This window comes from Rana temporaria, chromosome 5, assembly GCF_905171775.1.
Source record: "Rana temporaria chromosome 5, aRanTem1.1, whole genome shotgun sequence".
In the NCBI taxonomy this organism is placed as follows: Eukaryota; Metazoa; Chordata; class Amphibia; order Anura; family Ranidae; genus Rana; species Rana temporaria.
In genome coordinates, this window is record NC_053493.1 from 357,181,465 (window position 1) to 357,469,822 (window position 288,358).

The following is a 288,358-nucleotide window of genomic DNA, read 5'->3' on the forward strand; positions in this document are numbered from 1 at the left end:
GGTCCCCCTAGGGACATCATAGCTAAATTTCATTTCTATCGAACAAAGGAGCTGATTCTGCAGACCACCAGAGAGAAGAGCAAGCTAACTTTTCAGGGGAATGAATATCAAATCTTTGCGGACATTTCGCAAATGACAATCAACAAAAGGAGAGAAATGAGACCCCTCCTATACGAATTGCAGCAACGCCAAATCAAATATCAATGGGGCTTCCCTTTCTCCCTGCGATTCACCTGTCAAGGCACAAAAATTGTGTGTAGAACACCAGCTCAGCTTCAACAGGCCCTGCTGGACTTCAAAATAATTGACAGACCTCCGTCGGCAACTGCAGCCCGCAGAAGATCAGCTTCCACTTCGCCACGGGACAACTCGCCGCTTCAGAACCACAACAATGGCATCCAGCAATTACATAAGAGAGGCAGATTTGTGGAACAAGCACAGGAGCAAGAAGACACGATGGACTGAGATCTGCAAGCAAGTCAGTCTTACCTACCTTTAGACTTCTAGTCTTTCACCCAAACCTTGGTTGTATGACTCAATGAGTTTACAAGTTTAAGTAGAAGTTCATGAGTTTCTAAGTTAGCAAATTTATTAGAGCAGAAGCTCCTTATTATCATTTTTAATTGAGTTAGTGCTTTCCCTTTTTCTCTTTATTATCAATCTCCCCAGACTTTCCAGGCTCAGGGGCTATATATCTTGCCTCATATTCACTCAGCAACTCCTAATCCCTTCGCCGCGTGATTGGCACACTACCCCACCTACTGGGTGGCCAAACCACCCTGGTACCCTAGATGTACCTAAAGCAATTCTCCATCATCCTTTTTCCACAACACTTTGCATACCAACAGTAAATGGGAATGCCGGCACTTAGGCCATTCTTCACAATAGGCCGTCTGTTCGATAGCATCAGTCCATCGCCCCAACCATAATGTTTCGGATGTAGGATTCCTCCAGTACCCTTTATTCAAACACAGACACTTCTTGATGCTCCCCTTTATCACCTTATCACCTTGACTTGCAAATTACCCTCCATAGATAGACTAGTAGCCCCTACTTTTCCACGGAATCTCCTATAACGTTGCACTCACGGTTTCCATTAGGGATGCTTACCGGAAATTTTTAGGACGCGGGTCTCCCTCGATCGGAACCCACATGCGCCACACACGGCTCCCCTCTGACCCCCGCAGTTATTTGCGAGGGTCTGACGTGGGCCCAATTCTCCCTGACCGGGCACCTCCCCCCCGTTCACGGACCAGACTTACAAGTTTGTTCTACGTATTGATGCACATATGTTTATTTTATTTTAATGTGCTGTCTTTTTCTTTGGAAATTTTCGTTTTTAGGTCTCCCCCCTCCCCCCCCCTTATCCTCAGTCTGCATGGATTAGATCGGGAGATCGATGTACAGGACACCAAGGTAAGAACATTGAGATGGTTTGGCTATCATGGCTCCTTTGAATGTATTAACCTTAAATGTACAGGGCCTCAACATACCACAGAAACGGGTTAAGGCGTTTAGACACCTCCAAGCTAAGAAAGCACATATCATATGTTTACAGGAGACGCACTTCACTCCCAGTACGACCCCTAAATTCTTTCATGCCTCCTATCCACAGGTCTTTACCGCATCAGCTAGTTCCAAAAAAAGGGGCACCCTCATAGCCTTTCATAGATCAACGCCATTCACAATTAAGTCTGAAATCATAGACCCTGAAGGTCGTTACAACATCCTGACTGGCCACATCTTGGATAAGGCGGTAACAATTGTATCGTATTATGCCCCAAATTTAAATCCCTTGCCATTCATGTCGCATCTGCTGCAAGTGATAAACTCGCATAAATTCGGATCCCTTATTATTTGTGGGGACACTAATCATGTCCTTCTCCCTTTTTTGGATAAAACACCCTTCTCCCCCGCGAAACAAGTCAAAAGAACCCTATCCACCTTGCTGGCTAAATATAATTTAGTGGACTCCTGGAGGGAAACGAACCCCACTAAACGCAAGTACACGTACTATTCGAGCCCCCATAAGTCGTCCAGCCGCATAGACCACATACTCCTGATGATAGGCATGCTGCCGGAGGTGTTGGATTCCGACATTGTGCCTATTCCATGGTCGGATCATAACGCGGTTCTCACTACATTAGCCTCCATAATCCCCAAAAAACAGGACCCAACATGGTATCTACCAGACAAAATTCTCAAACACCCCATGTACAGGACTATAGTTGAGCAAGAGTTAAGTGAATATATAACATTAAATAAGACCCCTGACGTCTCCCCGTTAACTCTTTGGGAAGCCCACAAGCCAGTGCTAAGAGGGAAAATACAGAAGCACGCTGGGACTTTTAAAAGAGAACGAAAGCAACTTTCCTATAAATTAGAAAAAGAACACGATTTGGCCTTTGAGGCCTTCCAATTCGATCACTCACCTAAAGCAAAAGCCCGACTAGATAAAGCTCGTACGGAATATGACCTATTCCTCTCGGACTCGGCGGAAAGGGCGATACTCCGGACCAAGCACTTTTTTTACAAAAACGCAAATAAATCAGGAACTCTTCTTGCGAAGTCGCTCAACTCCATTAACAAAGCATATAAGCCTATCCAACTTAAAACGGCAAACGGTATAATCTCTAGTAACCCAGTCAAAATAGTACAAAAATTCAGCTCTCACCTTAAAAAAACTGTACGCAGAAACTAACACATTTAGCAAACAGGACACGGAAGACTTCTTTTCTGATTTACATTTGCCACAACTAAACACGTCTCAAAGTGCTCTAGTGGATGAACCGATCACGCAAGAAGACGTCCTACAGGCTGTTGCTGAACTAAAATTAAATAAAAGACCGGGTCCGGACGGGTTCACTGCCCGTTATTATAGATCATACAAAGACCTACTTTCTCCCATGATGGTGGAAGCCTTTAATGATCTACTAAATCGGAGGTCCTTTAGACAAGAGTCTCTCACGGCCACTATCTGCATGATTCCCAAACCGCACTCCGATTCCACCTGCTGCGACAATTACCGCCCTATATCCATGTTAAACACAGACGTAAAATTACTAGGTAAGATTTTAGCCAATAGATTGAACAAAATCATAGGAACCCTGATACACCGTGACCAAGTGGGCTTCATGCCCAATAGGCAGGCAGGGGACAATATCAGAAGGGCATGCTTACTGGCAAATATAGCTAAAAAGAGGAAAATTCCAGCTTGCTTTCTTTCCCTAGACGTCAGGCAGGCCTTCGACTCAGTCTCATGGTCATATATGGAATTTACGCTGAAGAAATGGGGCTTTGGCCCCAACTTTACAAATTGGGTCCTGCAATTATACCAGAACCCTAGAGCGTACGTGAAATATGCGGGCTACAAATCTGAAACCTTTAATATACAGAGGGGAACCAGACAAGGCTGCCCACTTTCCCCATTATTATTCGCCCTCCTGATAGAACCCTTAGCCCAAAAGATTAGAGTGGATCCTAAAGTACTCGGTATCGAGTTGGGCGGCGTTACTCACAAACTTTGCCTCTATGCTGACGATATACTGTTGTTCCTCTCCTCTCCACAAGTAACGGGTCCAAACTTACTCCCAATCTTACACCAATTTGCGTCCATATCAGGCTTGGCAATAAACCCCAGGAAATGCTCGGCATTGAACATTTCTCTTTCTAGTACGGAACTGTTGGCAGCAAAAGTGGGCCTCCCTTTTGAGTGGCCAACTAGAAGCATTTCATACCTGGGAATACATTTGACTGCAGACATTTCAGATCTCTATGCGCATAACTATCCAGTCCTCCTGAAACATTTGACGACTTTATTAAAATCCTGGGCCCTACTCCCTCTTTCCTGGTTTGGAAGAATCGCGGCTGTGAAAATGACCTTACTACCTAAGCTCCTATACCTTTATAGAGTGCTCCCTATATCCATACCGGCCCACTACTTCAGGATAATACAAAGGAGAGTTTCATCCTTCGTATGGGGTACCTCCAGGCCAAGGATCAAACCACAAATATTACATCGGCCAAAGTCAGCAGGAGGGCTAGGATATCCTAGCTTCGTAAATTATTACCGAGCAGCACAAATGGCCACAATAGTCAAATACCATGCTAAGCAAGAGGCACCATTATGGGTGTCTATCGAGGCGATGGAATGCGACCCAATTTCAATTTCGAACCTATTGTGGATCACCCCTAAACAAAGAAAGCACATAACTAATCCCATCATGAAACATTCACTCTCCCTGTGGGACAAAATTAAAAATAAACACCGCTTGATGTCTCCTTCAGCCCCCCTGCTGTCTTATTAAAAACCCTGCTTTTTATCCAGCCTGGGTCTATCCTAACTCCTTTAAGGAATGGACGGATCGAGGCTGCATACGAAAATATCAATTCTTCGACTCAACAGTAGTGACCCCTTTCCCAACCTTAAACAAAACTCATGACATACCCCTGAAGGAAATTTTTCGATACCTCCAGATAAAAAACTTCTTTCAACCCTCAGCCGACACGACAATAGTGTCAAACCAATTATCCGCCTTTGAAACTATTTGTAACGGTAATCCTCATGCCAGAAAAGTAATATCTATCTTATACTCCCAGCTACTCACGCACCCGAGGTCAGGGAAGTTGTCTTACATGAGTAAATGGGAAGATGATTTAGGCATTGAACTGGCACAAACGGAATGGGATCAAATATGGAACAATACCAAAACGGTATCCACTAATATAATAGCAGCAGAAACAAACTACAAAGTACTCTCCAGATGGTACTTAGTCCCGACCAGGGTGGCAAAATTCTCGCAGACATATTCTGATTTATGCTTTAGAGAATGCTTAGACAAAGGAACTTACTTCCATACCTGGTGGTCGTGTCCAAAAGTGCACGAGTTTTGGCTGGAAATTTTCAAATTAATCAAAGTCCTCACGAATAAAACAATCCCCATGGACCCCAAAATTGCCCTGCTCAATTTTAAGCCAGACGGTATTTCACATGCTCGATTCACTTTGACAAGGCAGCTTTTAACAGCAGCAAAACAAACCATTGCGAAAGCTTGGAAGTCCCCAAATGTGAATCTAAACGAAACTATCAACAGAATGAACACAGCTATGATATACGCCAAGATAACTGCGATAGAGATGGACACGATCGCCAGGTTTGAGGATACATGGAAGCCCTGGTTGGAATATGTCACGAAAAAAACGTTTAATGGTGATGTTTTGATGCCATGGTAGCCCAGCCATTACACAGGTATCCTGTCAGAAACTTCTGCTCTACTGAAATGTCCCCGATCTAGTCCTGCAGACTCCCTGACCCCACCCTCGCCTCTCCTTCCTCCCCCTTTCAGTTCTCCTTCTCCCTTTTATTTTATTTACTTATTTGTTTTCTGTTACTTACATTACTTTCGAATGTGTTTCACCTTATTGTGTAGTCTTTCTCATAGCACTAAGTACCTAAATAATAAGCCATACCTCTTTGATCGACCTGAGGCTTTGGTCAAGATGGAAGTTCCATGAGATGCGTAGAACCGAACCACAAAGACTAGCAACAATTGCTAACAATAACCAGAACGTTTTTGGACAATAAACTGTACTGTTTGTTCCCTCTTGATCCCTGTTTAGTTAATAGTTAAGCCATTGATGCTAGAGAAATGTAATGAGCTAAGTAAAGACACAACTCTTTATTAGTTAATTCACTTGTAAAAGCAGGACTTTCTTTTCGCCTAAGGTCGATTTTGTTTGATAACATGCTTGTACAAATGTCAACTACACAATAAAGATCTTTTGACAAGGAAAAAAAATCCACGGTTTAGATGTTGGAATGTCCAATCATGTGTACGCGCCATTACAGTGGAGAATTAGGAAGTGAAAATTCTAACACAATCTGCACTTTCTAAACAGTATATAAAGCTGAAGACAACAGAAATACACGTAGGAAGATTTGTTTAATCTCTGTGTATCATCTGAGGCTGTTCACTTCACTGGAGTATGTGAGGGCTTACATCCACTTAAAGCACTTTATGAGATCCCCTAATAAGGACTTTAGGGTATTCCTTGGACATGGTGTACAGTACAGATATAGAAGATATTCCAGTAAATATAATGTTATGCTTTTAAACAATTTTGTAAATAAAGCTTCTCTCTCATATATGTATGAGATTTTTTATATATATATATATATATATATATATATATATATATATATATATATATATATAAAATCTATATGTGCGTGTTACTGACTCAACAGTCCCATGGGAAAATGTAGACTCGTTAGATATTGTAACAGGGATGTTGGCAGCGTTAGGACTGGCTACTTTATCATTACTTATATAATATAGATTTTTAAAATATACCACTTGTCTCTCCACCTGGTGAACTTTTGCATCTCATGCTGGATGCAATCAAGTGAAGCTGACACCTATTGTATGGTCTGCAATTTGACTAAATAGTGTCTATTAGGAGATTAATGACAATTGTTGGTTTTAATTTGTATGTCATGGAATGGGAATAATTTATGAATGAATAAATAAATAAATAAATAAATATATATATATATATATATATATATATAAAACACACACACACAGTTGTGCTCATACGTTTTGCAGAATTAGATTTCTTGGCTATTTTTCTGAGAATATGAATGGATAACACAAATATTTTCACTCGTGGTTAGTGTTTGGCTGAAGCCATTTATTATCAGTTAACTGTGTTTAATGGCAACATAAACTACCCAAATTACCCTGAGCAAAAGTTTACAAACCCAGGTGATTTTGGCCTGATAACATGCACACAAGTTGACACAAAGGAGTTTGAATGGCTACTAAAGGTAACCATCCTGTTATCCGTTTGCTTGTAATTAGTGTGTGTGTATAAAAGGTCAATGAGTTTCTGGACTCCTGACAGACCCTTGCATCTTTCATCCATTGCTGCACTGACATTTGTGGATTCTGAGTCATGGAGAAAGCAAAAGGATCGGCGGGAAAAGGTAGTTGAACTGTATAAAACAGGAAAGGGATATAAAAAGATAAGGAATTAAGAATGCCAGTCAGCAGTGTTTAAACTGTAAATCAAGAAGTGGCAAAATTAGGGGTCCGGTTAAAATCAAACCACGGTCAGGTAGACCAACTAAAATTTCAGCCACAACTGCCAGGAAAATAGTTTGGGATGCAAAGAAAAACCCACAAATAACTTCAGGTGAAATACAGGACTCTGAAACATGCAGTATGAGAGGTTACAGCAGTATGCTGAACCTGCATGGGATAGCGCAGAGGGAGAGGTGGGCTGCCGCGCTCCTGGGGTAGCAACAGCAGGTGATTGGTTCGTTGAGGCAGCCCCCTTCCCTGATAGGTCTGTTCGCATGAGGCATTGCCCGCGCTGAGCGAGCCTATATAAGGGAGCGGCTGAGGCGATTCGCTCAGTCACGTCTCCTGACGAGCAGCGACGCCCGCCTCTCCCTCTCTCTCTCAGCATGAAGCGCGGGATTCCGGACAGCCGTGAGGAATTCTCTGCAGACTCCTTGAGAAGGCGGAGAGCAGGGGAGGGGAGGAGTGGTTGAGGCGATGCCTGTCAGAGGAGGGTGGCTCTGCCTCGTCCATTCCCAGCCCAGCTGCAGTACCAGCAACGGACGAGGGTGCCCCCAGGAAACAGCCTGGGAGGAAAAAGAAATTCAAAGCCAACAATGTAGCTCCTCAAGCTGAGGGAGCAGCAACAAGAAGTGCATCTTGCCAGCAAGGGAGCAGGGCTGCCTCTTCCCCCCCTTCTGGGGACTTGGGTGAGCATGTTTTACCTGAAGTTGTGTACAGAAATGTTAACCAATTGTCTAAATTTTCCAGTCCGATTGAGTCTCTGTCATTGTGCAGCAGTTCAAGGGGGCACATAGTCATGGTGCTGATTTTGTTTCACAAGATATTAATATGTATTTACAACCAGGTGAGGGTCAGAGTACCCAGGCATGCAAAGCAAGCCAGAGTGCACAGGAGGCTGGTGCTGGAATGGGTGATAATGTTCTAGACATGGAGGAGATTGGTGTGGTGTGGCATGAGGCTGGTAATCCCTCACTGCAGGATAAGGATACTACTGGCAAATCAAATGTGAGATGTCCCTCTATACATAATATGTTACCTCTAAGATCTTCAGCTGCTATGGTCAGCGAATCATCCTTTAAGGAACCCCTTCCTTGCAGCTTGTCCCCGCTGGGTTTTCATCTGCCCAAATCGGTCAAAGAGAGAATTTGGAGGGGTGAATATCTGGACATGTTATCATTATTGCCGTCTTCCAAGGAATTCTTGGCTAAGTCTGACAGACAGTCCAGCGAGAGAACGGAGGAGGATAGAAGGAGAGCAGTACCCAAGACCTTCCAAAACTGGCTGCAAGCATTCTGTATTTATGCAGCAGTTATGGGAGAGCGCTTCCCTGGGAAGTGTTCAGGTTTATTCCAACACCTGGATATCATTGCGGAGGCCTTTCGCCACTTTGGCGGCTCCGCATGGTTCTCCTATGACGAGAATTTTCGTCAAATTGGCAGTTCACCCCTCGTTGCACTGGGGGGCTAAAGACGTGGGTTTATGGCTGAACCTTATGCTGCCACCAAGGCCCCAGTTCACCCCTCGTCCCTTGCCCAATGCTCAGAGTCCTGTTCGGAAGGGTGTATGCTTTGCATTTAATGAGGGTCAATGTAAATTCTTAAATTGTAGATACAGGCATGAGTGTTCTTATTGTGGTGGTACCCACGCGGCGAGCAGATGTTTTCGTAAAGCTGCCGCAAGTTCCTCTCAATCAGGACCCAGGGACACACATGGGAAAGGCCCCGACTCCGGTGAGCCTGGCAAGAATGCGCCCCTGGCTCGAGCGCTATCCAGACCTCAGGATGGCGGCTCTTCTAACTGAAGGTTTTGCGAATGGTTTCTTAGTGCCATCCTTTAAGGGCCCGGGGTGTGTACCAGTAAAGAATTTAGTATCTGTATCCATGCACACTAGCATAGTACATGAAAAAATTTCCAAAGAATTGTCTGAGGGTAGGGTTGCTGGTCCCTTTAACGACCCGCCGTTCTCGAATTTTCGGTTGTCCCCGTTAGGCATTGTACCCAAGAAAGAGGAAGGGGCGTTCAGACTGATCCACCACCTATCTTATCCTCTGCATTCGTCCTTGAATGACAAAGTTGCCTCTGTGGAGGCCCCGGTCTGCTACGCCTCATTTGATGAGGCTCTGTGTCTTTTGAGACAGGCAGGACAAGGGGCTGTACTAGCGAAGGCCGATATTAAGTCGGCTTTCCGCCTTCTTCCCGTGCACCCGCAAGGTTTCAATTTCTTGGGGTTTCAATTTTTAAATCAATATTATTTCGGCAAATGTATGCCAATGGGGTTTTCATTGTCATGCTTTTATTTCGAGGCCTTTTCCTCCTTTTTACATTGGGTCGTGTCGGTCATTATCCCTCAGGGCCTCATCCTGCATTATCTGGATGACTTCCTGTTTCTAGGTCCCGGGGGGGTCATCAGTGTGTATGGAATCATTACAGGTTTTCTTTGACGTTTATCATGACTTGAGTGCCATTGGCGCAGGAGAAGACAGTTTTTCCCACTACGGTCATTGAATTTTTGGGTATTACTGTTGACTCTGAACGAATGGAATTTAGGTTGCCACAGCAGAAGATACAAAAGATGAAGTCAATGATTGCAGCCTTTCTTGCAAAAAAGAAGGTGTGCTTAAAGGAGGCACAGTCTTTGCTGGGGCTTTTTGCTTTTGCGGCCAGAGTCATCCCTATGGCTAGGGTTTTTTTCGCGCAGGTTTTCTTTAGCCATAAGGGGCATGGTGAACCCTTACGCTCATTTTCGGATTTCAAAAAGCATCAAGGATGATTTAAGAATATGGGATGCTTTTTTAAATGATTTTAATGGCTCATTGGCCTGGCAACTAGACTTTATGAATAGTTCTCAGATGGAGTTCTTCACTGATGCAGCTGGCTCTTCTGGGTTCGGGGCCTTTTTGAATGGGCGCTGGTGCGCCCAGTCTTGGCACCCAGATTGGCTTCAGAAGGATATACTTCAAAATCTGGTTTTGTTAGAACTTTTTCCAGTGATAGTGTCGGTGGTTATTTGGAAAGACATCTTTAGGAATCGTAGAATTTTAGTTCATACAGATAATAAAGGTGTCTTTTTTGCCATCAATACTCTGTCCTCTAAGTCTGATCCCGTTCTGAAGTTATTACGTTTCCTTGTACTACATTGCATGAACTGTAACATATGGTTGAGAGCTGAGCATATTGCAGGTAAAGAAAATAACATAGCAGATTCTTTATCTCGTTCACAGTTCAAGAGATTCCGAGAGTTGGCGCCATCAGCGGATCAACATGGCACCCCTTGCCCAGACTTCCTCTGGGGCTTAATTTGGGAATAATATTCCGGAATCTCAAGGCTTCAGTGGCAGAAAAAACCTGGAGGGATTATAGGCTTTCATGGCACAAATGGTGCTCGTTCTGTCAACCATTGGGTTTGGATCCATTATCTGTATCTTCTTACGTGGCTTTGTCTTTTTTGTCCTTTCTCATTCAAGCTAATTTTTCTCTGGCTTCCATAGGCAAAATATTGGCGGGAGTTTCGTTTTCCTGAAGTTTGCAGGCCTTCCTGCCCTTACTTCCTTCTTTCAGGTCACTCAAGTTCTGAAAGGCCTTAAGAGGTCTAGGCCCTCAACGGATAATAGGCGTCCCATATCGATCCCCCTTTTGGTCGACCTGCTGGGGATTCTCCAGGATGTCTGCTCATCTAGTTTCGAGTCCTTTCTTTTCAAGGCCGCTTTTTCTATTGCATTTTTTGGAGCCCTCAGGTTAGGCGAGTTCACAGCAGCAAACAGAAACTCTTTTTCCTTTCTCCGTTTTTCTCATGTCCAGTTTGACGACGGTTCGATTCGCCTTTTTTTGTCCAGGTCCAAGTCCTCTCAGGTTGGTCAGTGGTTTTCCCTATCTAGATCTCCTAATGAGGCTATTTGTCCTGTGTTTCATGTTCGTAATTATCTTTCGGTCAGACCATTTGGTATCGATTCCTTTTTCATCCACGAAGGCTTGTCATCTTTAACAAGGTATCAGTTTTCAGCTGTGCTGGCCTCCTGTTTGAAGCGTTTGAACCTATCTGGGTATCGTTTTTCTTCCCATTCTTTCAGAATTGGGGCGGCCACCACAGCTGTTGCCCTCGGTTTTTCGGAGAGTAGGGTTAAGAAGGTGGGTAGGTGGGGCAGCGATAGATATAAGATATATGTCCGTCCCAGTCTTCTAACTCTATAATTTTTCTTTTCAGATTTGTCCAGGACAATCGCCTGGGTCATAGGTCACTCCTACGTGTTCTGGGCTTACAAGCACTCCGGATCCAGATCATACTCTGCCAACTTGGGACTGGATCCCGATTTATTTTTAATTTTATGGTCAGGTGTTAGAGGTATGCGGTGGCGCAATGTTAAAGACCACCTAGTTTATTTGTCCTCTATCTGGCCCCACCCCCAAGTCATAGTTATCCACGCAGGGGCAAATGACTTGGGTAAGTTTAACACATGGGACTTGTTATGTGAGATGAAAAGGGATCTCCATTCCATAGCCCTAATGTTCCCGGGGACCGTGTTATCATATTCCGAGATGGTTCCCAGGCTGTTATGGTCTCCGCAAGGCAGCCTTTTTTATATAGATTAGGATCCGTAGGCGCCTTAATAGGACAATCCATTGGTTTATGCCTTCCATTGGTGGCTCTTCCTTTCGCCACTTCGAATTGGAGGGTTTTTTGCCCGGGTTATTTCGTGAAGACAAGATTCATCTGTCAGGCATAAGCCTGGACATTTTTAATATGGGCGTCCAGAACATGGTCAAATCAGCCACGGTGGTGGGGGGGGCCTCGGCCAACGGCTTCGCGGTTGGCCTCGGCCGGTGGGGAGTAGTCGTCCAGCCTTTGCTGGATGGACAGCAATTAATTTTATTTTAAAGTATAAAGTTTAGCCAAGATGGCCTTTTGTAATTTAATTTATTTATTGAGAATTTTTGTAACCCCACCCCCACATTTTATGGATGACACCGTGGCCAATTTTACCAAAGCTAAATAAAAAAATGTTGTATCAAATTGTTGTTTGGTCTCTTTATTAATACCTCTGTACTAGCCCATGAGAGGTTACAGCAGTATGCTGAACCTGCATGGGATAGCGCAGAGGGAGAGGTGGGCTGCCGCGCTCCTGGGGTAGCAACAGCAGGTGATTGGTTCGTTGCGGCAGCCCCCTTCCCTGATAGGTCTGTTCGCGTGAGGCATTGCCCGCGCTGAGCGAGCCTATATAAGGGAGCGGCTGAGGCGATTCGCTCAGTCACGTCTCCTGACGAGCAGCGACGCCCACCCGCCCACCCTTCCCTGTCATGTTTGTCATAATAAGTCATGTTGTCGTCCGTATTGGGGGAGTAGTCGTCCAGCTTTTGCTGGATGGACAGCAATTAATTTTATTTTAAAGTATAAAGTTTAGCCAAGATGGCCTTTTGTAATTTAATTTATTTATTGAGAATTTTTGTAACCCCACCCCCACATTTTATGGATGACACCGTGGCCAATTTTACCAAAGCTAAATAAAAAAATGTTGTATCAAATTGTTGTTTGGTCTCTTTATTAATACCTCTGTACTAGCCCATGTTTCAAGATGCACAATAAGGCACTTGAAGAAAGAGGGGATGCATGGTCGAGTCGCCAGAAGAAAGCCATTACTAAGCAAATGCCATAAAGTATCCTACTTACAATACACCAAACAGCACAGAGACAAGCCTCAAACCTTCTGCCACAAAGTCATTTGGAGCACTAAGATCAAAATTTTGCTTTTTGGCCACAACCATAAACGCTACATTTGGAGAGGAGCCAACAAGTCCTGAATGATGAAAGGTATGGAAGTGGATCGCTGATGTTTTGGGAATTTGGTCAAAATTGTTGACAAGATGAATGCAGAATTTTATCAAAAAAATACAGGAGGAACAATTGCATTCATCAACCAGGAAGCTGTGCATGAGACTTTCTTGGGCATTCCAACATGACAATGATCCAAGACACAAGGCCAAGTAGACCTGTCATTGGCTACAGCAGAATACAGTGAAGGTTCTGGAGTGGCCATCTCAGTCTCCTGACCTCAATTTTAATTGAGACACTCTGGGGAGATCTCAAATGTGCAATTCATGCAAGACAGCCCAAGAATTTACAGGAACTGGATGCTTTTTGCCAAGAGGAATGAGCAGCTTTACCATCTGAGAAGATAAAGAGCCTCATCCTCAAAAACCACAAAGCACTTCAAGCTGTCATTGACGTTAAAGGGGGCAATACACGGTATTAAGAACTGGGGGTCATTTGGGTAGTTTATGTTGCCATTATGATTTAAAAAGAGTAAAAACAGTTGACTGATAATAAATCGCTTCAGCCAAACATGAACCATGAGTGTAAGAAAAATGTGTGTTTTATCATCCATAGTCTCTCAAAAATTGCCAAGAAATCATAAATTCTGACAGCGTATGTAAACTTATGAGCACAACTGATTATATATATATATATATATATATATATATAATTACATTATATATGGAAGATTGTTGTCATACATACCACACAGCCAGTACTTGTCAGATATTCCTGCAGATCCTTGTTGTTACCGTAGGACTCTTGGCAGTCTCCCTTTTGTACCCTTCTCCTGACTCATACCTTTTACAAATGAGATCACTCTGGTGCTTTGGAAGCTCTCTGCAAGCCATGGCTTTTGCTGTAGAATGTGACTAAGAAAATGTCAGAAAAGACCTACTAGAACAGCTGAACTTTATTTGGGGTTAATCAGAGGCAGTTAAAAACGTCCGGTGTTTACTGACACCTATTTAACATTAGTTTGAATGTAATTGCTTAATTCTGAACACAGCTGCACCCTCAGTTCTAAGAAGGTGTGCACACTTATGCAACCACATAATATATTTTTTTTGTACTTCCTCCCCCTGAAAAGATTTGTTTGTTTTCAATTGAGTTGTAAAGTTTATAGGTCACATTATCCTCCCTGGTGGTAATCCCGAGTGTGGCTCAGTACCAGTAAATTTCAGTACCATTAGCAGTAACAACAGTTTGAGACCAGCTAGAAAACAGCGATAGTAAATTAGAACACTTGCAGAATTAAACACACTCTGCTTACATTTACCTATAGGGAAGCCTATAATAAGGATTACCTATAGGTAGTGAAAATATGTCCTCAACCTGTACCATTTAGGAGATATTTACATTGCATGCAGCCAGTGACATCACTGGAACATACGCTCTGAAGGTATGGCCTACGAGTGACGTTCCTTTCCGAGCCCGTGCCGCGAACTGCAGTTCCCACATGCATGCTCCAGCCAATCACAGCTCCAGAGCTCACGAAACCGGAAAAAGAAACTCTGTGTAAAATGTCAGCAATCTCAGTGACCACTGCACCCGCTTTGTTCTAAGGCCGCATTCACACCTGAGCGTAGCGTTTTCGGGTGTTTTGTCACACGTTTTGTCGCGCGTATTAACATACAGCGTTGTCCGACATTTTTTGAACTTCTATTTTATTTTATTTTAGCCAATAGGAAAAGTGCTCATCTCTTTCATCATTTGTTGCTATGTTTGTAGATTTTTTTTATCTTCTTCCTGGGTGAATATTCTATTTCACAGAACAGATTAAAGCGACAAAACGCCCGTAGAAATCGTTGTCGCGCTAGATGCTTGGATCGAGCGTTTCTATGGGAATACAAACGTTCAAAAACGCCCAAATCGGCCCGATTCGCACGACAAAAAAAGGGTCCAGAACTTGTTTGAACTTCAGGCGTTCGGCTTCAGGCGTTTTGGAGTGGAGATGTGAACCATCTCCATAGAGATAATGTATTTTTTCCCCTCTAGCGTTTTATAGCTTCAGGCTTCAAACCCCTCAGGTGTGAAATCAGCCTCAGGTATTTCAGAATGAGCTAGTATGCATACTAGCTCATTATTACTGTCTTGCAGTTTTTTTTTCTGAGGTTTACAAAAGGAAATTTGAAAAACACCCTATGGTTGCTTCCTGTGCTTTAGTTTGAATACCTTTACTTAAAGTCAGCCAGAAACGGGGTCACCCCTGGGACTCACTACAGCTTGGTACCTGTCAGTGTGAATACCCATGCAATTTGATTCTGGTGCGGACCAAAAAAAGGTCCAGCACGACTTTGAATTTGCTTTGCATTCAAACCAGCCATACAGTCTGTATTGCTAAATTTGCATTGCACAAACATCGCTTGTGATTTGCACAGCAGTGCGGTGCGAATCCCATGCAATGTCAGACAGCGCAGCAGTGTGAACCAGGACTCAGTGGTCCAGGGTTAACCAACACAGTACATTCTAGTCTGGAAAGTGCTACAATGCAGAGCCCAGTGCCCACATTCCAGGCTAACCCTGCACATTCAGTCAAGAAGGGTCTGGGTATGGCCTTCAAAACTATCCTGATAAATCACTCATCTAGATAGCTGGTAAATAGAGACTAGTGATCTCAGTGAAGACTCTTGACTGACAAAGCAAGCAAGGCTAGCAAAAAATACAATAAGGCCTCATTTACACTGGATTTTCTAAATGTTGAAGATGTGATCTGGGAAGTATAAACACCTTTTATGCCTCCCAGCTTGTTCTTGTGTTTAGATGTTCCTGTTTTACAGCATGTTTAGTCACATTAAGACACATTTAGTCATTTTCAGAGTTCCTAATTATATCCTGGATGCACAGAATTCTATTTTCTCTAAAGGCGGCTAAACTGACTGCACCTAAATGCACAGTGTGAATGGCACCATTGAGTCACTACAGGCAGGTTTTACAGGGCCAGTGTGAATGTGGCCTTATGCCTCGTACACACGGTACAATTGTTTTGCCAACCGAGTGTCTGATTTTTGTTAAAAGGGTGTGTGCCAGGATCTTGTCTTGCATACTAATGTTACACAATTGTTGTGCCACAAACACGAAAGTAGTGACGTACTACGAGCAATTTTAGCTCGAGCGCCACCCTTTGAGCCCCTTCAGCTAATTTAGTGTTTGGTGAGCATTGATTCCAAGAATGCGTGTTTGTACTTTCGACTTGTGTGACAGATTTGTGTATTGACCATATGAAAATCTGACATTGAGCCGTTGTCCGCCAATAATTTTATAGCCTGCCTTCCAAAATTTGTTGGCCGAAAATTGGAAAACAATTCTCTAAAGGAGCGTACTAACCGTAAGACTTTAGGACAACAGTCTATCAACAGACAATCCCCTTCCAAAAATCAAACTGTGTACGAGGCTTTAGACTTCTGTCTTCCAAAGTGAGGAAAAGGCCTCTGCAGCCTCTTAGAACACTAGCAAAAAATGGAGGCATGCTGGTTATAGGAAGAGTTAAAAGGGGACTGGCCTACAGTTTTGTTTGGCAGTGTTCTAAACCTCTTGTAGGCGGTAGACAGAAAAACAACAAATTTATAAAAACTATAAAAAGGCAAAAACAAGAGCAGAATATGGATTCCCAGTGCTTCATGGTGGTGTTTAGCAATGTTTAATTGTGTACAACCATGCAAAGCTCTAAATGTACGATTAATTGTTGCTGCAGGTAGCTTGCACCATAGAGAGGCCATTGATCCACCTCTAGATCTTCCTGCTAAATCATATACAATAGAGTGAACAAAATAGTCAACTCAGGTACTTTGTCTGGCAGATTTTACTGGTATACTTCCTTATTTAATTTTTTTCAGCTCAGTTACCAACAGTTTCTCGTCGCATTGAAAATCCATTATGCGCTACTCTAAGTAGTTCTGATCTCATAATTTCCACATTGCAGTAAAGTGCATTATAATTATCCCCTCAATCAAAAGAACATATTTAGAAAGTAAGTTTAAGCTCAAGTAGATTTTCCTATTTTTATACGCACAGTGTAGAAGGCTTACTCCAGCCAACTTCTGCATTCCAAGAAATAATGGCACTGTAGAAAAGTTCCATTTGAATGAGAGAAGTAATTTTATCAAACCTTTGTCTTACTGATGCACTGAAAAACAAGTTACAAAGCCTTCAAAACAAAACAAAAAAAAAACAGTTATTCTTAAAGGGGTTGTAAAGGAAAAAAATGTTTTCCCTAAATAGCTTCCTTTACCTTAGTGCAGTCCTCCTTTACTTACATCATCTTTTCATTTTGCTTTTAAATGTCCTCATTTCTTCTGAGAAATCCTCACTTCCTGTTCTTCTGTCTAACTACACACTGTAATGCGAGGCTTTCTTCCTGGTGTAGAGAAAGCCTCTTGAGGGGGGAGGGGGTGAGAAGGCAAGTCAGGACGCCCACTAACACACAGCTCCTTTCTCTATCTGCAAAGTAGAGAGTGTCCTGACCCTCCTGCTCGCCCCCTCAAGAGGCCTTCTCCACACCAGGGTGAAAGCCTTGCATTACTGTGTGTAGAAAAAACATTTCCTTTTACAACCCCTTTAAAACAGTGTTCCAGGCAAAAAAAATTAAAACCAGCAGCTACACATACTGCAGCTGCTGGCTTTTAATAAATGGACACTTACCTATCCTGGAGTCCCTCAATGTGGGCACCCTCAGCTGTCAGGTGCTGCCGCCACCATTGCGGGTAAGGGTACCCAGCAGTGTAGCCTTTCGGCTTCACGCCGGGGAACCTTACTATGCATGCGCGAGGCCCGCTCCTCTCTCCTACTGGCCCGGCGGCAGAGGAGGGAGGAGGAGGTAACCCCCACGCCGACGTCACGGGCCGTGGCCCGAACTTCAGAAAGTGGGAAAGGATACCAGGTCTTTGACAGGTATCCTGTCCCCCCTCCCCCTGAAAGGTGCCAATTGTGGCACCGGAGCGGGGGGAGGAATCCAACGAAAGAAAGGAAGCAAAGCATTTGTAATTTCAATGGTTAAGCCAGCAGTAGCAATAATGCATTTAGCTTTGGTTGTAGTTATTATTATTTTTTTTTTAACACAAACTGACCTAAATAAAAAAGGCAGAGGTGAAATGATTTCTTCGCCCATAACTTTTTTTTTGGATGCTGAATGCTTAGCCACTTTAATACCACTCCATTGTCGAAAGATGGCTACAGCACAACTCTGTTCTGGAAGGGTGTCCATAATCGTCCTCCCAGAACACGCCTCCTGTACACACCCTGGGGCACACATATACATACTGTGATTCTGTACATGTCAAATATACTGCAAAAATCTCCCTCAATTGAGTCTGGCTGCAATCATTTAAACTGTGGCCAGCTGAAGCTGCTGTCTATTCACTTCCTGGATTTACACAGACACACACATACACCTCCAGCTCTCATTTGCCCACGTATGACTCATCCCACCTCCCTTCCTGGAAAATTCTCAGAAACAGGAAGTGGGCTGTATAAGGAATTTACAGGCAGAAAAAAACGTTTTACTATCTAAAGTTAAAACAACTAGGGCCGAAGATTTAGTAGAAAGATGAAAAAAAAATACTGAAGGCCCGCTTTAAGCACTGCTAAACGTTGGCAAAAAAATTGTAATTAGCATTTTTTTTACGCTCCTAGTGTGCATGAAGCCTAACCTGCAATCCACAGCTGTTTCCTGCAGTACATTTTTCCCCCCCATGACAAAATACTGTCCCCATGGTTGACTTATTGCCAGCATTATTAAACCCAATTCCTCTGAGCCCAGGCTGTAGCAGACCTACCTGTCTGTGACTGAACAGTAAAGAATCAGCATCAAAGTGATTAGCTCATCTGTCACTCTGATTTATTATGCTACTGGCATGCTCCTTGTCAGCACATTACCCGATTGGCTTTGTGTGCTGTTTCTTACTTTCCCAGTCAGAGTTCTGTTGTACGGGGTTGGCAGGAGACTGTTGCCAAGTCAAATTCAGGTACTGACACAAATAAAGATTAACAAAAAAAGCACATTGCTCACCATTGATTTGGAATTGTGGATGAATGTGATGTTCCTATTTGCCTTCATGGTGACAGCATCTGTCAGCTGGGGTGATTCTGATCATTGTGCTAGCTTCTTATTTCAGTATATGTTTACTGAAATCTCCTAAATGTTCATGCTGTAATCCAAAAGTAGCAATGTGACATCTTTAGTGACCTCCAGTTATTTTTATGAAAAGTCCCAGCTGAAAATGTTGGAGTCCAAGTAACAGTGTTCTTGTATTTTCAGAAATTCAAGAAAAAAAAAAAAACAACACACATTTAAAAAAGTAGAGTTCCACTTCTATTTAAAATGAGCTTTGCAGGTCACTCCTCCCTATATTTTGTGGATGTGCTCTGTTAATAGGTTTGTTTAACCACTTCACGTTTTTTTTTTTTACACACATTAAAATCAGCATTTTTTTTTCAAGAAAATTACTTCGATCTTTACGATATATCTTCTGAAAGCAGAGGCACTGTAGAATGGTGGCAGTTGCAATTTTTTTGTATGTCGCAGGAGAATTGTGCAGCGGTTCATCAAATACAATAAAATACATTTTAGTGCACACAAAATTTTTTGGTAAAATATAAAATATGGGGTTGTGTCAAGTAAATATATACCAAACAGCTAATAAGCCGCCCATATGATAGAATGGGCAGGTGATAGGTACTTGTTATTGGGAGTCTGTCAGACCGCTAAATGTATCGCCTCCTCACCAATGCAGCCAATTAGCAGTACAAATTGCCCTTCTCACCATTATAAAAAAAGTGATTAGGCAGTAGTAGAGCGACCTGAATCACTTTGAGCCTATGTTTAAACTGATGTGGTACGACATTTGCAGTGAGTCCTGTGCAATTCCTGCACCACATCACAATCGCACTCAGTTCATGCGTACTGCTGCGGGTGTCAATGTTACATTAACAACACTTTAAAAATGGTTTCTAACAACACTTTAAAAATGGTTTCTAAACGCCCATGCAAGCGGATAAGTGTGGAAAAAAACAAGGTGCCTGCACGTTTTTTTTTCATGTGGGTGCAGTGTGATTTGCGCCATATAAAATTAATGGGCTTAAATTGCACTGCAAAGAATTGCATGTGATTTGATCAGGAATGCAGAGTGATTCCTGTACGAAGCACATGCGGTTCTCTGCATCGCACCACCAGTATGAACCTAGGCTTAAAGTACAGGTGATCGCTGGCTGAAAAAACAATACCAAGCTCATGGCTGCTGCTTGTTTTAGCCACAAGTCCAGGGCATTTTAAAATAGCCCAAGGACATAAAATGGTTAGAGTGTATGTAAGCCCGAACAATGAACTTCTCTTATTTGCTCCCTTTTTAGTCTGTTAAATATTTCATTGGAAGCATTTTGTTATATCTAATTGAGAAGTGCAAAAAACTGTTGATCTTGTCAGGAAATCAGAACTTGTAAGTGTCTTCTGCAGACTTCCCATGTTCTCAAACAGCTCTTCTAGTTCTTATATTCAACTACAGAATGATTATGCGTTTATGTTGTAGAGATCTTAGAGTGGGGGTCCATTTTTAGCTATGGCCTACATATGGTCATATTTTATGGATTTGTAACCCACTTTGACTTTGTGGGCGGGAGGTGATTTGTCTATATTTCTGGCAGATCACCATTGTTCTCTCAGTACTTTAAGGGCTCATGCACACTGCAGGTAAAAAAAAACAAAAAAAACGGGCATGCAGGCATTTGAGCTTAAAGAAGCGTTTGTGCATGTTTTTATTGAGCTTCTTTGAGCATAACCATTTTTTTCCCATAGACCCTTCCCTCTGCAATTTTTTTTTTTTTTTAAGCTTTCAAGCTTTTTTGCATGTTTTTTGGGCACTTTTTTTCTGCTCAAAATCTCTTCAAAAACTTGAGTTTGGTGTTTCTTTTCTGCCTGTAAACTCTTGAAAGAGCCATAGTGTGTATGGGCCAACATGGAGGGGAGTTTGCAGGAAAAATAAAAATAAAAAATTAGAGCTCCAAAACATGTAGGAGCAGCTTTGAGATACAGTGTACAAGAGCCCCAACTCTTGTTGCCGTTTCCATTTTGCCAAAAATACACATTCTAGGCCTGAAGACTACTCCTAAAACAATATAGGTTTTCTGAAAGCAGAGATACTATAGCAAAGAAATTGTGGATGTTGCAATTTATGTCAGAATATTTTCACTACTGTTTATAAAATCTTTTTGGTAAAGCTGTACTCAAATTTGTGTGCCCAAAAACACAATATACCATAATATAGTAGACATCAGGGGTATATAAAACCCATATCATCACAGCTGCACTTCCTACCAGAACAGCTGGAGATAGAAAACCATGAACCCAGAAGTGCTTAGAGCCGAGCATCAAAGTCTGTTTACTTGCCAGCAGAGACAAAAGTTAAAAGAATCAAACAATGGGAAATATGCATATTTCATATTTTGCATAGGTGTATGGCATCGCTCACTTTCTTTTTCTTATTTTTTCCTTGGCAAAGAGCAATTGACATTTTAGTGGTTAAAATGGGTTGCACTTCCTCTTTTTTTCAGAATCTGTTTAAACACTTGAAAACCAGCGATGTACCCATACACTGCTAGACTTCAAGTGCTTATAACGGGATGATGCCTGCACCAGGCATTATCGCAGTATTTTGTTTAGAGCTGATGGTAGGCTGTCGTGTAAAGCAATCCTAGTGGCTACCTAGCTGTATGTCCCCCCCATGGCTTTACAGGGATCTCCCGTCCCACCGTGAGTCCTGATTGATCGACCGGCCGGCATTTCTGCTGGCTGATCAGAGGGCTAAACAAAGACTGGATCGGCTATGGTAACCTGGATAGGCAAGGACAGCTGTAGAAAGGTTGTTGTGAAGGAGGTATAGTAGAACAGCTACTAAAACATTTGGCATAGCTGGTAAGGAAAACATGACCCCTGTGTAATGTATGTAATGAGGCAAGCACATACATCTTCCCCACTGCATCATAGGAAAGGGAACACCCTCAAACAGTTTATAAAAATAAAAACATTGCAGACTTGCCATAAGCCTATTCTAGAAAAGTTTAGTGGCACATACGCAGAATACTTGTCTAGCGATTCTGAAAAGGTTAAACCAAAAGTTTCCAAGAATGAAGCACAGTAACGCAATATTTTGATAAGTAAATAAATAGAAACTTATTAGAAATGCAACCTTTGGATTAGTGATGATTTTTATTGATTGTGATGCTTCCTCCCTAACCTTTTGCCGCTTTCAGGATCTTAATTCATGTTCCTGGTGTCTGTTAGCAGAGATATAATTATTATTGATTGTGACGGAAATGGACAATAAGTCTGTGTGAAAAGTATTAAAAAGTAGCTTCTTTCTGAGAGTGGACTATGTTTTCAATGATGGCATGCATGGAGTGTACTGCATGTCATATACATGGAGGAAGCTTTGAGTCTTGCTTAAAAATTTTGCAGTACAGTCTCTACAAGCTAGTTTTTCTCTAGGGAGTAACTGACCAATGCTGTGCTGAGGTCATAGATTCAAGTGTAATAGTGCCAATCAAACTGATGCAGCCGAGTATCAATCTGAGTAATTCATGTCTACATTCTCACCATACAAATACATAGCAGGATGAAAGCTTGTGATAGGAGCTACAGAAGTGATATAAGAAAACAGAAATTTAAAGGACATTCCAGTGAAGCATTTAAATATTGAAGTCAAAACTACCTTAAAGGGGTTGTAAAGACAAAAATATTTTCCTCTTAAATTAAAGTCTGACAGTAGCTGATAAAGTAAAAAGTAATGTTTTGCATTATAACTAGTTTGATACCTGTTGAAATCGAGCTGTTTTATTCACCTCCAGCACTCCTGAATCGTTATTCTCACTGACTTCCTGGTTTGCGGTGCGCATTCATTCTTGCTACATCACGGCCTAATGTGAACTACAGTTCCCATTAGGCTTAGCCTCCATGCCTGTGAGGGATAAGAGAGCATCTTCACGCAGGGCTGTAGTCCTAGGGAGGGGGTGAGCACATTCTGCTTTCCACCATTCAAAACGGCTCAGATGCTGGTGGAAAGCAAGAAGAGGAGAGACAGGAAATGGCATTTTCAAACCTGGATTACTGTATTTTGGAGGTCAAAAGGAAAAAAGTGATATTTAAATGCTCTTGCTTACAGCAATCAATTGATCTAATAAAAAACGAACCTTTAGTGTTCCTTTAAGGTCTCACCCTACCTGTAGAATTGTGCTAATAAATTTACAAGATGCTTACAAAAATGTCATGGGTTGCAATTCTGATTTAAAACGCTATTTTTCTAACTCTAACATTATTCAAAACAGATTAAGAAAAAATGCTTTAACTTTGAATGTATTTTTTTCTTTTTTTGTGTATCAATAACTATTATTTTTACACAATGTGTTGTCATAACAGTCGCATATTTCTGTAAATGACAATGTAGTGCTGCAAAAACATTAATCTATTTTTTTTTTATAAAGTTTGAAATAAAAAAATAAAACAGCGACATTGTTACCTATGATAATTCCAAACGAGTGCTCATTAATATACATGATCATTTTCCTTTTAACCTTCTAATTTTTACCCATTCCTATTTTCAGAATACATAATTCACTTACCACATTCCCACTTTACATTCTAGAGGCGAGAGTGAGATCACATCAGCCTGCATGTGTTGTCCCCAGGGTGACATGCTACCATGTACAACACAAACTCTGCATACCAATGAAGACTGCAAAATTGTTTAATATGTACTGAATAGAAAACAACACCACATAGTTTAAAAAGATCATGTCTATAGAATCTGTCATTGAAAATGCTTTTAATTAAAAACATGGCATCACAAAGTTTCCAAATCAACATATTAGGCACACATCCAGAAAAATCAAAACTTGAAAAATAATCTCTCCCAAAAGACATCTGTTTTGTACTTTATAATTAACAAGTTCATGTAGGAAAATAGGAAAATCAGACCAGAGAAAAGCTTAAAGTAGAGCTTCAGACAAACCAAAATTGACTAATAAAACAAGCACAAAAATGTATCTTTTTATTCGTCTTTATAGAATTTGCTGCAGGTTGAGTGCTACAGCACAGGTGTCCGATCGACGAATGTTTAAATACTGAACAGCTCAGTGGGTAATGTGTGAGCATGGGGTGGGAATGGGGGCAGCACTGCATCTGTGATCTCTATGGAGAAAATTCTAGGTAGAAGAGGGTGGAGGAACCCATACAGCTTTTTTTTTAAGTACAAAATTGAATGTTTAAATATGAGCCCCCCAATTGCTTGTACAGGTCCTGGTAACAATGTGTAATCATTAGGATTACCATTGTAAAATTTGGGTGAGTTCACTTTTGGCTCAGATCACAAAGTGTACAAATTCTGGTGACAGAAACCATTTTGATATGATTCCAATGAAGATCACAGCACAAAGTTGTTGTGACAAATGCAGTGTAACCTAGCCTCTTCTATTTAGGCTCTCTATAAAAATGGTACCATTCTTTAACAATATGGGAACGTAGTAGTGCCCAGCTGAGGGTTAGGCCGAGAATGAAAACGAAAAAAAGTCTTTGGAAGTCCTCAAATTCCCATTTTAGAAAGTTTGCATTAACTACTCTATGGAAAATGTCAATCTTAAAAGGTCAGTGAGCAAAATCGCCAAATATGGTCTACCTAGATTATGTACTATCACCCTGCAAGATTTGATATGCCACTATGCAAACTGGATGATTGTTCCTCAACTTAACTGAAAATATGCAGCAGACAAGGCGGCCATAAGATGCTCATTTTCAGCAGAGTGCTTTTGGATATGCAGGCATGATACAACTGTCCTCATTAGCAATTCTCTTTCCTGGCCAGTTATCCTTCTATAGTGCAGTAATAGGGAGGTATGTGCTCCACACACCTGCAATGCTAGAGTATTAAAGGGAAAACAATAGTGATTGGACACATTTTCCTAAAAATTGGTATGCTGCCCATGCATCTTTTAATCATAGATATCCCAAGTCGGAGATAGGGGGGTGTCTTTATCACATCAGCAGTGCAGTAGAATTCTATACTAATCTTTTCCACACTACCCCATCACACTACACTGCCATTGAAAATTCCATTTACAAAGCAAAAACTAGGGTTGAGCAAAAATTACAGTTTTTGCTTTGCTGAAGTTTTGGCATTTTAGAAATGTTTTATTGTCAATGGGAAGGTGAAGTTATAGTGGGTAAATGTGTCTTTTTAAATCTGTATTAAACGTTAAATTGCTCCAGTTTTTTTTTTGCAAATGTTTTTGCTTTTTGTGTATTTTGTTGTAGTTTTAAAATGGTAAACTGATTTTTTTTTAAAGAACCAGTACACAAGAATTTATTTTTATTTTTTTCCTACCCTTGTAAAAAAAAAATTTCAAACAATAAAATACACGCAAAAAAATTAAAACACAGAAATGGTGACTTGATGTTGACAAATAAAGGTCATAGAGCAACAGGGCGTGAAGTTGTTTTGACGACCAAAAAAGTCACAGGTTTAAAAAAAGGACTTTTGCTGCATGATGAACTTGTGGGCAATTTTTCGACTACATTTCAACAAATGCATAACTGCTAATTTTGCCACAAAATTAAGATAGCTGAAATGACTTGCGCATTCCTAGTCCAAACTTGCTCATTGCTACGCATAGTTATTCCCAACCTGTGACAATATTTGAGCCCGATGACTGGCCTCCTATATATTTAACCTTGGAAAGTTAAGAGTGTCATGTGTGCCCCATACCCAGTAAAAGGTTTTAAGACAAATTGGTGGCAAAATCTAAGTTACTTGAGGTACCTGCTATCGGTTCGCTTTAAAATGTTCAGATCAAAAAGCAAAGTCTGATTGGTTAAGAGTTTCTACAATTTGTACATAACGATTACACTGAACTCTGTTACTGATGTGTGGCAAACAGACCCATTGGGTTATTGGACCAAAGCTTATGTAGATTAGCTTTTGTGCAACAGAATGTATCCAAAAATAAAATGTTGCTGAAGTTTTGGCTTTTTAGAAATTGTTTGTCAATGGGAAGGTGAAATTAGACAGTAGCTCAATTTTAAGTAGTGTGCATTTTGTTCTTTATGAATTAATAAGGAATGTTTTCAGCATTTAATAGTACTGGAATGTGTAGTTACAGGAAATCTTTACTGTACACTGTATGAATTCACATTGTCTGAGTCCTCCATGACAAAATAGTTTTTCTTCATAGCTCCGGCAGTCTTTAGTCTTCAGAGTCTTCTCTGGGTTCCATAGGGTGAGTTAATTTAAGGTAGAAAAAGGCATAAAAGGCCAAAAGTAAGACCAGAATGGCTACAACCACAAGGAACACCTCCTAAAAAAGATAAAAGCACAAAAGTTAAAATAATTTGTTGATGTATTTGAGTAAATCCATTTATTAGCACATATAAAACCAGAGCTGCAAGTGTAAAAGGTCAATTCATACCATTTCTCCAGCATGTTTCTGAATTTCTTAATAGTGAAGCAAATACTCTGCACCATGCACAACCAAGGGCCTGAGCCATTTAACAAAAGGCATGTGCATTATCAACTATAAAAGGCAATTGAGATGCAGGGTAAGAGCCAAGGATGAGCTCAGGCGTGTTTGCAACCGCACATGCAGAGCCCTGCCAGGATGTCAGCACTACAGAGCACTTGTCACAAGCAGCGAGACAATTTCCTGATGCGCGGCTGCAGGGATTGGGAAATGTCACACTGCCTGTGACTAGCACTGTGCAGTGCTAAATTTTCTGGCGGGCTCTACATGTACAGCGGCGAACACACCTGAGCTCATCCTTAGTAAGAGCCAACAGCTTTCACTTTCAGCCAAGGCCTGCAACCCACAGATAGTAAATCTAAACCTAAACTGGGTGACATTGACAATTTACTAAAGCACGATGTATCAAATTAATGGCATGTTTTCTTTTATTAAAATACAGGGGAATTTACGAAGACTGGAGCACTCAGAATCTGGTGCAGCACTGCATGGTAGCCAATCAGTTTCTAACTTGAGCTTGTTAAAAATTAAGCTTTGACAATAAAACCTGGAAGCCAATTGGTCTCTATGCAGGAGGTACACAAGTTTTTCCATGCTCCAGTTTTATTAAATCACCCCCACAGTTTTCATCCTTTTTGTTTCTCAGTGTTGCTTATTCATCCAACCCCTTTCAGCCACTTTATTTCTACATGGATTAGTGATAGAAAAAATACTGGACCATTGGGTGAGGGGGGGAGAGAGCTCAGAACGGAGCTGGTCTATTTAGAACACAGTTCTTCTGCTGTGTGAAGGGGGGGGGGGGTCGGTTCCTTTCCTCTAATCAGCTCTCAAACAGTGTAACTGCAGCCCCTCTGCCCTTCCTATGCTCCTGACAGATGAAGAAAGAATAACACAATCTGCCCTTTTGAAGGGGTGTAGCGAGGAGAAGACTACAGATAAACAAGTACAATTTATGTAGGAGGATTTGTTTCATCCCTGTATCATCTGAGGCGATTTCCTTCACCGGGTATATGCATGGGCTTACAACCACTTTAATACTTTCAGGTCCCCCTGTCTGTGGGTAGACAGTAAAAGGAGAAGCGGCAGACTGAAATGCTCATCTCACCGTCAGTCTGCTTTCCCCTACTATCAGCACGCTTTCTGTCAGCACATTTTCAAGCAGCAAACCTGATTGATTACCAGCCTGCCCCTTTCTCTCCCATTCGAATTGCTGCTGTACAGGGACTGCACAAAGCTGATATCAAGTCAAATTCAGGTACTTGCAATAAAAAATACATTAAAGTATGGATTAATGAATATGGAGATACATAAATGTGTGTCTTTTATATCTGCCTGGAGTCTAGCTTTAACTGGAACGTCCTTTCCATAACATAACTTTATTTTCTCTGTAGGAAACGCATCCATACAAATATATATTTTTTCATTCACAATTAAAACACACACATGAATGCGGTTTAAAAAAAATTTACTGTAAAAGAGCTTAAAAAATTGTTATGTAAAGCACACTGCACAGAAGCACTCTTTGTAAATTTACAAGGGGCAGTAGAATAAAAAAAAAGAAAATTAAATGGAGTATTTCTAATACAGGTTTACTGTTCCATACATCCATTTTGGCATTATTTTTTATACACGTCCATTTCATTAACAAACATCTTATGACCGCTTACAAAGAAAAAAAGAAGAAGAAAAAAAAATGAGCAACCTTCAAAACACCATTTGCAGTTTAACAAAAAAAAAAAAGATCCATCATGAATAATTCATTACATTTGCTTATGTTCTGCTGGGATTTTCTACCTGGCTGTTCATGTTTTAGCGCTAATGGCATAAATTTGTTCAAAACATTCCAACTGTAACATACGTTTCTCTGAGGCATCGTCTTGATTTTTGCATTGTGACAAGTTTTTCGATAATTTTGCTATTTATTCGGCCCTTGTGTAAAATAAATGCACAGTCGCATTAAAAAGGAGCAAATTATGAATATTTACTTAAACTTAAAAAAATACAAACAAACCACAAATGATTAGCAAACATTTTAGCAATACCGGAGAGAAAGAAGCGCTGGGAATTTTTCTTATTTACTGCAACTAGGACACATTTTTTTTTCCCTCCTGAAAAAATCATCACGCAGGTTTCATCTATTTTCTTTTTTTTATACACAGCTGTTCTTTCAGGCCCATCTGGACATGCAGCTACTAATCTTAAGAGGATGTAATAAGCAAGTGACACACAACTGTAGCAACCATCTGCTTGGGAGAATGGACAGCAGACCCATACAGTTTACTTTGCTATTCTCAACCCACATAATGAATGTCAGAAGCGTGCCATGATACAGTATGTACAGATGTGCTTTCTTAATATTCAAGAAAACACACCCAATGCGGATAATCATATTGTGGTGTGTGCACACAATCGGTTCTAGTAATATTGGAGACGGTTTTCTGCAGCTGTATCATGAAATCGGAGGGAACCATGAATTCTACAGCCAGGCCTAGATAATGTGAGATGGCGCTCAAATGTGTGCTAATGAGCTGTCAAATGGGTGCACAGATATGCATTTTATACTATCTGACAGCACATGTCTTGTAAAGCTACTCCTCCAAGTTTATTTTATTAGAATGATGCAGATTGACCATAAAGACCCTGCAGACTCTAGGCAGGCAACATTTTGGTCAGGACTTCAAATATGATTCCTTTAATACATTTTTACTTTTTTTTTTTTTTTAAAGATTACAAAAAAAAAAAAAAAAAAATCTATATTTGCGATTCCCCTGCGCCCCGCCCTCCTCCCAGTCTTATACTCACCACTCCCCTGTGCAGTAAAATCTAGCTTACTAGACCACACGGCTACTTGTTAAAAATCTTTACGGCCAGGCACGTGCATTAGCTCTGCAATTCTATTTTGTGTTGTACAAATTGGCTGCGCGATTTAAATCCTATACAAGAATATTGTGTGGGCTTGGCCAGAAAGACCTGACAAGCAACAAGGTGATCCAATCTGCAGTCAACAGAAAGGGAACAGACTGAGAAGGGGGGGGGGGGGAGGGAACTTTGACATCATCCTAAAAGTAATATTAAAGTCTTGTCTCTTTTCATTTAAAAATAACAAACACGTTATACTAACCTGCTCTGTGTAGTGGTTTTGCACAGATCCTCTTTTTCTCGGGTCCCTCATCGCTGCTCCTAGCCCTTTCCTTCCTGCTGAGTGGCCACACAGCAAGCAGCTCAGCCCCGCCCCCTCTCTCTCCCCTTATTGGCTCACTGACTGACAACAGCAGGAGCCAATGGCACCCACTGTGTGTCTCAGCCAATCTGGAGGGAGAGTCCCAGGCAGCTGAAGTTCTCGTGCAACATCGCTGGATTGAGATGGGGCTCAGGGCTCAAGTATAAGACACCTTTCACACTGGGACGCTTTTCAGGCATTTTAGCACTAAAAATAGCGAGGATGAGAAAGGATGAGAAAAAAAAAAGTCCTGCAAGCAGCATCTTTGGGGTGGTGGGGGAGCGGTGTATATACCGCTCCTCCACTACCCATTGAAATGAATGGGCAGCACTGCCAAAGCACCTGCAAAGCGTTTTGACAGCGCCGCAACATGGGCACTATTAACTCTTTATTTGGCCGCTAGCAGGGGTTAAAAGCACTTGCTGAGGAGGGCAGCTGCACACAATTTTTTTTTAATTTTAACCTCTTCCATACCGGGCAGTTATACACACTTCCATACCAGGCCTATTCTGGCACTTCTCTCCTACATGTACAAATCATAATTTTTTTGCTAGAAAATTACGCAGAACCCCCAAACATTATATATGTTTTTTTAGCAGACACCCTAGGGAATAAAACGACGGTCATTGAAACCTTTTATCTTGCACGGTATTTGCGCAATAATTTTTCAAACGCCTTTTTTTGGGAAAAAAATTGTTTCATGAATTAAAAAAATTTAAAAACAGTAAAGTTAGCCCAATTTTTCTGTAAAATATGAAATATGATGTTACACCGAGTAAATAGATACCTAACATGTCACGCTTTAAAATTGCGCACACTCATGGAATGGCGCCAAACTTCGGTACTTAAAAATCTCCATAGGCAACGATTTGAAATTTTTTACAGGTTACCAGTTTAGATTTACAGAGGAGATCTAGTGCTAGAATTGTTGCTGGCACTCTAACGCACGCGGCGATACCTCACATATGTGGTTTAAACGGCGTTTAGATATGTCGGCGGGACTTGCGTGTGCGTTCGCTTCTGCGCGCAAGCTACCGGGGACAGGGGCGTTAAAAAAATACATTTTTATTTCTTTTTTTTTTTATATATTTATTTCTTTTTTGACACTTTTAATTTTTTTTTTTTTTTTATCACTTTTATTCCTATTACAAGGAATGTAAACATCCCTTGTAATAGGAATGTGTGTGACAGGTACTCTTTATGGAGAGATGCGGGGTCAATAAGACCTCACATCTCTCCTACAGGCTGGAAAGCATGAAATCGGTGAAAAAAAATTCACGGATCTCATGCTTGTGGTTGCTTAGCAGCCGCAATCGCGGCTTTGTTTACTTACGGGGACCCGGGCGTGACGTCATCACATCGCGCCCGGGTCCTCCGACGGTCATAGAGATGACTGGTGACCATCTGGTCACCAGTCATCTCTATGCTTCCTGCGAGCGCCGGACGATTCGTTCTCCGGGCCCCCGATGGCACGGGAGAGCCCGGAGAAGCACCGGATGGCGGCGGGAGGGGGGGGATGTCCCCTCCCGCCGCCTGTAAGAACGATCTAGCGGCGGAACCGCCGCTATGATCGTTCTTACGTTGTGCAGAATCGCCGGCAGTTTAGAAGGATATCTGAATGATGCCTCTTAGCTGCAGGCATCATTCAGATATCCACCCGGAAAGCCCAGGACGTCATATGACGTCCACTCTGAACGGCAGAAGTTCTTTGTGGACGTCATTTTACTATGGGCCGGTAGGGAAGTGGTTAATGCATGAAAATCCTTCTGCCATACAACCACTTTAAAAGAGCAATTGTTAATTAATTTAAATACAGCAGGGTAGAATTAGAACCATGATGGTATTTATATGGCTATTTGTGTCCTTTTAGAGGTTTTTTTTATTTATTTATTTTTTATTACAGGTACTTATAAGTACAGGCATTATTTAGCCAACAATGTACAGTATCTGCTGCAGACTAATATCTAAAGAGAAATTCAACATTGGAAGCTGTGGCTAAAAAAAGGCAGGGAGAGGGTAAAGAACCAGTCTCTTGGAAGCTGATCTTTCCTCCATTATTGACTTAATACAGCTTGTTATGCATTGCCTCTCTCGTGGGGAGGGCCATGTTGGTAGAGGCATGATTTTTGTTTCCTTATGTTGGAGTCTTTAGCAAGAACAACAGTGAGCGCATAGCGATAACATCACCAAATTTCACTCCAAATCTCTTGAGACAAGCAGTCAGAGGCAGAAGTGCCTTAGATCTCACATTGCCAATATGCAGCTATGTGGCTGGAGACATAGGAGTGCCTAGCTACGCTCACATTCCCAGAAGTGAACCGCTATTCTTCTAAAGGGATTTCAGAGAAAAGCTAGATTTTTAGGGTCCTGCTTAGTCACAATTAACTATTTTAAGGTTTACTATAACATAGCAAATCTTCACATTTTGAGTTCAGCTCCAATTTAACCACATGACCCCTGGAAGGTTTTATGACCAGAGCATTTCTTGACATTCGGCACTGTGCTACTTTAAAAGGAGAAGTATGACTAAAGCTTTTTTTAGCCATACGTCTATGAATAACAGGAGTGCAGTTCGTTCTACACTCCTGTGACCTGTTTGCAGCTGACAGCTAAAGCCCGCTATCAGGTGACGTCACTCAGCTGCTCCAGGCTCAGGAAATATCCTGAACATATGGTCGGTATCAGCCCAGAAGTCTGGACCGACACCTTGCTCAGCCTCTCGGTGATCTGCTGAATGCTAAGGGAAGAGCAGAGAGCCGCTGAGTGGCAGTCTAGGCTCTCTGCTCAAAGCGGAGGGGGAGAACTGAGCGATCAGTGGTGTTTGGTTGCTTAATTCTTACTGCAGAGCTGGCAGGGGACAGATGCAGCATCAGATGAATGCTGCACCCACCTAGGCCAGTATAAAAGTATTTTTTTTTTAAATCCCAGAACTTCACTTTTAACTGGTAATTGCTTGGTCATGCAACACTGTACCCAAATGAAATATTTTTTTTTCCACACAAGTACAGCAAAATATTTTCTACTCGGTTATAAAACATATCCAATAAAATCTAATTTCTTCATACAATTTAGGCCAAAATGTATTCTGCTGCATGTCTTTGGTAAATCAAACTGTTTTTGGGGACACTATAGTTCTGATCGTGATTAAGATACTGATCTGTACAGACACTATACCAGGAATGGTGGTGATCAGAACTTATAGTGTGACTGTGATGGCAATCTGGCACTAAGACACTGGCTGTGAGGGGCGCGGACTTTACCAATTACACAAATACAGTGATCAGTGATACTGTACACTGTACTAATGACACTGGCTGGGTGACAGGAGTGATCAGAAGGGCAATCAAGAGGTAACTGTGTGCCTAACAAGTGTATGTGTGCTGTGTTTACCTACAGATTTGGCTTGAGTCTCTCCTTGTTTTCAGTTCTGAATCTCTGTGCTGTGAGCTGATCAGCAGGTATACAGCCAAAATCGTTGGTTATAACCTGACAAACTCGTGCTCTGTCCAATCACAACACAAACCATCAGGGAGCCCACGCATACATGCCTCTAAACCAGGAAGTTCAGCCTAGGAGACGTTGGGCCGTTGGTAAGCGATTATTAGGAAGCGAAAATGGATTTAGATTAACTTTTATTTACCTTGTACTTGCGTACTGATGGTTTTCTCCAGTGAACACCCAGAAGTTGTCTCCTTTTCGAACTTGTGGGCTCTGATTGAAACTTTGGGGACAAGTCACTTGCATATGAAAACTAATTTTTTTATAAAAAATGAGGAAACAAGAAACTGGAAATCACGTAATGAGCCGGAGGCTCCACCAGCTTGCTTCATATACGAATACCTATTTTAGAACAACAAAAAGTTTACCATTTAATTTTTGAGAATGTGCACAAAACTAATATGGTACCTTTTGTCAATGGAGTGCTGCTAATGTAACCATCTGCAAACATTCAACTTTTTCAGAGTTTTAATATCAATAAGGAAACTTCGTCACCAATTACTTGTCGATTGGTAAATTAGTATATTGTACTAGTTTATTGTATATTGGATATTCTCAGGCCGTAACTCCTCTCTACTCACACAAGGTGTCATAGTAAAAGTTAATATATATCAGCACAGAAGTATTATCCAGCTGCAAAAGGCCATCAACTCTAAAAAAAACAATGTGCATAAGAAAATTTAGAAAGCAAGCGGTGCATCAACAAAATAATTGCATAACCAGACGGTAAACAGTTTGTGCAAAGCAATCCAACTCCTCCAAATGCACAGTTCCTTTTAACTTGCATAACCAATTGTAACATACTATACATAAATAGAACAATATCAATACTGTAATTCTTGACTTTTTTTAATCTGTTATATACTTAAAAGTATAGTGCATTTTCAGTAAGCATAAATATTTCCAGTTTGTGTATATCAACATAAGGGTCCTTTCACAGGAGCTGCATCCACTCAGTTTAGCAGGGGGTCCATAAACAGATCAGCTTCTGAATCGAAGTGGGAAAGGATGGACGTCACTGACATCCATCCCCATTCAGTTTTTGTCTAAAATTTGACAGCAGACCTTGGCTGGTAGGAATAAAACGGACTTGCATCTGTTTACATCAGACTACCTCTGATCTGTCACCTTTCTCTGGAATTGGACAGACTCAGAGGTATGCCTGCCCACAGACCTGCACTGAGCTTCAAATCAGGTCCATCTAAAAAAGTTGACAGGTAGATTGGAAAGCCTGTGTGAATGGACCCCAAGGCTAGGTTCACATCTATGCAGGTTGTGGTCAATGTGTTTTTTTTGGTGCGTTTTGTGGTGCCTTTTTTTGTTTTTTGTCCAATAGGAAAGTATGACAGTTCTGCTCATGTAATAGTCTTTGATTCGACTTTACACTCTCTGGCACTTAAGTAGCATCAAAGTCGCATCATAATGCAGGAACCTTTATGCGTCCAAAGTTGCATGTTAAGGGCTAGGATTAAAATGTTGGGGTGAGGGTTAAGGGCTAAAGTTAAATGTTGGGGTTAAAACAAAATGATTTTTATTTTTTTTAATGAAGGGATCATTGCTAAAGTAACTAAAGGATTATAGTGGAGCAAACTTATAGGCACTTTACATAAAAAGCTGTTTTTATTGCAAACACAGACTTTTCTAATGTGATAAAATTCCTGCAATCCATCAGCTATTGTTCTGGTTAATTAATGGAAAGGCCCTAAAATCAGCCTCAGCTTTACCAAGCTGTTTACAATTTATTAAACTTTCAATTACATATACAATTAAATGAAATATCTTGCCATTTTCTAGCCAGCCCCCATCCATGTAAAAATGTAAAGTTAAAGTGGTTTTAAAGGCCGAATGTTTTTTAACCTCATGCATTCTACGCATAAGGCCAATAAACCTTTAATATGCAGCTCCCCCACAGCCCCTAATACTTCACTGAGCCGGATCCATCAATGTGAACGAGAGCGCCTGCTCATTGGCTCCCACTGCTGTCAATCACAGCCAGTGAGGAGGGAGCTGGGGGGTGCCGAGTCCCATTCTGTGTGTCTTATGGAGGCGAGGGGAGGCGGGGGGGGAGAGAAGCTGGAGTCTAAAGATAGCCATACACAATCTAATTGGATGCAGCTGCTGTTTGGTCAACAGGTTTTTCATCCATGTCAGGCAGGAGAGTGGCAACGTTCAAAAAGAGGGGGGATAGGGGTGGGACTTTAAATGAGGCATATAGAGATACTACCATAGGCCTCCATCCCTGTAAATAGATCAAAAATGGGGGAGTGGCAACTTGGCCACCTGCGGCTCAAATTTTGACCAGTTTATCAGGAGCCAGACAAAATTTGCATACTATATGGTCAGCTTGGAGATCTTTTACTTTTTTCCCCACCATTTTTTTTAATTAAATTTATTTTTTAAACTTTGCATGGGGGTTAGAAAATAGTAAGACCTTTTAATTTCATGCAATAAAATCAAAGCTGCGGTGTAGAGATGGAAACTAGCTATAAAGGAATAAACAGGTGTTTTACTTAAAATATTTAAAGTAGTAGTTTTATTGTTGATAGTTTGAAGAATATGAATTCACTGTTAGTTCACCATTATCATGCTTTATCAGTAAATATACTAATGTCTCCACACACAAAGTTGATAACAGGCAGAAGATGAGATAATAACATAAGATAAGCAGCCTTTCTTTCCTTCTCTACATGGCAGGCATGCAGATGCTCCAGACGTGATTCTGCCACATGCGATGCCAAGCAACCTGCTGCTCTGATATCCATGCCGCCTATGCCAATGTATCCACAGGGGAAATGGTATAATGGCACACGCTGGTTGATGATGGCAATCAATCTCAATTCTCTTTCTCTCTCCAAAACACACAAACTTGGATCGGACGTGATCTTGGATGAGGGCCACCACCTCTCCCAGAGCAACAGTGATTAAGGAAGGGAAAAAAAAGACAAGAACAGCATCTGATTGCTTTAAAGATGCAGATGATTGCTAGGTGTGAACAACCAGTCCCTCTGCAAACCCATTACACAAAGAAGAAAAAGACAGCACAAATAATTCACCAACAAGGAGAAATCAGTCCATCATAATTACATTTTACTACACTTTAATGTTGAATGAAACATCACATTCCAATGTTCTCCTGTCGAAAGTAAATAGTGCATACCCTTTATGAAATCCATTATGGCACTATGGGACATGCCAAATTAAATACAGTATTTATCGGCGTATAACACGCACAGACATTGAACACGCACCCTAACTTTAAGAGGAAAGTTTCAGGAATAATACTTTCCACAGCCCCCTGCGTATAACACGCAGGCACAGTTTACCCTCTATTTTCAGGGTAAAAAAGTGAGTGTTATACGTCAATAAATACAGTACATGCTTTTTCACAGTTAGGCCTCGTACACACGATGAGTCAACCAGAGTACAACGGTCTGAAGGACCGTTTTCATCGGTCAAAACCGATCTTGTGTAGGCCCCATAGGTTATTTAAAATTTAACCGATGGATTGGCAACCGATAGGTCAAACCCGACCGTTAGTACGCACAACCATCGGTTAAAAATCCATGCATGCTCAGAATCAAGTCGACGCATGCTTGGAAGCATTGAACTTTGTTTTTTTCAGCACTTTGTTGTGTTTTACGTCATCGCGTTCTGACACGATCGTTTTTTTAACTAATGGTGTGTACGCACGACGGACCATCAGTTAGCTTCATAGGTTAACCTATGACAACGGTCCTTCAGACCGCTGTCCTCTGGTTAACCTATCGTGTGTACGAGGCTTTACAGTGCAGAGATACACTGGGACCAGGCTGAGGCAAACTCAGATGCCCCTGCCTCGGGTGCTGTGGTAGAAAGAAGAGGGCACAACTACTGTGGGATCCTCTCCTGGCATTGAGCCAGCAGTCTCCATCATTCTGCATATCCTGGCTGTCAAATTGACATCCCAGCTCAGCATATTACACTGGTAGAGAGGCTATCCCAATGTGTTCAGCAGGGCCCTTGTGTCAGTGTGACACTTGAGTCTTAGGCCAGCCATAGGTGGTTCAAATATCGGCCGGTTAAGCAATTACTGGTCGAAATTCGAACCTGTGTGGACAGGCTGAATGCACCAAGTTGAACGATCAATTTGGTACAACCAGCCTGCCGGATTCACCCGCGATTACCACTAGTGGCTACTATAGCCTCTAGCAATGATCACTGTCTTCTCCTGACAGGATGGCTTTATTGATTTTTTTTTGAAGGTTTCCAAAATACAAGCTTACAGATGAAACAATTATATATATATATATATATATATATCATTGAGGAGTATCAACAGCAATTATCGGTAAAACATAGAATACAAACAAATTAGAGATTGTCGTCTGGGGTGATTGAAACAAATTAGTGTGTTTCAGTGAGTGGCTCAGATATACCAGGAATTGTAAAAAAAATAATCCTTCTAGGGGAGGAACTAAACCTAGTCCTGTGGGTGAGGCAACAGATTTTACAGAATTTGGTGGGGGTTCTACGCACCTGATGTACTATATCCTCAATTTCTGCAGTTTTCCTAATGCGTTGCAACCATGGTAAGGGGAGGGGGGGTATCTTTCCAGTGTATCGGGATGCACAGTTTGGTTGCATTAATTAGGTGGAGGGTCAAGGACTTCCGTTTCACCAATGGGGGGGGGGGGGGGAAGTATGGTGAAGATGAAATTGCACGGGGGTGCAATATGGGGAGTGGGACATACTTGTAGTGAGTTGGTGCACTTCTCTCCAGGATTGTAATAGCAGGCAGTCCCACCAGCCGCCTGTATGTTTATGCCTGTGTGTGTTTAAGCAAGCATGGCCTATACCCACATACAGCTAGCAAACAACCACTAATTAACTATGGGCTGCTGTATGCCGCAGCTGTGTCTCCCGGGTGACTTGTGTGCTTCCAGTTTCGTACAGCTAGCTTCCAGCCATTCATTACTATGAGCAGTTGTACGCTGCAATTTCAACAGTCCAGCCTGAATAGAAAATAAGAGGACTGAAATACCTTTCTTGCAGAGAATATTACTCCAGGTCCCTCCAATTCTAAGCATATAACCAAGAAGCATAGGATTAGTTCACAGCATCTCTGCTGAAGGGGAACAATTTAGAGGCGGATCCTCCCCTTAAGAAGAAATCATGAGACTAAATGCTAAGTTTTTGGTCTTGTGACCAACAATAAGTATCACTAATCCCAACTCATAGGAAAATACTAGAGCCCTCAATATAACATTTAACAACAGTGTTATTTTTTTTATTTTTTATTTTTGAATTACTTGAATGTAGAAAATGAGGTGCCTTGTTGGTAATGATATACATCTGTTCCCTGCAGCGTTGGCATGCCAAACTGCGCATTCTCCAGGGTTCTAAACATAAAGCTGTCTCTATGTGTCATCATGGGTCAGGCCAGAGCATTTGGTTGACAGTGGCTCATTCACTGAACCGCTCTTTCGTCACAGTAAGCATTCAAGCAACGCATGTGACCCACTGCTATGGAGCATGGTCCATTGGCCTGGCCTTGCAGAGTGTAGTAGTAGAATGGGTGTTATTGCTGCAAATAAAACATAAAAAAAAGGTATTCATTCAATTAGTTTGGCCTGGATTTGCAATGGATTGTTTGTTTGTCATGGGTCCAAATAAAATAGATAGAAAATTGGGGAAGGTGCGCCTAAACCCACATCATAAAAAAAAAAACACTATCTATAAATCGGTGTATTACATGCCGTTATTCTCACTCAGTCACTATGAGGCCTCGTACACACGGCCGAGGAACTCGACGTGCCAAACACGTCGAGTTCCTCGTCGAGTTCAGGGATGAAGCCGCCGAGGAGCTCGGCGGGCCGCCGAGGAGCTCGGCGGGCCGCCTTCTCCCATAGAACAACGAGAAAATAGAGAACATGTTCTCTATTTTCTCGACGAGTTCCTCGGCGGCTCCATCGGGCCAAAAGTGTACAGACGACAGAGTTTCTCGGCAGAATCCGGCTCTGACCGAGTTTCTCGCCGAATTCTGCCGAGAAACTCTGTCGTGTGTACGAGGCCTGAGAGTTGTTTTCTGTATCCTGCCATTCTCTATCTCCACCTTCTGCAGCCTAATTCAGCTAGGGATTTTGCAGCTGTGGTAGCAACTCTGCACATGCCCAGTTTTCAGAGAGTTTCAAAGCTGAGCATGACCTCTCGATCACATCTGAGCAAACCATATGACTATAGAGTCACACATGTGGGCATATACACAGTGGTAAATGACATCCCACTCCCTCCCTCCCTCCTCCTCCTCTATGCTCACTAACCAGCTAAACACAATGGGATCAGGATATTACATGTAGATTGAGGCTTCACCTTCGTGTTTTTTTTTTAAGACACAGACAGGAAGGGCGTGACAGCCTGTGAATGGCAGAAATCCGCCCACACCATGTTATTGCCAAAAAATAATAAAGATTTGATTTCAAATATATATTTGTATGACAAGTTAAACCAGTTTATTCATATTTTTTACTCTATTGCAAAGGTGAGACCAGCAGCAGAGGAATAGAAGCTTATCCTGCTTAGGTTTCCCTGCAGACAGGCTGGGAAAGAGCTGGGTCATGTGACAGCTATATATCGATTAGGAAAAAGGTACTTCGATTTTTTTTATTATTGTTAAAATAATTGCAGCGTTACCATTCATATACAGAAATAGAAGGGGCGATGTAAATTAAACAGTTGTGTTTAGGATCACTTTACAGGATCTTAAATATAAGTTGTGCAGATATAAATGAAAATATCTTCTACATAAATGATGTAATGCTGCACTCTTACATTAATCAGATCCTGTTTTGTAAAATGCAAAAAATATGCTAGTCTCAGATTGGAATGAGGGCTTTTCATTATGATTATTTTGTGAGCAGACTGAAAAAAAACTGTATACGTATAATAATCAGTTTTTTCGCAAACATCTGCTGAACAAATACAAAATGAAAAAAAAAAAAAAAAAATGAAAATGTTTGTGTGGGGTTTTACTTAGGGCTGCCAGCTGTCCCCTATATAATAGATTCATATAAAAAACATCCAATTGTTGCCATAACGCAACCATTTTCACTTGCAGAATATAAAAGGAGCAGGTTTGCCATGCTGTATATTGCGCCAGGAATCTCGTACAATCATTTCTATATCTGACAGACTATGTTATCAGATAAAAAGATACACAATACACATCATCTGGTGCTGAAGAGCCGATGCTATTTGGAGATCATTCTTGATAATGTAAATTTGTGTTTTCAGACCCTATGGCTTTACAGCTGTATCGGTCCTTTTATTTATCAATACTTTATTCAGTTACAACACTATACGTCACAACTCTGGAAAAACAAATTTTAGAAAATGTACTGCAACAGAATCAGTTGCCGAGCAGTTAAACTAACTGCCAACTTGTAAAGTAGCATACCCCCCCTCATAGCATTCTGGTCAAAACTTGCATAGGACTAATCATGCTTTGCCCAGTCCTCTCATGATAGTGTTCAGGATTGTGATTGGTCACTCGGGTACTGAGCGCTGTATTACTATAGAAGACAAGGGAGCATGCTACACGTTCTTTCCCGACCTGGAATTACAAGTATCATTTCTGGGTCTCCTGTGGTGGATTATGCAGTGAGAGATCATTGGTAACATAACAGCAGGCATTTTAGGGTTCCCATCACACAGTTACCTCTCACCAATTCTAAAAGTTGCAGGTAAAGGCACAGAAAAGTCATGTCTTTAAATTCTTACTTGCAGTGTTTCTCCTTTTCATAAAAAACATTTTCTCATGTGCATTTGAACATTAAGTTCCTCAGCATAGTCCCCTACCCCCTTGCATTTTGTAGCCCTCTGGGTGTATCTAGTTACTCTCTGTGCTGGTTCAGCTCCTCTGCCCCTCCCTACATTCCCCCTTATATAGCCACAGGGTGAGAAGTATAGGTGAACACTATAGAGTGACAGTTCTTCTGAGTCTTTTGGGGCTGCTAACATCACATCCAAGTTGGCGTCACCCAGCAGCAGTCTCAGGGCTTTTGGATGTCTACACAAGGAAGGCTTTTACAAGTAAAGAACTTGCATAAAAAATAAGTTACATGTACTTATAATTTTTTAAGGCAGATCTTGCACAAAAATTCAACATTTGCTTACTGTATCAGTACAAAAAAAAGTTAGAAAAAACATACTTGCCTTACAGCTGGCTTCTGAGCTGCAGATAGCGATGCCACCATCCTTCTGCTAAAATCCTGGGAATGATGAGGATCCCAAATCTTGTGAGAAGAAGGCCCGACACAGTGCAGGAGATCTTCCAAAATCTGTGATCCTCATCATCCCCAGGAACTCAGAGCAGAACTCTCAGGAGAGATTGTGATTTTGCTGTCCCCTAGGTAGCAGCCAAGTACATTTTCTAACTTGTTTTGGAACATCATTTTTGTTTTTTGACCATCATGTGGCATTTTCAGTTGGGGGGTGGCCCGATGCAATATATAGGTCTTTCATTTTGGTGCAAGGTCCATTTTAAACCTATATGGACCTTATTCATTTCCCACTGTTCATGTGATTGCATACTCTGCAACACAAGCAGCCATACAGTTGTAATGTGGTGCAGGGAACATGTTGATCAGAGGCAAGGACAGAGAGGTGATCTCATCAGTCTGTGGCTTCTCCTTTCACTGTTTTGACAGGTCGTATTCCTGGTTCTTCCACTGAGTGCTGTGGTTCCATATGCTGGCCCCTATGTCACTACTGAGTTGCATAGTGATGTAGGGACTTCTGGTTGGAACCACAGTGCTTAGTGGAGGACTAGACACATCCAACACAGCTACAGCTCATTAACCAAGACTCAAAGTACTACCTGCCAGAAAGAGAAGTATTCTACCTCTTCTGTAGTAGAAAGGTTTTTGACCTTTTTTTCTAGCAACAGTGTTAAAGCAAACATTTAGTCAGATAAAAAGACAAAATAATGCAACCCTGTATCCATTAAAGTTGAATTTCAGGCAAAACCTAACTACCCTTAAAAATGCTCTCTCCCCACTCCCAACACCTATTCTGACTAACCTGTGCAACAAAGATCTATATATTTACCTTTTTTTCAGGCTGCTCGCAACTGATCAAGTGATCTCCACCATATCAGCCACTGCAAGGGAAAGGAGACAGTGCACAAACGGCTGGTAATGCCTTGGTGCATGACTTCACCCATAGGCTTCAATGGCTGATCATTGGCCAGTGCCTCCTCCTCTCCCGCGCTGGTCTACACATGGGAGCCAAATTACATGACCGGCTGAAAGTAGGTAAGCATACAGATCTTTTTTACACATGTTAGTTAGCCCAGGTGTTAAGAGAGGGGGGCATTATAAGGTTTGTTAGGGTTTTCCTGGAATTTCACTTTTAATGAACCTTTAAATGTGTTTTTTTTTAATCCAAGCAGTGCAAGCACCCGGATCTGAAAGATTAAGGCCCCTTTCAGATGTGCGGACCGTATGTCCGCTTTTTCATCCATCCGTTTGCGGATGAAAAAGGGACATACATTGGTCCCTATGTGATTTCGGGTGTCAGCGGATAAACATTCGCTGACACCTGTAATCACCCGCCTCCGCAAAGATCCGATTTTGCGGACGGAAGAAAACCCTATTTTTCTTCCGTCTGCGGATCGGATGAACACGGACACACGGTCCGTGTTCATCCGATCCCCCCATAGGGGAGAGCAGAGAAAAGACAGGGCGGTCCCTGCACAGTGTGCGGGGACCGCCCTGTCAGCCGCCGGCTCAGCGGGGATATACGGAGCGATCCCCGCTGAGCTTACAGACACACGGAGGCGGATCATTACTGATTCGCCCTGCGCTAAAAGGATTTATCCACAAACCCACAGTTCAAGGCCAAAGCATTAGCCAGTTGTGCAGCTTATGTGCATATTTATGCATGCATAATCTTGGGGTTGATAGTACAAACAGCAGTATTTGTTGTTGTGCATATCCAATCAAAATGACCGTTTCATTTTAAAACCAAGAACTGCAAAAATGACAGTTGCATGCCTACTGGTTGCTATGGACAATCATTTTTTCCTGTAGCACTGTTTTAATACAGTAGCCCATTTGTTATTTTTAATTCTTTATACAGAGCGCAGCAGAACACAAACAGGGCCAGTGAAGAAAATGACCATCAGATACACTCTACACCTGATGCTTTAGTTGAGTACTTAGATTTAAAAAAAAAATGTAAACATTTTTAGTTGCCGAGTATTATTTATTCATTTCAGATTGTATCCCTATTTAGTAACTCTCTGCTGTCTTTCTGACATTATCATAATGAATAAAATTGTTCTTTGGGGAAATTAAAAAAGTTTTCTAAATACGAACATATGAAGGAACCTCTGCCTTAAATACTGCCTTACTGACACAGTAATAACATTCTCATAAAACAACCTAATTAGTAGATGCATAATCCTCTATGGGCATCGCGTTTTGCAAAACCATTATTTTCTGGTCTTGCAGTTTTTATATTTAAGTACACATTTTTATTCTGTGTAGTCTGGAAACCTGGCAGTAATTAAAAATAGGATTTCTGCTTTAGGGAAAACTTGTCATGAAGTCACACACCCCGTGCAAAGGAAAATAAAACCATGTGCGTTTACCCTGGCCTGACTGAGAATAAACCCCTTTTTTATGTCCCCTATTAGCATAATGTTTGACCAACTCGCTTTACATTGAAAGTGGCAACACACACCATGTAGTCTCCACATGTAAAAAAGTACCCCAAGGAGAACACGATGTTCCTAGTAGCCCACCTCTTGCAGTCGCTATCTCCTTGATCGTTTGCCCATGAAAGCCACTAGTAACATGCCCCATGAGATTTCCTTGTCCTGGGGCGCTTGCCCCAAAAGATCACAATGTTCCAGGTAACTTGGCCCATGCATTCTCTATGTTCTTGGAAGCGTGCCTTAGGAGGTTGCCGTGTTCCTGGTAACATGCGATTTTCAGGTTTTTTGAAGTGTGCCCCAAGAGGTCACCATGTTCCTGGTAGCACACCTCATGCGATCTTCCATGTCCTTGATATAGAATAATGGATAACAACTGCGCTAAGTAAAATATGACCTAAATCTGGATTAATAAGCAGCAACTAATCTGTGAACAACAGTGTAACAAATGGAAAAATATTTAGTTGCGCTAAACCAAAAAATATTACTATAATGTGCTACCAATAAAGGAGCATATCAGATGCACATATTTAAACTTCAAAACATACACATATACTCTATAGTGAATAAAATTAGGAGCGTCATTCAACACAAATTTGATATCACGAAACATTAATGCGTGAATCGCCACAGGATGACTAACATGAAGCTAATCAAACCCAGTGCTCAATCAGAAAAAATTATGTGTAAACAGTAAAGACGAAACACCAAGGATCCTAATCCATCTATTGAATGGATCAAGCAATGGCATAAATAATTTTGAAAAAATATATAATAAGTCCAAGTAGAAATGTGAAGAAAGTCCATAGATCGGTGAATTATTTAAAACACCCGTGCACATTCCAATTGAATGATTTCCGTGATTCCATATGAACCTGCTGTGAATCCACCACCATAGGTCTAAAATCTGCTTACCAGATCCAAAGGACCAGATACAGCATATAGTAATCCCACAGGAGACTGCAAAACTGGCAAAGGTTGGCAAAGGTCAGAGGGACTCCAAATGTAAATCACTCATTGGCATAGATCATGTAAGGAAAAGAAGGCCTCACATAGCATAAAATCAGGGGGATTTTATTGATAAAACAGTGTAGGTATACAACTCACATTTCAGTAGATAAAAACAAGTCTGAAACCTGTAGCGCCGGCCGGACGCTAACAGGCAAACCCGTTCGTGTAGAGATTCCAGCGAAAGAGGGTGATGACGTCAGCACGCCGATCGCTCTGCCCAACGCGTTTCGTGATAGGTCACTTCGTCTCGGGGCACGTGTCCTTGATAGTATGCCCCAGGAAGTCACAATTTTCTTGGTAACATGCCCAATGCAATGTCCATTTCCTTGTAAGTGTGCCTCAAGAGGTCACTATGTTCCTAATAGAATGGCCCATGAAGTATGATGTTCTTGGAAGTATGCCCCAGGAGGTCACGGTTCCTGGTGGCATGTGGCCTCTATATCTTTGCCAGCATGCCCCATTTGGCCTTTATCATTTTTGGTAGGCTAATGAAGGCATTCACCATATCCCTGCCAGATTATGCAAAAGCTAATAACCACAAATTGTCCAGTTCCTAAAGTGAGGCTTTCTTTGTTGAAAGCAATTAGCCAGGGGTCTGCATTTAGATCTGTAATCAGCACTCTGTGTGCAGAGGATCCAAGCCAGCCATTCCCAAACAGGATTCCTCAAGAGGTCGCTAGAGGTTCCTTGAGCTGTGACTGATTGACCTCCCATCTGATGGTGCCTACATAGTTTCGGGTCCAGAAGCACTTGGTAGGGCCAGTGGAATAACACCAATTATCTTTGTCTGAAAGTCTAATCTAAGCGAATACATACCAATGTGTTTTGAATGGAAAAGGGAGTCAATTTTACACATAACTACAGACTTTGTGGTTCAAATGCATGAGAGAGGCAAAATGTACTTCTTGGCAAGTTGTGGTTAATAGGAAACTTCAACCCTCCACCTGCAAAGTGAACATGTTCTTTGCCTGGAATAGGCAAAGTATTAGGTTATACCACTTTGTACTGTGCTATGCTATACCTGCCTATAACGATCTCAAACCCTAGACAATTGGACAGATTTTTTTTGGCCACTCCAGAACATTCACTTTATTCTGCTGTAACCGACAGGTCGACTTGGCCTTGTATTTTGGATCATTGACATGTTGGAATGTCCAAATACATCCCATGTGCAGCTTCCTGGCTGATGAATCCAAATGTTCCTTCAATATATTTTGAGAACATACTGCATTCATCTTGCCATCAATTTTGAACAAAATTTCCTGTGCCCTTGTAGCTCACACATTCCCAAAACATCAGCAATCCATCTCTGTGATTCACAGTAGGAATGGTGTACCTTTCATCGTAGGCCTTGTTGACTCCTCTACAAATGTAAGAGAAGTTGTTGTTGGGACAATAAGATGGACTTTCTAGGCACTAATCGTTGTGAAAATGTTATTTATTGAAACAAACCCAGCATGGGTAGTTGCATCAACACTAAGTAATTACATTGGATAAAAGTACATATACAGTATAAAAAATAAAAAATAACATAAATTACAATGATTACAAAACACTTTTAAACCAAAAACTGGTCCAAAGAAGGCATCAACAAAGTGATGACTATCATATATATTAATATTCAGGGCAAGCTCTACATGTTTCGCGGGAAGGTCCGCTTCATCAGGAGCTATTGGTAGTTCTGAAATGAAAACAGGCTGTTATTGGTTTACATAGATCCATTGATATACAGATAAATGGAAAATCAAAAAATTGTATGTAAAATATAAAATATGCATTAAAGCATCAGTAAGACGTACATATAATTGCAGCCACGGTTGCCAACAAAAGGGGAGGAGTCACCAAGAGGGGACGACGCACTGTAGGACCCAAAGTGAGGACATGCAGGGACACACCAGAAATAAAAGTGGGGTAATATAGTGATATTAGTGTGTATCGTAGTGGGGGGACACTAAAAAAGTGCATTCAAGATACCAAGATACCCACAGATAGTGTGCTAGTAATGAAGGTAGTTGGGAATGGGTGTACAAACCAGAAAGAGATCACAAAGGATCATAGTAGTTGAAAGATGTGCAAAAAGAAATAGCAACGGGGGATAGTTAATGAAGAGATAATAGTAGATGGTAAAGAATTAATTGATAAAAAGCCTACCATCCACGGTAATGGAGATGGTTTAGGATTGAACTCATTAAGAAATAATAAAGTGTAAAATAAAGTTGCGTAATTTTCTTTCATCAAGCGGTTTTGATGTTAGAGACGGCTGGTGGGTTGTCTGGCAGAATAAAAACAAATATATATATATCTGTATAAATATAGAGTAAAAATAAGAAACCTAAAGTAGGTTTAGGGACTAAAAATAGGGGAAGTGGGAAAGGGAAGGGGGGGGGGGAAAGGGGGAAAAAAGAAAAAGGAGGGGGGGGAGGGGAAAAAAAGGAAAAAAGGGGAAAAAAGAGAGTTGGAGATAATAGGAATGATCATAATAAGAAGTTGTAGGTTTATTGGGGGTATACGTACCCAAAAACGATCAGTAAGTAGGTGCGTAGGTTATAGTGTAGATGACTGAATATTACAAGCAACAAAGGCAAGTAAAGTCAGATAAGAGGGGGACATTTGTCCCATAAGTGTCAGAAAACAAATTCTCAACAGACAAAAACCATAAGACATTTGGGAAACTGAGCAATGGACAAATGTAGCTTTATGGTTGTGGCCAAAAAGTGAAATGTTGGTCTCATCACTCCAAATGACTTGGAGCCCAAAAGTTTGAGGCTTGTCTCTGTGCTGTTTGGCAGATTGTAAGTGGGATACTTTGCACCATTTGCATAGTAATGGCTTTCTTCTGGTGACTCGGCCATGCAGCCCATATTTCTTCAAGTGCCTCCTTATTGTGCATCTTGAAGCAGCCACACCACATGTTTTCAGACAGTCCTGTATTTCACCTGAATTTGCAGGTTTTTCTTTGCACCCAAACAATTTTCCTGGCAGTTGCGGCTGAAATTTTTGTTGGTCTACCTGACCATGGTTTGGTTTCAACAGAACCCCTCATTTTCCGCTCGACTACAGTTTGAACACTGCGGATTGGCATTCTCTATTCCTTGGATATCTTTAAATCCCTTTCCTGTTTTGTACAGTTTAACTACCTTTTCCTGCAGATCTTTTGCCTTCCCCATGACTCTAGAACCGTCAGTGCAGGACTGGATGAAAGATGCAAGGGTCTGTTAGCAGTCCAGAAACTCATTGACCTTTTATACACACACACACTAAATACAAGCAAACAGATCACAGTTGAGGATGGTTACTGTTAATAGCCATTCAAACCCCTTTGTGTCAACTTGGGTGCATGTTATCAAGCCAAAATCACCAGGGTATGTAAACATTTGATCAGGGTAATTTGGGTAGTTTGTTGCCATTGTGATTTAAAAAGAGTAAACACCGTTGATTGATAATAAATGGCTTCAGCCAAACACTAACCATGAGTGAAAGAAACTCTTTTGTGTCATCATTCATATTCTCTGAAAAATGGGCAAGAAATCATAAATTCTGCAAGGGTATGTAAACTTATGAGCACAACTTTACTTATTTTACTCACTGAACCGCAACTCAATTTATAACATTTGTTATCAATTTCGTTTTTTCTGGATTTGGTCGATATTCTGTCTCTATTATTTTAAGATAGACCTATGATAAAAATTATAGCTCCTTCAATTCTTTGTAAGTTGACAAACTTACAAAATCTGCAGGGGATCAAATAATTTTCCCCACTGTAAATAGTGTAATAACATTAAAAACTAAAACAAACATTGATAACATACAATAGCCCTATAAAAGTTAGAAAAGTACAGCCAAAGCCCGTTTGGTTGTACTTTACTCTTGTGAATAACAGGAATGCAGTTCATTTTGCACTTCTGTGACCTGTTTTCGGCAGAAGCACGCTGTCAGGTGACGTGTCAGAGCCGGTCCAGGCTCTGGCAAGATCACGACCAAATGGTCGGGATTCGCCCACATGCTTGGACCGGAATCCAGCTCAGCCTCTCAACGAGCACTCCAGTGAGGGCAGGGAGGTAGAGCAGAGAGCCGGTGACTAACAGGGATCTCTGAGAACCGAACAATCTGATTGCTTGGCTATCAGTGTTAGAGCCAGAGGGGGATTGATGCTGCATCCACCTAGGCAAATATGAATCTGCAAAAAAACTAACAAAAAAAACCCCAAAACACACATACTTCTCTTTTAATATATCCTAAACTGATGCAATGATACACCAAAACGCTTGTAATCTATTGCCAAGATTGTAGAAGTGCTTCTCAAGCCAAATCCACCTGCCATTAATCATAAACAAGTCCTGAATATTGTAGCAAGCAATGAGAAACTATACTGGGATCCAGTTTACAGATAAATGATATGTAACAAATCAGGTAATTCAAGCCTTCTAACTGCACCCAGCACTGTGAATAATCGCAAATGTCCCATTATACAGCACTGCACGATTTTGTTATTTGGACTTTTAAAAAACAAGTTCACTTGACAGCAAATATGAAGAGCTGTACATTTACCTCCCCTGTGCTCCCTCGCCACCTCAATTCACCACCACGACTCATCAAAAGTCTGTTTCTTCTTTTTATGGAAAACACATGACACTCCCGTTATTCAAAGTATAGTGCTCTCTGCCTGAGTAGAAAAGCTGTCATGTGGGTAGAGGAAGAGCATGAACAGCCCTGAGCAAGGTTATACTTGGAAAGTCAAAACTTGTACAGAAAGTTTCAGGGAGTCTGAGAAAGCCAAGTATAGCTTCAACAAGGAGTATATTGAGCAAACCAAGTACCTTTGCCTCAATACTACAGCTGTATAATTGTTGTGCTCTTTGTTTCACATTTGCATAAAGCGATCATCTCCATTGGGAAACATACTTATAATCAATAACATTTTACTGGTCCATTTTATTGAAAAATGGGGATATTTTCCAGCATGTATTGTTCCAGAAAAGGCGGTTTGGCTGCAAAAAGTCACCAACAGATACCTTAGCCATCCATAATTCTGCTTTGAGATGTGCACATGTGTTAGTCCCACCCATGCAGTACAAAGGGTTTTCTTTAAAGACATTCTGGACATTAGGGCACACCCTAATCACCAAGATTGCCAACCATGAAGTGTCTGTAAAAAAGCCAGAGGCTACAGTTGCTCCACATCTCTGCTACACCCTTGGCCAATGGTAACGACACTGCACAGCCCCCTTCCCCAGCGTACCCCATTTGACTTTACAACAGAAGGTGCCAGCAGCTGGAGCAGGCAGGAGAGGGCGGGCTAAACACCTGAAGACTGCAGTGTGGGATGAAATTCAGCCTACCAGGAGATGGTAAACACAATGTAGTCAGTACACATACATACACACGCATGTATGTGTGCTTGAGCCTTGGGGTGCACACCCCAATGCAATAGGCTGCACCTACGATTCTGGAGATGGTCTATGGCCTCCTCCACATTCCCATCACTATAATGTGCCACCTTACTTGCAAACTGGATGTGCATAAGTCAGGGTGGGGCAAGGCAGCCTTATTGCTACTAATCAGAACAGTGCTCCATGTTTGAGCGATGTAGGTAGGCATGTCTGCTGTAGAAGATAATCTGCAACTCCATACATGCTCTTAAATATTTCCAAAATTTATTGATACGCCAAAAAAAAAAAACAGATGAGGTACAGCAGATATTAATCCGTTTGAGCCATGATGGCCTTCTTCACAACTTTTGCTGTAGGTATGTTTTTCTTGGTAGTTGTTTTAAATTGTACAGAGGAGATAATAGACTCAATCTGCTCAATAAAGCACCTGACTGGGGTTATTTATTCTCCCTTACTTTCTTGGACAGGTACCCATTAGCTACAGATAGAAAGCAAATGTGGGAAGTTGCCTCTAAAATGCTCAATATAAAATACTGCAGAAATTATTTATCATTCTGCAAATGGATAAGAGAAGTAATGTGGCAAGTATGTAGAGAAGGGCAAAAAATTCATACAAAATCTGAGTACATTTTTAACCCAAAAATTTGCATTCATGGCTTGAAGGGGTTAAACCAGGGTGATGCGTGTCCGCTGGCTAGGCTGAAACCCAAATAAATTCGAATTTGATCGGGTCTCCTATGTAAAATCCCGGAAGTAAGGTCGTTTACTTGGCTGTCAATGGCACTGATTTAAAGAAAAAAAAACACAGTATATAGAATCGCCAATTTTGTCGATCTGAATACTTTTAAGTTCAAAGGAGGGATTTGGTGTGTCTTTTAGACCCCTGATCCTTCCATGAAGACTACCTGTCACACCTATTACTGTCATAAGGAATGTTTACATGTTTAATTTTAAAGCGCCCTCATCCCTGCCTGCTCATGCAGCAAAGAAAACACATACGCGCGTCGCACCCGCAAATGTAAACAGGGGTTCAAACCACACATGTAAGTTATCGCCACAATCATCAGAGTGAGAATAATAATTCTAGAAAAAGACCTCCTCTGTAACTATAACCTGGTAATCGTTACTTTTTTTTTTTAAACGTTGTCTATTTTAGGTACCGTAGTTTGTCACCATTCCACGAGTGTGCAGTTTCAAAGCATGACATGTTAGGTATCTATTTACTCTGTGTAACATCTTTCACATTACAGAAAACAAAAAAATTGGGCTAACTTTACATTTTTTTTTAATTCATGAAAGTGTATTTTTTCCCAATAAATTGCATTTGAAAGATCGCTGCACAAACGACATAAAATATTACAACGATCGCCATTTTATTCTCTAGGGTCTCCGATATATATATATATATATAATTTTCTAGGAAAAAAATATGGATTTTAACTTGTAAGCAACGAATGTCAGAAATAGGCTTAGGCATGAAAGGGGAAGACTGTGTTGGGATCACAAAAAACAACATGTAATTTGTTTTCCAAAATCCATTGCGCTACATACCATCTCCATCTCCCAGGTAAATTAATTTTGAAAAGTCCATACTTCAGTTGAATGGGCAGATATTACTGAACGTTTTAATCTCCCCTCACTGCCCCTAAAGCCTTCTCTTCAGGCACAGCAGGGCTAGGGAAAATGGACACTTCCAATATCACATGACCAACAAACCAAAGATTCTAGGCCTCATGTGCCAAATGCAAGGCCCGTGGACTGAATTTGGTCTGCCAGGCCAATTCATGTGGCCCTCACATCTCTCCTGCAGCTGCGGCAGTCTCTGCCCCTACCTTGTCTTAGTCACCAACGGAGATGACGACAGAACTCCTTTGCCAAATCTTGGGCTTCTCATTGCAGCCATGGAGAGGCTCATCTCTGCTTCCCATCCCAGCAGTAGAAAGGAGGACAGAGCACTCCTCCTACAGATCCTACACCTCTCTGTGCAGTCGCCACACCCCCCTCGTCTGTGTCGCCTCTGGTCTCAGCATTCAGAAAACTCAAGCAGCTGACTGCAGCCCTTCACTGGTCCACCGCCAGACCCTGCACTTTCTGCTTCCCAGCTCCGCCCCCAGCTTCTTCCCGGCAGCAGCTAAGGTAAAGAGGGTGCAATGTGATGTAAGGGAGGATGGGGGAGTTCTTGACATTAATGTAAGGAAGGAGACATCTGGACATCTACTTATGATTATTATGAGAATATGACAAATATATGCCAATTTAAAAGGAGAGTTGCACACCACTGATACAAGTTATTACTAAAACTGGTAATAATTGAATGCAGGGGCAACTCTATTATGATAAAAAGAGTAGATACATTTATATAGTCTTACAGATACAACCAGCCCTTTGAGGGCAAACATAATGCTGATGCAGCCCACAATGAAATTGAGTTTTACAGTCCTGCTCTAGGCCATCTTTTCAGTTTGGCACAAAGATAAGCCAAGCTGCAATTAAAAACGTAGCGGATACAATTAGGTCTTCACACCAGAACACAATAGATGTTTTTACTAATGCCGCGTACACACGACCATTTTTCGGGCTGTAAAAAATGACGTTTTTTTAATGTCATTAAAAACGATTGTGTGTGGGCTCAAGAGCATTTTTCACGATGTAAAAAAATGCCCATTAAAAATTTTAAACATGCTCTAATTTTTCACTACGTTTTTAACATTGTAAAAAATGGTCGTGTGTGGGCTTTAACGACGTGAAAAAAACACGCATGCTCAGAAGCAAGTTATGAGATGGGAGCGCTCGTTCTGGTAAAACTAGCGTTCGTAATGGAGTAGGCACATTCATCACACTGTAACAGACTGAAAAACACGAATCGTTTTTTACTAACAAAATCAGCAAAAGCAGCCCAAAGGGTGGCGTCATCCGAATGGAACTTCCCCTTTATAGTGCCGTTGAACGTGTTGTACGTTACCGCGCTTTGCTAGAGCATTTTTTTTTTCACAACCATGTGTAGGCAAGGCCGTTTTAACGATCGGGTTGAAAAAAACTTTGTTTTTTCTAGACCATTAAAAATTTCATTTTTTACAACCTGAAAAACGGTCGTGTGTACGCGGCATAAGAGCTATACAAGCATGTTTGATGCTTCACTCAAAGTTTCTGATTACAGTATACAATGGCAGCTCAGTAACTGCAGAATAATGCAAGTATATTTATAATGAGCTTATAATTTACAGCAATCAAGGAAAATAAACTACAAGAACATCCATTTAACTTGAGACATTGGTAAAGTTCAAGCTTACTTTTGGCAAAAAAAAGGAAGGGGAAAACCCTAAGGGCGCAACTACATATGATTTCTTTTTTTTATTGCTTAGTAGAAGGAGATTGACCCCCTACTGACAGCTAAATCAGTACCAACATACTGAAACCAGCTGCATGCAAATGAGGCGGCTTTAACAAGCCGTTTTCTCGTGCTACTTAAGGGCTAGTAATTTTCAAATGCAGTCGTGCTACAAGTCCTCTGAAAACTTAAATCAAAAATTAATCATATATGGGTGTCTTTTTCCTCTAAGGAACATGAATAGTGAAATCTCTCCACTGGAATTCTAGACCGTGACTTCTGTCACTGCTATTGCCAAGTCAAGAGATACGGGTCTCACACCTGGTTCTGCACTGAGAATGTTTGAGCTCATGGCGTATCAATGGATATCAATATTCAGTGGATTTTGCTTTTGGATACATAGCCTGGCAACTCCCAAAGATTTGCCATGTTTTAATTCAGGATAAGCTCTCAGTGCAAAGGGGACTAAAATTATCAGTGTAAATGGAGAATATTACTGCGCTAACCCGGTGTGTGAAAAGAGAAAAGAGCTGCTATATAAGAATGTCACAAAGATTCAATATAAAAAAAACTGGCATAAATGTAGCGCTAAGGGATGGAAAGTAATAATCAATAACAATATACCAAATAGTATATCAAAAAGGTACAAACATATGATAAAATCAATCACAAAATAAAACTAACATGTGAGAATATATACACTGTGTAGAAACACAAGTGGAAAGTCCCAAAGTTGGAAAGACCTTAAAAAGGTAAACCTATATAGGAGTCCGCCACAAGGAAAGTTGTTGCTTAGAAGTGGGGTACAACGGCCTTGGCAGGCATGTAGATCACCAGGGATAGTGTGTCCGCCACCCAGGATAAGGGGTATATACTCTTACTGGAAGGAGTGGACTCGAGTGTCAACGACAACGAGTCAATCACGCAAGAATGGCCCAATCATCGAACTTCCAGAAATGATCCAGGGAATCCGGCAGACTCCAAGCAAGGATTCAATCAGGAAATCGTGCAGATGGTAGGGAGGCTGGAACTCAGATGTTTAGGCAGCTGGAGTGGCCCAAACCCAAAAGTATAAATAACCCATACTAATAAGCAGATCTTTAAGAAAACTAGGGCACTCATGGAAGCACATGAAAACAGATGGAAAATATGAAAACAACATGTGGATAGTGGTGCAATGCATTTGACCAAGAACCACAAGACAATCCTAGTGTCCATGCTGAATTTTGCTGTATGGATTCACATGATTTTTTACTTTAATTATAGGTCTACTACAACATCTGGGGCAACCAAGTATCTCAGGATGCATGGCGCAATAAACATATGGTGAATATGTAATATTTTCTCTTATTTTTTTTTAGCCAAGTTAATATGAGGTGTTAATCTGAGACAGAGTGCTTGAAAAGAAACAGAAAGAAAGACGTTTCCAGGATTCAAAAACACTGCCGCGCTGACCCAGAACCTAAAGTTAAAAAGGCACCAGGTGATCCTGCCCTCCCCTCTGCGCTTTGCCGGCTAAAAATGACAATGTGAGCCCAATCCGGAAGGGCAACCTCTTCCTATGCAATGCACAGGATGTGGCTGAGGGCTCTGCTTGGCCCCCCAGAATAATGGCAGGTGCTCAGCCTTACACCACCGCTGTCCTGCGATGCGGGGAGGCCTCCACACACCGACAATCTGGACAAAAACTGGGCAGCACAGGCTCTCCCCGAGCACGGGGAGGGGGAGAGAGCCCACAGGGACCATCAAGCTAAAGGCAAGTGGGAAGATCAGTCTCCTGAGTAAAAAGAAAATAAAAAAAAAAACTGGAAAAGCGAGAAACTTCGGTCTCCCAGGAAAGCCCTGAAAGATACTGGCTCCCACCAGAGGTGTCCCTAGCGGCTGGATGATACAAAAAACTGAAGGAAGCTGGGTGGAGGCCTCCTGTTAAAGTATTGGATGATGAGGCGTTTCCCGTTGGGGAGGAGCCATGAGATCTTTCAGGTGCTGTCCTGAAAGACGTTTTGGAAAAACCTTTCGAGTCTGCAAAAAGACTTGACTGGGGTGGAGGTTCACCCTCCAACAGGACAATGATCCAAAAAAAACCAAAATGGTTTAGATCAAAGCAGATTCATGGGTTAGAATGGCCCAAAATCCAGACCTAAATCGAATTAAAAGTTTATTTTCACGGACGCTTTCCATCCAATCTGACAGAGCTTGAGTTATTTTACAAAGAAGAGTGGGCAAAAATGTCACTGTCTAGATGTGCAAAGCTGGTAGAGACATCCCCAAAAAGACTTGCAGCTGTAATTGCAGCGACAGGTGGTTCTACAAATGAATAAAAATGCACGCCACACTTTCCACATATTTGGCAAACATTTTGAAAACCATTTAAAAAAAATTCTTCCACTTCACAATTATGTGCCACTTTGTGTTGGTCTATTACATAAAATCCCATTAAAATACATTTATGTTTTTGGTTTTAACATGACAAAAATGTAAAAAAATTCAACGGGTATGAATACTTTAAGGCAGTGTTCCCCAACCCCCGGTCCGCGGCCCACTACCGGGCCGCGGCACTTCTGCAGCCGGGCCGCGAGCAGGCGGCATGAGAGAGCCCCACATGCGGACCGCGGCACTCTGCCATTCGGACCGCAAGGAGACTTTTCTTCCTCCTGCGTCGCTCATAGAGCCGACAGCGGGAGGCGGAACAATTCTGGGTGGAGGGCGGAGCTGGCCGAGGTTATCAAACAGGCGATTGGCTTCTAGGACTGTCCTTCATCCTAGCAGCCAATCACCTGTTTGTTACCTCGGCCCTCCATTCAGAACTGTCCCGCCACCCTCCCTGCAACTTTTCTCCTCATGCTGTGCCTCCCTCCGATCTGTCCCTAAGTGTGGGGGAAGGAACCGAGGACTGTAATGTGTGGGGGACGGAACCGAGGACTGTAATGTGTGGGGGGGGAAGGCTGAGGACTGTAATGTGTGGGGGGGAAGGCTGAGGACTGTAATGTGTGGGGGGGAAGGCTGAAGACTGTAATGTGTGGGGGGGGGGGAGGCTGAGGACTGTAATGCGTGGGGGGGGAAGGCTGAGGACTGTAATGCATGGGGGGGGGGGAAGGCTGAGGACTGTAATGTGTGTGGGGGGGGGAAAGGCTGAGGACTGTAATGTGTGGGGGGGGGGAAGGCTGAGGACTGTAATGTGTGTGGGGGGGGGGGGGAAGGCTGAGGACTGTAATGTGTGTGGGGGGGGGGGAAGGCTGAGGACTGTAATGTGTGGGGGGGGGAAGGCTGAGGACTGTAATGTGTGGGGGGGAAGGCTGAGGACTGTAATGTGTGGGGGGGGGGAAGGCTGAGGACTGTAATGTGTGGGGGGGGGAAGGCAGAGGACTGTAATGTGTGGGGGGGGGGAAGGCTGAGGACTGTAATGTGTGTGTGGGGGGGGAAGGCTGAGGACTGTAATGTGTGGGGGGGGGAAGGCAGAGGACTGTAATGTGTGGGGGGGGGGGAAGGCTGAGGACTGTAATGTGTGGGGGGGGGGGAAGGCTGAGGACTGTAATGTGTGTGTGGGGGGGGGGAGGCTGAGGACTGTAATGTGTGGGGGGGAAGGCTGAGGACTGTAATGTGTGGGGGGGAAGGCTGAGGACTGTAATGTGTGGGGGGGAAGGCTGAGGACTGTAATGTGTGGGGGGGGGGGAAGGCTGAGGACTGTAATGTGTGTGGGGGGGGGGGAGGCTGAGGACTGTAATGTGTGGGGGGGGAAGGCTGAGGACTGTAATGTGTGTGGGGGGGGAAGGCTGAGGACTGTAATGTGTAGGGGGGGAAGGCTGAGGACTGTAATGTGTGTGGGGGGGAAGGCTGAGGACTGTAATGTGTGGGGGGGAAGGCTGAGGACTGTAATGTGTGTGGGGGGGGGGGGAAGGCTGAGGACTGTAATGTGTGTGGGGGGGGGGGAAGGCTGAGGACTGTAATGTGTGGGGGGGGAAGGCTGAGGACTGTAATGTGTGGGGGGGGAAGGCTGAGGACTGTAATGTGTGGGGGGGGAAGGCTGAGGACTGTAATGTGTGGGGGGGGAAGGCTGAGGACTGTAATGTGTGGGGGGAAGGCTGAGGACTGTAATGTGTGGGGGGGAAGGCTGAGGACTGTAATGTGTGGGGGGGGGGGAAGGCTGAGGACTGTAATGTGTGGGGGGGGGGGGGAAGGCTGAGGACTGTAATGTGTGGGGGGAAGGCTGAGGACTGTAATGTGTGTGGGGGGGGGGGAAGGCTGAGGACTGTAATGTGTGGGGGGGGGAAGGCTGAGGACTGTAATGTGTGGGGGGGAAGGCTGAGGACTGTAATGTGTGGGGGGAAGGCTGAGGACTGTAATGTGTGGGGGGGGAAGGCTGAGGACTGTAATGTGTGGGGGGAAGGCTGAGGACTGTAATGTGTGGGGGGGAAGGCTGAGGACTGTAATGTGTGTGGGGGGGGGGGGAAGGCTGAGGACTGTAATGTGTGTGGGGGGGGGGGGGAGGCTGAGGACTGTAATGTGTGGGGGGGGAAGGCTGAGGACTGTAATGTGTGGGGGGGGAAGGCTGAGGACTGTAATGTGTGGGGGGGAAGGCTGAGGACTGTAATGTGTGTGGGGGGGGGGAAGGCTGAGGACTGTAATGTGTGTGGGGGGGGGGGGGGGAAGGCTGAGGACTGTAATGTGTGGGGGGGGGGAAGGCTGAGGACTGTAATGTGTGGGGGGAAGGCTGAGGACTGTAATGTGTGGGGGGGGGGGGGAAGGCTGAGGACTGTAATGTGTGTGGGGGGGGGGAAGGCTGAGGACTGTAATGTGTGTGGGGGGGGGGGGAAGGCTGAGGACTGTAATGTGTGGGGGGGGAAGGCTGAGGACTGTAATGTGTGGGGGGGAAGGCTGAGGACTGTAATGTGTGGGGGGAAGGCTGAGGACTGTAATGTGTGGGGGGGGAAGGCTGAGGACTGTAATGTGTGGGGGGGGAAGGCTGAGGACTGTAATGTGTGGGGGGGGAAGGCTGAGGACTGTAATGTGTGGGGGGGGAAGGCTGAGGACTGTAATGTGTGGGGGGGGGGGGCTGAGGACTGTAATGTGTGGGGGGGAAGGCTGAGGACTGTAATGTGTGGGGGGGAAGGCTGAGGACTGTAATGTGTGGGGGGGACTGAGGACTGTAATGTGGGGTTATGATATAAATAGGGGCAGATGACAGTACTGTTAATGGGGGAGCCCAGAGTATGACAACACTACCAGTGACAGGGTGAGTGTGAGCAGGGCCTAGTGGGGGCACTAGCTTCATCTGTTGGGGCCTTACCACATCTGGTGGCAGGCAGCGTGGCAAGTGACAATCCACATTTGGTGGCAGGTAGCATGGCAAGTGACAATCCGCATCTGGTGGCAGGCAGCATGGCAAGTGACACACTCAAAGCTCCCACTGATTCTGCATTATGGTGGGTTTAAATTTATTTTTTACTACAATGTAATAAATAGAAATAATGCGCTGACAAATTGCCCGCAAAAAATCGCTTACCCCCCGCATGCCATCCCCAACCTCCCCCCAACCGGGCCTTGGAAAATTTTCTTCCATGCAGCCGGTCCCCAGTGCCAAAAAGGTTGGGGACCACTGCTTTAAGGCACTGTACCTACATTGTATTTTCTTGAAGTTCAGCTTTATAAGGAAAGTACCAGCCAAATCACACAGATTTCCCAATAAGCAAACAGTAACAAGGTTTTCCAAAAGACTAAAGCGCTCATTACTCTCCCAGGGCAGCCCTAGATGGCCTCAACATTGTATCAGGGATGATGCAACCTTGAAATCTTTTCATTCCAAAGACTATACAGTATTGAATTTGCTGTTAACCACTTAACCCCCGGAGCATATTGCTGGTCAAAGACCAGGCCACTTTTTGCGATTCGGCACTGCGTTGCTTTAACTGACAATTGCGCGGTCGTGCGACGTGGCTCCCAAAAAAATTGGCGTCCTTTTTTTTCCACAAATAGAGCTTTCTTTTGGTGGTATTTGATCACCTCTGAGGTTTTTAGTTTTTTCGCTATAAACAAAAATAGAGCGACAATTTTGAAAAAAATGAATATTTTTAACTTTTTGCTATAATAAATATCCCCCAAAAATATCTAAAAAAATAATCTTTTTCCTCAGTTTAGGCCGATACGTATTCGTCTACATATTTTTCGTAAAAAAATAAATAAAAATCGCAATAAACGTTTATTGATTGGTTTGCACAAAAGTTATAATGTTTACAAAATAGGGGATAGTTTTATGGCATTTTTCTTAATATTTTTTTTTTACTAGCGATGGTGGCGATCAGCGATTTTTAATCGGTACTTCGACATTATGGCGGACACTTTTGACACATTTTTGGGACCATTGGCATTTTTATAGCGATCAGTGCTATAAAAATGCATTGATTACTATAAAAATGCCACTGGCAGTGAAAGGGTTAACACTAGGGGCGAGGAAGGGGTTAATCATGTTCCCTGGGTGTGTTCTAACTGAAGGGGGGGTGGGACTGACTAGGGGAAATGACAAATTGCTGTTCATACATTGTATGAACAGACAATAGGTCATTTCCCCCCCCTGACAGGACCGGGAGCTGTGTGTTTACACATACAGCTCCCGATTCTTGCTCTGTAACAAGCGATCGTGGGTGTCCGGCGGTGATCGCGTTTCCGGCGGTCACACGCGTCGGCGTCAGTGGCGAGCTGGGGGGGCACGCGCCCCTATTGGCTTCTCGGCGAGATGACGTATAGCTACGTGATCTCGCCCAGCAGAGACGACCTGCCGTCGTATAACTGCGGCGGCTGGTCGGCAAGCAGTTAATCTGTATAGCAACAACGCTTCTTTATAACAAATATGGTATCTTCCAAACCTAATATTACTAAATACAGTTACACACAGAAAAAAAAATACTGTATCCTTGCAGTATTGAATAAAAAAAAAAGCTGTATTTCATTCAAAATGTGCAAGTCTTTTATTCTCTGCACAGACACCACACAATGTACCTCCACTTCTACTATCCTTGCGATGTGACCCTGCTGGGATTTTGCGGCAGAAACGTCCTTCTAAAATGATGCATTATGGGAAGAAGGATTTTTTTTCACATTGAACATGCTATTTTGCCTCATTCCTGCTTTACAGCATTGTATTTCACAGAGACAATAAAGGCCCTTAGATTTACAAGTGGTATATTATCTAGAAACAGATTCAAGGATGACAATTAGCAACCAGTTTGTAAACACACATTGTCAAGGTGTAATAATACCACTTCACACATAATTCAGGTGTTATCAGACTTCTCCACCTACTTCTCCTCAATGTCATCTTATTTTTTCCTTCATTCACATTCAAAAAGTCAACCGCAGCCTGCACAATACAGAATACCATTAAAGCAAGTACAATAATCCATATCTTCCACCTGACTTTACTTCTTAAAAGGGAATGTATATAGTCACTATGTTATCTAGAGATATGTGTGAAATAAAACCAGATTTAATTGACCTTTTGCCAATTTAAAACTGAGGGTTAGGTATGATTTTTCTTGCATAGTTAAATTGGCCCATTTTGGACCATTGTAAATATGTATGGTATATCCGACAGACCCCTGTGGAAGCTGCAAACCACTGTAGTAGTCACTGCTACTACAGTGACAGCAGCATTATTCCGGGCCCCATGCTGAGTGGCTAGCCTTCTGTACAGTATCCACTGGGGATCTCTCGCTCAGCAATGCTCAGCATTCAGAGGATGCCTTGTATTAAACAAAACAAGAAAAACAAACACACAAGGTGTTCTCTGATTGGAAGATGTGGAGAAGCAGGACGGTAATTTCCCCATCTACACACTTGAGGTGGATGGGGAACTCCTCCCACTGTGTCTCTGTATTCTGACGGTGGGAATGCCCGCCATCATAATACACTGAACAGCGCTGCAGACTATAGCCTGCATCACTGATCGAGCAGACATTTTTCCAACAGGCTGCTTGAACAGAAGTCAAATGGTATATCAACTTCTGTTCAACCACAGTGCCCATACATGGATCAAAGTTTACCCAGTCCCTGATGAACCGACAAAATCAATGTATGTGCGAGCTTCTTTGTCTTGTCTACTCTGCTCTATTTAAAACTGGAAAAAAAAAATGTCTCTTTATATACATTCTAGGAATAACGTTTCTTACAGAGCTCAAGCTGAAAACGAACAAATACAGTTTTACTGATCCCTTATCGGACAGCTCAGACTGAATTTGCAATGAAAGCCTTTTCAAAGAGACTGATTAGCACCTCTGTTTTCAAAAGTCTTGTCTACACCACTCAGTAGCTCAAGCTAAAACTTGGACGTATCGGAGTAATGACTCAACCCTCATCAGGCGGATTGTCCATGGTTTCATTCAAAGTTTCTGCTGTATCAATTCATTAGATAACCCATAGTGCTCGGGGAATGCTTTATTTGCATTATAACATTAAATCTGCATCAAATTGTTTACATTAAAAATTAATTAAAAATCAGGTTAAAAAAAGGTATACACAACAACAACAACAAAAAAAAAAGTTGGTATGCTTTTTTGTGGTCATTAAGTAGTGATTCCAAGTAGCAAAAAGAACTGCATTATCTGTAATAAAACAAACCCATTGTCCAGTTAAAGACATAAATTTATGTAGCTTTGTAATACACGCAGTGCAAGTATCAAATCTTGCCTTGGTATCAGCCTCTTGCAGTCCCTAGTAAAGTAGAGGTTAAACAAGGGGAAGGAGACGCAGCACAAGGAGCCAATCAGGTGTGCTGAAGTGCTAGCCTATAGCAGGTGAAAGCAAAGCGACATTGAGAAGAGCTTATCTGTCTTCTGCTGCTTCCTTTCAGTGTTCAGTCACAGAATGATGGTGGGGAATAGACACATAAATGAAAGTAAAACTACAGCAGGGAAATATCAGCCCCCTTCTTCCTCCTCCTATGTGTTGCAGAGCTATGTAAAATCTTAAGACTGAATGGACAGCAGGCAAAACAGATTAAATCTTTTGCATGTTCCGTTCAATGGAGGCTGGTGCTCAAAATTTTGGGGGGGGCGCAAACAAATGAAAAACAAAAAACAATCAATTGGCGCCACTGTGCCCATCAAACGTGGCCACTGTGCCATAAAATTGTCGCCCCTGTGCAATGCCATAAAATTGTCGCCCCTGTGCAATGCCATAAAATTGTCGCCCCTGTGCAATGCCATCAAACGCAGCCACTGTGCAATGCCATCAAACGCAGCCACTGTGCCATGCCATCAAACGCAGCCACTGTGCCATGCCATCAAACGCAGCCACTGTGCCATGCCATCAAACGCAGCCACTGTGCCATGCCATCAAACGCAGCCACTGTGCCATGCCATCAAACGCAGCCACTGTGCAATGCCATTGTCGCCACTGTGCCATGCCATTGTCGCCACTGTGCCATGCCATTTTCACCACTGTGCCATGCCAAATGCAGCCACTGTGCCCTGCCATTGTCGCCACTGTGCCCTGCCATTGTTGCCACTGTGCCCTGCCATTGTCGCCACTGTACCCATCAATTGCAACCACTGTGCAATGCCATTGTCACCACTGTGCAATGCCATTGTTGCCACTGTGGCTATTCATTTTCGCCACTGTGCTATGCCATTGTCGCCACTGTGCCATGCCATGCCATTGTGCCCCCTCAAAAACCGCCAGATTGCTCGCCCCCGTACCATGCCATTGTCGCCACTGTGCCACGCCATTGTCGCCACTGTGCCCATCAATTGTCGCACTGTGCCATGCCATGCCATTGTGCCCCTCAAAAAACGCCAGATTGCTCCCCCCCTGTGCCATGCCATTGTCGCCACTGTGCCATGCCATTGTCACCACTGTGCCCATCAATTGTCGCCACTGTGCCCATCAATTGTCGCCACTGTGCCATGCCAAACGCAGCCACTGTGCCATGCCAAACGCAGCCACTGTGCCATGCCATTGTTGCCACTGTGACTATTCATTTTCGCCACTGTGCTATGCCATTGTTGCCACTGTGCCATGCCATGCCATTGTGCCCCCTCAAAAACCGCCAGATTGCTCCCCCCCCCCCGTCTCCCGGCACTTACCTTTCTCAGGTCAGCCATCCTCCCTCCATGCTCCCTCAATGTCTTTTCTCCCTAGTCCCGCCCTCGATGTCACTTCAGCCAATCAGGTTACCAGAACCGGTGAACCCGATTGGCTGAGATGATCATCAGTCTTATCTAAGGAACGCACCACCCGTACGTCCCATAGATAGGCTTTCCGAGTACAGCCCTCCGGCTCCTGGAAACTTAGCAGAGCCGCTGGCTCTGATAGGCACTTCCGCACAGCCAACCAGCTGCCGTTATTCAGGTGGCCGGCGCTCGCCGTCCGGTCATCTGAATAGTCGGCGGGAGCCGGCAACAATAACATAGATTCAAGCAATGCATGAATCAATGTTATTATCAGCGGCGGTGCGAGAGCCAGAGGGGGCGGCGCTCCAGCGCCTCCTATAGACGCACCGCCACTGGTTCCGTTGTATGCTTGAGTTCAGCTTTAATTAATGAATATCTGCATGTTCAATAGTTCTGTCATCAATTTAGAAATCAAACTGGTGTATACAATAGCAAAATCAAGAAGAAAAAAAAAAGTTTTCCTTTAAACTGTTTTGGGGAACAGCTCAGGAGTGTAAAATAAAGCCGGAAACAAAGCAAAAAGAGAGACCATCAAACCAAATTAAAATGAAAGCAACAAGAAAAAGAAACATAGGTTAATGATACATCTTTGAACAGAAAGGCAATTTCCCTTTCCTCATTAAAAACTGACACACGGCACTAACTGCAGAGATTATGTTGTGAAAACATGCTACATCGCATGGTAGTGCCTGATCAAGGTCTGCAGTCAGGAGCAGGAGGAAGGAGCGGGTAAAAAAAAAAATCACAGTTTCATTATTAGAATAGCAAATACTGGAAGAGACCCAAATCCATCATCTGGGGGCTGAGCAGCTGGTACAGCTTGGTAGTAATACCTTGGCATTTCCTATTAGCTAGAACTTGTAAAAATTGATTTTTCATCTGCCACATACAAGGGAAAAGCGCTTCTGTTTTAATATTTCTTTTTTTTCTCTAAATAAAACATGTACACTTGTAGACAGTGTGGGCCATATTCTCAAGAGATACGCCGTCGTATCTCTGAGTTGCGCCGTTGTATCTATGCGCCTGATTCTCAGAATCAGTTACGCATATTTACGCTGGCCACTAGAGGCGTGCACGCTGATTTACGCGCCGAAATATGTAAATCAGCTAGATACGCGAATTCACGGACGTACGCCCGGCCGACACAGTACAGTTACGCCGTTTACGTTAAGCTTTTCCCAGCGTAAAGTTACCCCTGCTATATGGTGACGTAAGTGCGGCGTACCAATGTCAAGTATGGCCGTCGTTCCCGCAACGAAATTTGAAAATTTTACGTCGTTTGCGTAACTCGTCCGTGAATGGGGCTGGACGTAATTTACGTTCACGTCAAAACCAATACGTCCTTGCTGCACACTGGGAGCAATGCACACTGGGAGATTTCCACGGACGGCGCATGCGCCGTTCGTGAAAAAACGTCAATCACGTCGGGTCACATAGCATTAACATAAAACACGCCCCCCTGTCCCACATTTGAATTAGGCGGGTTTACGCCGGCCGATTTAAGCTACGCCGCCGCAACTTACGGAGCAAGTGCTTTGAGAATACAGCACTTGCCCGTCTAAGTTGTGGAGGCGCAACGTAAATCGGATACGTTACGCCCGCGCAAAGATACGCGGATGTACGAGAATCTGGCCCTGTGTGTCTACAAAATTTGCTGCCAATTTCATTTGAATGCGCTGGTGTTGGATAAGAAAAGACCATCACTGCTTAACCAATTATTTAAAAGTTGAACATCAGGCAAATATAAAAATATCATCTAATAAAAGAAACCTGTTATTAAAAAATTATAGCTGGCATTGCAGACTCATGGTTGAAAGCTCCGACTGTTATATTCATTTGGACAATTCCTCATGCACATGAGGCCATATAACAAATTACAGGGGCCCATGATACACAACTGCCGTGTACAGCCTACCATAGTAATGAATTGCTGTATGCGCGGGTTTATGCTGCTACCTAAGCCAAGCTTCTATCTGGATGCAGTGTGGAAAATTATTATTTGAACCTCTGCATATTTTGTATGTTTGCCCCCTTACAAAAAAAATTAAGGATCTAGAATTGTCATCATAGGTGTATTTTAAATGAGAGAAAAAGAATATCAACCAAGAATCCAGGAAAAGCACGATAAACAATGTTATAAATTGAGATGCAATTCAGTGAGTAAAATAAGTATTTGATCCCCCCAACTAACAATAATTCTGGTTACCACAGGCTTGCTATAGTATGTGCTCCTGTGGTACACAGATTAGTCCTGTCAATTTAAAAAGGTGCTTCTGGTGACAACTCATGTGTATAAAAGACACCTGTTCACAGAATCTTTCTTCCATTCGAATCTCACGATCATGGGCAAAACCAAAGAGCTTTCAAAAGGACATAAGGGACAAGATTGTAGCCCTGCACAAGGCTGAAATGGGCTACAATGCCTCAGCAAGAAGCTTGGCGAGGAAACTGTTGGGGATATTATTTGCAAATGGGAGAAATACAAAACCAAACCACCCTTAGTATGGAGCTCCATGCAAGATTTCTCAGATGATTATGAGAAAAGCGTGGGATCAGCCCAGAACTACACGGGAGGAGGAGCTTGTGAATGATCAAGGCAGTTGGGACCACAGTCACAAAACAAACCATTAGTAACACAATACGCCACCATGGATTAAGATCCTGCAGTGCCCACAAGGTCCCCCTCAAGAAGATACATGTACAGGCCCGTCTGAAGTTTACCAACGATCATCTAAGATGATTGGAGCCGTTTCTCTGCTAAAAGGTACACACCGACTTGGCCTCATTGAGATGATAATGGACGGGACAATGTATTGTAAAATCTTAAATTAGAAGCTTCTTCCCTCAGCCAGATGGGTCATGGATGGGACTTCCAGTATGACAATGACCCAAAACATACAACAAAGTAGTGGCTCAAAAATAAGCACATTAAGATCATGGAGTGGCCTAGCCAGTCTCCAGACCTTAATCCTATAGAAAATGAATGGAAGGAGCTAAAACTTTGAGTTGCCATGCGACAGCAAATAAACCCTAAGGCCACGATTCAGATACATTGTCGTATCTTTGAGCGGGCGTAGCGCATCTCATATGCGCTACGCCGACGTAAAATTGAGAGGCAAGTACTGTATTCAGAAAGCACTTGCTCCCAAAGTTACGTCGGCGTAGCGTAAATGGGCCAGCGTAAGCCCGCGTAATTCAAAGTAGCAAGGCAGTGGGCGTGTTGTATTGTAATGAAGCGTGACCCCATGTAAATGCATGGCCGATCGAACGGCGCATGCGCGCGCATGCTCAGGATCACGTCACAAATACTCCCTAAGATACGTCGGCTCAATGCTTTCGACGTGAATGTAACTTACGCCCAGCCCCATTCACGTACGGCTTACGCAAACGACGTAAAATACGACGCTGTTCCGACGTCCATACCTTAACATGACTTACCCCTGCTTTATGAGGGGTAAACTTACGCCGGACGTAAGCCTTACGTAAACGGCGTAGCTAAATCCGACGGGCACAAGTACGTTTGTGAATCGGCGTATCTAGGTCATTTGCATATTCAACACGTAGATCTACAGAAGGGCCCCTTGCGGCCAGCGTAAATATGCACCCAAGATACGACGGTGTAAGGAGACTTACGTTGGTCGTATCTTGCAAAATTCAGGCGTATCTAAGTTCCTGAATAAGCGCATAGATACGACGGCGCGCATTTGGACTTACGACGGCGTATCTGGAGATACGCTGTCGTAAGTACGTTCTGAATCTGGGCCAAAGAATTTAGAGAAGATCTGTAAAGAAGAGTGGACCAAAATCCCTCCTGAGATGTGTGAAAACCTGGTAACCAACTATAAGAAACGTCTTGCCTCTGTGCTTGCCAACAAGGGTTTCTCCACCATGTACCAAGTCATGTTTTGCTTGGGAATCAAATATTTTACTGAATGGCAACTCAATTTACAATTTTTTTTTTTTTTTTTTTTTTTAGAATTTTTGTTGATATTCTGTCTCTATCATTTACACCTATGATAAAAAAAATTACAGACCCTGTGTTTCTTTGCAAATGGGCAAACTTACAAAATCTGCAGGGGATCAAAATATTATTTTCCTCACTGTATGTCCCACTCAGTACCTCTTTTTTTTTACCACAAGATGCCTTCAGTCTTTTCGGTTGAATTAAAAAGAGAAAGTACAGTGAGGGGAAAAAAATTATCAGTGTATAATTTTAATGGCATTTATTTTAACAGAGAGAGACAGAACAAAAATATCCAGAAAAATGCATTTCAAAAAAGTTATAAATTGATTTTCTTTTTAACCTCTTGACCACTGGGCACTTAAACCCCCTTCCTCACCAGACCAATTTTCAGCTTTCGCTGCTTTCACAATTTGAATGACAATTACTCAGTCATACAACATTGTGCCCATCTGAAATTTTTGTCCTTTTTTTCCCCACAAATAGAGCTTTCTTTTGGTGTTATTTGATCACCTCTGCGATTTTTATTTTTTGCGCTTTGACTGCATGTGTCACAGATCCATCCCACAGCAGCTGCTGCTGCCCTCCCCCCTCTCCTCTCACACTGTACCGATCGGTACAGAGAGGAGAGGGAGGAACCGGCGTCATGTCATGACGCCGGTTTGTTTACAAGTGATCGCTCCGTCATTTGACGGAGCGATCACGTGGTAAACCGCCGCTATCAGCGGCGATTTACCACGATCTGTGATGCGCCGGGTCTTCTAGACCCGGCGCTCACAGATGATTCCGGGAGCGCGCCCCAGGGGGCGCGCGAGTGAAGGATTCTGGGAGGACGTCGTCCCGGAATAACTCCACCGCGCTGTAGCAGTATTTTCGCTATGGCGCGGTGGGGTAGTGGTTAATGAGTGAAATAAGAATTGAAACCCCTATCAATCAGCAAGATTTCTGACTCCCAGGTGTCTTCTATTCAGGTAACGAGCTGAGATTAGGAGCACTCTTAATCACTTAGAGACCGCCCACTGCATATATACTGTGGCAGGGCGGCTCTTTTGCACAAAACGTACCTGTACATTGTTTTATGCACTAGATACTGTGGACGTGCGTGCCATGGGAGACAATCCGCGAGTCCATGGGACCCGATGTTCGTCGGCCACCCACAATCGCTCCACAGAGGCAAACCGGGGATCTGCCTGTGTAAACAAGGCAGATCCCCATTCTGACAGGGAAGTACACTGGGATCTTCTGTCCCTAGTAATCGGCAACAGGGATCTCTCTGTTCTTCCTGTCAGTCCACCCCTCACAGAGTTGGAAAACACTTGCAGGGTAAACAGTTAACCCTTTGATCGCCCCTGATGTTAACCCCCTTTCCTGCCAATGTAATTTATACAGTGATCTGTTTTTTTTTTTTAGCACGAATCACTGTATTGGTGTCATTGGTCCCCAAAAAGTGTCACTTGAGGTCAGATTTGTCCGCCACAATGTCACAGTCTTACTAAAAATTGCGGATCCCCACCATTATGAGTAAAAACAAAAAAAAAAAACTAAATCTATCCCATAGTTTGAAGACACTATGGCCCAGATTCACAAAGGAGATACGACGAAGTATCTCAGATACTCCGTTGTATCTCTCAGAGTATCTATGCGACTGATTCATAGAATCAGTTACGCATAGATATCCCTAAGATCCGACAGGTGTAATTGTTTTACACTGTCGGATCTTAGGATGCAGTACCGTGGCCGCCGCTGGGGGGAGTTTGCGTCGTAAACCAGCGTTGGGTATGCAAATTAGGAGTTACGGCGATCCACGACGGTTTTTCGCGTTCGCTACGTCGCCGCTAGTCTAGTTTCCCGTCGCAAAGTTAGTCGTCGTTTTGGGTGCCATAACTTTAGTCAGCAAACGTATTGCTGTCTAAAGTATGGCCGTCGTTCCAGCGTCGAAGTTTAAAATTTCACGTCGTTTGCATAACACGTCCGGGAATACGGAAGTACGCTACGTGTGTCGCTGTTCGAAAAAAATGACGTCACTTCGCGCAAAGCACGGCGGGAGTTACGAAACGGATCATGCGCAGTAGGTCCGGCGCGGGAGCGCGCCTAATTTAAATGGCACACGCCCATTTAAATTACGCGGGCTTACGCCGGAGGCCGCCGGCGTAGTTTTCATCGCAAGTGCTTTGTGAATCAGGCACTTGCGGCGGTGTAACGTATCTACGATACGTTACGCCGCCGCACTTCTACCTGAATCTGGCCCTATAACTTTTGCACAAAATCAATATACACCTATTGGGATTTAATAAACAATGTATTATTAAATGATATTAACAAGACACTAACAGCGCTGGAATGAGCCTATAAATTGGCTTATGAGTCTAACACCCATATACTGCAAATGTTAATTGAGTAATTGTCTTTAGGACTATATATACACCACGGTGGATATCCCTAGTAGATGTATAACAAGGATTCCCACTCCTTATAGTTCCATTGATAATAGTCCATGCAATTCCTCAGATATCAATACTCTTGTTAGAAGTGATCTCAAAGTGTAGGCACTAATCTGCTTGGATGCTGATAGAGTCTCTCTGTGATATCCCCCTTAAGATTTCGTACTCACCAAAATGTAGTACTTTAAAGCATTGGATACATCCACTTGTAGCAATCACGCATCGGCTCTCCTCCTCTGGTGTATGGTGATAATGACCCGTATGCTCTAATCAGTGTAGCTTGGCAGACATGCAGGGAGGCAAAAGAAACTTTGCATGGTGTAAAATCCTTTTTATTTATACATAAAAGCCCCTGCTACCCGCTCATGCTTACACAATAAAAAGATAAAATAAGCTTGTCATGGAGGCTGCTGCCTCTGCTCACTCAGAAATATGGCTCCAATGTTTAGGCTCAAATTTCCATTCGTAAGTCCCGGGTAGAAGCAAAGCCGCCTCACAAGCTGAATCGTCGTGTAGTCACGCCCTGACGCGTTTCGTGATAGGTCCACGTCTTCAGAGGGCGTCCTCTGAAGACGTGGACCTATCACGAAACGCGTCAGGGCATGACTACACGACGATTCAGCTTGTGAGGCGGCTTTGCTTCTACCCGGGACTTACGAATGGAAATTTGAGCCTAAACATTGGAGCCATATTTCTGAGTGAGCAGAGGCAGCAGCCTCCATGACAAGCTTATTTTATCTTTTTATTGTGTAAGCATGAGCGGGTAGCAGGGGCTTTTCTGTATAAATAAAAAGGATTTTACACCATGCAAAGTTTCTTTTGCCTCCCTGCATGTCTGCCAAGCTACACTGATTAGAGCATACGGGTCATTATCACCATACACCAGAGGAGGAGAGCCGATGCGTGATTGCTACAAGTGGATGTATCCAATGCTTTAAAGTACTACATTTTGGTGAGTACGAAATCTTAAGGGGGATATCACAGAGAGACTCTATCAGCATCCAAGCAGATTAGTGCCTACACTTTGAGATCACTTCTAACAAGAGTATTGATATCTGAGGAATTGCATGGACTATTATCAATGGAACTATAAGGAGTGGGAATCCTTGTTATATATCTACTAGGGATATCCACCGTGGTGTATATATAGTCCTAAAGACAATTACTCAATTAACATTTGCAGTATATGGGTGTTAGACTCATAAGCCAATTTATAGGCTCATTCCAGCGCTGTTAGTGTCTTGTTAATATCATTTAATAATACATTGTTTATTAGTACCATTTTATTATAATAGCTGCTTTTTTACTGCGTAAAACAATCTTTCATTCATTTTTCCATTGAGCGCTAGGATCAGAATAATCCGTCGACTATTTCTGATATTTTTTCAATACCTATTGGGATTTATTTTATTTTTTTACCAAAAATATGTAGAAGAATACATATTGGCCTAAATTGATGACAAAATTAGTTTTTTACTTTTGGATATATATTATAGCAGAAAAGTAGACAAGATAGTTTTCAAAATTGTCTTTTTTGTTTGTTTATAGAGCAAAAAAAAAAAAAAAACAGAGGTGATCAAATACCACCAAAAGAAATCTCCATTTATAGGAAAAAAAATTATTTAGGTACATCGTTGCAAGCCCACGCAATTGTCAGTTAATGCAACGCAGTGCTGTTTCGCAAAAAAATTACCTGGTCATTAAGGGGGTAAATTCTTCTGGGGATGAAGCGGTTAAAGGGAGTGCTCTAATCTCAGCTTGTTACCTGAGTAACAAAAGACATCTGTCCATAGAAGCAATTATTCAGATTCCAATCTCTCCACCATGGCCAAGACCAAAGAGTTGTCCAAGAATGTCAGGGACAAGATTGTAGATATACACAAGGCTGGAATGGGCAACAAGACCATCACCAAGCAGCTTGGTGAGAGTGACAACAGTTGGTGCGATTATTCCCAAATGATTGAAAACACAAAATAACAGTCAATCTCCCTCGGTCTGCGGATCCATGCAAGATCTCACCTTGTGGAATTTTAATAATCATGAGAAGGGTGAAGAATTAGGTCAGAACTTCACGGGAGAATCTTGTCAATGATCTCAAGGCAGATGGGACCATAGTCACCAAGAAAACAATTGGTAACACTATGCCGTGAAGGACAGAAATCCTGTAGCACCTGCTCAAAGCATGTACAGGCTCGTCTGACGTTTGCTAATGAACATCTGAATGATTCAGAGCACTGGGTGAAAGTGTTGCGGTCAGATGAGATCAAAATCGAGCTATTTGGCATCAACTCAACTCGCTGTGTTTGGAAGAGAAGGAATACTACCTAAGACCCCAAGAACCCCATCCCCGCCATCAAACACGGAGGTGGAAACTTTATGCTTTGGGGGGGTTTTTCTGCATAGGGGACAGGACAACTTTACCACATCAAGGGGAAAATGGAAGGGCCATGTACCATCAAATCTTGGGTGAGAACCTCCTTCCCTCAGCTACGGCATTTAAAATGGGTCGTGAATGGATATTTGAGCATGACAATGACCGAAAACACACAGCCAAGGCAACAAAAGAGTGGCTCAGGAAGAAACAGATTAAGGTCCTGGAGTTTCCTAGCCATTCTCTAGACCAGTGTTTCTCAACTCCAGTCCTCAAGGCGCCCCAACAGGTCATGTTTTCAGGATTCCCACCAGATGTAAAGGCTGTGGTAATTACCAAGGCAGGGAAACTGATCAGATCACCTGTGCAAAATAATGGAAATCCTGAATACATGACCTGTTGGTGCGCCTTGAGGACTGGCGTTGAGAAACACTGCTCTAGACCTTAATCACATAAAAAATATGTGGAGGGAGCTGAAGGTTCGAGTTACCAAACGTCAGCCTCAAAAACCAATGACTTGGAGAGGATTTGCAAAGAGGAGTGGAACAAAATCCCTCCCGACGTGTGCAAACCTGGTGGCCAACTACCAAAAATGCCTGACCTCCGATTTCCAACAGGGGTTTTGCCATCAAGTACCAAGTCATGTTTTGTGACGGGATCAAATTATTTCACTCATTAAAATGCAAATCAATTTAGAACTTTTTTTAAATGATTTTTTTCGGGGTATTTTTGTTATTCTGTCTTTCATTGTTAAAATAAACCTACCATTAAAATTATAGATTGATCATTTCTTTGTCAGAGGGCAAATGTACAAAATCAGCAGGGGATCGAATCCTTTTCCCCTCCCTGTATGCACTGCTTTTACTTTTGAAGGTTTTATTTATTGATGGTTCAGCAGAAACTGGTCTGAGGTGGGAAGGTTTGTTTTACTAACACCAGGAGACTACTGTGTTTACCGAATTTAAAAGTGTGATGCCCTTTATTTGCTTAAAACTGTATGGTTTAATCCTACATATGCAGGATTTGTTCTATATTTCCCCACATCCAACAAGACAACCTGGTTGCAGAAGTGCTCTGCAAAGGATTTTCCAATCAAATCCAATTAGTTAGCTCTTGTACTTTAATGCCCTTTATTTAAACAGCCAATTAAAATCTGACTATCATACAGCTGGCTACATTTTAGAACCAATATGTCTGGTAAGGGGCTCATCTATGGGGGAAAAAAAAATCAACCTCTAAGGATGGTGAACACCTCAGATGCCAAAAAGATAAAGGGTGAATATCCATTGATATCAGCTACTGTATGTGGCCATCATACACCTTTTCACTGTGACTTAAATAATCTAGACCTATTTATCATGCTCTGTCAGATTTATCCAGATGTACAGTATGTAAGATCATATTGCACAACGTGTGCTCTGTGTTGGTGCACCTTATCATTTAATGTAATGATTTCTTGTCTTTTTAATTCCTCATCCAATTTATCTCTTTGCAATATCTCCTAAATGGAGGTTCTCAAGATAGAAAAAGAATACAGTGCCAACCGAAGACTGAAAGATGCAAGGTTCAAGGTTGTTCTTGTTTCAAGAATAGGCGAGTCACTGATCGTGAATAATCTTATATGAGCAGTAATGTGTCAGGACACCTGATAAACACATACACTTGATCCAGACCACTGATTCACAAAGTAGTAAAGCAAGATTCAGCCCTGGAGCCTTCACCTTTTAAAAGCATATCCGCAATGGCAGGTATCATTTTTCAATCCTGCCATGTTCCTTTTAAAATGGGTTTTGTAGAACTCCTAAACTTCTTATATCTGTAGGCTGCATTTAACTAAAATTCTGTTTTAATGGCAGACCTTTAAAACCTATAATAAGAAGCAGTTAGAGGGTTAATCGATGCCTTAAGTAAAGCAGTAGATGATAAATATTTTAAAGGCAGCCATTCTACTCCGAGTTTGAAGTGTCATAAGCAATCTCTCTCAGAAATCAATATTCACACAGCACATCCTGGGGGAAAAGGGAAGTAGACATGCAGTGAAAGTTAATGTGAGCCATCAAATACATGTCTACCTTAATCCCAATTGCTGTTTTCTTGGCTTCTGCTTTTAGTCTTGTTGCTTTTAATACAGGCTTGTTTTTCTTGTAGTCTTGTCTTCCTAAAGTAGAAAAAGAATGAATTATTGATGGAGAAATGTATACTCGTAATTATTTTAGCATTATTGATTTTTGTATTTAATAAAAAAAAAACACAAACTTAAAGTTTTGCTGCAGCAAATAGATATAAAACTCGGCAGTACAGAATTCGACAAGTATGGTAAGAAAATACAAATATTATTGTAGTATATTCACAGACATTACAGTGGTTCTATCAAAGAGCAATGCTGGGTGTCATCCAGCGACATTGTGATCCACCCCGCATTTTAATTGGTTAGTACTGCATGATGGAAAATCAACCTGCAAGATACCAGACGGGCCATTGCTACTTCCACCACAATGGGGAAGCACGATTATATGCCACATAAGTAAATTTGTTCTTTGATGTGCCAATAACAAGTCATCAGTCACCAATTTGTGGTGTTAAAATGTATGTAAATCTAAAAATACAAAAAGGTTAAAAAAATGTAACTTACTGTGTTACTAAACCCAGGACCCGGCATTCACTATATCTGGTCTCCCACAGTACACAGAACATGTACAGGCAATAGCTTTAGTAAATATAAACTGCTAAATATGTGGTGCGGGGCATGAACCGGAAATGTTCGTTGTGGACACCTGATTACAGAATTGTTTTCTTGTTGGTGTCGGGGGTGGTTCGGGTTCTCTGAGATAACAGATACCCATCCCAGATACTCCACAGAGGGTCCGAAGGGAGACCTAAAATCCTGACGTTTGCTGAGACCACTGTAACGGTGGTCATACAGTTAGGGTAAGGAGACTGCATTACCACTTCTGGGTGCCTTCCTGGTGGAGGAAGTTTGCTCTATCCTAAACTTTCCTTTTAGGCACCAACACAGACTAACCCTTTAAGGGCTGATTTTTCTTGTGTTTCAAGTCCATGCAGTGGGACTTTATTTATACATATGTTTTTCTTTATATGTTTTTGTGTCACTCAAACTGTTTTTTCACAAGGCATTTTTGTAACTGGGAGAATTATTTCAGTATTCATTTGACATCACAGTTACAATTTTAAGATCAATTTATTTAGATCTTTCTTTCACTTCTTTGTCTATTGGAGCGCTGTACTGTTTATTACTTATGTTTTAACATTTTCTATTACATGGCTTCAGAACACCAACTCACCTAACAGTTTTTTCACTCAAGTCTTTGGTGCTCTGACACCAAAGACTTCTACTTACAAGCGGAGGTCTTAAAACAGAGGTTTTTGGATAAGGGCTATTCGAGAGAGCAAATTGATGAAGAGATTCAACACATTGGAAGGGTGGACCGTACAACACTTACACTTGAAAGAACCAAAGCGTTACCAGATCCTAAATTTAGAAACGCATTTTTTACTACGTTCTCGAGTCAACATAAGCAAATTAAAAATATCATTTGCAAACATTGGGGGATCCTCAAAGAGGATCAAGTGTTGGGACCTTCCCTGCCAAGCAATGCCACAGTCATCTACAGGGGTGCCTCTTCTTTAAAAAATCAGGTTGCCCCCAATGTTATTGATCCGCCTATAAAACCAACCTTTTTTCCCTTATCCAAGGGCTTTCACCCTTGCAGGAAATGCAAGGTATGCCTTGAGAATATTCATGGGAGAAAGAAAACTATTTCTTTCCGGTCTAGTGTTACTCAGATTGACTATCCTATGAAGCAATTTTCCACCTGTGCTTCTACATATATAGTTTATCTGATCACCTGCCCTTGTGGAAAACAATATGTGGGCCGTACCATTCGCAGTTTTTCCACAAGGGTAGGTGAACATGTTGCAAAAATCAAGAAAGGCAACGATAAACACACAGTGCCTAGACACTATTTACAAGTTCACAATAAATCATTGATAGGTACTTCCTTTTTGATTATTGACAAATTTGTCCCCCACTGGAGGGGTGAACCGAGTACCAGAGGAGTCTCGAAGTTAGAAGTATATTGGATTTATACCCTCAAGAGTTACGCCCCTTTTGGACTCAACGTCGAATGGGACGTGAATGCTTTTATTAATCAGTCCTAATTTTATTATTTATTTTGTGATTCTCAGTATCATTTATCTTGTCATACCTGGTTTTTGTTTTCTCTGATTCGTCAATTTTTTGTGGTTCAGAGACAATATATTAGGTTTCTTTGAGGTTTTGAAGATGAATTTTAATTGTTAATTTTCATATGTGCATGTCTTTTTAATTATCACATTTCTAAGTGGGGCCTTTAGTTCACCTCCTTGATTGCTTGCTTTCATCTGATTCATAAGTAGTATTTATATACTGATTATGTTTGTTCTCTGTAAAGTCCAATTAGATTGGGGTGACTCAGGATGACCTCGTATAACCCCGGTGGGTTCTCTTCCATCTTTGGGCTGATATATGACGCTGTGTGTCCCGGAGCGTCTGTGCTTTGATACTGACGTCTGCCTGTGACATGCCTGGAACGCATCGTGGAACGCGGCGTACGGCGCTGACGTCATGACGCTGCGGAAGGGCTGCTGATTAATGCCCATTGGTTGGCTGACTATCACACCTCCTGCCTGTCAAGGAGGAGGAGGGGGGAGTGACTGAGTCATCCTGTATGTCCTAACGTTTAATACGTCTGGACGCTGGCGCTTTTGACGCTAAGCCCCGCCCCACTACTTCCGGCTTTTGGAACGCAGACGACGTTTCCGGTTCCTTACGATGGAACGCACGCCGATTTTGACATGGACGAACAGATGTCAGCAATCAGGGACCTGGATGTAAGGTATTTAATGCAATGGGGGGAGCAGAGGAGGACCAGATACCCCAGTAGAAGTCCGTGTAGTGACGAAACCGGTCGGGTGATTACTCCACTGCATTCCCATTGCACTCTCAACTTTGTTGGATGTACTCCCCATACCTTTATCCAAGGTGGGAGTTTGCTGCTATAATTCACTTAATTTTTACTTGTGCTATTTTTTTCTTTTGATTACTAGCTAAGTGATCTATTTTTTTTGTGTGGCTTTTTGAAGTTTTTTCATATTTTTACTGCATTCTTAGCCACATGTGTGTATTTGCAATGCTTTTTTATTAAATGTTTTTACACTATGAGGAGCACCTCTATATTTTTCCTTTTTTTACCACTTTGGGTGTTTTGAGCTACTATCGATCAATCAACTTTGGTTATCTACCTTGAAAGAACAAGCGCTTCATTAACCATTTCTGGATTGGACACGCGGAGTGAGGACCACTGGACCCAGACAATCGGTCTATACAAGCCTTGACGACCCTCCCACCGTATGGTGGTTGAGAGGGTCCACCATTTCTGGTAAGGGTACCCACCCATTTATCTATTTACGTGTCCAGTGCTGAAGATTTCTTGGTATTGAAGATTTTTTGCTCCACCCAACACTGAAAGTTTATATGCACAAGTTTAGACTTCATCCTTCTTGGCAGACTCTGTGATATTTGTAGGATTGAGTTCACGCCTTTTATACTAAGGCACATTTGATCAACAGTGGAACGTTGGCCTTGGAGGACTGTCTTTCTTCATTCATTTATTTTTGCATATTATATTTCTTTACATAAGTATGGTGATCACACCACAGTTATTCCACATATGTATTTTTACCTGGCGATTCTTTATAGCACAGATTTGTATGTAAAGTTTTGATATAGGAGCATTTTTTCACATCACAGCTCCCATTATTCACTTCACTATTTCACTATAGTGTATGAAGAGGCATTAGACTTTGATATTTAGTCTTTTACCTTTAGGGTACACGCTATATTCACCCTTTTAGGGGTTTATATACATTTTGGGCGCTACATTTTCTTTTTTATATTTTTCACCTTATTTCCATATGGTATGTTGGCAGCCTGATTCACGTTAAATATTTGGTTAGCGCATCGTTATATATACACTACTCAACAAAAAGGCCTACTAAACCATGGCTGGATATTGAGAATTATTCAGTGCAACATGTATTTAGCCATAAAGCCATCTGTAATATGCTAGTTAAACCTATTTGAATATCTTGATTTCCTCAATGGAGCAATAAAGTAGATGTAAACACCAACTGAATAAAATGTTAAAAGCACCATGTATCAAACAATTCAATTTTTTTTATTATTATTTACTTTTTAATAAAATAAAACATTTCTACCAGACTTAAATTGTATGCATGCTCTTCCCATTAAGAGCCCTTCTAGTCTACCTGACTTTAAATATTACTACGCTTCTCATATCACCAGAATTGTGAATTGGAATTGTCATGAGTACCAATGCATGGACACCATTCTCTATTATCGCAGCATCTGTTAATAGGGGCTACATTGCAGGCATTCCACCAAATAACTTTGAAATACGCTCTTCCACTATGGGTCTGCTTATACCTCTTGCAGAAAATGCAGATTTCCTTCTAGGGATGGCTTCTGGGATGATTCCACCCAGGACAATTGGAACCCCTTTTAATTAGCAACACATTGCATAAATTCTGGATGGATGAAAACATACAAGGATCTATAGAGTGTCTTCACTGACCCCTTTATAGTTAGACTTACCTACAACTGTATAGCTACAATAATAACCCAAAATATAAAAACCTTTTTATACCCCCCTTACTGACTTAGAGAAGGTCAGTTTTAAAGGTGCTGAAGTGAATAAAAAAACACTTCAAAGTCAATGGTTGCAACAACTGAAAGACACAAGATGGGATAAGAACACTGAGAATCCAAACTACACATTGAAATTTCTGAACACTACTGGCAGAGAGCTAGCCCATAAATGTTCGATTAGCACAGGCATGCAAGAAACCGCATACAAGATTCTCACGATTTGGTATGCTACTCCTGATAAAAAATATATAAAAATCTAAAAGTGGTACCCACAGACCTTTGATACCTGCTGGAGGTGTGGACAATTTCCAGACACGATGATTCACATTTGGTGGGGTTGTCCATTAATCGCCCAATACTGGCGACAGATTCAAGAACTGACATTCCCCATTACAGAGACAAATTTTCGCTTGACCCCTGCATGCTTTCTCCTCATCACCTGATCCTTCCAAAAATACAATCACTCCCTAACCAAATACTTGCTTAAAGCTGCCAAATCATTAATCCCTTATTGTAAATCAAAATCTGTTCCAAACATCAAAGAAAGGATTCAGAAACTAAGTGAAATATATAAAATGGAGGAAACTTTAGCAATTGTTAATACCACAACTTGTTTTCATATATTGACTGTGTGGTTTCTGTTCCAATACTCGAAGGAATATACCTTCTCTATGATGAAGGGGTGAAGCTTAAAAGCAAATAAGACCTCAGTGTCATATTTTCACTCTGATAGCCACACAAACCGATTGTAAAGGGAAAAAAACATTTTAATAAAAAATAACACATATCTATACAGAGATGCTGCTGCCGAGTCATTCAGCCTGCCCGAGTCACTTAATCTTGACCCAGAAAAACACAGGCTTGGCTGCCAGCCAAGCCTGAATTTACCTACATTTACAAAAATCCTAACATTAGCACTTTAGCCATGCTAGGGGTGCTACACATCATTGCTCTGAATCGGCTTCCTGCTAGTAACAATGGACTATACCTGAACAATGCATGGTCATATCCAGGGGCGCACAAGGCAGGGTGACAACCCAGGGGAGCACTTAGAAGACAACGGTCGACCCTTAAAAGGCGGTGCCTGAACAAGAACCTTAATGGCAGCAACACAAAGTATTATTTTAATACAGCTGAATTAAAAATGAACAACTTTTGAAGATCTAACATGGTAAAACTTATTAGAGATTTAAGTGATAGGATTTAGATCCACTTTAAAACGACTTTTTAAGTTCTGCTCATTGCTTCTCCTGTTTGTGTGATCTAATTTCTGTCTGGTCTGTGCCTTTCCTATATAAAACATATACAGTATATTGAAGCGTTATATTTGATAGAATACTTGACTAATGTTTACACCAGAATTGAGCATCTACAAGTATCCTGTGAATACGTTATCAAACTCCAAAAATGTTATTCACTTGTCATTCCAATGCTTCTCATCCATTTTGTATAAAAAGTTAATGAAATAAAACTGAAGGGAAGATGGAGATTTCAGCAAATACGTGGACTGGGAATTCGTTTTTTTTTCCTTTCCTTTTCTGTAATAGGTGCAAACACTAATCAAGATAAGTTGAAGGCTCATTTATAGGGTATTATTAACTGCTATTGGAGCGGTTAAACACACCAGAGACCATTCAACATCAAGAACTTGTATTCTCCCTGAAAGCACCAAAGACGGGTCTTCAAAAGCATCTTGCTTCAATTAACATTTTTTCCAGACATAAAAAGTCTGAATCTAGTAAACTAATTGGAAAGATAGCATATTGCGCCAACATGCCGAATTACAGGTACCCTTGGCATAAATAGGAAAAGCAAATCAAACTTCTCTTCATAAAAATGCAGCCTTTGCTGCTAATTGTGTATTACAATCTAAAAAAATCTTTACTGAAGCATAAGTTGCCCTCAGACGAGTAAAGAAAGTTACTTAAATAAGCAGTTTACCACCAGATTAGGTTAAAATCTGATGTCAATGGTGGCAGATAACTACCTACCGATTGCTCTTGGGGAATCACAACAACATTCTCTCCCCTTCTACACCAACATAAACTTGCTAGGTCAGCATAAAATGTTAAACAGGTACGTTGGGCTTTCCATTTTATATGTAGGGACGTTTTTTTTTAAACTCCACTTTAACTTTTGTGTTTGCTGTTTTTTGAAAGTCTCCTAGACTTCAGCCATTAGTATGCTAATGAAATATTAAAAATTAACATTGATTATATTAATTTGTCCAATTACATTTGAGCCCCTGAAAATACTTGATATTTATGTTCAACCCCTTAAAGCTGAAAGTCTGCACTTCAAATTAATTTGGATGGTTTCATTTTAATTTCATTCTGGTGAAGCCAAAAGTATGAAAATTGTGCCTGTGTCCAAATATATATGGACCTGACTATGTAATATATTCGTTATACTCCATACCAGTCAGTGTTTTCCAAAGTGTGTAGGGTTTGGGCTCGGTTAGGACACCTTGAGGATCTGATTTTCATATACCAATTTGAACTTGCAGCGCCCAAGCATTCAGATATGTGCTTATTACAACAGGTTTCTTTTGTATCAGATGTACTTTGACATGTTTATTTCACTTTTCAACCAACTTGTGTACAGGTAGCCATAGATAAGATTATGCAGATTAGCCAATCTGGGTAACAATCTCAAATCCTCAACTCTGTAAGCACTTCCCGACAGGGCAGAGAGCTCTCAGGATAAAAAGTAGTGGCTAACGTCCTTTTATTTTCCTGAAGTGAGCCTTTTTACAACCCACTCTACTATAATCAAAAATGCTTGGGGCTGGTTTATGGTTAACATAGTGCTGGAAATCATCTTTGAGCCCATGTTCACATTGGAGCGATCTGGAATGCTATTCAACATGTCAAATTGCATATCAAATTGGCGACTATTGCCGGCAATGGCACCGTCCGAATCAGTGCGGTGCCACACCGAATCCCAAAAGTAGTTCCTGCACTAAATGTTCATTTTAAAGAAAAGAAATGCACTTTTTTTGTAGGTAAAGAAAAAAAAAGAAAAAAGAAGATGCATTTACTTTTTTTGTAGGAGGCTGGAAAGCATTGCACCAGGGATCAGCAGATCACAGGTGCCATTCAGGACACCAACAGACTGTCAGTGTTAGCTGTCTGCCCAAACATCATATGAGCAAGCAGTTTTACAAAGACAGGAAGACTTCTTAAACTACTTAAGATCTGAACAGCACCCTGGTAGTTGATTGAGAACAACAAGCAGTCAGCTGCAAAGACTGTCGGTACTTGTAGTAAATTGATTCTCAGGAATCTAAGAAGCAAGAATGCGACCATGTGGGCGGAAGCCTTGCAGGGCCATTTCCTTTTCAAATAGTGACAGCAGGTACAGGGAGAAGATCCCTAGCCTTCTGTCACAGGGCGTGCAGGGACTGGGGCGTGGCTGCAGGAACATGTTATATGTTTCACTCTAAAAACATATGGAACATGTTGCGGAAGATGAGCTTATCCTTAAAATTACAAGATTAGGTGTTCTCATCCATTAGAGGTCTTTGTCCAGCATAGGTCAGTAAGATCGTCTCTGTAAACTTCCTTTTTAAAAAAAAAAAAAAAAATTATGCCAACTGTACTATGTAGAGAACTATAGCTCAATCCTGCCTTACAATATTGCATTTACTTAAAAACGATAGAAAATGGTGTAGATTCACTTTGTAAAAAAATTGGATTTTTTGTAATCACCGTAAAATCCTTTTCTCTGAGTCCATGGACGGACACAGCTCCTTAAATCTTGACAAGTGGGTTATGTTCCCTGTTTACAGGAGAGGACTAGGCAGAAACACGTTAGATAATTAAATACATGTTACATTAACAAGGTTGAACAGCCCCGCCCAGGGGGCGGTCTCTCCAGACATAACCCTTCTCACTGCAGCATGCAGCCTCAGTTCGTAACAAGCAGTACAAACCTCAAAAGGAGGGGTGGGTGTTGTGTCCGTCCATGGACTCAGAAAAAGATTTTACGGTTTCTCTTATCGTCCATGGACGGACACAGTTCCTTAAATCTTGACAAGTGGGACGTCCCCCAGCAGTGTCAAAAACAAGGGGTGGGAAATATATCAGTAAAACCAATTTTAACTTCACGCCAAAACAAGCAGAGCTCAACGGAGGAGGTGCAACTTTAAACAGCTGCCTGCAAAAACTAGCGGCCGAAAGAAGCATCAGAAGATGCACTCACAGCAACCATGTAAATTCTGGAAAAAGCGTGAACGGACGAGCAAGTCGCTGCCTCGCACACCTGTGAGACCGACGCATGATGTCGGAAAAAAAAAACAGGAAGCACCAATTGCCCTGGTCGAAAGTGCCGTGACCGGAAAGGGGGGCCCGCCCCTTAAGAGCATAGGCCTGTATGACAGCCTGCCTGATCAACCGAGAAATGTGGATGACCGTGGATGAGACCGCCAGGCCCTTTTGTGGACCAGACACCGACACAAAAGAGTCAGATCTCCGAAACTGAGCCGTAGCAGGCTGGTACACCCGCAAAGCGCGTACCACACATAAAGTATGAAAGGCAACCTCCGTAGGATGCGCCGGCCGAGGACAGAAGGATGGAAGAACAATGTCCTTATTCCGGCGAAAGGCCAAAACCACCTTCGGAAGAAGGGAAGGTCGCGGGCGCACCACCACCTAATCCTTATGGAGGGTCAAGCATGGCAGACTTGCAAGACAAGACCGCCAACTCAGAAACCCCTCTAACAGAGGTAAAGGCCACTAAAGGGGCCACCTTCTGAGATAGTGTCAAGAGAAAATCTCTCTGATGTTTCCAAAAGGAAGGTTTCTGAAGAACCGAGAGCACCAGAGTCAAAACTCATGGGGGAAGAGATGGGCCAAGAGGGGAAAGTATACGACAAACCCTCTGCACAAAAAAAAGGGACCCACCAGGGAACGGGCAGCAAAAAGGCCACTGAAAGAACACAGCCAAGTCTGAAATCTGCCCCCAAACGGTGCTTTAAGCAATATTTAGATCCACTTCAAGCTGTAAAAACAGCAGGACCCTGGACACCGAGTACGTCCGTGGATGTCACTCCATCCCTTCACACCAAGAGATGTAGGCCTGCCAGGTACGACGGTAGATCCTCTGGAAGAAGACTACCGTGCCCTCAGCATTGTTGAGATGACAGAGTTGGACAGACCCCGGTCACTTAAAGTCTGGCTTCCAATAGCCATGTTGAGCAAGTCAGTAACTGTACAACAGAAGGGAGTATGGGACCTCGAGACAGAGGGACCTCCCACCCTGGCAACCGCCAGGGTACCTCCGCTACTAGGTGCCCGATAATCGGCGTACCAAGGACAACGAGGTCAATCTGGAGCGATTAGAATCATCGGGATCTCCTCAGCCTCCACTCTGTGGAGCAGCCGAGGAAGCAACTACAATGGAGGAAGGGCAAAAAGTCATCGATACAGACCCCACAGGGCCACCAGCGCGACCAACGCGTCTATACCAGATCACTAGACCTGGCCACCAACTTCGACACCCTTGCGGTGGAGACGAGCGGCCAGGAGATCCATGCCCTGTGAGGCTCACCTCCTGCGAGCCGAAACACCCCAAGCACAAAGACCAGTCGCCCTGGTCCAGCATCTGGCGACTCCTGATGGTAGACCGAAGCCACGTCCATGGCGTTGTCTGGCTGAAACCAGATCGGACGACCTTGCAACCTCCTTGACCACGAGGAGAAGCATAGCCTGATCGCCTAAAATAGTAGGACAATGAACGGTAGACAGCCCCTGGTATTCCCAGGCAGTCTCCCACCCAAGCACTAGCCAGGCCTGACCCTGGGTAGCTTCCCGAGACCAGACGAGAGTGGTGCCCAGGTGCCTCCACAACTTGTGAGGCTGGCATCCTTAGTAAACACAGATCACTGGAAGGAAGAAACAACTTCCCGGACCGAAGAGTCGGGGGATCTCCGTCACTAACTCAGAGAGACTGACTAGGTGGTGCACCGGAATCTGATGATTTCAGAGACAAGAGATTTTTACTACCTGGACAGTATTTCCCCTGGAAAACCCGAGTGTGGAACTGGGCATACAGTACCGTCTCAAAGGAGGCTACCCACAGGCCCCGGACCAGCAGGTGCCCGGAGAGAAGACCGATTGCGTGATGCCAATACCTTCACCTCAAACTGAAGAGTCTGCAATTTCTTCAGGGGAAGAAGGACCTTTGCCACCAAGGAGTCCGGATCAACCCTAGATACTCCAACGCTGAGTCAGAACCTAGAATGCCCAGGATTTGAACCCTGGGTCGCACACATGGAGGGCTTGCTGCCACTGAGCTACACCTTCTGGCCTAAACGTTTAACACCCACCCGAATCCTCGCTGTCCCAAGGTTAGGAGAAGTGCGAGCTCCTAGCTGAAAACCCATGGTGCCGACGCCAGATCAAAAGGGAGGGTCACAGGCTGACAGAGGCCCTCTCTCATCACAAAGCACAGAAAAAAACACTGACGTGCGCAAAACGCGACATGCATGTATGCGTTCCTGATGTCCGAGGACGCCAGGACGTCCCCCGGATGGAGCGCAGCTACCACCGAACGAATGGATTCCATGCGGAACTACCCGATGTTCACAAAGGTATTCAGGGCCTGAGGCCCATAGAAAACCCCAAACCTCTCGTCCTGCAGGAAAGGTAAAATTACCCCGCAGCTTAGCAAGTCCCACACTGCCCAAGGCAGACCAACTGGCCGGAAGAGGAAGATACAAGGAAAGAACTTTGTTCTGTGCATAGGAGGAAACCCCATCTAGTACTCCGAAGAGACCACCTCGCAGACCCACTGGTCGGAGAGCAGGGAGGTTTCACCGAATTGTGAACCTGCAAGCCGCTCCCCCACCTAGAGACAGGGATGGAAGGCTACATATATTGGCAGGATTTTGGTGCCGGCGTGATCGGCTTACGCACCCAGGGATGGATTAGTCCCCCAGCTGGGCCTTTGACGGCCTGGGTTGCCCATAAATAATACACACACATAGTGTGTATGTATATTATGTAGGTGTATGCACACATGCCTTTGGAGGAAACCGGAGTACCCGGAGGAAACCCACGCAGACACAGGGAGCGACAATGCAAGCTCCAGGCAGATTGGCGTCAGAGTCCGGATTCAAACCAATGACTCTTGCTGCCAATTCTGAAACAGAAGCCCTGGATAACAAGGGCGCAGCATTCAATGAAGCTTCACAGACCTATATGAGGCCCTGGACCAACTGGTCCGCTAGCCTAATAACTTCAGGAGAGAGTCTGTGCTCCTCCACTGCCTGGTGCAAAATGCTCACTCCGTGAGTAACTGAAACCCAGAGTAGTGGCCACAATAGGCCACAAGTCAGACCCCAGCATGGTAAACATGGAACGGGTCAGTACTTCAAATCTTCTATCAGTCAGATCCATACAAGCGGGGGTTCCTGCAATAGGGAGAGTGGTCAACTATACATGACACACGGAGGGTCCACCACCGAAGAAGAAGCCCACCTTTTGAAAAGGCACTCCTCAAAAGGGGCACTGAACCGCTCAGCGGTGAGGGACTACAAAAGCAACTACCCAGGTACCTGGTCCATGGCTCCATAACAGAGCATTCCCCAGGGGATAACGGGGGAAGGGGGCACTCTTTTACCACCTGTCCGCAGTCCACCCCCACCCTGGCACAAACATGTCCAGGACTAACAATAAAACCTCTGTGGGAATCCCAGGTGCTAACACCTGCTGCCACCACCAGCATGTTGGGAAAGGACCCAGATACTGACTCCAAATATTAATAATATTTACATAGCGTGTATGTATAATATGCACACCTGTCCTTACAAACAAACAGAAGCTCCTAGAGCCCTATTCAGGGCATCTCCCCACTTGCTGCGCTGACCAGGTGTACCCATGGGACTCACCTCAGGAGGAGACTGCCCAGCGTCGCCGTCGGCTCTCAGCACACGGCGTGAGAGGAAAAGAACCGTGAGGTAACTGTGCGGCATTTGCAGGGACCTGTGTGCGCCATAGGATACAGCACTAGGGGTCAGGACTACTCCAAGATGGCGGCCGAGCATTCAGAAAGCGGCCACAGGAAAATGGCCGACCGCAATGTAAATTGTGCCATAGTGCGGCTACGACAAAATGGCCGCCAATGGGAGTTTTCTAAGTAATTGAAAAATTTCCCAAAAAATGGCGCCGGCCAAATAGCGGCAAAACGCTGCGTTTAAACAGGAAGAGCCTCCAAGGGCTTTTTAACAGTGAAAAACCCCTTACAGGAAAGCCCCATACAAAAAAGAAAAAAACACAGGCCAGATAACACAGTCCCCTCAGGAAGGCCCCATCCTCCTGACAGCAGAAATGTTAGCAATGCAGCAAAGGGAAAAAGGAGCAGGAAAGGGAGGAGAAGAGGACCCCCGAACCCCAGGAATGCCCAGCCGTACCAAACCACCGAAGCGGGAGGGACTGTACTTACCCATCCAAGCAAGGACTCGCTGACGCATTCCTGACAGAACTACAACCGCAATGGAGGTCCACTGTGAGTAAGACAACACCACAGCCCAGTCATATGTGGACCTCAGAGCAAAGCTCACCGGCCACCCCAGGAGTCATGGAGTGGCAGACCCAGCCTCTTTGCAAAGGTGTGCTCACGCTCGCTGGCCAGACTGAGAAGACTACAAGGATCTATAATATCCAGCCTGTCTCTCAGCCGACAGTTGAAAGAAGATTCTTCAAGAAAAAGTAAAATAAAATAAAATTTCTCCTCAGGGCGCTGGGCCCAAAGGGAGCCATACGTCGTCCTCCTTGCTAGGCAGAACGAAACTGAGGCTGCATGCTGCAGTGAGGAGGGTTATGTCTGGAGGGACCGCCCCCTGGGCGGGGCTGTTCAACTCTGTTAATGTAACCTGTATTTAATTATCTAACGTGTTTCTGCCTAGTCCTCTCCTGTAAAAAGGGAACATAACCCACTTGTCAAGATTTAAGGAGCTGTGTCCGTCCATGGACGATAAGAGAAATTATACTTGAATATCTTTTTCATTTATATTAAATTGAGAGTTGGCCCTGCCATTGGGTGGCCTTGATTCTTATCATAGAATTTATTCTAGCATATTATTATTATTAATAATAATAATAATAATAATAATAATAATAAAAAATAATAATGTGGCTTCCTGGCCTGCTAAAAAAAAAAAAAAATATTTAGCAAGCTCATCAGAATGAACTTGACTACAAGCCTGCAAATATGCAGGCAATGTGCCCTCTGGTTCAAAATTCAGCACAGTTGCAGAGTTTTCTGGATAGCATCATCTTCTCACTTGCTGGTAGGTGTCCTTTATTACAGAAATTCAGCCAACATACCTGAAAACTTTACTACAAAATCAGCCTAACTGTAGCTCGATTTTCCCAATTCTCCCAACATGCTGTTCTAGAGACCAGTAAGCCATTTTATTCATTGAGGGATTAAACCTTTCCAGCAGTGGCGTCTCCAGCTTTCATATTTAGGGGGGGCACATGGGGGGACAGGGACAAAAGTAGGGGGGCCAACTATAAAATGCAATTATATATATATATATATATATATATATATATATATATATATATATATATATATATATATATATATATATATATATTTATATCCTGGGGCCCTTTACTACGATCCCACTATGGGCCCTTTCACATGTTCTGCAGTGAGCTCCCTTCCTACTATACTGGGGCCCCCCAGGGTGGCAGAAAACAAGAGATATATGTCACCAGCACACCAAGAAAATATAAGGGTCCAAAGCAGTGGGAGAACTATCAGGATTGCAAAGGTTGTCTTGCCACCGGGCCCTGGTATTCTGCCACAGTGGGGATCCCCAGCTGTCCTGTCCCTGCTATTTACAGCGCTGGTCTGGCGTCTGTCTCCTTGGCAGCGGCGGCAGTCTATTGGGACCTAGTGCTGGTGACATTATGGGTGCATGCAGGGGAAGGCTGGCACTATTGGTTATAGAGAGCTGAGCCCCCAGCTGGTCACCTAGCAGCAGTAATGCTGTATAACCTTCTCTGTTGACATGCTGATCGGCATGTGATCCAGGTGATGCTCCCAGTCAGATCTAATCAACACAGTATTTATTAGCATCAAGAGTACAACCACATAAATATAATCAACCGTATGATCAGCAGCCATGTGGGCTCTATGCCTGTAAAGTGTGGGCTTTGATCAATAAAATCACTGATATTTATGACTAGGATTTGACTAAGAGCATCACCTGGATTGCATCCCGATCAGCATGTCAGAGAAGGGTCCACTGCTGCTAAGCAACCTGCAGGGAGCTCAACTGTCTACAACCAATAGAGATGGGCTCGGGTGTGTTTGAAATCCCACATGCCCGATCCCACCAGGAAGCCGACACTCCACAGTGCTAATCAATGTATGGGCTGCCTAAGAGCTAAGACCAGCCATAGACAGTTTAAATCTCAGCTGGTTCAGCAGAAACTGGCTGAGATTTGAACCATTAATGAGCAGATTCTCTTATAATTATCACTAGTGGTTGCTGGATAGCCACTGGTGATAATCACTGTTTGTCGGGAGAATATAATTGCTGGGCAGGAGGGATATTCCCCTGTCACCACTGTCTGTTGATGGGGGAATCATGCAAGTTTCTTTCCTGCAATCTGTGGATGCAGGAAAGAAATTTGCACCATATATTATCTGCCTAACTGAAAGTGAAAGTAAATTGTGAATGTTTTGAAAGAACAGGAGAGGGGGAGGGAGACAGATGGGGGGGAGAAGGGATGGAGATAATGTAGTTCAGTGATTACAGTGTACTGCAGTCTGCAGTGCACACACTTAAACACGGTCCAGGCTAGAATATCTGGTTGTGTGAGCGCTCGCATTATGCAGTGTCGGCGAGCACAGGGAGGGGGAGGAATCCCCCGCAGAGCTGACTGGGGACGCTCTCCCTCTCGGGGAGCAAAGTACAAAAATTGCAAAAAAAAAAAAATTTTTTTTTTTTTGGGGGGGCACATGGTGGGGCACAGCATGATGTTGGGGGGGTCAGGGCCCCCTCTGGCCCCCCCCTAGGGACGCCTCTGCTTTCCAGTAACATACAAAAAAACCTCAGCAACATCAAAAGAGACAAAACGTATATTTGTTGTCATGCGGTCTTCTGTAACCTCATATTATTTATGCTAAATAATGGGTATGGGATGGCTTTCAACGGTGTGTCTCTGTATTTATCAGCCCACACCAGAGGCTCTGCTTACTTTCACATTGCAATTTCTTCACATTGCTGTCCAGGCCTCATTATCATGTGAATATCTAGTTATTGTTTTATGAATGTTCATATTTCAAAGCTTTTCTTTAGCAGACTTTACAATATCCAGCCTCATTATCATCATGTGGCAGGGCCGCTTTCGACTTGCATTTTCTGCTTTAAAAAATTAATGCATTGCTATTTTCTGAATACTGCTTAAGCTGCTTATGAGCACGTTACACTATCAAACAGACACATGCAGAAAAGCTTCCTAAACTGTTGTTCTTTCAACGAAAATACAGCTGGTTCTGCATGAAAAGCATGTCTTTTCACCTGCAAATTAGCAAGCTGCTATATGTACTCCCTATTTTTTGTCTTGTGTGCCAGTAAATCTTAAAATTTCTGTAAAAGTATTACATTGTAATTATGCGTGAAGCGAGTTTGGGTTACCAAGATTCATTTCTAGAAAAAAAAACTGTTTTGCAGGTCGAAACATAAGTTGACAAACCATATTTCAATAGGCAGACAACCTTATATCTATCAAAAACTCCATAGCCAAGATTTCCACACAGCTTTTAAATTTTGTGGTCTATTCTTCACATTATGACGGTATCGCTGTGAACATGATTATGCAAATAGTGATTTATTCTGCATTATGGAGCATTTATTTCATTTTGCAGTGGCCATCATAGCTGGAGAAAGCAAAATCTCAGTCAGGCGACACATGATTCTATTTAACAATCAGACCCTAAAAGGAATTTTCCACCCAATAGTAAGCAAAATATTGGTAGGACTTCTGGAATAAATAGTAAAAGGGACAGTAGGTGACCGCGATATTGTGTCAATCTCGCTCCCTTTCTTGGCGAGATTGACCACCTACGAGCCCCATCGTGGGAGCCAGCGCCGAGCTGGTTCGCCGCGATGGAGACAAAGCCGTCATAGAAGCGACGGGAGATCCGACTTGGATTCCCGCCAATTCTAGCTGCGGCATTTGGTATGCATTCCTGATAGGGAGAACTCCACGCCAATTTTTAAATAAAAAACCGACATGGGTCCCCCCCCAGGAGCATACCAGGCCCTTAGGTCTGGTATGGGTTGTAAGGAGACCACCCCCCATGCCAAAAAACCGACGTAGGGGTTCCCCCTACAATCCATACCATACCAGACCCGTATCCAAAGTACACTACCCGGCCGGCCAGGAAAGGAGTGGGGACGAGCGAGCGCCCCCCCCCTCCTGAGCCGTACCAGGCCATATGCCCTCAACATGGGGGGGTTGGGTGCTCTGGGGCAGGGGGGCGCACTGCGGGGCCCGCCCACCCCAGAGAACCCTGTCCCCATGTTGATAAGGACAGGGCCTCTTCCCGACAACCCTGGCCGTTGGTTGTCGGGGTCTGCGGGCGGAGGGCTTATCGGAATCTGGGAGCCCCCTCAAATAAGGGGGCCCCCAGATACCGGCCCCCCACCCTAAGTGAATGGATATGGGGTACATCATTCCCTTGCAAAGTGCAACTTTCTCTGCAAAGTAAACAGTCTAACAAGGAGAGCTTGTGTATGCAATCATGGCTGCTTCCTCAAAATATAACTGCCAACTAAACATAGATATAAACAGCCATAGATAGAATTATTTAAATCAAGCCGATCTCTCTTACAGGTATATAAAAAAATAACGGTTTAGACTCAGTGCTCTTAATCAAGTTTTTCTACAGTGCTTCTTCCACTGGCTTGGCAAACTGTCCAATTGTATTCAAAGCCGGCATGTGGATGAAGGCTGCCTTTTAGTTACACCAAGTCACAATGTCGTCATCAGTTGATAAGGAAGGAAATTAGTTGCCTGCGTAGCATCCTTGTTTCACCCTCCCATGCCCCTTTCCATCAGTGGTGGGGTCACATTAGCTGAGTGATGGAGAAACATTGGAATACTAGTCAGTACCAGTTTCAAAAGTGCATTTGCTTGGGAAGAATAAATTACCCCTAACATTGGGTGTCCTACTTGGTTGCTGCATTATGTAAAACTATTAGACTAGTTTTTACATTTTAGAATGGGGTGCCTCAAGATTGTCCATAATTATTAAAGGGTGCCTTGGCTGAAAAAAGGTTGAGTAACACTGATCTACAGTGTCTTGAAAAAGTATTCATACCTCTTGAAATTTTCCACATTTTGTCATGTTACAACCAAAAATGTAAATGTATTTTATTGGGATTTTATGTGATAGACCAGCACAAAGTGACACAGAATTGATAAATGGTTTTCTCTTTTTTTTCACAAATATCTGAAAAGGGTGGAGTGCATTTGTATCCAGCACCCTTTACTCTGATGCCCCCAACTAAAATCTAGTGGAACCAATTGCCTTCAAAAGTCACCTAAATTAGTAAACAGAGTTCACGATGTGCAATTTAAATTCAGTACAAATACAGCTGTTCTGTGAACCCCTTGGATGTTTGTTAGAGAACCTTAGTGAACAAACACCACCATGAAGGCCAAGGAACACACCAGATTGTTCAGGGACAAAGTTGTGGAGAAGTTTAAAGCAGGGTTAGGTTATAAAAAAAATATCCCAAACTTTGAACAACTCACAAAGCGCTGTTCAGTCATCAGAGTATTGCACAACTGCAAACCTACCAAGACATGGATGTCCACCTAAACTGACAGGCCAGACAAGAAGAGCATTAATCAGAGAAGAAGCCAAGAGGCCCATGGTAACTCTGGGAGAGCTGCAGAGATCAACAGCTCAGGTAGGAGAATCTGTCCACAGGACAATTATTAGTCATGCACTCCACAAATATGGTCTTTATGGGAGAGTGGCAAGAAGAAAGCCATAAGTCCCGTTTGCAGTTTGAGAGAAGCCATGTAGGGGACACAGCAAACATGTGGAAGAAGGTGCTTCGATCAGATAAAACCAAAATTGAATTTTGTCCTAAAAGCAAAATGCTATGTGTGGTGGAAAACTAACCACACATCACCCTGAACACACCATCCCCACTGTGAACCATGGTGCTGTCAGCATCATGTTGTGGGGATGCTTTTCTTCAGCAGGGACAGGGAAGCTGGTCAGAGTTGATGGGAAAATCAATGGAGCCAAATACAGGGCAATCTTAGAAGTAAACCTGATAGAGTATGCAAAAGACTTAAGACTGGGGCGGATGTTCACCTTCAAGCAGGTTAACAACCCTAAACATACAGCCAGCGCTACAATAAAATTGTTTAGGTCAAAGCATATTCAGGTGTTAGAATGGCCAAGTCAAAGTGCAAACCTAAATCCAATTGATAATCTGTGGCAAGACTTGAAAATTGCTGTTCAGACGCTCTCCATGCAATCTAACAGAGCTTAAGCTATTTTGCAAAAAAGAATGGGCAAAATCTTTACTCTAGATGTGAAAAGCTGGTAGAGACATACCCAAAAAAAGACTTGCAGCTGTAATTGCAGGGAAAGGTGGTTCTACAAAAGTATTGACTCAAGGGGGCGGAATACAAATGCATGCCACATGATTTTTCCACTTCACAATTATGTGCCACTTTGTGTTGATCTATTACATGAAATCCCATAGCACTACTTATAGGTGAATGCACACTGGCAAAAAAAAAAAAAAAAGACAGGAACTCCACCCCTAAATAACACCTCCCATACAGGAAGTACCTTTAGTTTTGTAGAAAGCAATGAACCATCATATGGAGGGGAGGGATCTCTGTGTCCTGTGAAGTACTCCAAGAAACTGATTTTACAGGCGAATACAAAAATACTGGTTTATTTATTGTACGTCACAGGACACAGCCACTATAATATTCCTTACTGATAGGGAATGTTTCAAAGAAATGCTCACGAGTGGAGGAAAAACCATCACTGAGAGGTCTGCAAAAACCATACTGCCAAGAAATGCAGAATCCTTAACGGGTTTCACACACACACACCTGGTAAAAACCTAGCAAAGGTGTGAACCAAAAAAGGCCAAGTTGTAGCTTTACAGACCTGAGCCACTGAAGCCTGACAGTCCAGGAGGCACCGACACTCTTAGTAAATTGTACCATCCCCAGAAAGAGTGGAGTCTTTCCTTTCAAACCATAGACTTGAGAAATAAGCTGAAGTAACCAAATGGGAAATGGTCGACTTGATAGGCGCCTGATCCTTTCCTGGTCCTTCAGAAAAGACAAAAAAACTAATATGACTGCCTTGACAGTAGTCAAATTCAAATACATCTTGACAGCCCAAGCCACCTCTAATGTGTGAAGAAGGGCCTTGTTTCTCAGAGACTGAGGCCTGGGAAAAAAAGAAAGAAAAAACAATACCGTGGTTCAGATGAAACTGCTAAGGGTGAAGAACCACCTTAAACATGGTGGAGTACCATAAAAGCCTCTTTGCCAGATAGAGAAACCAATTCTGACATTTTCCTTGCTAAAGCAATAGCAACCAAGAACATAAACCCGACCTTGCAAATCAAAAAAGGAAAGTCACGAATTGGTTCATAAAAGTGGTCTCTGATAGCACCAAATTGAAGTCCCATGAGAAAAACATGACCTTCCTTAATGACCCCTTGAACAGGGGCATGCCCTAAGGAATGAGAAGTTATTGGTCTTAAAAAAAAAAAAAAATACTGCCTTAGCCAAAAGCTGCAATTTAATTATATTCAAGGATAGTCTTGTATCTACTCTAAATGGGAGAAAGGCCAAATATCTGGCACTCAACATATTTGTGAGGATGAACTTCCTAGCCTCACCACCATGCCACATAGGATTTCCTGGTTCTGTGATAAATTTTCCTTAAAGGAATTTTACTGGTTCTAAAATGTGTGTGTGTGTGTGTGTGGGGGGGGGGGTGACTGCATCGGACTGCATCCCCCATCCCTCACGACTTTAGCTTTAATAGCCTTGCCCCCTTGATGATCGATATATGCCACAACCGTGACATTGTCCAAAAAGGAGCCTTACCAGCAGGCCATGCAACTGATCCAACTAATGCAGGAGAACCGGGGCAATTGCTCCAGTTCAATCATTGATAGGCAGCAACCTTTCCAAAGACCTTGTTCCTTGCACTGAAAAGTGTTGATGGGGATAAGAACCTCTCCAACTCAACCCTGGCTGCTGGGTGTGGGGGGTCTGCGGGCGGGGGGCTTATCGGAATCTGCAAGCCCCCTTTAACAAGGGGGCCCCCAGATCCTGTCCCTCCATGTGAATGAGTAAGGGTACATTGTGCCCCTACTCATTCACCAAAAAAAGTGGCAAGAGGCATGAAAGGTGGACCAAAGTAGTGCAGGAACTACTTTAAAGTCGCTGCAACTTTAAGTCGCACAGAAATGAACGATACCCTTGGGAAAGATGAGGTGGGAATTTTCATGCGACTTTGGAGTTCAAAGTCACATGACAAGTCACAGATGTGAATAGGGCCTTAGAAAAACTAAAATCAATAATCTTAGGTGTTTTGGTGTTTTAACGCAACATCCTGGAAAGTGGATACCTCTGTCTCAAAAGGTCAGTGTCTAAAATAACCTCTCAATTTAGAAAATCTGTATACAGGTATGTACTGTATATAATCTGTATATGTATAGGCATGTTTACATGTGATTCCTACTTTAATATTTATGAAATAAGCAAGCATACCCAGTTATTGCTTCTATAGAAATCCCAGCATTTTCTTTATTTAATTCAGTAAATATATATATATATATATATATATATATATATATATATATATATATATATATATATATATATATATATATATATATATATATATATTAAAATGGCACTATATGGTAATAACAATAGACAGTCCATACCATGAATCATTTAGCACAATAAAATTAAAAGGCATACAGCAGAGGAATTCTACCAGCACTGGGAATTAATCTTGGGATGTATCCAAGAGGCAATGTGATAATTCTAACAGTATATATGAGAGTTGCTATAACACTCAATCCATTATATCGAACCTTCCACTATTAATATAGTGATGTGTAATTTAACTTACAATGTATTCCAGGCACACGTCTTCACATATTGCCGCTAATATCCAGCAAGTGCTCGTAACCTTGATAGTTAAAAAGTAGTACACAAATATATTTAAAGCAAAAAGGCCCCATTCCCTGAGCATCCCCATTTCAGCCATACCATTGTAACCACCCACCATAACCTGTTGAGGCATGTGTATGCCACTAGGTCTCTGAAGGTATGCAGTGGTATCTGGCAACAAGCCATCAGTAGCAGATCCTTTAAATCCTGTAAGTTGTGGAGGTGGGGCCTCCATGGATTGGACTTGTTTTTTCAGCATGTCTCTCAGGTGTACGGATGAGCCGAACACCCCCCCGTTCGGCTCGCACCAGAAGCTTCGAACGGACCGAACGTTCGCGCAAACTTTAGAACCCCATTGAAGTCTATGGGACGCGAACGTTAAAATTCAAAAGTGATAATTTTAAAGGCCAATTTGCAAGTTATTGTCCTAAAACAGGGGACCCAGGTCTTGCCCCAGGGAACATGTATCATTGCAAAAAAAAGTTTTAAAAAATGAAGTTTTTTCGGAAGCAGTGATTTTGATGCTTAACCACTTCCATACCAGGCACTTACGCACCTTGCCGCCCAAGCCAATTTTCAGCACTGTCGCACTTTAAATGACAATTCCGCGGTCATGCTACACTGTACCCAAACAAAATTGGCGTCCTTTTTTCCCCACAAATATAGCTTTCTTTTGGTGGTATTTGATCACCTCTGCGGTTTTTATTTTTTGCAAAAAAATAAAAAAAAAAGACTGATTTTTTTTTTAAAAATTACGTTTTAATTTTTTTGTAAATAAGTAAGTTTTCTCTTTCAATTACGGGCACTGATGAGGTGGCACTGATGGACACAGATGAGGTGGCACTGATGGACACAGATGAGGTGGCACTGATGGACACAGATGAGGTGGCACTGGTATGCGGCACTGATGGGCACTACTGATGAGCACTCATAGGCGGCACAGATGGGCACTCATAGGCGGCACAGATGGGCACTGATAGGTGGGCACTGGGCATGGATGGGCACTGAGGGGTGGCACTGATGGACAATGTGGGGTGGCACTGATGGATCCATGTAGCCAGTCAGTGCCCATTTGTGGGCACTGATTGGCATCTTTTTATTTTGTATTGCCCTTTTTTAAATAATTTTTGACTGCTTTTTTTTATTATTATTATTGCCCCCTTTTATTTTAATTTTTTTTGCCCTTCCCTGGTGGTCCAGTGTGGGCTTCCCTGGTGGTCCAGTGTGGCAATCCGAGGGGGGGCTGCGCTGATAAACAATTAGCGTGAACCCCCCGTCAGGAGAGCCGACGATCGGCTCTCCTGTACTCGCGTCTGTCAGACGCGAGTGAGGAAGAGCCATCAACGGCTCTTTCTGTTTACATCGTGATCAGCCGTGATTGGACACCGGCAGAGGCTCTTTACTGAGATCGGAGATGCAGGGTGTCAGACTGACACCTCGCATCACCTATCGTCGTGGTGGTCCAGTGTGGCGATCCGAGGGGGGGCTGCGCTGATAAACAATTAGCGTGAACCCCCCCTGTCAGGAGAGCCGACGATCGGCTCTCCTGTACTCGCGTCTGTCAGACGCGAGTGAGGAAGAGCCATCAACGGCTCTTTCTGTTTACATCGTGATCAGCCGTGATTGGACACCGGCAGAGGCTCTTTACTGAGATCGGAGATGCAGGGTGTCAGACTGACACCTCGCATCACCGATCGTCGCGCTGCGCGCCGCCACGGGCGCGCGCCGGCATTAAATCCTGCAGGACGTCAATAGACGTCTAGTCAGGATTTCAGAACCACTTCCCGGACGTCAATCCGCAAAAAATGACACTACTATAAGAAAAAAGTCATTTAACCACTTAATCACCGCCGTATAGATGATATACGTCTACAAGGCGATTGCGGTAAATTGCCGCTGATAGCGGCCGTTTACCACGTGATCGCTCCGTCCAATGACAGAGCGATCACATGTAAACAAACCGGCGTCATTTGATGACTCCGGTTCCTCCCTCCTCTCTGTACCGATCCATCCATCCCTGCTCAGTCATCTCTGCAACCCCCGCCCCAATACTGTGCAATACCCCCTGCGCCAGTACTCTGCAATGCCCCCTGCGCCAGTACTCTGCAATACTGCGTACCTGCCCAAGAACCGCTGCACCACCAAGTTAAGGACATGAGCAAAACGGGGCACATGGGTCAGTTGTCCCTGTCGCAGGGCGGAGAGGAGGTTGGTGCCATTGTCGCAAACCACCATTCCTGGCTTAAGCTGGCATGCCGTCTACCACCTCTGAGCCTACCCCTGCAGAGCTGACAGAACCTCTGCCCCAGTGTGGCTCCTGTCCCCCAAGCACACCAGCTCAAGCACCGCATGGCATCTCTTTGCCTGCGTACCTGCATAGCCCCTTGAACGCCTACGAAGCACCGGTTCCGAGGACACATCAGCACAGGAAGAGGCCAAAGAGGAAGAAGAGGAGGTAGTGGAGGAGAGAGGTGTGTCACAACCAGTAGTAGCATTTTGGAGGCGTGGTGGCAGAACAACCTCCAACACTACTGTACCTTGTCCTGCATCCTTCCCAGCTGCCAGCAGAGTCACCCAGTGCACCGTGAAAGATAGGCAACGTCCCTGTCCATGTCTGCTGGACCATGAGTCAGCGATAATATGCACCTTACCACTGACCGCCCTGTCCAGCGAGGCATGGACATCGCCTTCCACATGCCGGTAGAGAGCCGGAATCGCCGTCCGTGAGAAAGAGTGGAATTTGGCTTTGGCCAATTATGGCTTTCTGTTTTTTGCAAGCTGTGATTGGCCAAGCATGCGGGTCATAGTACATGGGCCGTGACAGGCCACTCGAATTTGGCGCGAACGTCCAATAACGTTCGTTATTCGACGAACGGTCGAACATACGATGTTCGAGTCGAACATGGGTTCGACTTGAACACGAAGCTCATACCTACTTTGATTAGATTGAGATCTGAAGAATTTGGAATCCAAGTCAGCACCTCAAACTCATTGTTGTATTCTTCAACCCATTTTTTAAATCAGACCACATTCTTCCATTGCTCCATGGTCCGGTACGGATGCTCACGTGTTCATTATTGCTTTTGACTGTGGACACGGGTCAGCATAGACATCGACTGAACAAGGAGCATCACAGTTTATGGGGCTGTGTATGTAGCCAGAGATCTTTCTATTGAAACCAGCATTAAAGTGGATGTAAACCCCCAAAAAACTTTTTAATTAAGACTTATATCGGTTACAGCAGAGGATGAAATTTCATCTGTGCCCAGTTAATCCAGCTCTAAGCAATCCTCTATCTTTTTTCAGAAAAATAAAAACACATAAATAGGTGTTTGTTCTTCCCCCATTTCGTGCACCAGTGTGAGAGAGGCATTCTGTGTTACTTCACTTCCCCCTCCTGTATTCTCCAGCTCTCCCAGGATTTGCTGCTCCACATGTCAGCACGATTGGGCATGCTAAAGTCATGTGGTGACTTTCCTGGATTTTGACTGGATGTAAGCGATCATGGGGCATAATCCATCGATGCCTGGCCAAGGGGAGCGTAGAGGTGGGCGGGCATTCAGGGTGAGCCCTGGACAACAGACCCTCCCTCAGAATCTGGAGAATAAACAGGGCTCCAAACAGCTAAATGGGAGATATTTGACAGGTAAGGATATATTCAGGAGGCATGTATATCCTTATAGATCAGCACTATGGATCTAATTTAGAAATGATGACAGTGGGTTTACATCCACTTTAACTATTTCAGCCATTTGAGCTATAGTAGCCCTTCTATTGAAGCAAGCTACATAGGCCAGCCTACACTCCCCACATGCATAAATAAGCCTCTCACCCAAGACCCTGTTGCCCCTTTTTTGGTAGGGCCTGACCACTGCAGTTGCTCTGACCATTTCCATTAACCATTACATTTTGGCCCTTGTCGATCAAATCCTTACGCTTGCCTATTTTTTCAACTTTCAACATATGAACTTCAGAGCAACATGTTCACTTGCTGCCTAATATATCCCACCCACTTTCACATGCCATTGTAACGAGATAATGACAGTAAAACCTTGGTTTGCGAGCATAATTCGTTCCAGAAACAAGCTTGTAATCCAAAGCACTTGCACATCAAAGAATTTTTTTTTCAGGGTATAAAAGAGAAGAGAGGCACCTCTAAGTGTAGCAATAAGTTGCTAAATGTTGTACCTTCATTAAATGTAACCATATTTCTACACTTAGAGGCTCCCATCTTCTTTTGTATACTCCGTTGTGACATGACGCTACTCTTATATCAAGACATCGCTTGTATATCAAGGCTAAATTTATTAAAACATTTAGCTTGTCTTGCAAAACGCTCTCAAACCAAGTTACTCTCAAACCAAGGTTTTACTGTAATATTATTCACTTTACCTGTCAATGGACATGATGTTCAGGCTGATTACATATAACTAAAACTAGCAGCCTGCAGACAATTCACACCTTTGTATGTGGTTTGGCTCTAGAAAAACCCTGAACTCTTAATAGGGCTGTTAATGAAGAATTTAACAGGTTTCCTAATACACACGCACATACAAAATTCATTAGATCATAGATTTTTATTAACTGTAGAAAAAGGGAAAATGATGCTGCATGACTTCATTTTGACAACTATCTTATTGTAATTAATGTGGTACAACAATGTGGTCTACAAAAACAGAATGCACTAACCTCAGTTTAATGAGTTTTTTTTTTCATACTTTGCTGGATTTGCATTTTGTTAGGTTAATTTAACCAGGTAGCAATCCTGATGAATTGAACTCATTTAAATAAACCCAGTGTCGTTCATTCTATGGATTTATTAAATAATTTTTCAAGTTCTTACACCTCAAGAGATTACAGGGAAGAAGGTCTAAGATGTTGGTATAGTTGAGGAATGTGAAAAATTAGCGCTGGATCTGTAAGGTTATATTAACCCCTTCCCTACCAAGTCATTGTAAAAAGAGGTAGGCGGGAACTCTCCCTCCGCGTGGACATCATATGGGCTTCCCGGGCAGCTAGGGGGCGCGCTCCCTCCGCATCGCCCGGGCACTGGCGATTGCATGCAATCACGGCAGGACCATGGATCTGTGTGTGTAAACACACAGATCCATGTCCTGTCAGAGGAGAAGAGACCGATGTGTGTTTCCAGTATAGAGGAACACACATCGTCTCCTTCCCTTGTGAGTCCCCTCCCCCTACAGTTAGAATCACTCACTAGGGAACATATTAACCTCCTGATCACCCCCTAGTGTTAATCCCTTACCTGCCAGTCACATTTACACAGTAATCAGTGCAGTTTTAGAGCACTGATCGCTGTATAAATGTGAATGGTCCCAAAAATGTGCCAAAAGTGTCCGACGTGTCCATCGCAATGTCACAGTCAGTCACATTAAAAATCACAGATTGCCGCCATTACTAGTAAAAAAAATAAAAAAATGCTATAAATCTATCCCTTATTTTGTAGATGCAATAACTTTTGCGCAAACCAATCAATATATGCTTATTGCGATTTTTTTTTACAAAAAATATGTGTAAGAACATGTATAAACTGGAGGAAAAAAAATTGTTTTAAAAAAAATAAATAAAATTGTGATATTTATTAAATCAAAAAGTAAAAAATTGTGTTTTCTCAAAATTGGCACTCTTCTTTTGTTTATAGCGCATGTCATTTGGGTAAAGTGTTGCATGACCGCACAATTGTCATTCAAAGTGCGACAGCGCTGAAAATTAAAAATTGGTCTGGGCAGGAAGGGGGTGAAAATGCCCTGCAGTTAAAATTAGTATTATTGTCTTAACCACAGGAGAGGAAAGAGATCAACATTCCTACTGATTAGGAACAGCGATCGGTATCCTCCCCCAGGCAGTCCTACCCCCCCAGTTAGAAACACTCCCTAGATAACACATTTAACCCCTTGATTGCGCCCTAGTGTTAACCCCTGCCCTGTCAACATTTATACAGTAATCAGTGTTTTTTTTAAGCTCTGAAAGGCTGTATAAAATGTCACTGGTCCCAAAAAAATAAAAATAAAAAGAAGTGTCAAAAGTATCCGATCTGTCCACCACAGTCCCGCTATTACTAAAATGAAAAAATAACAGCAAATCTATTCCCTATTTTATAGACGCTATAAGTTCTGAGCAAACCAATATATGCTTATTGCAATTTTTTTTTTAACCAAAAAAAAAAAAAAAAAAAACACACACGAGGAAAGTTTTATTTGTGAGGAAAAAAAAAACAGACATACACTTTGGGTACAGCGTCGCAAAAAATGGACCATCATTAAAAGGGGGCAAATCCTTCCGGTCCTAAAGTGGTTAAAAGCCCCCTGCAAGGCAATTTCATAATTAGCTAGTTTGCATCGCATACTAGCACATTTTGAGAGATTTGCCTCAATACATCTTCCTTCCGGGTTCGCAGCCTCTAGCTACATGTGTGGCCAGAGGCACGATGACGTCAATCCTGCGCACTGCGAGACGTTTACGGCATGGGCTCTGAAGGTCCAGCACTGTATGCTATGGCTATTTTAGTTTTATTTAAAACAAATATATGGAATAGTTTAAAGGCATGTGATGCTGTAAATAGTTAGGCATCCTCTATTAATATGCTAAGGCACCTGTTGGACTGGCTCATGAAGCTTGTGCAACAGGAAGTGATGTTGGCAGGAAGTAGGGGGAGGAAACAAAGTACTTGAGCGCAGCCATGTCCTGGACAGAAAGGAACCAAGTTTTGCAGAACTCCAGGAAGCAATGAGCAGTCTGGAGAGATTCTGCATAAAAGGAAGAAGACTATCACCAGAAAGAACTATGTTAAGTAACTGTTAACTGCATACCTATTGCATACATTGTCCATGCTCATTTGCTCAGGACAGATAGATTGTGCATGTGTATATTGTATGCATATTTTGTGAAACTTTGTACTTCCTAAAATTTAGTTTGAGGGTACAGCATTTTTGTTTAGTAAAGCACATATATGCGCTACAGAGGTGTGCTTTATTCCTTGTTTTTACTGCAAAGAACCTTAAAAAAAAAAAAAAAAAGGCACAAAAGCAAAAATATTCAAGAAAATTACTAAATATTGTTCAGAAGTACAAAAAAAAATTCCCAAACAAAAAACACATTCACTGTTAGAAATAAAATTTGTAAAAAAAAAATGCTCACTCAAATTTTTCATCACTGCAGTCAACTAAATTTTTTTATGTCTACTAGTGATTAGAAAACCAAATAAAACATTCATAAAAATTTATGAAAATTCCACTAGTGTATGGTCAGCTTTATTCAAATCCCTCCCACCGCAAGCGCTGGAAAAGGTGGTGTAGTAGTATTAACTGCTTCGCCTTGGCGCCGAGCTCCCGCATAATTGTGTGCATTAGCACAGCCAGTGCTGTGCCAAGAGCGCACGCCTCGCTTTCGGCTATAAAACATTCATTAAAAAAAAAAAATCTAATTTCTTCATCATTTAAACTTAATATGTTTTTTGCTACATATTATTGGTAACAAAAATCCCAATAATCGTATATTGATTGGTTTGCATAAAAGTTACAGCGTCTACAAAATAGGGGATAGATTTATGGAATTTTTATTCATTTATGTATTTTTTACTTGTAATGGCGGTGATCGGTAAATTTTAGCGGGACTGCAACATTGTGATGGATAGATCAGACACTGCACTTTTTTTTGGGAACCAGTGACATTACAGTGATCAGTGCTAAAAATATGCACCGATGCTGTATGACACTGGAAGGGAAGGGGGTTAACATCAGGGGCGATCAAAGGGTTAGGTTCATTCCCCAAATGTGTTTTCTTACTGTGGTGGGGGGGGGGTGGCTCACTCTATGGACACCGATCAGTGTTCCCGATTAGCAGAAACACTAGATCAGTGCCCATGCCTGACAGCACGGCGGTCAGCTTGTTTACATCAGCAGACCGCCGTTCTGTCTCTGAAAAACAAACAGAGGTGGCCAGCAGACATCGTGTCCGCTGGTCTGCCGATTGGCTCCCCCCTGTGGCCAATCAGCGCGCGATCGCAGTGCGTGCCCCCCCCCCCAGTGGCTATTGACAAAATCATGTACAGGTACGTGATTTTGCGCAGTAGAGCCACCTTACCGCAGTATATTTACAGCAGGCGGTTGGGAACAGGTTAAAAGTGACACTAAACTCTGGTTTAAAAATATACATATATACATTATATATAAAAAATAAATCTATTCATACATGTATTCGTAACTCAAAAAAGTACTTTCTATTGCTCCCAGCCTCCTCCAAATTCCTTGGTTTTTGATGCTGTGATCTGACTTCCTGTTAGAAAATGGTTAGATTTGTTCTTCTTCATGCTCCTGTGTGCGTCCTTTGACAGCTCTTGTCTTGCCCATGATAGGCAGGTTTGAATGAAGAAAGATTCTGTGGACAGGTGTCTTTTATACACATATAGCTAGATTCACATAGAGTTAGGCCGGCGTATCAGTAGATACGCCGACCTAACTCGGAATCTGCGCCGTCCTAAGTTTAAGTGTATTCTCAAACAGAGATACACTTGAACCTATCTAAGATACGACGGCTTGCGCCATCGTATCTTAGGGTGCAATATTTAGGCTGGCCGCTAGGTGGCGCTTCCATCGCGTTCGGCGTAGAATATGTAAATCACTAGATACGCCTATTCACGAACGTACGTCCGCCCGTAGCAGTAAAGATACGCCGTTTACGTAAGGCATTTTCAGGCGTAAAGTTATTCCATCAAATAGCTGGACTAGTAATGTTAAGTATGGCCGTCGTTCCCACGTCGAAATTTGAAAATTTTACGTTGTTTGCGCAAGTCGTCCGTGAATAGGGCTGGACGTAATTTACATCCACGTCGAAACCAATACGTTCTTGCGGCGTACTTTGCCGCAATGCACACTGGGATATGTACACGGACGGCGCATGCGCCGTTCGTAAAAAACGTCAATCACGTCAGGTCACCCCCTTTTTAACATAAAACACGCCCCCTCAGTCGAATTTGAATTAGGCGCGCTTACGCCGGCCGCATTTACGCTACGCCGCCATAACTTAGCATGCAAGTACTTTGTGAATACAGTACTTGCCTAGCTAACTTACGGCGGCGTAGTGTAAATACGATGCGCTACGCTGCCGCAAAGATGCGGCGGGCTACTTGAATCCACCCAATAATGCGTTGTCGTTAGGCACACCTTAAAATTTACAGGACGGATCTGTGTACCACATGAGCACATACTGTAGCCAGTGTGTGGAAGACAGAATTGTTGGTTGGTAGGGGGGGGGGATCAAATAATTATTTTACTCACTGAATTGCAACAAAATTTATAACATTGGTATCCTGTGTTTATTTCTGGATATTGGTTGATATTCTGTCTGTAATTTACAGCTATGAGAACAATTATAGACCCTTAAAAAGGAAGTAAACCCTCTCTCCTGGAGCAACTTCTGGCTCCTGCGCGCTCCAGCATGCGGGAGCTGCCAGTCACGGCACAGTTGCCTTCAGAAACGGCACGCTCAGTGCGCCTGCACCGTTGTCTGCGGTGCATGCGCCTGCGCTGTTGTCTACGGCACCGTAGACATCAGTGCTCGTCCTTTTTGCAAATATCTCCTAAACCGTGTAGGTTTAGGAGATATTTCTTGCACCTATTGGTAAGGCTTAATCTATGCTTACCTGTAGGTAAACGTAGTCTGTAAGTGCTTACAACCACTTTTTGTAAGAGGGTAAACAAAATCTGCAGGGGATCAAATTATTATTTTCCCCACTGTAGGAACATAGCCACCCTTTGTTGCTTGCTCCAGATATGGACTACAGACTATGGAATTTGTAATGTGCATAGAGCAGTGCATGTGACCTCACCCAACATGCACTACTCATCCAATGCAAGTGGGGGGGGGGGGGGAGAAGTTCTGAAGCTTGTGGAGGATGCTACAATTAAGCAGAAAAAAACATTAAGAAACAATTTCATGAAAAATTGATTACAGAGCCAGTACATAGTGGATGAGTATGGATTTTTTATTTATTATTTTTTTTGAGAAAAGGATATTGTTTAATGCCACTTTATTATACAGTACTGGAATTGTGATATCTTCACATGCACAAAGATTTTCTATGTTTATGTTGCCCCAATGGCCCCCTAACAAGGCCCTCTTTAACCCTCAGGCCTCCTATCAGTTGGTGGGCCTGCTATGGTTACACCACCGATCAGAACACATTTTACCGACTGAAAACTCAATTTTTAGCCATAATCTGGCTTTGCAAACCTGAATGGTCTCAACTCGCTATTTTTATTATATTAGTATAATAATGTGCTTACAGAAAATGTTCTTCATTCATTCCATGTCAACAATTTGTGTTCAGCTACATAATACACAGCAAACCATTGAACAAAGCAGGGTGTGCATCGCTTTACAAAGATGGATGAAAATGTTCTATGATTATAGGTGTTTGGGGTACATATACAGCACCCTTAAAATGGATTAACATAAAAGAAAGTCTATACTTTATTCATAAGGATTGGCACATAAAATAGAGTAACTGGACATTTTTCAATCTTAGGAAGTGGGACAGTGTGACAGCAATAATACATCTGCAGAAGCACATAATTTTACACAACATTAAGTGCCTGAGAACCACTTTCGTTTAGGATACACAACGTGCTGGAAGCTTTAAGTTGACATATTACATTTAATGGCTGCTAGATAATCAATTGGTTGTACTTAAGAGGCAAACAAAATGTTCTCAGCATTCAGTCTCCAGCTATGCACGGAAAATGATACATTAATGTCATTAATAACAAGATATTTTCTTCTTTAGTACAGAAAAGTTTTAAATCTTTAAGAAAAAAAACGTTTTTTTTTTCACTTTAGGTCTTTTTTTTTATTATGATGTTTGATCGACTTTAAATAAACACGACAGACTGGCCAAACTGCAAGGTCCAGGGCCTAGTCTTGTTGGCTGCATACAGTCTAATGATCAAATATTCCATTCGTCCATATGATATTCATGCCTGCACATCACACATGCAGGGGTATCATTTGATCTAAAAGCAGATAAAAGTTAATAGAAAAGATAGAAGTTTGGCTTCTGGTCAGGACACCAGTTCTACAGCCATGGCTCAATGTCACTAAAGCTTTACTGCTTAACAATTAATATGTGCTCAGGAGTTAGAATGGCAGTATCTACCTGAGGCTTCTCACACTAGTATTTTATGATAAAATCATAAAACACCAACTATCATAGGGGATTATTGATCAAGCAAATATGTAACATCGGCTGCAAATCAGACTGCCTCTCACTTAGCAAAGTATACACAAATATGCACCAGTTTGTGTATTTACAAGGACCCTGAGACATATTAAAAAGGGGTTGAAAACCCTTGTGTTTTTTCACCTTAATGTATCCTATGCATTAAGGTGAAAAAAACTTCCGTCACTGATCAGCCCCCTTCCTGTTTTACTCACCTGAGCCCATTCGTTCCCACCCCGGAAATGCGCTCTACCTTTCTGGCCTGGGGGTTCTCGGCTCTTGACTGGATAGACTGAAAGCAGCGAAGCCATTGGCTCCAGCTGCTGTTAATCAAATCCAGAAAAGTGGGCGCCGGGGGGTGGGGCCCAGTCTGGCATTCTGTGTCTATGGACCTAAATGCTGGACTCGGGAGCACGCCCGCATGGTAACCCACAGGGAGAGCGCTTCTCCTAGGAGGTTTACCAATGCGGGGAGGAGCCACAAGTGCCATTGGGGGACCACAGACGACGATAATCAGGGCCACTCTGTGCAAAACGAACTAAACAGTGGAGGCAAAAAAAAAAAAAAACAACACACACACACACACACACACACGGGTTTACAACCACCCCATTAAGACACTATGAATTGGAAAGGGTGTTTGAGGGGGCACTACTGTATTTGCTGGCGTACAAGAGTACCTTTTACACTTAAAAAACTGGCCAAAAAGCAGGGGTCATCTTATACGCTGGGTCAGCTGCTCGGATGCCTGCTGGATGTGCGGTAATACTGTATGTAGCTTCGCCTACATACAGTATATACCGCTTGGCCAATCCCGGTGAGCGATGTATTCAAATAAATACAGAGCCTGCTCGGATTGGAGTAACAACCTCTGCCATTCTGAGCAGGCTACATATAGTAGCCTGCTCGGATTGGCTTTGAGAGTCAGAGAGGCGTGGGCTGATGATGTTGCAGCTTTTGCCAATCCAAACACTCCTTGTATTCATTAATAGAATATATTGTTGCTCCAGCAAGAAGGTAGAAGAAGGGGGGACGTCTTATACGGCGAGTACAGGCAAAAAAAAAAAAAAAAAAATCGCCTTATACACCGGCAAATATGGTATATAAAAATTCTATAACCTGTGACTAACCACCAATTGAAATGACCATGTGATATCACATCAATATGAAACATTAACATATATTACTATAGGTAAAAAACTATAACAGTGACAAAAACAAAGTGCAATGTGCTAAATAATTGTGCAACACATTAAAGCGGAGTTCCACCTGCAAACATCTTTAAAAGCCAGCAGCTACAAATACTGCAGCTGCTGACTTAAAATAAGGACACTTACCCGTCCAGGGCGCCTACGGTGTCCTCACCCAAAGCCAACCCATCCCTTGGCTCCGGGTGAAGGTGCCGACATTTTAAGTAATGGAATCAGGAAGGGAAGCGTTGCGGCTACACAGTTTGTTTACCCACTGCGCATGCGCGAATCGCGCATCCTGATTAGTCCCCGCTGCCTTCTGGGACCTGTGTGACTCCCAGAAGACAGTGGGGGGGGGGGGGGGGGGGGGGGGGCCGGACATGCTGTGGATTTCTGCTGAAACTGTGGATACTGATACTGCCGATACTTCGCCTGAAGTGGGACAAATACCTCAATTAGACAGGCATCTGCTCCCCCCAACCCCCCGAAAGTTGCCAAATGTGAAACCAGAGGGGGAAGGGGGGAGGAACCAGATCAGCAGAAGTTCCATTTCTTGGTGGAACTTCACTTTAAGCAAAGTGTGAAGAAATTGTCCTTTAGAACACCTGCTGCTGTCAGAATACACTGATCAGTGGCTATAGGTGTAGCTTGAATAATCACCTTCTGTCGAGCAGTGCGAAAAAAAAAAAAAAAAAAAAAAAAAAAAACATCCCCTCTGGGCGATCAATGTTCTTTACAAGAATTTTAACAAATTTTCTGCTCCGAAGGAATACCTCTTTGTTAGATCATGTCTTGTGCAGGTCTGAGTCTGAATTAGAGCCATGCAAGTGCATCATCTGATCGAAAATGAGAGTTGAGGGCCTACAATTCTTTAGAAGTGATTAACTCTCTAAATTAACTGAAATTTTTGTTGCAGAGGATGCCTAAAGTCTAACTTGAATCATAGTGCCGACGTCTGGGAAAATTAGTGAGCCAACTACAGAAGCAGGATATTAACATCTGAGGGGATTCCATACACCAACTGTGTACAGAACACTTCCAGGCTGCCATATGGGATTACATTTTTACATAAAATTACAATACTACATATTGAAAAGGAAAGTATATTATTTTTAAAGAACTATAAACTACAATATGGTCTGTGTTGCAATTGTATATACCAGCCCCCCATTTCAGATATTTTTTCTAGATGAGTGGAGTTACCAGTCTGATGCACAATCTGTCTCAATACTCCTGGTTAACATTGGCTTGCTATATGACAGACTTGATCAATGTTCTATGTATTTTTGGTCTAATTTTCCTCTTGTTCGTGCAATTTCTAGAGGTATCCACAGGGTCCCTTCTGAAACATGTTTCCCAATCTTACAGGTAATTTTAAACATAGCATGCAAGCTGCATCCATGACTGAACTCCTAACGGTATCTCAGCTAAAGTCCAGAAACTTTAGGGATTTCTATTATATTGTTAAAGTGGATGTAAACCCACTTGAAAAAAAAAAAACACCACCTGCAAGACAACGGCATACTAGCTCATTATGTAATACTCGCCTCAGATCGAACTCCCCGCAGCCTTCCTCTTACACCGCTAGGGCGGCCGATATCTTACCCGGGGGTTACTTCTGGGTATCGCGGCTTTGGCGCAGTGATTGGCTGGAGCTGCAATGTCATTCCCACTCATGCGCGCGGGAGCCGCCAGTTACAGCACGGCCTCCTTTAGAAATGGCACGATCGCCATTGCTAAAGTGCGCCTGCGCCATTGTCTACAGTCATCGCCGCCCGTCATTATTATAAATCTCTCCTAAACCTTGGAGGTTTGGGAGATATTTCGAGCACCTACAGGTAAGCCTTAATCTAAGCTTACCCGTAGGTAAAATTGGCTGTAAAGAGTTTACAACCACTTTAAGCATAATATAAATGACTGAAAATGGAGGCATCTTGAGCACTCTAAATACCTGCACAGACATGACTAATGTGATGACTCGAGCCGCAAGAATGTTGATGTGCATGGCTCTCCTGGTAGCAGTTTCGAGTTATCACATGGCTTCTCTCAAGATAGACATATCAGCATCACCTCTGCATGCCAGAGCTTTAGGATATTCTCAAACTATGAAAGTTGTTGTCAACAGCCAGCTTGAAATGGCTATAATCCATTATATGTTCAAGCAGCGAGGGCAAGACTAGCATTAAAAATATGAAAAGGACAGGGCTTTAAAGTGTATCCAACTCCAAATATGTTGCTGCGTACATTCCAATAATGTAAAAAGTATATTACTTTTTAAATATGCCCTTTGAAAAGATATAATAAAACATTTACAAAAATGTGAGGGGTGGACTCAATTTTGAGAGATACTGTATGTACATGCGATTTTTTTTTATTTTTTCATTTTTAATAAATTAGCAAAGATTTCAAACAAACTTCTTTCACGTTGTCATGGGGTGCGGTTTGTAGAATTTGAGGAAAATACATTTTATCCATTTTAAAATAAGTAACCGAACAAAATGTGGAAAAAGTAAAGCGCTGTGAATACTTTACGGATGCACTGTATATGTGAAGCTTCAGTAAAAAGAAAAATTCACAATAAGCAAGTGCTAAAAATCCAATGTAGTTTCCCTTTAAATTGTGTTGCAACTTACCCAGTAAAGTTAACAGGAAATTAATTAGATCTGTAGTCTTGCAAACACTGAAAAGTCTTGATCTATAAAGAAATCCCAAACCAATTTAATGTTCTCGGTTTTGTCAACCTAGCATTTTCTGACCTTATTTATCGAGCATCTTCCAACTCTTAACACTAGCCTCGGCAGATTTTTATTTAGTTAGAAATTCTGTGAACAGATAGAAATCTCTTGTGGGGCCTCGTGTTTTCTTCCCAGCCTGGAGAGAATTGTTTGAAGATTTAGGCAAGACTGCAGGTGACATAAATAAGAGATTTGAATGTGGAAAAATGACTGCATAACCCTTTTATATTCATGAATGTGCCTTTCACAAGCCGCTTTCATGTATGGAGCTTGCGAGTCAAGTAAAGAAAGAAATATGTACATTTTTTTTTTTAGCTTTAAAAGGGAATATCTTTAAATGTTTGAGTTACTTTCAAGCATGTGCAATCTGTATTTTTATTTCTGACATCCGATTCTTGTGTCATTTCCTCATGGTTATTTTAAATATGAACTGGTAGGAAATGATGGACAAATACAGTGTAATCAATCAAAACTCTGTCATCCATCATGTTTCTGAGTGGCTAGTAAAATACACAATGGGGTTGATTTACTAAAGGGAAACAAATTGTTAATTTTGCAAGGGAAGTTGCACTTTGCAAGGGAATTTGTCCCAGAGCTTGGTGAATTTGGTGAAGTTTCACTTTGCAAAGAATACTCAATCACAGGGAATTGCAGTATCCAATGCAGGGGAAATAAATATCAGCATTTTTGCCAACACACGATTATAGATAGGGGGGCACAGTGGCTAAGTGGCGAGCACTTCTGCCTGACATCACTAGTGTCACTGATTCGAATACAAACCACAACACTACCTGCTTGGAGTTTGCATGTTCTCCCTGTGGCTGCATGGGTTTTCTCCGGTAACTCGGGTTTTCTCTCACACTCCAAAGACATGATGGGAGATCAATTGGCTCCTGTCTAAAACTGGCCCTAGAATGCGAGTTAGGGGCCTTACGATTGAAAGCTACCTTGGGGGTAGGGACTGATGGCAATGTACAATATATATCTAAAGCACTGCTTAAATTGACAGTGCTATACAAGTACCTGTAATAAATAAATATAGATGGAAGTCAGCAGAGCTCTGGGGAAAATCCCCTTGCAAAGTACAGCTTATATGTGTCTTTAATAAATCAACCTCAATACTGTATTCTAGAGCACTATGATTAAAACAGTCCACATACTTATCACATACATTGTAGCTTCCAGATACCTTGAAATCCACTGCTCCTTTAAAAAAAAAAAAAAAGGAAGGCCAACGACTAGTCTTCACTGTGGTGATCCACTGTCATCTGATCTTTTCCCATTACAGACTTCTAATGCCTTGTCCTGCACATTGACTTGGTTTGAAGACTCAAGTTTTAGGCAGGGCTTTGCTTCCTCATGTCAGAATCTTTAGCAAGGATAAGTGAGCAGCACAGCAGCCAGTGACATTACCAGATCTCGCTTCAGATCTCCTGGGACTAGCAGCCAGAGTACCTTGGATCTCCCACTGCAGGTACACAGCTATAAGACTGTAAAAATTGAAGTGCCTAGGTGCCCTCACATACCAGGGAAGTATGCTGCATTTTTAACCACCTTAAGACCAAGCTTTTTCTGGCAATTTTTGTTTACAAGTTTAAATCAGTTTATTTGCTAGAAAATTACTTCTAACCCTCAAACATTTTTTTTTATTATTTTCAGAGACCCTAGGGAACAAAATGGAGATCATTGCAATTTTTTATGTCAAAAACAGCAGCTATTTTGCAAACAATTCTTAATAGTAAATAGATACCCAACATGTCACACTTTAAAAATTGCGCACACTCATGGAATGGCGACAAACTACAGTAATTTAAAATCTCCATAAGCGATGCTTTACACACCTTTACAGGTTACCTGTGTAGAGTTACAGAGGTGGCTCTAACATTTGCAGCGATACCTTTCATGTGTGGTGCAAATATCCGTTTACATATGTGTGCCCGACTTGCGCAAGTGTTTGCTTCTGCGCATGAGCACAGAGGGATAGGGGGGGGGCGTTTTGTTTTCCCAATTTTTACACTGTTCCTTTAACTTTTTTTTTTTGGATCACTTATTCCTATTACAAGGAATGTAAACATCCCTTGTAATATAAATAAGAATCCTCTTTATGAAGAGATCTGGGGTCAAAAATATTTTTATGCTTTTGCTTTAAAAAAATAAATGTTTACTTCCAGCCTGGACTGGAAGTGATGTCATGAATTCGTCCTTCAAGGTCATAGAGAAGATTAAAGTGGATCTACTCGGATTGCCTCTGGGACTAGCCGGGAACACCGTCTGATCATTTACTGGGGTGACCCGGCAGAAATGGTGAGCTCGAGAAACACCGGCAGGGGAAGGGGGGACATCCGCTCCCACCACTTTTGAAAGCGTTCCAGTTGCTCAAGAGTCGCCTGGAGCACTTTTATGAGAAAGCCAGCTGCCGGCTGGAAAAAAACGATACTGGGGGGGGTTATGGCAGATATCTTCAGCCATAATCCCGATAAACCACTTCAAAATTGCAATATATGTATATATTGCGGACTTAAAGTGGTTAAGCAAAAGGTACTTTAAAAAAAAAAAAAAAAAAAAAAAAAGGTACTACTTGAGTGCAATCATGTTTTTAAAACATTACCCAAAACATGGCAACATACAAGCATGAATGGCACCCAGATATTCAAGTTACATCTATGATCAAAATGTAAAATATTTATTCCTACATTGCAATTCAATTTTTTTTCTAGTCTACTGCTTTTAACCTAAATGATCTTGACGTTTGTAAATTAACTTTTTTACACACACATTTACTACCTTGAATTCTGTGACAGTATCCACTATGCCCTTTAAAAAGGGACTGCTGTGTCACAGAATTCACAAAGCCTGCCTACTGGCAGAGTCCGTACAGGAATCAAAGCTTGCAGGCAACAAGGTACAGTGGGGAAGGTAGTCCCTAGAAATTAAAGTTAAACAGCAGAGGAGAAGCTGCAAAGTCTGCTGGGAACCGAGGAAGTTGTGAAAAAGATGACAGGCAGAACTAACAACATGAAAAAGATAATTTTTCTAGTAATCCTACACTGAAATGTCAAATATAACTGCAGTTTGTATTAGTATTACCAAGCTGATGTCATAAAAATAAAAATGAATGCGTGACCATTTGACACAGGAGTGTGGACATGGGCAAGTTTAGCTCCCCATTAGTAATCAACTACAGAGCCACTTAGCGATGCTTACAATTAAAAACAGAAGCAATACACTTAAAAGAAGCCCTTGTTATTTAGGAGACAGAATGCAATTTTGGCTGAATTCTTTTTTGAGTGTTGAGAAATGCTAGAATATAGTACACAGGATATGAACACACTGTTATATTGGCATTAAATTATTGATAAAAGCCTACCTATCTGTTTACGATATTGATCGACTGGTGTTTTTGTAGCTGAAGCATCTTTCTTGCCCATTTCTCTTCTCTGCAGTGGGAGGAAGAAAAATGAATGTCAGTATAATACACAAGAGACACAGATGCATTTGAATACATTTGAAAACCCAGCAGAAACTATAGCCTTGTATCTCAAATACCCAGAAAATATAGTCTTCTATTTAAAATACTGAGCTGTTCTTTATGCTCTCTGCAAAGCACTGATGGCAATTCTGTAAAACATAGCTCGTATTTGGCGAGTGGTAATTCCATAATAAACTGTTTGCTTAATTTTATCTCAACATAAATACATTATAGGTAACTCACTAAAAAGCAGAGCCTAATATCAGTTAATTTTCCCCCAAAGGAGGATCGCCGCTGATCTTCGTTCATTAACGGTTTATGAAACAGATGATTGGGGGGAGAACATGTTTTCCGCCGGTCATCTCCGCACACAGAGAAGCGGTCATTGACTGACACAGAAACGACCAGTTTATTAAGGCGCGATCTCAGCACTTCACTGGCGATCTCTGTCAGAATTAACCCTCCCAGATTCACTCAGGTGGTGAATCATGGAGTGAAGACAGAATCCCGGGGGAACTGAGGAGGAAAGAGGAAGGTTATAGACTACCTTCTTCCTTGAATATATATATATATATATATATATATATATATATATATATATATATATATATATATCTCACATATATATATATATATATATATATCTCACACATACATATATATATATATATATATATATATATATATATATATATCTCACACATACATACATACACATATATACACACACACACACACACACACACAGTGCCTTGAAAAAGTATTCACATTTTGTCATGTTACAACCAAAAACGTAAATGTATTTTATTGGGAATTTATGTGATAGACCAACCCAAAGTAACACATAATTGTAAAGTGGAAGGAAAATGATAAATGGTTTTCAAAATGTTTTACAAATAAACATGTGAAAAGCGTGTAGTGCATTCATATTCAGCCATCCTGAGTCAATACTTTGTAGAACCACCTTTCGTTGCAATTACAGCTGCAAGTCTTTTTGGGGGTCTCTACCAGCTTTGCACATTTAAAAAAAGTGTGACATTTTTGCCCATTCTGCTTTGCAAAATAGCTCAAGCTCTGTCATATTGGATGGAGAGCATATGAACAGCACTTTAAAGTGGAGTTCCAAAAAAAAAAAAAGGTTTATACTCACCAGAAAGGGCGGTTGCTATGCCTAACTAGCTCTTATGCCTCTTCCTCCACCGCGGTGGTCTTCTTCCTTGTCCTCCGTCGCGTTGTCTTCTGGTGAATGGGGTGCGCTGCCATCTGGGAACTGTGTGCATCCCAGGAGGCAGCCGCTTATTCACAAAGCGCCGCGCGAGTCGCACATGCGCAGTAGGAAACGGGCAGTGAAGCCGTTAGTTTTCCGATACACATAGCCTTTTGCCTTTAGGCCCAAAAAATTAATTATGGTCTCATCTGACCAGAGCACCTTCTTCCACGTTTGCCGTGTCCCCCACATGGCTTCTCACAAAAACTGCAAACAGGACTGGTTATGGCTTTCTTTCAGCAATGGCTCTCTTTTTGCTACGCTTCCATAAAAGCCCAGATTTGTGAAGTGCACAACTAATAGTTGTCCTGTGGACAGATTCCACTAGATTTTAGTTAGGGGTATTAGAGCAAAGGGGGCTGAATATAATTTTCCTTCCACTTCACAATTATGTGCCATTTTGTTTAGGTCTATCACATAAAATACATTTACATTTTTGGTTGTAACATGACAAAATGTGGAAAATTTCAAGGGGTGTGAAAACTTTTTCAAGGCACGGTGTGTGAGATTTTATTATATATAAAATTATACATATACTATATATATATATATATATATATATATATATATATATATATATATATATATATATATATCACACATATACACATATATATACACACACACACACACACACACACACACACACATACACATTTGTGTAGGGTGACCAATTATTTTATTAACATGAGGTGGGGGTCTCCTGTCCGTGTACTGAGCAGTGGTAATTTGCGGCTGCTTAATAAGCTAAACGCACATCTTACAGTGATGCTTTAAAGTGCACTTGTTTTAGTAATTGGACTTTATTCAGTTAAAGTAAACCCATGGTGTTGCAATTTATAATACAGCAGTAGTGTTTGGCATCTGTGGGGGGTGGGGTGCTGTTGGTTAGGACCCTTAGGCTTCGCAAGGCGAGCAGTGTCTTCCTCATCACACGCATGCCCTATCTTCTGTTTTGCCCGATTGGTCCAGCACTTAACAATTCCATCACAGACTGGCAGATAGCACAGAGAAGGAAGGTCCCATGATGTCACTGCACACACCCAGGTCCATGGAAAAACGCAGGTGGAAAAGCTAGAGCCACAGGCTGGTAAGAAGACTAGCACAGAGTCCAGTTGCAGAAAGTGGTGTGTGCCCCAGGGGTGTAGGCACAGTTTGGCATCTTTGTCATGGGCACTGGATAACCTTGTCTTGACACTGAAGTTATTGGAAAGAAAAAATGAAATCCAAATGTCTTTTGATCAGCAGGCTATACATACAGGGATATCTTTCACCCCGTACAAAGACAAATCTGATATTTTTTATTCACCAAATAATCACAAAGCAGAAATTACAATTAACTATTCCTTCTAACAACGCAACTTCTTTTTACTTTTACATTGGTATCCAGACCGATAGACTTCAGACCTAATCTTAATACAACGTGTATGCATGATCAACAGGATTTTTTTTGACTGTTAAGTTGGAGAGATTTTTTGTATCACTATCTAGAGAAAACAGGAATAATAAAAAAAAAAAAAAAAAAAGTCCACACTTAGAAATCTGTTACCGGAACAGACACCCCAAAATGTCATGTGTCCTTAACCCCTTTTTCATATACAACCACTTTAAAAATGTTGTTTTCCCTCATTTGGTTTATTATAATGGTAATCAGGATCAAAAAGGTTAATATTCCCAACTGGTAAACTGCGATAAAGATGTAACAAAAGGTTTTATGGCTTGTCAAGAATTGTATTAAATAAATAAAAAAAAAAAAACACACAAGTTTTGTCTAGAGATAAAGTTTCAGAACCATCATAGACAAAAAGATGTTTCAACAATGTGAAGGTCTGCATTTTGCCAATATCGGGCTCTCAAATATTTTTTTTTTTTTTTTTAGCATGCTGGACTTCTTCATTGACTGATAAATCTTCACTGCATGGACCTTTTTTTTTTTTATTTTTTTTTTTTCCGACTCAGAGAACACTTACCGGAGACCTGCATGGACCTAGTCCTCCTCCAAAAAAGTATCAGCACTCCACATACAATAATTTTTTTACACTTATTATACAGTAAATAACTGAATAAAACCTGAATTTCTCGAAATGAAGTCTTATTTAATAACCTAACAATAACTAAAATATAATAATCGTATTTGTTGTAAATGAATAAAATGTTTAACTGGAAACTTTTCCCTTCTTTTAAAAAATAAAATATGAGGCAATTGGATCTAATGGCATTAAAAAATAGCACTGAAGTGAACATAATTGTAACACAGTACAGCATGAGGTTAAATAAGGAGGATTTGAGTAGCTCTTCTGAGATTCAGACGATTGCTCATGTTGCCTGCTGTATAATCCCATTAACTGCCACTGGCTTTGCCCGATAACCATTTATTACAAAATGTAGCTACTGAAAGATCCTTAGACTGTAATTTTAGTCCTGCCAATAAAATGCTTCCAAGTGGGTGATGACAGTATTCCTTCTGTTATTATATTTTTAATGTATATCTGTTACACCACTACTTAACCCAAAATCAGCAGCCTTATTCACCGGCAGCTATCACGCTGTCAGGATCTAAGACATCTGACACTGATAAAATGTGGTGGCTTTCTTTGTTCTTAAAAGCTATGTAGTAATCATTATTCATTTTTATAGCTCAGACAGTAGGATAAAAAAAAAAAAATCCCCCTAAAGATTCCAACCGAGACATTAGCGCGTACAGCTACAATGCCTAATAAGCCAGCTATCTGCATAAAAGATCAGTCACACTTTGCCATGATAGATGGAGGAACAGAGCTTAGATTAGCCTGTACAAAATCAAGACTGTTTTTACAATGCCCATCCTCAGGGAACATTGCTCATCACCTAACCTCAGAAAGAATATGCACATCCCTTAGGAGAAGGCTTGTCGCTGAAACTTAAACTGGAATATGGATTAGCTGAGATGATGTTTATTACTTATTAATCTTTCTGTGGCTGTGAATTACAGTTGTATATTAATACTGCAAAAGAAGGAGAGGTTTGACATGATCTATTATGAATAATCAGGTTTTTTTTGTATTGTTCTTCATCATTTTTCTTCCTGGTAATTGCAAAAAAATTATAGTTCACAATCAGAGTAAAGCTCTGTAGATTAATGCATTTTATAGCAGACTACATTTTATATTAGTGTTTGCAAAAATACATTTTACTAAGTGAATCTTTACTATTTGTATATGGGTTTAAAAAAAAATAAAAAAACATGGTAAAAACTAAAAAAACAAGAACATTTCCCTTTTTAAATTATTTTTTATTTGCGTTTATAACATATCACCAGAATGAACAAATTGAATATTACTGTAAGTGGGTGGCAAAATATATTATCTAAAGCACAATATTTAAACATTTTAAATTGTAAAAGGGTGATTTTTATTTTAAATCCTTCCAAATAAAAAAAAATACAGTAAAGCTTGATTTAAAATGTTCTAAAAACATTTAAGTGAATTAACTTAATTAAATCAAACTAAAACTAACTTAATTAAATCAATACAATACCAAATATTGCAGAACTATAGCAGTTCTTGTTTGCTAACATTTATTGAACGGTTAACCATACTTTGGAAAATAAGGTAAACTGGACATTTTTAAAAGCTTCAGCTAGACACCTTTCAGACCATGAAATGTAAAGGTGGAATATATATATATATATATATATATATATATATACACATACACATATACACACACACACACACACACACACACACAATATATTATATATATATATATATATATATATATGTGAAAAAAATGAGACCAAATGAGTATAGGAGAAAAGGCTGCTTGGGGCCCAATGTGTGTATAAATCTATAAAATATCGGAAAAAACTAAAACATACACAAACACACACACACACACACACACACACACACACACACACACCAGTCTGAAGTCAATGTTGAAAAAAAAAAAAGAAATCAGCAAATAAAATCCTACGTCAACAAGAATCCGCTGCTCAAAATATAGCTAGAGATGCAGCGCATCTGTGCTGCTTTTCCGATTAATGCCCTCCTTGCCTGGTCGGTGAGTTTTGGTGTGTGGCCGTTTCTTGGCAGGTTTGCCGTTGTGCCACGTTCTTTCCATTTGGTTATGATAGATTTGATGGTGCTCCTAGGGATCAAAGACTTCGATTTTTTTATTTTATAACCTAACCCTGACTTGTACTTCTCAACAACATTGTCCCTTACTTGTTTGGAGAGTTCCTTGGTCCTCATGGCAGTGTTTGGTTGGTGGTGCTTCTTGCTTAGGTGGTGCAGCCTCTGTGGCCTTTCAAAAAGGTGTGTATATGTAATGACAGATTCATGTGACACTTAGATTGCAAACAGGTGGACATCATTTCACTAAATTATGTAACTTCTTAAGGCAATTTATTTCTGAAAAATAGTTTTATGTATATATTTTTCTAATTTTACTTCACCAACTTAGACTATTGTGTTCTGATCCATAACATATAATTCAGATAAAAAATAAATAAAAAAACATTGAACTAAAGGCTGTAATGTAACAAAATAGGTAAAAAGCCAAGGGGGTAAATACTTTGGCAAGGCATTATATATTACAGGGTTTGACAAATTTGCTTGGAATCTAGGAGCCAGCTAAAAAAGTTAGAAGCCAGAAAACGCGCCCCGTCCCGCCAAGCTCGCGCGCAGAAGCGAACACATATGTGAGTAGCGCCCGTATATGTAAACGGTATTCAAACCACACATGTGAGGTATTGCAGCCATCGTTAGAGCGAGAGCAATAATTCTAGCTCTAGACCTCCTCTCTGTAACTCAAAACATGCAACCTGTAGAAATTTTTAAACGTCGCCTATGGAGATTTTAAAGGGTAAAAGTTTGTCGCCATTCCACGAGCGGACGCAATTTTGAAGCGTGACATGTTGGGTATCAATTTACTCGGCATAACATTATCTTTCACAATATAAAAAAAATTGGGGTAACTTTATGGTTGTCTTATTTTTTTTAATTAAAAAAAGTCTATTTTTTCCCCAAAAAGTGCGCTTGTAAGACCGATGCGCAAATACGGGGTGACAGAAATTGCAATGACCGCCATTTTATTTTCTAGGGTGTTAGAATAAAAAATATATATAATGTTTGGGGGTTCTAATTAGAGGGAAGGAGATGGCAGTGAAAACAGTGAAAAAAAAACACATTAGAACTGCGACCCCCTTGAATGCCCCTTTTTCCTTATAACCAGTGGTTTCATGCGCCTTCACCTGTCCCTAGGACAAGAGGAGTGACAATAGCAATACACAAACAGTGCCCCTGGATAAATATAGAAACACCAGAAGACCCGGAGGGCTGGTTCCTTTTTGTCAAGGGCAAGATTCAGGGTCAGCACTATACTTTGGATGATAAAAGGAATGTAAAGTCCCTCTCTCGTACATTAGTACAGTACTTTGAGATTAATGTGTCAGAAGGGGTATCGGATCAAGTTGTATGGGAGGCCCATAAGGCTGTCATCCGAGGGGAGTTAATTTCTATGGGAGCGCATATTAAAAGGGAGAGACAAAAAGAGATGGTCATGCTCTTGGATGAAATACACAAAACGGAAATTAAACACAAGGTCCATCTGAGGATAGAAGAGGCTCAGAAACTAAGTTGAGGAAAGATTTAAAACAATTACTGGATCGAAAAGTTCAAAACAAACACCGGTTCTATGAACAGGGGAATAAGAGTGGGAAATTTTTAGCCAGACAATTAAAGAAACAGGAACAACGTCATGTACATACCATTAAAACAGGAAATGAGCAAATTATAGACTCACGCAATAGCAGCAGAATTTCACCGATTTTATTCGTCTTTGTATAATATAGAACAGGCCCCTGGAGGGGGTTTAACCAGAGGGACTCATTTCTCCACTTATGGTGGTATTGTCCCAAGATTAAAACATTTTGGGAAGAGATAACACCCTGGATAAAAAAGTTAACACTTAGATCTATAGAACCCTCCCCGCTACATTTCCTCTTTCATGGGATGCCGGCTTCTATTACATTTTATAAAAGAAGCGTCACTCCACATTTGCTAAATGCAGCTAAGGCCCTAATCCCTAGATACTGGAAGCAATCCACATGCCCCACGATAAGGGAATGGAAAAGGGAGGTGGAGAAGATTATGGAAGCAGAGAGATTGGTGCATACGGTTAGAGACCAACAGGACAAATTTAAAGGTATATGGGCAGGGTGGATATATTACGCTCCGGAAGTGGGGGTGGATTGATCTAGGAGTCGGGGGGGGGGGGAGAGGAGAGCCAGGTAACTTTTTTTGTTGGGGGGGGTTGGAGTGGGTAAGTGTAGTCCTCCCCAGTCCTGGGGAAGTGCCCTGGAGGGAGGAATGGAGCCATGGAATGGGAAGGGGTAGAAAGATAGTCCTTTTTTTTTTGACAGCTTTAGGAATTTCACAGAGAGTATTCACATTCGTAAAAGAAAATAATAGAACGGAAAAGTAAGAAAGAGGAGATAATAGAAGGGGAAAAGAGAAAAAAAGAAAAAAAAAACTATTAAAAGAAGGAGTATGGATTCAGAGCAGCCCGAAGGGAAAGAGGAATGAGGGCTACATGGGAAAGGGAAGAAAAGTTTCATAGTTTATAGTAAGAAATGTTTAGGATGTATATCTGTAATGTTCTTTTTTCTAACTGGTCAAATAAAAAATGTATTTATAAAAAAAAAAAAAAAAAAAAAAAAAAAGAAGAACTGCTAGAACTGTTTTACTTGTAATGCCAACCGGCCACCACAAGATAGCGCCAGATCACAGAAGGCTGCAAAGCCGCAGGCTCAAATACCGTCGAGCGCACGAAGACACAGGATCCTGTGTCTCCGTGCACCCACACCGCGCAATCGCGGCGGGCCCGCGCCGGCCTGTAATTGAGGCAGCGGCTTTGCGCCCTAAGCTGCCTTCTGTGAAGGCCGCAAAGCCGCGGCCTCAATTAATGGCGGGCGCAGTCAAGTGGCCCGGTCATTGACCAGCAATATGGTCTGGGGCCGCGGCTGCAAAAAGTGGCCCGGTCATTGACCAGCAATATGGCCTGGGTCTGATCTTATGGGTCTGATCTTTAGCCAGACTCGGGAGAAGACCAAAGCAAAATCACTATGCAATGCAGCACGCACAAAAGGCAACCTGCATATATAATTAGAAAATACACCTGCCACATACACATGTATAATTAAAGCTTTTTTTTTGGCCTCATTTAGAGCCACCAGATACTGCCCTAAGTAGTTTTCTTCTGATGTTGTAAGAGTTAACAGCAGCTACTGCTACTGAGAGAAGCTGCATCACTTGCCCTCCCCCTTGGCCCTCTCCACCATTCAAAGAACTTGTATTATGACTGATTCACAATGCATTGTGTTCGGTGAATGGAGGTGAAGCAGCTGAAAGACAGTAACTCACATTCACAATAACAGAATGAAATGCATTGTGGGACACTAACAGTACAAGTTGTGCGATTGGAGGAGAGGACAGTTTCGAGCAAGCGGCGCAACCCTTCTCAGTAGCAGCAGTTAACTCTCACAGCGCTGAAAGACAGACTCTCAGAACAGTATCTGGTAGCTTTGAAAGATGCAACATATTGTGAGAATAGAATAGTATGTTTTATGAATAGTATAGAAAGCAGTAGGGGTGCAGGCGAGCGCACAACTTTTCTCAGCAGCAGTGGCAGCTGAGGGTAACTCACAGCGTCAGAATCAGAAGCTCAGGACAGTATCTGGGGGATCTGAAGTAGGCACAGCAGGGAACACTGAACCAACAGAATTTTTTTTTCATACAGTTATGAAAAAGATTACTGATTGCCTTAAATGATGCCGTAACTTAATTTTGCTTGTTCCCAGGTGATAATTGTTCTGTTTTTAATAAGTTCATTTCATAACACCATAAAAATGCTGAAATAAATTATATAATTTTACACATAATAAAATGATTAACTTTTTTTTATCATAAGTTACTTTTTGGTCTCCTGGTGGTAGCAGAAATTGTACTGTAAATGTCTGTGGAAAAAGGATACGGTGAGCCAAGTCCCGCTTTGACAGTGAAAGATTTTTCACAACTTTTATGTTTGTTGAATGGTTCCAGCATAACATTTTAGTAAGAGGGAGGGGAGGAATCGAATATCCACTTTCCAACTAGGTAACAGTACTACGCGGATATACTCCTCTTTTTCTGTGCAATAAAAGAGAATGCTAGAGAATGCAATAAAGGATATGGCAATTACATAGCTAGGCCAGTATAGTGCACTTGGAAGCAGCATGACCACAGAGAGAAACATCAGTATTTTAAGGCATTAAGGGATTCATGGGTCTACAAAAGGGAAGGTACGACACGACAATTGGGCCTTTTTCAAATGGAACACCAGCTTATCGGACAAAGAATCCAAAATTGAGTGTTTTCACCTGCGGTTGATGAGTGTCTACTGAATTCTATAGGTCTTTTGTCCTTAGAATTCAATCTTTGACAGCCCTTTTGCAATTTATGATATGTGAACATATACAAGTCAAAGTTGAGAAAGATCATGCCTACTAAACAGTTCACAAGTGGTAAGGTTCCTCAGGTAGGGCAAGATATACCGTATTTATCGGCGTATAACGCGCACCCTAATTTTAAGAGGGAAGTTTCAGGAAAAAAACTTTCAACAGCCCTTTTTATATTCCAAAGCCCCCCCCTGCACATCACACAGACCAACCCCCCCCCCCCTCTGCACATTACACAGATCCCAGCACATTACACAGATCTCAGCACATTACGTAGCCCCCCCCCTATACACTACACAGCATTTCCCCCTGCACAGTACACAGCTCCTTTACATTACACAGCCCCCTTGCACTCCCAGCGTACTGTAAAGTTTAAAAAAAAAAAAAAGCACTACCAGTCCCTTCTTATACATACTGTTCCCTCGGCTGGTCACATGATCGCTCTCCTCTGATGTGTTCATGTGACCGCTCTCCTCCTCCAATCCGAAGCTACACTTGGGAGGGGGAGGAGGAGCAAGAAGAGGGGAGAAGGGACTCGCATCGATTTTTTTAATCTTTTTAGCACGACACCCGCCCAATACCCGCCCCCCCCCCCCATTGGTAAAAGAAAATGACATTGGCGTATAACGCGCACCCACGATTTCCCCCTGATTTTAAGGGGAATAAAAGTGCGCGTTATACGCCGATAAATATGGTAAGTGATACAACTCTCAGGTCACTATTCTCATACTAATCTAAGAGAGTGGTTCTCAATCTTTTCAGTCAAGGCACCTTTCAGAATTCTGCACAATCTCAGGGCACACCAGTCTAGGGCCATTTTACACTAGGAGGCATGTTGGACTTTTTTTTTTTAGGGGGCTGCTCTATGTGCATGATACACAAACAAAGTAAAAAAAGGTGCCAGCATGACTTTTTTAAATCGTGCCGCACCAAAACACATGGTACTGTGGTAAGAATTAATGGCACCAATCCTCTCCTCCCAAATCCCCCCTCTGCTAGCACAACCCTCCAAAAAACGTTCCTAGCACCAATTCTGTCGCCCCCACCTATCTAGAAGCACAGAAACCCCTCATTCTAAGTACAAAGGTCTGTTACCCTTCCCCAATTATGTCCCAAGTACAACCCCCCCCCCCTTTCCAAAACTTGCAGGAAACTGGCTACATGAGTATAGACAGCAGCAAAGAGGAGAGAGCTTGGAGGTGGTGTGGGCTGTGCTCTCTCCCGATACCCCTTCAGCTCCTCTGTACAGTGTTGTCATGTACCTGGGTGTATTTGAACCGGGATCTTCCTGGTCCCACATCTATCTTGGACTGACTAGCCCCACCTGCTGCCAGCTGTGGACAATTTCCAATCAATGCAGCCCATAAATTAGGAAGTGATGCCATCACTCAGCGCCCGTTTATGTGGATTAGTCCCCTGGGTGTTGTGACTGCTTTGTGATCTTAATTATCGACTACTCTCTAGCCTGCTGATTTTCTACTTCACCGCCAGCTCGTGTATGACCTTTGCCTGCCTGACCACTCTCTGGATTTCGATTGTGTACCATTTTGCCTGATCTGTTGCCAACCTAATCTGCCTGACTAAGTTTTCGCCTGAATCCTCAGCACACAAGCTCCACTTTGGACACTACCTTTCACAGATACCTTACAAGTGCTGCCAACCTACCAGATTAAAATTTACTGACACAACATCCAAACTTTACTGACACAGTTTTTACTGGCATTTCCAAAAAGTTCCAAAATTACAGTTTTAAGTGAAAATTCGAGTATTTAGGCTACAAACAAATACAATATGCAATTAGCAATATGATAAGGCAAAAAAACATTTTTTGTTTTATTTTCAATATAGTAAGGAAGTAGCTCAGGGACAGGAGATATGAGGGCAAGAAATTAGAATGGGCGGCACACACACATAAAAATTGACTCTCCCAGTGACACTGACAGCAGTGTGCAGCAGCATAGATGATGATGAGACCTCACTGACACAAAAAACATCCCAGTGACAGTCTCTCTCCTAGCCAAGTGGTCCCTCCAGTCAACTCTAGTCTAAACAGCACTGGCGGTCCCGGTCCCAGCCTGCCTTGCTCCCATATTGCAGACCCACACACGAGGCTCTGGCCGCTACAGCTTGGCTCCATTTCACCATATCACACGACATGCTCAGGCACCGCCTCCGCCAGGGTCGCCCCGATCACACTGTAGCGGGCACTTGATTGGTCTCGGCCAGCTCCGGACCAAGCCGAGTGTCACAGCCATATTTTTTACTGGCAACCTTTTACTTTTACTGGCATTTACTGGCAGGAGAAAATTGCCTGTTTTTTACTGGCCGCCAGTAAAAATACTAACGGTTGGCAACACTGCCTCTGTATACAAGAGATGGCACAGAATGCTCTCAGAACAGACTTTGTAGTGTTCGATTAACACCCCCTACCCATATGTTCTGCTGCCGGAACAGAAGCAGTCTGGAGAGGAGATAGGGGGTGGTAATCAAACACTGTACAGTCCGATCTGAGAGTTTTGGGTTAACTCCTGTCTACAGACGGGTGTAAGAAAGCACAATATTCACTTTGTCTATGCTGCTGCCTCTACTCCTGTTGGCAACTCAAAAAGATGTGCAGGCACCTGACGTGTTCTTAGCAACTGATGAGGTTGGTTGGCGGATGAGAGTGGGTGTCCCACATGCAGAATGCTCTCAGGTTGGACTGTACAGGATTGGGGCAGTTTTTTTGTCCTTTTGTCGCAGTACCCGAGAACTCTTCATGGCACCCCAGTTGAGAAACACTGGTCTAAAACAATAAATCACCACATCTAATGAGGGAGTGTATTACAAAACATTTAGCAAGACAGAATTTGCTAAATCCACTAGTAAGGCTATGTTTACACATGCAGCAAAGACTGCTGTGCCTCTAAAAAGCGATCTGTTTAGGTCTAATGCAATACATATTTAATATGAAAATAAGGAGTTTTTCAAAGCTGAACAAGACAAAAAGATATTTATAATGCAATACCAACAGAATAAGATGACCACAGTTTTGCAAACGGCTAATAAATCAAACAATGAGTTTTACCAAACACGCAAAATGACAGAAATCAATGTTTTCTTCTGCCTCTGAGACTTCAATGTATCAGCAACCTGGGCCCCAGGTTGAGAATCAGTCATTTCATTCTACTTCCCATTTTCGACATACTTGCACACCTTTGGTCTTCATTTACTTTTATGAGCTTGCAATCAATTGGAATTTAAGGTCAGCAGGTTAAAGGGTCAAGAACCTCAAATGTTAAGAACAGCTGAGTCCTTCTGAGCAATGGGAATGGAAACCTCTAGAATACATGAAATCAAATAGCAGCAGAGGAAAATGTGTGCTTTAACAGTAAAGGCCCCCATTTTCAAAATAAAATAGTTTATCAGACACCTCAACATTAGTGGTACACTAAAAACTAATATGGTGTATAGCTTACATGCCATTTTAAATATACATAGTTGGTCGGGTTGAATACAAGCCACCATCTAGTTCAACCAATATAAAAAAACAACAAAAAAAAAACACACACACACACACACACACACACACACACACACACACACACACTATAAGCAAATATAAAATCTATACACACAACCCAATACCCACAGTTGATCCAGAGGAAAGCAAAAAAAATCTAATAAAAACATGATTTAAATTGCCCCAGCAAGGGAAAAAAGCATCCTTTTCTCCTTCACATGAGAAACGTTTGGAGAAATATCAAACATCTTGGACTGACCATCTTCCAGGGTGCTACACAGTGGCAAATACTGTGAATGCCGTATACCCCAGGAGAGTGAGGAATATCTGGTGAGTGCAGTCACAATAGGAGCACGGATAAGCCGTGATCACTTTTGAAGAGGCAAAGGAAAATAGATTCTGTTTACAAGCACCAAGCACTTTTGAGCACTAATCACTTTAATTATTATTTAGCCTCTCCACCTGAGACCAGGCATGGGGGTTTCCAACACCCAGGGTTTTCAGCCCAACCACCTATGGCTGAATGAAGATACACCTGCTATAGGCACACAGTCATCAACACCACCACCAAGTCATTTCAGTACATTCACTAAAGGGACCAGATTTAGGTCTCTTTAGACCACTTATTAACCACTAGCCAACCAGCCGCCGCAGTTATACGGCGGCAGGTCGGCTTGGCTGTGCAAAATCACGTAGCTATATGTAATTTCGCATTCCAGCCATTAGGGGTGCGTGCGCGCCGGAGGCGTGCGGGCCCCCTTGCTCGCCCCTGGTGCCAACGCGTGTGCCCGGCGGGCGCGATCAATGCCGGGCACCCGCGATCGCTCATTACAGAGCGTGAACCGGGAGCTGTGTGTGTGTAAACACACAGCTCCCGATCCTGTCAGGGGGAGAAATGACCGTTTGTCTGTTCATACAATGTATGAACAGCGATCTGTCATTTCCCCCAGTCAGTCCACCCCCCCTTCAGTTAGAACACACCTAGGGAACATAATTAACCCCTTCCTCGCCCCCTAGTGTTAACCCCTTCCCTGCCAGTGGCATTTTTACAGTAATCAATGCATATTTATAGCACTTTTTGATCGCTATAAAAATGCCAATGGTCCCAAAAATGTGTCAAAAGTGTCCGCCATAAGTACCGATTTAAAAAAAAAAAAAAAAAAACGCTGATCGCCGCCATTACTAGTAAAAAAAAAAAAAAAAAAAAAAATATATTACTAAAAATTTTATAAAACTATCCCCTATTTTGTAGATGCTATAATTTTGCACAAACCAATTAATAAACGCTTATTGCGATTTTTTTTAGGAAAAATATGTAGAAGAATACGTATCGGCCTAAACTGAGGAAAAAAAATTTTTTTATATATATTTTTGGGGATATTTATTACAGCAAAAAGGAAAAAATATTCATTTTTTTTTTTTTTTAAACTGTCGCTATATTTTTGTTTATAGCGCAAAAAATAAAAACCGCAGAGGTGATCAAATACACCAAAAGAAAGCTCTATTTGTGGGGAAAAAAGGACGCCAATTTTGTTTGGAAGCCACGTCGCACGACCGCGCAATTGTCAGTTAAAGCGCCGCAGTGCCGAATCGCAAAAAGTGGCCCTGTCATTGACCAGCAAAATGGTCCGGGGCTAAAGTGGTTAAGCACGAGTCACTTTACCTATTCACGCCAGCAAAGGCATATATCCATTTACAGAACAGCGCCACATCAACTTCACTTTTTCACTTGCAACTTTTTATCTTGTATGGTATTTGCGCAGCAAATTGACGCTTTTTATTTTATGCTTTTAAAAAAAAAAAAAAACACACACACAGAGTAAAGTTAGCCTAATGTTTTTGCATAAAGATGAAGTTACGCCGAGTAAATAGATACCAAACACGCTTTAAAATTACGCACACTCGTGGGATGGCGCCAAACTTAAAAATCCTCATAGGTGAAGCTTTACTCTTTTTTTTTCTGGTTACAGAGGTCTAGGGCTAGATGTATTGCTTTCGCTCCATCGTTTGCAGTGATACCTCACTGAAAAAAAAATAAAAAAAAAAACGATCTCGGCAGGCGCCATTTGTTTGAATGCAGAGGCCGGCCGCGACCCAACAACATCGCAACTGGCCTCCAAACTCTCATAGAGACTCTGGCGACCATCTGGTCCACCGGAAAAGTCTATGGTAAACATCTGGGGCCTGCGTATCCTGTCTCTGACTCACCGATGGCATTGGTGAGTCGGCAGAAAACATTGGAGGGAGGGGGAGGCATCATTCAGATATACCTGCACAAAGTCAAGAACGTCATATGATGGCCGGCGGGCAGTGGGTAATACAAGAGAGGATTTTGCCTGCTTTGGAAACCACAGCTTGGCATTGAATTCTATTATTTAATACTGTATATGATCTACCACAACACCCAGATGCTTTTCCACCATCTTTCCCGCACTTCTACTCTCCTAGTATGTATGATGCATGCATATTCTTTGCCCCCAAGTGCATAACTTTACATTTATCAACTTTAAACCTCATTTGCCAAATTAAACAGTGCATTGAGGTCAGCTTGTAAGTTGGGGACTTTCTGTAAGAACATTATTCCACTCCATAGCTTGGTGTCATTTGCAAACACTGAAATGGTACTTTTAATCTCAAACTGTAGATTTTTTTATAAATATAATAAAAAGTAAGAAATCCAACACTGAACCTTGGGTACACCACTAACAACCTAATGCCGAGTACACACGATAATTTTTCGGCTTGTAAAAAACAATGTTTTTCAGGCTCTCGTACAACAGAACTATAAAGGGGAAGTTCCATGCGGATGACGCCACCCTTTGGGCTGCTTTTGCTGATTTCGTGTTTGTAAAAGACGGTTTGCGTTTTTTTTTTGTCTGTTACAGCGTGATGAATGTGCTTACTCCATTACGAACGCTAGTTTTACCAGAACGAGCGCTCCCGTCTCATAACTTGCTTCTGAGCATGCACCGGTTTTTTCACGTCGTTATATATATATATATATATATATATATATATATATATATATATATATATATATATATATATATATATGACGGTATCGGTATGATATCCCCGTCAAGCATTCCCTCCTCTCCATACAAGAACATCACAGGATTCCCCACACATGAGTCAAGACTGGATGCTGGAACCAAGACTGATTTATTGACACAAAAACTCAGCTTATATGTGGTTACAGCCTGTTAGGAACGCCCCCCTCACACAGTGGGGTTTCCCATACAGATTATAGGAGACAAGTCGGAGCCGACCCTGCAGACACGTTTCTTTAGATAAAGACATCACTGGAGTTAATTACCACACTGAAGCAATCAGAATAATTAACATACTACTTCTCTAATCATTTAGCCTGATGATACAATACACATCTTTTAAGGGTAAACACAGATCTTCTTTACACAACACAATAGATCAATTAACGTTTAGAATAGTGAGGGGACATTAGCACGTCAATAACCTGTCAGAGGAATGAATCGCACATGAAATTCCTTTCTACCTCTACCCATGGCTAGCAGGGAGCAGTACACTGAGACATATAGGCAAATGTATCACAATGGCCCCCCTTTTGCTCCCTGCTCCGGCAAATCCGGTTGGACCTTCCCTGGTCCAGTAGGGTTGACGGGTTCAGAGCTTTTAGTCCGTGGTTAACTCAGTTTGGCATGACTGACCTCCCTTGACAACTGCTTCAGACTCAGGTATGTCACCGGGTCGTCAGATCACACGCCGGTCAGTCCCCAAGTCTTTGTGCGATCTGCAAAGTCACCAGAAGTCAGTGTGAAGACAGCGAATGGGTCTGTGCACCGCCGTCTAGGTGTCCCGCTATGGGAGGGGGCAGGTTATGGCTCTGAAGTGACAATCACAGGAGATTCATAAAAAGGAAAAGTTATATTTGTTGTAGCACTGGTGCTCAGAGTCCGGGGGGGGGGGGGGAGAGAGGGGACTCAGAGCCCCATAAGGTCAGCCACCCCCTGCTCCCTCCGCAGCCGCCGGTTCTCCTCTTGGAGCTTCTCCAGCTCCATCTCCAGTTCATGGAGCCTGGGGGGGTCAGCCTGCTGTGACCTCAGGTGGTTGTTCTCCTCCTCCATGCGGCTTATGCACTCCTCCAGCTCTATGTACTCACGGATCAGATCCTGCTTGCTCATGTCCTGCAGGCTCTCCACGTGGTCCTTCATCATCAGGAACTGGGTGGTGGTGTAAGGGGCCACTGGTGGGCCCTTGGCGAACATCTCGGCCCGCATCTGGGACGCCCGCTGCGACTCCCTCTCCTCCAGTCGCTTCTTCTCCTCCCAGGTCCGCTGGTTATATGACTTCCAGGACCTCTTCTTCTTGAAGGATGGCCGGCGGTGCCTCTTTCTGCCCAGCTCCCTCCAGGGCCCCTCCGGCTCAGGGCTGGAGCCCATGACCAGCTGACAATGGTGTTCCCTGTTGTCCGTAATAGCAGATTGTACCATGAGGGCTTCGTAAGGGGTGCCCAATGGTTCTTCCCGACCCCGCTCCTGGGGATCCCAAGCCGAGTCTACACAATGGGCTGCTGCTGGTGGGCGGTACCCAGGTTGAGACCAATTTGACCTGGTGTTGTCATTCATGGGGCAATTCTGCTTGAAGTGACCCAACTGTTTGCACCGGAAGCAGCGTTGTTCGTTGTCCTCCTGGCGTGGATAGCGAGGGCTAGATGTCACCGGTCTGTTAGGAGGTTGGTATCTAGCGGCTGGTGGGTGTGAGGGCGCCGTTGGTCGTGGAGGTTGTACCCGTGGTGTGACCTGGTTTGTCTTGCGAGTATCCGCATATTCATCCGCCAACTTCGCGGCCTCTGGTAGAGTCATGGGCCTGCGATCTCTCACCCAATCTTTGACATCCGTCTGGATGTGATTGTAAAATTGCTCCAGGAGCATTAGTTGCAAAATGTCCTCTGCGGTGGTGGCCTGGCTGCTGTTAACCCAGTTAGAGGCCGACAGGGACAGCTGGCATGCCCACTCCGCATAAGAGTCTTTCGTGGTTTTGCGTGAGTCCCTGAACTTCTGTCGGTGGGACTCTGGGGTTACTGCATAACGAGCCAGGAGCACTTCTTTAACCCGGGCGTAGCTATGGATATCCTGATCTGGCATGGTCCGGAAAGCATCAGAAGCTTTGCCTGACAGTTTGCCTGACAATATTGCAACCCACTCTCTTCTAGCTATTCGGTGCAGGTTACATTGTCGCTCAAAATCCGCCAGGTAGTTATCAATTTCACAGTCCTTTTCATCAAAAGCTTTAAAAGCGCTAAACGGAATCTTCCTTGCGTCTGCTGTGCTGTACTCACTGTTCGGAGAAGGTGCGGCTGCTTGTTGGACTGCTGCCAGTTTTAACTGTAGTTCTGCGTCCCTTATTTGTTTATCCTCCTCCGCTAACAGGTCCATCACTTTCAGCACCACATCCGGCGTTGGGTTCGGGCCGAACCACGCTAGCTTCTCTCTCATTAGCTTGTTGGCTGGTGATTCCTCCTCCTGAATCACTGGTGTATCCATCTCTTGTACTGCTGGCGTTGCTGCAATCCCGTCCTCCTGGTCTATCTCCATTGATTCCGCTATGATGACCCGCTTGGTTTTGTTGCTAGCAATCCTTCCAGTAGTTCTTCCAGTGTCTGCTTGGAATCCGGGTGTGAAGGAGAGTAGAAGGGAAGATCCCGCTGCTGCCAACCAATTTGTGACGGTATCGGTATGATATCCCCGTCAAGCATTCCCTCCTCTCCATACAAGAACATCACAGGATTCCCCACACATGAGTCAAGACTGGATGCTGGAACCAAGACTGATTTATTGACACAAAAACGCAGCTTATATGTGGTTACAGCCTGTTAGGAACGCCCCCCTCACACAGTGGGGTTTCCCATACAGATTATAGGAGACAAGTCGGAGCCGACCCTGCAGACACGTTTCTTTAGATAAAGACATCACTGGAGTTAATTACCACACTGAAGCAATCAGAATAATTAACATACTACTTCTCTAATCATTTAGCCTGATGATACAATACACATCTTTTAAGGGTAAACACAGATCTTCTTTACACAACACAATAGATCAATTAACGTTTAGAATAGTGAGGGGACATTAGCACGTCAATAACCTGTCAGAGGAATGAATCGCACATGAAATTCCTTTCTACCTCTACCCATGGCTAGCAGGGAGCAGTACACTGAGACATATAGGCAAATGTATCACAATATATATATATATATATATATATATATATATATATATATATATATATATATATATATATATATATATTTTAGCTGAATACCCGGCGTTGCCCGGTATTCCTATCTTAACCTTTTGGGGAGGAAAATCATAGTAATATAAAATATACCCATCTTTTATATAAGGGTGTAGGTAAGGGTTAATTTAACTGTCATATATTTTTATTTGGCATATAAGTAATATGTGTACCAGGTATTATTGAAATATCTCCAGGCGTACAGAAGTTATGTGGGAACATACATTTCCCATTGATTTGCATGGGACTTTAAACAAAAACCCCGACCCTCACAAATGGGGGTAGTTAAGGGATAAATTAACTATCCTATAGTTTAAGTGGACATATAAAGTAACATGTGACCAAGTGTTATCGAAATATGTACAGCCGTTTGGAAGTTATGAAGTAACATGTATTTCCCATAGAGTTGAATGGGACTTTAAAGGAAACCCCGACCATGGCAAAAGGGGGTGGGTAAGGGTTAAACCACCTATCCTATGTTTGTTGCTGACATATAAGTAACATGTGTGCCAAGTTTCATGTTAATATCTTTAGCCGTTTGGACGTAATGCTGGAACATACATACATACATATATACACACACACACTCGTTGAGTTTTATATATATATATATATATATATATATATATATATATATATATATATATATATATATATATATATATATATATAAATCTTTATGTGGTCCTATATAAGCTATATTAAACCTTAAAAAAAACCCTATATTGCAGTTTGCCATTTGTTCAATGTGGTGGCTGCATTCATTTTATTTCTAATGCCGCGTACACACGACCGTTTTTCGGGTTCTAAAAAATTAAGTTTTTTTTATGTCATTAAAAACGATCGTGTGTGGGCTTCAGAGCATTTTCGGGTTCTTAAAAAATGGCCAACATTTTTTTCGAACATGCTCTAATTTTTCACAACGTTTTTAACGTTGTCGTTTTTCAGGTTGTAAAAAATGATCGTGTGTGGGCGTTAGCAACGTGAAAAATCCGCGCATGCTCAGAAGCAAGTTATGAGACGGGAGCGCTCGTTCTGGTAAAACTACCGTTCGTAATGCACATTCATCACGCTGTAACAGACAGAAAAGCGGAACTTCCCCTTTATAGTGCTGTCGTACGTGTTGTACGTCACCGCGCTTTGCTAGAGCATTTTTTTTTCACGATCGTGTGTAGGTAAGGCCATTTTAATGATCGGGTTAAAAAAAAATGTTTTTTCTAGACCCTTAAAAACATCATTTTTAAGAACCCGAAAAACGGTCGTGTGTACGCAGCATCAGGCTCCTATTTTCATCTAGTGATTTGGCAAGTCTGTTTTTCAAAGGAGCAAGCTCTCCAACAGATTGTAGCAGTTACAGAGATGAGACAAACCATTAACACTAGCAGGTGTGCTTACAAGGATCTGCATTTATGTAAAACCTTTATACCAACAGAAAAAAAAAGTTTGCTGTGAATGCTTACAAAGTGCGAGCTAGAGTTTCAGCTTCAATTTGTTAGTTTATCTAAATCTGCTAGTACATCTAACACTTCACCTAGAAAGACAATGCTGCTGTCCAAAGGTGCTCCTGTGCGCCTTAATTCAAAGTGGGGGCACTATAATACAGGAGGTGTGTTACTGGCTAGATAATCAGGCGAAACAGAGAAAAAAAGCTTAAGGAAAAATGAATGCAGTCACCACATCCGATTGTTAAGCTGCGTTATATTACATTTTTGGTCTTGGGTTTAAAACTGATTTAAAGTCTCAAGTATCTTCCCGACTATAGAAGTTAAACTGTTCTGTAGTTACTTGGCAAGATCTTGACAGAGCTCAACTCTAAGGACACGTGAGTGCAAGACATCTGGCTCAGGTGCGTCATTCACCTTTATTTTGTCTAAATTCTTCTGAACCATATCAACTTTTAGCCATTGTCACAACTATCCCCATTAAATGATCTGCCGTTCGTAGCGTGTCACAACTTCCAATGGTGGAAGCCGGCTTAGAGTCAATCTTGCCTTCTCGCTGACTCCAGGTAATCTTAAAAGAGAAGTATAGGTTTAGGCTTTTTTTCCGCTACAATACTTACCTAGGTGGATGCAGCATCAGTCTGATGCTCCATCTGTCCCCCGGGGCGTATACACTGTTAACCGAGCGATCGAACATTGCCAATGGCTCAGTGCTCACAGCTCCCCGAGCAGAGAGCTACTGACTGTAAATCAGTAGCTCTCCATTCTGCTCCTCCACGCTAACTGGAGCGCTGATCTGTAGAGGAGCATGGAGGGGCCGTCTCAGGCTTTCAGCGGCCCTGAGAGGCTGAGACGGGTGACAGTCCTGGTGAATTCAGACTGTCGCAATGACGCAGTGCCTGGACTGATATCCATGACTTCAGCCCGCTCTCTTCTGAAAACAGGTCACAGGAGTGTAAAACTAATTGCATTTCTTTAACCCCTTGCTGACCACCCCATAGCAGATTTACTGCTACAGTGCAGCCGCACAGGATCTCTCACACACACACACACACACACACACACACACACACACACACACACACACACACACACACACACACACACAGCGGGAGCTGATCAGTGGGTCCTGTGATGTCTGCTGGCAACTGCTGATCGTTCTGTACACAGGCAGAACGGCAATCTGCCTATGTAAACAAGGCAGATTGCTGTTCTGTCAGTACAGAAGGTATAGGTCCGGTGTTCCTGTAAAGCTGGAATACCAATCCATGCCTTGCACTAGTAAAAGCACCCCCCCCCCCCCACACACACTAACTACACTGAAACACCAACTAGGCACACAGTTAACCCCTTCTCAGCCAGTGTCATTAGTACAGTGACCGTGAATATTTTTAGCGCCGATCACTAATGTCATTGGTCCACAAAAAAGTGTTAGGCCGCGTACACACGATAGGATCACCAGAGGAGAACGGTCTGAAGGACCGTTTTCATCAGTCCAAACCGATCATGTGTAGGCCCCATAGGTTCTTTAACCTTTGGTCAAAAAAATGAGAACTTGCTTTAAAATTGAACCGATGGACGCCTAACCTATCGATTTTGACCTATCGTTAGTATGCAAAAGCATCGGTTAAAAACCTGTGCATGCTCAGAATCAAGTCGACGCATGCTTGGAAGCATTGAACTTTTTTTTTTTCAGCACGCCGTTGCGTTTTACGTCATTGCGTTCTGACACGATCGTTTTTTTAACCGATGGTGTGTAGGCGCGATGGACCATCAGTCAGGTTCATCGGTTAACCGATGACAACGGTCCTTCGGACCGTTCTCATCGGATGGACCGATCGTGTGTACGTGGCCTTAGTGTCCAATTTGTCTGCCGCAATATTGCAGTCCCTCTATAAGTCGCTGATCATCACTAGTAGAAAAAAATAACTAAATAAATCCATTAATTTATCCCATAGTTGTAGACGCTATAACCTTTTGCGCAAACCAATCAATATATGCTTATTGGGATTTCTTTTACCAAAAATATGTAGAATACATATTGGCCTAAATTGATGAAGAAATTAGGTTTTATAGCAGAAAGTAAAAAAAAAAAAAAAAAATTGTTATAAAAATGTATTTTTTTTTGTTTATAGCACAAACAATTAAAAAAAAACGCAGAGGTGATCAAATACCACCAAAAGAAAGTTCTATTTGTGGGTAAAAAGTGCTGTATTGCAAAAAATGGACTGGTCAGGAAGAAGGGTAAAGTCAGATGAACATAGCAATGGTTTAGGTAATTAACCATTGTGTATAGCTTAATAAACGAAAGAATTAGTTCACTTTTATAGAAAAAATAAGTGCACATGTCTTTGTGCAGCAAAATTTCTTTTTTTCAGCAGGAGGCTGGAAAGAATTGCACCCATAATCAGTAAATCATGGGTGCAATGTGGGCTCCTGCAGACATGTCATTTGGCTTTTAGCCAATACCTCTGTATGGGTTTTCTGTTTGAAAGCCAAAAGGACATCAGTAGACTACAGGAGCACTCATCATCACCCCCACAGCCCACTGAAACTACAAGTCCACCTGCCGTGAGAGAAGAAATGGGGTACATTTCCTCGCACTGACACCAATGATTAAGCACAAATGACTCCCACTGAAACAAAAACAAAAAAAAAAATACTTTTTCCCCAATGGCCACAGTCTGTTCCCCCCCCATAAAATTAGGACAGTAAACTGGCCCGTTTTTTTTTATAAAGTTTGGAGAACCACCCTCTAAATGATTGCATTTGTTATTTAATAATCCAGTATAGAGGTAGACCGATATGGGTTTTTCTCTGGCCGATGCCGATATTTAGAAATCGGGGCGGCTGATGGCCGATATATGATGCCGATTTTTGCAGCCGATATTTTAGGCCGATTTAAAAAAAAAAAAACTGGCAGGTGGCACTGGTTTGGAACAGATGGCACTGGTAGGTGGCACTGGCAATTGGAACTGGTTGGCACTGATTGGTGGTAGCAGTGGCGGGTGGCACTGATTGGCGGTGGCACTGGCAGATTTCACACTAAGCCGAGTGTAACTGTGTGAAACTAAGAGGAGAGAGAGAGGAGCCATCAGCTCGATGTTGGGGGTGGGGTGCAGCTAAATTACACCAGCCAATAATTGGGCTTCTTTAGAAAGGGGGCGGGCCACATACACATAGCGGCCCGCCAAGATACCATCCCACTGGCTGGTGTAATATAGCTGATGGGTCCCGCCCACCCCCGACATTGAGCCGACAGCTCCTCTTTCTCTCTCCTCTCTGTTACTAGTCAGTTTCACACTCAGCGCGGCGCTTGATGCTGCCAGAGCCACCGAGTGTGGAGAAGGGAGGTGGAACAGCGGTCAGTGTAAAATATCTGCCTAATTTTGATAATAGTCAGTCAATGCCGATTTATCAAAAATGGCCAAATATCAGTTGATATATCGGTCTCCTCTAATCAAGTATAAAGGAAAAGTATTGAGCTTTATCAATCAACTTTTGAATATTACATTCTTCATGACCCACGTAATTGGGAGCTTGGAAGGAACGTAGCTAAAAAGGTGTCCCCTCTTCCTCATCTCATTTGGCAGTTATAAGTAGGAGCCTCAGCAAACTGCACCGGACAGCACATTGTGTGGAGCCAAGCTTCAGGCTGAGTAAGTAGAACTGTCTCCGGTTATTTGTGCTTCTACCAGCTGTACAGGAGGATTCAGATCTGAAGAAAATGTGGAAGCATTGAAACGTGTCATCATCCTGAGCCCAGTCTGACATCACGTCCTGTGGCCAAGAGCCTCTGAAAACAAAAAGACGTGCTCTCCCATCTGTGCCCATCCCTGCCGCCTATCAGTGCCCATCAATGCCACCTCATTGGTGCCGCCTTATCAGTGCCCATCAGTGAAAGAGAAAACTTACTTATTTACAACGTTTTGTAACGGAAGCAAAGAAAAAAGCATTTGTTTTTCCAAATTTTCTGTATTTTTTTAATTTTTTTAGCAGAAAATAAAAATCCCAGAGGTGATCAAAATACCACCAAAAGAAAGCTCTATTTGTGGGAACAAAATGATAAAAATTTAGTTTTGGTACAGTGTAGCACAACCGCGCAATTGTCATTCAAAGAGCAACAGCGCTGAAAGCTGAAAATTGGTCTGGGCAGGAAGGTGTATAAGTGCCCTGTATGGAAGTGGTTAAAGATGGTAGAGGCTCAAATGTACAAACTTCAGCCCATTTATGTTTTAAAGTTGCAGCGGCTGGAGTCTTCAAATGCTGCTATGGGTCCTGGATTAACTTGTAAATTAATATTTAGGAGTATGATTGATGGCACTAGTACAGTATATTGTTATTTACTCCAAGATATACCGTAATTGAAATGATTTCACTGGAGACAGGTAGATGGGATGATATCAAAGTGATCTATATGTCCCAAGCGCCTCTCTTCTTGTACACTTTCCGATCTATACAATGCTCAGAATGGGATTTACTCACATACTATACCAGTTATTGGATCTTTTCTTACCCTGGAATCAAAATCTCAAAAGCAAAAAACACATAAACAAGGTCACAGTGTCACCTGTTGTAGGATGGTGTCACCCATTGTATAATGGTGTTCGGTGCATTAGCTAGCATGCTGGGTAAAAGGGTTTAAAGTTTGCTCTCTGTTCCATTTTGCACTTTAGTTGAATACATCAAAATGTTTGTTCATTTAATAGGCAACTACTAAATTCCAGTAAAGCAAAAGGAAATCTATAGTTTTCTTTTCTAATGTAAATCAATAAAACTCACACTTATAATTGAATTGAAATCGATAAAGGCATGTGTCAGCATTACAATATCATATTTTTAGATTTTCTTTTTTTTTTATAATATATAATAGATAGATAGATAGATAGATAGATAGATAGATAGATAGATAGATAGATAGATAGATATAATTACCTAAAGCCTAGGCAGAATGAATTACATCTCCTGAGGCAACAGACAGACATGACTTATTTTCAAGTAATACGCTTTTTATATTGTTGTCCGTGTCCCCAATGCCGATTAGCAATCACTTCCTGTCAAATGAAACGTCTGCGGAATAGAAAGGCATTGAAAAGTTCTCGAATGGAGTTTCATATAGAAGAAAAACTGGACACTGACGTGACAGAAAGGTTCCAATTAAGACCCCTTTCACACTGAGGCACTTTGCAGGCGCTAGAACGCTAAAAAAAGCATCTGCAAAGCGCCCTGAAAGAGTAGCTCCATTCACTCCAGTGTGAAAGCCCCAAGGGCTTTTACACGAGCGGTGCGCTGGCAGGACGTTAAAACAAGTCCTGTTAGCCGCATCTTTGAGGCGCTGTAGGAGCAGTGAATACAGCGCTGTTAAAGCGCCCCTGCCTATTGACATCAATGGGCAGCGCTGCCGAACCACCGGCAAGGCACCCCAGGCAGTTTTAACCCTCTTTTGGCCGCTAGCAGGGGTTTAAAGTGCCGCAAAAACGGTGATAAAGCCGACGCCCCCACCGCTCCAGTGTGAAAAGGCTTCAAGCATTTAAAAAAAAAATATTGCTCTCAGCCGCCTCCAAATTGCAATTTTCTTTCCATGGTCGTACTGTATGCAAGAATATATCCACCCGCTCTTGATTGCTCCTGATGTGAGCAAGGGACTATGAGAGTTGCAGTGTGCATAGAGCAGAGCACATGCACTCAATTCCCCCTTAAACACGGTCAATGTGAGCAGGATGAATATACCTTAGTTCATTGATCGATCAACTTGGGTACAACCAGCCTTTCGTATTTTACATGCAGTTATTGGTAGCAGCAATAATAGCTGCTAGCAGTAACTACTGTTTTTCACCCAGTGGGGTGGGGGGGGGGGGCATTTGGAACAATTCCCATCAGGAGAACACAATTGTTACTAGCGGCTATAATAGCCGCTAGCAATAAATTGTGTGTAAAAGCTGAAAGGCTGGTTGCACCCAAGCTGATCGATCACTGAACTTGGGTACATTCAGCCTGCCCATACACAGTTTGAATCTCAGCCAGTCCCGGCTGAACTGGCCGAGATTCAAACAGTCTACAGTCGACTTAAGTGTCAGCGTAGAATATGTAAATCAGTAGATACGCCTATTCACGAACGTACGCCCGGCCGCCGCAGTACATTTTACGCCGTTTACGTAACGCATTACAGGCCTAAAGTTATTCCATCAAATAGACAGAATAGTAATGTTAAGTATGGCCGCCGTTCCCACGTCAAAATTCAAATTTTTTACGTCGTTTGCGTAAGTCGTCCGTGAATAGGGATTTACGTTGTTTACGTCCACGTCGAAATCAATAGGTCCGTGCAGCGGACGTAGCCGCAATGCACACTGGGAAATGTAGGCGCACGGCGCATGCGTAGTTGAAAAAAAACGTCAATCAAGTCGGGTCAAGCCTCATTATCATAAAACACGCCCCTTTAGACAAATTTTAATTAGGCGCCCTTACGCCCGCCCGCTTTAGGCTACGCCGCTGTAACATAGCAGGCAAGTACATTGTGAATCATGTACTTGCCTCGCTAACTTATGGCGGCGTAGCTTAAATGCCTTAAGCTACGCCGCCTTAAAGTTGCTGCCATCTATGTGAATCTAGCCAATAGTGCACATAAACAGTTGTGCTCATGCGTTTACATACCCTGACAGAATTTATGATTTCTTGGCCATTTTTCAGAGAATATGAATGATAAAACAAACTTTTCTTTCACTCATGGTTAGTGTTTGGCTAAAGCCATTTATTATCAATCAACTGTGTTTACTCTTCAATTAATGAGAAACAGAAACTACCCAAATGACCCTAATCAAAAGTTTACATACCCTGGTGATTTCGGCCTGAAAACATGCACGCAAGTTGACACAAAGGGGTTTGAATGGCTATTAAAGGTAACTATCCTCACCTGTGCTGCTCTGGTTGCTTGTATTTGGTGTGTGTGTGTGTGTGTGTGTGTGTGTGTGTGTATAAAAGGTCAATGAGTTTCTGGACTCCTTACAGAACCTTGCATCTTTCATCCAGTGCTGCACTGAGGTTTTTTGGATTCTGAGGCATGGGGAAATCCAAAGATCTGCGGGAAAAGGTAGTTGAACTGTAGAAAACACAAAAGGGATATAAAAAGATATCCAAGGAATTGAGAATGCCAATCAGCAGTGTTCAAACTAATCAAGAAGGGAAAATGAGGGGTTCTGTTAAAACCAAACCACGGTCAGGTAGACCAACTAAAACTTTCAGCTACAACTGGCAGGAAAATTGTTCGGGATGCAAAGAAAAAGCCACAAATAACTTCAGGTGAAATACAGGACTCTGAAAACTTGGTGTGGCTGTTTCAAGATGGGAGGCACTTGAAGAAAGATGGGCTGCATGGTCGAGTTGCCAGAAGAAAGCCATTATTACGCAATTTCCACAAAGTATCCCACTTACAATACACCAAACAGTACAGCGACATACCTCAAACCTTCTGGCACAACGCCATTTGGAGTGACGAGACCAAAATGTATCTTTTTGGCCACAAACATTACAGTTAGAGAGGAGTCAAGAAAGACTATGATGAAAAAAGGTACACCATTCCTATTGTGAAACACGGAGGTATATCGCTGATGTTTTGGAGATGTGTGAGCTACAAAGGCACAGGAAATTTGGTCAAAATTGTTGGCAAGATGAATGTAGTATGTTATCAAAAAATACAGGAGGAACATTTGCATTCATCAGCCAGGAAGCTGCGCACGGGACTTACTTGGACATTTCAACATGACAATGATCCAAGACACAAGGCCAAGTCGACCTGTCATTGGCTACAGCAGAATAAAGTGAAGGTTCTGGAGTGGCCATCTCAGTCTCCTGACCTCAATATCATTGAGCCGCTCTGGGGAGACCTCAAAAGGTGCAGTTCATGCAAGACAGCCCAAGAATTTACAGGAACTGGAGGCTTTTTGCCAAGAGGAATGGGCAGCTTTACCATCTGAGAAGATAAAGAGCCTCATCCACAAATACCACAAAAGACTTCAAGCTGTCATTGTTGTTAAAGGGGGCAATACACGGTATTAAGAACTGGGGTATGTAAACTTTTGATCAGGGTCATTTGGGTAGTTTTTGTTTGCCATTACGATTTAAAAAGAGTAAAAAACACCAGTTGATTGGCTGAAGCCAACCATGAGTGAAAGAAAAGGTGTGCGATCATTCATATTCTCTGAAAAATGGCCAAGAAATCAAATTCTGCCAGGGTATGTAAACTTATAACAAAAAAACAAAATAAATCTGCGCTATCGTAGTGATGAGCAGCTACACACAATCCAGTGAATGAAGGAAAGCAAAAAAACAAAATACAAAAAATGTAGCGCTAAAAAATAAAATGATAGAAAGACACTGATTGTCTATATCCAACACCAATGAAACCGTGTGAACAAATATAAGTCCATATGGTTCTCATAAACCAAATAGATGAATAACTGTTAGATGATGATAAGAAGACACTGATTGTCTAAATCCAACACCAATTAGACTGTGTACAAAGGTGTAAGTCCATATGCATAAACGTAAACTTGATGGATGAATAAACCAATTCCAACAGTGGTGATTACAAACCCACAGTGATTCTTAGTGAACTAAACATGTAGTGATAATACCCGCCACCAGAGGGGGAGGCTTACCAGATATAGTGAACCCAAGTGAGCATACGCTCAAAGGGTCAATAAGGCTGTAGATATGTAGATGAGAAGATGTACCAGCAAACACCAAAATATGCGATCGACAGGAAACAAAGTCTTCACTTGATAACAGATGAGGGCGGTATCAACAGCTTGGAGATGACTCATGGAAGATTGAAAACATACCTCCTCTCGTGCTGCCCCTAATTCTAATGAGGGCTCCTCTACCAGTCAAAGTGCATTAGGCTCTTTGAGAGCTCCATCTATGCAGGTAACTCGTGTGGGTGAGGTACACTCCTCCCAACCGAGAGCTCAACATTCCTCTCCCCATGCCTCTAGTCAGCCCTATAGAGGCAGGGGAAAATCTAGAGGGAATAGAGGGGGTAGAGGGCAGTCTAGAGGCAATTCCCAGCAATCATATCCTCATTAGAATTATGATGATAGATCATATGGGCCTTCCCCTGCAAGACATAGGGATAGACCAGGTCCGTATAGAGACCACTCTCCCTATTATGGTTTCCCACATATCCCTGTTCACAACAGGTTTTCTCCTTTGGGTGAAGTGCGTAACGATAGTTACTATAGTCGTAATTGGAATCACTATGAACCTCCCAACCGTGGTTTTACTCCATCAAACCACGGCACCTATGAGGAACGGGATTGTCATGTGGACCCAGCCTCAAATGCAAGGGGTCCCGATCAAAGAGAGGGACCAGAGGGGGGAAGAGAGTTCAGAAGAGGAAAGCGAAGGCGAACATAAAAGGACAAGGAGTTTTTAACAGGAAGAGCTGTCGGTCCTAGATAAGGGTCTCAAATTTGCCCCTCCTAAACGACTGGACAAATTTGGGACATTTATCGACATTCAAAAATATATTCGTAAAATCAATATACAGCAGTACTTAATCACCAATCCTATCAGGAATGAACCTAGGGCAGCTACGTCTGGCACAGTGCATTCAGGGTTGTCGAACCCCTCATTGTTTAATCCATCTGTCCCAGCCGCCGCTGCGGTCAACATCTTTAAAGATCTTGTCCTGAAGGATTTAGCAGAGATACCGGACAGACGCATCCATCGTCATCCGGTGTCCAATGTCGGTTTAAAATCTTTATGTCAAAATAAGGACATCATCATCCGCCCCGCAGACAAAGGTGGCGTTATAGTCATTCTAGATAAATCCGACTACGAAACCGAGATGCTTAGAATTTTGGAGGAGCCAAATACATATCAAAAGTTGGCTTCTAATCCTACATCTTGGTTTAAAGCAGAGCTTCAAAAGCTGGTTAATAGTGGTTTCGAAAGAGAGATTTTAAATTTGAAAGAAAAAAAGTATTTAGTTCCCACGGTTCCTAGGATACCGACAATATACTACTTACCTAAGGTTCACAAATGTCATGACCACATTATCAATGGCCTGGAAATGTATTTGACATTCTACTTCCTTGCGAGTCCAAATGTAATAGGTGTAGTTTCTGTGACACATTGCACATTGTGACCAATCAGATTCCTGGTTTCCTGTTCCCAGAGAACAAGATAAAACCTGATTGGCTACTGTCAGCAACAACTTCACTTTTGTTTCACATTTCCTTTCTCCAATTTTCATAAAAAGATCAAAAGTGTGCAATGTAATGAGTCGATATAATGAGGTCACATGACATGCAAGTAATGCTGTACTTTACTTGCAATAGTTTGATTATTAATCATTCTTGTGCTAATCCTGCACTGCTGATCAGTTCATCAATATGTTATGACTCTCCAGGGTTCCGGCTCCCTCACAAGCGAGAGGACATTGATTTCTATTACCCCAGGCATAATCTCCATGTAGAAACACTATCTGAACATGCCAGCTGAGCCCTTGACAGCCATAGAGGTAACGTGTGCAGTCTCTAGGGTGAGATTAATTAGCACTTCTCCAAGATCACATCCTCATCACAACTGTTGGCTGCACGGGCAGCTGCAGAAATGGAAATGAAAATGATTAACCCGGAGGCACAAAAGGTATATGTGAAAGTCCCAGAGCTCCACTTAGTCCTGTCCAGCCTGGTGCATGCAGCACAGCCCATTAAAATTAAACAGAGCACCATAGAACTATAATCAACCAGACCACGAGTCTGCATATCCAAAGATGGAGAAGCAGGGACACAAATGCATTCAATTTAAATCCAATGTCTGAAATAAACATATTGCTACAGATTACATTTCTATGGTTTGCTGCTACTAATTATCATTATTATTCTTCTTTCTACAAATTTGGATCTATTTTTAAGGGTTCATTTATACCAGATATGCTGGAATACTCTGATCAAAAAATGCCAGCATATTTACTGTGCATTGTAAAAGTAATGTATTGAAATAAGAGCAGTTTATACCAGTGCATTGTGCTGCATTTAATAAAAAAGAATTACAGTGCGTTGTATAATGCAACGCAGCATTAACTACTCAAGAACCGGAAGGATTTGCCTCCCTATAGACCAGACCATTTTTTGCGATAATGCATCGTTTTAACGGACAATTGCGCAATCGTCGACGCTGTACCCAAACAAAATTCACATCTTTTTTCCTCCCCACAAATAGAGCTTTCTTTTGGCGGTATTTGATCATTTCTGCAGTTATAATTTGTTTTGTATGTTTAAAAAGGGTAAAAAAAAAAAAAAAATTACTTTTTGCTATAATACATATCCAAAAAAATAAATAAAAAATTTACATTTATTCATCAGTTTAGGCAGATAGTCTTTTACATATTATTGGTAAAAAAAAAAAAAAAAAAGAAATCGCAATAGGCGTAGGTCGATTGGTTTGCACAAAAGTTATCGCGTCTACAAACTATGGGATAGATTTAGGGACTTTATTGTTTTTTTACTAGCAATAGCAGCGATTTTGATTTTTAGTGGGACTGCGACATTGCAGTGGAAAAATCTGACCACAAATGACTTTGGCAACCAGTGACATTACATTAATCAGTGCTAAAAAATGCACTGATCAATATAAAAAGGATACTGGCAAAAAAAGGGGTTAACCCCCCATGGGGTTAACTGTGCTCCCTGGGTGTGATCTAACTGTAGGGGGGGGCTACCAGGACAGAGATCACTTTTCCCAATCACTGGGAACAGAACATTTGACATGTCTTCTGTCAGAATGGGGATCCGCCTTGCACTGGCAAATCACCGTTCTGTCTCTGTACTAAGCGGTCGTGGGTCCACCTGACCCACGGGCACGCTCCCGCAGCATGCAAGCGCCACTGCGCAAGCCGCCTTACAGCTACGGCGACTCGCGCAGGAGAGCCGACCTGCCGCCATATAACGACAGCAAGTGGTTAAGCACTGGCATACTGAGCACTTGTACCCCCTTCCTACCCAGGCAAATTTCCAACTTTCAGCGCCCTCACACTTTGAGAGACAACTGAGCGGTCATGCAACACTGTACCCAAATTAAATTGTTTTCACACACATAGAGATAACTTTTGGTAGTATTTAATCACCACTGGGTTTTTTTATCTCTTGCTAAACAAAAAAAAAAAAAAACACACAACAGGAGGTACTGATGAGGCTTATATATATATATATATATATATATATATATATATATATATATATATATATATATATATATATATATATATGTGTGTAAATTTTTTTTAGATTTCCATACTTCTAAAAAAAAAAAAAAAAAAAAAAAACAACATTTGCTCAGGTTGGCAATTGGCAAAAGGAAATGTAATAAAAGGGTTAAAATGCCAGATAAAAAAAAAATGTTTTTTAGCATTGGTCATAAATATATATATATATATATATATATATATATATATATATTTTTTATTATTATAATAATAATAATAATAATAATATAATAGACCACAACATCCTCCTTCAGAAAAAACTATTGAATACAAACAACATTACACAGATAGTTGCTACAAATTATATGCGACTAAAATGGATTTGACTGCATTAATGGATATTAAGAATTTCAAATGGAGCAAAGCCTTCTGTATTGTTGAGAAGCTTCTCTCCCCAAGCTGTAGGAACTGCAGTGCCCCGTCCATACTCTCCATCTATGGTAAAGTAGAAAGGCTAAATAGCACAAGTACACAATGTATACACTCTGTGGCAAAATAGAAGTGCTTGGGATTGTTAAACCCCTGGCACAGTTCTTCATATATGGCTATGTTTAAGTATCGCTCCTAACTCCACATCATGATTGCCATGGGTACACGTAAACATCCATTAAATAACCATGCTTGTGGAATCTAAAACAATCTAGATTTGTCTGCGGTTAAAAAAAAAAAAAGTGAGACAAAGGTTTATGCCACATACATGAATTGACTTATTTTTGTAATAACTGAATTGTGTAATATGACTTAAATATATACTGTGTACTTCTGAATACAGTGTAAGGTTAGGTCGTATGGATCTGGGTAGTTTCAAAGTCACAAAACAAAAGAGATACAATGTCCTATTCAAGCCAGGCCTGTCTTATGTTTTATAAAGTAACACACATTATACAGTTTATATATACTTTAATGACCTGTTTGAGAAACAGCCATGACTGAAGAGCTCCATGAGGATACTACAATAACACAACTTACTCTGTGGAAAAGAAAACATTTTAGAACGTTCTAAAAAGATTAGTCCACGTTAATCACTGCCTTGCTGCACTGGGGTCTAGGGATCAACTACTGCAATATACACCATCTGCATAGCTTTTGTTCATTCGCCCCTTTGGTTTCCATGGGCTTCCTCTTTGTGTTTAAGTTTTCTCCAGTAACCTAAAAATATTCCCAATTTCTTCAGAAAGTGGCCCCTATTTCACCCAAATTGGCCCTGGTGTCAGTTTATCTGCATTTGTCAAGTGCTGCAGAATTTCTGAGCAGTATGAAACTTAAAGTAGAACTAAAACCCATTTATGACAAACTCAACCAGGACAGGGGCTTTTGGAGGGGACTGCAGGGTAGCCTCTTGCATACTGACTATGGGCCCTGGCTTATGAGGGAGCTCTATTCTTCTTAGGAGGTGTGCCTGGGAGACCATTGGAGTGGTCTTGCTTCCGATTCAGGTCCATGTCTTCCCGAAATACACAGACTCTGGGAACCTAGGACCTGAATACAGATTTGAGGCATTTGTGCAATGGCTGCTTTAGACTGCTAGACTCAGACCAGAAGTTAACCACTTCAATATAGGGCACGTTCGCACCTTCCTTCCCAGGCCAATTTTAAGCTTTTAGTGCTGTCACTTTTTAAATTACAATTGCCCGGTCATGCTACACTGTACCCAAAATACATTTTTATAACTGTGTTCCCACAAACAGAGCTTTCTTTTGGTGGTATTTGATCACCTCTGTGGTTTTTATTTTTTGCTAAACGAACAAAAAAAAAAAAAAAAAGAAAAGACCGAAAATTTGGAAAAAAATATTTTTGTTCTTGTTATACAATTTTGTAAATAAGTATGTTTTTTTCTTCACTGATGGGCACTGATAAGCTGCACTCATAGGTGGCACTGATGGTCACCAATAGGCAGCACTGATAGATTTCACTGTTAGCATCACTGGTGGCAATGGCAGGCATTTTTTTATTGGCAGCTGCCTGGGCACTTATTGGCATTTCCCTGGTGGTCTAGGGTGGCATACCTGATGGTCCAGTGTGGTGGCCATCCCTGGCATTCCTGGTGGTCGGCTCTCCTCTACTCGTGGCTGTCAGACGCGAGTGAGAAAAGGCCGATCAACGGCTTTTCCCGTTTATGTACAATCACGGCTGATCACGTGGTAAAGAGTCTCTGACAGTCATCAACGGATGCAATTCCCACTGCTGCTTTACAGAGAGGAGCAGTAGGGCCTTTTCAGTTTTAGTAAATCAGGAGAGTGCAAAAGCTGGTTCAGCCGTGCATGATAGCCAATCAGTTTCCAACTTCAGCTTTGACAAAAAAAAAAAAAAAAAACTGTAAGCTGATTGATCTCCATGCAGAGTTGCAGGTTTTGCACTTTCCAGTTTTAGTAAATCAACCCTGATGTGTAATGGTCCCAAGTCAGTGGCTAAAATGTTTAAAGAAAATACTAGCAACTGCCATAGAAATTTTTTTTTAACTGCCACATTTTACGCATTACTGACTTTACAATCCTCTTCAATATGGCAACATATTACTCTGCTCCCACATTTTATCTGTAGAGAAAAAGGTAAGAGAGATTAAATGGGGGGGAAAGATCTAACATTTACTGCAGCAGGAAAATATGGGACCCGTCTTTACAATTAAAGGAATAGAGAAAGAAAATCAATAAGCTTTCATCCTGGCTGGATGGACTCTTGTATGAGCCATCAGCTGGACAACACTTGTATAAAAGGTTAACTGAAGCAATACAAGCATTTTCAAAATCCATACTTACCAGTTATCAATGCTTACTGGCGCAAAATGAACGCCATTGTGAGCCAATCAGTTTGGGTGAAGGTGTAGTGAATGATACTTCAGCAAGAGTGTCCATTTGATGCTTTTGCCTGTAATGGTCTGCCTTCTTTGCAGAGCTGTAATGGGTTGTGTATAGCCACTCAGCTCAAGACATCAATAAAAGCAAAATAAGGTATAATTATACTAGCCTGCTGCATCCCACTAAATAATGGCCTGACGTTACTCATTATTTCATACTACTTATCCGGAAATTGTAAAAAGCGTATCTAGCCTTTTTTTGCTCCAGAGTCATTAACATATGCAGAATTTTTTCTCATTTATTTGGCACACCATTCATAGAAGTCCCTGCCACCAAGGGGGCTTCTAGTTTAGTGTCCCTTCACAGTCACATACACACTAGGGCCAATCACGGTTGAGACTACTTGCACAATTGCTCAGTTTCTTGAGCCTAGGTTCACACTGCTGCAAATTCAAACCGCAATTTTACCGCGATTTCGCCGCGATTTCGGCCGCAATTTAATGTAAATCGCGGCCCGAAATCGCAAAAAGTAGTACAGGGACTACTTTTTGAAATCGCAGATGCGGCGTCGCACTGATTAGGACAGTGCCATTGCCGACAATTGCCGGCAAATGCCGCCGATTTGAGATGCGATTTGACATGTCAAATCGCATCTCAAATCGTTCCAAATCGTACCCAGTGTGAACCAGGGCTGAATGTATTAGGTGAAATGTAGCATCTGGAGAACAGCAATGCACATACAATATATACAAACTTGAATGTTTCTGTGGGAATTAAACCTGGAATCTTAACACTGCAAGACAATAGTGCTAACCCTCTCAGCCTTCTTTATTACCCAGTAAGACAGTGCAAAGAGCTAGAATAATAAAAATTATTGTTTGATATGGAAAAGGGTAACTATGTTATAACTATTGGATATACTGAATAAAGTTGAGGTCGAGCACGTCGTCATGGCAAAAACACAGGCAGTAAATATGACCAGGGCCCTCTTAACCCTCTTGTATTGTATTGTAACTGGATTGTCTTCCTTTTATATATTGTAAAGAGCTGCGTAAACTGTTGGCGTGCTATAAGTCTAATAATAATAATAATAATAATAATAATAATAATAACCTACTACAAAAAAATAAAAAATACAAAATGGTATGAAACTTCAGGCATGGTTTTCTTCTTTACACCCAAGCGAATGTAATATATTCTTGCTCAGGGGATATGGGGTTCACCAAGAGTTAAATATATACTAGGGTAAGGTGGTTATAGGTAATAATAGCTATTGTTAGCTAGGTTATATTATATTCACCAATCGTCCATAACATTATGACTACCTACCATAACATTATGGCCAACCAACCTAATGTTGAGTAGGTTCCCTTTTGACACCAAAACAGCCCTGATCCATTGAGGCAGAGACACCAAAGTAACATTCACATGAATGACAGGACCAGGGTTTCCCAGCAGAACATTGCTCAATACATCCACCAGCTTGCCTTCTTCCCATACTGCATCCTGGTGCCATCTCTTGCCCAGGTAAGTGACGCACACATAACTGGTTATCCATAGAACGTTAACATGAATCATCAGACCAGGTCGCCTTCTTCCATTGCTCTGTGGTCCAGTTCTGATGCTCATGTGCTCATTGTAGATGCTTTTGCCTGTGGTCAGCATGGATACCATGAATAGTTCCATACACAAACTGAGATGCACTGTGTGCAACGACACCTTTCTATCAGAACCAGCATTAACTTATTTTGCCATTTAAGCTCCAGGAGCTCTACTGGATAAGACTACACAGGCCAGCCTTTGCCCCCCCATATGCATCAATGAGCCTTGGCCATGTAGGATCCTGTCGCCGGTTCACTGGTTTTCCTTCCTTGGACTACTTTGGTCAGTCCTGACCACTGCGAAACAGGAATATTTCAAAAGAGCTGCAGTTGCTCTGACCAAGTGGTCTAGCCATTACAATTTGGCTCTTATCAAAGCTGCAAAAAAAACTTATACTTGCTCATTTTGTCTGCTTTCAACTCATCAACTTCAGGGGCAACGTGTTCACTTCACACACACACACACACACACACACACACACACACACACACATTGTAAGCAGTATTCATGCATCCAAGAAAACATTTAAATTTACAAAATCCTAAGATTTATTGGAAGTTAGGCATACAATGCATTTTGAATATACTGTACAATTAATTAAAAAATTGCATTTCAAAAGCCACAGAACCTTTTTCCTTTTAAAGTACCCTGTACACAAGACATTTTGAAGTTCTGCTGTTTATCTGAAAAAGTTTCAGGCTGTTGTTTATCAGAGCTCTTAGTTGCCTAAGTCAGTTTACAGCACATTTGAGACACATTAAAGAGAATTAAAGCACTTACCTAAATTGTGTTGCTTTTCTCAGTGCAGGTTATATAAAGGAAGGATCCATAAACCACTATTAAAGAAAAAAAGAGAACGTTGATGTCAGACTTAAAGTAAATCTGTCAGGATAAAAATATAGGAGTTGACACTGCAGATTTATTTTTAAAGGTCTAGGTTCAGGGCTGACTTTCTTACCTTTGTTTCAAAATTTAGTGCATTACTGACCCAGACCACATCATGCATGTGGGGTGTCTTTACATCGGCTCTTATATGCTTGTTCCAGGTCAGTGACTCACCAAACCAAGAAAAAAAACAAGGATAACAGTCCCCCTTTCACCTTCAGAAAGAAGCGATCAGTGACAGCTCTTATGTTTTTTACACTATGTCCAACCACAATGCCACTCCCAGGACCTCTTTTTTTGTTTTGTTTTTTAATACTGTAAACGATATTGTAATACAAATACAGCATTAAACAAATAGCATTGCAGGTGAGCACATCAGTCTGAGGGTGGCAGTATTTATCATATTCAATTGCAGGCTGAAAGCGTTAATCCCAAAACCAATAATGTAAATATATTGCAGCTTACCAATCATTAGGAGTGGTGGCTGCGTCACTTGGTGATCTGGCCAGTAACATACCTCCTGCATTAGAGCGCCCCCACTCTGGATGATGGAGCACAAGAGGTTCCTTTGAACAGCAACGTTGTCAGTCTGGGGGGGGGGGGGGGAGTGTTAGATGTACTAGCAGATTTAGATATACCAATTGTTATATAAGGGTTATTTTATACATGCTTCAAAACAATGCTTCAGACAGGCTTTGTTAAAGCTCTCTGAATGCAAGTCAAAGCTCCGGTCACTAAATAAATAATTAACTTACAGTTCCAATATACCCCATAGCATCAAATATACCCCACGCCGCTTTAGTGGTGCGTCAAATCGTCTTCAAAGCCTCCATAGAAGTCTATGGCAAAGCTCGCTTGAAGCACCTGCAGCTTTGAGAGGCTTTAATTCAGCTTTAGCTTCTGCGTTGGAGAAATTACAGGTATGAGATATTCACACACACACACACACACACACACACACACAGCATCTGCCAAGCTTAAAAAAAAAGCAACACTGAAGCATCACTAAAGCTTTAGCGAAGCATCAAATACACATTAACCACTTACCGTCCGCAATAATACGTCACTATTTTGAAGAGGAATACCGTTGTTATGGTAGCAGCTAGCTACCATAACACCAGTTCCCTCTTCAAGAGCGGGCGGTACGCTTTCAGATAAAAGTGGTCTCTTAATCGTGAGAGGGAGAGGGGGGCCCCCCTCCCGCCGCTCTCCCGTGCCCTCCTCCACTTACCGGAGCCGTCGGCAGCTGCGATCCGGTCCTGTCCCTGGACAAGTATGGAGACGAGTGAGGGGGAAGATGGTCAAAATGTCTCTTTCATCCATAGTTCTTAAAAAAAAAAAAGGGACTTATGACAAAAATATAATCTTTTATTGCATTTTAGTCTAAAATATGAGATCTGAGGTCTTTTTGACCCCAGATCTCATATTTAAGAGGACCTGTCATGCTTTTTTTTTTATTACAAGGGATTTACATTCCTTGTAATAGGAATAAAAGCGACCCAATTTTTTTTTTAAAGTGCCCTGTCCTGACAAGCTCGTGCGCAGAAGCAAATGCACCAGTATGTGAAAACAGTGTTCAAACCACACATGTGAGGTATCTCCACGATTGTTAGAGCAAGAGCACTAATTCTAGCCCTAGACCTCCTCTGCAACTTTGAAGCGTGACATGTTGGGTATCAATTTACTCTGCGTAACATTATCTTTCACAATATAAAAAAAAATTGCAACAACTTTACTGTTGTCTTACTTTTTAATAAAACAAAGTGAATTTGTTTCCCCAAAAAAAAAAAAGTGTGCTTGTAGGACCGCTGCGCAAATACGGTGTGTGAGCCCTGGTTCACACTGGGCTGCGGGAGTGAAGCCATGCGAGTTCAGCTGAACTCGCACGATTTCACTCCCGCCGGCAGTCCCGATTTCGGCCGCGATTTAAGAGACATCTGTGCAGGTTTCTGCACAGATGTCTATGTAAATCGCGGCCCGAAATCGCAAAAAGTAGTATAGGAACTACTTTTTGAAATCGGTGCAGCGCCGCAGATGCGGCGTCGCACCGATTAGGACAGTGTCATTGCCGACAATTGGCGGCAAATGCCGCCGATTTGAGATGCGATTTCACATGTGAAATCGCATCTCAAATCGAAGGAAATCGTACCCAGTGTGAACCTGGGCTCAAGGTATTGCAACAACAATCATTTTATTCTCTAGGGTGTTAGAAAAAAATATATATGATGTTTGGGGGTTCTAAGTAATTTTCTATGGTTAAAGCATGTTGAAGTGGTAGGTGCTTTAATGTGCGTTGAAGCAGAAGTGTAAATGAGCCCTAACGGTTTTGAGTATCTGTTATCAGTATGGAGTTCAGGTAGGGAACAGGCTGGCCTTATTTAACAAAAACCTGGTTCAGATAAAAGGTATCCTGCTTAACTCTTTGCAGATATGCACTGCCATCATTAAAGTGGTTGGAAATAAATAAATAAAACACCCCACACACGACTATACAGTATTTATATGCTCTGTGTAGTGGAACTTCACAGAACAGCTGCAAACCTCCTGTGCTTGGGTCCTTTGCCAGTGCTCATGGCCCCTCCTCCCATGAGAAGCCACTTCCCATGGGGGCACTTGTGCATGCTCGCACCCGAGCCCCGCTGCTGTGTCCATTGCATGGCATTGGATCGAAATGAGGACTCAGGTAAGTAAAGGGGGGGGTGGTGAGGGGGGATGCCAACACCTAGGAATGCATTGAGGTAAGAAATGTTTAGGCTTTACAACCACCTTAACCAAGGATGTAAGCCGCATTTATTTATTTATTTATTTATTTATTGGGGGGGGGGGGGGGGGGGACTGTAGCTGCTCACTTTTGATAAACACTCATCTGTCCCCAGATCCAGTGATGTCCTCACCCAGCTATTTCTTCACTGGGCTTAGGTCCCCAGCACGACATATAAAACTATGGGCGGCCAGCTGTGAACACTGCGGGCAGGGGGGAGAGACAAGGAGGGGGATTGAACTTCCACTCAGATCGCCACAGTGATCCAACCTAAAGTGGAAGCAGGTACCTGCCCATCTAAAACATAGAAATATAGTCGCTCAGGGCTGTACACATGCTGCCATGATGCTTTGTGGCAGACATGAAACAGAAAGTTGTATTTGACATGCAGAACCCCCGCCAAATGTGACCCATTTGAGTGGGCCGCAACTGTCCTGCAACTGTGTGAAATGTGCAGTGGGTCTGCATTTTGAGGTTTAAAACAGAACGCTAGAGGCATCATATTGCCCTCTAATAAGCGATTTATCACAGATCACTTTTCAAAAGAGACAACTGCTGCATGTGCAAAATGATCCCTAAATATTTTTTTTTATTTTTTTTTTTTATTAAAAATTATGATGTCGTCACACGATGAATTCTTATCATGTTAACAGTACCTCAAACAAGATATTCCACAAGCATTTGCGTGGCTTGAATTTATTCACATAAATAATAACTTCAGACATTTATAGTAAGTCGGCATCAGGGTCACAATAGATGCGGTTGTCATTTATCATTCTGCCGTCATGTAAAAAAAAAAAAAAAAAGTTCTGAGCTAAACTCGGAGAGATTAAATGACAACAACCCCATCATCAAAACCGAGAAACATCTGTGGTGCACTGTGCATGTAAATAAGCAAAATGCTATATAGCCTGGAGAAATTGCGCAGAAACCGCATAAAGGGAATTCACTTCTCACATTTAAGGCCTTTCAAATGAGCAATGACCTTTTCCTTCAGCATATTGTCTTTTATGATTTACAAAGCACTTGTTACACTTTAAAGGGACACGGTCTCACAACATAACACAATGGATGTGATTAGTGTGGGATGAGTGCTGCATACTAGTTCCTGAGTTGACAGTCAGTCAATAAGTTTATTTTTTATGCCCCAAAATTATCATGCAGCACAAGTCAATGATTGCCTCTAGGAAAGACAAATCATACAGGTGGTTTTCTTTTGTGGCACAGACACTTTCTAAAAGGTCTTTTCCATACCATTCTTTGTTGCGGTAACTCGTGCAGCGATGCGCTTTATCATGAATTATGGTGCTCCGCTTTGCTTTAACCACTTGCTTACTGGGCACATATACCCCCTGACTGCCCAGGTGAAATTTCAGCTTACGGCACTGCGTCGCTTTAACTGACAATTGCACGGTCGTGCGACGTGGCTCCCAAACAAAATTCACGTCCTTTTTTTCCACAAATAGAGCTTTCTTTTGGTGGCATTTGATCACCTCTGCGGTTTTTATTTTTTGCGCTATAAACAAAAAAAGAGCGACAATTTTGAAATAAAATAATATTTTTTACTTGTTGCTATAATAAATAGCCCAATTAAAAAAAAAAAAAAATTCTCAGCCTAGGCCTATACGTATTCTACGTATTTTTGGTAAAAAAAAAAAAAAAAAAAAAAATTGCAATAAGCGACTGGTTTGCGCAAAAGTTATAGCGCCTACAAAATAGGGGACAGAATTTTTTTTTTTACTAGTAATGGCGGCGATCTGCGATTTTTATTGGGACTGCGACATTATGGCAGACACATTGGACACTTTTGACACATTTTTGGCACCACATTTATACTGCGATCAGTGCTATAAATATGCACTAATTTTACTGTATAAATGTGACTGGCATTGAAGGGGTTAACACTAGGGGATGAGGGAGGGGTTAAATGTGTACCCTGCATAGTGTTTCTAACTGTGGGGGAAGGGGACTGACTGGGGAAGGTGACCGATCTGTGTCCCTATGTACAAGGGACACAGATCGATCTCCTATCTCCCTAAAAGGACGTGGATCTGTGGGTTTACACCCACAGATCCACGTCCTTGTCTCTGTAACCGCCGATCGCGGACATCGCGGCCGCCAGGCACGTGCATCGGCATCTCAGTGATGCGGCGGGCACTCGCGCACGCCCCCCAGTGGCCCGGAGGCCGTAAAAAAGACGGCGACCCAGAGATTTAGAACCACACTGCGGCCGTATATAGTCGTACGGCCGTCAGGAAGTGGTTAAATGGGTCCCAATGCGTGAACAGTTGCTACTTGCTCTTATTTTTACACACAATCCCTGTATTTATAGAGAGCGTTGTAGATACTCATCCGAAATCTATCTTTTGTGGTGTAGCACATTCATGTACATGTCAATAAGATGGATATGAATCTGTCACAAATCTGACAGAATGTCTGCAAATCGGTGGGTTTTTGCATGAAAAACCTTTCAACTATCTCCAAAAGGAACCTGGTGCACAGCTGACTACATCCTCCACACTACCAGTCTTATTAAATAGCCCCCAGTGTGGTTGTGAATGTGATGTGCTGCAGCAAAGGTGCATCCTGTGTTGTGATGCCATTTAAATCCTATTTATGCATGAAAATAAGCAATAATGATGACACCAAAACCCACCATGCTTGGCGCACTATTTTGCCTCTTTTTTTATTGTGCTTTTTCTATAAGGCAATGATGGTGTTTTCCTACAACGCTCTGTATTGTATAGAGAAGCATACCATACACAAGACTACAGAACACCTCCCCTTTTTCTCCATAGCACAGGCAGAGTCAACCTAATCAGGTCAGCTCGCTACAGAAAGTTACATGCTCACTGAAATCCTGGCAGGATGAACAGGTTTTTATTTGTCCCCCTGCACTGATCAGTTATAACAAGTCACTTTATTGTTTATTTACCAGACCAAAAAGGAAAAATTTAATTTTTGTAAAATTATTTTCTTAGTGTACAGCACAGGACAGAAGCTCTATAGACTTAAAGTAATTGTAAAGTCAGAAGGTTTTTTTATCTTGATGCATTCTATGCATTAAAGCGGAGGAACCCCCCCTACAAATACTGCAGCTGCTGACTTCAACACTTACCTGTCCAGTGCGCCCGTGGACGAGCAATCCGTCGGTCCTCGGATGCTGCCACTGCCATGCTCAGATGCTTCACTGTCCGGTTCCCTACTGCGCATGTGCGAGTAGCGCGGCACCCTGTCACTGGTCCCCGCTCTCTCCTGGGAACACCGTTTCCCAGAAGACAGCGGGGGGAGGGGTGTGACGCGAAGGGGCGCGACTCCCATGGGAGTCAATACCCAGAAGTGGTGCAAATACCTGTTTTATACAGGTATCTGCACCCCCCTCCCCCTGAAAAGGTGTCAAATGAGACACCGGAGGGGGGGGGATGGTTCCGAAAAGCAGAAGTTCCACTTTTGGGTGGAACTCCACTTTAAGGGGGCAATCTTCCAGGTGGTCAATGGTGAGCAAGCCCCTCTGGGATGTGATGCAAGGTGAGGTGCTTGGAACCAGGAAGTAAACCAGGGTAACACAGGAAAGACCAAAACAGAAGCAGCAGACTATGTATATCTAGGGTTGCCACCTGTCCAGGATTCACCCGGACAGTTCGGGTTTGGGATCTTGTGTCCGGGTTTCAGTCTGCCTGAAACCCGGACACATTATTTAGACTGGGCTGTGGCTCCCCAAGTAACTGAGGTAGTCACACAAAAATCTGTTGCCATTCGGGAGATGCGGGCCGCTGTCTGGGGGCAAGTTTGGCATCACTGAGGGGGAGCCACGATGTCAGCAAGAGCAGTTTGGCCACACCCACTGTTTGCCGCAGCAAGCTGCAATACCACCGTCCTTGAGGCACCCGAAGGTGCCCCAGGTCTTTTATTATCCGATTGTGTATACTACGGGAAAAAACGTGCCCTGTGCCGCTAAAGTGTTCGGGTTTGGCTTGAAGAAAAGGTGGCAACCCTATGTATATCACATGGATGAAAACCACTGTAGGGAGCAAGGAAGTGTTGTAGGCCCACAAGATGCCTGTGATGAAGTCATGTGATGTAAATGGGGGTGGTTACGTGTGTCAGGGCATGGCCTCTTTGTCAAACTCATCCCAAGAAATGCAACCAAAGCAAAGCAGGTAAAACGCAGCCTCATAACAGACATTGCCACACTCTCGTGATAAGTTCATCTCTGCATACAGCATGTTTGTTCAACATGCACTAAAAAAAATATATACGTAAAATACAAGAAAATCGCCCATGTACATGAGCCTTAGATTTTTCTAAAACCAATCAGTCCCCAAAAGTTTTTCTTCGGACATAAGGCCTGGTACCCAAAGGCTTTTTAAAACGACCTTAAGTGCTGGCACCGAAGAAATATAGCTCGGGTCTCGTTTAGTCCAGGCGCAGCAACCATTCAACGTTTTTTTTTTTTTTTTGTATCTACCTGTAAAACCTCAGTGCATCTTCCAATCAACTACACATTTTCTTTTTGTTCCAGTGCCACATATTGCAATACTGCTACTCTATCACCAGAGAATTTCACCTCCTGCTGTGCTTCAAATGAGACAGAGTTTATTTCAAGGTTTCTGCACTAAGTGTTTCCAAAGAAAAAAAAAAATAAGCTAGGACAGGACAAACAAATTACTGTGAGAGAGGGGGAGGCTCACCAGTTTATTAGAAGACACAAAGATATTGCACCGTCGTGTGAATGTATGGATACAGCTGTTCAGATGTGCTGTTGTATTCATTTGAAAAATTGAAGCAAACATTGAATGTATTTTATTACTATGATATTACGATTTACGCTTCGCAGGGCGTCAAGTAGGAAAAAACAGCCACTGAGGTTTTTATTTTAATAGAGAATTTAAAGCAGACCTTGCATGAAATTTGCTGGCCCTCAATCAATGATTGGGGGTCAGATGAGTACAGTAAAACCTTGGATTGCGAGCATAATTCGTTCCAGAAACATCGCGGCCAAATAAAGGGTTAAAAGCGCCCGCAAAGTGCTGCTGCCGCAGCGCTTTGGCAGCACTGCCCATTGATTTCAATAGCAGGGGCGGTATAGGAGCGGTGTATACAGCGCCCCAAAGATGCTGCTTGCAGGACCATTTTCTCGTCCTGCAAATGCATAGCTCCAGTGCAAAAGAAATCAGGCTTTCACATTGAGTGAGTGAGTAACTTGTATAGCGCAACAAATGCGAACTAAATCGCCCGTCGCTTCCCGTCCAGAGTCATTCCGGTCCTTCAGAAGAGGTGGGTCTTTAGTTTTTTCCTAAAGGCCTGATGGTTTTCTTCCAAGCGGATTGTAGAGGGTAGAGCATTCCAGAGCCGTGGTCCTTGGACCGAAAATCTACGTTCTCCCTTCGATTTGTAGCGGGATTTAGGAATTTGGAGAAGGTTTTGGTCGGTTGACCGGAGAACGCGCTTGGTGACGTAGGGTTTTATTTTCTCGCTTAAGTATTGGGGAGCATTCCCCTGTATACATTTGTGGGTGAGGCAGAGTGTCTTGAATGTCACCCGGTCCTGTACGGGCAGCCAGTGGAGGGACCTCAAGGCCGGGGAGATTGGTTCCCACGGCTTTTTACCTGTTACCAGTCTGGCTGCGTGTTCTGGATGACTTGTAGACGTGAAATCTGGTATTTTGGTAGTCCTAAATAGAGGGAATTTGCGTAGTCAAGGCTGCAGAAGAGGCAGTTTACAGGTGCTATTTTTAGCACAAAAAAAAAAACGCCTGTAAAACACCTCAGTGTGAAACTAGCCTATGCATGAAGGTGAACAATCTGTTCTTCTACAGCAGCCACCCAGAGTCCCTCCCCCCTTTTTTTCTTACCTGAACTTGATCGTTCCAGCGACGAGAACCAGCCCATCAGTGAGAGAGTCGGGGGGCGGGGCCGAGTCCTGACGTCTGTGTCAATGGACGCAGCAGCAGGACTCGGAAATGCGCCCGCACAAGTACCCCTATGGAATGCAGCTCTCCGTGGGGGCACTCGAAGAAGAGGAGCCAGAGCGCTGCTGGGGGACCCCAGAAAAACAGGATCAGTGCTGCTCTAGTGCAAAACCCATACACAGAGCAGGTAAGTAGAACATTGTTATTTAAAACAATTTTTTAAAAGTTCACCTTTTTTTTTCTAAATTACAGCTCCCTTATGTACCAATATAGCATTCATGTACTTTTTTGCAAAAATAAAAGCTTTCCATAAAAATCTACAGACAAGTACCTTACTGTCCTTCATCCATGATCATCCATGATTCAAAACGCATCTATTGCTTCTGTCTTATGTCCTTACAAACTGTAGGTCATGACACAGGAAGTAGTTGACCATCTGACCCCATTAGCACACACCCAGTTTTATCCACCCTCCCATTCTCAGCTGCACATTTTTTAAATGAAATGCAATCAGTGATCACCCTTCTCACTAAATACACATCAGATTGCATAGTGTATGGCCATCTTTATACTAGTACATAGGAGGGAGTGGACAGAAACACTCAGCTGTCAAGCCCCATTCACATCTCTGCATAGCGTGAATTTTCATTCCCACGTGTTTTTTTTTTTTTTGTTTTTTTTTTAGCAGGGGGTTAGGCGTTTTCACTTATCACACATAGGGCTGGGAGCGTCCATCTTCAGCCCTTTTCCTTCCGGGGCCACAGACTTTGGCTCTGTGACTGCCCAGAGTCGCGTGGGAGCCGCCAGTCACGGCATGACCCCATCTAGAAACAGCACAGCGTGCCCAGTTCCTTGGGCTTCTTCCTCCGGAGCCCCCCCCCCCTCACCTTCATGCGTGGGGCACCAGTGCGACCTCTCGTGGGCCTGGAGTTGGTCCCCTCACCTCCAGCCGGGCGTTTTCCTTCTCGCCCTCCCCCGCTTCCATGTGGGCCATTGGCCACAGCTATGGGGCCCACGGTCAGTCAGACTCAACACATGTGAATGTTCTCCTCCCCCAGCCGTTAATGGGTAATATACCTATCCATATAAATATTATACTGTATTTGCTGGTGTATAAGACTACCTTTTACACTTAAAATAACTAGCCAAAAAGCAGGGGTCGTCTTATACGCCGGGTCAGCTGCTCGGATGCCTGCTGGATGTGCGGTAATACTGTATGTAGCTTTGGCAACATACAGTGTATACCTCTTAGCCAATCCCGGTGAGTGATTCAAATTAATATAGGGCCTGCTCGGATTGGAGTAACAACCTCTGCCAATCCACGCAGGCTACATACAGTAGCCTGCTCGGATTGGATTTGAGAGTCAGAGAGGCGTGGGCTGATGATGTTACAGCCTCTGCCAATCCAAGCAGACTTTGTATTAATAAATAGAATACATCGCTCGCTGTGATTGGCTCCAGCAAGAATGAAGAAGAATATGGCGCCTTTTACTTTGAGTACAGGCAAAAAAACTTTATAAACTGTAAAATTAGGGGGTCGTCTTATACGCCCAGTCGCCTTATACACCAGCAAATACGGTAATTATGGTAGATGTTTCAGTGCTAAGAGTGCTTTTGTCCTTTGAACAATTTCACCCATACAATGTATTTTCTTTTAGAGCATCTCCATTTCACCCCCTGAAGATGACTGCCATAGATAAGGTCGAAACGCGTCGGATTTCCTAGTTTTATTATACTACAAGATCATCATGCTATACTACTGTATATTTGCCCTTACGGCTTTACCACTATGTATATGTTTTTACTGCATTATATGGCATTGATGTTTCAAATTTAATAGACATGTTCTTTGTGACATATCTATCTAAATAAAAAATGTTTTTAATATAATCCAACACTATTATTCCTACTTACAATACAAATCCCCCTTTCCTATCCAAGTAACAAAATGTCATCCTGTTTCTTAGAATTTTCATGGCTCTGCTGTCGTAAACAATTATCTGTTGACTCCACTAACCATTCAAAGATTGAAGGTTTGTTCTGTAAACAAAAAACGTTTGAACAAAATTCTACGAGTATATGGCCAGCTTTACAATGGATCTTATTTATCAAAGGGCCGTACTGCCAATAGCAAGAACGCAGACATTCACATTTTTTTTCTCCCACGCTCTACATGGAAAGTAAGAAATAAGCTGGATCAGAATTGTTACTATGGACAACACAGGAAGATCATCCTTTGGACAATGACACTTACAGTGGCGTAACCTTCAGATGTCGCCCCTTCTCGGTCTCGGAATGCAAAAATTCTTCAGTCAAATGACTAAAACAATAATGGAGTGAGCTGTCAATGCGACAGGCCTGTGTGATATTACACATAATGGTGTTTGCTGGAATATCCATATCCATTACCTAAACAATACCTATTAACGAATACTTCAGTGATCTTCAATGCTTTTGGGTTGTACAATATTTCTACCAGCTGTGCCCAGCCTGAAACATGTCCACCCACAGCTTAATTACTGCTCATATTACACTGTATTGGTGACCTGTGGGCCTTGACACTTAAATCACAATGAGAAGCCACTACCGTGAAATAATCATCTTGCATAAAGCAGCACCCAGTCCCCATTCTTATATAGTATCCATCCTAAAATAGCTGCCATTTTGCCAGCATTTAAAAACGATAAAAAAAAAAGGACGCAATCAATAAAATGTTATAATGATCCGTGTTGAATGAAATGGGGCTTTTGTCTAAAACAGCAAATTACTAGTAAAAACTGTTAAAACATCTACTTTCTTCATTTTCTTGAACCTCATACACAAGCCCCAGAACAAAGCACCCAAAGCTTTTTATTAGGCCATTTTAACCACTTCAGCCCCGGAAGGTTTTACCCCCTTCCTGACCAGAGCACTTTTTACAATTTGGCACTGCCTCGCTTTAACTGGTAATTGCGCAGTCATGCAATGTTGTACCTAAACAAATGTGCATCCTTTTCCCCACAAATATAGCTTTCTTTTGGTGCTATTTAATCACCTCTGTTTTTTTTTTTCATCATAAACAAAAAAAACAAAATAAACAAAAAAAAAACAATATTGAAAAAAAATTATATTTGACTTTTTGCTATAAAAAATATCCCCCAAAAGTTTTTTTTAAAAAAAAAACAAAAAAAAGGTCTTCATCAGTTTGGGCCAATAGATATTCTTCTACATATTTTTGAAAAAAAAAAAAAAAAAAAAAATTTAAAACGCAATAAGCGTATATTGATTGGTTTGCACAAAAGTTATAGCATCTACAAACTATGGGAAAGATTTATGGCATTTTTTTTTTTTACTTTACTAGTAATGGCGGTGCTGTAATATTTATGCAGTACTGTGACAAGACAGAGCGGACACTTTTGACACATTTATGGGACCATTGACATTTATACAGCGAGCAGTGCTATAAAAATGCACCGATTACTGAGTAGATGTCACTGATAGGGAAGGGGTTAACACTAGGGGGCGATCAAGGGGTTAACTGTGTTCCCTTAGTGTGTTCCAACTGTATGGGGATAGGACCGAGTAGGAGAGGAGAAATATCGCTGCTCCTACTTACTAGGAACAAACGACATGTCTCCTCCTTTCTGACAGCGCAGGGATTTGTGTTTGCTGGCGCTCGTGCCCGCGATCGCATCCGGGCAGGCGCGTGCCCTCTGGCGGTTCTTAACCTAACTCCGTATGGGTTTTCTTGCAGGGGAGCCATTCTGCCCCCGTAAATATACGTGAGCCGGTCGGAAAAAGTTAAAGATGAACTCTTTGACTGTTAGGGGGGGGGGGGCACATTTACTATGGGGTTACCTGTACTACAAGGGTTACATGCTTGTTTAGCTTAGGCATAAAAAGGAACAAGCTGTAAGGGCTCTTTTCAGACAGGCCATGGGGAAGGGGTTAAAAAAACAGACAGCTGAGCCAACATTTTAACACACCCTGGCCATCCACCCAACTTGTTGCCAGATGGAGCTGTAAAAATTCTATGCTTTATGGCATTTTTGACTCTGTGCAGAATTTGAAAGGCAACACCTGTGTAGAAAGGGGTCCTTTCCCTCCACTCAGGTCTCAGATTACACTCAGCTCTCTGCACAGCAACACCCCAGCCTTCTGAAGCTCAGAAGTGCTGTGTCAATTCTGGACTTTGAAAGGATGTAGAGGAGAGAGGGTTCGCAGATAAACAGGTACAACTTATGTAGGAGAATTTGTCTCATCTCTGTATCACCTGAGGCCAGTCACCTCACTGGGTAAATGCATGGGTTTACAACTACTTGAATCAGGCCATACAGTAGACAGGTACCAACACATTGCTCCATCAACACAAACAAGGTGGACTCTCCGTTGTCAGACTACACTAATCAGCAGCTACATCTACTGATCAAGAAAAGTTTTCCAACATTCTGAAATGATCGTCTTCCGTCAAGCCTATTAACAGGGTTACCTCACATTAGTAGCCACCAGTGTATAGGAAGAATCCCTTCAGTTCTCCCACATAGAGGAGTTTATCTTCCATGGTTGAGACCCAGGTTCTTTCATTCTATTACTAGGGTAGGACCCACTAATTCGGGGTACTTTGTCGCAGTAAGTGGGCTTAGCACTATATGACTATATAGTGTGACCAAACTCCCGTATTTTTTAATATGTTCAGGTGTTTTTAACTAGCCTTGCAGGATAAATGTCATTTCTGCGCTATAATCTGTTTTGTACTGTATGTGGTGTTATAGCAGCACCATCTTAGATGTATAGAATTTTTAGGGTGTGCCCACCAAGTATCTTTTTGTATTAACAGGGTAGGACACGCTAATTCGGGGTAACTTGTCGCAGTAAGTGGGTTTAGCGCTATATGACCATATAGTGTGACCAAACCCCCGTATTTTTTAATATGTTCAGGTGTTTTTAACTAGCCTTGCAGGATAAATGTCATTTTTGCATGTGTGCGCTATAATCTGTTTTGTACCGTCTTTGCTCTTATAGCAGCACCATCTTAGATGTATAGCATTTTTAGGGTGTGCCCCCAAGTATTTTTTTGTATTCCGTCAAGCATGGACGGCCACACACACACTCATCCAGTTCAGTGCATGGTCTGTCTATGATCAGCTTTAGACAAGGTGACAGAGGGCCAGCAGTAGCAGCCAATCAGAATTTGCAGCAATACACACGGGTTGGCAGAGAATATACTAACAACTGGAAAGAACCGTGTGATAGTCTGATCAGTGTGTCGATTCTCCTTTGACCAACCAGCGATGGGGGGGGCTAGGGAGTGTCTGCAACCTGCTATAATAAAGCTTCCAGACCTTGCTATAGAGTCTGATTGGTGTGGATCGTTTACAAGACTGAATTTAGAGATTTAAACTTTGTTTTTTCATTTGCCTAAAATGTCAGATAAAGCTGAGCTCCAGGGTAAAAAAACCTCTGAAGTGGGGCTCCCCTGCACGGCATGGGTTAAATGCTTAGGCCTAGGGTACCAGTAACATGAAATTTTAAATTCCCTAATCCCATGTTCCCAACAGACCACCTCCACGCTATGCAAACGGCGCTCAAAAGCGTTACAGTGGTTGCAAGCACTGCATCATAGGCTAGGACATTGAGGGACCGCCCACAAGCCTGAGCATCAGGAAGAAGAGGTTTCGGAAAAGTAAGGAGTAAGGTAAGGAAAAGTCCTTGTAACTGGTACCCCAGACATAAAGGAGCATTCACCCCTTGCAGTACTGGGGGAGACCCACTACAAGGGAGGAGGTTTCTTTTGCCTGGAGTTCAGCTCTAAAATATGCAATTTTATTATATCCAACTTTAATCAGAAGCGCTGCATTTCAATGTTGGATCAAGAACTTGTGCACACAAGGCCTAACGTTTGCACACCATTCCACATAACTGTATTACAGAAATCCAATGCTCCGTGACAAAGGTGTTGTCCGTCCCCTGACAGCTGAGAAGATTACACAGCGAGGGATAATCCAGTATGTAATTCCAATCAGACTCCTGTCTACGTCCTGACAAATTACACACCCTTATCACAGGTGACACATTGGCATGATAGCCACAATGAGAAAATTAGACTCCTACTATACTACACTACTTAGAATGCCCTCACGGGATCAGAGCCCGAGAATGTATAGAGGCCGAGATGTCACAAACCTTTTATTATCACTTAACTTACACAAAGTAATACACCCAGATCCAGACCGGGCCTATATACAAATACACCGATTAAACAGGAAAGTCATATATGTAACCAGGGGAAAGGTTATAAAGGGTTACCTACCAAATTTAAAGGAGAATATTAATCCACCACAGAGTTCTTGAAATTGAAAATCAGAAGTAAAGAATGAATTAACCACTTAAGCCCCGAACCTTTATGCAGCTAAAGGCCCAGGCCAGGTTTTGCGATTTGGCACGGTGTCGCTTTAACAAACAATTGCGCGGTCGTGTGACGTGGCTCCCAAACAAAATTGGCGTCCTTTTTTTCCCACAAATAGAGCTTTCTTTTGGTGGTATTTGATCACCTCTGCAGTTTTTATTTTTTGTGCTATAAACAAAAATAGAGCGTCAATTTTGAAAAAAAAACAATATTTTTTACTTTTTGCTATAATAAATATCCCCCAAAAATATATATATATAAAAAAAAATATTTTTCCTCAGTTTAGGCCAATACGTATTCTTCTACATATTTTTGGTAAAAAGAAAAAAAAAAAAAAAAATCGCAATAAGCGTTTATCAGTTGGTTTGCGCAAAATTTTTAGCGTTTACAAAATAGGGGATAGTTTTATTGCATTTTTATAAATTTTTTTTTTTTACTACTAATGGCGGCAATCAGCGATTTTTTTCGTGACTGCAACATTATGGCGGACACTTCACACAATTTTGACACATTTTTGGGACCATTTGATTTTCACAGCAAAAAATGCATTTAAAATGCATTCTTTATTGTGAAAATGACAGTTGCAGTTTGGGAGTTAACCACAGGGGGCGCTGAAGGGGTTATGTTTCACCTAGTGTGTGTTTACAACTGTAGGGGGGTGTGGCTGTAGGAGTGACGTCATCGATCGAGTCTCCCTATAAAGGGGATGACACGATCGATGCAGCCTCCACAGTGAAGCACGGGGAAGCCGTGTTTACACGCGGTTTTCCCCGTTCTTCAGTTCCGGGGAGCGATCGCGGGACCCCAGCAGCGACCGGGTCCGCTGGTCCCACGGTCCCGGAGCTTCGGGACCCGCGGCTGGGTAGATGTACAGGACGTGCAGGTACGTCCATCTGCCCAGCCGTGCCATTCTGTGGACGTATATATACACAGTGGGCGGTCCTTAAGTGGTTAAAAGGGGTGTTTAAGAGGTAGTAAAGGCCAAGACTACATTTACATGGGTGTTTTGGCACGGTGCGAATCCCTGGCTTCTGTCGAATAGTCTTCAATCAGCACTTACATCCAATGGCTTCAAGCCAGAGTACCCCTGTTAGAATACAATAACGCAGTGGAAGAGATGCCAGCAACACCCATCATTGCGTTGATGCAGGGATACGTTTTTGTTTTCGTTCAACCAGCGGCTTGAGCGGAGAAAAAACTGAACCAGGGTGAATATAAATCATTGATTGCTTTGGAATTTTTTTTTTTTTTAGATTCTTATCAAAATTTTCATACAATGCTTTCGGAGTAAAAAAAAAAAAAAAAAGGATATTAAATGTATCCTAAAATAGAAAACAGTTTGTTCAGCATGAAATGGAGCTATATATTCTGTAATATTTAAATTATTAGTAAACTCATTCAATGAATCCAAGCTCTGCAAGTTGCAAGAGATGACATGCACTGCATTGATGCATTCACACAATGTCACAGTAACCATGAGGTAAAACAAAGTTTTGGAATATTCCTTTATCCCATTGTTTTGCAAATCTATGTACACTACAAACTGTATGATTGAATCGGTTCCGATATCACCGTTTTACTAACCTGACAGCTTATTCTAAATAGGAAACCTTCATTTTGTTTGCGAAAATATATTAAACTACCTACCAGCAAGAAAAGTCCTTACATTTAAAGAGCACCTGCCATTTCAGATCCATCATGACAGCGCCTGTTAGCGGACATCCACTCAGCTGCTGCTGCCACTTCCCTCACCTTGTTGTGTCACTGCTGCATCACCAGCCATCCCATTAAAGTGAATGAGACTGTCGGTGAGTTAACAGCGGGTCAGAGGAGGAGCCACTGCGGGACAGAGATGACAGTTAATGTTAAAAAATATGATTTAAAATCGAGTTGATTTAAAAGAGGTCTTTTTACTAGCGATTTAAATCATCATTTAAGTCAAATCCACCCTGACATATACCCAGCTTTAGCCTTTTCTTCCACTTTAATGATTAGGGCTCCATTCATATTGGCGTGTCTGAAAAGTCACGCACTTTCCAGTGTGACTTTGGAGAGTGACTGATGCCTTTTTTGGTGCAACTTTGATCCGACTTTACATAGAGCTGCACAATTAATCGTTAAACAAACGTGATCTCGATTCAACCCCCCTGAAGATCTCCAATGCAGAGTTTGACGATTCTTTCATATAACAAGTGGAGAGAATTTATCTTCTCACTCAGCTGTCAAAAGAAAATATCCCGCAGTCTGCCGAGTTCTTAACAGGAAACATTGTAACTAATGCTTCCTTCTTAGAGCCCACTCACACAGGGGCGGCACGACTTTGGGGACGACTCGGCAAGGCGACCTGAAGACGACTTCAGAGGCGACTTGCAAAATGACTTCTGTATAGAAGTCAATGCAAGTCGCCCCCAAAGTCGTACAAGAACCTTTTTCTCTAAGTCGGAGCGATTTGCGTCGCTTCTATTAGAATGGTTCTATTGAACAGTGGGGGACGTGACTTGTCAGGCAGCTATCGCCCCTGACGAGTCGCCCCTGTGTGAATGGGCTCTTAGCTCAAAAAGGTATAAACTTCTTTGTGTAAAGAAAAAATCCAGGCAGTCTGCCAAGTTTGTAACAATATGAAACATTGTAGATAACTTCCTTCTTAGAGCAAATCTGTGTGTAAATGCAGGAAGTTTAACCACTTAAAGTCCAAATCTTTTTCTGACACTTGTTTCTCAAGTAAAAAATCAATATATTTTTTGCTAGAAAATTGCTTGGAACACCCAAACATTATGTATATTTAAGCAGAGACCCTAGGGAATAAAATGGCAATTGCGGCAATATTTTATGTCACACTATTTGCCCAGCTGTCTTTCAAATGCAATTTTTGGAGAAAAATAGTTGTCCCAACCTATGCTGCACACCCTGTATAAAAAGAGATCTGTGTACTTACCAAGAATAACCCTCTTGATCCTCTTCAGTCTGGCTATCGCCCCCAACACTCCACAGAGACTGCTCTCCCAAAACTCAAACTCACTGCTTATGGCTGAATCCAATGCACACCTACTCCTGGACGTTTCTGCTGCCTCTGACACAGTGGACAACCCCCTCACCAAAAAAAAAAACTCCATGCATATGGTCACCGTGACTGTGTTCTTTGTCCTACTCACCGGACTGGGGTTGACTTCTATTACAAGTAGTCAAAAACAACCATGCATATAGATATCCAGAGGCCGACAGCTCAGAAATGTTCACAAATCATTGAATGGCACCATTCAGTGAGTAGGACATCTACCTAGTGGTTGGTGGAAGGAAATGCACTGGAGGAATTAGTATTTCACAACTTTATCGCCATTCTTGATATTCTGAGGCCCCGTACACACGAGAGGATTATCCGCTGGAAACGGTCCTCCGGACCGTTCCCGCGGATAAATCCTCTGGCAGATTTTGATCTGATGGTTGTACTAACCATCAGATCGAAATCCGCGCAGAATCCATCCGCGGTGACGTGGCCGCGCCGTCGCCGCGATGATGACGCGGCGACGTGCGCGACGCTGGAAGGTAAAGACTTCCACGCATGCGTCGAATCATTACGACGCATGCGAGGGAGGGGATCGGACGGATTGATCCGGTGAGTCTGTACAGACCACCGGATCAATCCGCTGGACAGGATTCCAGCGGATAGATTTCTTAGCATGCTAAGAAATTTGTATCCGCTGGAAATCCATCGGCCCAAAAAATATCCGCGGATAAATATCCGCTGGGCCATACACACCACAGGATCTATCCCAGGGGTCCTCAAACTACGGCCCTCCAGTTGTTCAGGAACTACAATTCCCATCATGCCTAGTCATGTCAGTGAATGTCAGAGTCTTGCAATGCCTCATGGGATGTGTAGTTCCGCAACAGCTGGAGGGCCGTAGTTTGAAGATCCCTGATTCTATCCGCTGGAACTGATCTGCGGATAAATACCAGCGGATAGATCCTCTCGTGTGTACGGGGCCTAAGAGGATTTACCAGCACTTTGTGTGGGTTTAATTCAACCTTTGGTGGTGGATTATTGGACTTTCATTATATGTAGTATAGTGATTATTTTAGCATGGTGTGAAAACACAGCTGTTTTTCTCTACACATTTTGGGGCTTTGACCCTTACTACCAGCTGCTTTATTTATACACTGACTTTTGTATTATATATGGAATTTTTTTTTTGCATAGTATACTTAGAAATTCAGGGTGAGCAGGTGATAAGGGATTTTTAGATCCTTTTTTAAATCACATATTTTCAAAACTGGTCCCCGATGCAGAACCAAAGCTGCTTCACCAAACCTGGTGTGGAAGCAAAGCCACCAATCAACCTGGGTACAATTAGCCCATCCATACATGGCTAAAATCTCAGCTGGTCCCTGCTGAACTGAGATTTCAATCGTCTATGGCTGGCTATAAAATAAAATAGACCTACCGCCATGCTCGCAATCTTCTACAGTATGCAAATTGAGCTGCACATACACAGCTCAGCTTACACTGCCAGCATGGTTCCATGTGTGCTAGGATGACATACTCCATACATACGCAGCCAGCAGACACGCCTGGGGACACGCCTGGGGAGAGACCCAGAGAGTAAGGCTCTATTCACACCTATGCAGTTTGCTTTTGAGCATTTCTACAGTGCTTTTTTTGGGCAAATTTGTTAGGCAGATATAGATATATATATATATATATATATATATATATATATATATATACACACACACACACACACACACACACACATATATATATATATATATATATATATATATACACACAAAAAAAAACACACACACACACTTGCGTCAAAATCACGGTAAAAACGCATTAAAATTAAACTATGATGTGAACGTGTGCCACAGGAACCCATGTTAACAATAATGTCCCGCATTTCGTCAAAAAGCATTGGAATGAACCAAGCCTTATGGCCCATACACACGATCTGAAAATCAGACGAAAAATACAGTTTGACACGATCATACGATAATTGGATCGTTAGTACAGAGCTTTCAAGAGCCGATTATGACAGTTCATCCGATATTATTCGATCGGACAAGCACGAAAATGTTCCTTGTAACTTTAGTAACCTATTCAATTTCTACTTGCGACTAGTAAGCAAAAAGAGTCGGACAATCTGTCGTCCAATTTTCGGATCATGCGTACGGGGCATAAGAGGAGATAAGTTTATGGCCTTTAGTTCCTCTTGAAATCAGGGTGAGCAGCTCATTCCCGCACACTTACACAAGCTCCCTGCACAAAGATACCTCATGTCGTATGAACACACAGCCCGATTACGGACTTTACACCAGTGCTGGTCAACATTCATAATACGGGGGCTTTCAGTGATTATTCACCATCAAGGATAGCAGACACACAACAGGATATCGCCAGAGACAGCAGGCAGCATGCGCGGCAGCCACAGATAGCAGACGCGCTACAGGAGCTGACGGCCACAGACGCGATAAAGGAGCCAACGGCCACAGACGGTTGACACGCTACAGGAGACGATGACCACAGACACGCTACAGGAGACGGTCACAGACTGCGGACACGCTACAGGAGAGGGCCACAGACGGCGGACGCTCTACAGGAGACGACGACCACAGACGGCGGACACTCTACAGGAGATGGCGGACACGCTACAGGCGGCGGACACGCTACAGGAGACGACGACCACAGACACTCTACAGGAGACGACGACCACAGACAGCGGACACGCTACAGGAGACGACGACCACAGACGGCGGACACGCTACAGGAGACGACGACCACAGACGGCGGACACGCTACAGGAGATGGCGGACACGCTACAGGCGACAACAACCACAGACGGCGGACACGCTACAGGAGACGGCGGCCAGACAGCAGACGTGCTACAGGAGACGACGACCACGCTACAGGCGACGACGACCACAGACGGCGGACACGCTACAGGAGACGACGGCCAGACAGCAGACGTGCTACAGGAGACGATGACCACAGACACACTACAGGAGACGGCCACGCTACAGGAAATGGTCAGACTGTGGACATGCTACAGGAGAGGGCCACAAACGGCAGACGCTCTACAGGAGACGACGGCCACAACACGCTACAGGAGATGGACACAGACTGAGAACATACTATAGAGGTTGACCGATGAAACTCACTATAATAGGGCACTAGTGAAACACAGATTAGCGTTCACCAAAATGCGTCCATATTTTATGTTATAGAACCCTATACACCCGTGGGCCCCCCCGAAGGCCCCATTCACAACTAGTGTAGGGAGAACCTGCGTCCCCTTTCTTTTTCTTTGTACATCTTCACACAACACACAATTCCTTCATCCTCCTGAACCTTTCCTATGAAGTGTCAGGTAGTAAAAGGCACATGGGCTCAGTGCACTTCGGGTGCCTATAACAACCACACCTTGTGTTTGCAGCACAGTATTCCCAGGCCCTGCGTGTTCCGGTGTGAGTGCATCCTAAATGTTTGTCATATTTGTACTTCATGGCATGCAATGACTATGTGTCATGTTGTCATGAATTTGGCGCCAGTCTCCTCAGACATGTCACTATGCTTCACTGAATGCCCCCAGTGTGAGGAGAGACCAGCAGCACAGCCCACCCCCCGGTGACGTCACCAGCCCGGGCCCCCGGTGCCCTCCAGTCACGGCGCACAGGCCGCTCCTACCTGCGTCTAGCGGGACCGCTCCTTGCACGGTGCACACAGAGCGGGGAGGAGTGTAGGATCTCCCGGTGACGCGGTGTGTCCGTTCTCGGAGTACAGGCCACAATGACACGTAGACGGGGAGCTGTGTACACGGAGCTCACATTTCACAGCTCTGGCCGGAGTGTATGTTTGTTTTAAAGGAGCCCGCCCTGTCATAGGAGAGCTGTGTGGGGAATGCTGCGTGTCAGGCGGCCCCCAATTTTCATATTGCCCCACCCCATGGGGGGCACAGAGCTATAATGTCTTCTTATTGTCGTCTCACATCTCTGCCCTCTGTGAGGAATGGACATTAACCCCTTCATGCCTGCTTCTGACATTTCTTGCTAACAAGTTAAAAATCAGTATTTATTGCTAGAAAATGACTGAATCCCCCAAATATTCTATATATTATTTATAGAGAATAAAATGGCGATCGTTGCAATATCTTATGTCACTGTATTTGTGGGGACTGGAGACCTGCTTTAAAAAAAATCCCAATAAGCGTATATTGATTGGTTTGCACAAAAGTTATAGCGTCTACAAACTATGGGATGCCATTTTTTTTTATACTGGTAATGGTGGCGATCAGCGACTTATAGCGGGACTGCGATATTGTGACGGACAATCTTACACTAACTGCATAGCTCCCAACTGTCCCTGATTTCGAGGGACTGTCCCTGATTTGGAACAATGTCCCTCATTCCTTCTCATTTGTCCCTCATTTTGGTCTGGTCTTTATAGTTGTATATAAAATGCGCTCTTTACCTATCAAAAAAGTGTTTTCCAGTGCTAAACCTTTCACCTGACTTCTAAATTACTGCATTTGTAAATTCCAAAGCCAATATAAAGGAATAGTAGTGGTAAAAAAGCACTTTTGGGTTTAACCAATCTTGTTTTTTTTTATATAATTCTCCTTTAACTTCTTCAGACCCGCGCTATAGCCAAATGACAGCTACAGCGCGGACCTGAAAATCCAACTGGATGTCAATTGACGTCCGCCCCTTAACGCGTTCCCCGCGCGCGCTCCAGGGCGCGCAGCGGGGAAACTCTGTGTTGGCCGTGTCCCTTAGACACAGCCAATTACATTTCGCCACGAACGGCCAATCAGAGTGGCCGTTTGCGATGCGATCTGTGCGGCCAATGAGAAATGATCTCATATGTAAACAAAAATGTGTCAAAAGTGTCCGATGTGTCCGCCATAACGTCGCAGTCCCAATAAAAATCACAGATCGCCGCCATTTCTAGTAAAATAATAAAAAATAATTCTGTCCCCTATTTTGTAGGCGCTATAACTTTTGCGCAAACCAGTCGCTTATTGCGATTTTTTTTTTTTTTTTTACCAAAAATATGTAGAAGAATACGTATCGGCCTAAACTGAGAAAAAATTTTTTTTTTTTTTTTTTAATTGAGATATTTATTATAGCAACAAGTAAAAAATATTGTATTTTTTTCAAAATTGTCGCTCTTTTTTGTTTATAGCGCAAAAAATAAAAACCGCACAGGCGATCAAATACCACCAAAAGAAAGCTCTATTTGTGGGGAAAAAAGGACGTCAATTTTGTTTGGGAGCCACGTCTCACGACCGCGCAATTGTTAGTTAAAGCGACGCAGTGCCGAAAGCTGAAATTTCACCTGGGCAGGAGGGGGTATATGTGCCCAGTAAGCAAGTGGTTAAGGGGGTGTGGCAAGGGGTGTGTCCTATGCCTGCATACTTTTGCTGATAGGTGTCCTTCATTCCCATCTCAAAAAGTTGGGAGGTATGCTAACTGGCACTTTGTGGGAACCAGTGATACTAATCCAGGTGAGGTGAGTAAACCTGATGGAACCTCCTAAACGAGTGCCAGCGCCGGTGTTCTGTCGATGAAGGTCCCCCCAGCGGATAAGGACCCCCCTGTACCGTGCAGGCGTGGCGCTTGCGCAGAACGAACCTCAACGGTGCCGCCGAAAATAGCCGAAGATGTAGAGCTGAGAGTCAGCTCTACACGGCGCGCCTGCACAATGACTTTGACACATGCCGCACGCTCACCATGCTAGTGCTACTCTGCAAGGGGCGGGGGTGATTTTAGCAATAAAGTACACGTCTTAGCGGGGAGTGTTAAAACAAATGAAGGGCAGGTCAAGTATTGAAATTGGCCATCAACATTGAACTACCTGTCCTTATCATCTCTGTCCAGCATTATAAAATACCGCCTCTTTTGTGAGTTAAAGAGAAAGTAAACCCGGCACAATTAAAAAGAAGAAAAAAAAACACCTGCAAAAGAAAAGCCTTATGTGGCACTTACCTCTGATCGAAGGCCGCATGCACCATAGACAGCAGTGCCCGTTTACACACACAGCTCCCGGTTCTCGCTCTGTAACGAGCGATCGCGGGTGCCCGGCGGTGATCGCGTCCGCCAGGGGCGAGCGGGGGGCGTGTGCGCCCCTATTGGCTGCTCGGCGAGATGACGTAGATATACATGATCTCGCCCAGCAGAGCCGACCTGCCGCCGTAAATCTGGGCGGCTGGTCGGCAAACGGTTAAATAAGGTAATCCCAACTAGTGGATGGCTCAAAGAAGAATCCTTATAATAGCTGCTGCACTAATATTAAGCCCCCCGTGTCTGTAATTGAGACAAAGGGTAGCTCAGATTGGCTCATAGCACATGTAGATGAGTTACAAGTCCCAGTGCAAGGGTACTTACCTCCATATACAGTTTTGTCCAAATGACTGGCGTTTTCCCTCCTGTGTGGTGCCTAGTCCTCCCTATTGCCTGGGGTCTATTTAAATAGTCCAGTCCCAGGCTTAGTCTGTAGGGTTCAATATTGAGTTGGCCCACCCTTTACAGCTATATCAGCTTAAACTTTTATGGGAAAGCTGTCCACAAGGTTTAGGAGTGTGTCAATGGAAATGTTTGACCATTCTTCCAGAAGCGCATTCTTGAGGTCAGGCACAGATGTGAACGAGAAGGCCTGGCTCGCAGTCTCTGCTCTAATTCATCCCAAAGGTGTTCTATCGGATTGAGGTCAGGACTCTGTTCAAGTTCCTCCACCCCAAACTCGATCATCCATGTCTTTATGGACCTTGCTTTGTACACTGGTCCAAGTCATTTGGTGGAAGGCGGATTATGGTGTGGGGTTGTTTTTCAGGGGCTTGACTTGGCTTAGTTCCAGTGTAGGAAACTCTTAATGTGTCAACGTACCAAGACATTTTGGACAATTTTATGCTCCCAACTTTGTGGGAACAGTTTGGGGATGGCCCCTTCCTGTTCCGACATGACTCCACACCAGTGCACAAATTAAGGTCCATAAAGACATTGATGAGAGAGTTTGGGGTGGAGGAACTTGACTGGCCTGCACAGAGTCCTGACCTCAACCCGATAGTACACCTTTGGGATAAAAAATGGAGCAGAGACTGCAAGCCAGGCCTTCTCATCCAACATCAGTGCCTGACCTCATAAATGCGCTTCTGGAAGATTGGTCAAACATTCTCATAGACACAATCCTAAGCCTTGTTGGCAGCCTTTCTAGAAGAGTTGAAGCTGACCAACTCAATATTGAACCCTACGGACTAAGACTGGGATACAATCAAAGTTCATGTGTGTAAAGGCAGGTGTCCCCGATACCTGGTAATATAGTGTATGTAGCTGTGCCTGTAGGTGTTGCCCGTCCACTGCAAAATGCAAGTGGGTGGTCTCACACAGGTAAACAATGAGAAAGACAATTGTAATAACTTCCTCTTAGTGAGTGTGGATCTTTCCTTTGTTTACATTATCTTTACAGCCTGTGCAGAAAAGCTGATATAAATAGATATCTATCCTTGTACCCCTATCCCAATCAAAGCAGGAGTATTAAGATGCAGAGGTAAGTGAGGAGGTCTTGCTGCTGGACGCGCAAAGTGGTATAGTGTGCATGTCTTCCTAACCCTCTTGTACTGAAATATATTGTAACTGTCATGTCTCAATTTATATTGTAAAGTGCTGCACTGTTAGAGCTATATAAACCCTGAATAAAAATAATTTTGCACAAAATGTGCATTTTCAAAAATTCTGTGCCAGAATGATGTTTTTAGGTTTAGTGAAAACATAAGTGAATTACTGGTGACAAATACCATTAAAGTGAACCTGCAACAGGAATCTTTTGTGGCCCACCACCTCTGCTTATATACTCTAATGCCTCGTACACACGATCGGGTTTCCCGGGGGACTTTTTACCACCAGGAAACCCGAGGGTAAAGCGAGAACCGGCTCGGCAGCTTTTTCCCCCTACACACGGCCGGTTTTCCTGACAGGAAAACTGCCATGAGAGCTTTGGCCGGGAATCCCAGCCGTGTGTATGCTCCACCACAGTGTTTCCCATAGGAAAACTGCCAGGAAAAAGACTGTCGGAATAAACTGCCATTGAGCATACACATGGCCAGCTTTCCCGGCCAAAAGCTGTCACGGCAGTTTTCCCGACGGGAAAACTGGTTGTGTGTTGTGACAGGAAGTCAGGTAAATCTGTCTAGTCTTATGTATGCTTATTATTTACATATTTTATGAACACAACGAATAGATACATTTGACTTTTGTTCATGTATTATTATATACCAATAAAAATGTATTGAAAGAAAAAAAAAAGGAAGTCAGGTAAATCTGTGGGTGTTGTCACAGTCGGGACATACATTTCTGCCTTGTTAGACAATACACCAATCATTATTAGGCGTCGGCTGCCAGAAATAGCCAGGAAGGCTAAGGGCAGTTGGAAGACTCCAGCTGTTCAGAGTGAGGCAATTAAAGGCCTCTATAAAGTAGCCCAGAGGGTTACCACTTGGTTGCTGCATCACTCCTAAGGCTGTGTGAGTAGGAGAGCAGTGCCAGAAAGTCTCCTGATGAGGTGAGGAGACCATTGACTTTTTCCTGTGTTATAAATGTCAAAAGACTGCTGTTTGTGCTGTATGACCAGCATTGTCTGCCCAACGCTAGGCTGAGCCAGACTCCTTAGATAGGTTCCTGTGTGGAAGGTAGACGCCCAGAGTGGCTAGAGTTTATTTTATGTTTTGATTTTGTTTATGCTGTTTGGATGCTTGCAATTGTTTTCCAGCAAGATGGAAAAATAAACCAAAAACGTTGTTTTCAACCGTCTTCGACTGCCAGTCTGTATAAATTCAGTGTGTGGTGAACCCATCCAAGGGGTCACACACCCCGCTACCGAGCTAACCCCTCACAGTGTATGAGGCATAACTTATATACCCTTGTATACATAATTGAATGTCAACATGACCTGACCGTTCCTGAAACTAGACAGAGCTGATGTGATTTCTGAGAATTCGAGTTACAAAATAACCTCATCAGCAATGTACCATGCATACACTGTTGATAAGCATGTTATATCTGCCAAAATGGGTCTGGGCAGGGAGGTCGGGTGATGACCCAAAGGGAATTGTGTAATGCTACTTATTCAGTAAACATGAAAATAGAAAGACAAAATAATTTCTCGCAGTTTGCAGCTATGATACATGTCCTTTCCGAAATTACCGTGTCACTGTTCAGTGAAACCATATACAGTATTGTGTATGAAAATAATATGCCTTTTCTGTCCCCATACTGTGCATTTGGATATGTCTTCCCAATTTCTGTAACTCATGTTTTCTTATATAATTTTTCAAACCACACAAAAGGTTTTAGAACCCAGCAGGAAGATAACATTTGTTTAAAAGCTAAATGTAAGATCTATATAACTACAAATACAAAGAACTATTGTTTGCATAAAGCTGATCAAAATTAAAATAATCAAGTGGTAATATTTCCTATATGGGATAAAGAATTAAATGTCACATTCTACATGTCCCAGGTGCTCAACACAAACCCTGCCAGCTCTCTCTGTGTGACCTGCTGCTTCCTGAGCAGGATCAGACAACTCAGCTCTATAATTATGCCAATACTTTCTGTCTGAGCGATAGTCCAAGCCCACTGTCATTAGGCAGAGCCCTAATAACTGCAGGAATTTGGGAGTTACCAGCACTGCCTCTGACAGTGCAGGAAGGGGCTTAAGGGTGGATTAACAACACTGCGACTGAAAACGTTTAAAGCGGAGTTCCACCCTAAAAATGAACTTTCTATTAAAAGCTTGCCTTTAATTCTATCTGGTTGTTACTAGGCAGATTTCGTAATCTGCCTAGTTCCTGGTTCTAGGTGGTTCAACTTCCTGTCCTAAGACCTCATTGGAAATGAGTGTCATCATTTCCCAGGAGTCTCTGGGCATTACTGTGCCTAAAAATCGCCCAGCAAGCACATCTCCCTGAAAACCAGGAAGAAAAAGGAACTGGGATTCACATGCCCACACATATTATGGATACGGCCACAACATGAGCTGGAGGATATAAGGCAAGTGTTTGCAATGATTTCTGGAATGATTGGGGAGCTATTAATATGTTTTAGGGACTATTTAATGTGATTAATTTTAGCTTGCAAAAAAATAAATAATGCCGGAACCCCGCTTTAAGGGTGGTAACAGCATTGCCACTGACTGCCAATGAAGGTGGTGGTGGGGTGGTAACAGCACTGCCTCAAACCTCCACTGCAGGGAAGTTTAACAGTACTTCCAGTGACCATCTATGCAGGGAAGAGGTTAAGGGTGCCACTGACCACCAATGAAGGGGGTTTGAAATAGTACTACTACTGACCATCAATGTGGGGGTTATTACTAAGGTCACCGACACCAATGATGGGAGTTGCTATTGCAGCCACTGGTTTTGATTTACTAAAGGTAAGGCAAGGCCATTTGCTCTGGAGCTTAGTAAATGAGGGGCAATGCCACTGTCTTTCATTATTGAATCATTTGCAAGCAAACATGTTTTTTTTTTTTCGGCTTCCATGCATGTGATTAGGTATTCTTTGCAAAGTGACATTTCATCTCATATATTAAAGTGGAGCTCCATACAAAAGGGTAAGCTTTGCTTATCTGCTGCCACATTTGGCACCTTTTGGTAGGGAAGGGGGAGTGGGTACCTGGTTTTGTCAGGTACCTGCTCCCACTTTCAGCTTACTTTGCCGTGGCTTCACAGGTATGGGAGTCCTACCTGTGACAAGACAAGCGGCCTGCTCCCTACATTGGATGATGCTAAGGGTACCAATTTCGACCACATTACCTACCTTAGAGACAGTTTATTGACCTCTGGCTCTACTCAAGCAGTGGTATATACACCCAAGGGAGAGGTTTGCACAACTGGGTGCTCTTCATCTCCTGCATGGCAGGCAGAAACCATTGCTGTAGAGCTCTGTGCCTCCTGGATTATATGGCAAAACAAGCTGGAGTTCTTCTGAAGGTATCTAATGTTAGGTATAGAATACGTCCAAAGGACTTTGTGGGACCTTATCATCTGAACATAAGCCCTCTTTCTGTGGTTGACCTGCAGCCTCTTGAGGAAATTTCCCCAGATTACTTCCTTGGTTTTGCCCTTAATCAGCTGAATGTACTTAGCAGTGAGATTTAGGTTCCCGTTCCTTGTTTCATGACTATAGATGCTTTGTTGGACCAGGACAGATCAGGACATTCCTAAACCATGTTATATGTTCATACCTAGGTTGGTCCTTCAGACACACTCTAAGCCCTAAGTGACAATATCAGAAAGATAGTCATTGGCCCTTTACCCTGATCTGTGATGTGCCAGGTCTGGAGGACATGGACATTCCCGGGTGTACAAAATTTTATTATACATATAATAAAAGTTGCACTTACAATAAAGATGCAAATAAAGCACCTTAAATCAAATGCAAAGGTCAGCACACATACAAACAACAAAATCCTGTTCTTCCATAACTAAAGAGTAATACTGATATCAGCGCATCGCTTCGCCCCAAGGCATTTCGTCACATTTTTACGCTGTCCAGGGGCAATGGCGATGTGCTGAGTCACCGCTTGCTATACCATACAGGTTAACCATACCACCTCGATCTGAACCTCAGATTGGCGACAGCAAAGCCCTATAGAAATTTCCAAGCCTCATTTTCGATTACAGGAAGGAGGCAATTGATAGCAAAGCCCTATACAGTGGTTATGGCCAAGCCTCACTTACAATTAGAGGAAGGAGGTCAATCTTTTTACAAAAACACTTGTGGACTGTTTATGTTCATTTATTTAGCGCAACTTTATAAACCTATATTTGTATTGGAACTGTGCTAATATCTCATAGAAAAGATTCTGCTTGCATTTGTTGTTTTTTTTTTGTTTATGTATTTGCTATAATTTGTGTGTTTTTTTTATACTGAAAACTCAATAAAATTATTGTAAAACAAAGTGAATTGTATGTTAAAGTGGAGTTCCACCCATAAATTTAACATTACATCAGTAGTTTTAAAAAAATGTCATTAGTCCTTTTTTAGATGCCTTTAAAGTGTTGTTGCTAGGCAGAATAGTTAATCTTCCCACTTCCTGCACCTAGGTGCTTAAGCTTCCTAACCTACACCGCACAGACTCCTGGGAATGTAGTGGGTGTAACCAGTCTCGAAGAATCATGTGACTTGGACAGTACAGGTGCTGAAACCTGATCTGAAACCTATTACACTGCTTGTGCGAGATCTGCAAGGCTGAAATCCAGGAAGTCATACAGTCTGGCTTCATGATGCCCACACTTAAGATGGCCCCAGTCAATTTCTATTTTATAAAGTGTCTAAATGCTGTAACAACCTAACAAAACAGACCTTAGTTTACAGACTAACTTTACTAGAATACATTAAGCTTGTGTATTACAGGGGTATTTATATCTAAAAAGTGAAATTGTGGCCAGAACTCTGCTTTAATACCATAATGCATGATACATGCATTACAATGACGTGGCTGTGTAAATGGGCAATAACATGAACAGTTTTACTAATTGGCACTGTTTTAGAAAGACATTTTCATGTAATTTAAAAAAAAATTGTCCACTTTTGTTTGAAGCATAAATCTTCACTTTAATTATATTATAGCCTAAGGCTGGATTCACACTATACTACACGACTTTCATCCTACTTTGCTCTGCGACATTGGTCCCACACTGATCCTACATTTATCCTACATTGGTCCTACATCCATCCGACTTTTATGAACAGGATACTACTTTGATCCGACTTTGCCCTGGACTTGAAGTCCGACTTTCAATGAGTGGGGATCCGACTTGGATCCCTGCCAATATCAGGCACTGTGTTTGATATGAATCTGGAGGGGGAACTCCACGCCAAATTTTAACAAAAAAAACGGCATGGGTTCCCCTCCAAGAGCATACCAGGCCCATGGGTCTGGTGCGGATTTAAAGGGGAACCCCGTACGCTGAAAAAACGGTGTGGGGGTCCCCCCAAAATCCATACCAGACCCGTATCCGAGCAGCAGCCCTGCCGGTCAGGAAAAGGGGTGGGGATGAGCGAGCGCCCCCCTCCTTAACCGTGCCAGCCCTCAACATGGGGTAGGTGCTCTGGGGCAGGGGGGAGCTCCTGCGGCCCCCCCTACCCCAAAGCACCCTGTCCCCATGTTGATGAGGACAGGGCCTCTTCCTAACAACCCTGGCCGTTGGTTGTCGGGGTCTGTGGGCGGGGAGGCTTATCGGAATCTGGGAGCCCTCTTTAACAAGGGGGCCCCCAGATACCGTCCCCCCACCCTAGGTGAATGAGTATGGGGTACATCGTATCCCTACACATTCACCTGGAGGAAAAGTGTCAAAAAAAATAAACACACTACACAGGTTTTTAAAATATTTTATTAGTCAGCTCCGGGGGTCTTCTTCCGACTTCTCCGCTCTCCCGGGCTCTTCTTCTGTCTTCTCCGCTCTCTTCTTCTGCTCTCCGCGCTGCCCGGTTCTTCTCCCACTCTCCAGTGCATGGGTGCTCAACCTGTGGCTCTCCAGCTGTTGCAAAACTACAATTCCCATAATGCCTCAGTCTTTGGGAGACATGCTTGTACCTGTCAGCGGCTTGCAATGCCTCATGGGAATTGTAGTTCCGCAACAGCTGGAGAGCCACAGGTTGAGCACCCATGCTCCAGTGCCTTCTGCCGGGCTGCGCTGCCGCTGCTTTTTTTTCTTTGTAGCTCTTTTACTAGTGGCAGCGGCCAGCCCGGGCTTCCTCCGTCCTCTTCTTCTTCGTCGCCTTCTTCTTCCTTCTTCTTTTCTTCCAGTGTTGACTCGACGCTTCCTCCCGCTGTAATGCCGGGTGCGCGGCTCGCACCCATTTATATAGGCCTCTTATGATGTCACAGTCCCAGAATGCTCTGGGTGGTGACGTCACCACCCGGAGCATGCTGGGACTATGACGTCATAAGAGGCCTATATAAATCGCCGCGCACCCGGCATTACAGCGGAACGAAGCGTCAAGTCAACACCGGAAGAAAAGAAGAGGGGAGAAGAAGGCGACAAGGAAGACCGGGCTGGCCGCTGCCGCTAGTAAGAGCTACAAAGAAGATATCGGCAGCGCAGCCCGGCAGAAGGCACCGGAGAGCGGGAGAAGAACCGGGGAGAGCGGAGAGCAGAAGAAGAGAGCGGAGAAGATGGAAGAAGACCCCTGAAGTCAGAAGAAGACCCCCGGAGAGCGGAGAAGTCGGAAGAAGACCCCCGGAGCTGACTAATAAAATATTTTTAAAACCTGTGTAGTGTTTATTTTTTTTAACACTTTTCCTCCAGGTGAATGGGTAGGGGTACGATATAACCCATACTCATTCACCTAGGGTGGGCTGGTATCTGGGGGCCTCCTTGTTAAAGGGGGCTCCCAGATTCCAATAAGCCCCCCATCCGCAGACCCTGACAACCAACGGCCAGGGTTGTCGGCAAGAGGCCCTGTCCTCATCAACATGGGGGCAGGGTGCTTTGGGGTGGGGGGGCCGCAGGGCGCCCCCCCTGCCCCAGAGCACCTACCTCCCCATGTTGAGGGCATGCAGCCTGGCGCAGTTAAGGAGGGAGGGCGCTCGCTCGTCCCCACCCCCTTTCCTGAACGGCCGGGCTGCTGCTCGGATACTTGGGGGGACCCCCATGCCGTTTTTTAGACGTAGGGGGTTCCCCTTTAAATCTGCACCAGACCCATGGGCCTGGTATGCTCTTGGAGGGGAACCCATGCCGTTTTTTTTGTTAAAATTTGGCGTGGAGTTCCCCCTCATGATCAGCAAGTACAAGTCGCATGCCAAAGTCGGAGTGCAAGACTGCGGTCCGACTTTGATCCGACTTCAATGATATTCAATGGAGTGAAGTAGGATCAAAGTCGGATCAAAGTAGTACAGGGAGCATCTGCAAAGTCGCTCCGACATGTGTCAGACCAGTTAAGACGGCTCCCATAGGGAAACATTCATTTTCACACATCATGCGACATGAGCTCCCAATGTCGGAGCGTTTGTCGGACTAGTGTGAACCCGGCCTAACTCCAGACAACTGGAAAAAAATAGGTAGAGGTTCTTACCGTTCTTAAAGCGGTTGTAAACCTTAAATTTGCACTTTTACCTACAGGTAAGCCTATAACAAGGCTTACCTGTAGGTAAAAAGAATATCTCCTAAACCTGTACGGTTTAGGAGATATTCCCCTCGCAATGCGGGCGGCGCATGCGCAGGGGGATCCACGGCGGAAGATCCGGCAGCCGCCGGACCTTGCCGATTTTAAATCTCCCGCGCGCATGCGCGGGAGTGACGTCATCGCCGCTCCAGCCAATCACAGCGCTGGAGCGGCGCCGCTCCAGCCAATCACAGCGCTGGAGCGGCGATACCCGGAAGACACGCCGGAGCAAGATGACATCTCGCTCGGCGTGAACCAGGTAAGTGTTGTTCACCTCCTTTTGAGGTAAGTATTTCATAATCAGCTATTATGCGGTGCATACTAGCTGATTATGCATTTTGCCTTGCAGGTAAAAAAAAAAAAAAACATTTTTTGCAAACTGGTATGTGGCCATCATTGGAGGCCCTAACAAAGAGAGGAGGGAATTATGAGTTATCCTTTTGGCAAGCATTTCAAATAAGCAACTTTTTAAGATCCCTGGGACAACCATCTAATTTTCGGCGACAACTAACAAAATTTGAACAATACTGCGACGAGGAGGAACCAATACAAAGAGTGAGCTCAAAGATGTATAGACTATTGAATTCCCCTCAGGAGGATTTTGAGTTGCCGGGACTGGGGAAATGGGAAAGAGATCTGGGGAGAAATTTCTCACAGACTCAACGTAAACACATAATTCACTTAGCACTAAACTCCTCAATATCTACGCGAATACAGGAATCCAATTATAAATTATTGTTCCAATGGTATTATACACCAGTAAGGTTACATAAATTTTCTAAAGGCTACTCAGAGTATTGTTGGAGATGTGGTGTGGAGCAGGGAACTTTGCTGCATATATTTTGGTCCTGTGCAAAAGTAAGAGATTACTGGAAGGAAGTCCAGAGAATTGTTCAAAAATTTACGGAGCACCAGATTCAGGAGGATCCAGCTTTTTTTCTGCTCCATTGCTCACAAATCCCAGTGCGAGAGTACAAAAAGATGGTGATATGTCACATGATAAATACTGCCAGAAATGGAATAACATTACAATGGAGAGACAGTAGATCACCCTCTATTGCGAGATGGCTCAATAGAGTGAGAGAGACTGGAGCTATAGAAGACCTGATCCTCTCAGCCCGGAACAAAAGGGAACAGTATGTAGAAACTTGGACAGGTTGGAATCAGTTTATGAGTACGGAAGAGGGGAAGAGATTACTGGTGGAATAGATAGGGGAGAGAAGATTCCTTTTTGGGTAGAAGTGAAAAGGGAGAGGCCGAAGGGTTGAAGTAAGGGAGGATCCGTCCGTCTCCGGCGAGGTAGGGGAGGGAGAGGAGGGGAGGGGGTTGGCGGGGTTTTCTCTTTTTTTTTTTTTTTTTTGTTGGTTGTTGTTTTGTTGAGGATTATGTTGATTCTAGGTTTAAGGGGGGGTTAGGTGGGGTATAGGAATGGACAAGGGAACAGAGGGGAGGAAGAAGTGTGAGGTCAATACAGTGGTACTAGGAAACGGGAAAAGAAGTTACTGATAAAAGGCAGGCGGGCTTGGGAATAGAGCAAGAGGACCGGGGAGGTACTGCTTTTGGTTTATTCTTCTTAAGTTTCTGAATCCCCACCTGTTTATTTGCTAGCCCATCATAAGTGTGTAGTGATAAGAACTATATGATTATGTATCCATTGTATAAGATATGTTAACCTTCTGTGAACCTTACCATAAAAGAAAAATAAAATAAAAGATTTAAATATGAAAAAAAAAAAAAAAAAAAAAAAAAAATTATATATGCGGTTTACAACCGCTTTAATGCTACCAAAAAAATAGAAACTAGGCTTTTCCCTCAGTTCCCGTCTCTGTGACAAAATTGGGATTGGGGCAGGAACTGGGGGAAACATCCACCCAACAGGCATACACTTGTCACTTACAAATAATAAAATAAAATCAAAAGAAAACTAACAGATTATATCCATTTCTCACTCTATCCAAAACAAAAAAATGTTTTGGCTGAACTTGGGTTTTATATAACTGATAATCCCTTTGCAAATCTTTGTAATGCTGTATGTTACGGACATGCTCCAATTATAAAACCAATTGGATTTCTTCTGTGTGTTTATTACTGTTGCATAGAATTACTAACAGGAAAAGTAACAATAAAACAAAGCTCAGTCCAAGTGCAAAAGTTTATGTATTTGTAGACAGCATTAACCCTGTATTTTTTTTTTCCTACAGTTTAATTGCTTCTTACGTGCTATTTTTGTCCAGAACATGAAAGTGCTTCCATAAAATGTAATTGTTATAGGCTTTAATCACATATATTTCAAATCTCAAATAGATTGTGCAGACAATTTACCATCTAAAAGACATTTTAATACTATACAGGAGCCTGAGATGAGGAAGTGCTGCATTTATTTTAGGAGAGACAGAACTCAGTATTTCATTGCCTAGACTGCTAACTTCACTTTAGGTAATTACATTCCTTTTTGTATTACCCAGAGCAATAATTGACTTGGTTATTGAAAGTTGAAATGATTTTCTTGATTCTAATGGGAATTTAGGTTTTAAGAAGTTTACAAGGGTAAGTATAGGCAGTGTTCCTCGCATTTTAGTACGAACCTACAAATGAAAGGAAACAACAAGAAGGAGGTTTTTAATGTATGAAATGAAAGAATGCAAGTAAACCCATCTAAAAATGTGGGGTTAGACCAAAGAGGGCCCAGGCAGTTTAACAGCTTAGGTCCCCGTTTTCTCAAGTCACGTTCCCTGCTTCTACAGCTCTGCTTACATAACAGTAAACCATTAATATATTTTTTTCCTTTACTTATCTCTACTCGATGAAAAGAATGTTTTTTACACCGATGGTCATTGGTAAGAATGTTCCTTACATTGGTGATCAGTGGGAAGAACGCTCTTTACAGTAGTAGTCAGCATTAAGAATGATCCTTATATTGGTATTCAGTAGGAAGAATGTACCTTATGTTGGTGGTCACTGCAAACAATGCTTTTTACATTGGAGGTCAGTGGGAAGAACACTGCTTACATTGGTGATCAGTGGGAAGAACACTGCTTACATTGGTAAACAGTGGGAAGAACACTGCTTACATTGGTGATCAGTGGGAAGAACACTGCTTACATTGGTGATTAGTGGGAGGAGTGCTCTTTACAGTGGTGGTCAGTGGTAAGAATGTTCCTTTTATTGTAAATCAGTGGTAAGAAAGTTCCTTATATTGGTGGTTAGGGGTAAGAATGCTCCTTATATTGGTAGTCAGTTTTAAGAATGGTCCTTACAGTGGTTGATGGAAATAATGTGCCTTACCTTAATGGTCATTGGGAAGAATGCTCCCTTACAGATATCCAAAAAAGATCCTCAGTGTCAGTGTTTACTTATCTAAGAGGCAAAAATTGTTGCTCTAAAGCTTTGTACATACATTCAGATTTTCCGACGGGAATTGTGTGTTGACAGCCAGTTGGTGGAAAATCTGACCGTTTGTACGCTCCATCAGACAATTGTTGTCGGATTTTCCGTGGACAAATGTTGGATGGTAGGCTTTAAAATTTTCCGTGAACAACGGTCTGTTGCCGGATTTTCAGATCGTGTGTACAAAGTACAAACATGCATACTCGAAAGCAAGGCTCACCAAACACAAGATTAGCAAAAGGTGCCCAAAGGGTGGCACTAAAGAGCTGAAAAACTATGTTCATGTTTGTTGGCCGACAATCGCGTGCCATTTGTATGCAAGACAAGTTCCTGGCCAACGCCCTTCAGACTAAAGTCAGAGGCTTTGTCTGCAGAAAATCCGATCGCGTATACAAGGCTATACAGTTTATCCATTCTTTTATCATCTAAATCCCTTTCTTATAAGCAATAGAATGTAAGATTTTCCACTCCTGTAAGATACAGCGTCTTCCCTCCATTATTTTAAATTTGTCTTGTTTTAATGGCAAGTAGCGAAAAAATACTGAATAACAAACATTATGTTAAGACAGAACAGATAATGTTACCAAAGCTGTGATGCACAGGAGCTTGCTAATCCCAGGCATTGGGGAATGTGTCCTGGGCCTAGCAATTCCCAGCTAACATGAAGCCTGCCCAGAGCAGATTAATTTCCTGCCTGATGGTATTTACATTTCTGGTGCAGACACTAATGTCACATAACAGTGGGTCGAAACGTTGCACTATTGTGATGTTTGTTTTGCATCAAATTTTTGGACATAATCGACGATCCACGGTGTGCTGGCGAATATGTTAGTTTGTTTGATGGTTCCAGTGCCCAGCTGGTGATCGTTTCAGCACCCACCTTTCCTCTATAAGCCGTTTGTTTTCCAGGAACGTTTGCGATTGGAATATTGACTAGACATAACAGTGGCTGAGACAGCTCTGTAAAACATCTTCTCTGCTTCAGGTGTGTAATTAGTAAAACTAATGATCCCATTGACTAATGTCCAACTGACCAGAGGGGCAATTCCCCCCCACTCAGCTCCAATGTAAGAGGCATATTTTTGTTTTTACTGACAACCAGTATATGGGAACTTTTTTTCCAATGATCACCAATATAATGGAAATTTTTCCTTCTACTGTAGAGTGGCACTACACTAACCACCAATGTAAAGTCTCCCTTCTCCAATGCTCTCTGATGTGTACCAATGTAAGGTTGCAATACACTGACCGCTGATGTCAGGGGGTCATTTACAATTCTACATTGGCTCATTTACAGAATAATATTAACTAATAGAGAGGTCTGTCCTTTTGCGTTGAGCTTTTATTTATTGGGAAGGGCTGTCCACTGACCATCAATGAAAAAGAGTACTGTGTAGGTCAGGGGTGCCCAACCATTTGAATAGCGAAGGCCACTTAAGTAACTTGGTAACCAGTCACGAGTCACAAAGAGCGGAGCGGGCGGATGACAGGTCATGGCTACTCTATAGGCCCTCCGATCTGCCCAGATGGAAGCGGACGAGTTCCCTTCTGTTTTTTGGATTGGAGGTAGGCGAGCGTAAATGGACATCTGTCGCTCTGTAGAGGTGAATTGAGGGTCCCATTTGGTCGGGCTGATCGTGTGAAAAGGGCCTAAGACTGCTTTCACACTAATGTGCTGTAGTCTACCCACACCGCGGGTGCAGCGTAGTGCACCTGTGTTTATCCTGCAGGTTAGCTGAACTCTGCTATAGACTCCCCCTGTGGCAAAGCCGGCACTGTAGAGAAAACATCAGCTTATGGGGCTCTACTTTGCAGCCGCTTTCTTCTTCTACCACCAGCTTCATTCACAGCACTGATGCTGTGGTATGGCTGGTCTGCAACCTGCGATCTGGGCTTGCCAACCCGCTATTCCAGAGCAGAAGGTCGTGGGCCACATCAGAGGGCTCCGCGGGCCACATCAGAGGGCTCCGCGGGCCACTGGTTGGCCACCCCTGGTGTAGGTCATCAAATAAATAAATGGCAGTATAAAGGCCATCCCTGGTTAGGGATCTTAATTTTAGAAAAAAATGCTAAGTGCCACAGAGGTTTTGCTGGGAAAACAGCGAATAATGTCAGATGCTGGGAGGCCTTATCAAACCTTTGCTATGGGATTCATGTATATGAATATGTTCAACTTCCTCTCATTTCAAGACAGGCTTTACTTTCAGATAAGGGTGGCCTGGCCATTTAACTGTGGGGCAGAAAGGTTTCCCAGATCACTAAATAAAAAAATAGTTTTAGATTTCTGCAGAGTGCATACCCTAGTCATCATACCCTTGACAAATGCACTGTGTAAAGCTTAGCACACACAGGCCAAATGCTGGCCGACATTCAGCCCATGTCTCAGGCCCCGTACACACCTCCGAGGAACTCGACGTGCCAAACACATCGAGTTCCTCGTCGAGTTCTGTGTTGAAGCAGCCGAGGATCTCGGCGGGCCAACTTTCCCTTATTGAACAACGAGGAAATAGAGAACATGTTCTCTATTTGGCCCGACGAGTTCCTCGTCGGCTTTCTCGGTGAAAAGTGTACACACGACCGAGTTTCTCGGCAGAATCCAGCTCCGATCGAGTTTCTGGCTGAATTCTGCCGAGAAACTCGGTCGTGTGTACGGGGCCTAAGGCAGCCATTCCTGCAGAAGCCGGCCATTTGGAAAACCAGCAGCCGAACAGCTCCTGACCCCACCTTGCTGGGTTGAATAAAGAAAAAAAAACAATTGGTGTGTACCAGGCTTGCTGTGGATTACATACTCCAGACTATGCTACTCTGAAGGATGTTATGGACATTACATACTCCTGGCCACTAAACTTTTAGTATGCTATGTTGTACATAATATTGTGCTGACTGCTGCCCATTCTATATATTCCATTCTCCTGACAAAAGTTAGCTGCAGCCATAAGCCCAGTATAACCACCTGTTGTCAATCACTTACATGTACGTGATTTGGTGGCAAGTGGTTAAACTCAGTGCATTTCCACTTCACGTTATCATTTTGATACCTCCAATACCTTGAGTTTTCTGTCAGAGTTTCCACCAACCCTTGTATTTTTCCATTGTGTTTTCCTTCACTTAATCCACTGCAGTACTTCTATTTTGGGTGCCTTAAAATTATCCTTTACCCTGCTCTTATTAGCTACACCTGTGCAGGCACTGCAACATGCATTTCCCAGGAGACCAAATGCTCCGACATTGGGAGCTCATGTTGCATGACATGGGAAAATCAATGTTTCCCTATGGGAGCCATCTTAACTGGTCCGACACAAGTCTAACCGACTTTGAAAATGCTCCCTGTACTACTTTGGTCCCACTTTGATCCTACTTCAGCCCATTGAATTGTAATAAAGTTGGATCAAAGTCAGATCGCTGTCTTAACTAATCCGACTTTGGCATGCGACTTGTGCTCTAAGGATCTTGAAAGGGAACTCCAAAACAAATAAAAAAAAAAACAGGGGTTCCCCCTCCAAAAGCATACCAGGCTCTTTGGTCTGATGTGGATTTTAAGGGGAAACCCCCATGCCAAAAAATCACCATGGGGCCCCCCTCAAATTCCATATCAGACCCATATCCGAGCACACAGTACGGCACCTGAACCGTACCAGGCTGCATGTCCTCAACATGGGGGTGGGTGCTTTGGGGCAGGGGGGCCCTGCGCCCCACCCCAAAATACCTTGTCCCCATGTTGATCAGGACAAGGGCCTCTTCCCGATAACCCTGGCCGTTGGTATGGATTTTGGGGGGACTTCCATGCCGTTTTTTCGGCATTGGGTGTTCCCCTTAAAATCCATACCAGACTGGTATGCTCTTGGAGGGGGTACCCATGCCATTTTTTTTTTAACATATTGCGTGGAATTCCACCTAAAGATTCATACCAGACACAATGCCTGGTATTGTCCAGGATCTAAGTCAGATGCATGTCGGACTTCAAGTCGCAGGGCAAAGTCAGATCCAAAATGGTAAAACTGTTGTGTCGTACCAGTGTGAACCGGACCTAAGGCCTCGTACACACAACCAAGAAACTCGATAGAATCCATCAAGAAACTTGGTGGGAGAGCTTTTTTGCAGAGGAAAACGGTCGTGTGTACGTTTTTCATCAAGGAAACTGACGAGGAACTCAACGAGAAAAAAAGAGAACGCGTTCTCTTTTTCCTCGACGGGAGTCTCAATTTCCTCGTCGTGTTCCTCGTCGGGCTGTTTTTTGACGAGAAACTCGAGCGTGTGTATGCTAAGAAACCCGCGCATGCTCAGAATAAAGTATGAGACGGGAATAAAAGTAGCATTTGTAATGGAGATAACACATTTTTCACGCTGTAACAGACTGAAATCGTCTCTTAACAAACTTTTACTTAACATGCAGTAACATGAGATTAGCAAAAGTAGCCTCCAGGGTTGTGCCAGTGGAATCAAACTTCCCCTGTGTTGTACGTCACCGCGTTTGAGAACGAGGAGATTTTGTCTTGACCGTGTGTACGCAAAGCAAGTTTCTCTGTCGTACGTACAAGGCCGAAGAGTTATTGTCAGATTCAGAACCCTATGCATACATAGATGCCATTTATTGCCCTTAAGAGCAATATTTATGGGCATCAACATTCCCCACTAAAGCCAAATTACACCATTTGCTCACCCTAACTCAATATTATTTTAGAACACTAAAGGCTGTCATTCAGAAATCCAGCCCAGCCATTGGAGTTTTCAACACTTGTGCCCCATACACACGACCGTTTTTTCCGTCTGAAAAAGTCAGACGAGAGCTTTTGGCCGGAAATCCCGACTGTGTGTATGCTCCATCTGACTTTTTCCAACAGAAAAACTGCCGGGAAAAAAAAGAGAGCAGGATCTCTTTTTTCCCATCAGGAAAAAATTCTAGCGGGAAAACTGTTCGTCTGTATGCAATTTCAACGTGCAAAAAAACATGCATGCTCGGAATCAAGTCGACGCATGCTCGGAAGCATAGAACTTCATTTTCTCAGCTCGTCGTAGTGTTGTACGTCACCACGTTCTTGGCAGTCAAAAGTTCACCGGACTTTTGTGTGACCGTGTGTATGCAATTCAGGTTTGAGAGGAAATCTGTCGGGAAAACCATTGTTTTTTTTTTCAGACGGGAACTGCTGGTGTGTATGGGGCATTAGGATTCTTCTGTCAGGATTCCAACTGAGGTCTTAAGTGGCCTTATGGAAGCTGGTGCAGGCATATACTACTACAGGAAAGGCAGCAGGCAGTTCACATGTACCAACCATTAACCAATGCCCAACCAAAACAAAAACATACATTATGTAGTCATGAAACAATTATGTTGGCTGTCGCAGCTAAACTTGCCTCCTGAAAATGCTATTTGCTTTATTGCCATAATGATGCTTTGTCATTAGTGTTTTTAGAGTCACGGTCCTGGATTAAGTGAAGAAATAGGAAGTTTCAACTCTTCTTTGACTTTTGTTTGCTGCATGCTTATGCCACAGCAGCCATATACAGTCAGGCCACTAGATTTTTCAAAGGAGATCAGCAATGGCAGCCCCTATATTTTAGTCTAAAGCCGGCCATAGACAGTTTGAATCTCAGCCGGTTCAGCAGGGACCGATCGAGATACGAGCCCTGTATGGGTAGGCTGATTGTACCTAAGTTGATCAATTGATCAACTTGGGTACAACCATCATGCCAGATTTTTCATGCAATTATTGCCAGCATTGTTGATAATGAAAATGAAAAAATTGCTCCATCTATGGCTGGTTTAACAAATGTATTTTAAGCCATTTGCTTTTGACTGTAAAATCAGGTCTGAATGTGTTGTCTAATTTCAATATTTTTTCTAAGACTGACTTTTTGCTGCTAAGAAATAACTTCATAGAATGGGATAAAAGGTGCAAAGCCCATGAATCTGTGATTAATGAGATAGCACTTAATGTCAGCCGATTCATGAATCGGAATCTGATTATGTACAAGTGTTTCCTGGACATTAAGGTCACATTAACAGTTTATTGAAACACACTGATAAAATGTAAAATGGTCATCCTTTCCCCAGGGCTCCTAATTGTTACATGATAAATCACTGTGCTGAGAAATCTATTACATTGTTCTAAATGAGAAAATGTAATTTACTGAGGTGCCTGAAACGCAGTATTTGTTACAGGCTATAATTGCATAAGTGAGCCACTGTCTTCATTTGTGAATATGAGAGCATTGGCTTCAGGCATATCCATTTATATTAAAAACATATACTTTCTCTGACCCCTTATTCTTCATTAGAAGTGCTACAGATTTAGAGTACTGTCTCTTTTTTTTTTTTTGCCACTTCAGACTTCACCACAGCGAGAGACTTGCTCATGATTTTATTCATAATTCCGTCTCTACATCTGGTTTAGCATCATTTGTGGTGTATTTCTTTTGCAAGTTTTTATACTTGTTATTATTTTTATTTTATTTATTTGTTTATTTTTATTTTTATATATTTATTTTTTTATTTTTATATATATATATATTTTTTTTTTCCTCACCGTTTAGGACTCTCTCATTTATAATAAGTACGGAATTTTAAAAGGTTTTATCTGCGTGACAAAGAAATACCCAGCACCCCATCTCCCCCCTCCCCAACTAAATCCCCCCTCCCCCCCCCTACCCACCCCCGCCCTTGACCATCCCACGACTCCACTATAAGAATTCATTCCCTTCATTGAAAAATGCGTTCCTATTCCTCTCTCAGGTTTTCTGCGAACCTCCAGGACTTTTTAAATTCCAACCAGGGTACCCATATATCCTTTTCCCCTACATTGTGTTTATAGCTTCCGTATTTTAATTTCTCTCTCCTATAAGTGTCCTCTACGGAGTCGATCCACTCCCACATTTGCGGACTTTTCGCGTCTCTCCATTTAAGGGGAATCAATCGTTTCGCTGCGTTCAACAAATGAGGGATCAGTGAACCCTTGTACTCCTTCTCTGGAACCTCCCCCCCGTGAAAGAGAACTACCCATGGGTTATCTTCCACTTCTTTTTTTGTTATTACCTTTATCAGGGCCAAGATTTTTTTCCAATAAGCTTTAATTTTCAGGCAGTCCCACCAAAGGTGTGCCATTGTTCCTCTTGACTCACAACCTCTCCAGCATTTCTCTGACTCTCCCCCTCTGAATTTTGCCATTTTATCTGGGGTGGCGTACCACCTCGTCAAACATTTGAAGTTCATCTCGGCGGTTCTTACATCTACTGCCGAGGTGTGAGTCATTTTCAGGATTCTTCCTATGGTCGTTTTCCCCCTTGGGACCCCTAAGTCTGTTTCCCAATTTTGGATGTATTTTAGCGTGTCCAACTCTTCCGTTTTCTGCAAGTAATTATAGATTTTAGATATATTTCCTTTTGAGCTTTCGATGCTACACAATTGTTCCAATATAGTGTAATCCTCTTGTGACCTCAAAGGGTGTGGTAGGCGCTTGACGAATGACACTAACTGCAAGTATCTCCACTCATCGAGCGCCCTAATTCCAATCCTATATTTAATATCGTGAAGTGTCCTAATTTTGCCATCTAGTGTTATATATTTTAACTGTGTTCTATTTGTGATCCAATTTCCCCCTACTTCTTTTGTCCCTGGGATGAAATATTCATTTTCTTTTAAATCAATAAAGGGTGAGTTGAATTCTGTTTTTAATTGTTTGTGAAGTCTATCCCAGATCCTCCATGCATTATGAGTAATTGTGTGTGTTGAGGTGTGTAAGGATCTGTGTTGTGGTGGATTCCAAATTAATCTCCCTAACTGTGCCCTCGCTAATGTGCATTCAATGTTTATCCATCTTTTGTCCTGGGATTCTTTAGCCCATTCTATAACCCGTGAGAGAACCGAAGCATTATGTTGTAAGTTTTGTATGAAGAAATGATAATATATTCAATATTATTATTCAGCAAAAATATGAAAGATCCATTAAGCCTAAAAGTTGAAACGAATCATTGAAATGAGATCTTTTAGGAACAAAGTCATATTTGCCCAGCATCCAGGACACTAACAATACATTAACTATACAACTTTTACAAGCTTGGATAAGGGTCTGAACAATGGGAATTCTCCTCACAGAACAAAAGAAGTGTTGACCCAGCTTTGGTGAATGGACAAGAAGAGGTGTATTATCACCACTGGTTAGCTATCCTGCCATAGGGAAAGTTTTCACAGATACTTAACTGGGCTATCATCACATTGGAGTAAAATAACTCCCATTGTATCACAGAATAAGGCTGCTCTAAGGTAAACAGACAGTATTGTCTCAGCTGTGACTTGGACAATGGCAGAGAAATCCAGTTCATATCTCACACCAAGGACAAGACACGCCTCTATCTATGAGATGGACAAATATGATACAAGTCAGAGATATTTTATAATGCATTGTATTGGAAGAATATATATCGAAATGAAATAAGTAATGTTTAGATAATCGATAAATTAGGACCGAGGGAAACATACCCGGTAGGTTAGAGCTTTGTTCTAAGAAAGATTTATATGAGAAATTTGTTTTATAAATAGAAGTGTTTTAAATAAGCTACCATAATCGACATTATGAAAGATATCACATTGTGAAAAATGTATAAAAATATGAACTAACATGTAACACATATCCATCAAGCACATATCAAAATAAGTCAGGTAAACACATTAATAATTATTTTTCATTTGATTGAGAGATGTAACCTATGCATTGATTGCAAAGACTGTTTTGTGGAAAAACATTTATAATGGAATATGGGAACATATTGTATCGAAATCAACAGAATACTAATTGTATTTTATATAATATAAAGATACCAGAGTCATACATAGAGGTATATATATATATATATATATATGGATAGATATATGTCGATAGTCTAAACCTAAAATATAGATATCCAACATATAGATTATCTCACAATAAAGGTGAGACACCTAATGGCTGGAAGTAATATTACTCGAGGTTCTCCAAGCCCAGAGAACAAGTCAATTATTAAACTGTCAGCCAATAGAAACCAAACACGTCTGGGCAGGAACGCCCATATGTGCCACAGGCCTATGATTTAAGGACAGCTGTCAGAGGGGCAGGACTGGGTATAATCTTTATAGTCCTATTGTTTTATTCAAAATAAAAAGGGAAACCCATGAGATAGAGAAAAAAGGGGGCAGATAGAAGAGATTCAATCTAAGATCTAAAATCTTAATCTTGAGCTCAATGGGAGGATGAGAAGAGGACCCCACCAATAGGAGCGCCCCATGAGAGCACGCTTGCACTATGCATGAAGACTGCAACGATTTTAGCTCTGGCCACTTGCCAATAGGAAATAGCCATCTTGGGAATTGGTAACTATGTCATTTTTATTTTATCTCAAATATATTGTTGTTCCCTAGAAATGTTGAAGTATTGAAGTATTGAATATCCTGTAGTTCTGGTTTGTTCTCATATCAATAACTTGTCACTTTTCCTTAAGAGCACAATTTTTATTATATTTTTATTTTTACATAGTCTCAATTCTATTGACAAAACTAACGTCCAATATATTTCACATTATTTGATCTTTTACTTACCTGCAGTAAAGTAACGATTAGACGTGTGAAATAGACGTTTTTGTTTCATTGTCATTTACATAAAAGTTATCTTGAGAACCTACCATGACTCAGATCAAAGGTATTGCATGCCCATTTTGGGGGTATTTTATTGATTTTCAAGTCGTTAATGTGACGCAACTGGTATTTTAATTTCATGTAAATATTCATATTTTGTCTACCAATAAATTAGCTATTTTGTATGATCATACGTCTCCGTGAATAAGTTTCATATTACAGACTATGGCATATAGATTGTCTTGTATTTAAAAGCATCTTCGTTATAAAAGAATTCAAAGTAAATTACTGTGCGGGTAAATATGACCTTAAGAAAGCACAACATATAAATGGAGGCACTCGCTGAGATAATGTCGATGTTTTGTACAAGATCAATCATAGCTATGGTGGTGACATAAATAATATTTGGCATGAAATTATTAATTATTAATTTTTGAAAAAAAATTTTTTTGCCTAAAAATGTCTAGTCAAAGTGAATTGCATGTTGATAGGGATTATCAAGAGTCAGCCCTTAGTGGTGAGATGAGTACTCAGAGAAAATTGATATGGGTACAGGAAATGTTGAAAAAAAATTCTAAAGCTGAAATGACAGATCATGCCAGAAAAAGTTTGTCTGGTAAAGCTGATCGACAAGCATACATTAAAGGCCGTAAAAACCGTGCCCGTCATATAAAAGACGTGTGGAACTCGGAAGGTCAAATGGTTGCACAAAAAGACAGCTCATCTGAGATAGAGAAAATAGAAAGGCTTGAGGACATGATTTCTAAGTTCCGCATTATCCTGATGCATATTGATGATAAGTTTAACTGTCAAAATACCCAACCGGAGATAGATATCTCAGAATCCCAGCCACATTTAACAGAAAAGGAATGTGAGCTCACTAAAAATAGAGACAATGACAAGGCAGATCGTTATCACGAGTCTATAATGACAGTGCAAAATGAAACAGAACAGTTGCAAAAGTACAATAGAAGAATGCAGGAACTAAAAAAAGAGTGGGAGAGTTATCTGCAGGAAAATGAATCTCCTGACAAAAGTTGCCAAGTAATGAGCAGTGAAAATTTAAAAAGTTGCCAAGTAATGAGCAGTGTAAATTTAGAAAGTTGCCAAGTAATGAGCAGTGAGAATTTAAAAAGTTGCCAAGTAATGAGCAGTGGAAATTTAGAAAGTTGCCGAGTAATGAGCAGTGAAAATTTAAAAGAAGAAACAAATCAGCTTAAGTCAGAACAGGAATCCCTGATTAAGCAATCAGGAGAGTTAAAAGAGCAAGTAAAGCTTGTGCCTCAGGGTGATGTGCCAATGCCTAACCCTGAAAGTATAGATTCTGACCAAAATCTAATATCTGACTCTCAAACTGAAATGTGGGAGTTAGACATTGGAGAGGGACCAGAAAAAGAACCCTCATCCTATCCCAAGCCATCTGTAGAGCAAAAGGGGGTAAAAAGTGAACCACCCCATAAAAGTAGGCCTGACCAGTTTTCCCTGGGATCAGAGGAAAAGACAGGTACCCCTAAACAGGACGCATCAGAAATAATTAAATTGTTAAATGATACTTTCCCAGTCTTTGAGCAAGAGGGATCCATGTGTGTCAAAGACCACATTGAGGCCTATGAAAATACATTATCAGTTTTAGGCCTAGATGATGACCTGTCAAGGATTGATTTCTTACCGTGGGTATTTGAAACCAGACACCGAAATTTCTGCACATCTTTTAAAGATCTGTCTGGTACTTCATGGCAAGAAATTAAACACCGCTGTCATCTAGAATTTGGCCAGCACAAAAATGTTACAGCGGCTAGTGCGGCTATACAAAATTTGAAATGTGCCAGTAATCAAAACCCCACAGAAGTGTTGCCTGTGCTCAGGAGTGCTTACCACTTAGCAGAAAATGAGCCAGACCACAATGAAACTGAGTTTAAATCCACGTTCGTTGAGGCCCTACCTACCCACACAAAAGTGCGTTTAGCAAAAGACTACGAAAGGGGGTGCTCACTGGAGTCCGTGGTAAAAGAGAGTGACAATTTGTACTCTATCCAACAAACTGGTGAATACAAAGAAAGGCCTCAACTCATAACCCAAATTGTGGATGAAATTAATGCATCTCCTCAATTATTACGGGTTGATACCCAGAAAATTACGTGTGCTGATATAGTCAGAGGAGATATGCCACAGAGTCATCCCAGCGGGAGACCGCATACCCCACCAATTAGGAGGGGGGAACAGAAAACACCCTTTAGAGGGAGGGAACAAACACCACCTCAGGAGTACCATCCTGGGGAGCCAGACGCAAGGTTTAAGAGAAACTATAGGGTGTACCTCCAACGGGTCAAATTTAAACCCAAAGGTAGAAACCCGTACTATTACCGGTCCAATTCGCCCCGGGGACCAACACAGGTAAATAGGGAGCAGCCGCAGGGTAAGACACCCCAAAATCCCCAGAAAAATAGGGAGAGATCAAGGCCCAGACAAATATCCCAGAATCAGAACAGTGTTGCTGAAGGGGATATGTCTGATAAAACTGAGCCAGTGGTCCCCAGAAAGTACAGAAACTGGGTCACAGAACCCTATTCTGATCAGCCTGTAAGCAATACAGAAACCAAAATAAAACAAATTATGGATATGTCACACGGTTTCATTGCTGTACGAAGTGTGAATCACATTTCTTTAAGGGACAAATACTGGGGCCAGCCAAGGGCCACAGAGCCTTTGAAGCGCCTATATTAAAGTAAATCAGAGGAATGCACTGAAAAGGCATAGGAGACAGAGGTTCTAACACCATATTTTCTCCAGGTTACAGTTGTAAGGATCCTGAAATCCCTAACAGGGATTTTGGTCGTTGGAAATTAACTGTTATCCTATTTTTCAGTGGTCACTTCATTCCTCCGACATAAACAGGTCGCTCCAAACAGCGTAATTTCAAGAAGTCGCAGAAGACGATAATTACAAAGGATGACCGAATCCTAAAGAAATTAATATCAGAAGACCTAAAATGGTTTGATATTCTGGTAACAGATAAGTCACCCGCAGAAGGTAGTGTGATTGCCTAAAATGAGTTTTATTGACACCCCAAAAGGGGGAAGGTTTATTTGTTTTATTCCTCCCAAGTAGAAGGTTGACTATCGTATCAGATATTTTGTTGCTGACAGTAAGTGTCACATGTCAAATAAAATATTATTACATTTTATTATCCCAGAACCGCTACAATTAAGCTAAAAAAAAAATGGTTCTGAAGGATATCAGTTATTAATATATGGTATCCTCAGCTATAAATAAATGTCCTCATGTTAATGAGCCCTAGAGCTTTGTCTCCCATAGCAAATATCCAGTCATTGTCTTGATAGCCAGAGTGCTTAGTTAAAGGACTGATGACACAATAAGCCAATAGGGGGGGGCTCTGAGGAAGCCAAGCATATCGGCTGACAGATCTCAAAATGCAGGTTCATGTAAAAAAAAAAAAAACATATATTGTCTTTTTCTCATGGAATCCGTTTTTACTTAACAGGACTAAAGATGTCCAGGAGCCGGTCTACAGAACCGAGAGTCCAACACATGTGAATCATCCAGAGGAAGAACCGTATGGGGGAATCAAAGACACCGATGATGGCTAATCTGCACGAACAGAACCCACCAGGACGGCCAAGCACCAAGGCACCCGGGTGATCCAGTTCCCGATAACCAACGGCTAACCAACCCTGCGATACACGTGTCAATCAAGAACCCAATTCCTTTCCTCAAGGAATTACACCCATCTGCAGGTGTCAACACCCCTTAAATTATATATACAGTATCCACGATCCGGATACAATACCAGGCCGATGAAGCCGGATTTCTTCAACAGTGTGCGTCTTGAAGCCTTTCAAACGACTTCCGGCATTTGAAGACTTCAAGGGGGGGGTTATGTTGTAAGTTTTGTATGAAGAAATGATAATATATTCAATATTATTATTCAGCAAAAATATGAAAGATCCATTAAGCCTAAAAGTTGAAACGAATCATTGAAATGAGATCTTTTAGGAACAAAGTCATATTTGCCCAGCATCCAGGACACTAACAATACATTAACTATACAACTTTTACAAGCTTGGATAAGGGTCTGAACAATGGGAATTCTCCTCACAGAACAAAAGAAGTGTTGACCCAGCTTTGGTGAATGGACAAGAAGAGGTGTATTATCACCACTGGTTAGCTATCCTGCCATAGGGAAAGTTTTCACAGATACTTAACTGGGCTATCATCACATTGGAGTAAAATAACTCCCATTGTATCACAGAATAAGGCTGCTCTAAGGTAAACAGACAGTATTGTCTCAGCTGTGACTTGGACAATGGCAGAGAAATCCAGTTCATATCTCACACCAAGGACAAGACACGCCTCTATCTATGAGATGGACAAATATGATACAAGTCAGAGATATTTTATAATGCATTGTATTGGAAGAATATATATCGAAATGAAATAAGTAATGTTTAGATAATCGATAAATTAGGACCGAGGGAAACATACCCGGTAGGTTAGAGCTTTGTTCTAAGAAAGATTTATATGAGAAATTTGTTTTATAAATAGAAGTGTTTTAAATAAGCTACCATAATCGACATTATGAAAGATATCACATTGTGAAAAATGTATAAAAATATGAACTAACATGTAACACATATCCATCAAGCACATATCAAAATAAGTCAGGTAAACACATTAATAATTATTTTTCATTTGATTGAGAGATGTAACCTATGCATTGATTGCAAAGACTGTTTTGTGGAAAAACATTTATAATGGAATATGGGAACATATTGTATCGAAATCAACAGAATACTAATTGTATTTTATATAATATAAAGATACCAGAGTCATACATAGAGGTATATATATATATATATATATATATGGATAGATATATGTCGATAGTCTAAACCTAAAATATAGATATCCAACATATAGATTATCTCACAATAAAGGTGAGACACCTAATGGCTGGAAGTAATATTACTCGAGGTTCTCCAAGCCCAGAGAACAAGTCAATTATTAAACTGTCAGCCAATAGAAACCAAACACGTCTGGGCAGGAACGCCCATATGTGCCACAGGCCTATGATTTAAGGACAGCTGTCAGAGGGGCAGGACTGGGTATAATCTTTATAGTCCTATTGTTTTATTCAAAATAAAAAGGGAAACCCATGAGATAGAGAAAAAAGGGGGCAGATAGAAGAGATTCAATCTAAGATCTAAAATCTTAATCTTGAGCTCAATGGGAGGATGAGAAGAGGACCCCACCAATAGGAGCGCCCCATGAGAGCACGCTTGCACTATGCATGAAGACTGCAACGATTTTAGCTCTGGCCACTTGCCAATAGGAAATAGCCATCTTGGGAATTGGTAACTATGTCATTTTTATTTTATCTCAAATATATTGTTGTTCCCTAGAAATGTTGAAGTATTGAAGTATTGAATATCCTGTAGTTCTGGTTTGTTCTCATATCAATAACTTGTCACTTTTCCTTAAGAGCACAATTTTTATTATATTTTTATTTTTACATAGTCTCAATTCTATTGACAAAACTAACGTCCAATATATTTCACATTATTTGATCTTTTACTTACCTGCAGTAAAGTAACGATTAGACGTGTGAAATAGACGTTTTTGTTTCATTGTCATTTACATAAAAGTTATCTTGAGAACCTACCATGACTCAGATCAAAGGTATTGCATGCCCATTTTGGGGGTATTTTATTGATTTTCAAGTCGTTAATGTGACGCAACTGGTATTTTAATTTCATGTAAATATTCATATTTTGTCTACCAATAAATTAGCTATTTTGTATGATCATACGTCTCCGTGAATAAGTTTCATATTACAGACTATGGCATATAGATTGTCTTGTATTTAAAAGCATCTTCGTTATAAAAGAATTCAAAGTAAATTACTGTGCGGGTAAATATGACCTTAAGAAAGCACAACAATTATAATACAATCTGATGTCGGGTACAGCTAAGCCTCCCTTTTTCTTGGCTCGTTTTAGGATTTGAGCAGACACCCTGTGTTTTTTATTATTCCAAATATAGTTCATTATGAGGGAGTTAATTATTTTGATGAATGACGGTGGTAGGTATATTGGGACCATTTGAAACTTGTATAGAATTTTTGGGATGAGAACCATTTTTACTACATTTATCCTCCCGAACCACGAAATTGGTCTATTATATATGTTTTTAATTTCACTTTTTATTTCGTTGAGCAGGGGGATAAAATTTATTCTATATATTTTCTTGATGGTATTTGCCAGTTTTATTCCCAGGTATTTTATTTCTTTTTGCCATTTGAAATTATATTTCTTCCGCAGATATTGTTCTTCTTCTTTAAGAATGTTGATATTTAGGATCTCCGTCTTTTCTGTATTCATTTTGAAGTTTGACACCTCACCATATTGTTTTAAGGTAGCTATTAACTTCGGGAGAGTGACTCTTGGGCTACTTATATAGAATAGAATGTCGTCTGCGAAGGCGGATAATTTGTGCTCATCTTCTCCAACCTCCATTCCATATATTTCTGGGTTTTGTCGGACCATTGCCAGCAGGGGTTCCAATGATAAGACAAAAAGGAGAGGGGACAGGGGACAGCCCTGCCTGGTTCCATTTCTCATCTCGAAGGGTGCGGATAAAGATCCATTGATCTTGATCCTAGCACATGGGTGGAAATAGAGCGTTTTGATCCATTTGATCATCCTTGGGCCAATTCCTATACATTCTAGTGTTTGTATCAGGAACCCCCAGTCTACCCTGTCAAACGCTTTCTCAGCGTCTACTGACAGGAATAGACCGGGGGTCCCTCTTTCTTTGATCTGCTCCATGAGAAGAAGTGCCCTAACCCCATTGTCCTTTCCCTCCCTCCCAGGTATGAAACCAACCTGGTCTGGGTGGACAATGGCAGTCATCACCCCCTTCATTCGTTCGGCCAAAATTTTTGCATACAGTTTGGTATCTGCATTCAGGAGTGAGATAGGTCGGAACCCTGAACAATTCGTATTGTCCTTTCCCTCTTTTTTAATGACAGTGATCGTAGCTGTTAATGCCTCTCTACTCATCTCATAGTCTCGCCCCAACCCATTGAAATATTGACATAGTCTAGGGACTAATATGGTACTAAACCTTTGTATGTAGGCAGACGTGAAACCGTCTGGTCCCGGGCTTTTCCCATTGGGAGTATTTTTTAAGACCTCACTTATTTCCTGTTCAGTAATACTTTCCTCCATTCTTTCTATCTCATACTCTTCTATCTTCGGTAGATTAGTTTGCCGTAATACTTCCCTGATCTTATCCTTTTTTTCGGCTGGGTCCCTGATCTTCTGTTGGACATTGTATAGTTTTTCGTAATAGCTTCTAAAGGATTCTGCTATTTTATTTGTCGCATATACTAAGTCCCCATCCCCATTCCTGATTTTTTCGATAAAGTTCCTGGTTTTCTTTTTTCTTACCATTCTGGCCAAGTTTTTACTAGGTTTATTTCCCCAGACATATCTTTCACTCTCTACCCTGTCTATGAAATTCTTGGTTTCTTGCCCGGCAAGGGCTTTATATTCATCCCTTGTTAAAGTTAACTTACGGAGTGTTTCCCTCTTTTGGCCCTGTAATTTATCTTCCTGTTCCAGCCTATATATCTCCTCTTTTAATGTTTTTAGTTTACTCCTTCTTGTTTTATTTTTCTTTGCCCCTTCTACAATAAAAATCCCTCTTATATACGCTTTGTGGGCGTCCCACAGGGTTGCTCCTGTGATTCCCTCCTTGTCATTCTCCTGAAAATACCATTCCAATTCTTTCTGTACTCTCTCGACCACAACCTCGTCCCTCAACAGACTTTCATCCAATCTCCATTCAGGTGGGATGCATTTTTGTATGGATGTGCTTATTTTCATGGTTATGGGGGCGTGGTCTGATAGCGTTATGATCTCACAACTTGCTTCGACCACCCTCTCCAAAAGTCTATGGTCTACGAGGACGTAGTCGATCCTCGAGTACGTCCCATGCACAGGGGAAAAAAACGTATAGTCTCGTGTCTTGGGGTTAAGGATTCGCCAGACATCCACCATTTGGTTTTGTGTCATTTGTTTTTTCAGTAGCTTAAGGTGCTCACCGTTATTCCCCTGAGCATGGGACGTACTATCGAGGCTCGGGCACATGCAGAAGTTAAAGTCCCCCATCAACACCACATGTCCCTCTTCAAAATTTTTTAATTTTCTGAGGATTTTACTAATATATTTAGCCGAATTCACATTGGGTGCATACACATTTGCCAGAGTGTAGTCCTCCTCTCCTATTTTATTTTTAAGAACAAGAATCTCCCCTCCGGATCGTTCAATCTGTCCACCAATGTGTATCTAACTCCTCTTGCAAATCCTATGGCGACCCCCCGAGATCTCGATGAGACTGTATCTCCATAATACCAGACGGGATATTCAGATGAATACAGCTTTATATTAGACTCTAAGGTAATGTGGGTCTCTTGTAGGTAGACGATGTCTACTTTATACTGCGTAAGTTCAGCAAGAATTTTATGTCTCTTAATATGGGAGTTTAATCCTTTTACATTATATGATAAGAACTTAATATCTGTCATTTATCTCTCTTTTTTTTTTTTTTTTCCTTTTTTTTTTGAGTTTGAAAAGAATTCTTGTGGAGTCGTTCAGATGGTCCCCCTCCCATTACCCTCCCTTCCCCCACCTCCCATTTCCCCCCCTCCCAATTCCCCATCCCCCCTCCCTGGCCCACTATTGGCCTGGGAGCCGCTGGTAGAAGACTCATCACCTTCATCCTCGGCTCCTCTTTCGTGGTGGTGCTCAATGCACTCCATTGACTCCTCCTCCCTCTCCCTCCCCCCCCCCCCAATCAGCCCCCTGATATTCTAGGCTAACCCAAGCCCCACTAGCCCGCCCACTCCGGTAAATCTGGAACTGTCAAGTCCATTTTTGAGCAGAAATCTTTGAGTTCCTCCGGGAACCTAAGTCGTGCAGTTTTACCCCCCTTTATGCCTATAAGGCACGCCGGAAAACCCCAATGATATTTTATGTTTTGTGCCCGCATCAGCTCTAAGAGGGGTTTCAGGTGTCTTCTCCTTTCTAGCGTTTCTTTCGACAGATCAGAAAATATCTGTAGTTCAGTCTCTCTATATTTCAGGGGGGGTTTCCCCCTAAGCCGTCCCCAAATTTCTGCTCTATCGACATAGTTCCTGAAACGTACCACTACATCCCTAGGACCGGATCTTTCTGTCTGTTGGGGGTTCCCCACTCTGTGAACTCTATCGATCTTAAGGGGCTTAGATTCTACTGATCTCTCCAGTAGGGGATTAAAAATTGTGTTCATGATATCTCTGAGATCTTCATCCCTATCTTCTACCACCGATCTGATTCTAAGGTTCTGTCGCCTGTTGCGGTTCTCCTGGTCCTCGATCCTATATGCCGTCAATCGCTGATTTTCGGTCAGGGCCTTTACTTGCTTTTTCAGGGAGTTTATTTCCTGGTCCTGTTCTTCTATTCTCCTTTCCGTCTCGACCACTCTTTCGCGCAGCCCTCCGAGATCTATTCTTACCTTGTTAATTTCTGTCTTTATAATATTTTCCATGACGTTTTCCATCCTCTGCAACATTGCGTTCATCTCTGCCTTTGTAGGGGGATGTGTATCTTGGGCTAGCTCCTCTGCATTCGTTTGCTCTTGTTCGCTTTCTAGTGTCGTTTCACTTACTGTCTGATCCAATAATATATTCACATTCACTGGCTGAAGTCACATATTGTTGACACTAACTTGATAATGTTGATGAATGTTTCTTGGAAGCGGCATTATTTTACTAATGGCGATATCATAGTTTTCATTAGAACACTAGAAACTAATGTACGGCAGCCTGCTATAAATTTTCTTCTGATCTTTTTCCAGGTGTTAATACAGAAGACATTAACCCTGTCCTGACAAACATCGGGCCTCTACAATAACTGGATTTTAAATACACATTTTGTACAGCTTTAAAATTCCATCCTGTGAACTTCGGATTGTAATTCAAGGCAGAAATACTGTACAACACACATTCATAACTTAATGACCACCTACTTAATATCGATCCTTTAAGTCCTGTCAGTTGCAAGGTGGGCCTCCATGGATCAGATTTTTCAGATCCACTAGAGAGCAGCAGCGATTCACTTTCCAGAGTGAAGGTGCGCTTCACAGCAAACTCCATCCGTTCGGTGGTTTTCTCTCAGCGTCTCAGCGGGACTGACGTCATCCATCTAGACAACGCAGAGCTTCCTGGTTCCCCCCTCCCGCTGATGCAGCTCTGGATCTCGCGGCCCCCCACATGCCGGTCTGCTTGTCCTCAGCATGAACCCCAACTTCAGGTACTGGCAGTTGCCCCCTATTACATCGTACATCCTGGCTTTGAGATCGCCGACTTTTAATGGGAACTGTTTACGCCCCTCCTTGCTCAAGGGAGTGCAAGTGACACTAAAAGTGTTCAAGTTTTATTATTGCTATTTTTACTTTTCCTGGTGTCTATTCAAGACAGAATTTTAATTCTCACTGTGGTTGAATAAACATATCTATTCTTTATCACCACCAAGAGACAGTCTGCATTTTGTTTTCCCTAAAGCGCTGGATTATAATGTGTATATGCCTGAAGTCCAATGCCAATGCACCTCCTTTGTGGCCGTGAAAGATCGCCTACGTACCGAAGGCCTACAGTATGCAATGCTCATCCCTGCTAAGCTGCGTATCATTCAGGATGGTAGAGCCCACTTCTATAGGAATCCAAAGGAAGCTATGACCTGGATGAATGATAGCTTTGGAGTTGTACCCAGACGTAACTAACCCTAGCTACTAGAGCTGCACGATTAATAGTTAAAGATATTAAATCGCAATTCTTTCCCCCTCCCAATCTAAAAACAGTATTTTCCGAGCCTATGGGGGTTATTTACGAAAGGCAAATCCACTTTGCACTACAAGTGCACTGCAACTTGTAAGTGTAGTCACTGTAGATCTGAGGGAAAAATCTGAAATGAGGGGAAGTTCTTCTGATTTTATCATCCAATCATGTGCAAGCTAAAATTATGTTTTTTATTTTCCTTGCATGTCCTCCTCAGATTTAGAGCGACTGCACTTCTAAGTACACTTTCAAGTGCACTTGCAGTGCACTTGTAGTGCAAAGTGGATTTGCCTTTCGTAAATAACCCCCAATGTAACAAGTGCAGAGTTCTCTGCTTATTTCTGACAGCTGAAAAAAAATACAGGCAGCCTGCCAAGTTTATCTCAGCATTGGAGATAACTATAAACAAAGTAACATTTCGGTCCTAGATCCAAGAAAAGAACTTCGGTCTGTAAATGAGGTCAGTTTAACCACTTAAAGACTTAGGCCCAGATTCACAACCGAGATTCGACGGCGTATCTACAGATACGCCGTCGTATCTCTGCGTTGCGCCGTCGTATCTATGCGCCTGATTCTTAGAATCAGTTACGCATAGATAGATGTTAGATCCGTCAGGCGTAAGTCTCTTACGCCGTCGGATCGTAACTGCATTTTTACGCTGGCCGCTAGGTGGTGCTTCCGTCGAATTCTGCATCGAGTATGCAAATTAGGTAGATACGCAAATTCCCGAACGTACGCCCGGCCAACGCAGTAAAGTTACGCCGGTTACGTAAGGCTTTTCCCGGCGTATAGTTGCCCCTGCTATATGGTGGCATAAGTGCGGCGTAACAATGTTAAGTGTGGTCGTCGTTCCCGCGTCGAAATTTGAAAATTTTGCGTCCTTTGCGTCCGTGAATGGGGCTGGACGTAATTAACGTCCACGTCAAAACCAATACGTCCTTGCGGCGTATTAGGAGCAATGCACACTGGGAGATTTCCACGGACGGCGCATGCGCCGTTCGTGAAAAACGTCAATCACGTCAGGTCACAGTACATTTACATAAAACACGCCCCCCTGATCCAAATTTGAATAAGGCGGGCTTCTGCCGGCCGATTTACGCTACGCCGCCGCAACTTACAGAGCAAGTGCTTTGAAAATACAGCACTTGCCCGTCTAAGTTGCGGCGGCGTAACGTAAATCGGATACGTTACGCCGCCGCAGAGATACGCGGATGTACAAGAATCTGGGCCTAAACCTTTTTCTGACAATTGTTTTTTGCTAGAAATTAATTAGAACCCCCAAACATTATATATATATATATATATATATATATATATATATATATATATATATATATATATATATATATTTCTTTAGCAGAGACCCTAGAGAATAAAATGGAGGTCGTTGCAATATTTTATGTCACACTGAATTTGTGCAGCGGTCTTTCAAACGCAATTTTTTGGGGAAAAATACACTTTAATGAATAAAAAATAAATAAACAGTAAAGTTAACCCATTTTTTTTGTATAATGTGAAAGATGTTACAGCACAAGAATCATGAGAGAATCATGATCTTTATTCCAAGCAAAAAAATTCTGATTCTCATTTTAGCCAGAATGGTGCAGCTCTACTAGCTACTGATACCTGGAGTTCCTATCTGACTTTCTACTAAAGATCCTGAGATCCCAATCTGCGTTCAGAGACTTTCATACCCATGTACATTCTTCCTATCCTGGATTTTTGCCTGCCCTTTTAAGGTTACTGTTCTTCCCCTATGCCCTCTTGAGGCATCACCCCATTGTGCCCAGATTTAATTCTCAGGCTTGCTCTCTATGTAATTCTGACCAGCCCACCTCCTGGAGTATGGTATGGACCACTGTCATTTTGTGCCCTCACCTTCTTTTGCACTGGACTTCTATCCTAACTTTGGACACCTCTTCCATTGTCAAGAGGCCTTGCGAATTTAGTATATATATATATATATATATATATATATATATATATATATATATATATACACATATATATATATATTGGGTACGCTACTTCCAAGGGTGCTGCTCCATAGGATGACAGAAACAAGACGACTAACATCCCAGATAGCAAGCAAATTGTGCTGCTAGTTTTAAAATGGCTTGCTAAGCTATTGCTAGACTTGCCAGGCTTCACAAGTTGATTTTACAATTGCAGCAAGCCCACATTGCATGATTCCAGATCAACTTTCTTTTCAAACATTCTGCAAGTCTGCTGCAAGTTCTGGTTCAGTTATGTTGTGCAATAGTCATCCCACCACAGGAGTCACTGTGGTTGAATTTTTATGCTGTAGACTTGCAGAGCTCTTGCTGTAGACTCACTACTGCAACTTTGCTCTTGCTAGAGATTTGCCATGCAAATTTGCTACAAATTGGAAAAGTGTCAACTAGAACTTGTGCTTCAAGTGCTCTGCAAGTGTACAATTTGCCAAGTCAACAAGACATTCAGTTCAACACTGCCACAAATTTGTGGCAAGTTACCCTTGCTATCTGGGAAAGAATAAGTTCACCTTTTGTAATGTGTTACAAATGTACCGGCCCTCACCCCCTATCCCCTGTGTTGACAGTGAGCGAGGGCTCTTCTCCCCCCACTCGCTGCCACAATCTAAACAAAATACGGCAGTGCTGGCTTCACCGGCCCAGCCACATCATTCAATCATTTACAGTGTTCTGTGAATTAATGGACTACAACTGCTGACAGCCTTTGTTTGCTGTCTGCTTGTTGTTCTCAATGAACTAACATGGCGCTGTTGAGCATTGTAGTAGTGTTGTGGTAGTGTTCCTGTCAGTGTGAAATTGCCTGCCCATATGATATACAATGTATGATGTATGGGCAGACAGATCACACTGAGGCCTCGTACACACGGCCGAGGAACTCGACGTGCCAAACACATCGAGTTCCTCGGCCAGTTCAGCCCTGAAGCCGCCGAGGAGCTCGGCGGGCCGAGAGCTCCCATAGAACAACGAGGAAATAGAGAACATGTTCTCTATTTCCTCGCCGAGCTCCTCGTCGGCTTCCTCGGCCGAAAGTGTACACACGGCCGGGTTTCTCGGCAGAATTCAGCCAGAAACTCGGTCGGAAGCTGAATTCTGCCGAGGAAACTGGTCGTGTGTACGGGGCCTCAGAGTCTGCAGGAAACCTGCATGGCATCAGCCATCTGCTGATTTCTGGTGCAATGCTTTTCAGGCTCCTATAAAAAAATATCAAATGCACATTTTTTTACCTGCAAGCAATGTGCATTTACTGATTTTTTTCTAAAGGTGAACTTATTCTTTAACCTGTCAATGGTCATAAAGTTATGGATCGGTGTATAGCAAACTGTGCAGTTATTGAACACTTTTGCTTCGTTTTGCCTGCACGGCTTGTAAAGAGAAAATGTTATGAATGTGGGTAATTATTTATGTGGTTGCACACGGTATCTGCTTATATTACTATATATTTAAAAATGTGAGAAGTTATCTTCTCTCGGGCATGCTATATCTCACTGAATCTTGCAGCTGTTTAACAAGAGCCTTGCCATTGCACTGATTTATTAATTTATGTGGGCACATTTTAGTATGCCTTAATCGTTTTGATTCTTTAAAAGGATGGTCAGGGATATGTCCAACAGAAACAGCAGTGCTCTTTCATGTGTCTCCACTTATTATGGTTCTCGGGTGCTCATATAAAAACAAACGGCCCTCATTGGGCAAAATTCCACATATTTATTTCTTAAAAAGTAATTTAAAAAGTTTACACTCACATTTATATGTGCCTTAGAATGGCATTGAGTCTATCCGGTATTCCAGTAATGGCCTGTGCTGGCCGTTCCGTTGAAGCCTGACCATCCATTTAAAGAATCAAAGAGATTAAGGCATAATACAGGCTTATTTATTACCGTTTTCTGTACATTTATGCTCACGTCTGGCACGGTGGATTAATATATGAAGCATCCAAATTGGGACTTTAATAATCAAAAATATTTTGTATGCACAACTGATTATTGATGTGAATCATCATCAAGTTGGGGTGGTTACTTTGAATATATTGTTGGATTTTTATAAACTTATAAAACTTATAAATTAAAGGGTTAGCACAGTTATTTGGTGTGCAAGTTTTTGTTTTGTTTTGCCCCGGTGGCACATATTATACATTTTAGCATGAGCTACTGATCATAGTAAACAGTAGCATTAAAGTAGAAGTTCACCTTAAAAATAAAATCTGTGAATCTACTTGCATACACAATCTAAGACTAATCTAGCTAGCCCTGTAAAGAAGAAATAGCTATACATAACCTTTCTGAAGCTGCTTTGGTCCGGTCCCACGCTGAGCTGTCAGCGACGGCTTCTCTGTTGAGGCAGTGCAGAGGAAGCAGCCAACAATGGAAGCCCCATAGTAATGGGTGATGTCACTTCCCAGGCATTTCCTAGCCATTGTCAGCTGTCTCTTACACACGCCATCCACCGCTTGAGACCGGACTGGATCGGCTAGAAAAGGTATGCATAGCAAATCCTTCTTCTACAGGGCTAGATAGGTTAGTCTTAGATTGTGGATGCCAGTAGAATATCTACTTTAATTACCTTTTTTTTTTTTTAGTAAAATGTCAAGGGCAGAACTAAGGCTACTTTACCACTGAGGCATTTTTCAGATGCTAAAGGGCTAAAAAATACCGCCTGTAAAGCACCTGAAAAATGCCTCCCCTGCCACCACAGTGTGAAAGCTTGAGTAATTTCACACTGGAGCGGTGAACTTACAGGACAGGAAAAAAAGTTATGCAAGCAGCATCTTTGGGGGGTTGTGGGACATGATGCACAAGTAAGTGTACATACAAAAAATACTCTCTACTCCCAGTACAAATCCCCCAAGCCTATATTCCCCCATAGTATAAATCTCCTCCAGTACAGATTTCCACCCACAGCCTCTAACACCCCTTCCAGCCAACCCTCTCATCACAGCCCCCCCCCCCCCCAGTACAGACCAACCCTTGCCAGCCCACTCCACAGTACAGACCATCAGTATAGATTCCTTCCCTACAACTGAGAACCCTCCAGTACAGATCTTAAACTCACCAGATGCATTTTGGGGTCAGTAGGAGTCCTTCCTTTGGCTGTGTCATGTGACTGGAGTCAACGAGGAGCATTGCCCTTTAAGCTGCTGCTGTCAGATGGACAGAAGTGGCTCTGCAGTACAAATATCATAGGCACTGCAGCACAATAAAACACAAACAATTTCAGGTTTTGCAAAAGACGTGGGGAGGTGCCCCTGGTTATCTTTTAAATGCATTTTTAAACAAAACCAGTATAAGCATTTGAATATGTCTCTATTTTGGTATCCTGTAACCCAAAATTCAGATGGGAAGTGGCAGCACACTGAGCCAGTCAGGATTTTGATGCTTTGCCCATTGCTCTCAGTCTTAAACTGTAAACATGTTCACAGGAGGAGAGCATACAAAGGTTTCCTAGGCTAGGGGTGGGCCTTTGACCAAGCTGTGTTACTTAACGCCAATAAAAAACTTAAATGAGGTCACTGACCTGGCTATTATGTTTGGCAACGGTGCATCATAATCACAAAATCAACTGAGCAGATTTATACATGGTTTGAAAGATAAAACATTTCACATATGTGTATTTTGGATTTGGAGTTTTGTCTTATTTTGTCATATCTAAAATTTCTTCTTTTCAAGGATTTTATCAGAGGCCAATATGGCACACTGCTGGAAATTTTAGCAATCATAATCCCAAGACAATAGTAAAAGCTTTATTTTTTAGCCAATGGTTTTCCTAAATATTTATTTCAACTGCTGCTTGTTTGTAAGGTTTTAATACTTGTTATACTTTCAATAAATCACGTTTTGTACTTCATCTGATCTTTTCGGGTTGCTATAAAACAGATTGTTTTTAATGGCTGCTCTAGCAATGAAAAATATCTGTGTTAGGTGGAGAAAAAAAACAAATTGATGCTTTTTCAATTCCATTTAATGGCATAAGAATCTTCACAGCCTGCTGTGAAAAATATTCTCTTAATGATAGGCCTGTGGCACAACTTAAAGAGTCATCAAGAAATAAATGCTCTGCTGTCTGTTTGGCAGATTGGTGTCCCTTAATTGAAGTATTATAAGAATCTGTGCAGAGGAATCGCCTCCGGGGTTTTGTAACTAAATAGCATGGACACTTCTGATGAGACATGCAGATGAAGACGTGTCAATTTCCTCCAATTTTTCACTCATACTGAGAACTGATTAATTTTACTCTCATCCCTGCTAGCAAGAATACAGTAATTTATTGTTGCTGGATAATGTCAACAGTATATAGGCAGTGAAATTCTGACCAGAATTATGTTATGGTGGGTCAAATATTGGCATTAAAAGGTGGAGCTTTGCGATTTGATCAGAACATTTAGTAGACAGGGATTTTACAGACTCAGGTATATGAATGAAGTAATGCACAACATCCAATGTATAGTTTTATTCTGGATTCAACGTCTTTGGGCATCTTGATTGACCAATCCTGGGATGATGTAATTCCTATGCATGCTCAAAGCAGTTAACTGAACCAATATAAAATGTTGCCACGATAAACATAGATATTGAATAAACAAGTGTCTGTAAAGTATGAACAACTAGTGTTGTTCTAAACATTGCAGATGAATTCCTTGATGAAAATCTAGTAACAGTGAGTATAATTGATGTGTGTTTTGATCACCCAAGTGCACCTCCACCGATATTGATATAAAGTGCCTTCTTACCAGAGGTCTAGACTCCAAGTTAAAAGAGTCTAGACAGGCGTGATATGCAAGTATAGAAGATCCAATCAACTTTCTCTATCATATTGCAGGTGGTGGTACTGTGATGACTGATGGTAAAGTTTACTCCATAGTAGAGCCCATGAAGTGTAAAATTGCTTGACATTTTATTAAGAGAAATCAGTGCTAAACACTTACAGGAATCCAGCATAAAACGAGCATTAATAGATCCAAGACATCATAGAAGTCGATCAACCAGTATACAGGATTGGCATGCATGGTACCTCACAAAAATGTACTCCACCCGACGATATACAACAATGTAAACCCAACAGGTGTCCTAATCCCTCTCCACTCAATTCAAAACTATAATATCAAATGACCTGTATGAAAATCCAGTTACACTATAGACTAATCTTCCTTTTGTGTGGCTATTGTGTAACCCACCTAATCTGAATGCTCTTTTTCACGAACATGCAATTCCTGAGAATGTTGCCATACATGTCTATGGCCAAATCTCTAACTGTCCAAGTCAAAGTTTTCCTGGGAGGCCTAATTTTACTAGCATATGATCATTTGATCCTGAATAAAAAAAAAATTGGGAATCCTTTTTTCATCAAAAGATTTGAGATATTTAATGCATGTCACTAATGTCATCTACCATGATAAGCAATGTGCCAAAAATAACTTACTGCCACTAAAAATCAAAACGAAAAGGCACTTGCCTACAGCCCTTACATTAGTATGCAATAACCCAAAACAAAAAATCAGATATTGTATGATATACTCAAATACAGCCTTGTTCAAGACGGAGTAAACGTCTTCATATAATCATCATTTCTTGTGGCCTTGCTTCAAAGAAGTATTGCATGTTTGGGTGAGTATGTCATGGGTTAGGGGCTGCTCCATTGCTGAATACTATACAAAGATGCATCTCCCACAGGACTTTATGGCAGTTAAAAACTTATTGCAACCACTTTTTAAAAAGAGAACAAGTTTATTTAAACAAAATGGTGAAAATGTCATCTTTACATAAAATAATCTGATCTTAGGTTGTGCAGCATCATCTACTGTAACACTAGCATACAACATACACATATAAATTAATTAATTATTTGTCACCAATTAGTCAAACTGGGAGCAAAAAGTAACATACACCATACACAGGTAAGTAATTAGTTGCCACCGGTTGTTACCGACACGTTTCAATTGTAGACCATCTTCTCCAGGGCATGTCAGGTGGAACTTGCCTAGATATACAAATAACAATAGAGAGTATATAGACCTAATACATATGCAAAGTTTTGGATTCAAAGAAGTTTTATGAATAAAAATAAATAGTGCAGCGATATGTAGCGCGAGAAAAGCACCAGTAAAGCTATCTTAGCTGTGAAAGAGTATTATTTGTACGACTGGGTTTTCTAATCATTTTACTGGTGTGGTTATCCTTTGTAAAATAATATATTGCCTTAATAGGGGCTCTCACAATTCTTAAGGAACAAAACAGAGAAAGTTGGCATGCAAACGGAAAAGGAGAGAACTGTTTGGTGTCAGGCCTCGTACACACGACCGAGAAACTCGTCGGGCGAAACATCGTTTTCCTCGTCGAGTTCCTTGTTAGGCTGTCGAGGATCTCGACAAGCCAAGTTTCTCCATTCCCGTCAAGGAAATAGAGAACATGCTCTCTTTTTGGCTCGTCGAGTTCCTCGACAGTTTCCTCTACGAAAATGTACACACGACCGGTTTCCTTGGCAAAAAAATATCTCCCAGCAAGGTTCTTGCTGGTTTTTGCCGAGAAACTCGGTCGTGTGTACGAGGCCACAGTCTTGTAAGTAAAAAAGCTTATGGTTATGAGCTTTTGGTTTGATCTCACTCCCAAACCTCCTTAAGGAATTTGAGAGATACGGAACCCTTTTAAATCTTAAAATCAACTTTGGCAAATCCGAAGCGATAGGGATTGGTCTCCCATAGCCACTTCTTTCACGACTCCAGACGAGTTTAAAATCAAAATGGAACAACTCTGTGCTGACATATTTAGGCACACTCATCCCCTCCAAAATATCAAATATTTGAAATAAACTTCCCTCTGCTCCTGCAAAAAGTCAGAGCTCTCCTGAACAAATGGACTACAGGGCTCCATTCTTGGTGTGTCTGTTGCAATATTCTCAAAATGTGTATCCTCCCTAAGTTCCTGTATCTTCTACAAGCCCCACCAATTTATATCCACTCCAACAATTTCAAACAGATTCAGGCAGTGTTTTTAGAATTTGTATGGGCTCACAAACGACCACGCCTGAAAATAAGTCAACTCGTCCTACCCAAACAATATGGGGGATTGGCAGTTCCAGACATACAAAAAATATTGATTGGAATAGACACCGAGACATCAAACTATGGGCTCAATTGGAACATGCTCAAAGTGTCATATCTCTCTGTAGAGCACCCTGGTGTTACAAGTCATTGCCCAGGAATGTGAAAGCCATCCCCTGCTGGTTCACACTACAGCGACATGAAAGTCGGCACGACTTTGCGAGGCAACTTGAGGCAACCTCAAGGCAACTTCTAGGCAACTTCGAGGCAACTTCAAGTTGCCTCTAGGACTGGCAACTTTGCCAGTGGCCAATCAAACAATAATCAGCTCTGTGGGAGGGAGGGGTTTGCCTGAGAAAACGATTTTCTCTTCCTGTAAAGTTGCTTCAGTTAAGACACTGATCCGACCTTGGAGGCAACTTGAAATCAATGGGTACAAGTCGTCTAGATGTCGCCTTCAAGTAGTACAGGAACCTTTTCTGAAGTCGGAGCGACTTCAGTAGTGTGCATTTAGACGGCTCTCATTCACTTTAATGTAATTTCTCATGTCGCGTGACTTGGGGCGACACAAGACGGATCCTAAGTCGCGGTAGTGTGAACGGGCACTTATTGGTCAGACCATACAACTTTACTCAAGTCTGTTTAGCCAAAGCATCTCTCTCCTCCCCCAAATGCGCCACTCTTCCCAATACTGGGAAATCCACTTTTTACCCAGGGATATCAGGAAACACCCTTTCAAAATCTGATGTACTCTGGTTGTTCACAGGCCTCTCATTTCTTAATTAATAAGCATTGGCCATCGATCTCTGATCTTACAAATCTCTCAGGTCCCTTCAGACTAGATTTTTGGAAGGCTCTTAAACTCAATCACTTTTTCGGATCCCTCCCACCCCCAGGCAATTTCTGCAGACCTCTTACGACTCTAGAACTCTAAACTGACCTGGCCCCTCCTCCCCTTGTCCTATGTCTCCCTCACTCCAAACCCCCTTTCTACTGTTTGTTTTTATTGTTGATATTTTACATGGTTTCTCTTTTCTTTTATGTACACGAGCTATCAGTTCGTCTATGAAGTCTTTTTTCTTTCTTTCTTGGATTGCTTTTTGGTCCAGAATAGACCAGCGGACCTCCTTCCAGCGCTTAGACACACCCTTCAGGGTGTACGTGGTGCTGTAAAGAAATATTAAAATCAATCAATCAATAGAAGAATACTGCTCAGAGAAGGGCATGATGCCGCATACACTTTCACATTTAGAACCTATTGATCACACCCCGGAAGCAACACCTATTACGCTGCCTTAGTAACTGGAAACAAGACCTTAATCGCACATTTATCCCCCACTAATAGCAACATATACTCCGATTTACATATAAATCCTCTATTAGCACGAGAGTGCAAGAAACTAACTTTAAAATCTTAACCAGAGGGTAGAATGCTGGCAAGATTAAAAATGTTTTTCCCTCTACTTCTGATTATTTTGGAGATGCCAGGAAGACTGGGGATCACCTTTGCATATTTCTTGGTCCTGCACCAATCTAGATCAATTGTGGAAAGAGGTCTGCCGCATTACCCAAAAGTTTACAGTGTCCAATTCCGGAGGACCTGGCTTTTTTGGGGTGTTATGGAACATGTTTGTCTTCTCTGATGAGGGTTGAGCCCTCTTTGGATGCGACCCTGTAGGCTAACTCTGCTCTGCTATGTCTGGAAGTGAGCTGTGTACTCTGGTAGTACCAACCACATAACCTGGGTATTGCCTGTGTGGTTCGCGAGTTCACATCTCTCCATCTTTTCCCCTCTTTCCTAGCTGGGAATACTGTCTTCTATTTTCAGTATTCTTGTTTTCTTCAAATGACAATGTTTTGTGCTGTACTGTATGTCACTATGTTTACATAATGTTTTGGGACCATGGATCACGTCCTCTGACTAAATAAAAGATTTTAAAAAATAAAATAAAATTACATGGTCCAACTCCCTGTGGTAAGTGCTGGGCTGACTTTTTTCTGGGGAGACACTGCTTGAGGATGCAAATAGCCGATTGATGAACATGTTGAAGCATGAGTGGTTGGATCAACTCTCACTATCTGGAAAAAAAAACATGTTTGTGGATGTCTACTCCAATAGACTGAGAAATCAAAGCTGCTGTAATTACAGTAGGTCAATTTCTTAATTAATAGTGAAGCCACAGTGAAGTCAACATTACAGCCATGTAGTCTTCTATAAACACAAGCCAGTTTTAGCAGCTATCATATTTCTATCATCACAGGTTCACAGTAAAATCTAGAGAAAGTTAGATAAAGTATAGTAAATAAATGAATGGGATTTTTAAGGTTCTAATGAATATACCTATGACATCCAGTACAGAAAATATCAATCGCTTATTATTTTTAACGATTATTAAAATTACATCTGATTTAAATATAGTTTATGCGCTGCCAAAATACAAAAAATAAATACAAAGATATTAAAATTACAGCTTTCTACCTGTGTAGACTCTTCAATTTACAAATCCAGGAGATAATTCCCACTGATGATGGGGGAGTAGCCAACAGGGGGACACAGGGCTGTTCTCATATGCTGTCACCATATATAGTGGATTGAAGTCCAAGAAATCTTCTTTCCCTTATCTGAAGAAGCAAAAGAATGAAACACTCAGAGAAAAGACTAAATCGGTGAAAAATATGATAGAATGTAGTGGGTGCCAATTGGGTCTACTTTAAGAAAACTTTAAGTCACTAATGACTAGATTCAGGTACCTGCGCCACAGCGTAACGTATCCCGTTTACATTACACCGCCGCAAGTTTTCAGTGTAAGTGCTTGATTCACAAAGCACTTGCCTGTAAACTTACGGCGGTGTAACGTAAAGGCGTCCGGCGCAAGCCCGCCTAATTCAAATGGGGCATATACCATTTAAATTAGGCGCGCTCCCGCGCTGGACGTACTGCGCATTCTCCGTTTTGAAATTCCCGCCGTGCTTTGCGCGAAATTACGTAATTTTTTTGAACGGCGACATGCGTAACGTACTTTCGTATTCCCGGACGTCTTACGCAAAAAAAAAATTGAAATTCGACACGGGAACGACGGCCATACTTTAACATGGCTCGTCTAAAGTTAAGCCATGTAAAAGCATGCTTAACTTTGCGACGGGAAAAAATTACTAGCGACGACGTAACGAACGCGAAAACCTTCGTGGATCGCCGTAAAAGCTCATTTGCATACCTGACGCTGGAAAACGACGAGAACTCCACCCAGCGGCGGCCGAAGTATTGCAGCCTAAGATCCGAAGGAGTACGAAGCCGTAAGCCTGTCGGATCTTGTTTGTGAATCACAAATTAAGATACGACGCGGCAAATTTGAAAATACGCCGGAGTATCAGTAGATACTCCGGCGTATCTCTTCTGTGAATCTGGCCCTAAGTTACTAAGAAAAGAGCTGATATTTCTTTCTTTCTTTTTATGGCATAAACTATATGTTATATCAGATGTAATTATTACAAGATTTTATGTACTGAATTTCATAGATATGTGTCTTTAGGATCATAAAAGTCCTAATAATTAATGTACTATACTTTGTTTACCTGTTAATATTGGAGTCAAGTTTTCTTTCCCGATCAGCTGAATTTTTGTTAATTTAGGGAAAGTTAGAAACTAAAATTTAGTGCCAAAAGTGTTAGCACTTAAAGAGAAAGCATTGGTGGATCAGTGACTAAAGATGATATATTAGACAAAATTATATGTCGGCAAATGATGCAATAATACAACATCCAGGGGAAAAGAATATTCTGTATGTACAAACTTTAATTGAGAGGTGTTAGAGTCCATTAAAAAGAAGGCAGACTGGACAAAGCTCTAATGACTGCGGAAACATTTTGATTATATTCTAGAAGAAAGAGCTGGGAGGTGGAGTGGCCGGTGAGAAGATGGCAACAGTTGCGAGTTCTGGCACACAGACACATAAAATGTGGACGCTTACTGAGAAGGAAGCAGCAAAATACAACTGTGGTTTGTAAGTGCAATGAAACATAAGTAAGGCATCTATTATGATGCCCACTCACTGGTCATGAGGAACAGGATTAATTATTGTATAATTGACCGCAATAGGAAAAGGTTTCAATGGAAATAAATACATGCTTCTATATTGTATTTAAAGATATGTCTATTACTGGTAATAGTGGTTACAAAAGTTCTTGTATTCTTGCTCAACACTTTAGCCATTCTCCATGAAGAGCTCTGATAATCCCTATTTGCAATTAAAAACTTACTGCGAAAGAGTATCATGGGTTTGTCTGCAAACAAGTACAAATAAGTAACAAAAGTTTTAAAATTGTATTTTTAGTTACTGGTTTATTGCTATTCAATCCCTAGCAATCTTTTACCTGTTTACTGGAGTCAAATCAATGTATGTAAATGCTAACAATTAACTTCTCAAATTTTCTAACTTTGGGTGAAATATATCATTGAAAGTGTTTTGTTATATCTGATCAATAAGTGCAACAAATACCTATTGATTGTGTCATTCATTCAGACTTGTCCAGTTTCCTGTGCACACTTCCTGTGTTTTTTCAAGGAATGCTCTCAGTTATCGTACACTACAGAACAATTAGCCCTTATCCTTTGGAGAATATGAAAAAAGGTGGGATTTTGTAGTTTAACAACAGACAACCAGGCAGGGCTGACACTCATGGGTAGATTCACGTACAATTGCCTAACTTTAGGGCGGCCTAGCCTAGTCTTTTTAGGCTACACCGCCGTAAATTAGTTAGGCTATTAGTGATTCTCAAACCACTTACCTTCAAATTTTCGGCGGCGTAGCCTAAAACGAGCGGGCGTAAGCGCGCCTAATTCAAATTACTTGGAGGGGGGCGTGTTGTATGGAAATGAGGCTTGACCTCACGTTTTCTGACGTTTTTTGACACTGCGCATGCACCGGGCGACTACATTTCCCAGTGCGCATTGCGGCTAAGTAGGCCGTACGGGCCTATTGATTTCGACGCGTACGTAAACGACGTAAATCCCGATTCGCGGACGACTTGCGCAAACGACGGAAAAAATTCGAACCTCGCGGCGGGAACGGCGGCCATACTTAACATTGTTATTCCACCTCATAGGTGGAATAACTTTAGGCGGCCTATCGCGTACGGAAACGACATTAATCGACTGTGGCGGGCTCGCGTTCGTTCGGGAATCGTCGTAAATGCTCATTTACATAATCTACGCCGGCCGCAATGGAAGCGCCACCTAGCGGTAAGCCAAAACATTGCAATCTAAGATAGGACGGTGCAAGCCGTCCTATCTTAGATATGTTTAAGTGTATCTCTGTTAGAGAATACACTTAAACATAGGTCGGCTTAGATTCAGAGTTAGGTCGGCTTATCTGTAGATAAGCCGGCCTAACTCTTTGTGAATCTACCTACAAGTCTTGCAAAGTCAGTCCACAAAAAGGCATGTGTTGTCATTTCACAAGAGGAAATTGGGAGTGTAGTGCATTTCTGTAATTGTAGGCTTTTAATTAATAAAAAACATGGGCACATGTGCCTGTATAGCGCATATGTTTTTTTTGGCCCTGAAATACACTTTAAAGCCAAGCTCCACCCCGAAAAAAAAAATCTAAAATGCTGCAAAAAAAGAAAAATATATATATTTTTTATAAATACCTGATCTGCCACTCCCTAATCCGCGGTACGTCTTCTTTCTTCTCCTCCTCGTGCTGCCTCCTGGGGAATGGGGGAGCGGTGTCTTCTGGGACCTTGTGTGTGTCCCAGGAGACATCGCCTATTCACGTAGCACCACGCGGCTTGCGCATGCACAGTAGGGAATCGGGCGGTGAAGCCGCAACACTTCACTTCCTGATTCCCTCACCGAGGATGGCGGCGGGGCAGCCGAGACCCAAGCAATTGCTCGGCTTCGGCTGCCGTCAATGCGGGCACCCTGGACAGGTAAGTGTCCTTATTAAAAATCAGTAGCCACAGTGTTAGTAGCTGCTGACTTTAATTTATTTTTATTTTTTTAACCGGACCTCCTCTTTAAGAGACAACTGTTGATTGGTTTCTATTGGTAACTGCAATTTTGCCCACTTATTATAAAGGTTAGTACAATGTCTATCTGATTTCTGTGCAGAAATGGAAGAATTAAAAAAAATTGTGACCTCACCTTTTCTTGGAACTCTCACCTGGATCCCCAGGTAAAAACAGAAAAAAGCCTAAAAAAATTTAAATTAATGCAGCCACCACATCTGAGGATTATTAGGCTGCAATATATAACATTTTTGGTTTTGGGTGAAACACTGCTTTATTTCCAGGAGAAGGTCATGCTAACTGTTGCCCAGGATGGATTTCCGCAACACATTTAAAGGATGACCAGACTCCCCACAAGCAGCTGTAAATCTTACTGGATATTTTGAGAAAACACTGAAAGCAGGGTGAAACATTTAAGAGCTTTTATTCTATTGCTGTGATCTCAATAATGAGATTTACAGCAGCCTGCGGTGAGCATACTCGTCACTTCAAATGTGCTGGGAGTAATGTTGGCTTAGGGGCCAAACTTGCACTCGTGGCATGCTTAGGCTGTTTGATTATTGTTCGTCTATATGCTGTCTAAGACCCCATACACACTATACAACTTTTTTTGTCTGATGTTCTTTAGAATTACCAAAACCATGTAGTGCAAGGGCCTGCCTGAATGCATACAAATTGAGACTCTTAACCTCTTGACGACCGCGTCACAAGGATATAGGTCAGCAGAATGGCACGGCTGGGAAAAGTATATATACGTCACTATAAATTTCACGCCGCCGGCTGGGCGCACACCCCTGCTGCAGGCTCTGTGACCATGCCCACGGGACCCATGGACTCAATGTCCGCCGGTGTCCCGTGATCGGGTCACAAAGCCACAGAATAGGGAGAGGCCAGAGTAAACAAGGCTTCTCCCTGTTCTGCCTAGTGACACTGATAATCTGCTCCCTCCCATCGGGAGCACCGATCAGTGACATGTCACAGTAAGCCACGCCCCTAACAGTTAGAATCACTCCCTAGGACACACTTAATCCCTTCCTAGCCCCCTCGTGGTTAACCCCTTCCCTGACAGTCATATTTATACAGTAATCATTGCATTTTTATAGCACTAATCGCTGTATAAATGTGATCCCAAAATAGCGTCAAAAGTATTCGATATGTCCACCATAATGTTGCAGTCACGATAAAAATCGCTGATAAATGTGATCCCAAAATAGCGTCAAAAGTATTCGATATGTCCACCATGTCGCAGTCACGATAAAAATCGCTGATCGCCGCCATTACTAGTAAAAAAAAATATTAATACAAATTTTATAAAACTATCCCCTATTTTGTAGACGCTATGGCCCAGATTCTTGTATATCAGCGTATCTATGCGGCGGCGTACGTTACGCCGCCGCAACTTACACGGGCAAGTGCTGTATTCTCAAAGCACTTGCTCCGTAAGTTGCGGCGGCGTAGCATAAATCACCCAGCGGAATTCAAATTCGGCGGGTAGAGGGCGTGTATCATTTAAATCAAGCGCGTCCCCGTGCCGAACGAACTGCGCATGCGACGTCCGTAAAATATCCCAGTGTGCATTGCTCCAAATGACGTCGCAAGGACGTCATTGGTTTCGACGTGAACGTAAATTATGCCCACCCCCACTCACGGACGACTTACGCAAACAACGTAACTTTTTAAAATTTCGACTCGGGAACGACGGCCATACTTAACATTGTTGCGCCGCACTTATGCCACCATATAGCAGGGGCAACATTACTCTGGGAAAAGCCTAACGTAAACATTGTAACTTTACTGCGTCGGCCGCGCATACGTTCGGGAATTCGCGTATCTAGCTAATTTGCATACTCAACGCGTAATTCGACGGAAGCGCCACCTATCGGGCAAAAAAAATTGCAGTTTAGATCTGACGGCGTAAGAGACTTACGCCTGTCGGATCTAATGGATATCTATGCGTAACTGATTCTAAGAATCAGTCGCATAGATATGACGGGTCAAATTAGGACTTACGACGGCGTACATGGCGCTGCGCCGTCGTAAGTCCTTTGAGAGTCTGGCCCTATAACTTGTGCGTAAACTAATCAATATACACTTACTGCGTTTTTTTTACCAAAAATATGTAGAAGAATATGTATCGGCCTAAACTGATGAAAAAAAATCGTTTTTTTTATATATTTTTTGGGGATATTTATTATAGCAAAAAGTAAAAAATATTTTTCAAAATTTACGCTCTATTTTTGTTTATAGCGCAAAAATTAAAAACTGCAGAGGTGATCAGAAAGCACCAAAAGAAAGCTCTATTTGTGAGGAAAAAAAGGACGTCAATTTTGTTTGGAAAACACGACCGCGCAATTGTCAGTTAAAGCGACGTAGAGCCGAATCACAAAAAGTGGCCCAGTCATTTGGCAGCTAAATGGTCCGGGGCTGAAGTTAAAGGTGTAGTGCTTATTCAAAATCTGAAGATTCCCATTTTCAAATTAGGACTTTTTTTGTGCTGGTAAAGAGAGTAAATCAAACACACACACAAAAAAAAGAAAAACAATATTATTGGGGAAGTACAGTGCGCTGACATTGTATTTTTGACTAATAATATACTCAAAGTATAGCTACACTTGGTTTGTTTGCTTGATAAATCTGGACCATGTTTGCTTTGCTAGTTATTGTCTCCTCCATATGTCTTCCTCTGCTGTCATGCCGAAAATGAAATGTCAGTTGTGAGGAGCCAGTTCATTAAAGCTTCCAATTTTTTCCATAGTCGTTTGCACTTTTGTTAGGTCCCAGCAGATGTGATGGAAGGTGCCTAGAGCTGTGTATCCACTGTTACAATCTGGATTAACTGTGGTGTAAATGATGTTCAGTTCTACTGGTGCCAAGCAAGTCATGTGTGGCATTCTCATATTGTGCTCTGTGTAAATAAAGATTTGTGAACTTATCAACAATATGCTTTAACTAAATCTCTCTCTTTCCACCGCTATTTATTGTATTCACTTCACCTTCATATTTTCGTTATGGAAAATATTAACAGATGGTGCTGTCGACATACTGTTGTAAATAACAGAAAATGTATAAATTGCATAGACAGTCATGACATTACTGATGTCTAGCTAGTAATTAACGGGCATAAGGATGGGGGGGTCAATTATTTACCACTAGTTATTATAAGTAGTAAACTGTACTGCAAGAAATGCTACAGACATTATATGAAAAGAGTAAAGTGTGCGTGCTGAACAGATATAAACAATTTGACTTTAATTTGCAGTAAGTGGAAGGAATATAAGGGCTCATGCAGCTCAAAAACACTTGATTTACAGGCATTTGAGCTTTTTTTTTCCTTCTGCCTCCCCATGTTAGCCTATTTGTCAATGCACACATAGGTGTTTAACCACTTCAGCCCCAGAGGATTTGGCTGCCAAATGACCGGGCCACTTTTTGCGATTCGGCACTGCGTCGCTTTAACTGACAATTGCGCGGTCATGCAACGTGACTCCCAAACACAATGTACGTCCTTTTTTTCCCACAAATAGAGCTTTCTGCATTGTGCATGCTGATCGCCCTATGACTACATACTGCACACTGACTGCACTATAACTACATACTGCACACTGACTGTGCTATCACTGCATACTGCACACTGACTGTGTTATCACTGCATACTGCACACTGACTGTGCTATCACTGCATACTGCACACTGACTGTGCTATCACTGCATACTGCACACTGACTGTGCTATCACTGCATACTGCACACTGACTGTGCTATCACTGCATACTGCACACTGACTGTGCTATCACTGCATACTGCACACTGACTGTGTTATCACTGCATACTGCACACTGGCTGCCCTGTCCTTACATACTTCGCACTGACTTCCCTATCACTGCATACTGCACACTGACTGTGCTATCCATGCATACTAAACAACTGACTGCCCTGTCCTTACATACTTCGCACTGATTTCCCTATCACTGCATACTGCACACTGACTGTGCTATCCGTGCATACTAAACAACTGACTGCCCTGTCCTTACCTACTTCGCACTGACTTCCCTATCACTGCATACTGCACACTGAGGCCTCGTATACACGATCGAGGAACTCGTCGTAAATGAAACATCGTTTTCCTCTACGAGTTCCTTGTTTGGCTTGTCGAGAAACTTGACAAGCTTTCTTTGCGTACACACTGTCAAGACCAAATCTCCTCGTTCTCAAACGCGGTGACGTACAACACATACAACGGCAGGGGAAGTTCGATTCCACTGGCACAACCCTTGGGGCTGCTTTTAGCTAATCTCATGTTACTGCGTGTTAAGTAAAAGTTTGGTAAGAGACGATTTGCACTATCTCCATTACAAACGCTATTTTTACCGAAGGTGCGCTCCCGTCTCATACTTTATTCTGAGCAATGCGCGGGTTTCTAAGCATACACACGAACGTGTTTCTCGTAGAAAACCAGCCCGACGAGAAACACAATGAGAAAATTGAGACTCCCGACGAGGAAAAAGAGAACTTCATCTAGATCCACGACAGTTTCCTAGATGAAAAACGTACACACGACCGTTTTCCTCGGCAAAAAAGCTCTGCCACCAAGTTTCTTGATGGATTCTGTCGAGGAAAACGGTCGTGTGTACGAGGCCTCACTGTCCTATCACTAGGGAAGAAATTTGCCTTTATAACGTCCTCAGTTATGCACAGGGTGCAATTTTGGAGTGGACATATTCCATCTATAAATACAACAAATAGGATTTTATTTAGTTAGATTTGAGCAGGGAAGGTTTTTTTTTTACATTTTAGCATTATTAAGGATATTAAGCCCTTTTGGACAGGTTGCAAATTCTTAGAGCCCTTTCACACTGGGGCGGTGAGGGCATCGGTGGTAAAGCGCTGTTATTTTTTGCGGCACTTTACTGTAGTTTTTCGCTGTTATTTTCAGCCACTAGCGGGCGCTTTTAACCCCTGCAAGTGCCCAAAAAAAGGGTTAAAACCAACGGCAAAGTGCCGCTGCAGCGGCGCTTTGTCAGCGGTTTTTCGGTGCTGCACATTGGTTTCAATGGCAGGGAAGTTTTAGGAGCGGTGTATTCCCCGCTGCTACAGCACCTCAAAGATGCGGCTAGCAGGACTTTTTTTTATCGTCCTGCCAGCGCACTGCTCCAGTGTGAAAGCCCTCAAGCTTTCACACTGGAGTGAATGGAGCCGCTCTTTCAGGGCGTTTTGCAGGCGCTATTTTTAGCGTTATAGCGCCTCAGTGTGAAAGGGGTCTTAGGAATTAAGCAGGCAGATTTCATCTAGAAAAAAAAGTATTTATTTGTTTCAAATGTCAAAGAAAAACATGCACAGATTTGTTTACCCCACACCTTTAAAGCTTTTATTCAATACGCAAGCACATTGCATGTAGAATTAAAAATTGAGGCCCAGATTCTCGTACATGGGCGTAAAACTGTGCGGGCGTAATGTATCTGGTTTACGTTACGCCGCCGCAAGTTTTACAGGCAAGTGCTTTATTCACAAAGAACTTGCCTGTAAAGTTGCGGCGGCGTAGCGTAAATCCCCCGGCGCAAGCCCGCCTAATTCAAATGAGCCGGGTAGGGGGCGTGGAGCATTTAAATTAGGCGCGTTCCGGCACCGAACGTACTGCGCATGCGCCGTCCAGAAAATATCCCAGGGTGTATTGCTCCAAATGACGTCGCAAGGATGTCATTGGTTTCGACGTGAACAGAAATGGCGTCCAGCCCCATTCACGGACGACTTACGCAAACAACGTAAATTTTAAAATTTCAACGCGGGAACGACGGCCATACTTACCATTGGTTGCCCCTCATATAGCAGGGGCAACTTTACGCGTCGCAAATCTAACGTAAACGTCGTAATTTCACTGCGTCGACCGCGCGTACGTTTGGGAATTTGCGTATTTTGCTAATTTGCATACTCGACGGGGAAAACGACGGAGGCGACACCTAGCGGCAAAAAAAAATTGCATTTAAGATCCGACGGAGTAAGAGCCTTACGCCTGTCGGATCTAATGGATATCTATGCGTAACTGATTCTAAGAATCAGTCGCATAGATACGACGGCCCAGATTAGGACTTACGACGGCGTACATTGCGTTGCGCCGTCGTAAGCTCTTTGAGAATCTGTGTCTGAGTGTCTTGCTTTGGACACCAAAGATGGAAGAAGGTTACAGATTTTCAAATTGTTTTGGTTTCTTTATGTAGAGTAGGGATGAGCCGAACCCCCCCCATTCGGTTCGCACCAAAACCTTTGAATGGACCGACCGTTCGTGCGAACATTTAGAACCCCATTGACGTCTATGGGACTCGAACGTTCGAATTCAAAAGTGCTCATTTTAAAGCCTAATTTGCAAGTTATTGTCGTAAAACGTCTATGAGAACATGGGTCTTGCCCCAGGGAACATGTATCAATGGAAAAAAAGTTTTAAAAACGGCTTGTCTTTTTGGCCAATTATGGCTCTCCGTTTTTTGCAAGCTGTGATTGGCCAAGCATGCGGGTCATAGTGCATGCTTGGCGAATCATCAGTCAGCAAGGCACTGCGATGCCGCAGTGAATTATTGGCTGTGAAACGCAACTCGAATTTGGCACAAACGGCCCAAAACTTTCGTAATTCGACGAAAGATCGAACATACGATGTTCGAGTCGAACATGAGTTTGACTCGAATACGAAGCTCATCCCTAACGTAGAGCAACAATTCTTTTTTTCAGATCCTCAGAGTTCTTTGCCTTGAGGTGCCATGTTGAACTTCCAGTGACCAGTACCACCAAACCTGTTCCCCATTCACACCTGGGACCTTGTAACACTAGGGGGGTTATTAACGAAAGGCAAATCCACTTTGCACTACAAGTGCAAACCAGAAGTGCAAAGTGCACTTGGAAGTGCAGTCCCTGTAGATCCGAGGGGGACATGCAAGAAAAATAAAAAACAGCATTTTAGCTTTCACATGATTGGATAATAAAATCAGCAGAGCTTCCCCTGATTTCAGATCTACCCCTCAGATTTACAGCAACTGCACTTCCAAGTGCACTTTCAGTACAATTTCAAGTGCACTTTGTAGTGAGAAGTGGATTTGCCTTTCGTAAATAACCCCCTAGGTGTCACATGACTCATTCACATGACACCTGGGAGGGAAAATGCCCAATTTGGACATTTTAACCTAAGGGTGTACTCACTTTTTTGCCAGCGGTTTAGACATGAATGGGACCAAAAGTTATTGGAAACTTGAATTATAAGCAGTTTTGGGCTACTCCTATGTTATTTATTTATCGATTAAGCAGGTAAAAGGTCTGGAGTTGATTCTAAAGCCTTGTACACACTGTCTCTGATTTTTGTCCGAAGAACATTGGCCATAAACTTATCCTGCATACAAACGGCACACAAATGTTGGCCAACAAACACAAACCTAGTTACGTACTACGTAGTTTTTCAGCTCTTTAGTGCCACCCTTTTGGCACCTTCTGCTAATGTTGTGTTTGGTGAGCATTGCTTCCGAGCATGCATGTTTGTATATTGGACTTTTGTCTGACGGACTTGTGTACACACGCTCGGAAAATCCAACAACAGACCGTTGTTCGCTGAAAATCTTAAAGCCTGCCATCCAACATTTGTCCATTGAAAATCCGACAATTGTCTGATGGAGCATACAAAAGTTTGGATTTTACACCAACAGCCTGTCATCACACAGTTCCTGTTGGAAAATCCGATTGTGTGTAAGAGGCTTAAGTGTGGTATTTGCATTTGGATTATATTGCTCTGAACCTACATTATGTGTTCAAAGGAGCTGTCAAAGCAAGCGAAACAGGCCATTGTAAGGCTTCAAAAACGAAACAATCCGTCAGAGAGATAGCAGCAACAATATGAGTGGCCAAATCAACAGTTTGGTACATTCTGAGGAAAGAAGAACGCACTGGTGAGCTCAGCAACATAAAAAGGCATGGACGTCCACGGTAGACATCAGTGTTGGATAATCACAGGATCCTCTTTATGGTAAAGAAAAACCCATTCACAACATCCAGACAAGTGAAGGACACTCTCCAGGAGGTGGGCGTATCATTGTCAAAGTCTACAAAGTCTACAATCAAAAGAAGACTTCACAAGAGCACTACAAGGTGCAAAACATTCATAAACCTGAAGAATAGAAAAGCCAGATTAGACTTTTCCAAAAAACATCTAAAAAAGCCAGTTCTGGAAAAGCATTCTTTGGACGGATAAAACTAAGATTAATCTGTACCAGAATGACGAGGAAAAAAAAGTGTGGAGAAGGCTTGGAACAGCTCATGATCCAAAGCACACAACGTCATCTGTAAAACATAGTGGAGCTTACAGTGTGATGGCATGGGCATGCATGGCTTCCAGTGGCCCTGGATCATTGGTGTTTATTAATTATGTGACAGAAGACATGGTTATTAGAGAGGCAAGTGGCCCCTTCAATGAGGGGGCGGACTGTGAGAGGGAAAAGAAAAAAAACAATTTTATCCATAAGCCTGGACGAACAGCTCCATTTTCAGTTTTTTTCTGAAGAGGAGCAGGTTAGGTGTCATCCTAAGTTCCAAGGAGAGGGCATTCCACAGCATGGCACCCCTACTCTGGAGTCGTTTGCCTCCCATGGAAGAAAGTTTAGATGGAATAACTGTGGCTAAATGTTGGGTCTTGGATCTTAATGGGCACGAGGGTTCATAGTACACCGCCAAGCTGTGTAAATACTTGGGACCCTGTCCCCAGTATGCACGAAAGAAGATACAGAGCGTTTTAAAGATCACTCTCTGCTCGATAGGGAGCCAATGAAGTGATCTCCTGGCCAGGCTAATATGGTCTTGTCTCGCTAGACCGAGTACAAAGCGAGCAGTGTGGTTCTGAACCACCTGAAGCTCATGGGCCCATTTTTGCGGGGCACCCAATAGGAATAAGTTTGCCCCGTCTAACCGGGAATGGATAAAAGCCTGGGCAAGTAGTGATCTGTTATTTTGCGTGAATAGATGTTTCACTTTTCTGAGGAACCTTAGATGGTAATTGGCATTCCGCAGGATGTTTCTAAAATGGGGCACAAACGAGAGGGTGTCATCAATTATGACTCCTAGGTTTTTTCAACCTGCTTGGCTGGAATGGGTGCAGGTCCGAAAGATGGAGGCCAAGCAGCCAACAATAGGGGGCTAGTAGAACTAATTAATACAACTTCAGTTTTGGCTGCGTTCAGTCCAAGCTTATTGCCAGCCATCCAGTCTTGTATCTCTACCAGGCATTTCGCCAGCTGAACTGGCTGCTGAGGACCTCTTGCTGAATCTGCCAGAATTTGTGTGTCATTGGCATAAAGCTGGCACTCCAAGTTATTGTTCTGGATGATGTCAGCAAGAGGACGAACATAGCAGTTAAAGAGGAGTGGCGATAGAGCACTCCCCTGTGAAACCCTGCATGTCAGAGGTCTTGGGGTAGACAGGTGTGTTCCCATCTTGATATATTGTGTTCTCTCATGGAGAGATTTAATTTTATCTGCAAACACCTCTTACCTGCATACCTGCATTAAAACTTTACAAAAAAAAATTGTAAAGGTTTAACTAACTTATGACCAAAGCAAAGTTTTACATTTACGGTACATTTATAATATGATGTACTATGGAGAGCATTGTTCACCAATCACACTATAACCAATGCACCCATTTACTATGGCAACCTAGGGAGCAAATGGAGCATTTACCATATTGAATATAGCCCTAAAGTACCCCCGACTTGTCAAGGTACCCTCAGAGGTTCCGTATTCCCATTTGAGAACCACTCTTTTATCTGATAGATTGGGGTATTTTGTACACATAAAGTTCTTCACCAAAATTATCAGGAGTGATGAGAGGTCTATTGGCCACCTTGGGAGGATTTTTTGACTGCGACTCCCATTTCCATTATCTGTCTAGTAGTTCAGCCTAAGGGGACCAAGCTGGTCCTGGGTTTCCAAATTATTACAAATAGGAGAGAGCATGCCAAAAAAAATCATAGGGCTCCAGTGCAGGTAGGACAGTAGCTCTACACTGTTCATACTGAACGTGCCGTGAAGCAGCAAGCTGTCAAAGCCGGGCCAACACAGATGCGATGACGGCACTGCGAAGAGGAGGGGGAGAGGAGCAAGGCTTCAGGGGGCCGCATTACTGGACGGTGGGACAGGTGAGTGTCTGTTTATTAAAAGTCAACAGCTAAACTTTTTGTAGCTGCTGACTGAAAAAGACTGGAACTCCACTTTAAGGTACACTTCTAGGATATTCAAAATAATTGGGCTAACTTAACGCAAAACCCCTTTCGCTAACACAGCTTTAGGCCTCGTACACATGGCCGAGTTTCTCGACAAAAACCAGCAAGAAGCTTGCTGGGTTTTTTTTTTTGCCGAGAAAACCGGTCGTATGTACACTTTTCAACGAGGAAACCGCAGAGGATCTCGTCGGGCCAAAAAGAAAGCATGTCTTCTTTTTCCTCGACGGCAATGGGAAAATTTGGCTCGCCGAGATCCTCGGCGGCTTCAGAAGGAACTCGACGAGCAAAACGATGTGTTTCGCCCGTCGAGTTCCTCGGACGTGTGTACGAGGCTTTAGAGTTGGCATACAATATCCTTTGTATGTAATATTGCGAAAGTGTATTGTAAAACATTTGTTTCAGAAAAGACAATGAGCCAAAGGAAAAGGTCATTGCTCATATGAAGGACCTAAAATGCAAGAAGTAAATTCTGTTTATGTGGTTTCTGTGTAATTTCTCCAGGCTACATAGCATTTTCCTCATTTATATGCACAGTACACCACAGATGTTTCTCGGTTTTGATGATGGGGCTGTTGTCACTAAATCTCACTTTTAGCTCAGAACTTTTACATGACAGCAGAATGATAAATGACAACAGCTTCTATTTTGACCCTAGTGCTGACTTACTAAAATGTCTGAAGTTATTATTTATGTAAATAAAGTTAGGCAACAGAACACACCGACAATATGGTAGAAAATATTGCCTGAGGTTACAATGATGAGAATTCTCCGTAGAGCTGATTGCAATATTATCTTTAACCAATATTTTTATATTGGATGCAACATAAAAGGCGTTGAAAAGAAACTCAACAAAGTAAAAATAGTCTGTTAGTTAACAATACATGCTATCCTGTTTAGGTACACCTTCTTTAGTAAACAGTCCCAGGGGTGACCCCACAACAAAATCCAACAGAAGATATTATCTACCATTTTACAAGGGAACCTTGCTAATTACAGTAGGAGCAATGTCTGTTATATTGGTATTGAATTCTTGAGCTCAACCCCCTGTCCTAGGGAGGTGGTGTATTGGATAGTGGTGGACACTGGTTAGCACTAAAAAGCTTGCACATCATGAGGCTAAAAGTAATTTTTTCCCAAGAACATAATGGTTTTGATCTAAAATTATTCGAAAATGTTTCTCCTCACAATTTTTGATTTCCTAATGCAAGTCTTGAGGTGTCCACAGGCAACCCCCACCTGTAAAGCCTCGTACACACGATCAGTCCATCCGATGAGAACGGTCTGAAGGACCGTTCTCATCGGTTAACTGATGAAGCTGACTGATGGTCCATCGCGCCTACACACCATAGGTTAAATAACCGATCGTGTCAGAACGCGGTGACGTAAAACACAACGACGTGCGGAAAAAAACGAAGTTCCGTGCGTCGACTTGATTCTGAGCATGCACAGGTTTTTAATCGATGCTTTTGCATACTAACGATCGGTTTTGACCTATCGGTTAGGCGTCCATCGGTTCAATTTTAAAGCAAGTTCTCATTTTTTTGACCGAAGGTTAAATAACCTATGGGGCCTACACACGATCGGTTTGGACTGATGAAAACGGTCCTTCAGACCTTTGTCCTCTGGTGATCCTATCGTGTGTACGAGGCCTAAGAAAGGTCCAGTGTGTTTTCGTACAAGAAGACCAGTGCATGCGCATGTTTCTAAGCATAAACGTACTTCCTGATGTGTGTTAGCAGGCATTAGCATGCACGCTAAGAAACATGGGCGGGCACATGTGCACTAGTATTAGTGCCAAATGCCCTATTTAAGCTGGAATCTGACATGGACAGATTGCAGAGTGATCTTCAGCTAGTTCTGGACTTACCTGAGACCTGATTTGCTATGTTTGTCTTCCTGTATTTGACCCAGCTTGCCTCTTATCCATCTTTGAAATCTTGTCTACCTGTTGTGACTCTGGTCTGTGCTTTGGACTCTAAATCATCCCTGATTTTGTACCTTGCTGCCTGGCAGTTGACTGACTTTGCCCGTATCCTGAAAATGCCTCTGCCTGATTTTCCTGTATCTCACTGCAAAGCTGTTTCTAACCTTGACCTGTATCCTGATACTGCTCCTGCCTTCTGACTTGGTACTTTGCTGCCTGTCTGTTGAAGACCTTTGACTTGCTACCATGTGTCTGCCTCTGATCAGTGGTCCACAGTCGGCTGAGCCTCACATCCAACAGCTGCAACATCGGCCCTTGTACCACTCTCGCATCTCTTACAACCACTACCAGGGGTGTTTTAAAAAGAGGTGCAAGAGAAGTCCACCTTCAACTCGACTCCACCAGGTATGCAACATCACCTCAATAGAGACATACAGCTTTCTCTCAAATTCATGTTACTTTTTTTGTAATATAAATCTCCTGATCACGTAAATTAATATTGAATTTTGTATCACATTGACAATAAAGCAGAACTAATTTCTAAATGTATTTTCAAAATTCTCATTTTGTACTTTAAAATAAAAAAGCAGCTTTCTCTGTAATACTCACTTTTAATCTGCTTCTTTCCCCTACAGAATGTGCTGCCAGTCCTTTGGATTGAATTGCCACCACAGTCCATTAATGCTTAGTGATAAAGGAGGGATGCTGGCTCGTATCTTACACCAGGTTCCAAAGTGTGGAGATACAACTATTTATGAACAGTGATGTTAATGCAAAGTATCTCTAAAACAAAATCAGCCCCATAGGTATGTGTATGCCTTTAGACCCAGAAGTCAATATGCATTGAATTGGGAGGCTTGTATTGGAGGTATTCTTGCGTAGCACAATTTAATATTGTTACAGTACATCTTTCTCTTCTAATTTCCTACTGTTTGACATTTTTTTTATATTGGGATAGAGTGAGGACGGGTTAGATCATTTGTCAAGTTTAACTGCTGTCTATGGCTTCAATGGGGAGATTCCTTCTTTTTCTCTCTTAGTGGCAGGAAGTGTAGAGAGGTTTACAATGTGGACAGAGGCAGCAGTAAAATGCCACCCAAAATTTCCTGAAAAGGTGCCATCAATGTCATGATACATGTAGGGTCATTATAAAATAGGTTCAGCCTTATTTATGTAGTAATGGTTTAACCACTTAAGACCCGGACCATTATGCAGGTTAAGGACCTTGCCCCTTTTTGCGATTCCGCACTGCGTCGTTTTAACTGAAAAAATGCGACGTGGCTCCCAAACAAAATTGGCGTCCTTCTTTTCCCACAAATAGAGCTTTCTTTTGGTGGTATTTGATCACCTCTGCAGTTTTTATTATTTGCGCTATAAATAAATTGCTACAATAAATATTCCCAAAAAATATATAATTTTTTTTTCCTCAATTTAGGTCGATACGTATTCGTCTACTTATTTTTGGTAAAAAAAAAAGTGTTTATTGATTGGTTTGCGCAAAAGTTATAGTGTTTACAAAATAGGGGATAGTTTTATGGCATTTTTATTAATATATTTTTTTTTTACTAGTAATGGCGGTGATCAACGATTTTTTTCGTGACTGCGACATTATGGGGGACACATCGGTCACTTTTGACACATTTTTGGGACCATTGTCATTTTCACAGCGAAAAGTGCTATATAAATGCACTGGTTACTGTGAAAATCACAATGGCAGTGAAGGGGGAGAGCAGGAGTGTCAGGGGGGTGTGGGGGGTGTGGCTGTTGGAGTGACGTCACTGATCGTCGTTCCCCTATCTTAGCATACACACGATCGTGTTTCTCATCGAAAACCAGCCCGACGAGGAACATGATGACGAAATTGAGACTCCCGTCGAGGAATAAGAGAACTTGTTCTCTTTATTCCTCGTCGAGTTCCTCGACAATTTCCTCGATGAAAAACATACACACGACAGGTTTCCTCTGCAAAAAAGCCCTGCCACCAAGTTTCTTGATGGATTCTCTCGAGGAAAACGATCGTGTGTACGAGGCCTTAGAATTGGCTCAGTACTTTCCAGACTGATACATGTCTCATCTGTTCTTGAATTCCTTTAGATCACGTCATGATGTGTTACTTTTTTAGATCTTTTAGCGTGCTTGACTTTGTCAGACAGCTTCTATTTAAGTGATTTTTTGATTCAACAGGTCTGGCAGTAGTCAGGCCTGGGTGTGGCAAATTTAACTACATTTTCCAAAAAGTTGTGGTTAATCACAGTTCATTCATGATTCAGCATGGGCGGGGGCAATTGCCTTTCTCACTTAGGGCAAGGCAGGTTTAAACAGCTTTTTTCCCTTAATAAATGAAATAATAATTTAAAAACTGCATTTTGGATTTACTCGGGTTATCTTTGTGTAATATTAAAATTTGTTTTTATGATCTGAATTATTTAAGTGTGAGAAACATACAAAAAAAAGGAAGGGTGCATACTTTTTCACAGCACTGTGTATATATATATATATATATATATATATATCATTTACAATTGCGACACAAGTCGTATTGTAATATAAAGTTATTAAAAATTACCTTTCCTTTTTAATCTACAGGGCTGATATTTTATGTGAAATGCAATACAATATGGCAACCTGGAGGTGTTGGGTACACAGATTGTGCATGGATTGCCACCCCAGAAATCTAATGTCCTGCTTTTGTTATTGGCTTACTAATTTTCTTAGAAGTCTGCAATAAGATACATATCAGATTTTGGGCATCCTTGCATCCTCAAACAAACATTTCAGTTTTGGTTTGATACTCCCAAAGGTTTAAATATGTATACTGGGATTCAGACCCTGCCTATTACCTCATTAGAACACAAGTGCAGCAGCTGATTGATTATTATAAAATCACTGTCATTCCCATTCACTCCCCAAGAAACAAATAAACAGCTATTTCTTCAGAATAACAAAAGGTACTACTCTGCAACAACGCATATTAAAACCCTTGCAATGTACATAGATCACCCAGAGGGGAATGTTTTTTGTTCAGCAAAAGTGGAGTTACCTTTTAAAATGTCTATTTTTTTATAAATTTGAATCAATAGAGACGCCGCTGCTGTTTAGACAACTTGCCGCTACTGAGGGCCGGGAATCTGGAGTGTGGTGAGCCTATACCAACTGAGCACACACCTCAGGTCCGCTGTGACTGCCTTGCACTGCAGAGCCAACTAAAAACTGATGTTTGCTGTGATTTGTTTGAAGCTGACTTTTAATTTTTTACATGCAAGTTTAATGAATGAAGTGTTGCTGTGATTTTGAATTAAACTGGTGGTACAATTTTACACTATTGGAGCACTTCTTTTGTTTTCATGTACATTATTGAGGGATTATCACCGTGGTCCAGCTGAGATTCGTTTATCCATTTGTGGGATCATACACAAGTGATTTAGCCTAACACGAGAGTAAAAGGCAAATGCGTCTGGTGAGTGCGTTTTTCAGAGGAGAGTTATCACAGCACGGTGGTGAAGTGGAAGGTTCACAGAATAAGGAATTTTCTCATCAAATTTGTTCATCAATTTTTTATGGACTTTATATCACTTGTCATGTGGTGTTATTGAGTTTATATGTTGGAACAAGTAAAAGGTGTCTGCGCTGTGAAACACACTATAAGTGAATATTAAATGTGTAGAGGGGGGGACCGGGCACAGGTGACAGGGAACATGTGAAATAGAACGTGATGTTTACAATAGATGGCAATGTATTGAACAATACCTCAGTACATATTGGACATACACATATATAACTAATAAGAGTCCAGAGAACACAAGAAAGCAAAATCTCAAAGATAAAAAAAAAAAAAAATTCTGGTAAGTCTGATGATAAAAAGTAAAAACAAGTGTTCAGTAGAAGGAGACCCCGCAGCCTAACATGGTGAAGAAAGATAAGCCGTACACCTTGAGAAAGTCCACAAACACCTCTGGTGATCCCAACAGCTCACCTTAGGTCAGACAGAATACACCTGATAGGGAAGCCTTAATAAATGGCAGTCTGGTCTTGATGGTAGAGATAGCTCCAGGTCAGTACATGCAAAAAAAGGACATACAGCAGGATGGTGTAATATTGATGGCACCAAGGGACCTGGCACAAACCACACTCAGATGCACTCACATGAATAATAAAGAAAGAGGGCTTATCTCCACGAGCAGCGAGCTCATCAGTGGTCTGCTTCTCCTCTCTCTCCAGTACACATGGATCACAAGCTGGGGATGCTAGATGGTGCATACGGCAGTGGGATACAGCATACGGCTCGTACAGCAGTGGGATAACCAAGACAGTAGGGAAGCAGAGCACATTGCAAAATCTGGTATAAATAGGTAGGGTTTATTAAAACATCATAAAAACAACTCACATTTAAGTTGGTGTAGATGGCATATATCCACGAGTAGCGAACTCGTATTCCGTCTGTCGGATGCTAGAGGTCCTCCAGCGCTCCAATCCTGACACGATTCGTCAATCATGTGACTTCATCAGGGGGTTTATATGTTATTGTTTATTTATTATTATATTAATTAGCGCTGCAATTTTCTTACACCTATTTAGGTTAAGTTTTTTCATTTTAAATACATTTAAAATGTCTATAAATGTAGATCGAACAAACATTTGCAGTAGCGGTAAAGGTAAGTTATGATAAATAACTAAAGAGAAAAAAAATGAGAAACAAAAAAGTAGAAAGAAAAACATTATGATTGCAATAAATATTAGTATATAAACACATGTATACATATACTGCATACACATTTGGGGTTATTTACGAAAGGCAAATCTACTTTGCACTACAAGTGCAAACTACAATTGCAAAGTGCACTTGGAAGTGCAGTTGCTGTAGATCCGAAGGGGACGTGCAGGGAAAATAAAAAACAGCACTTTAGCTTTCACATGATTGGATGACAAAATCAGCAGAGCTTCCCCTCATTTCAGATCTACCCCTCTGATTTTCAGTGACTGCACTTCCAAGTGCACTTTGCACTTGTAGTTTGCACTTGTAGTGCAAAGTGGATTTTCCTTTCGTAAATAACCCCCATAGACTGAGGACAGTTACTCCAGAGCTTAGTAAATGAGAGGGAGCTCTGCTGACTTCCATCATCCAATCATGTGTAAGCAAAACGCATTGTTGTTTATTTCCCTTGCATGTGATTGGGTATTCGTTGTAAAGTGAAAACTCATTTATTCACTTGTAGTGCAAAGTGGATTTTCCTTTCGTAAATAACCCCCCATAGTGTATAAGGGTAAGCACAACACATACTAAAAATAGGATGGTCCTTTTATTATTATGGACCATTTTTCCTATCCTTTACCCTGGAGAACCAGTACATGTTTATGGCTAGCACTGTATTCACATCCAAACACTCATATTTTGTTATATCTGTACATGACGATAGTACTTATGAAGATAGTTTACTTTTACCAGCTGTTGAAGAATCTGGATACTTGTGAAAAGCGTGCAGTTGTTGGCTATTGTTTTGCATAGCTTTATTCTCAGAAACAAAAGGCTTATTTAATAAAGGTCCAAATTGCAGCACATAGCACATTTACTTCATTAGTTTAAGTCTCTCAAGGCAAATCAAAGCTAATCCATGCTTGGTTGCTACGGCTTACTGCATATTTATGTCATTTCTTCCATGCTATTAAAAGCCTTTAGCTGTTAGTTATACCTCGAGGCGTGACCAAGAGGATTCAGCTTAGGTAAAATACATTCTTAAAAAAAAAAAAGAAAAAGCATCTCTGTAGCTAACGCTATTTATATGCATCCTCTGATGTATCTTTGCTAACTCATAAATGGCTCATAATTTGTGTTTTTATGCCATACACTTTAATAAAAGCATCCTATCTGGCAAGTTCTGAAATGAATCCCAGCTGCGGTGATTCTTCTTGGAAATAAAGTTTTTGTTTACACAGGTGCAGAAAACCTTAACGTGGTTTTTATATGCGGCGCGGACAGATGTCTCTGTGCTTTACTTGGCATTTCTCCCTCTTCCAAAGCAATTTGTATCAAGCATATCTCAACGTGATACCAGTGCAAATGATATAGGAAATTCCTGCACATGGATAGGGCTTATCATAATGCTGGCAGCTGATAAGTAGTTTTCAAATAGCTCAACGTTATCACCGAGCGTCTCTGGATGAATGCTGATATTTTCAAGTACAAGTGCCCCTTTTTAATAAGAAAAAAACGTAATGAAAACATAAAAACTCAATGGGGGTTATTTACAAAAGGCAAATCTACTTTACACTACAAGTGCACTTGGAAGAGCAGTCACTGTAGATCCGAAGGGGGACATGCAAGGAAACTACAAAACAGCATTTTAGCTTGCACATGATTGGATAATAAAATCAGCAGAGCCTCCCCTCATTTCAGATCTACCCCTCAGATTTACAGCGACTGCACTTCCAAGTGCACTTTCAGTGCAATTTCAAGTGCTCTTTGCACTTGCAGTGCAAAGTGGATTTGCCTTTCGTAAACAACCCCCAATGTGGAGGTGTAGGTGTGCCCAGTGTAAAAAAAACTGCTGCCGTAGGAGATGTACAGTTTTTCAGCACATGTGAGGGCGGGCAGTGAGAGATGATGTAATCTCTCTGCTGCCCATGGCTGCACAGTGAGAGCGGAACTGCGGTGATGCCCACCCACTTTTTGGCCCATTCGCTCTCTCGCTTGCCTGCTGATGGCTGATCCACCCACCGCTCGCCTGCCACATTTTTTATGTGTTTATGATGTATTTATGTGCATTTTGATGCATCGTGGCAGGTTTTTGATGCGTTTTGGTGGGTTTTTCTGCTCTTTTTTATTTCATATCGATTCAGTACATGCGCATTCAAGTTTGTGTTTTTGATGCATTCTGGTGTGTTTTTGATAAATTTTGGTGTTTTCCATATGTGTTCCATAGAACAAAATGGAGCATGTTCTACTTTTTGACTGCACTGAAATGCACTACACTGGTGTAAACTAGGGCCACTGGAATACATGGATTCATACACTGTGCATGCATTATTGATGCAGAATGAAAATGCATTGGACTGCATCTAGTGTGAGCCAGCCCTAAAAAAAAAAGTGAACTTTCCACCTAAAGAGCAAGGCCTGCTGTTTTTTTTTCTCCTTTACTATAATGTAGTAAAAAGTATTAAAAAAATCACATGCATGAAAAAGTTAACTACTATATTCATCTTTCCCTAGCCTTCGCCAGCAGCATTCAGAGAGGGTGACATCAGTGTGCAATGCTGAGTACTCTGAATGTCACGAGAAGATGCTTCAGCAAATTGTTGGGAGAATAGTCAGTGAGAAGATACTACCAGCACCAATCATGTGCAAAGAAAAAAAATATATAAAAATGTCACAATTTTTACACATGATTTTGCATTCTTTTTAAAGTGAATTTTCACTAAATTCACTCAGATACAGTATCTCGCAAAAGTGAGTTCACCCCTCACATTTTTGTAAATATTTTATTAGTTTTGAGTGAAATCTATCTTGTTAAACTGCTGTATGGTCTTGGCCACCAGGCTGCAGCTCAGTTTTAGGGTCTTGGCAATCTACTTATAGCCTAGGCCATCTTTATGTCTTAGGCCCCGTACACACGACCGTTTTCATCGGACATGTCTCCTGAGAGCTTTTGGTCTGATGTGTGTACACACCATCAGACCAAAATCCCTGCGGACAGAGAACGCCGTGACGTAGAAGACACCGACGTTCTCAAACACGGAAGTGCAATGCTTCCAAGCATGCGCCGAATCAATTCGGGACGCTGGTTACACGTCATAACCAGCGGACATGTCCGATTAGGTGTACTAACCATCGGACATGCCCGATGGACATGTTTCCAGCGGACAAGTTTCTTAGCTTGCTAAGAAACTTTTGTCCGCTGGAAACCTGTCCGCTAGGCCGTACACACGGTAGGACATGTCCGCGGAAACTGGTCCGCGAACCAGTTTCAGCAGACATGTTCGACCGTGTCTACGCCGCCTTAGAGCAACAATTCATTTTTTTCTGATTCTCAGAGGGTTTTTGCCATGAGGTGCCATGTTGAACTTCCAGTGACCAGTATGAAAGAGTGAGAGCGATAACACCAAATTGGACACACCTGCTCCCCATTCACACCTGAGACCTTGTAACACTAACGAGTCACATGACATCGGGGAGAAAAAATGGCTAATTGGGCCCAATTTGGACCTTTTCACTTGGGGTGTACTCACTTTTGTAGCCAGCGGTTTCAACATTAATGGCTGTGTGTTGATTTCTTTTGAGGGAACAGCAAATTGACACTGTTATACAAGCTGTACACTCACTACTTTACATTGTAGCAAAGTGTCATTTCTTCAGTGTTGTCACATGAAAAGATTTAATAACATATTTACAAAAATTTGAGGGGTGTACTCACTTTTGTGAGATACTTTAAGTGACAATTTACTTTAGAAAGTGAAAAGTAACTTAAAAAGAAACATGTTGTACTCCCTTTGCAAATCAGTTGTTTTCCACTGTTACAGCTGCTGTTGTATTATAACATCACCATAAACATTTCCCTTTAAAGAAAAATTCTAAGCCAACAGTTTAGTCTAATACCGCGTACACGCGATCGGAAATTCTGACAAGAAAAGTCCGATGCGAGCTTTTGGTCCGAAATTCCGACCGTGTGTATGCTCCATTGGACTTTTGCTGTAGGAATTTCCGCCAACAAAAGATTGAGAGCTGGTTCTAAAATTTTCCGACGTAAAAAATTCCGGAAACTCCGATCGTCTGTAGCAATTTCGACGTGCAAAATTCCGACGCATGCTCGCAAACAATTTGACGCATGCTCGGAAGTATCGAACTTAATTTTCTTGGCTCGTAGTAGTGTTGTACGTCACCGCGTTCTTGACAGACGAAAGTTCAGAGAACTTTTGTGTGACCGACGTGTGTATGCAAGCCAAGCTTAAGCGTAATTCTGTCGGAAAAAACATCCAAGGTTTTTCTGGCAGAAAATCCGATCGTGTGTACGTGGCATAATGCAATGAGATGACTTAATAAAAGAACAGATAATGCTCACTTAGCTTAGTAAAAAAAGGTGACATTGTGTTCATCTCTATCATCCAATCAAATGCCAGCCAATGTTCTGTTTTTTTTTTTTTTTTTTCTGTTGCACTTGATTGGGTTTTCAAAGTAAATGCAGATTTACTATATTAACTGGGGAATCAACATTCTATTTCTATGCTCCAGTACTCCCCATGTTACAGGTCTGTTAAATCTGCTTTTCAATGTCTTTGAATAAACCTGTTGCTGTATATGAAGCTTCCATGAATATATTTTCCACATGGGGAAGAATTAAAAATAATGGGTTCTGTGCATAGCTGTTTCTCCATCCTAGCATGTAATATTTCAGTAAACAACATCTACTATCAAAAACCAGTGAGAGATTTGCTTTCTCAGCATCATGTATCAGTTATGATGATGTAGTAATAGAGACAGGCATGGGCTGTCCATTGTTCCAACGGATTTCCAATAATATTAAAGCACAGACATTAAGGTCAATTCCCACCCCATAGTTATGTCAAAGTCAAAACCAAGGAAGTGAGAGGTAGCCCACCCACACCCTCTCACATGACAGAGTTTAGCAGAAGTAGGGTCAGCATTGAGAGGGGCAGTTGCTTAATGTGCAGGAAGTGAGTGGACCTTCATGCTATAGAGAAGCCTGCAGACCAGCAAGTGCGGATATGTTTATAACAAGTGTCAGCCTGATCCATTGGTGCAAGTTCTCTAGTGGGTATAAGGTGCATGTTCTGAGTGCATAGGAATGCATGGTGGGGTGTGCTGAATGTATTGAGATGGATGGTGTGATATTATCTTCATACAGGGGTTGGACATAATTTGCAGGTGGGGACGGAAGGCGGCATAAACTCCAAACATACAAAGAACACTAAACACATTAAACTGGATTAACAGCTGGGTCTTTTTTATTGTTTTTTTTATAAATATAAACAGTTCAGAATTCACCATAAGGGCCCTTTCACATTATCGGATCCCGCGAGGATCCATTCCTTAAATATCCGCTTGCTCAGCGGGGATCGCTCCGTTGATCCCCGCTGAGCCGGCAGATGACAGAGTGGTCCCCACACACTGTGCAGGGACCGCCCTGTCAGATCTCCTCTCTCCTCTATGGGGGGATCGGATGAACATGGACCGTCTGGCCGTGTTCCCCTGATCCGATCCGCAGACAGATGGTAAAATAGAATTTTCCTCCGTCTGCAGAATCGGACCATAGCGGGGACCGATGAGATCGGGTGTCAGCGGACACCCGCTATCCCATAGGGATTAATGTATGTCTGTATTTCATCCAAAAACGGATGGATGAATTACGGACATACAGTCCGCACATGTGAAAGGGCCCTTACTCTTTTACTCAATAAATACTTTGAAACTGTAAACAAAATCAGTGGGGTGTTCTTGAAATATCGCCCTGGTGACTGACAAAGAACATCCTCCTCAGCCTTCTGCTTAACCACTTCAATACAGGCATTTTCACCCCCTTTCTGCCGAGGCCAACTTTCAGTTTTAGCTCTGTCGTACTTTGAATGAAAATTGCGCGGGCATGCAATACGGTACCCAACAATTTTTTTCCCCACAAATAGAGCTTTCTTTTGGTGGTATTTGATAAACAAAAGAAGAGCGACTAATGTAGCGCCTTTGTACTTTATAGTACCGGTGCTAGTTAAATTTAAGGGAGATGAGAGTCTAGTTAAACTCTGAACCAAATTGTTGAGTGCAAAAAAAGTTCACTGTCTCAGCTTGGCTGTGCTGTAGGCTATTCTGTTGCATTGGGGTGTTCTTCCAACATCGTAACAAACGATAACGAAAGCACAGAAAACGAAAAACGAAAGATCGGACATAAACAAATGCTTTATTTTCGTTTTCGTTGCGGTCGAATATGCCTAACCTTAACTCTATTAGTCCAATATTGTTCTACATAAAGAGAAAAGATTCAACATAGAGAGAAAAGATTCAACATAGAGAGAAAAGATTTGACATAGAGAGACATGAATCTTTTTTTTAAGATTCTGTCGAATCTTCTTTTTTTTTTCTTCTTCTTCTTCTTAAGCCTCGTACACATGACCGAGGAACACGTCGGAAAAGACACATCGTTTTTCTCGGCGAGTTCCTTGTTAGGCTTGTTGAGGAACTCGACAAGCTTGCTTTGCGTACACACGGTCAAGACAAAATCTCCTCGTTCTCAAACGCGGTGACGTACAACACATACAATGGCAGGGGAAGTTAGATTCCACTGGCACAACCCTTGGGGCTGCTTTTGCTAATCTCATGTTACTGCGTGTTAAGTAAAAGTTTGGTAAGAGACGATTTGCACTTTTCAGTCTGTTACAGCGTGAAAAATGTGTTATCTCCATTATAAATGCTACTTTTACTCCCGTCTCATACTTTATTCTTAGCATACACACGCTCGAGTTTCTCGTCGAAAACCAGCCCGACGAGGAACACGACGAGGAAATTGAGACTCCCGTCGAGGAAAAAGAGAACTTGTTCTCTTTTTTCCTCTTCGAGTTCCTCGACAGTTTCCTCGATGAAAAACGTACACACGACCGTTTTCCTCGGCAAAAAAACTCTCCCACCAAGTTTCTTGATGGATTCTGTTGAGTTTCTTGGTCGTGTGTACGAGGCCTGAGAACATTCGACAGACACCATAATGACAGATTCGACCTTAATTGTGCCTAACCTTAACTCCATAAGTTCAATATTATTCTACATAAAGAGAAAAGATTTGACATAGAGAGAAAAGATTCGACATAGAGAGAAAAGATTCGACATAGAGAGAAAAGATTCGACATAGAGAGACATGAAGAATCGACATAGAGTAAATTTATTTTTATTTTCTGTCGAAACTTCTTTTTTTTTCTTAGAACATTCGACAGACACCATAAGCCTTCAATGACAAATTCAACCTTAATTGTGCCTAACCTTAACTCCATTAGTCCAATAGTCCAATATTATTCTACATAAAGAGAGAAGATTCGACATTGAGAGAAAAGATTTGACATTATAGAGACATGAAGAAGAGTCGACATAGAGAGAAAAGATTCGACATAGAGAGAAAAGATTCGACATAGAGAGACATGAAGATTCGACATAGAGAGACATGAAGAGTCAATTTATTTTTATTTTTTTAAAGATTCTGTCGAATCTTCTTTTCTTTTCTTCAGACAAGACACCATAAGCCTTCAATGACAGATTCAACCTTAATTTTAACCTTAACCTAAATAAAAACGAATTTCGGGAGTAACTAAATAAGTTTATTTTTCGGACGAAAACTAAATTACGAAACAAAATATTTCAGTGTGCACATGTCTAGAAAACAATGGGGAAGTAGAAAAAAATATAAAAACGTTATTGAAAAAAATACATGGTATATTCAAAAAGTGTTCAGAATTAGTATAAATCATGTAGAATAATACAAGTTGTACATTGAGCCTGCGTTTCACCCCTTGGCTTCTTATAGTAGACTAAATCTAATTTGCAAAATATCCAGTGACCGGGGTATTTCCAACAACAGGGTCCAGTATGTGGAATAGTTTCAAAGGAATCCAAAGAAATAAGCCACGAATGGTGAATTTCGCACTGAAAAGGGAATTATTGAGCAGAGGCATGGAGACATCTCATATTGCAAAGAATAGGGCACATGGTCATGTCAGGAGATCAGGGGTCCAGAAAAGGACTACACACCCGGAGCTCGTAGTGCTGATGGGATATTATTATTATTATACAGGATTTATATAGCGCCAACAGTTTGCGCAGCGCTTTACAACATCAGGGAAGACAGTACAGTTACAATACAATTCAATACAGGAGGGATCAGAGGGCCCTGCTCGTTAGAGCTATAAATCTAGAAGGGAGGGTCAAGTGGAACAAAGGGTAGTAGATGTGGGGGGTGATCAGATGAACAAAATTAAAATACAGTTGTTAGATGTAAGTAGGATAGTCTTCTCTGAAGAGGAGGGTTTTCAGGGATCCTCTAAAAGCTAATAGAGAAGGAGATAGACAAACAGATTGGGGTAAGGAGTTCCATAGGCTGGGAGAGGCTCTGGAAAACTACTGTAGATGAGCATGGGAGGAGGTGATGAGAGAGCTAGAGAGCAGAAGGTCTTGAGAAGAACGATTAGGTTGGTATTTAGAGACTAGGTCAGTGATGTTAGCTGGGGGCAGAGTTGTGGATGGCTTTGTAGGTAGTAGTTAGTAGTTTGAATTTAATTTGTTGGGCGAGCGGAAGCCAGTGGAGGGATTGACAGACAGGAGCAGCAGAGACAGATATAGTATAACCCAATTGCACACTTGACCCAATAAGGGATAATCTGCTCACACTGTAATTATGTAATTATTAAGCAGGGGCATGAAGACATCTCGTGTTACAAAACATGTAGCACGTGACCATATCCAGAGGTCCGGAGTCCAAAAGAGGACTGCAAAAGCAGAGCTCGAGGATGCTGGTGGAATGTAGTACAGCCCAATTGCGTACTTGGCCCAGTAAGGAGAAATATCAGTAATGAGAAGCATGGGTATACCCCTGGGAGACAGCCTGTCACTGTACACTCAATATCAAAGAGCCTCTGTGGTCAATTTTAAAAAACAAGGTTTAGGCTTGTTCTCTGCCTCTGGCATCTCTGCGAGAACTGGAATCATTTTTGCATCAAGAGTGGTATCAGGAGGGAGGGGCCTGATGGGGGCCTGATGAGGGTGCTCGTCGCGACACGCTGCTAGCTGTGAGGAGCTCCGTGGGCTCCATGGATCTCTCGGGCGTGCACTAGGCTGCGTCTCTTCCCTTCCCCCCCGCTGTGCTTCTTCCCCCGCTCCCCCCACCCACCACCTCTCGTCCCGCCGTGCTGCCTCGGTACCTTGGAGCCGCGCTGTGGAGAGTGGTCGCGAGGATCTCCTGGATACGTGAGTTGGCGGAGCCCCGACGCTCGCAGGTGTTGGAGGAGCAGAGGGGCTCAGGTTCTGTGTGCTGGGCGCGCTGCGCAGAGCGGTGCTGAGGAGCAGAGGAGCGGTCTGATTCGTTTGTCTTGGGCGGTGTGAGTTGTCAGTGTGTCGGCGTGTCAGCACGGTCCAGCTTGCAGAGTACCTCAGTGAATGAAGCTGCAGCTGACTGCTGACTACTGATAGACTGATTGACTGATAGACTACCAATAGATTACTGATTGTGGTCTAACAGAAAGACTGTGATTATCATTACCACTATCATTATTTTCATTGATAAAACCTATATGCTACCTAAATGTTATTCACCATCAGCTAAATATACAAAGGCATATAAGGCTTTTATAAAGACACCTCAGTGAATGTGGCTACAGCGGCAGCAGATTACTGGTAGAGGAGGATCGATAGAAGACTGTTACTGTCCCAATACTATCTAATGCCATCTAATGCTATCTAATGCTATCTAAACGCTAACCATCAGTCAATTATAAAATTGCACTACAGCAAGTGATGATAAGTGTTGAAGCGGTTGGCCGATTGAAAACTGTCACTAACTAAATGCTAAATAATACTAAATAAATACTAACTATCAGCTAATTATAAGCTAATTATATAGCAACTGTATGCAACTATAAGTAACTATAAGTCATCACAAATGATTACAATCATAGGCGATGGAGTTGTGATTAGCGTGTTAGGGGACAGCGCACTACAGGGCACTTTAGTGAGCGAGGCTGAAGCAGAAAGCGGATAGCGGATAGTGGATTGCCACCTTAAGGGATTACAAGGGGCGTGGGGGGTGTGGGGAATAGTGTGCCAAAATTGTGTGCGGGGAAGCGTGGCTTTCTTTCCCTGCCCCCTACTACCATTCAGCTCAAGCTCAAGCTCACCTACCAGCTCACATTGCTCCCACAGTCCGCAGGTTCTCACCACACTTTAAATATCTAAGGATGGGAGACGACTGAGCAGGAGACGTGAGATAAAGGAGAAAGAGAAAAATTAAGGAAAACAAAGGACACCTTTCTATCTTCAGAGGCTCATCAACTGGTAACTATAGTCTTAACTTTAAGTTCTGGCAAATGCTCCAGTAACCGATTGCAACAAGCGAAGTGATATAACAGCCCCACCTCTTATCCGCTATCCAACGGTTGAGTTGTTTGAGGGGTCATTAGTGGAAAACTATTCAGAATTGAAAGCCCTTATAAGGGTATTTGGGGAGTCCCCCGATCATTATTTTTTCTTTTTTGTTTTTTGTTTTGTGACTAACATAATATAGGAAATGAGAGGTCGCCCAGTAAGGGGTGCTGTGGCTAACGCCCCCAAAATAAGTGCCAGCCCTGGCACCATAAAAAAATACATGACACAAGACACTTCCAAAGATTGTCCTAGCGAAACATCTGGGGCCAAAAGCAGACTATCATTGGGCCAACATAAAAATGGACAGAGAAGGTACTCTGAATCAGTGACAATCAGAGAGTCTGAGGAGGATGTTGCGGAACCATACGGTGCCACCCATAAAGATTTACCCCCATCAAAAACAGAGCTATTAGAGATGTTTTCGCGACTAGAATTATCAATCTCACGAATGGAGCTCTCGTTAAAAAATGAGATAACGATTGTACACGAAGACATGAGTCATTTATTGAGAAGAGTGGAAGAAACTGAAGAAAAACTGGACAGCCAAGCAGCTGAGGTGTCAGAGTTAAAAATGCAAATGAAGGAATTACAAATAGAACAAAGGAACTTGAGGTATCGTATGGAAGATCAAGAAAATCGGAACCGGAGGAAAAATTTGAGGATCCGGGGTCTACCAGACCTGGAAGGAGAAGACCTCCAAGTAAAACTCGATAAATTATTCGGCCCCATTTTGTGTAAAACAGAAACGGAAAAAATTAAATTTGAAAGAATTCACCGGATTAGAAAACCGGGGGAATTGGCAGCCGGAATACCCAGAGACGTGATCGCAAGATTTCATAACTTCCAAGATAAAGAACAGATATGGCAGCGTCTTAAAACCATCAGACCGGTTACATTCAATGAGACTGAATTACAGATTTTTCCGGACCTTGCCACCGAGACCCTCTCTAGAAGGAGATTATTAAAACCGCTACTCGAACATTTAAAAATACATGGTATCCAATACTCCTGGGGTTACCCAGCGTGTTTAATCGGGAAGAAGGAGGGCAGGTCCGCGACCTTAAGGTTCCCTGAAGAGATGACTAAGTTCTGTAAGAGACTGGACATCCCATTGATAGAGATACCTGGATGGAATGAATCACAAGAGAAGATATCACCTATACCGGGTCATCAGACATGGAACCTCATCCCAGGAAATAAAAGAGGAAAATAATTAAGAAAAAATCCACATAAGATGAATAAAAGGGGGGGTGACGGGGGGGGGGGGGGGGGGGGGGAACGGCTGGTGGGAGCCTGGGGAGTTCTGGAGTCCCGGGGCTACTCACCCACCCCCAGCCTTCGGTTGGGGGTGGGGGCGGGGGCAGTTCGGGATGTAGTCACACTTGCAGAGCTCAACCTCTGGGGCGAGAACCGTGGGCCGGGTGGAGCAGGTTGGCCACGGATCCAGGTGCCTATTTTTAGGCCGCAATGCCCCTATCGGTGGGGGAAGGGAGGGAGGGGGGGAGGGTTAGGGAGAATACAGGGGTCATAGTACAGAGTAAATGGGGGGAGGAGGGCGGGAGTGGGAGAGGGTTTGGGGGGGAGTATCTCCGGTTATCAGTATCAGAAATAAGCTGCCTGTTGTGGCTTTGCCCTGATGCTTATTGGAAATCCTGTCTATGAAAGATGACGAGCGACATGAATCAATTCATAACAACTGAATATAATAATAACAAGGTAACGGGAGTGGTCCGGGGGCGAGGGATTACTTGGTAGAACTATGGGAACCTTAAAAATACTCTCATATAATGTAAGGGGATTAAATTCCCCGTTAAAAAGGGGTAATATTTTAAGAGAAATTAAACATCTTAAAGCAGATATAGTACTCATACAAGAGACACATATCTCGCAGGAATCAAATCTTAAAATAAGCTCACCGGAATACCCACTATGGTACTATGGAGATTCACCGACTAAACTGGCAAAGGGGGTTGCCATAGGGTTTGCCAAGGAAGTTAGATTCGTCCTGGTAGAGAGAAAAGTAGATCCCGAGATATCTCCTACTTAGAGGAAAAATAAACGAAGTAGACTATTCTATTGCAAACATTTACTGTCCAAATAAGAACTCCATGAGATTTCTTAAGGGGGTCATTGAGATGTTTATGGACTTTAGGATAGGCAGGGCAGTTGTGGCGGGCGATATGAATCTCTGCCTGGATCTGGACCTTGATTGTACGTCCCGTGCACAGCGGACTGGAGATGCACAAAGAAAATCACTTAAAAAAAAATTACACCAACTCCAATTGATAGACGTTTGGAGAATTCAGCATCCGAAAACACGAGATTACTCATTCTACTCCGCTGTGCACGGGACGTACTCTAGGATCGACTTTTTTTTAGTGGATCATAGCTCACTGGATGTGGTGACAAGTTCGGGAATTGGGATAACCACCCTGTCGGATCATGCGCCAGTTTCAATCAACTTAAAAAACGAGGGAGCTCCCAAAAGCAATACCAAATGGAGACTTAACGAGGACTTAATACAAGACGAAGAGGTTGTAGTAAGGATAAAACAGGAATTGGAATGGTATTTCAAGACCAACTGTTCCGAACACATGTCGGAATCATTAGTTTGGGAGGCTCACAAGGCCTATATCAGGGGCATACTGATCGCAATAGGATCAGCAAAAAAAAAAGAAACTAAGAAAAAATATGATGAGTTATATAAAACTATCTTGGATCTTGAACAGACCCATAAATTAACAGGAGAGCAAGAAGCGGAGCGCACCGTTATCTTAAAAAGAGAGGAATTAAGAGATCTCATTGAATATGATAATAGAGCGGCATCTTACAGACGTAAGAAAGAGAACTATCAATGGGGTGACTTGTCGGGTAAATACCTAGCAAAAGTGTTTCAAAACAAATTTAAGGGTAATTTTATAGAAAGTATTCAAACAGGCAAAGGGAGTAAGGTACATACAACATCAGAAATTGCAAGAGTATTTCAAGAATACTATGGGAAGTTGTATTCGATATCGCAAGGGGACACCTCAGAAAAAACAAAAAGGAGAAGTGTTAATACAAAAAAAATTTTAAGTAACACATGTCTAAATAAAATACCAGATGACAAAATTAGTTTTTTAGAAGAACCTATAACGGAAATGGAAATCCGTAATAATTTAAAGGAGTTGCCAAAGGGGAAAAGCCCAGGCCCCGATGGGTTAACAATTGCATACTATCAAAAGTTCAGTGACATTCTGATCCCCAGGATGTGCTCCTATATAAATGGTATCGGTTTAAATTGGGATATTCGTCAAGAGGCTTTGGAGGCTGCAATTACAGTAATCCCTAAGATAGGTAAAGATCCCTCCTTATGTTCTAGTTTCAGACCCATTTCGCTATTAAATGCAGACGTAAAATTATTTGCCAAAATCTTAGCAGGGAGAATGAAAACAATCATGAAAGATTTAGTACATACTGACCAAGTAGGTTTTGTCCCCGGGAGGGAAGGTAGGGACAATAGCATCAGAACACTTCTGTTGACACAGATAATAAAAGATAGTAAATCCCCAGGTCTACTCCTGTCTATAGACGCCGAAAAGGCTTTCGACAGGGTAGACTGGGGATTTCTATTGAACACATTGGAGTTTATCGGGATCAGTCCAAAAATGATGGGGTGGATAAGCGCTCTGTATAAACACCCAACGGCAAGAGTTAAGGTGAACGGGACATTGTCAGGGACATTCGAAATGTTCAATGGGACTAGACAGGGGTGCCCCCTGTCCCCTCTTTTATTTATTTTATCTTTGGAACCATTGCTGGCCGGGATTAGAAATAACCCCGACATCAGGGGGATTCAAACAAATGATGGAGAACATAAACTTGCAGCGTTCGCCGACAAATTCTTATTATTTATAACGAATCCAACTATAACACTCCCGAATCTATTAAAAACCCTCAAATTGTATGGAGACGTTTCTAATTTTAAAATCAATCCTCTAAAATCAGAAATCCTCAATATTAGCGTGAACGCACAGGACGTACGGAGATATAAGCAAGAGTTCCCATTTATTTGGAAAGATACCGAGATAAAATATTTGGGAGTCAATATTACATCATCCCCTGACCTAATTTACCTGCAGAATTACATACCATTATTAAATGATATTAAAAAAGATTTAAAGAGAATTGCATTGAGACAAAGATCCCTTCTAGGGAGAATAAATTGTTTTAAAATGTTTACTCTCCCTAAGATATTATATATAATGCAAATGTTACCAATCGCATTACCGGGTGTTTATTTTAAAATACTAAAACAGTTACTAAATAGGTTTATATGGCGGAACAAAAAAACGCGCATAAGTATGGAGGTGTTAATTAGAGATAAGAAACAAGGTGGCTTGGGGGTACCGGATATTTACACATATTATAGGGCTATTCACATGGCACGGGTGATTGATTGGGTCAGAGATAACAAAGAGAAAAGGTGGGTGAGAATAGAAAGTTGTTCAAATAAATCACGGTTAGGAAAAGAGATTTGGATACCGCCACATTTTAGACAAATAAATCTGCACATGCACAAAATCACATTGGCATCCATATCTATATGGGATAGGGCACACAAAAAACATAGATGGGGCTATAATTCCCCACTAATCCCTTTATTTGACACAAATTTTTTTGCACCAGGGAAAATGGACCTGTTTGGTAACTGGATTAAAAAACCAGATGCACAATTAAAAGACATATTAAAAGATGGCAAAATTCTTACCTACCAGGAACTAAGTAAAAAAAAAGAATTGTTTGAGTTGAACAGGTGGCGATATTTGCAGTTGACGCATTTTGTAGATTCCCTCCCCTCCCCCCTGAGGTCAGATAGACACTTGCTTCCTTTGGAGCGTCTGTGTCTAGCTCCAAAGGGAAGGGGCGCGATTTCCGCAATTTGTGGAATATTGATGGGATTGAAGGACCCCGGTTTCCCTCCTTATATTAATAAATGGGAAGAGGAATTGGGAACGGGTAAAACCGAGACAGAGGTCAGGAAAATATTAGAAAGGACGCATACGACTTCATTTAATTGTGCATTGATCGAAATGAACTTTAAGTGTTTAGCACGATGGTATATAACCCCGGCCATAGCACACCGTTATCAAGACGACACCTCCAAATATTGCTGGAGGGGCTGTCTTGAAGTGGGAACTATGTCACATATATGGTGGACCTGCCCAAAAATTAAAACATACTGGAATAATGTATTATTGGTAATTGAGGAGATAACCGGAATTAAAATACTTCCTGATCCATGGGTCTGCTTGTTCCATGGGACAGAAATGTCAACTAAACAGTACATGAGAACTTTACTTCCTCACGTACTAGATGCAGCAAAGAGCTTGATTCCCAAACAATGGAAGGACCCTATGAGCCCGACAGAGAAGAGCTGGTTTTGCAGAATCAATGATATATATTATGCTGAACATGGGAGAGGAAGGAGAAGGCGGATTTAAACGGAAATGGCAGGACTGGGCTAATTTTAAACTTGCACCAAGGTATATAGATAGGATGATTGATATAGAGTAGTAAGGTTAATGGGCAAAGAGGGATTCAATAGGAGACAGATTTCCGGAGATAGGGGAGGGCGGGAAGGAGGGGAAAAGGGCTGGGGGTGGCTTGAGGGTGGGACGAGGGGTGGTTCGGCTAGGGGAAACCAGTGTGTCTATTTATGTGTTTGAGCGTTTTTTCCTTTTTCTCCTTTTGTGTATTTGCTGACATATGTTTAAGAAAAAAAAAAAGGGGGAAAGAGAGAAAAAAAAAAAAAAAAAAAAAGGGAAGAAAATGAAGTGGATAGATAAATAAATTTTCCAACCATGATGCGAACTAAGGAGACTGCGAACTGAACGCAAACTGATTGAATATCCTGATAGTTCTCTGAGGCGAAAAAAAAAAAAAAAAGAGTGGTATCAGATTCCATTATCATCCATCCAAGACTTACTATATATTTATCAATTCCAAGGAGAATAAGGGCATTCTTGGATGCCAAAGGCGCTCCAACACCATATTAGGTAACGATTTTTTTATTTTACCTGGTGTTTCCATATCTTTGTCCAATCCCTGTATTGTACTCTACGGTACATACTCCACTTCTCCAGTCTGTGCACTGTGCAGTACCTTACATACTCCATACTGCTCCATTGTGAATGTTATGTTCTTTGTAATATACTCCATACCCTAAACATTTTGGGCCAGATTCACAGAAGAAGTACGCCGGAGAGTATCTACTGATACTCCGGCGTACTTTCAAATTTGCCACGTCGTATCTTTAGTTTGAATCCTCAAACCAAGATACGACGGCTTCTGACTTCGATCCGACAGGCGTACGGCTTCGTACTCCTTCGGGATCGTAGGTGCAATACTTCGGCGCCCGCTGGGTGGAGTTTGCGTCGTTTTCCGCGTCGGGTATGCTAATTAGCTTTTTCCGGCGATCCACGAACGTACGCGCAGCCGTCGCATTCTCTTACGTCGTCGCTAGTCGGCTTTTCCCGGCGTATAGTTAAAGCTGCTATTTCGTGGCGTATAGATAGACCTGCCATGTTAAAGTATGGGCGTCGTTCCCGCGTCGAATTTTTTATTTATTTTTTGCTTAAGTCGTCCGTGAATAGGAGAGGACGTAACTCACGTCTACGTTCAAAAAATGATGTCGGTGCAACGTCATTTCGCGCAAAGCACTGCTGGAAATTTCAAAACGGAGCATGCGCAGTATGTTAGGCGTGGGAACGCGCCTAATTTAAATGATCCACGCCCCTACCCAGATCTTTTGAATTAGGCGGGCTTGCGCCGGAGGGATTTACGCTACGCCGCCGCAACTTTACAGGCAAGTGCTTTGTGAATCAAGCACTTGCCCGTAAAACTTGCGGCGGCGTAACGTAAATGCGATACGTTACGCCGCCGCAAATGTACCTGAATCTGGCCCTTTATTTCTTAATGATAGACAAAACTTATTCGCACCACTGGGTCTTCCAAACTGCACCTCGTTCATCTAATTTCTACCATATTTAGCTTTTCTGTGTATCCGGTTTAGCATATAAACCTATTTTCATTATGGCAGCTTTCTCTGCTTCATAAAAAAAGATATAAACAAGTCTGCCATTTATTTAAAGAAATATTTAGACAAGAGAACTTTTTTAACAGGCCATCAGAGAAAGAGGTACACTTATGCTGCGTACACACGGTCAGTTTTTTCCCCAAAAAAAAAGGTTCGATGTGAGCTTGTTGTCAAAAGATCCAACCGTGTGTATGCTCCATCGGACATTTGCTATCGGAATTTCCGACAATAAATGTTTGAGAGCTGGTTCTCAGTTTTTCCGACAACAAAAGTTCTTGCCGGAAATTTTGACCATGTGTACACAATTCAACACATAAAAATCCTACGCATGCTCGGAATCAATTCGACGCATGCTCGGAATTTTTGAACTTCATATTTCTCGGCTCGTTGTAGTGTTGTACGTCACCGCGTTCTTGACGTTTGGAATTTCCGACAACATTTATGTGACCGTGTGTATGCAAGACAAGTTTCAGCGAACATCTGTCGGAAAAAAAACCTCAGTTTTGTTGTTGTAATGTCCGATTGTGTGTACGCGGCATTAGCAGTGCAAATTCTGCCTATCTGGGGTCAGGAGGCTATGCAGTTCTGCCTATCTGGGGTCAGGAGGCTATGCAGTTCTGCCTATCTGGGGTCAGGAGGCTACGCAGTTCTGCCTATCTGGGGTCAGGAGGCTATGCAGTATTGCATTACCAGGATTTACAGGGGTAAATTGTTCCACCTCTGAAGTTTCCCTAAAATTGTTTACACAGTTGCAGCTTATGGGGCAGATCCACAAAGATCTGCCCCGGCGCATTGTATCCGAGATACGCTACGCCGCCGTACCTTACCTGGCTTTAAATCGAATCCATAAAGAATTTGCGCCGTAAGTTACGGCGGCATAGTGTATCTCAAGTGGCAAAACGGCGCGTAATTCAAATCGACGATTAGGGGGCGTGTTTCATTTAAATGAAGCGCGTCCCCGCGCCGAATGAACTGCGCATGCTCCGTCCCTAAATTTCCCGCCGTGCATTGCGCTAAATGACGTCGCAAGGACATAATTTTTTTAACATAGACGTGAATTACGTTCATCCCAATTCACGGACGACTTACTCAAACAAAAAAAATATTCAAAATAAACGCGGGAACAACGGCCATACTTAACATGGCAGGTCTAACTATACGCCACAAAATGCCAGCTTTAACTATACGCCGGAAAAAGCCGACTAGAGACGACGTAAAGGAATGCGCCGGCCGCTCGTATGTTCGTGGATCGTCGGAAATAGCTAATTTGCATACTCGACGTGGAAAACAACGTGAACGCCACCCAGCGGACGCCGAAGAATTGCATCTTAGATCCGAAGGCGTACGAAGACATAAGTCTGTCGGATCTAACCCAGATGCCATCGTATCTTGTTTTGAGGATTCAAAACAACGATACGACGTGGGTAATTTGAAAGTACGCCGGCGTATCAGTAGATACGCCGGCGTACTCGCTCTGTGGATCTGCCCAGTAAAGGAAGCTGACAATCTTTGCAGATCAAAAAATACTGAAATATTCCATATAAAGAACATGTGATGAAAGTCAATTGCCATTTAAAAAATAAGCTTAGTGAAACATTATTTTAATAATAATAGCTTCACCGTTCCAGTTTTTATGGTTAACAGCACTGTATGTTTTAGTTTTATATCTTCAAAATGGGAAAAAAACAATTTATTGCCTCATTCCTCTCCAGGTTCAGCTATGTAGACTGTATTTCCATTCTTTACTTTTACCTGTGAAATCAGTCATTCCCACAGCTACTCCTAATGTCAAACCACACACTCCAGCAAGGCACTTTGGTCTGCCTTCATACATAAACATGGAGAAAATCAATGAGATGTCCAAGAAATAAATCATTTTTAGTTGACACCTAACAAATAAATCAATATGTGTATATATCTGACTCTGCCATTACTATTGTCTTTAAATGATGCTTAGCACACAAAATGCAGATATGTTTTGATGGACTTTTTTATGCTAAATATATGGCAGTTGGATTATTGTAAAATCAAGTGCTTGATTTTTCCGCCTTCGTATTGTTACAACCCACAACCCACATCAATTAAAAAGGAGATTGCTACTCTTACAGATTTTAAAGTGAGAGTATACTGATTCTGAAGCATGTAAAATGTCCTGTGCAGCTAAATACAGGCGCCCAGAAGAGTTAAGACATATCTTCGGTTATCACTGGAACCCCAAAAGACATGACAATGCGTTATGCAAATTATTTCTTCATCAAGGATGTCATTGCTTTGGTCTCTACTAAGTACTTGTTATACATTGCAATGTAATGAGCAGCTTTACTGACCAATAGTGAGACTCAGGAGGCATGGTGGGGTGGAGCAATGTGTTGGCTTTCTTGCTTTTGAAAGACACAGTTTTTGTTCATTTAAAGTGGATGTAAACCCGATGTCACAATGTAGGGTATAAGATTTCCCATCATCTGTGCCCAGTCTTGCCACACAGAGTTAATCCAGCTCTGAGCAATCCTCTTTTATTGTTCAGTAAAATAAAACGGACTTACAGAGAAAAACCTTAGTCTGTTCCGCCCCCTTGCTGTGAGTGACAGGTTATTTACATATCTCATGCACTAGCCTGAGACAGAGGCACATCCTGTGTAAAAAGTTCACAATTCACATCCCCCTCCCCTCCCCTCCTCTCCCCTCCTCTCCCTTCCAGCTCTCCCAGGATTGGCTGCATTTACTGTGTTTTGACTGAATGTTTCTCATTATGGGGTGTGATCCACAGTTCAGTGTGATGAGGAAATGCATGTATATTGCAGTGAAACACAGAACAGAAAGCAGAATATACACAGACAAGTGATCTGATTTAGGTTAGATGTATCTAGTGAGAGCTGGGCCGAATTGCAGTGTGTGTGTCTGAGGTCACCTGATCACAGTTGCAACATCAGGTTATTTACATATCTCATGCACTAGCCTGGAGACAGGCATTATTTTTTAATTCCCACCCCCACTCCTTTTCTGAAGTCATGTGGTTACTTTTCTGGATTTTGACTGGATGTTAGGGATCATAGCAAAATTTAGTGTAAGGAATACACAAGAGAAAATGCATGTTGGCAAGGGGAGTGTAGAGGTGGGCGGGGAGTCTACTGACATCACGACTCCACCCACCGAGCTCCAGACAGCATACCCACCCACAGAATCTGCAGTTTTTCGGGTCTCATAACAGACAGAGGGGAGACATTTGACAGGTAAGGATACATGCAGGAGGCGTGTATATCCTTATAGATCAGCACTATGGTAGTAGTTTAGAAAGGATGAGAGTGAGTTAACATCCACTTTAACCACTTAAGGACCCCTTCACACCGATATACGTCGGCAGAATGACACGGCTGGGCACATCAACGTACCTGTACGTTGCCCTTTAAGCCCAGCCGTGGGGTCGCGCGTGCACGCGACCCGATCCGAAGCTCCGTGGCCGCGGGACTCGCGGACCCGATCGCCGCTGGAGTCCCGCGATCGGTCCCCGGGGCTGAAGAACGCGGAGAGCTGTGTGTAAACACAGCTTCCCCGTTCTTCACTGTGGCGCCGTCATCGATCGTGTGTTCCCTTATATAGGGAATCACAATCGATGACGTCACACCTACAGCCACACCCCCCTACAGTTAGAAACACAGATGAGGTCATACATAACCCTATCAGCGCCCCCTTGTGGTTAACTCCCAAACTGCAATTGTCATTTTCACAATAAACAATGCTTTATAAATGCATTTTTTGCTGTGAAAATGACAATGGTCCCAAAAATGTGTCAAAATTGTCCGAAGTGTCCGCCATAATGTCGCAGTCACGAAAAAAAATCGCTGATCGCCGCCATTAGTAGTAAAAAAAAATAATTAATAAAAATGCAATAAAACTATCCCCTATTTTGTAAACGCTATACATTTTGCGCAAACCAAACGATAAACGCTTATTGCGATTTTTTTTACCAAAAATAGGTAGAAGAATACGTATCGGCCTAAACTGAGGAAAACAATTTTTTTTTTATATATTTTTGGGGGATATTTATTATAGCAAAAAGTAAAAAATATTGCATTTTTTTCAAAATTGTCGCTCTATTTTTGTTTATAGCGCAAAAAATGAAAAACTGCAGAGGTGATCAAATACCACCAAAAGAAAGCTCTATTTGTGGGGGGAAAAAAGGACGCCAATTTTGTTTGGGAGCCACGTCGCACGACCGCGAAATTGTCAGTTAAAGCGACGCAGTGCCGAATCGCAAAAACTGGCCGGGTCCTTTAGCTGCCTAAAGGTCCGGGTCTTAAGTGGTTAAATCAGTTGGTTGTCATTTTCATTGCTCACTCTAGCTGCTGCCTAAAATCCCTCTTGCTGGATTTATTTTTCGCTACCCAACCTCCCCATACTACAAGGGTTCTTTTTTTTCCCAGGGTAAACATGAAAAGTAACTATGCGTACCGTAATCCTTGCTTCCACCTGGAAATATGATTGATTTCCCCAAAACTGCTTGACTTACTACTCTGGGGTTGATTTATTTAAGCTGGAGAGTGCACTATCTGGTGCAGCTCTGCATATAAACCGATGAGCTTCCAAGTTTCTTGTCAAAGCTTAATTGAACAAGCTGAATTGAGAAGCCGGTAGGTTACTGTGCACAGCTGCACCAGATTTTGCGCACTCCAGTTTAAGTAAATCAATCCCTCTGTCAGTCACAGGCACTCCAATGTCATCATGTACAATGCAGGACCGGCAGTCACGTAAGGGAAGACACCGAGGGCCTTACCCACAACCTGGAGCTCTGAAGAGAATAGAAGCATGCCAGAGAAGCAAGCAATAAGGAAAGTATAGCTATTTTTTCTGCTCTTCCTAGACTAAATGGGCATTTAAACCTTGTAGTGTGGAAGGATGACCACTACAAAAGGTATTTTTTTTTTATTCTTCCAGGAGTTTATCTTTAACATCTACTGGAATGTACATGAAAGTGCATGAAAGCGCAGCCATTGGCTCCTGCTGCTGTCAATCAAATCCAATGACAAGGCAGCCGGGGGCGGGACTGAGTCATACACTTGCCGTTCATAGACGCCGAGTGTATGACACAGGAGCGCTCCCACAAGGTAACCCCCTTGGGAGAGAGCTTCCCAGAGGCGGTTAGCTATTGTGGGGAGGAGCCAAGAGAGCCGCCGTGGAGGTAAGTATGACATGTTTGTTAATTTTTTTTTTTTAACCTTTAGTACCACTTTAACCACTTAAAGACCTTAGGTGTTTTTCAGATTTGGTGTTTGCAAGACTAAAACAGTTTTTTCTGGTAGAAAATTACTTAAAACCCCCAAACATTATATTTTTTTTTTCTAACACCCTAGAGAATAAAATGGCGGTCATCGCAATACTTTTTGTCACATCGTATTTGCGCAGCAGTCTTACAAGCGCACTTTTTTTGGAAAAAATTCACTTTTTTTAATTAAAAAATAAGACAACAATAAATTTGGCCCAATTTTTTTATATATTGTGAAAGATAATGTTACGCAGAGTAAAATGATACCCAACATGTCACGCTTTAAAATTGCGCCCGCTCGTGGCATGGCGTCAAACTTTTACCCTTAAAAATCTAGATAGGCGACGTTTAAAAAATTCTATAAGTTGCATTTTTTGAGCTACAGAGTAGCTCTAGGGCTAGAATTATTGCTCTCGCTCTAACGATCGCGGCGATACCTCACTTGTGTGATTTGAACACCGTTTTCATATGCGGGCGCTACTCGCGTATGCGTTCGCTTCTGCGCGCGAGCTCGTCAGGACGGGGCGCTTTAAAAAATTTTTTTTTTTGTTTTCTTATTTAATTTTATTGATTTTATTATTTTTTACACTAAAATATAAAAAAAAAAAATTATCACTTTTACTCCTATTACAAGGAATGTAAACATCCCTTGTAATAGAAAAAAGCATGACAGGTCCTCTTAAATATGAGATCTGGGGTCAAAAAGACCTCAGATCTCATATTTAGGCTTAAATGCAAAAAAAAAAAAAAAAAAGGAAAATTTGTCATTTAAAAAAATGACAAAAAAAAATTGTCTCTTTAAGAGGCTGGGCGGGACTGATGTTTTGACGTCACTTCCGCCCAGCAGAGCTATGAGGACGGGTGGGGGCCATCTTGCCCTCACTCAAGTCCTCGCTCTCCAGGCGGCAGCATCGGATCTCCTCCGCCGCTACCGACGGCTCCGGTAAGCGGCGGAGGGCGCGGAAAAGCGGCGGGAGGGGGGGGGGCCCTCTCCCGCCACCGATAACGGCGATCTTGCGGCGAATCCGCCGCGGAGACCGCCGTTATCGTTTACACGGCCGCCCGCTGAAAACATGGATATCTCAGTTGTGGCAGCAGCTGCTGCCGTTACTGAGATATCCATGTTTAAAAAGAGGACGTACATTTACAATACGCGGGTCTTTAAGTAGTTAAAGCTTCACCTGCTGCCTGAATGGACAAACGTAATATTCATATGAAATATTTTATATTTATATTTTTAAAGCAAACAATATTTTTTACATTTTTATTTTTGTTCAGGCCACAATAAAGGAAATACTGTATATACAAAATCACTATATAGGCTTGATTTACTGAAAAATGTAAGAACCCCCACCTAATAAACTGTGTGAATATTCACTTCAATTAGCTAATTAAATGCAGATGAAATAAGAAAAACCTGTAATTTTCTTTTCACATTATTGGATAGCTAAAGTAAATCTTCACACTATTTATTTTGCGGACATTCTGAAATACATTAGTAAATCAGCCTGATTGCATGTTTAATTCACATTTTTCTGATCCTCTTAAAAGGGGCTGCCTTATACCATAAGGCTAATCAACCAGAAGAAGAGACCTGAACCCTAAAGTTTGCTTATTTCCACTAAAAATGCCATCAAAGGTATATTTTTAACTAAATCATTATTCTGCATGTAGGGTCTAACAATAACAGTTTAAGGTGCCTAAGGGCATGTGTGGACGGGCTTCAGAGTCAGAAGCACATCACATGCAATATGCTCTCAGAGGCTTCAGAGATGTTTTGAGTTGCATTTGAGTTGCTTTGATTTGCATGTCAAACAGTTGCTTTAAGCTTTTTCTGAATTGCGTCAAGCTGCTTCTAAGTTGCATTGAGCTGCTTTTGCATTCATAATGCCTTTTATACAGGGAAGCAAATAAAAGCCCATGCATATGAGTTCTCAAGGCTTCTGAACGATAAATCCTGCTTTGTGTAAGGAACAGCAATTTTTAGTCATTCTGCAATGAAAGATTTTAAGCACTTTTAAAAATTAAATTAATATGTATTTGCAAATCTTCAGGTTTTGTGCTGTCACTAACTTTTATTTACTGACATAAGCAAATGTAAAGACCCAGCTGACAGATTTAAGAAGCCAGCAGTATGCAAAGCTTGCCCACCTTCACCTAAGAGACAGATGTTTCATTTAAAGCCCTTCACAATACATTATTATGTTTTGCTTTTTCCACTTTTTTAAAGCATAAAATAAATAAATGACATGCAAAGATGCCATTTTACACTACCAGCCAGATGGACAAAAATGCAATGTTTTGTTTATAACCAAGAAGGGATTTTGTTAGAGGGAGGAAAAAAAACAACACTAACAGCCGTCATTGCACACGCAATTTAGCGGTGTACCTAATTCATGGCATTTTTGTTCCTTTACATGAGTAAAAATGGCTAGAGGTTTATAAATTTAGTGTGCTTTGAGGTTATGGCTGAATGCTGTGATGTCACATGAAATGCAATAACTCTAGCTCCATAGAGATGTACTTGAGTACTAGAAAGGCACAGCTGGTAAAAGGACCCTGCTAGAGCTGCTGAATTGTGTTTTCTGTCAAGGAAAGTGTTGGCTGACAATTGCTGGGGGCACATCATGCACAGGTACAGGATATTTAGGCAGAGGTGGCAAAATGAGGAGGAAGGAGTGGAGAAGAGAACAGTTCAGACAGGGGATGTCAGTGCACTGGTCACCTATTTCTGAAATCGTTAGTGTAGTAGGTAGGGATGGGCCGAACACCCCCCCGTTTCGGTTCACACCAGAACACCTCGAACAGGCAAAAAGTTCTAGTGAACATGCAAACCCTATTAAAGTCTATGGGACACGAAAATCAAAAGTCCTCAATTTAAAGACGTATACAGTATCTCACAAAAGTGAGTACACCCTTCACATTTTTGTATATATTTTATTATACCTTTTCATGTCACAACACTTTGCTACAATGTAAAGTAGTGAGTGCACAGCTTGTATAACAGTGTACATTTTCTGTCCCCTCAAAATAACTCAACACATAGCCATTTTTGTCTAAACCACTGGCAACAAAAGTGAGTACACCTCTAAGTGAAAATATCTAAATTGTGCCCAAAGTGTCAATATTGTGTGTCCCCATGATCATTTTCCAGCACTGCCTTAACCCTCTTGGGAATGGAGTGCTTGGCCAGTCCATCACATTTACCCTTAGCTACTTTAGCAAGGCAGTGGTTGTCTTGGAGGTGTGTTTGGGGTTGTTATCATGTTGGAATACTGCCCTGCGGCCCAGTCTCGGAAGGGAGGGGATGATACTCTGCTTCAGTATGTCACAGTACATGTTGGCATTCATGGTTCCCTCAGCCCCAGACCATGACACTCCCACCACCATGCTTGACTGTAGGCAAGACACACTTGTATTTGTGCTCCTCACCTGGTTGCCGCCACACACGCTTGGCACCATCTGAACCAAAAAAGTATATCTTGGTCTCATCAGACCACAGGACATGGTTCCAGTAATCCATGTCCTTAGTCTGCTTGTCTTCAGCAAACTGTTTGGGGGCTTACTTGTGCATCATCTTTAGAAGAGGCTTTCTTCTGGGACGACAGCCATGCAGACCAATTTGAGGACAAGCGGCATGGTGTACATGCATCTGCACGTGCAGGTTTTAGCCTCCTTGCAATGTCTAACATATACCTGTTGATTCTGCCATTGAAGATTGTTTAATGCAGGTTCCTGTGATAGCGTACCAACGATGCTGCACTGCTCCTGAATTCAGAGCACAGTTGCCATTCTCATGTAGGCTGTGTCTGCTTCCACTACACTGGGGTGAGAAGCTGTTGCAGGGAATGTGGCTATCAGCATTGTCACCGCTGATTTGCGAGCCTGTAGCTTTTCAACTAGTACTTGGCCACACCTATTCCTACCCACTGCTTACTGAATTAAAAGCACTGCCTCTGCTGTTGAAACTGTAAGCTACAGTGTCTTGGAGGGGGAATGTGTGAGACACAATTAAAGGAACATTTGACAGAGAATGTCAATTTACCTCTATAATGCCGCGTACAAACGGTCGTTTTTTGTGATGAAAAAAAACTACGTTTTAAAAAACGTCATTTAAAATTATCGTGTGTGGGCAAAACGTCGTTTTATGTCTTCAAAAAAACGACCAAAAAAAAATTCGAACATGCTCGAATTTTTTGTGTCGTTTTTCAAAACGTCGTTTTTTGTTTCACAGAAATTGACCGTGTGTAGCAAAAAACGACGCTTAAAACGACGTTTTTAGACCCTCGCATGCCCAGAAGCTAGTTATGAAGTGAGCTTCAATGGAAAAAAGTGGTGAAACGTAACCTCGCTTTGCTAGAGCATTGTGAAAAAACGATGGTGTGTAGGCAACATCGTTTTTGAAAATGATGTTTCAAAAACGTCGTTTTATTTCATGATTTAAAACGTCGTTTTTTTTCATCACAAGGCTTAGTAACTCCAGTTGGTGCTTGAAAAAGGCAGTGGCCACAGGAAAACATTGGTTGTAAATACCATTTAGTTATAAAATAAAACCTGTTATATTTTTTTTAATGATTTATAACTCTGCAGTGTTACCAGAGATGGCTGTATTTCAAAGGACACGCAATAAATGTCAATACAAAATACAGTACATGTCTATAGCTATAGTAATTATGTTTTCATATACGGTGCAGGCATGATTCATTACTTAAAAAATGGTCCTGGATGTAAAGCATTTTATCTGGAGTGCAAATATTCCCTTACAGTCACTTTTTTAACAATGCACATTTATCATTTTCAGCATCAGCCACTGAAGGATGATATGATTGTCACATATTTTAAAAGGGCATTTACACGCGCAGGAAATTCAGTGATATACTATAGTCAGGTGGGACTGGCCGGTCAGTGAGGTCAGACGTAACAGCCATGTGTACTGTGTGAAATGAGGTCTCGGTGGTAGAGTGATGGTGACACTGATCAATATATGATGGGTAAATAAAGACAGGTTTAGAAAAGAATATCCAATTTGTATTTTACTCTTTATTTTTAAAGAAAAGTCCCTGGCAAAATACTAAATTCAGTAGAAAATCAGAAATGAGCATATTTGATTAAATCTACTCCACTAGTGGATTGAAATTTTTTATTTTATTTTTTCCTATTTTGTTTATCAGTTAAATGACTACTCCTTGAAGGAGCTACAGTACTCAGAGCCGGTTCACACTGGGGCGACTCAGCCGCCTGACAAGTCGCGTCCCATTCTATTCAATAGAACCGTTCTAATAGGAGCGACGCAAGTTGCTCCAACTTAGAAAAAGGTTCCTGTACGACTTTGGGGGCGACTCGGGGCGACTTGCATTGACTTCTATATAGAAGTCATTTTGCAAGTCGCCTCTGAAGTTGTCTTCAGGTCGCCTTGCCGAGTCGTGCCGCGCCAGTGTGAACCGGGTCTCAGGGTAGTTATATAATGGTGCAGTTATAATAGTTAGGTGATGATGTAAATACATCAGCAAACATCATTTACCCCAAAAAATCCAACAGAAAAGTTGTACCCCTGAAATGTTTGTGGCAAAAGGGAGGAGCTGAGAACTTAATTTTTAATACCACAGTCAACAGAAAGCATATTATATTTTTTTTCTGTAGTCCCCAAGCTGGTACATTATTAAAATGATCAACCACAATTGGCCATAAGAGGCTACAGAAGATGAAAAAAAAAATGTCAAAAATATTTTATTTATAAAATGTCAACTTTTATGACACGCAGTGCTTTAGAAAATTAAATGTCATTCAGTTCAATTTGACATCCATTTTAACCACTTTCCTACAGGGCACTTTCACCCCCTTCCTGCCCAGGTCATTTTTCAGCTTTTAGCGCTGTCACACTTTGAATGACAATTGCGCGGTCATGCAATGTTTATAATTTTTTCCCCACAAATAGAGATTTCTTTTGGTGGTATTTGATCACCTCTGCGGTTTTTATTTATTGCGCTATAAACAAAAGAAGAGGGACAATATTTTTTACTTTTTGCTACAATAAATATCCAATTTTTTTTTTAAAACATTTTTTTTCCCTCAGTTTTGGCTGATATGTATTCTTCTACATATTTTTGGTAAAAAAAAAATCGCAATAAGCATATATTGATTGGTTTGCGCAAAAGTTATAGTGGCTACAAAATAGGGGATAGATTAATAGCATTTCTATTATTTATTTATTTTTTAATAGTAATTTGCAGCGATTTGCGATTTTTACTGTGACTGCAATATTGCGGCGGACACATCAGACATTTTTGACACATTTTTGGGACCATTCACATTTATACAGCGATCAGTGCTATAAAAATGCATTGATTGCTGTATAAATATGACTGGCAGAGAAGGGGTTAACACTAGGAGGCGATCAAGGGGTTAATGTGTTCCCTAGGGAGTGATTCTTACTGTGGGGGGAGGGGACTGACTGTGGGAGGTGTCCGATCGGTGTCTCTATGTACAAGGGACACACCATCGATCTCCTCTCCCTGACAGGACATGGATCTCTGTGTTTACACACAGAGATCTACGGTCCTGCGCAGTTACTGGGCAATCGCGGGTGCCCGGCGGACATCGAGTCCGCCGGCCATGCTCATCGGGTTCCAAGTGACACGGCGGGTGCCCCCTAGTGGCTCGGTAAGGCGAGGACGTCATATGATGTCCTCCCAGAATGAGAGAGTCTTCGTCCCGCCGTCAGACAAGTGGTTAAAAATGTAAAATTCTGTAAATGTATCTAGAAGTTGCATACAATTAATCCCTCTGTGGTCTCATGCTGCATGTGTATGACCGAATTTTATCATTCAGCGAACAGGGTTGCACAGACCGCCATGCTGTGTGAAGGCTCCGTGAGCACACAGACACATCCGCTGCTGCCTTTAAGGCATAAAATGTCAGCTTGTAAATCATGATCTTTCTAAGACATGCATTTGATCATTTGTTAAATGCTGCCATATAAAATATGGAACTTCATGTGTAAAGCTACAAATCCCCAATCTGCCTGCAAAGGTCATTTAAAGCCTTAAAGTACTTGACATTTTCTCTTTAAACATATGACTTGTTGGCCCAACATTAACAAAGGCTCCATTTAAATGACCTTCAGGATTCACGCAAAAGTGAATGTCTGGAAAAGTAAAAAATCTTTTAAGATATTACAAGTGTACAGCCAAATTCTACATTTCTTCAAAAACGTTTCTACAATAACTCTTGCATTTTAAAATTGTACTTTATAATTCAATCAGGTTACCTGTTATAATATATTCAGAAGAGAATGTTAACTGAACGTTATGAGTCTCCTGTGACCTGCAAAGTGTAAAGAATAATTACAAATTATTGGCAACCTTTCATGAGTGTTAAGCCTCGTACACACGATCAGTCCATCCGATGAGAACGGTCTGAAGGACCGTTGTCATAGGTTAACCGATGAAGCTGACTGATGGTCCGTCGCGCCTACACACCATCGGTTAAAAAAACAATCGTGTCAGAACTCGGTGACGTAAAACACGACGACGTGCTGAAAAAAAACGAAGTTCAATGCTTCCAAGCATGTGTCGACATGATTCTGAGCATGCATGGATTTTTAACCGATGGCTGTGCTTACTAACGATCGGTTTTGACCTATCAGTTAGGAATCCTCAGGTTAAATTTAAAGCAAGTTGGCTTTTTTTTAACCTATGGATAAATAACCTATGGGGCCCACACACGATCGGTTTTGACCGATGAAAACGGTCCATCAGATCGTTTTCCTCTGGTTAACCTATCGTGTGTACGAGACCTTAAAGGATTGATAAAAGAGTACTTGCTTTGAATAATTATAAGATATAATTGAATATATAGCATTTAAATAAACTCAACACAGATACTGTATGTATATATACATATGTGTGTGAATGTGTTTATACTATATGTATGCTGTACTGTATGTGTATCTCAGTTTCTTGGGGTTCTTTCAGGACTTGACAAGAATAGAAGACAGTTGATTTTCTAAAATTGGAGAGTGCAAAACGGGGCTGAACCCATAGGATTATCTGTTGCTGTTCTAAAATATTAAAGTTAATGCAAATGTTATGGTTCCCAGTCAGGAAGCTTTCCCCCCCCCAGATGATCTCCACAATCTACTTGACTTTTAGTGTAATGTAACAAAAATTTAAATTGAAGTTACATACCACTGTTAAGAGGTCCAGATATAATATTATTCCAATAACATTCAGGGGGACAATCCAAAAAGTAGCTAATGCATTTCAGGGGATCCAAAGGCACAACCTTCAACAATGTGAATAGACTACGAGTGAACTGGATCGTTTAAGTTATTTTTTACAGTGTGATTGCAAGCCTAGGCCTTATCAGCAGCTAGTTTGGCAGCTTATTTTCTTAAAATCAGGGACCTACCCACATGGATTCCCAAACATTCATAACTGGTTACCTGGCCTGTGCTCTCTCAAAATGAGTTGCCATGGTAACAGCACCCATAGATACCATAGCAACCAGTGAACAAATGTCAGTGTACCAAATAAAGAAACAGTTTTAAGTTTAGCCATTGTTCACTTAAAAACCCAAATGATTTCAATTATTTAATGTTATTTCTGAACACAACCGGGAATTTGAAGTAAACACATTATAAGGTGAAGAAATGTCTCTTTTACAAACGGAATCTTGCTTATGAAAGAATTCCTAGCTCTTTTTGTCCCCATTGGATACATTTATACTGATTTCCTCTCCACTCATAGTGGCCACCTGTTTCCCCTCTCTGGGACACATTCTCCTTTCACCAGTTACCCGTTTCTAATGAATTCTCTAACATAGTGGTTCTCAACCTTTCTAGTGTCGTGACTCATGACCCCTTAATAACATTTCCCAAGTTGTGGGGACCCCTACCAGTAAAAATATTTTCGTAGTGTGTGTTGTCAGCACTCAATGCAAAACAAGTAATTTTAGCGCTCCCCGAGTCCCTTCCACTCGTACAATATTAAAACCCCTGATGGTACATTTTAGGATGTACCACTCTTTCTCTTTTTGTTCTCCTTTCTTTCCGTTTTCTCTCTCTCTCTATTCTAATTTCTTTCTTTTTTTCCCCCCATCTCTGTCTCTAGCCGCCTTTTGTGTTTTTTCTCTTATTATTTCTCTCCCTTTTTCTTTGTTCTTTTCCTCTCCCTTCCATGTAATGCTCTATTTTTATTCTTTCCCTTAGGCCTCGTACACACGACCGAGTTTCTCGGCAAAAACCAGCAAGAAACTTGCTGTTTTGTTTTTGTTTTTTTGCCGAGGAAACCGGTCGTGTGTATATTTTTCGACGAGGAAACTGTCGAGGAACTCGACGAGCCAAAAAGAGAGCATGTTCTCTTTTTCTTCGACGTGAATGGAGAAAATTGGCTTGTCGAGTTCCTCGACAGCCTAACAAGGAACTCGACGAGCAAAATGATGTGTTTCGCCAGTCGAGATCCTCGGTCGTGTGTACGAGGCCTCGCTCCTTGGTGGGGGTTGGGGGGAATGGGATCAGTGGCAGTGCTGGCGGGGATTTGGGATCAGTGGCAGTGCTGGCGGGGGGTTGGGATCAGCCAACTTAGGTTCTCTTCATCAAGGTTATCTGCTGATCTGAGAACTATAGTGGGGACTTTTAATGGCAACTATAATCACAGGTAGTGTTACTCACTGTGTCTCTGACTTTGTGGTGTCTCGTAGCAGTGACACCTATGCTGAAATCAGGAGATGGGGTCTCCTCCAGCCCCTCCCACTTCACATTCCTCACCAGTCAGCTGACCTCTAGTCTCTGCCCCTATGCCGTGAATTGAATGGGCGGCTGTAAAGAGACTGAGTGGTCAGCCGCGTGCTCCATGAACAGCCCAGCTGGGCAGCCTCAGGCTCCAGGAACAGCCCAGCTGGGCGGCCTCAGGCTCCAGGGACAGCCCAGCTGGGCGGCCTCAGGCTCCAGGAACAGCCCAGATGGGCGGCCTCAGGCTCCAGGGACAGCCCAGCTGGGCGGCCTCAGGCTCCAGGGACAGCCCAGCTGGGTAGCCGCAAAAAGGCTGGGAGAGTGGTGCAGGCTTCAGGAACTGCCCAGGATTCGATGACCCCTCATCATTCGACCCCCGAGGGGGTCCCGACCCCAAGTTGAGAACCACTGCTCTAACAGAATAGAAAAATGCACTCTAGAGAGGGCAAGCAAGAAGACAAGCTTATAGCACCACTGGTGCAGGTAAACTTATATAGTAGTCCCTTATGTCCCCAGCCTCCTTCATTCCCACCAGTCTAGTGCTCATCTTGTTATTATCACAGCTGAGCCCACACATGCTTTGCACTCTCTTTAATTTCAATGGAGCATTAAGCCTCGTACACACGATCGGATTTCCATCGGACAAAGCCGTGAAATTTTGTGTGAAGGGCGTTGGCCGTGATCTTGTATTGCATACAAACGACAAATAATTGTTGGCCAACAAACACGAACATACTAGACGTACTACATGGTTTTCCAGCTCTTTAACGCCACCCTTTGGGCAACTTCTGCTAATGTTGTCTTATGGTTAGCATTGATTCGGAGCATGTGTGTTTGTACTTTGGATTTTTTTCTGGTGGACTTGTGTACACACGATCGAATAATCTGACATCACACATTTGTTGTCAGAAAATTTTAAAACATGCTATCCCACATTTGTTGTCGGAAAATCCAACAAGAATTGTCCGATGGAGCATACAAACGGACGGATTATCTGACAACATCCTGCCATCACACAATTCCCGTCGGAAAGCCCGATCATGTGTACGGGCCTTAAGTCCAGAGTACAAGCTCATAATCAGAAGTTCTCAATAGGATTGAAGAAATGCAGGGCATATTTGCAGACATGGCCATTAAAGCATTTATTTCCCCAACATTTTATATTTCTGATATGTGCCATGTACTTCTATGACAAAGTATCCTTTTCGCTTTGCATTGCTTCATTTGTGTGAAATCCCTGGTGTTCCTGCGAGTCCCTCTGTTTTCCTATTAAAACTGGCCACACTAAGCAGGAGAGCACGGCATGATCAGTTCTCTAGCTATGCTGGGAACTCAGCCTGCTCTCCTCCAATGATCATACTTGTCCTGACACACCCCTCCTGCACAGCCTGTCACTGGGAAGCTCAGTCTACTGCTGCTTCTACTCTCCCAGCTCGTATGCAGCTGAGAACAGAGGGTATGGGATCACTCTCAAAAGGGAAAAAAGGTATTTATAAAAAATGTTTTTTATACAAAAATGTTTCTATACAAAAATGTTTTGCTTTTCATTTCTATATTAAACTGAATGGGTTGTTTTACAAGGTGATCATTTACAATCACTTTAAGGTTTTAACAAGCCTGTTTGTGACCTTGTTGCTGATATCTTTCTGGATCAGGAGCAAGTGCGTTCCATTTTCATATGGAGGGCTAACATTTATATTACTAAGTGAACAGCCTCTACTCCTGTAGTTAATCATACCAGTTTCCTGGTGAATAAGATAATCTAAGTTTGTGGGGTTAAGATTTCTTATTAGAAAGCCTGGTAAACTTTTTACAAAGATTGTTATAAGTTTATAAAGCACCCCCATTTTTAGCGGGCAAGTGGTCTGGTATGGTTCAGGGGGGGAACTTGGTCGTCCTCCCCCTTTCCTGGCCTGTCATGGCTGCTTGCTTGGATAAGGGTTTGGTATGGATTTTGGGGGGACCCCCCACGCCATTCTTTTTTTTAATTTTGGCACAGGGTTCCCCTTAAAATCCATACCAAACCTGAAGGGCCTGGTATGGATTTTGAGGGGGTGGACCCCACACCATTTAAAAAAAAATGGCATGAGGTTCCCCTTAGCCACTTCAATACACTGTGTTTTATATACTATACTGCCTGCACTGACTGAATATAGAGAGTACACTGAATATCTAGTCTACACTAAATGCAGAGTATATATATACTAGACTGTGTATATATATATATATATATATATATATATATATATATATATATATATATTAAATACACTACCACTAACTAACCTGCCTGCCTAATCTAGCTCAATCTATCTCCATCCACAGTCACACACTATACACGGCCACTATGTAAGCAGCCTTATATAGTGTGGAGCGTTCACTTGTCCCCCTGAGCCATGATTGGCCAAAGGCACCCTGCCTTTAGAAAATTATGGCTTTTGCAGCAGAGCGCGCTGTGAGCCCAAGCATGCAGGCCAGGTGCATGCTTTGGCCAATCATCAGACATCAATGCACTGCAATCTCGCAGTGCATTATGGGACATTCCGCTGCGCTAGATAATATTTGCTGTTTGTTTGAGATATTTTGCAAAGAAGAATGGGCAAAAATGTCACATTTATCATTTTCCTTCCTTTTAACAATTATGTGCCACTTTGTGTTGGTCTATCACATGGCAAAATTTGGAAAATTTCAAGGGGTGTGAATACTTTTTTAAGGCACTGTATAAAGGAGCTTATAAGGCATAGATGGGAAACTTATATACTGTAGGCAATTTGAAATACAGCCATGTTAGCACCTAAGTCCTTTTTAAGTCACTATGGGCCAGATTCAGGTACAGCGGGTGTATCTGTGCGGCGGCGTAACGTATCCGATTTACGTTACACCGCTGCAAGTTTATTCACAAAGCACTTGCCTGTAAAGTTGCGGCGGCGTATCGTAAATCACCCGGCGGAATTCAAATTTAAATGAAGCGCGTCCCCGCATGGAACGAACTGCGCATGCGCCGTCCCTAAAATATCCCAGTGTGCATTGCTCCAAATGATGTCGCAAGGACATCATTTGTTTAGACGTGAATGTAAATGACGTCCAGCCCCATTCACGGACGACTTACACAAACGACGCAACTTTTTAAAATTTCAACGCGGGAACGATGGCCATACTTAACATTGGCTGCGCCTCATATAGCAGGGGCAACTATACGCCGGGAAAAGCCTAACATAAACGCCATAACTTTACTGCGTCGGCCACACGTAAGTTCAGTAATTCGCGTATCTAGCTAATTTGCATACTCGACGCGGAAATCTACGGAAGCGCCACCTAGCGGGGAAAAAAATTGCAGTTTAGATCCGACGGCGTAAGAGACTTACGCCTGTCGAATCTAAAGGATATCTATGCGTAACTGATTCTAAGAATCAGTCGCATAGATACGACGGGCCAGATTAGGACTTACGACGGCGTACATGGCGCTGCGCCGTCGTAAGTCCTTTCTGAATCTGGCCCTATACCTTTAAGTCTCTTGCCCTAAATAGAAGCACAAGTAAAGTAAAATATCCACCAATCCACCAATTAAAGCGGAGGTTCACCCTAATATATTTACATCTGACCAACTTCCTTATAGTTGTAAGAAGCACAGTCCGAATTTTTTTTTTTTTTATGCCGCACGTACCTTGTAATCAATCTTTTCAATCTGCTTCTTCCCGCGGGACTAGGCGTTTCTGTGCCTAAGAGGATCGTCATCTGGGAGGTTGGCCAGATGATTGATGGCTGTTCCCCCCGGCTGATAAGGCCATGCCCCCCGTATTTCGTAGGCGCTCACGAGTCACGGCGTTTACGGAAAAAGCCGAAACTTGCAGAGCGCAGGCGCCGTATAGAGCCGACTCACATCTCTGCATGTTCGGCTTCTTTCGGAAACCCCGTAACTCGTGCGTGCCTACGCAATACGGGGGGCGGGGTCTTATCCGCCGGGGGGAACAGCCGTCAATCATCTGACCGACCTCCCAGATGACAATCCCCCTAGGCATAGAAATGCCTACTCCCGCGGGGAGAAGTACATTGAAAACATGAATTACAAGGTAAAGGATAAAAAAAAAAAAATTCTGGACTGTACTTGTTACGAATATAAGGAATCTGGTCAGATATACATGTCAATTAGGGTGAACCTCCGCTTTAAAACAAGGTGTGCTTGTGAATGTTATCCAAATGTTTATAAAGAACATACTGTAATTGCTACAGCCTAATGTGCACAAACTTGGTTTTTCACATTGCCTTACATATACATATATATTACCTCCTGCAATCTGGCTTCTCAGATAGGCATACAAAAAAAATGAATTAAGCATACTATTAATTTTCCTAAGGGCTATTGACAATACATAAATATGCAATAAATTATTATACCACAAAAGTGTAGTATTATTTAAGGGCTGTGGAAATTAAAGATTAATTCCTCGATTAATCGTTCATTTTTTTGATCGATCAAAATTCTTTTAATCGGGACTAGTGGTGCAACGGATCGTAAATGATCCGTGATCTGAACGGGTCACCATATGCGGATCGGCACACCATGTGATCCGCGGAGCTCCGCTGCTGCCTCGACCATAGGAAAGGCCGCGGCTTCGGCCTAGCTCCCGGAGTGGTGGCCATCTTGGTCCACCCGGCAGCGGCCTAGGTGAGCCTAGAGCGGCGCGCTGGCGTCATCACCCGGCCTCAACTGCTTGTGTTCGGCCGGCTTCTCTGGTAAGACTAAGCAAGCACTAATCTTCCTATACAGTGGGGGAGATGTGGACCATATTACAGTGGGGAGATGTCTGTGGATTACAGTGGGGAGATGTCTGTGGATTACAGTGGGGAGATGTCTGTGGGTATTACAGTGGAGGAGATGTCTGTGGATATTACAGTGGGGAGATGTCTGTGGATGTTACAGTGGGGGAGGTGTCTGTGGATATTACAGTGGGGGAGATGTCTGTGGATATTACAGTGGGGAGATGTCTGTGGATGTTTCAGTGGGGGAGGTGTCTGTAGATATTACAGTGGGGGAGGTGTCTGTGGATATTACAGTGGGGGTAATGTCTGTGGATATTACAGTGGGGACTATATATGGTGTTGATACTAAAAATGTATGTGCGTTATAATTTATCGAAATTAGACTATTTAATCGATTAAAAAACATGATTAATCGAACACGAAAATTTTAATCAGTAACAGCCCTACATTTTTTATATATTTGTGTTCTTGGCTTAATAAACGGCACATGGTATTTTCAACTCCAAGTACGGTGTGGGTTTTCCTAACAGGAAACTAAACAACATAGCATTTGTAATTGAATTTGCCTCCTTAGATGATAAATGTAGACATAAATTAACAATTTTAAGGTAGACTTGATGATTTCAATTAATGTCAAAAAGCAAGAAGGCCGGATATTGAAAAATAATCTTTGTTCATTGCTAACTTTTTATTCTACAATTGAAGCTTTTCCTTGTAGGAATCAACAAATTGGCCTATTCCCTCGGTGGTGTCTTTGATTGCTTTGTTGTTATCTTAGAAACCTGTTTAATTTAAAAGAACATTGTGTTCTTCATGCTAATATTTCAGACAAGAGGACCTGCAATAAAAAATATATTTTAGGTGGTTATATTAATGTATTTTGAAAATATACTAAACAACGGAGCATGAAAATTATTGGCTGTACTCACTTGCCAATCATCCACAAAATTGTCTTTAAACCCCCTTTAATGTCAAGCCAAGTTGACATGTGATTTGACATTTTAAAATCACATGCCAATTTGGAGCCTATTGCCAGCAATGACACTGTCTGAATCGTGTGACGCCAACTTTCCGGTGCCGGACCGATTTCCAAAGTAGTTCCTGCACTACTTTTGGCGACTTGGGGGTTAATTTTAAAAAGACATCTGTGCATGAACCCACACGGATGTCTTTCAAATCGCCTTTGAACTCGCAATGAAAGGTGGGTTTGAAATCACGCAAGTTCAGCTGCTCCTCGAGGCAACATCACAGCCGTCTTCTCCTGGGACCTGTGAGATGCCCTAAGAGGCTGCGGGGGAAGGAGGGGGTGGCCAAACATCTGCTCGGATTGCCGCAGCGATCTGGCCAGGTAAAACCAGGTACCCCCAAAATAAAAAACATTCTAAATATGTGTGAGGAGGAGGGAAAGCTGAACTTCCCCTTTTGCTTTTCTAATGGACAAGATATTCTGCCAGAAAGCAGGTGCTGCTGGGTTTTCCTATTAGAAAGCCTTGTATGCATTTCACACAGATAGTCACACTTCATCAAGGTGTTTGTAAAATAAAAAATGAAGGTGTTAAACAAATTATTCAGATGCATTTTTACCAATAACATACTTATACTGTATATGTTAAGATTTAAATTAAACTGACCCTTCCTTGAAGAAGCCCTTGAACAGGCGGTGGTGTTGGCACTTTTTTTGCCATTTGGAAAATGTATAATGGAATTCCCATTTAGTCATTAGGGACAATAGGTGGAAAAGAAAAATAGCAAAAACAAATTTGATAAAAAATAAAAAAGTGATAACTTACATATATACATTGGTACTTAAGGAACATTCCTATAAATATAAGAGCACATAAGGCAAGGATAGTAAACTTTCATGCAATCAAATTTGGAGTAAATATGCAGTAAAATTTCATGCAATAGGAAATATGCAATTTCATTTCAAATACAGCCATGTGGCCACCAAAGGCTTTTTTTAATCACTGTACCTTTAAGTCTCTCTCAGTAAATAGAAGCACAACTAAAGTAAAACATCCACCAATTAAAACAAGGCGTACTTGTGATTATGTGCCTCTACCGCCCATCATGAGTTTTGAACAACTAATGCATTTAACAGAAACATGCTGGGGCCGTGAAAGAAATAATTAGTTGCCATCTTTGGATAATAGAGTATTTTAAAATCAATTAACCTTAATGGGCAGACTTCTCTAATTTTCTCCTTATTTCACTGTTTGACACAACGTGTTGTTGAATTGACGCCTCACTGACAAATAGTAGCCCAGAATCTACGAAACGTAATCTTCTCCACAGAACAAAAATAGCATTTTGTGGCATTTTATAGCTTGCAATTATTTAAAGAGATTTCAACTATTCAAAGAAATGAAATTAAAGTTTTTGGTTCATTTCAACTTCTGTTTGAAGAAAATGAATTTGAAGGGGTTCTGTAGGTTAACTGTGAACCCCCATGCAGATCCCTCTATCGCACTTTAGGAACGCTGACAGCTGTGGGCGCCAGCTGTGAGAATGATGGGAGATTCCTTTATCCATACTTTTTAGCTTGGCTAGAGGTATCAATTAGATTTCATTCCCTCAGCCCAATTCTACATGTGTACAGTTAGCCTAAGTATAGCTATTGGCGATGCCATTTCATATGTTATGTTGCAGTAAATATCAGTAATACGGCCAGAGTTCCACTTAAACTATGCATTAAACTTTGCCTTGCCAACATCTGTGTACAGAAACTGTTTTTCAAGAATGGATTGATTTCATTCAAATCTGCACATCTTTGGCTAAGCAGAAAATTTAAGACATAAATCAATCATTTTAAGATCTGCATATGATGTGCTAAAAATGTCATAGGACCTTGGTCAAAGTGTGTCATCTGGAAAAATCTATTACATACTTTAAGGCTGGGTTCACACTTATGCAAATTGGATGCGGGTTTCCCTGCATCAAATTCGCATGATAGGAGACTGTGACCGACTCTTAATGGAGCTGGTTCACATAGCTCCGGGGCGAACCACGGTCCACAATGGAAAAGGATCCTGTGCATCCTTGGCTCTATTTCGCACTTGAAACTTAGACCTGGGACACACCGGACCCCCTGCTGCGAGCCGCAGCTAGTGTGAACCCTTAAAGATTTGTTTATTTGTGGTCTCTTTAATGGTAAACTCAGTAATGTACGCAAAATTTACACACATATGCAGAGGAATTGTTGACATGAGAAAAGTACATGTATCAGAAAAAATAAAAATACAATTTCTTCACTCAGTCCCATTAGACTATAATCTTTTTCTAATTTAAATACTACATTTAATCTGTTGATTGTTTCATAGATGGTTGGAGAACAGTCTATATCCTTTCTTGGGACATACAGTATATACACCGATTAGTCATATCTTTATGTGCCAGGGTTTGAACTTAGATTCTTCTATATTTGTAATGTGGCTCTGTTCACTCTGCCACTGGGGAATCTGAGGCCCCATACACACCATAGAATCTATCCGCAGATAAATCCCATCAAATGGGTTTCTGCGGATAGATCCTATGGTGTGTACACGCCAACGGATATTTATCCGCAGATAAATCTCCCCTGGAATGGATTTCCAGCAGATAAATATTTGTCGACATGCACAGAATATCTATCTGCTGGAATCCATTCCAACGGATGGATCCGCTCGTCTGTACAGACTTACCGGATCCATCCGTCCAAAGGGATTCCCCGCACGCGCCGTAATGAATAGACGCATGCGTGGAATTCCTTATATGACAGCGTCGCGCCCGTCGCCGCGTCATAATAGCGGCGACGGCGCGACACGTCATCGGCAGAGGATTTCAGCGCGGATTTCAATGCGATGGTGTGTACACGCCATCGCATAGAAATCCTCTGAAATCTTAGAGAGGATTTATCCGCGGATACGGTCCGCTGAACCGTATTCGCGGATAAATTCTATCGTGTGTATGGGGCCTGAGCCTCTGCAGCATATTCCCTGTTTCGTACATCTACGGGACTTCCTGTACACTGTGCCTGTTTGTTAGATCAGTTCCCCTGGGTGTGCTATGGTACTGAACTACTGAACTACCAGACTTCTGACTTTTGAACTGCCTGATTCTTGCACTACTCTTTTTGCCTGACGATTCTGCCCTTCTCTGCCAATCTGTGTATGACCATGCCTGTCTCTGCCCATTCTTCTGGATTCTGACTTTGTACCTTGCTGTCAAGACTTGTTGCTGACCTGGCCTGCTTGACTACGCTAATGTCTCAATCCCCAGCCAAAGCTCCACTCTGTACTAAACCTTTCAACATGTACCTTACATTATGACCACTTATAGGATACATTGGCATGTGATAGTGGGTGGGAAATAGGCAGCACGTAAACATGTTGTCCCTAAAGTGTTAAAAGCAGAAAAAATGGCCATCACAGTTTGTTGTTTATGGGGGGCTGTGTAGCCCCAGACCAGTCAGGGTGCCCATGCTGACCCGTGTCCACAGCTAAAAGCACCTACAATGGGCACATGGGTATCAGAACTGGGCCACAGAATAATAAAGTAGGTGGCCTGGTATGATGAATGCCATTTTCTTTTATATCATACGGATTGTCGGGTGCGTGTGTGGCACTTGCCTAGTAGAGATTGTGGCACCAGGATGCAGTATGGGAAGAAGGTAAGTTGGCAGAGACATGTGATGCTTTGGGCAATGATCTGCTGGGAAACCCACCATGCAGGTGGATGTTACATTGACATGTACCACCTACCTAAACAATGTTGCTGACCAAGTAAACCCCTTCATGGAAATGGTATTCGCTCATTGCAGTGGCCTTTTTAGCGGGATAATGTGCCCTGCAAAAAATGGTTCCAGTATGGTTTGAGGAGCACAATAACAAGTTTGAGGTGTTGACTTGACCGCCAACTTCTCCAGATCTCAATCCAATGGAGTATCTTTGGGATGTGTTGGAAAAAACAATTCCAGTCCATGGAGGCTCCACCTTGCAACCTACAGGACTTTAAGGATCTGCTACTAATAGCTTAATGCCAGATACCAAGTCATACCTTCAGAGGTCTAGTGGTGTCCATGCCTTGATAGGTCAGTGCTGATGTAGTGGCAAAAGGGGCTGTTTTGGCAGCACAAGAGGGGCCCATGCATTTTTAGGTGGGTGGTCATAAAGTTATGAAAGATAGGTGTGTATATACTTGTATATAAATTGTTGTTATCATTATTACCGATATAATTATGTGATATATAGGAATTCCTATATTGCTACGGTAGCAATAATTTTACCAGCCATTTAGACCACATTACTACATCATGAATCCTGTGACCTTTACCTATCGCATACTCAGTAGACACTACACTTGCTATTCATTTGATCTTGAGGAATGGCTTAACCTACTATGAAAAGATGCCTGATCATTGGATCAGCTCTTGACTGACGATGACTGAAGAACATTGTCTGGTCTGGTGACTCCCATCTCATACTACTCCACTTCCTCCAAAACGTTATACTCAAAGTTCAGTTTAACACCTTTACAATGAACTAAAACACAGCATCCAAAAAGGATCACCGGCCCCTCAACCATAGAGATTTTAGCAGGTTGGTTTTAACACTATGGCCCAGATTCACAAACGAGATATGACGGCGCATCTCCAGATACGCCGTCGTATCTCTGCCTTGCGCCGTCGTATCTATGCGACTGAATCAGTTACGCATAGATATTCAGTAGATCCGACAGGCGTAAGTCTCTTACGCCGTCGGATCTTAACTGCACATTTTTTTTGCCCGCTAGGTGGCGCTTCCGTCGATTTCCCAGTCGAGTATGCAAATTAGCTAGATAAGCAAATTCCCGAATGTAGGTGCGGCCGACGCAGTAAAGTTATGACGTTTACGTTAGGCTTTTCCCGGCGTAAAGTTGCCCCTGGGTCTATGAGGCGCAGTCAATGTTAAGTATGGCTGTCATTCCCACGCCGAAAATTTATAAAATTATGTCGTTTGCGTAAGTCGTCCGTGAATGGTGCTGGACGTAATTTACGTCCACGTCAAAACCAATGACGTCCTTGCGACGTCATTTAGAGCAATGCACGCTGAGATATTTTAGGGACGGCGCATGCGCAGTTCGTTCGGCGCGGGGACGCGCGGCATTTAAGTGATACATACCCACTTCCCGCCGAATTTGAATTCCGACGGGTGATTTACGTTACGCCGCCGCAACTTTACACGCAAGTGCTTTGTGAATAAAGCACTTGCCTGAAAAACTTGCGGCGGCGTAACGTAAATGAGATACGTTACGCCCGCACAGAGATACGCCGATCTCTGTGAATCTGGGCCTCTGTCTGCAAGAATGGCTTCAGCAGAAAATTATCAGGGCTAAAGAGCGCCCAACATAAAACTAAACAGGATTTCTATTGTTCTGGCCACTGAGCACATATTTGATTACAATATAAGCTGTATAGTGACTTTGATGGACGTTCTGCTCTACACGAACCAGACAATTAACCATGGATCTTGTGCATAATTCATGTATAACTTTCCTTTTTTGTGTTTTAATACCAGTAAATGTGTTGCATTTTCCCGAATAAAAAAATGGTTACACTGTTGTGTTTGTCAAAGAATCACACCACTTGTTTTGCCTCTCTGGGAATTATTAATATGAATTCCTTTGTTCCCGGGGACACTACACATGACATGAAGTTATTTTGTCATCCACACGTGACAACTCCAATGAGGACTCAAGTTTTCAAAACCCCATAGTATTTTACAAAGACGCTGAATCTATGCTGTTTTGACCTTTACGTTTTCTATAATTTGATTACTTGACATAAGCCTTTGTACCCATAACTACTTCAGCAATCATTTTCAGAAAAATGGGATCAAGCTGAGCCTTTTATATTCTCCCTCACTAAAGTCTTTGTTAGACAGCCGAAGTCTCACAAACAATACTGTGCAGGAAAAAAGTTGAGAAGTTGATTGATCAAAATAACATATTGTAAAGGTTAACATATTACATCACAATGAATGAAGGTTCCCTTTAGCATACTTAACATGAAATATATATATATTTGAATAGGCATTACATTTTTTTTTGCCTTATTTAGTAAATATAATAATTTAAAGCTCACTTTTGGACTCTCTCCTCCATTGGCCACCCTCTGCCCTGAAGTGTACCCCATGTGGTATTCTATACTGTTACTTGCCTTTTTTAATGTGTTCTGACCGTTCACATTACGGACTGGGGCATGGGTGAATCTGGACAAATACAGAGAACGTTGGTTGTGTGACACAAGAAGTAACGGACATGGTATACATATGTGCCCTGTGCAATGGTTTTGCACAGAACAGCCTAAATCCTCCTCTTCTGGGGTCCCCCACTGGTTCTTTCAGCTCCTCCTTTTCTCTGTGTGCCACATGCGGGCTCGATCCCAAGCTGGGCTGTGTGTCTATAGATACACACAGGGTGGCTCCGCCCCACACCTCGCTCTCATCACTGGATTTGATTGACAGCCACAAGAACCAATGGCTCCCTCTGTTCTTACTGAGTCCAGTAAGGAGAGAGAGAGAGACAGCAGTGCTGCTCTGGGGCACAGCACTGGATTGAGATTTGGTTCAGGTGGCAGATGATACTCTGCTGCGGTGGAAGATGATACTTGCAGTTCATTCATTTATAGAACTCTGTGAATGAATGACGTGGCTGTGTAGGCAGAGCCCCGTACAGCCACACTGTTTTTAAATTGTGACAGCTTATACAGAAAGAGGATCCCCCGCCTGCTGTCAATGGGAATGGGAAAAGGGAAATCTGGACAGTTGCGGGTAGGTGCTAGGGATGAGCCGAACACCCCCCCCCGTTTGGTTCGCACCAGAACCTTCGAACTTTAGAACGTTTGCGCGAACTTTAGAACCCCATTGAAGTCTATGGGACTCAAACGTTCTAAATCAAAAGTGCTAATTTTAAAGTCTAATATGCAAGTTATTGTCCTAAAATGGGTTTGGGGACCCAGGTCTTGCCGCAGGGAACATGTATCAATGCCCAAAAAAGTTTTAAAAACAGTTTTTTTTCGGGAGCAGTGATTTTAATGATGCTTAAAGTGAATAAATTGAAAAATTCCTTTAAATATCGTACCTGCTGGGTGTCTATAGTATGCCTGTAAAGTGGCACATGTTTAGTACTGTCCCAGCACAAAATGACATTACTTTAAGAAAAAAATAATTTAAAACTGCTTGCGGCTTTATTGTAATGTCTGGTCTGCAATATGGATGAAAATCATTGAGCAAAATAGCATGGGTTCCCCCCCTCCTCCTAGGTCATTACCAGCCCCTTTGGCCCTATATACTTTGAACAGCAGTATACAGGCGGTGCAAACAAGACAGGGACTGTAGGTTTGTTGTTAAGTAGAATCTGTTTGTATTTTTTTTTTTTTTTAATTCTTTATTTATTTCAAGCATTGCTTTACAGGGTTATACATTGTGGTTCAACCACTTATATAAACTATATCATCAAATTATTGGAGAGATGGTAAGGATAAGATAAACACCCCACCATTCCCCCTCCCGCTTCCATCCCTTTTCGGCA

The 288,358-nt window shown here is 42.2% G+C and overlaps 1 protein-coding gene across 3 annotated transcripts; it reads right to left on the reverse strand.

The window, feature by feature from the left end:
• Positions 1–23,611: 23,611 nt before the first annotated feature.
• Positions 23,612–175,481, reverse strand: TRIQK (triple QxxK/R motif containing). Of its 3 annotated transcripts, none has more exons than XM_040354633.1 (5): positions 175,284–175,481; positions 153,437–153,492; positions 114,930–114,999; positions 74,540–74,625; positions 23,612–26,229 (listed from the first exon to the last, which is right to left on the reverse strand). In XM_040354633.1, exons 3-5 carry the CDS (start codon positions 114,988–114,990, stop codon positions 26,119–26,121), a joined length of 258 nt encoding a protein of 85 aa, XP_040210567.1. In that variant the 5' UTR covers positions 114,991–114,999; positions 153,437–153,492; positions 175,284–175,481; the 3' UTR covers positions 23,612–26,118. The 3 variants fall into 3 exon arrangements, with proteins under 3 accessions (XP_040210567.1, XP_040210568.1, XP_040210569.1); XM_040354634.1 differs by lacking the exon at positions 175,284–175,481 and adding an exon at positions 164,128–164,250; XM_040354635.1 differs by lacking the exon at positions 175,284–175,481 and adding an exon at positions 154,773–154,795.
• Positions 175,482–288,358: the final 112,877 nt, after the last annotated feature.

Excerpts from the sequence above, each read along its gene's own strand:
- TRIQK (XM_040354633.1), bottom strand. The coding sequence starts at position 114,990 with ATGGGCAAGAAAGATGCTTCAGCTACAAAAACACCAGTCGATCAATAT. Across the intron at positions 74,626-114,929 it reads TCAATATCGTAAACAGATAG|GAAGACAAGACTACAAGAAA; the intron begins GTAGGCTTTTAT and ends TTTCTACTTTAG. Across the intron at positions 26,230-74,539 it reads AAACAGCAATTGGGATTAAG|GAGGTGTTCCTTGTGGTTGT; the intron begins GTAGACATGTAT and ends TATCTTTTTTAG.